Source organism: Grampus griseus, assembly GCF_964374135.1.
Source record: "Grampus griseus genome assembly, chromosome: 16".
Taxonomy (NCBI): domain Eukaryota; kingdom Metazoa; phylum Chordata; class Mammalia; order Artiodactyla; family Delphinidae; genus Grampus; species Grampus griseus.
In genome coordinates, this window is record NC_139010.1 from 38,350,832 (window position 1) to 38,637,533 (window position 286,702).

At 45.1% G+C, this 286,702-nt stretch overlaps 8 protein-coding genes and 1 pseudogene across 12 annotated transcripts in view; 5 read left to right on the forward strand and 4 right to left on the reverse strand.

The window, feature by feature from the left end:
- Positions 1 to 14,956, reverse strand: part of MMRN2 (multimerin 2) — a 19,532-nt gene extending 4,576 nt beyond the window's left edge. The window contains exons 1-7 of the mRNA XM_082672991.1: positions 14,731 to 14,956; positions 6,256 to 6,384; positions 6,062 to 6,168; positions 5,882 to 5,962; positions 4,971 to 5,135; positions 3,013 to 4,794; positions 1 to 137 (exon numbers count right to left, since the gene is read on the reverse strand). The exon at positions 1 to 137 is cut by the window's left edge and continues 4,576 nt beyond it. Coding sequence (XP_082529117.1) covers positions 1 to 137; positions 3,013 to 4,794; positions 4,971 to 5,135; positions 5,882 to 5,962; positions 6,062 to 6,168; positions 6,256 to 6,384; positions 14,731 to 14,888 — 2,559 coding nt within the window. The 5' untranslated portion in view covers positions 14,889 to 14,956. The remainder of the gene's footprint in view (positions 138 to 3,012; positions 4,795 to 4,970; positions 5,136 to 5,881; positions 5,963 to 6,061; positions 6,169 to 6,255; positions 6,385 to 14,730) is intronic.
- On the forward strand, positions 14,930 to 20,610 carry SNCG (synuclein gamma). The gene is made up of 6 exons (XM_082672992.1): positions 14,930 to 15,030; positions 15,939 to 16,159; positions 16,992 to 17,033; positions 17,357 to 17,484; positions 20,092 to 20,163; positions 20,405 to 20,610. The coding sequence occupies exons 2-6, from the start codon at positions 16,039 to 16,041 to the stop codon at positions 20,423 to 20,425; spliced, it is 384 nt and encodes a 127-aa protein (XP_082529118.1). The 5' UTR covers positions 14,930 to 15,030; positions 15,939 to 16,038; the 3' UTR covers positions 20,426 to 20,610.
- Positions 20,611 to 26,771: 6,161 nt separating this feature from the next.
- On the forward strand, positions 26,772 to 29,103 carry ADIRF (adipogenesis regulatory factor). Its single transcript, XM_082674047.1, has 3 exons — positions 26,772 to 26,939; positions 28,644 to 28,706; positions 28,911 to 29,103. Exons 1-3 carry the CDS (start codon positions 26,879 to 26,881, stop codon positions 29,015 to 29,017), a joined length of 231 nt encoding a protein of 76 aa, XP_082530173.1. The 5' UTR covers positions 26,772 to 26,878; the 3' UTR covers positions 29,018 to 29,103.
- Positions 29,104 to 37,750: 8,647 nt separating this feature from the next.
- FAM25A (family with sequence similarity 25 member A) lies at positions 37,751 to 47,671 on the forward strand (the record flags this gene model as incomplete). The annotated part of the gene is made up of 3 exons (XM_082674046.1): positions 37,751 to 37,823; positions 46,491 to 46,553; positions 47,482 to 47,671. The coding sequence occupies 3 exons, from the start codon at positions 37,751 to 37,753 to the stop codon at positions 47,613 to 47,615; spliced, it is 270 nt and encodes an 89-aa protein (XP_082530172.1). The 3' UTR covers positions 47,616 to 47,671.
- A 13,579-nt stretch (positions 47,672 to 61,250) lies between these two features.
- Positions 61,251 to 61,732, reverse strand: LOC309834977 (large ribosomal subunit protein uL23-like; annotated as a pseudogene). Its single transcript has one exon. The product of its transcript is annotated as a large ribosomal subunit protein uL23-like (transcript).
- Positions 61,733 to 65,070: 3,338 nt separating this feature from the next.
- GLUD1 (glutamate dehydrogenase 1) lies at positions 65,071 to 105,192 on the reverse strand. The gene is made up of 13 exons (XM_082673887.1): positions 104,571 to 105,192; positions 88,965 to 89,045; positions 88,365 to 88,420; positions 87,126 to 87,189; positions 82,518 to 82,612; positions 77,363 to 77,542; positions 76,001 to 76,138; positions 74,447 to 74,584; positions 74,040 to 74,120; positions 72,691 to 72,814; positions 71,790 to 71,881; positions 67,352 to 67,414; positions 65,071 to 66,450 (listed from the first exon to the last, which is right to left on the reverse strand). Exons 1-13 carry the CDS (start codon positions 105,022 to 105,024, stop codon positions 66,331 to 66,333), a joined length of 1,686 nt encoding a protein of 561 aa, XP_082530013.1. The 5' UTR covers positions 105,025 to 105,192; the 3' UTR covers positions 65,071 to 66,330.
- Positions 105,193 to 105,352: 160 nt separating this feature from the next.
- SHLD2 (shieldin complex subunit 2) lies at positions 105,353 to 213,089 on the forward strand. 4 transcript variants are annotated; one of them, XM_082673748.1, is made up of 12 exons: positions 105,353 to 105,385; positions 106,470 to 106,525; positions 133,158 to 133,220; positions 157,261 to 157,511; positions 157,881 to 159,404; positions 163,477 to 163,584; positions 187,734 to 187,928; positions 188,265 to 188,399; positions 195,555 to 195,761; positions 206,227 to 206,455; positions 209,929 to 210,044; positions 212,740 to 213,089. In XM_082673748.1, the coding sequence occupies exons 5-12, from the start codon at positions 157,886 to 157,888 to the stop codon at positions 212,931 to 212,933; spliced, it is 2,703 nt and encodes a 900-aa protein (XP_082529874.1). In that variant the 5' UTR covers positions 105,353 to 105,385; positions 106,470 to 106,525; positions 133,158 to 133,220; positions 157,261 to 157,511; positions 157,881 to 157,885; the 3' UTR covers positions 212,934 to 213,089. The 4 variants fall into 4 exon arrangements, with proteins under 4 accessions (XP_082529874.1, XP_082529877.1, XP_082529875.1 ...); XM_082673751.1 differs by lacking the exon at positions 209,929 to 210,044; XM_082673749.1 differs by lacking the exon at positions 157,261 to 157,511.
- A 7,641-nt stretch (positions 213,090 to 220,730) lies between these two features.
- On the reverse strand, positions 220,731 to 229,451 carry SYT15B (synaptotagmin 15B). Its single transcript, XM_082673236.1, has 8 exons — positions 229,342 to 229,451; positions 228,131 to 228,323; positions 227,419 to 227,561; positions 226,175 to 226,470; positions 224,533 to 224,703; positions 223,802 to 223,925; positions 222,666 to 222,845; positions 220,731 to 221,758 (listed from the first exon to the last, which is right to left on the reverse strand). The coding sequence occupies exons 1-8, from the start codon at positions 229,346 to 229,348 to the stop codon at positions 221,616 to 221,618; spliced, it is 1,257 nt and encodes a 418-aa protein (XP_082529362.1). The 5' UTR covers positions 229,349 to 229,451; the 3' UTR covers positions 220,731 to 221,615.
- Positions 229,452 to 262,499: 33,048 nt separating this feature from the next.
- Positions 262,500 to 264,327, forward strand: GPRIN2 (G protein regulated inducer of neurite outgrowth 2; the record flags this gene model as incomplete). The annotated part of the gene is made up of 2 exons (XM_082673237.1): positions 262,500 to 262,517; positions 262,975 to 264,327. Exon 2 carries the CDS (start codon positions 262,981 to 262,983, stop codon positions 264,325 to 264,327), a length of 1,347 nt encoding a protein of 448 aa, XP_082529363.1. The 5' UTR covers positions 262,500 to 262,517; positions 262,975 to 262,980.
- Positions 264,328 to 286,702: the final 22,375 nt, after the last annotated feature.

The following is a 286,702-nucleotide window of genomic DNA, read 5'->3' on the forward strand; positions in this document are numbered from 1 at the left end:
CCCACGCTCAGAGGCTCGAAAATAGCCATGTTCAGGGAAGTAGCTGCTGCCGATGTTGATGTAAGTAGTGTTGAACTTCACTGTCTGCAGAGCATCTGTCCCTTCTGAAAAGCTGGCGTAGAAGGCCACAGGGGAGCCTGGAATGCAGGAGGAAAGTGTTAGTGGCTCAGCCCCTCACTCCCTCAGGTGGAAAATTATACCTGCCTTCCTCGCCTTCTTAACATTAGAAATAGGTCCCATTTCTAGATACCCCAGATATTCCTAGTAGCAATGTATCTTGGGAGCTAACTGGCCAATTCTCAGTATTTCACTAGTTGAGAGAAAGGAAAATACAAGTCTGTTGTCTCTACTGGTGTACATTTTAACAAAGCACTTTCTTGTTTGATCCTTCTTTCCAACATCCTTGAGAGATAAGTACCCTGATTGAGGAGACTTCGAGTCTTGCATGGTTAACTTGCATCCGAGGCTAGATGGCTTATCAGTGGCAGGCGGGGACTGGAACCCAGGTCTCTGACTCCCAGATTCCTGCCACCTGCTAGGGATCTTGAGATTCCAGGGGAAAGAGAGAAAATATTACCTATCTGCAAAGTAGTAATGCTAACCCTGGTGAGGTAATTAAGGAATGAAGGGTAGCTCCTACTGGATGTTTAGCACAGGACCCTAGGGAGAGAAGGAAAACACAGGTGGGACCAGGGAAGAAAAGTCTTTTCAAGCTGGTCATTTTAATGTTTTCAAAATGTTGCCCAGAGCCCTGGGATTACAGAGGGGGAAACAGGCCCAGAAAGGGAAAGCTTGCCCCAGACGACACACATGACCAAGCTGGGAGCTGTGGATCTCCTGACCTCTGGTACTCTTCCCACCTGAAGCACTTTAGCCAATCTAAGGAGGATGAAACAGAGAACACAGGCGAGCGGCCCGCCAGGCCCACGCACAGGCCTGGAGCGAGAGAAGACGCTCAGTGTAGAGGAAGGAGCCAGCCGGGCTGCCTGGCCAGGAGATGGGATGGGAAGGCTGAGTCCTGCTGGGCTCCGGCCACGACCTTGGCCTCGGCACTGATGAGGTCATGTTCCTCACGTGCTCCCTTGTTGCTCCCTCAAGCTGTGGGCTCTCTGTGCCCCCCACACACACATCCCTCTCTGTTGAGACCAAGCTCCCCACTTCTCGGGATGAAACCAAGGCCTAAAAGAGGAGCAATTTGCATAGCAGTGAGTGACCTTGGTCCCAGAACTAGAGCCTCCGCTCTTTGGCTCCCGGTCCAACAGCAACCTCGTGAATGACAAAATTTTGCTTTTCTCTAGTTCTGGAAGATTTTCTGAGAATTAGTTCCGAATAGCTGGGATTCCCATCTGTGTGAGAAAGACTGGCTCTGCAGTTACCCCAGCACCCAGGAGGTGGCGCGCTCACCCCGCCGAAGCAAGGCCGGCCTAGCGTGCCCTCTGTGGAGCGCCACGGCCAGCCAGGGGCCCGACGTGCTCCTTGGTGGAAGGGTTGTGCTTCACTGATTTGCCAGCAGGCGGACTGAGAGTGGTCTTCCCTGCAGGGCGCGGAGTCAAGCCCTTTGGCCTTCCCATAAGACAAATAAGGGGGGATTTTTACTTTTAAGGAAAAAAATTTTTTTAAGTAACAAAATATTGCAGTGGTAAACCCAGATACCTAAACTATCAGGCAGTTGAGGCCTTGCACCACTCACAAGGGAGAAAAAGACGTAAGAGTGTAGGTAGATACAGCCTCAGCCCTGAAAATGCTGGAGAAATGGGGAAACATTGACTGGTTTCTACTAAAGGTTAAGCCTTGTGCTAGGTTTTTGGTAAATGTATCTGCTAGTCTTCCTGACAACCCTTTGATGAAGGTAGTGGTTCTCCTACAGAGGAAGAAATTGAGACACGTAAGTGGTGCTAGAGCCTGTGCCATGTCCACCGCTCCCAGGGAGACACTGGCCTGCAGGGCCATAGGGAGGAGTGAGTGGGAGCAGGGCAGGCTTGCGGTGGGATCCTCAGCAAGGCCTCGGACTGCCCACGTGCCAGGCTACACGAGGATATAGACGGCCCAGATGGCGGCCTTGTACTTTAGCCCCAGGTCTGGGTGAGAAGGCGGCCGTAGCTCCAAGGCCAGCCTCTCTGGCAGGGTAGAGTCACTTGAGGCACAGAGTGTAGGGGTCCACTTTTCAGGGCCATACTCAGGGAGGGGCTGGGAAGGCTAGCTGCTCATCCCTTCAGCCTCAGAGGCAGCTTCCCAGGGCCCTGCAGAGGCCAGTCAAGGGCCTTTCACAGGCGAAGAGCCAGCTCCCTAGAGACAGCCAGACTGGGTTCCTCTGTGCCGCTTACTAGATGTGTGAGCAGGACAGTTGCCTGACTAACCCTGTTTCAGGTAAGATGGCAGCAGTGATAACGCGTCATTGAGCTGTTGTGATAATTCAACATGGCAAAGCCCAAGAAAGGCATTGTGGGGGACCTGGCTCAGAGCAGCAGCATGGGTCCACTATGTTAGCAGAACGAGCTCCTTTTGGGGCCCATGGCTTTCCCCTGTATTCACCTCTTGTGGGGTGCTGCCCATGGCAGAGGACACCAGCCCCTATCCACACACTCACTTGTATACAGGGGAAAGCTTAAAGAAACATGGGGAGTGAAGCGGGGTCGGGCGAAGAGCTGAGCTGGAGGGATTTGAGGGTGTCGTTATGGAGGAGAGAGAGGCATCCCCCCTCCCTGCTCTACAGTTGAGAGTGGCGGGCAACCATGGTGTATATAGGAGCCTCAAGCATCTCCGTGCTGGGGCTCTGCCTGCTCACTGACAGTTCAGTCATGTGACTTCTACCTCCTAATACTCCAGGTGGCTTAAGGGGCCCCTCCCTAGTCCTAAATAGAAGGTGGGTTAAGGGCAAAGCCAGTCCTGAGTAGTGGTGACTGATGGCCATCCTGCTCTCTTTCACCCCGGCCCCCTCTGAGGCAGAAGCGCTGTTGGCAGAGAGCACAGTCTTAGACTCCCCCAGCCTCCTTCCCAGGCTGGACAACTCACCTGCGTCCCAGAGCACCGGCCCTTTGACATGCGCATCCTCCAAAGACTCCACTTGCTTCTGTTCCCTCCTCCTGGGAGCTTCCAGACCTTTCTGCTGCTTCTTCCCTTTCCTGCTCAGTATGGCCTGCAGCTTCCCCAGGTCCAGGCTGATGTTGGCTACCAAGAGTTCTTTAAAGTTCCCAAAGAGGCTGTGGAAGAGGCGCTGGTGCCGCTGCAAGCCGTGCTCGGTGGTGGAGAGCTCCCCGCGAAGGCCCTCGAGGGAGCTGTTGAAGGAGGAGGCCCAGGAAGCCTCGCAGCACTCGCCCACGCTTTCCATGCGGGAGCTCAGGCGCTGGAGCTCCTGCACTAGCCCAGCCAGATCCGGCCCGCCGGCCGCCGCTGGCGACGCGTCCCGATTGGGCTCCAGGCGCTCGGCCTGCCCGCTGGTCCCCGAGGCCCGTTCCAGGGCTGTCACCCGGGCGGCCAGCGCGTCCCAGCCGAGGGCCTGCTCCTGCAGCCCGCTGGCCGCGTCCAGCAGGGCGGTGCGGATCTGCTCGTAGCGCAGGGGCAGCGGGCTGGGCGCCTCCTCGGACATGTCTTCCATCACTTCCTCCCCGAAGAGGGCGGCCAGCACGGCCTCGTGCCGCAGCGCGTCCTCCAGCAGGGCCGCGAAGGATCCGTGCAGCCGGCGGATCTCGCGTCGCATCTCTCCCTCGGCGGCCCTTAGCGCACTCACCTCGCTGCCCAGCGTGCGCAGCTGACTCCGGAGCCGTGCAGCGTCGGCCCGCGCCCGCTCGGCCGCCGCCTGGTGCGCATCCACCGCCAGCGACAGGGCAGCCACCGTGCTGCTCAGGGCCTGCAGGGAGGAGCCGTCCCGCTGGCGCCGCTCGTCCAGGCTCACCTGGGTCTCTTCCAGTGCACGCGTGGTGTCCCGCTGGCCCTCCCGGATGACATCCAGGTCAAAGTAGAGTTTCTGGCAGTTGCAGTCCTTGACGTACTTGATGAGGTCCGCGTGGCCGCCCTGCAGGTGCTGGAGGGTGAGGTTGAGCTCCAGGAGCTGCCGCTCCATGTCCTCCTTGTTCTCCTCCATGATCAGTGACTTCTCCATCAGGATCACCCGCAGCTCGCGCAGAGCTGTGTGGTTCACCTGAAGCTCCTGCACCTGCCGTTCTACCTTGCTGATCTGTTCGTAGGTGTCATCGGATTCCAAATACAGCTCCTTGATCTCATCCACGTGCTGGGCGAGGGTGGCCTTCATGTCTGCGAGGGTGCCCTGTAACTCCTCTTCCCTGTGGGCAGTGGTCACATGCAGTGCAGAGAGGTTCCTCTGCAGCTGACCCAGCCTGGCCTGCAGGCTCTCTGGTTCCGGCCTCGCTGCTGCCCCTGCTGCCACCAGGACCAGGCTGCCATTGACCCCCGGGGACTCCTGGGCCTTAAGGAGCTTCTTCAGCTTGGTGTCCACATCGGCCTGGACCTCCAAGAGGGACTGGTGCAGGGACAGGTGCTGGGCATGCAGGTGGCCCTCCACATCCTGCCGTAGCTGGCCCACCCTCTGGGTGTTCTCCTGGACCTTGGTCTCAAATTTGGCACCAAGATCCTGGAAGTCAGCTCTGGCCACAGAGCTCTCCTGGACCCTCTTGAGGGCCTGTCGGTTGGCCTCCACATCAAGAGATAAGTTTCTTATGGCCTGGGAGAGGCTGTGCAGGCTTTGGTTGAAGCTTCTCCACATGGGGCTGAGATGTCCTTGCAGGAAGGTGTTGATGTGGGGCAGTAGCACTTGCTCCAAGGATCTGCCGGGAAACTCTACAACAGATGCACGTGTTTACACAAGCCCTTCGGGAGCAGACAGCCTCCCCAGGGGGTGACTGAGGAGGCGGGGGGGGGGGGGGCTCTGAGGTATGGGCCTTCCTGCTCGCCCTCCCACTCATCCCCTAGGATGTGACTGGGCTCTTCCTCAGCCCATGGAACCTGCCACTCACCAAGCTCTGTCTGATTTGCCTCAGTTATTGCCACTGTGAGGTTGCTTGCCAGGGCCTTCCATAGGCCTGGGAGGCTGTCTGCCACCTGGTGAATGTCATTCTGGAGATCTCCCAGCCGGCGTTCCTGCTGCTCCACCATGTCGCTGATGTCTGCATCCCGGTGGCCTGAATACACATGAGACATAAGTGTCTAACTTCCCAGGCCTGGGCAGAACATGAGGTGCAGAGAGGAAATTTGGGGATTGAAACAGGGAGCTGTGTCCTGATGTCCTCTGAGCAGGAGCTTAGAAGCCTTTAACTCCAGAAGGGCAAATGCATGGCAAGTGAGCCCTCACCCTGCCCCCTAAACCCACAGCAGACATGACTAATCCACCGTGGCACACTTTCCTCCTCAGTCACAGGGGCACGGCTTCTCGACATCATTCTAGTCAGCCCTTGTCAATAGATAGGAGTTCACCGCATGATGAAACTTATTCCCCATCCCAACTATGGCCCGGCCTTGAAAGCCTCACCAGTGGTGTCACTTGGTGGTTCTGCTGTGCTGATCATCACCAGGGACAGCATGACTTCCTGGCCCTGGTTAGGGGGACTGTGGGGAGGCTTCTCCCAGGACATGGGAGCTTATGCAGTTCAGGGGGCAAGGAGGGTGCCAGATGAAGCTGACCTTCCCAGAAAATGGGGTCAAGGGAAAGGGTGCGTGTGCTTGGCCAGCAGGCAAGTCACTGAGGGCCCTGGAACCTGGCTGCCTTGGTGTGGGGGCAGGGTGACACAGGGCCACAGAGGGACCCCTGCTGATTCTGGGGACATAGCTTCTCTGAAATGGCACTACCCTATCAGAGGAGAAGAGCCCTGGGCACATGGGTTCTTTCTTCCCGCCTGTCCGTCCTGTTCCTTCCAGGAAAGCAGCATACCAGGTTCAAAGTCAACTGGCCCATCCCAAGGCTCCTGGAGGCTATCACCTGGATCTTCAGGCTCAGGAATCGCCCTGGGATCTGCAGAGAAGCATCAGATGTTGACACCAGAGGTCAGAGGGGCTGCATGACCTCTGGGGTCAGAGGTCAAGGGGGAAGGGGGATCACAGGGAACCCTACCGTGGTGCTGGCAGTCGGGTCCCACAAAGCCCGGGCAGCACCTCCATGCCACGGAGGCCAGCACCTTCTGCTTGACCTGGTACACCGGCTTGTGGGCCACGCGGTACCTGCGGGAAGACGGCTGGCTCAGCGACTCTAGGGGGAGCCGGCACAGGGCCTGGACGAATAGCCCACCCTGCTGCAGCCCGACTCACATGACTTTCACTTTCTGGCAGTCTGGAGCCCCGTGTGGACATGGCTGCTGTGAGTGGACGAGGAATTTCTCTGTTTTGCAAGCAGCTACGAAGGTGACCAGCCTGGACTTCTGGTAGGGACACCAGTTACTGGAAAAAAGCCAGAAGAGAGGGCTGCTGAGCCACACCCAGGCCCCCCACTGCTAGAGGTTAGCAGGGAGCCAGTGCCGAGCGCCCCGCCCCCTCCACCGCCCCTGCCTCTCTGCCCTACCCAGTCTGGGGGATTCTGGAATCCATTAGCCTGAGAAGGGAGCGCTCTGCATTATCCATTCCTCTGCTCCAGAGCAAAAGCCCCACAGACCCCGCCTGCAAGGGCACCTGCTCCTTGGCCTTCCAGGAAGCGCCCCTCACTCCCGGGTCAGCACAGAGAGGCTCAGGAGCCCCGCCCCCCGCAATCACAGAGTTACCACCAGAGTCAGGAAGGGATCTCTGTTTCTCCTGGTGCCAGGGAGGCAGCGTGGTGCTGCTGGGGCTGGAGAGTCCTGGGTTCGAATCCTTCACATTTTCTGGTTGTGTGACCTCGAGTGAGGCACTTAGGGAGTTTTCGTTTCCCATCTACACGATGGAGATCATAATACTCTCCTCCAGGTGGACAAAGGAGTATCAAGTGCCTGGCTCTTCCCAAGTGCCCAGTGAACACTGCTGTCCTGCCCGCTCTGGCGGCCCTGGCAGCCTGCCCCATTCCCATTACCACCCACATCCTTCCTCACCGGAGACCCGGCTGCGGGGAGGGCGCCTGCTCTGGTTGTGCCCCATCATGGCCATTGTGGAAATGGACTCTCAAACAGTTGTAGGGGAAGGCAGCCAGGCCGAGCAGTTCCTTCTGTGGAAAAGGCCACCCACACTGAGGTTGTAACGAGTGGTGTGGGGTCACACTCAGCATCCTGAACACCCGGGAGGTCACCCTGCCTCCTGTGCCCTCCACCAGCGTGTGCTGCCGTGCATCCAGGGTGGAGGGCTGCTCACTGCTGGCAGAGCCCCAGCTCACAGATCTGGGGGCAGAGCTGATGCCCTCAGCAAGAGGTCAGAAGGCCCTTCTCCACGCCGTCAGCTCTCGGAGCAGAGCTCTCCAGCGTTGCAAGTGGTAATGACCTCCATGGCTCTGTTCGATGTAGCACCTGGTGAGAGCGGGTGCTGGGCTCCGGCTCAGTGCCAATGTGGAGGCTCAGACCTTCTCTTCAGGGTCCCAAGGGAGAGTGGGTGGTCTCAGATGGTGTGATAGGTGCTAGGACCTGGGGACACTTTGGGGAGGAGGGGATGATTAGGCTGCATCTCGCGTGGAGGGAATGAGGTGAAGCACTGGGAGCTGTGACAGAGGTATGTGGCCCCACTGAGTTGCGGAGGCTGGGAGCGCGGAGAGGGCTGCCAAGGAGAGGCGATGGGGGTAAGGAGAAGCCAGACCGTGCAGGGCTCGAGGGCCCCCTGAGGACAGGGCTCCATCCTGAAGGCATGCGGAGCCGTGGAGGAGCTTAAGCAGGGAGGTGACATGGAAGAGCCACCCTGGTTCCTGGGTACAGAAAGGATGGGAGGGGGCAAGATGTAGGTGGTGGTGTCAGGGGTCTAGGTGGGAGATAATGGCAGCGTGGACTGACTGGACCATGGTGGTGGATTTCAGGAGAAAGGACCACATTTGTGAGATGTTGGGAGGCGATGTTCAGGGCCCTTGGTGATTGAGTGGCTCTCAGGCTGCGATTTAATTCTCTGGAGCTGATCTCTGCCCCGGGCCCACCAGGTACGATCACACAGGGATACTGCTGGGGACGGCAGTGGGGTGAGTTGAGGGGGATTGAGTGACTCTATCTATTTTGAGTGCTGAGACCACGCAGCCTGCCTTCCCACTTGGCTCCCAGAAGCCTGGCAGCTGGCCTTTACCCTCTTGGCAGCAGACTGAAAAAGCTTCTCAGAAAATTGACCCCACTTGAGGGGAAAAACTTAAAGACGCTGACACCAGGGGTTCCCCCCAGTGAACTAGCCCAGCAGAGCATCCTATAACAAAACAGATCACCCATCCACCCAGCTTCCAATCAGCTTCCCAGCCTCTCTACTCTTAAGCGGCCAGACATCCAATGATGACCCCTGAGGAAAATCTCTTACAAAAGTGGGAGGTCAAAACGAGCAAATGTAAGAAAATCAACTTGAAGAAAACCAAGACTGTGCAGGGAGAAAAGAACTTCCCCCCAGATTTGCATTAATATTCCCAGACTGATAAGAGAACTTACTGCGTTCCAGAAACAAGAAAAAGAAGCCACTTTAAAAATGGGGGCAGAACACTGAGAGAACAAAAAAGAACCCTTGGAAATTAAAACTATAATGGTAGAAATGCAAGAGAAATTTAATAGAAATGTTAAAGGGTAAAGTTAAAGAAATTTCCCTAAAAGAAGAGCAAACAGAGATGGAAAATAGGACAGAAAAGATCAGAAAAATAGAGGACCAGTGTTGGGAATCCAACATCCAAACAATAGGAGTTCCAGAAAGAGAGAACAGAGGGAGGGAATCACTGATGAAAACAACCAAATGAATAGTCCAGAAGAGAAGGACGTGGAATTTCAGATTCAAAGGGCCCACTAGTTACCCACAATACAATGAAAATAAACGCACAGCAAAGCACATCGTTGTGAAATTTTGGAACTCTGGGAATGAGAATGATTCTACACTTTCCAGAGAAAAAAATCAAGCCCCTCCCCAGCACGTGCACACACACACACACACACACACATATCAGTAAATAGAATAGCCTTGAACCTCTCAACAGCAGTACCAGACACTAAAACATAGTGGAGAATCACCTTCAAAATACTGAAGGAAAATTATTTCCAATTTAGAATCCTATACCCAGCCTAATTATCAATTTAAGGAGCACAAAATTAAGACATTTTCAACAAGCCAGATTGATTTCAAAGCATTTCCCTCCCCAGGACCCTCATCAGGGAGCTACTAGAGCAGTGGTTTGCAGTCTTGCCATCAGACCTTCACATCAGAAGCGTCCTGTGGCACTTTAAAAATGTGAGCCTACAGGCCCCACCCCAGGCCAGTTAAAGGAAATTCTCTGGGATTAAGGCCTGGTCTTCTGCATTTTAACGCTCTCTGGGTCATTCTAAGGCATAGCCCAGGATTGAGGACCACTGTGCCAGAAATGTTCCACCAAAACAAGAGAACACCAAGAAACAGGAAATCATGGCATCAGGAAACAAGAGTTCCAGCACAGAAACGAGGTAAAGGGAGACCCCAGGACAATGACAGGCAGGGGGTGAGTGAGCAATGGTCCAGCCTAGAGCATGGCTGGAGGATCAGAGAGGCGTCTCCAAGAAGACACAGGTGGTCAAACGCCTGACAGGAATGAAGGTGGAGAGCAGATGTGGACAACTGGCTGAGAGTTTGGAATTGAACGGTGACAAAGACACTAAGCAAAAGGAAAAAAAAAAAGAAAAAAACTAAGCAAAAGGAAAAAAACTAAAACAAAGACAATTGTTTATTTCAGGGAAAACCAAAAGTGTGCAGGGAGGAAAAAGGACGCATAGGCTTTCCAGGACATACAGACTGTTACATCTACTCAATTTGGCCATTGTAGCAGGAAAGCTGACACTGACAGGATGTAAATAATGGGCATGGCTGCATTCTAATAAAACTTTATTTATAAAACAGGTGGGGAGCCAGATTTGACCCACCATGCCAGAGTTTTCCAAGCCCTGCTTATGTGTGTGTATAACTAATAAAAACGAAACTTAAAAATAAAATAATTTCTATCTGGAAGAGAAAATGCAGATGAACAGGTAAGAACATTTTGGAAGACAACGAATGAGGAGTTCTTCATCTAACTGTTATGACTGACTCTAATGCCAAGGAATGAAAACAGTGGGACGTGAATTCCCCGGTGGTCCAGCGGTTAAGACCCTGCGCTTTTGATGCCGAGGGTGCGGGTTCAATCCCTGGTCTGGGAACTAAGATCCCACAAGCTGTGCGGGTGTGGCCCAAAAAATAAAATCAATCCAGAAAACAGTGGGACGTTGGCACAAGATTTGTCAAGCCAGTCAGTGGGAACAGAGACCCGGAAGAGACCCGTACATCCCCGAGGGACTAGTAGATGGTAAAAGGGACATGTGAAAATCAGGATGGAAGCAAAGGATGTGCACTCAACACAGAAATAGGGGACTGTGAAAGTGCTGGGCCCAGAGGTTAGGGCCGGGGGGCAAGGTGGCCACCTGCACAGACTGTTTCAAGGATCAGCGACTGCAGCCCGCACCTTGCCCTGGGCCCCATGGAAATTCCTGGAACATGCTCAGACCTAGAGAGAAGTTATTTCTGTAAACCAGTTGTTCTCAACGGGGCGTGTGTTGGGAGGAGAGGGGATTCGCCCCAGGTGTATTTGGCAATGTCAATAGTGCAAGGCTGAGAAACACCCGCTGTAAACTAAGTTCTGCTTGTCGCGTGCCCTCTGAACGGCTGCAGAGGGTCCAGGAGGCCTGTACCCTGGGAGCACCGGGTCTGGGCTAGCCTGCAGGGAGTGACCGGGACTTTCCACCTCGGGTTCCTAGAACTGGAAGCAGTGCCGCCCACCCTTCCTGCCCAGGAACTTTCTCTCCTGACCTGCCCAAACCTCAGGCTCCAGCAGCCACCGTTCTCCCTGCCCACGCTCCCCTCCCTTGGCACAGTACAGGCTGCTGGCCCAGAAGCCTGGGAACATTCCTGACCTTTGCTTTGGTTTCCTCCGGCTCTTGGCGGTTTCTCGCTGGTACACTGAGCCCCCGGCCCAGCTCGCTGAAGCGCCCCATTGTTCTCACTGCCTCCTGGCCTCGGGCCCTGGCCCTCTTGGCACTCTCATCTCCCAGTGGTCTACTGAGAGGCAGGTGCCAGCCTAGAAATGAGCGTGAGGGTCTCCAGCCTGCTTTGGGCCTGTCCTGGGCCTCTGACATGGCCTCTGATGCCCTCCTGCCCCAGGCAGGAGAGAGTCTGCTGCCCCCCTTGGAGCTTCTAATAGGAACTGGGTGGCCTGGGCTCTCCTCCCTTCCCTGTCCCTGGACTCAGGGTGACCTTGAGCAAGGCCCTTCTTCCAGTCCTGAAAGTGTGGAGAAGACTCCCACTCCCAGCCCCTCCGTGGGGAGAGGCTATAAGGAAGGCAGAGAAAGCCTCTGGCAGAGAAAGGACTGTTAGCCTGAGCCTCCTGAATTATAAATGCGCTGCCGCTATGGCCCATTGGGACACTTAAGTGCCTCTTAACCAGCCAGTAAAACGTACCTCCGACTGCCCTTTAAGTCTTTCTGTGGAAGGAAGTTGTGTTCTTAGCATGCTGGCTCTCTGAGGTCCTGGATGCGGCTGTGATTGTGATGACTCCATGGGAGAAGTTTGCCGGGCTTGGTCTCTGAGCCACAGAGGAGCCTAAGGCCCACTTGGTGTCCATCCCTGAGCATAGCTCACGCCAGTGGGGCTCTTCCCTGTTAGTGCTCAGGGCCCTGTGCCTTGGAGAACAGATACAGGTGCAGGAGGTACAGCTTGGCCCGGAGACCAGCGGTCTGGGCTCCACTCTGCTCCTGTGTGACCTCCAGAGATATGCGCGACTCCTCTGGGCCACAAGCTCCCAGCTGCAAAAGTTGCAAACGCTCCTTGTGGAGACACTGATGCTGGTGACGGGGGCCAGCTGGGCTGCTGGGAGGAGCGGCTCCTACACTCCCACCCCTCTTAGGGGAGACAGAACTGAGGACACCTGGGATTTGCAGCCCAGCCGATGTGGGCCTGACCCATCACTTAGGAGCTCTGTGGCCCCTGGTGGCGACCCCACCCCTCTGAGCCTCACAACATGTAAAGTGGAGAGAACAGGGGTGACCTTGCAGTACTGTCACAACAATGTGGAGATGGAGCACCTTGCCTGGGTCTTAGCTCAGTCCCCTCAGCAGGCTCAGTCCTGCCTGGGAAGCGCTTATGTGTCTGAGGAACCCACATCTTAACCTCCTGCTCTCCCCACCCCCACGAAAACCTGGGATCAAAGAAAGAGCCTCTTCCCCACAAAGTCCGAATACCCACGTTGCTGGCTCACTGGGCCCAGCCCCACGGGCTCCTGGGTGACCTAGGAAGCACCAGCCATGTCCCTCCCGCATCCTGAGACCTGGCATCCAGCACCACATTGTTTTGTTCGAGCTTCTCCTTTCAAAGGGTCTTTTTTTTTTTCTTTTAAATTTATTTATCTTTATTTATTTGGTTGCGCCGGGTCTTAGGTGGGGCTCGCAGGCTCCTTAGTTGCGGTACACGAACTCTTAGCTGCAGCATGCATGTGGGATCTAGTTCCCTGACCAGGGATCGAACCCAGGCGCCCTACGTTGGGAGCGCAGAGTCTTAGACACTGTGCCACCAGGGAAGTCCACAAGGCATCTTATCTGGGTCTGTGTCCAGGGCCTACCCTGGCCCCCAGGCCCTGGATACAGGTATGAGGGGCAAACGCAGGGCAGGGCCCTGGCTCTGGCAGCCAGGGGGCAGGCCCGCCAGGCTCGTGGCGGGTGGCGTGGGTGGTGTGGTGCCCCTGCTTGGCTGTGGAGAGCTGTCCGCCTCCCCTTCCCCATAGCAGGAGCAGTGCTGGGGCTGCGTTTCCGCCTCTCCCCTCACGGGAACACGGGAAGCAATCAGCCTGAGGAAGCCGCGCGGCGCTTCCTTCCTTTCTCACCAGACCCTCCGGAGGCCTCGACAACCTGGGCTTGACCTGTGGGGGCTGCAGCTTTTGGGTTGTAGGCAGGAGACCAGCAGGCCCGATGGGACCCCCTGGAGGTTCCTGGGACCAGGGCTTGGGACTCCTGCCTGGGTGTTCCCGGGCCAGGGTACCCTTGCACACACACCTGCACACACTGAGACCACCAGGCCATGGCTGAGTGACCCCCTCAGGTCTTGAGCAGTCCGGAGACCCACCCTCCCTGGGGCTAATGGAACGCAGTCTCTCCCCACAGCCCCGGGGTGGGAGTGGGGGAGAAAGAGAAGCATCTCCTACCTCCTGCCCAGCCGCTTGGGCCCCTCATACTCCCTTTCATCAGAGGGAGGCCGGCCACCCAGAGACAGGGGCTTGGAGTTGGGGGCTTTGGGGAGGGAAGGCTGGATCCTTGGTCCTGAAATCAGAGCTGGGTGACTGGGTTCCCCCACCAAGAGCCATGTGCACCTCCCAGCTCTGAGCAGAACTGGGAATGGTGCAGGAAAGGGGGTCTCTCCAGGCCAACTTCTCCCCTCTCCTCCCACATGGCCTGCCCCTCCATCACCTAGCGGCAGTGCACACTCGCTTGCTCTCACCCTCCTGCCTCTCCCTGGTCAGATCTGCTTTCGGGCAAGTGTCTAACAAACACATTCACCTTGAAGTGTCAGAGCTGTATGAGAACTGTCCCAGGAAGGTTTGGGCCAGGCCCACGTGACGGTGAATCTCGGCCAGCCAGACGGGAGACTCGTAAATTGGCCCCTCTCACCCTCCAAATCCTTATAGATGCCCTCAACCAAGTCTGGTTTGGGCGGGGAGGGGGAGGGGGGAATAGGCACCCCTGGGACTGGGACCAGAGTATGATCTCTAGAGTCAGACTCAGATCCTGGTTCTAGCTCTCCTCAGCTGTGTGACCTTAGCCAGCTGCTTAGCCTCTCTGAGCCCCAGGCTCCTCTGTAACCGGGGCTGTAAGCAGGATTGAGGTAACACGTGGCAAGATGCCCAGCCCAGGGATGGGTCCGATAAATGGCACCTGCTGCTCTGCCTGAGGGGTACCCTGAGGAGGGACCCGCATTCCCAGCACCTTATCAGCAGGAGGATCCCTGGCCCTGGACACACAGAAAGGCTGGAAAAGGGTGTCCTGGTCTAGCCATAACACCATTCCGCCCATTTCCAGAGGGCTGCCGAAGCAGAGCTCGCTGGGTGCCACAGCCTCCTTTTCGTTCCTGAAATAGAGCAGGGCACCCTGTCTGCTCACTGCTCGACTGTTAGGGCCAGGATGAGGGCCCATGCCGGTCCCCCTGGGCGCTCAGATCCAAGTCCAGTCCCCAGGAGCATCTGTCTTCTGTGGCTTAGGCCGTGCCAGCCTCAACTGGGCTCAGCTTTCAGAACTGACTTACTTCGAAGAATAGGAGCCACTCCCAGGTCAGCTAGAAACTTCCAGAACCCCAGCCCCTCAGCACCCCGGTGGTCAATGGCATAGAGTGCTCCCGCCCTGTCCAACCTCCAGGCCCCTTCCCTGCCATGGGTAGGCAGGGAACTTCCTGTGGTCCTTAGGCTGGGCCCTGGGGTACCCAGTCCGGGCCGGCTGGGGGTGGCCTCCTAAAGGGGAGCCTGCCACCTAGCACCTCATTCAGCCTCACAGCTGGTCCAGCAGGTAGGTAGTATGAGCCCATTTCACGTATGGGTAACTGAAGTCCAGAGAGTCCCTGCTTTGGCTGAGCTGGGACTCAGATCCTGTACCACTTCCTCCCCCAGGTCCAGGCCCTCCTTACCGTCTGACGGGGTCCCTGTCCTCAGCCTCTGCCCTCCAGACCCCAGGTGGCCTGGGGCTGTGTGGATCGGAGAACCTGGTACTGGGGACCTGGGCCCAGGCCCCCAGCAGCCCCCAGCCCAGGGGCCCCCCGACGCTGAGCAGCAGTGTCAGGATCATCTTGGCTTGGGGCGGACTCAGCCTCTGTGGGTGACTCCAGAAACTACCAGCGCTGGTGACGTTGTCTTCAAGTTAAGTCTCAGAAGGAAAAAAAAAGCACGGGGACAACAAAGAGAGGAAGTAGCCTGGGCCGGCCCACCCGGTGAGTCTCGTCCGGCCCCCCTCACCCTCGGCCTGGTCCCCACAGGGGCAGCCAACAACGCAGGCCAGTTCCCGTGTGCCCTGGGAGGACGCGGGTCTGGGACACTGGGGGTGTGGGAGACACGGGGGGAGGTAGCTCCACCAAGCGTGTCCCCATGGGAATCAGGAGAACCGCACCAGCACAGAGGCGGGGCAGCAGGAAGCGGTCGGATCAGCCTCAGGGAACCTGCTGCCCATCCACGCTGGTGGCCAGGAAGTGGGGGGCACTCGTGCCTACTCAGCACCTCTCACCACTGGGCAGTGGGAGCCAGCAGACGGGTGGAGGCTCAGAAGGACAAAGGAGCTGTCCTAGGGTCGCACAGTCTGTAGCTGGGGCCAGGGCCTGGGTCAGCTCTTTGTGGCTCAGCTCCCCAACCTGGACTTGCCCGAGCCCCAGGATGGGGGCATCCGTGGTGCTGGTGAGAAGTTGGGTAGCCCAGGCCAGTCTGGGAGGTTGGCCACTCTTGCCTGACAGACCGGCTTGGTCCTGACCCCTGCCCTACCTGGGACGCTGGTAAACAGAGGCACCTCCCCTCTCTGTGCCTGGCCGCCTCTGTGACCCCTCTCTGCCCCAGATGTACACAGATACAACAGCCCCAGGCCTGGGAGCACCCAGTCAAGGCTGCCCCTGTGGGTGCGCAGGGCGGCAAATGAATGAAGGGCAGTGATGGATAAGGATGTGTCTGGCCCTCTGTGGCCCCTCCAGGGAGGGCAGGGGACAGGAGGGGAGGGTTGAGCCAGCAGGGGCTCGGGAACCCTGGGAGAAGGGGGCGGCGAGCCTGCTTCCTCCCTCCCTCCTTCCCCGCCCCCACCCCTGGGCTGGCTGGGCTCCCATCAGCCGCCGCTGCATCATCATTATTTCATTGGCAGCAATAAGAGGCAGCAGTAGGGACAGCAGCTGCGGCAGCACTCGAGCCAGCTCCAGTCACAGTTTGCCCGGGGAGTCAGGCCCCCGTCCCTGCCCACAGCCATGGATGTCTTCAAGAAGGGCTTCTCCATCGCCAAGGAGGGTGTGGTGGGCGCCGTGGAGAAGACCAAGCAGGGGGTGACAGAGGCTGCTGAGAAGACCAAGGAGGGCGTCATGTATGTGGGTGAGTTTGGGCGTGGCAGGGCCTGGCGGGGCAGGGCAGCTTGGTGGCTGCTCAGTTACCTGGGCCTGACTTTATCCCCCAGCCCCTGGGAGGCGTTTTGAGAGGGATGAGGACGTGGCAGTTGAGTCAGGGTCTCCCAGCCCTGGAGGACCGCCACTCTCCCGCACACCCCATTGTCTGTTTGGCCTCCTCAGGGCCCCAGGGGCCTCTGGGACAGAACAGCAAGGGAGGCACTTAGCCCTCAGACACACCTGTTTGTGCGCACACAGATGCACACACCAGCGCACACCAGCGCCCCCGCCCAGCATCACCCACAGGCCCCCTAACTCGGGTAAGAAGCCACACTGAGCCTGGAGCCCCGCGGACTGAGCAAGCAGGGGCTCAGCAGCCAGGCCACGGGCCCCCACCCCGCCCAGAGGGAAGGGGCACGTCAGGCGAGATGAGACCAGCCCTCAGTGTCCTGTCCAGCCTCCCGTGCACCCCACCCCCGTCAGCTCCTTCCGAAGAGGAGGCTGAGCCGATGACTCAGCTCTCGTTGACCCTGTCCTGCGCTGCTTCCGAGGCCCAGGCCATACCCACATGAGGTCCAGACCCTACCTCAGGCCTGGTCTCTCTCATCCCCCCATCCTGTCCTGTCCACTTCCCATCCGTCCCCTTCCTCCAGACACAGCAGGAAGTGGCCTTTGAAAGGATGGCTGGCCCCCAGACACCATCCTTACCTCCCACTGACCCTGCAGCTTGTCCAGCTGTTCTGTGGTGTGTTTGCCTGGCCCACTCCCCCACTCCCAACACCAGGAGTGGGACTGGGCTGACGCCTCCACTTCCTCCACAGGAGCCAAGACCAAGGAAGGTGTTGTGCAGAGTGTGACCTCAGGTGAGGAGCCCCAGTACCCGGGGACATGGAGGCTAGGACATGCAGGGACTTTTGCACCCTGGTGCTAAAGGCCCAAGCCCAGGCACCTCCTTTCCCCCCTGCTGTATACGGACCCAGATTTCTCCAGAATCTGGGGCTAGACCCAGGGTGGACTGCCCCCATCGTCGTCAGAGCTCCCCTGGAGTCAGAAAGGGGACAGCCTAAGGTCTCCAGTAGAGCCAGCATTTTGAGCGCCCTGGGAAAGGGGCTACTCTGGCCTGACGGGAAGGCCAGGCCTGGGTGGGGTGGGATCAGGGCCAAAGCCAGCCAGATTCCTCCCACAGTGGCTGAGAAGACCAAGGAGCACGCCAACGCCGTGAGCGAGGCCGTGGTCTCCAGTGTCAACACCGTGGCCACCAAGACCGTAGAGGAAGCAGAGAACATCGCTATCACCTCTAGAGTGGTGCGCAAGGTGAGACCTGGTCCCCAGCCCTGGCCCTCAGACCTGTCCCATCCTTTCCCCTGGGCCCCAGGGAGGCCAGCTGGGGAGGAGGCACTATCACCCCACTGACATACAGGGGAATGGAGACTCAGGGGCCCTGGTCTGCGTTTGGTGTTGTCACATCCATTAAGTCCTGGAATCCCTACGACCACCCCTGTGAGCAGAGCTGTGTGGGGCCCAGTTGGAATGAGGCTCAAAACCACATTCTCCTGATGGCGCTCAGCATTTAGGAGACACCCCATTCCACTAGCGAAAGCGGGGTCCTGAGGGCCCCAAGTGGTGACGGGCGGCCTCCCACGGGCAGTGGACACCAGCTCAGAGCTGCCAGGTCACCGCCAACCCAGTGTCCAGCCTCCCTCCGGGCCTGGCGGGGCAGGGCCTCCTCCAAGGAGCAGCAGGGAAGCAGCGCCCCCTGGTGGCGGAAAAAGAGTGAGGGTTCTGACCACACCCTCTGCCTCCACCTTTGCGAGCGTGCGTGTGTGCGTGCTTGTGCCTGGTGTGAGTGTGCCCGTGTGTGTGTGTGCGCGCGCACGCACACGCGCCGGGCAACAGAGAGCACAGGAGCAGGGGAGCACTCCCAGGGGGTGGAGGCTAGCTGGGAGAACTGTCCCAGAACCCACCACAGAAAGACTCTGCTTGAAGCATTTTACACCTACTAACTCATTTCTTTGGCCCCAAATCCCATGAGACAGGGTGTGGAAATGAGGCCCAGAGAGATATGGTAATCAAGGTCCCATGGCTAGTCTGAGTGAGCCTGCAATTCTCTGGGCAGCCTGGGTCCCGAGACTGTGCTCTGAAAGGGAGACTCTGAGCAGGAGATCGGGAGATCATGGTGGGAGCATTGTGGGCAGGAGGTTTTCCTATTCCAGAGATGTGCCGTCTCAGCTCTGTACGAGGCTGTGCTTTAGAAAGCTCTCCTACCTGGCACAGGCCCCGAGGGGCCTGTAGAGTCCCAGGCACCCAGCACTAAGAATCCCTGCTCCAGGGAGTGGGTGGGTGGAAGGGTAGGGGGTCACCCTGCCCCTGGCTCTGGGGGCAGCACCAAGGCGTCTGTTTCCAGGGCCAGCACAAGGTCTCCGGATCCTAGGAACAGGCAGGTGCCCTTGCTCCTGGTTCCCAGCTCTGCCTCATCCTAGCTCTGTGACCTTGGGAAGCTACTCGACCTCTCGGGGCCTCCATGTTTTCAGCTGTAAAATGCCTGGGGTGGGGGGAGGGTGGGGCTGAGAGTATCCATTTCACTGGGCTGAGATGATGCAGGGAAATGGCCCCCATGAAGCAGCTTCGCCTTGCTCATGGTGAGCACCCGACAAAGGGAGGTGACTACATCATCAGTGCCTCTGGGCACTACCCAAATGTACCCCAGGAGATCCCAGGCCCCTCCCTCCCCCATCCCCCAGCAAAAGAGGCCTTGGGATGGGGCCAGGCTGCCGCTGCACCTCTGAGCAGAAGCCTGGGCACTCCTCTCTGACTTTGGAGGAGGGCTGGTGAGCCCATGGAGCTACCCCAAGGAAGACATTTCCTGGTGACACCCAAAAACCAGCCGTGACTCACCCTCCAGTGAACCGTAGAAGGATGCAGCACTGCCAGTCTGTCTGACCGTTCATGCCACTGGCCTCATGCCCCCACCCTGGGGCAGCAGGACTAGGTAGGCGGCCACCTGTCCTTTGCCTAGAGAGCCTGCCCCAACTCTGGCTGCCCCAGTCCACCAAGGGGCAGGATGGCCCCATGGTAACAGAGAGGTGGCAGGACCCTCCAGAGGTCGGAGCTGAGACTAGTGTCCAAGCTGATCACCCAGTCTGGCCCGGCCTACCAGCTTCACACGACCACCCCCAGGCAGGCCGCCATCTCAGGCAAGCGCCTGGCCGGGTGGAGGTGGATAGAAGGAGACAGGAAGTGGGAGAGGACCGTATAACCGCTGCTGGTTCCAGCCAGACCTGCCTGAGCCCAGTGCCCATCCAGGAGGCAGGGAGAAGGAAAGTGGGTGGCACTCATGCTACTGGGATAGGGTTGGGCCTGGAGCAAGCCAGACCTGATCCCTGCAAGCCTCACTGCTTTGACCTCCGAGACCTTAAGCTGGATACCTGGCCTCTCTAGGCATAGGGTCCCCATGTGAATGGTGATAGCATGCACCTCCTCCTAGGGCTCTTTGGGGTCACAGGAGGACAAGGGTATGTGATCATGTGATTCAGGAACGCTGAGGGTGGGATCAGGCCTAGTGCTTCAGGGACCACTGCCCACTCCACCTCACTGGGCTTCCTCATGGAGGAGGCCCAACCAGGGACTGTCAGTGACTCAGCATCTGCTTTTGGGGGTGAAGCTGGGCTCAAGGGTACTTGGTACCCCCGGCAGGCCTTGGCATCATCAGGCAGAGCCCCCGCTGTGAATCCTTACGTGAGGCTCTATCACCTCCAATGTCAGTCTGGCCCTCATACCTCTGTCACCTCCAGCCCTCCACATAGAGCAAGATGATGAGGGCCTCTGCTCATCTTTGAGGCCAGGGTGACAAGGCCCTGCATGCAAGGAGCTGGGGACTCTGTGCCCTCCACCTGGTCCCACATCCCCTTTGCTTTCCCACAGGAGGACCTGCAGCAACCTGCCCCCTCGCAGGAGGACGAGGCGCCCAAAGTGGAAGAGGAAGTGGCTGAGGCGGTAGGACCTGGGCTCCTGGTGTTACAGGGGGGTCCCTGGGCAAGCTGCTTCCCTCCTGGGGCCCCAGAGCCCTCAAGGGAGCCTCTTGACCTGCAGGCCCCTGAGCCTGAGTGTGAGGTCTCCTCATGGATGGCCCCCTCAGGGCAGAGGGGCACAGATGACACCTGTCCCCACCCCGCCCAGGGTGGCCACTGGGGGCTGGGGCCCCAGAGCTGTGTGTGAAAGTCTCTCTCTCTCCCAGACCAAGAGTGGAGGAGATTAGAGGGCTGCAGGTGAGCTCGGAGGCCATGGTCCCCACGTCCTCCCCTGGCTGCCCACAGGCTAGTCCTCCCATGCTGCCGCCACCACCATCACCTGCCTCCCTTGTTCCCTCACCCCCTCTGGTCCTTCTGACCCCACCGATGCTGCTATGAATTTTTTTTTTTAATGATTCCAAATAAAACTCAAATCCCTACTGCATACCTGCTCAGGCCTCCTGTCTGTGCTGCCTCATTCATGAAGATGCCCTCTGGGCCCTCCTGGGAACAGGAGCTGGGCCAGGTATGCTACGGGAACACCTGGGCGTTTCTGGAACCTACTGATAGCGGGCACTGCCTTCAGGGAGTCCCCCTGCACCGCCACCCCGCCATTGCCGTTTTTTGTTTTTTGTTTTTCGGCCATGCTGCGTGGCTTGCAGGATCTCAGTTCCCCGACCAGGGATTGAAACCAGGCCACCCCCACTGGTTTTTCACATGGAGGTGGCAGCCCTGCTTTTGGCTCGGGCAGACACCTTCAAGGACACACTGTCCGCTGGAGCATGAGGCCGGGATGCCCCAGGTTTTGAGCTTTGGCTCACCCTCTGAGAATGGACCCCACTGACGACAGAGGGTGAGGATGGGCCTCCTGGGCCTTCCCTCCACGTGTGTCCTTGGTGGAAAAGTTCCTTCTGGGAACAGGGACACCTAACGCCCCTCCCTGGAGCAGATGGCAACTTTCAAAGATGGTTAGTCTAAACCCATAGTAGGGACTCTTTGCATCCTCCTCTGCGAAGAAGGACGTGACCCCAGGGTTCCTCCCACCTGGTCCCACCCAGCCTTGAGCTCCCCACCAAGCTGGACCTGGGCTTTCCCTTTCACCGAAGAGTTCTGTCAAGTATCATTAGAAAACACAACAGCTTAGAAGCAGAAGAGCCAGCCTCCGCCTTGAGAGAAAAAGAGTAAAAACAACATTTGTTGAGCTCCTCCCAGGTGTGGGACACTGTACTGAGTGCTTTACCTCCTTTAATCCTCAAAACAAATGGCACGTCCCAGTTTCGTTGAAAATGAACTGAGAAACAGTTAAATAACTTGCCCCAGGGCACAAAGCTAGGAAGCTGGGACCCGGGCAGAAGTCCAGGTGGCCTCGCTCCAGAGCCAGGCAGCTGATTCCCATGCTCTGCTCCGTCCACCCGGACTGCGGGGGCTCCAGTGGCGTTATGGCAGATGCTGCCACCCCCAAGGTTTCAAAACAACCCGGGGACCAGGGTGGTCGTCGTCCTACACGAAGGGCTATTGGCATCACGCCCTGGAGTCTCGTCAGAGGTGCCTGAGCAGAGAGCAAGGCTCCCTTTCCTTTGACAGCCAGTTTGGGTTCAGAGCATCTAAGTGGCTTGCCCCAGCCCTCCAGCCCTGGGTGTGGGCACCAAAACTTGAGTCCACACCACCCTCCCACCCTGCCTCTGTGGTGGGGAGCAGAGGTCAAGGGCAGCCCTGGGGGCTGGGAACCAGTCAAACACAGCTGAGCTTCGTTGTATCCCAGCCTGCCGGTCATGGGTATCCACGGCTGAGGAGGCAGAAAGGAGCAGTGAGCTGCTGCTCTTGCAGCCCCCAAACCCTACCGTGGGAGGAATGAAGGGTCTGGAAGAGGTGCGGGCAGTCCCAGGTGTTCCTGCTCCGGGCTCAGACACTGCTCATCAGCAGGCCTGTGCGTGCCCCAGGAGGAGGGCATCTGGGGCCTGGGCTTGCCGGAGAGAAAGCGGGGAGGAGCTGGGCCCTCTCAGGTAACTGGGGGAGGAGGACACCTAGACTCGGCCCCTGGGGTCCCAGTGCCCTCTCCTCTGCTGAAGGAACCTGGGAGGGTCCCTGCTGCTTGCCCCCCCGCCCTCACCCCCATATTCAGGGCCAGTTCCTGTGATCAAACAACAAGGTCTGCCCGGTCCAGGTAGCCTCTTCCCCATCCCATGGGCACTGCAGTGCTCTTTGCCTTTAAGCCCCCTATTATGTGCTGTGGGATCTGTGGGGCTGCACCTGACTTCCCTAGAGGAGTTACTGCTCTCCCCCCATCCTCTCCTTATCCGAGAAGCGTCAGGCACCCTGTCCCTTTTTTTTTTTTTTCGGTAGGTGGCAGTTTTGTTTTATTTTTTAATATTTATTTATTTATTTTGGCTGCGCCGGGTCTTAGTTGTAGCACTTGGGATCTTCATTGCGGCATACGGACTCTTAGTTGCGGCGTGCATGTGGGATCTAGTTCCCGGACCAGGGATAGAACCCGGGCCCCCTGCATTGGGAGCGTGGAGTCTTACCCACTAGACCACCAGGGAAGTCCCAGTAGGTGGCAGGTTTTTTGGGTTTTTTTTTTGTGGTACGCGGGCGTCTTACTGTTGTGCCCTCTCCCGTTGCGGAGCACAGGCTCCGGACGCGCAGGCTCAGCGGCCATGGCTCACGGGCCTAGCCGCCCTGCAGCATGTGGGATCTTCCCGGACCGGGGCACGAACCCGTGTCCCCTGCATTGGCAGGCGGACTCTCAACCACTGTGCCACCAGGGAAGCCCAGGTGGCAGTTTTAATAAGAGAACTTACATATGAGGCTTGTCTTGGGCAGCCACAAGATGAATAGATCTCTGCCCCAGCCCACCAAAATCTTAAAAGTTAACAGAGGACTTAACTCGGGTCAGTCATATATTCAATCCAGAGGGTTTCAACAACACCTTACTCTGTCAAGGCTGTGTCCTTGAAATGGCCGCTGGTATGGGAATTGCAGGCAGGACATACATTCCAAGGACAGGGGAGGGGGTGAGGAGCCTCTGATTGCCCAGGTCCAGCTCGCAAGGCAACCAACAGTTACACCCTCTTGATGACCTCTTCCAGCATTGCTGTAACAGATTTTTCAATCATCTACCAAGTATCAGGCAAGGTGCTTGACTCTAGGAACCAAACTAAGCAAACTAGGTATGCTCTCTCCTCTCCAATTGCTCGGAATCTTGGAGGTGTCAGGGAGGAAGAAATTTTCCTTTACCTTTCTAGGTTCTTCTGGCTGGTTCAAAGAATCATACTGACATGAGACAGATTGACAGGAGAAAATCAAAATTTAATAGCGTGTATACATGGGACAGACCCAGGAAAACTGAGTAACTTGTCAAAATGGCTGAAGCCTTCACCTTAAATAGCATCTTCAGCTAAAGACAAAAGAGGATCTTGGGGCTAGAGATTTGCGGAAGAAGGCAATTGACATGGAGATGGAAAAGCAAACGTTCGGTAAATAAATGTTTGCTGGGCCATGTACGACAATGGGACACAGAGAGGAATTTTAACAAATAGACTTTTTTCGGTTCCTCCCTGTCTACACACCTAGTTCATACTCTAGTTATTTACGGCGATAGCTCTATTCCTGTAAGGCCCTCTCTCTAAATTCAGCTAAGGGGAAAGATCAAAGTTTTTCCCTGAGTCTTTTGGGCCTTGATTGTTTTCACCTTGAAATAACTGGCTTGCCAAAATGACATTTTGGAGTGTCAAATTTTGCTCTCCTACAGAGGGAAGAGAGAGAATTTGAAAAGCAATCACTGAAGTCTGGTGTCATGTTCGGGAAGTACAGAATGCTGGGAGGCCCAATCTGGCATACTTCATCTAATCTGTGATAGTTAAGGAAGGCTTCCCAGAGGTTGTGATATATATTTTAATTAATTAATTAATTTATTTTTGGCTGCGTTCGGTCTTTGCTCCTGTGCGCCGGCTTTCTTTAGTTGTGGCGACTGGGGGCTACTCTTCGTTGCGTTGTGCAGGCCTCTCATTGTGGTGGCTTCTCTTGTTGCGGAGCACGGGCTCTAGGGCGCGCAGGCTTCAGTAGTTGTGGCGCACGGGCTCTAGAGCGCAGGCTCAGTAGTTGTGGCGCACAGGCTTAGTTGCTCCGCATGGGGGATCTTCCTGGACCAGGTCTCAAACCTGTGTCCCCTGCATTGGCAGGCGGATTCTTAACCACTGGACCACCAGGGAAGCCCGTGGTTGTGATATTTTCGATGAAACTGGAAGGATGAGTAAGAATTAGCAAGATTAAGGGGGCCTTCCCTCCCCCCACCTTGAAGGACCCTCAGCTGAGTGTCAGGCATCCATCAGCCCAGTTAATCCTCACCGTAACACTCTGGGGAGATTCTGGTATTGTGCCCCCACCGTCAGGCTTGATGAGGCTCCTTGAGACACTGAGGCGCAGAGAGATGAAGGAACTTGCCCTGGGGGTATGTGAACCCAAGAGGTCTGACTCCGGTGCCTGAGGCTTTACAGCCACTCAACTGTCCGTTTTGTCGCCTGCTTGGGCCCAAAAGCCCCTCCCAGAGAGGCTGCTGCCTCCCAGTCTTGCTCCTTGCCCACTGGGCCTGGTGCCAAATAGCAACAGCAGCTCAGTGGTGAGCTAACTTGGAGCCGTGTAAAAGGCCTTCCTGGCTAAAGGGACTGGTGCTGCTGGTGGTTTTTCAGGAGGGCTGGCAGGCCTGGGGCAGGGTCTGGGCGGGCCTCGCCGGAGTCCAGGAGGTACCATCAGGCGGCTCTGCAGCGCCTTCGTGCTCGGGGCTGGACCAGGCTCAAGGCCGGGAGGGGCGGGGCAGGGCGGGGCAGCTGCTTTCTTAGTCTGCGTTTGGTGTCCCATCCCCCCACCTGATCTCAGCGCCTGCCCCTTCCTCTTGCCCGGGAATCCTTCTCCCTTAATCAATTTCGTGTGTGTGTGTTTCCATATACCCCACACCAGGGGCTGACCCTCCAAGGCTTATCCACCCCTCCCCACGCATTACAGGCAGAGCTTGGGCCAGCCGAGTGGACCTGGGTAGGTGGGAGCTTCCCAGAGCTCCAAAATAAGGGAGACCCCGACGGACGTGCAGAAACAGGCCCAAAGAGGATGAATCAGAGAGCAGCCTTAGAGAGGGTCGAGCCGCCGCACCCAGACTCAGAGTGGGTGGTCTCCAGACTCCGAAGGCGGGCTTTGGAGCGGAGGAGCGCTGGGCGGGGTGGGGGCCCGAACTGCACCCTTGAGCGCCAGGATGTTGAGACTCTAACTTCCTGCCCAGAAAACAATGGGGCTGACAGGAAGGGAAAATGGGCTTACGCCCCACAACAGACCAACCAACACCTGGCCCTGCTGTATCCTCACCACATAAGGAATTACCCTGTATAGCAAACCACCCCCTCCCCTTGCAAGCCGCCTTCTGCTTTTACCCCAATAAAAATCCCCCTCGTCCAGTACTGGACGCGACTTCTCTGGCCCCTTTCTCTCGGACCAGTGAACCTCGCCCGGGAGCGCTCCCTAATAAAGCTCACTTGAAGCTTTCCTCTGTTTCGCGGTGCCGTTTGTTAAGATCCGACCTTACAGTGCCTCGAGGGTCTTTTGCTTTTTCTGAGATCACTGGCTGCCCTACTGACGCTCAGGTCACTAACTCCCCTCCCAGCGCCCCCGCTCGTCACCACGCCCCGCGCGCCGGTCCCAGGAGTGGTGACCTGAGAGGCCTGAGGCTTGGCCGCTCTCTTCTTCGCTGTTCGGCCTGGGGTGCTTCCTGCCCAAGTCGTTGGGCTTTGGTGACCGACAACGACTTCCTTGCCTTGGCTGGACACACACGGGCCGCCTTCTCCGTTACTCCCCCTCCACCTCAGGCTGCTTGGTCCCCAGCCAGGGTCGCACGCACGCCAGTGACTCACCCTCTCGGAAGGGGGTGGGATTTACTCGACCATCTCCCCACTGCGCTCCCTCCCTACCCCTGTCCCAGCAGCGGCTGGGCAGAGGGCCAGTCTGCAGTGTCTAGGCTGAGTGTGTGGGGACCGCCAGCTCGGCGTGGGTCAGGGCGCTAGGGTTTACAGCGCTAGGGTTTACAGACTCGGACTTGAGTCCCTGACATGTGAATTTGGGTGAGACCTAACTCGCCCTCTGTCCTCAATTGCTTCCTGTAAACTGCTAATAACACCCATTCCAAGAGTTGTGAAGGTTACACTAGAGGCTGTAAGCGTTAGGGCAGCGCCAGGCACAAGGTAAATGCTTAATAAAAGGCAGCTGCTATTATTAATTACAACTCCAGCCTGGAGATCCTGACCTGGTGCTGACCCCGCGCTCACAGGTTGGGGAATCTTCAGGGTCAAAGAGGAAAAGTCCCGCTCACGCGGTAGAGGGAGATTGGTGCGCCCCCCTCTGCCCCCAGCCGCTCTCTGGACCCCTGATCCAGTCCCTCTGCAGCCCCGAGACCCGCTCCAGACCTTCGGCCTTCCCACTACGGCCCGCCGGAGGCCAGGTTGTGCTTTCGGGCCGGCGGGGACTGGAGCAGGGCCCGGTCACTCCCCTGAGCTCGAGTCCTGGGAACCGCCCCGCGCCCCCTCCAACCCCCCTCCTTGCGGGGCGGGCCGGCCCTGGGGCGCCTTAAAAACCGGAGCTGGTGCTCGGGTCGCCGCCGCTTTGAGCAGGATCCAACGTCGCTACGGTTATCCTGAAGCACCTCGCAGACCCCAACAGCCATGGCCAGCAAAGGCTTGCAGGACCTGACGCAGCAAGTGCAGGGGGCGGCCCAGGAAGCGGGTGAGGACAGCGCGCGACCTGGGGCACATAGTGGGACTCCCGGGTGGACGCGGGGGTGGGGCCGGGGGCAGAAGCCTGGGGACTGCGCAGCCGGAAAGTCGGCGGGCGGTTCTGGCTAGGAAGGGCCCTCTCCGGAGCTGCAGGGACCCGGAAGGACGCCCACCCGGCCAGCCCGGGAATGATGCCTTGAGGGAAGTGGGAGAACAGCAGTGCCTGAGGAGTGGGGCGGGGGGGTGGGGTGCTTTGGGCATTGCCAGAGCCAATCCGAGGCAGCTGCTAGGGCCGGGAGCGGCCCCACCCGGGCCCTCGGGAGAGTGACGGTCCACGAGGAGAGCGCGCTCCGCCACCACGCCCGATCTCTGCCCTCCAGGTCCCAGAGGCGCACAGAAACAGGATGGGACGGGTGGCTTCAGACTCCCACCGGGCTTTGTTTTGAGCACTCCCCGCCCTCCTCCGAAATACTCATTTCTTCTTAAGTCCTCAGGCAGAGGATCTTCCCACCTTCATGCGGGCAGGGCAGGTCCCCAGTCTTAGTTTCTCCACCTCTGGCTCTTTCCCCCTCAGACCTGAGGTTATGCAGCTGGGGGCTGGGGATGGACTGGGGAGTAGGGTACGTGAGGAGACTTCAGCCCCACCAGCGGCAGCTCTTCCAGTCCCAGCTCAGCCTCCCTTGGGACTCCAGCTCCCAGTCTGTCCTACACATACCCCAGTCAACAGACAACACCTAAACCAACCCCCTCCTTCATCAGTGCCCCAAGGAAAGCCCACAGTTGCTCCCCTGAGGCTAAAATGGTACCAGGAAGCCTCAGTCTACACTACCCTTCCTTCTGGGCCTCACTTTCCCCATCTGTAAGCTGAGTGCAGAGTCTCCTTCCCTGTGGTCTTGACTGTGCTACGTCAGACAGAGACCCCAGGGACCTCTGTGAGCAGTAGACCCAGGGTCTGCCTGACCCCTGTACCCCCTGGTCCCCAGGGTCTGGGTAAAGCAGGTCCTTTCCTGTTCAACAGCAAGGATGAGTCAGATCTCTGAAGGCCAGAGCCACCTGTCTGCCTACCGAGCAGGTGGGGACCCACCTGAGCCCCTGGAAACCCTGTTCTTCACAGGCACGAACTCCGGTCTAGAGGAGATGGCCTGACTTTGGAAGTTTCACCTACTTTCCACACTTCGTTTCCTAATGCCTTACGCTGCCTTCTCACGGAGGCATTGGCAGTCATTGCTTGTGTGTCCTCTGGGGAGAGGCACAGGAGACAGGAGGTGGCGAGAGGGCCTTGCAAAGTAGAAGCCCCAGTGTTCTAAATGTGGGAATTCAGGCATCTGGGCCAAGCCTCCGGGGGAGAAGTTGTTAAAGGCGGCAGGGTTCTCCCTGGGCTGTGCCCAGCAGTAGCCACAGCCCAGATGCCAATTCCAGCCTGGCCCAGCCCTGCCTTCCTTCCTCACTTGGATATTTTTGCAGCAATCCTGGAGAGGCAAGGGAAGCAGGCCAGAGGGGAGGAGCCCAGAGTTACAAATAAACAAGAACAACCTGGAGTCATGGAAAGGGCTCATGCCCCTCACTGAGTGGCCTTGGTCAAAGAACTTTACCTCAGTGGCATCCATCCCTGGGCCTGTAGGACAGACCACTCTAGAGAACAGATAAGGTTGGCAATGGTGGGGCCCCTGTGGTTGGTGGTATCTCAACAGGATCCCACATGTCTCTGTTCTAGTGACGGCGGCTGGAGCAGCAACTCAGCAAGTGGTGGATGAGACCACAGAGACAGGGCAGAAAGGTCTGGTGGGGCTGGTGGGCAGGAGGGTGGACAGCCCCAGCGCGGCCCTGCCCTCCACCCAGCCCTTGCCCAGACACACCTTCTCCTCTGCAGACGCTCTACCAGCATTTCTTCCTGGGGAGGGAGACCCAGGCCAGGCTAACCCCGCAGGGCTGTGGTTCCCCAGGGCCCCGCACTCAACTGCCCTATCCTTTCCTTTCCCAGCCATGGACCAGGTTGCCAAGTCTACCCAGGAAACCATCGACAAGACTGCTAACCAGGCCTCTGAGGCTTTCTCGGGTTTGGGGAAAATACTCCGCCTCCTGAAATGACAGAAGGGAGACATGGGTGACTCCCTTCCAGGCCCGGAGCTCTAGCAGGCTCTTGGCGGGCCACCTCATTAAAGCACATATGCCTACTCTGTGTCCACTTAATGCCTCCTCCCAAACTGGGCCCAGCCCTCCCTCACTTAGAGCAGAGGCTCAGGTATCCAGAAACTCAGCCCTGACGTCCAGAGTCCTGGCATTCCAAATTCGGAAACCCAGACGGATTGTCCAATAACTCATTTCCCATGTCTTAACCGTGCGTCCAGACTCCCACTTATCCGAAGTTCAACCCCCCCATCTAGATACGTGACCCTCTCCCGCTCTATTGCCCCTGCCCCCGATTCCAAAACCGCTCCCTCAGCTCCAGGAACCCGCCCCTTCCTAGGAGGGGGATACTCGGTGCCCATATCCTCGAGGAGCTCAGGTCTGGGCGGGGGCCTCAGGAACTTCTCCCAGTGAGCTAAGCCCGGCGCGGGGGGCTGGAAGCATCGAGGCATCCCAGGGCCAGGCGCCCTCGAGGACTTAAGGGGGCAGAAATTCTTGGGGAAGAGGGGGGACGCAGGGACGGAGCTTTTGGCCATCATCACCCTACGCCGCCCGCCCGGTGCTTGCGCGACTGTCGCACCCGACGGTGAGTCACGGGGCCGGACCGGGAGGGCGAGGACACGCCCCGAAGATCTCAGTCCCACCCAGTTGTGTTTGGCGCGGTCGCCAGGAGCTCCGCCCAAGACGCGCCTCCTTGGGAGGTGCCTGCGGCGCACGGGGCGGTGCACGTGGGCGCGGCGCACGTGGGCGTGAAGCGCTGGGACCCGGCTGTGTGCGTGCGCGCGCTAGGCCACTCCCTCGGGTACCCCTTCCCTTCCGGATGCGCCTGTACTTTCTGGCCCAGCGCGGAGGTCGACTTTTTTATCGGGCAGGTTTCCCCAGAGGGTCTAGAGTTCGCTTAAACCTTATTCCCTCCGACCTCCCCAGCACGTGTCCACGTGTCCATGCACGCGATACCAACCCTGGGTAAGTCCTGCTGATGGGTGACTCAGTGTTGCCACAGGATAAGGTCCAGCCATGGCGCCGGCCGCTGGCTGCCCTATTCATCCGAACCCCCGCCACACCTCGGCAGGTGACGGCCCGTTCCGTTTCCCCACTTCCACGCCTTTGCACACACTATTCCCTCTGTCCGTAATGATCTCGTTCTCTTCTGGATGAGTACATACGTAGTCATGCCGTTTCAACTCACTAACATTGGCTACACAGCACTTCTTAGTTCTGGGGAGATTGAGGAAAAAAACCGTCATCTTTCCTTCACACGCTGACTCGGGGCCGGCTTTCCCAGAGGCTTTCCAGACATGCCAGCAGGGGGCAGTGTCGTCGTGTCCACCCCTATCCCTCCCCTTCACACCCCACAGGTGACCTTTCCCTTCTCCGATCTGAGATCCCTCCCAAGGAAGCAACAGGTCTCCTCCCTAACCCTTAGCATCTCTCACCCTCACCCCAGGGCCAGGCCCAGTTTCATGCTTGGTTCCTGTTGCTGACTGTCCCCCAAAGAAGGGCTCAGCTGCAAAATGGGCGAAGGCCTAAAGGGAGGGTCCTTGAAGAGATACCTGGGGTAATCTGGAGGTGCTTCCAGCATTTCCAGGAGCCCCTGCCCCCAGGAGAGGATGCCAGGGTTGGGAGAGACCACCTGGGGCCACAGCAGGAGGCAGGTGGGGCTGGACTGGCAGAGCCCTCACATTTTTCTGGAATGCATCCTTCCCCTGCCTGACTCAGGAGAAATTCCAATTGGCCCAACAATCCCTCTTCATCCTGTTCTCCTTGTGGGTGTCGGCCTTAGGGATGGATGTGTGAGCCAGCTCAGGCCAAGGACAGGAGGAGTCAGGTCTAGGGCCAGGAGCCTTCTAGGAAAGGTTTTTCATCCTCAAAAAGAAAAGAAAAGAAAAAAAAACCAAGGAAGAAACATTTTCTCCTATTCCACTGAACATTTTTGTGTCTAGAAATGATTTTTAGAACTCTGACAGCTACTTCTAACCACAGGAGGAACAAGCCTAAGGAAAAGCCAACTTGCTGATTAGGGCAGAGCAGAAATATAGAAAGAACCTGGATCCCAAGTTACTTTATTCAGTCCCTAACTTAACCAGGCCTGCAGCTGCCAGGAGCTAGGTGAGAGGATCAATTTCCTCATTGTTTGAGCCTCTGTGAATTAGGTTTTCTGTTGCAAACAAAAGCTTAAATCCTGATGTTACCTCGAAGCTAACGTCCTGTATTTGCCGGTCTCACCCACCTCCCCAGCCTCCTCCCCCAGCACGCCCTCCCTCTCTGCCTCAGCCAGGTTAACCCTTGTTCATTTCCCTTAACATTGTGCTTCTGCTCATCTCAGTCTTTGCATGTGCCCTTTTTTTCTACCCGGAATGCTGTCCATGCTCCGTCATTAACCACCCTTGTCCAAGTTGCTCCTGCTCTTTCATCCTTCAGATCTCAGCTTCCCTGATCCTCCCCCAACATACACAGAATGGGTCTGGCCTCTGCCGATACGTTCTCACACCCCCGTACTTCTTTTCCACGGTTATATACTAATGAGTTGCTCTCCTGTGTGCTTCACTGATGGTTGTCCACGGGTTGCAGCCAAGTCCCTTCCACTGATTAGTGCACACCCAGAGCCTAGAGTGGGGCTCCGGCAACATCTGCCATGTGAATGCAGGGATGACGGTCCTTTGGTTCTCCTACCAGATAACAGAGCTGGCACATTGTCAGGTTCACCATGGTGCAACCTCCTACAATGCAGCCCCTTCCACAAACCCTACCGCCATGCAGCTGATCTCCCATGCACCATGCAAATGCCTGTTTCTGTGTGCCTCTATTCCCCCAACACTGAGCCCTGGGGCGCAGGGCCATGTTGGACTTGTCTTTGGTCCTATGTCTGGGACAAGGTGGGCATGGTGCTGGGAAGCCATGGGAGCTTATAGGAGCCCAGGCCTGTCTCCGTGAGGTTCATGAAGCTAGCTGAGCCCAGATGGGCTGAGGAGAAGGCAGCTGTGGCCACTGCACCTGTTGGGTCTTGGTCAAATCTCCAAAGATTAATTCTTCCATTAGCAGTTCCTCAGATAGTTCCTAATTCTCCAAATCCCAGTTCCTCAACTAACCAAAGTCACTAACATCACATTTTGGTTCCACTGGACTTCTCAGCTCTGATTCCCATCAAATTACAGATGAGAAGGGGCAGAGTTTTCTGCTTTCCACCTTCTCTCCTTTTCTCCTATTTTTTTTTTTTGTTGTTGTTAGTTGTCTCATTCCTACTTTGTGAAAACACATAGCATTTGCATCCCATTCCTCCACACCTTCACCTTTGTTCTGTCTTGGATCTGCAACTGAAAATAGTAGAAGCGCTCTGCCATTCCTTCTGCTGAAATGTTTTCTGTTATCTCTTGGTGGTTTGGAGTTAGCCCTCTAAAAGTTTCCTCAAGAATGAAATCTTTTCAGATGAATTGAGAAGACGTCTGGGATCTGAGCTGAGAACTGTTACAGCTGGGCCCCTTGGGTTATTGCATTGTGACCATGAGGGTTCACAGTGTCCTATTTTTGTGTATGGCATTTTGTATTTTTTTAAAAAAAGGTTAAAAAGTTAAAATAAAAATTTTTTTAAAAAAGAAGGGCTCATGTGAACCACATTCTGAGTTCTTAAACGTGCGGTAATGTTGGTCTGTAGCCTTTATACTGTATCCTCAACTGGGTTTGAAATTTACTTCTCACACTTTTTTCCATGGGCATCATCTAGGTGTGGCTGCCCCACTTTCTGCCACAGAAGGTTAAGCGGTACCTAGAAGTCTGATTTCTAACTCACTGGAATTTCTAATAAGTGACTTCATCTTTCTGGCTGGCTGGCTTTCTTTATCTTTTTCATCTTTTTTTATTGAAATATAGTTGATTTACAATGTTGTATTAGTTTTGTATATGATTCAATTACATATACAAAAGTGATTCAATTACATATACATATTTTTTCAGATTCTTTTCCATTATAGGTTATTGCAAGATATTGAATATAGTTCCTTGTGCTATACACTAGGTCCTTGTTGTTTATCTATTTTATATATAGTAGTGTGTATTAATCCCAAACTCCTAATTTATCCCTCTCACCCCTTTATCTTTAAGGTACAATAATTTTTTTAGGGTTCGTCTCGGTGATGGTTGTTCTGGTTCAGTTTTCCCTAGTATGCTGTTTGCCCTTTCCATATTGATTCTAGATTTCTTTTATTTCAGGAACATTTCTTAATTGTATTTTTAAATATTTGCTCTGTTCATTGCTTGGCTTTCTTCTTTGGGAATTCCAGTTGTGGGTACAAAGTTTTCTACCTTCCACATCTGCCATTGTCTCCCAAACACTGTGTATGTCTTTAATACGACTCCTTCTTTTTTCTTTGTTTTTTTTCATTTCTGTTCCCATAGGTACCTACTGTGGCTCCTTCTAGTTTAGTCTTCATTTCTGCAATGGTTTGTTTTACCTTTTTACTTCTGTTTTATTCCAGAGTTATGTAAGTTCCTATTCTGCCTGCTCCTGTCGTCTGCCATCTCATCCCTGAATTCTGGTATTTCTGTTTTACAGTCTTCCTTCATAACTACTAATGCTTTATTAAGTGTCTTATTTTCTTTCTAAAATTCATGTTGGAGTTTAATTCATGTTAGGTAATAATTTTCATGTGCCTTCTTTGAGGCACACTTTTTTGTGGGATTTCTTTGTATGTGATGTCGTTTTGGTATTCTTTTTCATATTTAAAAAATAGTATGTTTTTACTGTTAGGTAGAAAAAAGTGAAGTCAAAACTGCGTATCTCTGGTATGCTAGCATTCCTGTAAAGAAAGAAGGAGGGTGCAAGAAAATATGCAGGGCACATGTCTCTGCATATTTGTGGGAAGGAAATGCAGGAGGATAAACCAGAATCAGAGAGACCAGTTACCCTCATGGGACAGGTGGGAAGGCAGTGGAAAGAAGGAGGGAATGGCAACAGGGTAGCAGAGATGAGGAGAGAGTGACACTTAACTTCAGAAAAGTTAAATTTGATGTGTGAGTTGGTGATGGGCTTTTAAAAATTCTTCTTCCTGTGTTCTTGTTGCCCCATAGAGTTTCAGGAAGGAGAAATGGGCTGAATTAAGAATTAAGCTATAGCCACGTTGCTTCCAGACTTAGAAGTCTGGCAGGTTGAGCTGGTGTTCTCTGTTTACCGAGAATCCACATCCTGTCCTCCCTGCCCTCGCCCTGGTAACCTGCCTCTTGAACCGCATCACCCGGGCTCCCTCACCCTCAGGACTCAGTTGCGTTCAGCCAGTGGGGGATATTGATAGGAGATGGAGAAGAAGAGGAGAGGAATTTATTCCTCCTGCTTCCTTCTTGCTGGGTGTGGTTGGGCAGTGGCCCTCTTCCTCTGCTGACAGCTGCAGCTCCTGTCTGCTGACCCTCTCCTACAGCTGCAGCTCTCTTTGGGGTCTACAGCCCCTCCAGGCCCAGGGAGGAAACAACTCCCACTGCTCCTGGTCGCTGGGGGCCTCGCCATCCCTCTTTGGTTCCCTTAAGTCTGTCCACACCTTTGTGAACTGTCCCTTTCCTCAGGTATCCCTTTGATGTGCCCTCTGATTTTTTCCGGAACCCTGACTGACACCCATGGACGTATGAGTGCTGATATGCTGGGGAAGTCTTCCTTTGGTGACTGACAAACCGAGTCTCCAGGAGTCTAGTCTCCCTGTGGCTGGGAGGGGTCTGTATGTGCAAGGTATGTGGGCTGTATATACTGGGAGCTCAAGTCCATGAAGCAGAAGTAGGAGAAAGCATAGGCAGGATGACAGTCATAAAACTCTTGACATTCATGGCATTTGCAGTTCAAATCACAGGAGAAAAAAAACCATCATGCCTCAGACATAAGACAGCCCTAAGTATTTACTCACAGGTTTTATTTTCAGAATTATTAACTGCTCAGTTGGCAAATTGCTGTTTGAAAAATTGACTGTCCTGGCTTGACGATGTGGTCAGCTGGTCCTTTGCCAGCCTGGGCTGTTGAGCAGATTCTACTTGGAGAATTAGTTGACTCTTGTCAAGGCTTGATTCTCCCCGCCCCAAGTGCAGGACTTGACCTTCTGACTCAGGACAGGCTGACATGGGTGCCTGTGTTCAAGGCCTGCTCTGTTGGGGCCCAGCACGTACCAGGCTTCTTCCAAGATGGGATGGTTCCCACCTGAGTCATCTCAACCTCACCCAGGCAGGTAACACTGCTCACTGCAGGAGTCACCCAACCCCTCAGACCAGAATCCCGGTTAGGAGGGTCTTGGGCTGTCCTAGTTTCTTTGGATGGGAGCCACAGATGGGCTGGGCTGAGCTGAGAGGACAGGGAGCTGGTCAGAGCTAGAGTGGGAAGGCCTGTGGGACTAGATGTGGGCCAGAGCACCAAGGTCCGGGGCCCAAGTCCAGTTTTGGGCCGCTTGGCCTCTCCAGCTCTCTTGCCTTCCCCCTGTTGGGCATTTGGGACCTGTGCCTGAACCCAGCCTTGCCAGGAGATCTGGGGCCATGGTGTGTTGTCACTGGAGTCTGGGTGCTCACACTGGGGCCAGGCATTAAGGAGGAGAGGGTCCCACGTGCAGGGGGGATGGGGTGAAGGCAACAGCAGTCTGACAGGGAGGGAAAAAGTGCAGCCGGAGTCCTGCTGAGTGGCCGAGCCGTGACCAGGGCCTGTCAAGGAGCTGGTGAGCTCCTGAGGAGAGGGGGATGGTGGGGAGGGGTCGTGGGCTCTGGAAGCTATCCTAGACCTGGTGGGTGACACTGCCATCCTGACGGGGAGTCCGGCGCAAAGGACCCCTCTGGGGGTGGGGGACACACACACGTCAGAGGAAACAGGGAAGGGGCTCTGATGGGCCTAGGGAGCATCTCTGTGGGTCTGTCAGACCAGTTCCCACCAGCCATGTCCCAGGAGTGCCCCCACCCTTGGCAGCATTGTCCTGATAGTGTGAGCAGAGCTCTCTGGTGTTTGGCTGTGGCAAGGGGAGGCCAGAGTCATCTGGACCTGCTTAAGCTCCAGGGCCCTCACTGTCATGGCCCCTCCTGAGTCCATAGGGTAGTGCATATATATTTATAAAACTTGCAAGAGAGAAGTAGTGTATTTTTTCTTACAGGGACTCTCCAGATTGTTTAAGACTTGATCTACTCCTGCCAGTGGCACGTGTGGGGCTGTGGCCTTGTGACCCAGAGTTCCTGCTGCCCACAGCATCCACTGCCCACCCCAGGCGGGCCGGCCACTGCCCAGGGCTCCCGGTACCACTCAGGAATGTGGGAGGGCCTCAGCTCCATAAAGCCTGTGTCAGGTAAACACTAATTAGATGCCACCACACCCTCCTGGACCCCTCTGAGGGATGAGGGAGCCTACATGGGGGGAGCAGCCTCAAACTCCTGCCCCAGGCCTGGACTTTTTGAGTAGGGCCTTGGGAGAGCCTTTCCTCCATGACTCCTGGCCAGTGGCGGCGGGTCCCATCTCCAGGCCCTCTCACTCCGAGGCAAGCTCATACCCCTGCCACTCTTTGCTCCACCCACTAGTTGGTCAGGGCTCACTGCCAAGCAGCCCCTCCCTAGCACATCAGTGACGAGGGGGTGGGAACAGAAGTTTACCAAGAGTTTGCGCGCATGGTTCCAGCAGCTGTCAGTGACAAGGCAAGGGAGGCATGGATGCCCCCATTTTACAGATGAGGAAACTGAGGCTCAGGCTGGGCTAGTGACTAAGGGAAGCAGCATGTAGTATGTGACTTGAGGCATCTCCCTCCATCCTGAGTAACTAGGGAGGCAGCCTGGCTCCCTAAGCATGTGTGTGGTGCATCAGGGGCTAGTAGAGCTGCTTTCTGGGAACTCTTGCTACGGCCAGAAGCACCTCCCCAGATGGTAGTGGGGTCCTCCATCTACTCCCCTAGAACCGCCTGGGTGGGCACTGCTGACTTCATCGGGCTCCCCTGAGAGGCCAGGCCCCAAGGCGCAGGGCGGGCTGGGTTCCCTCACACGCTGGCTGTCTCAGTGCTGGGTCACTCAGGTGCTCCCATGAGTGAGAACCAGGTGACTGCAAGCCAGGGATGACTAGGCTTCTGGTCAATATTGTGTCCTCCTCTGCCTTGGGCCAGGCATGGCCCTGACTCCTCCTGCCCCCCAGCCTGTCCAGGGGAGGCTGCAAAGCCACTCTCCAGAACTGAGGTCCTTGGGAATGGGGAGGGCAGCGGCCCCCATTACACTTGTATTCCTGCCTGAGGGGCCGCCCAGGTCCCCAGGCCCACAAAACCCTAAACCCTTGATTAGGTCACTCTGGAGACTGTGGGCAGCGGGCTGGAAGGCCTAGCCCTTGTCTAGGTACCATGCCTAGGATACGGGGAGCCGAGGGGGCTGGCAGGGCTGCAGTCCCCAAGTGCCTCTCACCCCACAGGGCACTCGGGCCTCTTGCCTTGGGGCAGGGGCATGTCCCAGAGCTGATCTCTCTGTCCAGCCTCACCCTGCTCCCTGTCCCTGCCCCTCACAGGGTCCCAGGAGATGGGGTGTATGGGTCTCATGCTGCCAGAGAGGCACTGCCCCAGCCACAACGCTGGGGTGGCTCCACCCAGCCTCTTCCTCCTGCCGTCTGTGCTGACTCACCACCAGGGCCAGGGCTTGTGCCCCAGAGCCCAGCCAGGCATCTATAAAAGCAGACTGGTTCAGGCCCCAGCATCCTGCTTGATCACCACCTGTCACCGCACAATGTTGGGAGGCCTGGGGAAGCTTGCCGCCGAGGGTCTGGCCCACCGCACTGAGAAGGCCACCGAGGAAGCTGGTAAGGACCCCGAGGCTTCTTTCCACCTGCACCGTTCCTGCCACTGGGGGATCGGGACAGACTCGACTGGGCCTGTGCTGATCCCAGCAGGACTGGGGCAGGCCTTGACCCCATGGGGAGCTGATCGGCCGCATAGGGACAGGATGGAGGTGGGGGGCTATGGAAGCTGAGGAAGGGACCTCAGGGAGGAGACATGAGGGGTCCACTGCCCCAAGCAACCCTCCCAGTCAGACCTGCTCTGCCCCCTGGGCTTGATACATTCCTGGGGTCTGTGGCTGAGGCCCGGAGGGGGCAGCTCAGAGGAGGCCCCTGGTGGCAAGAGGGGAGCCAGGGTGCTGGGTGAGCAGCTGGTGGCTTAAATCCGTCACTCTGGAAAGCAGGGAGGGGCCCTTCAGTATTAAAACAAACTATTCCGAGTATCCTATACAAAAAAAGGAAGACAGAGTTTAATTTTTACCATAACTTTATTTTATTTTACATCTTTATTGGAGTATAATTGCTTTACAATGGTGTGTTAGTTTCTGCTTTATAACAAAGTGAATCAGTTATCCGTATACATATGTTCCCATATCTCTTCCCTCTTGCGTCTCCCTCCCTCCCACCCTGCCTATCCCACCCCTCCAGGTGGTCACAAAGCACCGAGCTGATCTCCCTGTGCTATGCGGCTGCTTCCTACTAGGCTATCTACCTTACGTTTGGTAGTGTATATATGTCCATGCCTCTCTCTCGCTTTGTCACAGCTTACCCTTCACCCTCCCCATATCCTCAAGTCTGTTCTCTAGTAGGTCTGTGTCTTTATTCCTGTCTTACCCCTAGGTTCTTCATGACATTTTTTTCCCTTAAATTCCATATATATGTGTTAGCATACGGTATTTGTCTTTCTCTTTCTGACTTACTTCACTCTGTATGACAGACTCCAAGGTCTATCCACCTCATTACAAAAAGCTCAATTTCGTTTCTTTTTATGGCTGAGTAATATTCCATTGTATATATGTGCCACATCGTCTTTATCCATTCATCTGATGATGGACACTTAGGTTGTTTCTATCTCCGGGCTCTTGTAAATAGAGCTGCAATGAACATTTTGGTACATGACCCTTTTTGAATTATGGTTTTCTCAGGGTATATGCCCAGTAGTGGGATTGCTGGGTCATATAGTAGTTTTATTTGTAGTTCTTTAAGGAACCTCCATACTGTTCTCCACAGTGGCTGTACCAATTCACATTCCCACCAGCAGTGCAAGAGTGTTCCATTTTCTCCACACCCTCTCCAGCATTTATTGTTTCTAGATTTTTTGATGATGGCCATTTTGACTGGTGTGAGATGATATCTCATTGTAGTTTTGATTTGCATTTCTCTAATGATTAATGATGTTGAGCATTCTTCACGTGTTTGTTGGCAGTCTGTATATCTTCTTTGGAGAAATGTCTATTTAGGCCTTCTGCCCATTTTTGGATTGGGTTGTTTGTTTTTTGAGCTGCATGAGCTGCTTGTAAAGTTTGGAGATTAATCCTTTGTCGGTTGCTTCATTTGCAAATATTTTCTCCCATTCTGAAGGTTCTCTTTTGGACTTGTTTATGGTTTCCTTTGCTGTGCAAAAGCTTTGAAGTTTCATTAGGAACCATTTGTTTATCTTTGTTTTTATTTCCATTTCTCTAGGAGGTGGGTCAAAAAGGATCTTGCTGTGATTTATGTCATAGAGTGTTCTGCCTATGTTTTCCTCTAAGAGTTTGATAGTTTCTGGCCTTACATTTAGGTCTTTAATCCATTTTGAGCTTACTTTTGTGTATGGTGTTAGGGAGTGATCTAATCTCATACTTTTATGAGATTTTTTTTTTTCTCCACTGTACATTCCTGCCTCCTTTATCAAAGATAAGGTGACCATATGTGTGTAGGTTTATCTCTGGGCTTTCTATCCTGTTCCATTGATCTATCTTTCTGTTTTTGTGCCAGTACCATACTGTCTTGATTACTGTAGCTTTGTAGTATAGTCTGAAGTCAGGGAGCCTGATTCCTCCAGCTCCGTTTTTTGTTCTCAAGGTTGCTTTGGCTATTCGGGGTCTTTTGTGTTTCCATACAAATTGTGAAATTTTTTGTTCTAGTTCTGTGAAAAATGCCAGTGGTAGTTTGATAGGGATTGCATTGAATCTGTAGATTGCTTTGGGTAGTAGAGTCATTTTCACAATGTTGATTTTTCCAATCCAAGAACATGGTATATCCCTCCATCTATTTGTATCATCTTTAATTTCTTTCATCAGTGTCTTATAATTTTCTGCATACAGGTCTTTTGTCTCCATAGGTAGGTTTATTCCTAGATATTTTATTCTTTTTGTTGCAATGGTAAATGGGAGTGTTTTCTTGATTTCACTTTCAGATTTTTCATCATTAGTGTATAGGAATGCCAGAGATTTCTGTGCATTAATTTTGTATCCTGCTACTTTACCAAGTTCATTGATTAGCTCTAGTAGTTTTCTGGTAGCATCTTTAGGATTCTCTCTATATAGTATCATGTCATCTGCAAACAGTGACAGCTTTATTTCTTCTTTTCCGATTTGGATTCCTTTTATTTCCTTTTCTTCTCTGATTGCTGTGGCTAAAACTTCCAAAACTATGTTGAATAAGAGTGGTGAGAGTGGGCAACCTTGTCTTGTTCCTGATCTTAGAGGAAATGCTTTCAGTTTTTCACCATGGAGGACGATGTTGGCTGTCGGTTTGTCATATATGGCCTTTATTATGTTGAGGAAAGTTCCCTCTATGCCTACTTTCTGCAGGGTTTTTATCATAACTGGGTGTTGAATTTTGTCGAAAGCTTTCTCTGCATCTATTGAGATGATCATATGGTTTTTCCCCTTCAATTTGTTAATGTGGTGTATTACGTTGATAGATTTGCATATATTGAAGAATCCTTGCATTCCTGGAATAAACCCCACTTGATCATGGTGTATGATCTTTTTAATGTGTTGTTGGATTCTGTTTGCTAGTATTTTGTTGAGGATTTTTGCGTCTATGTGCGTCAGTGATATTGGCCTGTAGTTTTCGTTCTTTGTGACATCCTTGTCTGGTTTTGGTATCAGGGTGATGGTGGCCTCTTAGAATGAGTTTGGGAGTGTTCCTCCCTCTGCTACATTTTGGAAGACTTTGAGAAGGATAGGTGTTAGCTCTTCTCTAAATGTTTGATAGAATTTGCCTGTGAAGCCATCTGGTCCTGGGCTTTTGTTTGTTGGAAGATTTTTAATCACAGTTTCAATTTCAGTGCTTGTGATTGGTCTGTTCATATTTTCTATTTCTTCCTGATTCAGACTTGGCAGGTTGTGCATTTCTGAGAATTTGTCCATCTCTTCCAGGCTGTCCATTTAATTGGCATAGAGTTGCTTGTAGTAATCTCTCATGATCCTTTGTATTTCTGTAGTGTCAGTTACTTCTCCTTTTTCACTTTTAATTCTATTGATTTGAGTCTTCTCCCTTTATTTCTTGATGAGTCTGGCTAATGGTATATCAATTTTGTTTATCTTCTCAAAGAACCAGCTTTTAGTTTTATTGAACTTTGCTATCGTTTCCTTCATTCCTTTTTCATTTATTTCTGATCTGATCTTTATGATTTCTTTCCTTCTGCTAACTTTGGGGGTTTTTTGTTCTTCTTTCTCTAATTGCTTTAGGTGCAAGGTTAGGTTGTTTATTCAAGATGTTTCCTGTTTCTTAAGGTAGGATTGTATTGCTATAAACTTCCCTCTTAGAACTGCTTTTGCTGCATCCCATAGGTTTTGGGTCGTCGTGTCTCCATTGTCATTTGTTTCTAGGTATTTTTTGATTTCCTCTTTGATTTCTTCAGTGATCACTTCGTTATTAAGTAGTACATTGTTTAGCCTCCATGTATTGTTATTTTTTGTAGATCTTTTCCTGTAATTGATATCTAGTCTCATAGTGTTGTGGTCAGAAAAAATATTTGATACAATTTCAATTTTTTTTCATTTACCAAGACTTGATTTGTGACCCAAGATATGATCTATACTGGAGAATGTTCCATGAGCACTTGAGAAAAATGTGTATTCTGTTGTTTTTGGATGGAATGTCCTATAAATATCAATTAAGGCCATCTTGTTTAATGTATCATTTAAAGCTTGTGTTTCCTTATTTATTTTCATTTTGGATGATCTGTCCATGGGTGACAGTGGGGTGTTAAAGTTCCCTACTATGAATGTGTTACTGTCGATTTCCCCTTTTATGGCTGTTAGTATTTGCCTTATGTATTGAGGTGCTTCTATGTTGGGTACATAAATATTTACAATTGTTATATCTTCTGCTTGGATCGATCCCTTGATCATTATGTAGTGTCTTGCTTTGTCTCTTGTAATAGTCTTCATTTTAAAGTCTATTTTGTCTGATATGAGAATTGCTACTCCAGCTTTCTTTTGGTTTCCATTTGCATGGAATATCTTTTTCCATCCCCTTACTTTCAGTCTGTATGTGTCTCTAGGTCTGAAGTGGGTCTCTTGTAGACAGCATATATATGGGTCTTGTTTTTGTATCCATTCATCCAGTCTGTGTCTTTTGGTGGGAGCATTTAATCCATTTACATTTAGGGTAATTATCGATATTTATGTTCCTATTCCCATTTTCTTAATTGTTTTCGGTTTGTTATTGTAGGTCTTTTCCTTCTCTTGTGTTTCTTGCCTAGAGAAGATCCTTTAGCATTTGTTGTAAAGCTGGTTTGGTGGTGCTGAACTCTCTCAGCTTTTGCTTGTCTGTAAAGGTTTTAATTTCTCCATCAAATCTGAATGAGATCCTTGCTGGGTAGAGTAATCTTGGTTGTAGGTTTTTCTCCTTCATCACTTTAAATATGTCCTGCCAGTCCCTTCTGGCTTGCAGAGTTTCTGCTGAAAGATCAGCTGTTAACCTTATGGGGATTCCCTTGTGTGTTATTTGTTGTTTTTCCCTTGCTGCTTTTAATATGTTTTCTTTGTATTTAATTTTTGACAGTTTGATTACTACGTGTGTTGGCATGTTTCTCCTTGGATTTATCCTGTATGGGACTCTGTGCTTCCTGGACTTGATTAACTATTTCCTTTCCCATATTAGGAAAGTTTTCAACTATAATGTCTTCAAATATTTTCTCAGTCCCTTTCTTTTTCTCTTCTTCTTCTGGAACCCCTATAATTCGAATGTTGGTACGTTTAATGTTGTCCCAGATGTCTCTGAGACTGTCCTCAGTTCTTTTCATTCTTTTTTCTTTATTCTGCTCTGCAGTAGTTATTTCCATTATTTTATCTTCCAGATCACTTATCTGTTCTTCTGCCTCAGTTATTCTGCTATTGATCCCATCTAGAGTATTTTTAATTTCATTTATTGTGTTGTTCATCATTGCTTGTATCCTCTTTGTTCTTCTAGGTCCTTGTTAAATGTTTCTTGCATTTTGTCTATTCTATTTCCAAGATTTTGGATCATCTTTACTTTCATTATTCTCAATTCTTTTTCAGGTAGACTGCCTATTTCCTCTTCATTTGTTAGGTCTGGTGGGTTTTTATCTTGCTCCTTCATCTGCTGTGTGTTTTTCTGTCTTCTCATTTTGCTTATCTTACTGTGTTTGGGGTCTCCTTTTTGCAGGCTGCAGGTTCGTAGTTCCCATTGTTTTTGGTGTCTGTCCCCAGTGGCTAAAGTTGGTTCAGTGGGTTGTGTAGGCTTCCTGGTGAAGGGGACTAGTGCCTGTGTTCTGGTGGATGAGGTTGGATCTTGTCTTTCTGATGGGTGGGTCCACGTCTGGTGGTGTGTTTTGGGGTGTCTGTGGACTTCTTATGATTTTAGGCAGCCTCTCTGCTAATGAGTGGGGTTGTGTTCCTGTCTTGCTAGTTGTTTGGCATAGGGTGTCCAGCACTGTAGCTTGCTGGTCGTTGAGTGAAGCTGGGTGCTGGTGTCGAGATGGAGATGTCTGGGAGATTTTTGCCATTTGGTATTATGTGGAGCTGGGAGGTCTCTTGTGGACCAGTGTCCTGAAGTTGGCTCTCCCACCTCAGAGGCACAGCACTGACTCCTGGCTGCAGCACCAAGAGCCTTTCATCCACACGGCTCAGAATAAAAGGGAGAAAAAGTAGGAAGGGAGGGAGGGAGGGAGAGAAAGAAAGGAAGGAAGGAAGAAAGGACAACAGAAGAAGGTAATATAAAATAAAGTTATTAAAATAAAAAATAATTATTAAGAAAAAAAAAGGACGCATGGAACCCTAGGACAAATGGTGAAAGCAAAGCTATACAGACAAAATCCCACACAGAAGCATACACATGCACACTCACAAAAAGAGGAAAAGGGGAAGAAATCATAAATCTTGCTCTCAAAGTCCACCTCCTCAATTTGGGATGATTCGTTGTCTGTTCATGTATTCCACAGATGCAGGGTATATCAAGTTGATTGTGGAGATTTAATTCGCTGCTCCTGAGGCTGTTCGGAGAGATTTCCCTTTCTCTTCTTTGTTCGCACAGCTCCCGGGGCTCAGCTTTGGATTTGGCCCTGCCTCTGCGTGTAGGTCGCCGGAGGGCGTCTGTTCTTCGCTCAGACAGGACGGGGTTAAAGGAGCCGCTGATTTGGGGGTTCTGGCTCACTCAGGCCGGGGGGAGGGAGGGGTGCGGATGCGGGGCCAGTCTGCGGCGGCAGAGGCCAACGGGAGATTGCACCAGCCTGAGGCACACCGTGCGCTCTCCCGGGGAAGTTGTCTCTGGATCCCGGGACCCTGGCAGTGGCGGGCTGCACAGGCTCCCCGGAAGGAAGGTGTGGATAGTGACCTGTGCTCGCACACAGGCTCCTTGGTGGCGGCAGCAGCCTTAGCATCTCATGCCCGTCTCTGGGGTCCGTGCTGTTAGCCGCGGCTCGCGCCTGTCTCTGGAGCTCCTTTAAGCAACGCTCTTAATCCCGTCTCCTCGAGCACCAGGAAACAAAGAGGGAAGAAAAAGTCTCTTGCCTCTTAGGCAGTTCCAGACTTTTCCCCCGGACTCCCTCCCGGCTAGCCGTGGCGCACTAACCCCCTGCAGGCTGTGTTCACGCCGCCAACCCCAGTGCTCTCCCTGCGCTCCGACCGAAGCCCGAGCGTCAGCTCCCAGCCCCGCCCGCCCCGGCGGGTGAGCAGACAAGCCTCTCGAGCTGGTGAGTGCCGGTCGGCACCGATCCTCTGTGCGGGAATCTCTCCGCCTTGTCCTCCGCACCCCTGTGGCTGCGCTGTCTTCCGCGGCCCCGAATCTTCCCCCCGCCGCCCGCAGTCTCCGCCCGCGAAGGGGCTTCCTAGTGTGTGGAAACTTTTCCTCCTTCACAGTTCCCTCCCACTGGTACAGGACCCGTCCCTATCCTTTTGTCTCTGTTTATTCTTTTTTCTTTTGCCCTACCCAGGTACGTGGGGACTTTCTTGCCTTTTGGGAGGTCTGAGGTCTTCTGCCAGCGTTCAGTAGGTGTTCTGTAGGAGTTGTTCCACGTGTAGATGTATTTCTGGTGTATCTGTGGGGAGGAAGGTGATCTCTGCGTCTTACTCTTCCACCATCTTCCCGATTCCCCCTACCATAACTTTAAAGCTTCAAAGATTTCTTGCTTAAGAAACCACCGAGTCTGATTCTGTTCAAAGTCAGCCCCCAGGGTTTACACAAAGGACATTTTCAGTTTCTTCAAAGTCCCCAGGGGCTTCCCTGGTGGAACAGTGGTTAAGAATCCGCCTGCCAGTGCAGGGGACAAGGGTTTGAGCCCTGGTCCGGGAAGGTCCCACATGCCGGGGAACAACTAAGCCCGTGTGTCACAGCTACCGAGCCTGTGCTCCAGAGCCCGCGAGCTACAACTCCTGAAGCCCGCGTGCCTAGTGTCCGTGCTCCGCAACAAGAGAAGCCACCGCAACGAAGACCCAATGCAGCCAAAAAACCCAGAAATCCTTTTTTGTACGTCAGCCGCTGGATGCAGGGAGGCTGATCCAGGCCCCACGTGTTGGACGTTTTGTGAAAAACAGCTTGTGCCGGAGTTTGCTGTTCTCTTTCTAAAGGGCTGCAAACCTGTCTGTGTTTCATTTGAACTTTGCAGCTGCTGTTGAGCACCCCCTTTCTTTTCACCAGCTCTCTGAGTGCTGTGTCACTCCCAGTCTGCACACGAGGGACCCAAGTGGTGGAGGTGATTCTAGGAGGGAGAAGCTGAGCCAGGTTTTCGGACCGTGGCGTCTTCCAGGGCTACCCCGTTACCAACCTGGGAGGGCAGAGAGTTTCGTGGTGCTGGAGGAGTTGCTCTGGGGAGCTTGGTACTGCCGGAGGGAGCTTTGACATTCAGCCTCCCACTGCAGCGCAGCCTCCGTCCGGCCACAGGCAGGACTGCAGCTCGCCTGAGAGGCCTGGTGACCTGGGAAACACGCCCGTCCTTGGCTCCAGGTCCCCAGCCAGCAGCAGGGCCTGCTCGTTGGCATCCAGGCCTCGCTGGCCAAGGGGCATGGAGAGACCTGCGCCTTTACCTAGCTTACTCAGCTTATCTCCTGCCAGTCGGGCCCCTCTCCGGTCTCTGAAGGAAGCCAGCTGGGGGTCCTTCTTGGGAGCAGCTTGTCCTGTCCTGGCGGGGGCAGCATCCCCGAGCCCCTTCTAGCGTATCCAGGGTTGTCTGGGCCCTGCTGTGAGGACAGGCAGCTTACACTGTGCTCTCACTCTGGGCTTGTCTCATTGTTTCAGTTGACTTCGTGGAGGGAGTGGTGAAGGAGGTGGTGAAGCCTGCCAAGGAGGCTGGAGAGAATGGTACGGCCAGGGTCGGGGTGGGGAAGGAGGGAAGCTGGGTGCTGGCAGCAGCCTGATCCTTGCCTAACCAGATCACACCTTGACCCCAGTGTGGCATCCTTTCAGTTGGTGTATAATTATCTGTGCTCATTTGAGGTCACAGGCCGTACTTTGCTAAAGCAAGTTCCATCTAGATAGTCGCCTCTGTGGAATGTTAAGAGGATGACATCACAAAAGACCAGGTGCAGGCGTGCTGGAACAAAACATCTGAGACATAAAATCATATATTTACATGAATACATATTTACATAAATGTTTATATGTTTGTGCTGTGAGTATCACGATGTAAAAAAGCACGTGTATATCTCACTCCTTACAACAAAATAGATTCCGGATGGATTAGGACTTAAATACAAATACATGAAATTATTAAATTGTGAGAAGAGAACATAGATTTTGGCATAATCTCAGAGGAGGGAGGGTCTTTTTAACAATGACAGAAAATCCAACAGCTATAAAGGAAATACTAGGTAAATTGGACAATATAAAACTTCAAAATTTTCCATTGTGGAAAAAAAAACTGTAAGCCAAACCAAAAGAAAAACCACAAACTGGGCAAAAATATTTGTAGTAGAAATGATAGCCCAATATAAAAATGACCAAAAGATACAAACAGGCAGTTCACAGAAAAATGAAGCATGAGTAGGCAGTACACCCACAAGCAGATGCTCTGTCTCACTAATAGTTGGAGAAATGCAACCTGTTTGGAGAAATAAAAGCAAATTTTAATGCATTCCTCAGGAGCTGTGCTGCCCTCTGCCCCACAGACTCCTCCAGGGCACGACCCGGTAAGACTGCCACATCCCACAGGCCACTCCAGGTGACTCCAACCCAGCGAGTGACTTGAATTGTTTACTTTGCTCACCTGGATATCATTTCTTCCTGACAGCCATTGCTGGAGCTTTAAAGAAGACCCATGAGACAAGGGACAAAGTGGTAAAGGAAGTCACTGAGACGGTGACCAACACAGTCACAAATGCTGTCACGCACGCAGCGGAAGGCCTGGGCAAACTGGGACAGTGAGCGTGCCTGCCACCAGCAGGCTCTTCCTGAATCGCAATAAACAGCTGTGAAATGTGTACACTGAGCCCTGGGTTTGTTCCTGTTTGGGTGGAAACATTGTGTTATGTCCTGAGTGTCGCACCACTCTGCAGGGACAAGAGGCCAGCACCTTGGCACCCACTGGGGGTCAGATAGATCCCTGTGATAAATCAGATGTGCTGCTCTCACGTTATGACTTCTGTGTCAGCAAGGAGCTCTTGAGAACTGTTAGTGTCTGTGCTACATTTCTTAAAAGCCTATTTTCGCAGCAGCTATACATAGCTTTCAGACACCTCAGTGCTTCAAGGACACCCCAAGGGAGGACCACAGTTCAGCTTATGTGTTCTTTGCGTTTTCCTTGAAATATTCTTACAGCAATCAGGGATGATAACAGACCAACCTGACTGAGGGGTTAGCTGGGCAGGCTCAGGCAGGTTGAGCTGCTTCATGTTCTGAAAGAGGCTTCAGAGAAGTGTTTCTGCTGGACAGTCACAGAATCAGGTCATGGAGAAACCGAGTCCACTGCCTGTTGGCTGCTGGAGCTGCTGTCAGATCTCCACTCAGAGACTTGGGTTAGGCCTAACTGGCGGTAGTGGGTCAGAATGCCTGCTCTTCTCTCCTTCCTGCCACGAGTGAGTCAGTACCATTAAAGTTAAACATGTTTGAATAGCATTTAGCTTAACATTTTGGATTAAAGAAAAAGGAAATGACTTGTAAAGATATGGCATTGCTTATTTATCCTGCTGGAAGTTATTGTTCTTAGGGGAAATTAGAAGAAAAGGTGTTTTGTGGAATGAGTTAGTTGCTCCCCACATTTCTGGAGTTCTTTCAGAATTGGCTTCACACGTTTCTGAATGGCCCAGGAATATCCAGTGTTCTGGCTTGGAACATTCGCTATTGTCCAGCTAGATATGGACCTTATATCTTGGTTTGGGTTCTGATGACTTTTGAGTTCTCCCAATCCAGACCCAAACTCAAAAGGATGTGGAGGGCTTCCCTGGTGGCGCGGTGGTTGAGAGTCTGCCTGCCAATGCAGGGGACACGGGTTCGTGCCCCGGTCTGGGAGGATCCCACATGCCGTGGAGCGGCTGGGCCCATGAGCCGTGGCCGCTGAGCCTGCGCGTCCGGAGCCTGTGCTCCGCAATGGGGGAGGCCACGGCAGTGAGAGGCCCGTGTACCGCAAAAAAAAAAAAAAAAAAAAAAATGTGGATTGTGGGTGGCAATGTCAACCAGAACAGCCTCTTTGTTTTTTTAAATTTTAGGAGGCAAATGAAGTTTTTTTTACTTTCTGCAGGGTTTTTGTTTTTAAATTTTTATTGGGGTATAATTGATTTACGATGTTGTATTAGTTTCAGGTGTACAGCGAAGTGAATCTGTTATAGAAATACATACACTCTTTTTTTAGATTCTTTTCCTAGATAGGCCGTAACAGAGTAGTGACCAGAACAGCCTCTTTGGATGGCAGTTCCTCTTACCAGACTTTATTCTTTGGGTGTACAGGCAGAGGCCTGAAGGGCGAGGATACATTCTGACATATTAATGATAGCAAGAGATTGGAAACACCCTAAAATGATAATCAGAAATTACTTGGATGGCAAGCTTTACTCTGCTTGTTAGATTTGACGGTTTAGAGTTGACACTTATTACTTCTAGTGTATTAATAATGCTTTAGCTTGAAAAATGGGACTTGTGCTTAGATGGCCACCTAACGACTGGTTAACATTTATCACATTTATATGAAATGGAATACTCTGGCTGTTAAGGAGGAAAATATACATATATCATTAGGGAACATGTACAAATAAGTTAATAGTTTGTGAAATGTACGTAGAATAAGTTCATTTTTACAAAGCAAACATATAAGAATAGAAGAAAACTGGTAGCATGTATATAGCAAATATTAAAAGTGTTCAGCTCTGTGAGAATATGAGGAATCCTCACTTTTTATATTATGTATTTCCATGATGCTTGAATTTAAGAGAAAACCAATACATATGTTTTAAAATGTGGTTGTGGAGGCCACGTACTAGCTTATTGAAGATTGCTTCCTAATTAAGTGCTACTCAGAGTTTGCCGGTTTCAAACTTTATTCAAACTTTATTTCAAACTTTATTGCCACTTGGCAACAAGGGAAGTAAGGAAACACAGTGTTTAGAAACTCTTAAAGCAATTGGGCATCTCCTGGACCTACAAGAGTGTGATCAGTGGAGAATTCTTGTCGAATGGGGTATAGACCAGTTCAGGTTGTTGAACTTGTACGGTAAGTTGCATGTGAACTAGTCACAGGAAGTAGCAGAAGTAGCACCACATGTCATGATGAATGAGGTTAAGGAACAAACCAAAATCAGAAAAACCGGACCTCCTTCACAGAGAGTTGGAGAAGCACTCCCACGTTCCTTTAACGTCACCTTGCAGTGTGCTGTTCTAAAATAGATACTTGCATCTCTCATTTTCTTTTTACTCTGTGTATTGTGCAGTGAGGGGCATGGCATCAACCCCAGACTCTAAGCATGTTATAAGAAGCAGGCAAGAGTGATGTCAAAGAAAATCGCTGACTTTCTCCAAGATCTCCAAAAATTCTCCATAAAAATCATGAGAAAACTGACAAAAATATGGTCAGAATCAACTTTTTTCAGAACTTTGGAAATTAACCAAAGGCTTACAGTAATCCAGGGAGTATTTACATAAAACAAATTTAAAACAATCTTATTTTAAGAACAGCAGCTTTGTAATGTTTTTAACTTGCCCTATTCTTTTCTCATCTCTCCCCCCCACCTTTCCAGCTCCACTGTAAGCCTTGAAAACCAATGTAGTAGGGAAGAACCTTTGTATTCTATCACAAGCTAATCACTAGAGGGATGTTGCCTGTAAGCTTAAATGATACACAACGGCCCATCTCAGGGAACCCTGCCTCCCAGGTAATGAGCATTAAGCTAAAATACCTTTGTTTAGCTCACAGGGAACATCCTGACCAGGCCCATCTGTGCAGGACTGCGGGGAGGAAGGAATTAACACATCGCCTCAGGGGCTGATGGAAACCAGAAGTGTTTGACTCTATTCCCTCCGCTATTAGTATAAAAGGAGCCTGAATGTTAACTCAGGCAAGATGGTTCTTTGGGACGTGAGGCCGCCATCTTCTTGGTCTGCTGGATTTCTGAATAAAGTCACTCTTCCTCGCCCCAGCAACTCATTTCTTGATTTATTGGCCTGTAGTGTGGTGAGCAGCACGAGCTTGGACTCTTAACAAATTTGGGCCCAGCCAGCCAGGAGCCTTGCTACTTGTGGCTAGCCAGCCCTGGTTGGGGAATTTGGGGTAAGGCCCTAGCAGCTGCCGGGACAGCTTGTCCTGAGGATCTTTACCTTCAAAATTCCCCAAAGTGGCACCGGCTTCCCCAGAGCTTGGCAGTTGGAGCAACAAATCGACGTTTGGGAGCCAACAAGCTCCGTACAGTAGGGTAAGTTGCTCCGGTGTGTACAGCCGGGAACTTTTTCCTCTGTCTGGGGGTTTTTCTCCAGAATAAGCCAGTTTGTTTTGTATTTGAGTGGGGTGCACTGTTGGGGAGAGGAAGGAGTTGTCGGACTTACATCTGATTTGTGAACTGGTTCGTTTGTTCCCGTGGATGCTAGCATTTGTGAGCGCAGTTTGTGTTTTGTTTGTCTTGAACTTCTGTCTTTAAAAATGGAGAACGTTTCAATTATCCCTGAAGTCCTCTGAGGCTCGTTTTGGGTAAGTGATCTGATTACAGCTATGAACCCATGGGTGAGAGAAAGATGATACTTCATCATAACAATGTGTGGCCACAGTACCTGTTAGGATCTGCACAAAGGATTTAGGCAGGGCTCTCTTGGGACCCTGTGCACCATGTACTGCTTTCCTTGCTGTGTTAAGTACTTTGTTTATGGTTTCCTGTGTTGTTGGTATATATAAAACCCCAAGACCAAACTTGAGGGTTTATTTAAGATTTTCTGTTTGTCGTTTGGGTTTTTCATTTCATTTTGTTTGGTACTGTTTCTCCATTTACAGCCAAATCAGTTGTGATATTTAAAACTTTTACTGATGTTAAATGGAGGAAAGGAACAGAAAAAACTAAACCAAACCAAAAAACTCTGTCTGTTCTTATCTAAGAGTGGGGCATTCTCAGGAAGAAGAGGAAGGTTCCACTTGGTTCCTAAAATCACCAAAAGCTACAAATAGAAATAGAAGCAAAATAAATATTTGTAAAAAGGGTTCAGCCATCAGCGTTCAGCCATCAGCCGGTGATCTTGACTTGTCCCATCTGCCAGAAACCCAATTTGAATCCAACCTCTTTTGTAACTGGTTAGTTTTACATTGTTGTACTTGATTCATGGCTGAAATGTTGGAATGGGAACTGTGAGGTCCCTGTGTTTGTGTGTTTGTACATGTTACAGATGTGTAGCACTGCCAACATTAATGTGCAAAAGAGCTATTTATTTGGCTTAAAGGAAATTAAGCACTTATGTAAATACTCAAATATAAAAGAAACTAGCTAGAATGAATTCTGGGTTCATGTGATCTAGGAAATACTCAGTATTGACCTAATATCTGGTATTAAGGTTTGCGTAAGCTTGTTGGTTTGATTTCCACAGACATATCTTTAGAGTCATCAACATTAAGTATAATGCTGTTATTGTGCCTAAGTTTGCTAGAAATCAAATAAGACCTATCCTTTTTTATTGTTTAAATAAATTTATTTATTTATTTATTGGCTGCACTGGGTCTTTGTTGCTGTGCCCGGGCTTTCTTTAGTTGTGGCGAGCAGGGCTACTCTTTGTTGAGGTGCATGGGCTTCTCATTGTGTGGTGGCTTCTCTTGTTGTGGAGCACAGGCTCTAGGTGCATGGACTTCAGTAGTTGCAGCACACAGGCTCAGTAGTTGTGGCTCACGGACTATAAAGCACAGGCTCAGTAGTTGTGGCACATGGGCTTAGTTGCTCCGCAGCATGTGGGATCTTCCCAGACCAGGGCTCGAACCCATGTCCCCTGCACTGGCAGGCGGATTCTTAACCACTGCACCACCAGGGAAGTCCCAATACCTATTCTTGTTAACAAAGTTTGTCAGCGAGAAGATAATAATATGACGAAGATTTTAACTAAATAAAATAGAGGTATATGAGGTAAGAGTTTTAGGTAAACTCTATAGGAATAATTATGTTTGGGGAAGGTCTATCTAAAATAGTTTCTCTAGATTTTCATAACTTGAAACTAAACTAAGTTAAATGAAGAGAATTCATTGACTCTCTGGGTCATTTCAAATAGGATAAAATATTAACATTAATTGCTGGACAGGTCTAAGTTTACCTACATTTGCCTTCTTGGAAGAGGAAGACTAAAGCATAAGTTTGTCAATCAGGAAATGCTGGTTTGACGGTTTTACAATTACTTCTTGATTTTTCACTAGAGATTAAGGTTTTAAAGTTAAGAATTATAAAGGGAGCATTTCAGCGTGCAAGATGTAGGATGTGTGTTTTCAGCAAAGAAGGTATGAGGAATGAAGACGCATCTTGTTAAAGGGAAAAAGGTGGTTTTGTTTTAGAGCTGGCTGTTTTTGAATGGAAAAAGTGAGGGACAGATTAATATGGATACAGAAAATTGTGGAAGGTTTTTGGAGGAGGAACACTGAAAGAATTTCTTGTGCATGATAGGGATTGGCTAAGATAAGACTGAATTTAAGAAAACAAATTTTTTTTTTTTTTGCGGTACGTGGGCCCTTACTGTTGTGGCCTCTCCCATTGCGGAGCACAGGCTCCGGACGCGCAGGCACAGCGGCCATGGCTCACCGGCCCAGCCGCTCCGCGGCATGTGGGATCCTCCCGGACCGGGGCACGAACCCGTGTCCCCTGCATCGGCAGGCGGACTCTCAACCACTGCGCCACCAGGGAAGCCCAAGAAAACAAATTTTAAAGGTAAAGTGGTATACAACCTGAATTTGGTTTTCTAAGAGGACAAAGTTTTCTTAAAATATTGAACTGCTTTTGGTAATTGTTTGTTTAAGTGATCTGTATTTGCCATTGAGATCTTTTATCACTGGTTAAAATTTTTTGATATTTTTGATGAACTTCCTAAAGATCAAATTCTAAATGAAGTTCATTTGACCTCTAGCTAACTTTGAGGTTTTCCCAAGGGTCCCTATAACACCTCAAATTATTTGTTTTCTCTATCTCAGAGAGAGGAATATTAAACTAATTAGCCTTATTTGATATGTTAAATTATGTGGGAAGCATTGTCAAATAAGTGATGATAAAACTTCTTAGATTGTATCATATGGGTAAAAGTTATTAATATACACATTCTAGAAATTATATGGAACTCCTAAAATTCTGGTATATCCTGGTAAATGGTATCAGTCATAATTTTAGTAATTATCATAAATTGTTGTGTGTCACAGCAGTAACCAAGTTTCTTTTCAGTTGCATTGTAATCCCAGTTGGTTGATGCCAAAGCATAAAGGCATCCCTTTAATGGTTAGAGACAGTCAATGGCTATTTATGGTTTTACAGTGGCTTTCGAATGACTCTATAGCTATTGTGTGAAGAAGTGGGGAAGAAAGATGAAATCCTTTATGTGTAAGCATTTATGCTATTACATCAGGGAAAATAAAAAGGGAATGAGAGTGGGGATATGTTGCTTCAAACTGTAACTCCTACAGCTGAGCTAGCTGTCCCAGCCTGGCCAGTATATCCAACTCCTCCAGCACCTTCCATTCCTATCCAGCCCCAATTCCTGGCACTGGGGCTCAGGACTTCCCTTCCTTCAAGGGATCAATTACAAAATCGTGCGTTAGGTTTTGGGGCTCAGGTACATGGTCTGGTATCACCATCTAAGAACCAACAGGGCACCCAATTTGGGCCAGGAGCCACTCCCAGGGGACGGCAATTTCCCTTCCCCCATTACCTCATAGGTAAAACCTAAATGCAAATGATCTGCCCGCTGGGTTTCTCAGGCTTGTTTAATTGGAAAGATTGCAACCCTCCTGAATAGGGAGGATCCTCTACACCTGAAGTCCACTTGGCAGCTGAAATCCCTCAGCTGAACCAGATTGGGACTGCAGTGGGGGAAGAATGCCCTTATTAGAAAACTAGTTATTGGTGCATCTTGGCAGGGCTTTGAAAAGGAGAAGCAAAGCAAAAGATTTTCAAGAAATTCAGCAAAACAAATGAAGATGTCTCTGAATTTTTGGAAAGGATTTATCAGGTGTACAGATGTCATACTAATGCAGATCCCGAGGCCCCTGAAAATATTAGAATGGTAAATTTGACCTTTTGGTGAGGGCAAAGTGCCTCAGATATCGGGAGAAAGTTGCAAAGATTAGATGGTGCATTTGGAATGAACCCTTTTCAACTGGTAGATGTTGCTTTTAAAGTGTTCAATAGGAACAACAGAAGAAAGAAGACGCAAAACAAAACACCACTTTTTTGGTAGTAAGTCACCACTGGGGAAGGAAAACAGGTGGCCCTAGGCTAAAACATAAGCAGAAAAACAAAAGATGAGAGCCTCTCTCATATGGTAGAAAGAGAGAAACACTCTGGTGAATGAACAGTCCAGGGGCTCCCTTGGACTTGAGGCGCCTAATTCCTCACAGGAGCCCTGGGGAAAACTGACAGTGGGGAATGAGTTGATTAACTTTCTGGTAGACCTCACCCTGAAGTTTCTCACCAGAATAGCTTGACATCAGAGTCCCACCAGAACACACATTAAGCCTACGGATGGCACTCATGAAAGCCCCAAGAGAGGAGACAGAGCTCTTTCCCCACAGGTCTCTGAAAGGTGAGACCAGAAGTGTGTGCTAACCGCACCCCAGAGAAGGCCAAAAACACATGGCCAATACGAATACCATTAAATAGGGTCACTGGGAGGGGCTACCCTGGTGGCACGGTGGTTGAGAGTCCGCCTGCTGATGCAGGGGACATGGGTTCGTGCCCCGGTCCGGGAAGATCCCACATGCCGCGGAGCGGCTGTGCCCGTGAGCCATGGCCGCTGAGCCTGCGCGTCCGGAGCCTGTGCTCCGCAACGGGAGAGGCCACAACAGTGAGAGGCCCGCGTACCGCAAAAAAAAAAAAAAAAAAAAGGTGGGGGGTCACTGGGACACTTAGTCTAAAAATATATCCTCTGAGGCAAGAGGATCACTTCTCCCACAGACTAACTTGTCAAAATACCAGCTGGTGTATTCCTTGTGTGTGCCCCTCCAGGACGTCTACAAAATTGGAAGTATTGGTACTGTCCCTGTGGGTGGAGTGGAGACTGGTGTTCTCATACCTAGCATGGTGGTCACCTTTGCTCCACTCAATGTTACAATGAAGTAAAATCTGCTGAAATGCACCATGAAGCTTTGAGTAAAGCCCTTCCTGGGGACAATGTGGGCTTCAATGTCAAGAACATGTCTGTCAAAGATGTGCATAGTGGCTGGTGACTGTGACCCATCAGTGGAAGCAGCTGGCTTTGTTCAAGTAATAATCTTGAACCTCCCGGGCCAAATCAGTGCTGGATATGCACCTGTGCTGGATTGCTGCCCAGCTCACGTTGCTTGCAAGTTTGCTAAGCTGAAGGGAAAGATGGATCATCCATCGTTCTGGGAAAAAAGCTGGAAGATGGCCCCAAATTCTTGAAATGTGGTGATGCTGCCATCATTGATACGGTTCTTGGCAAGCCCATGTATGTTGAGAGCTTCTCTGACTATCCTCCTCTGGGCCGTTTTGCTGATTGTGACATGAGAAAGATGGTTGCTGTGGGTGTCATCAAAGCAGTGGACAAGGAGGCAGCTGGAGCTGGCAAGGTCACCAAGTCTGCACAGAAAGCTTAGAAGGTGAAATGAGTATTATCCCCAATCCCGGCCACCCCAGTTTTAATCAGTGGTGGAAGAAGGGTCTCAGAAAAACTGTTTGTCTCAACTGGCCATTTAAGTTTAATAGTAAAAGACTGGTTAATGATAACAATGCATGGTAAAACCTTCATCAGGAAAGGAAAATGTTTTGTGGACCATTTGTTTTGTGTATGGCAGTTTTAAGTTATTAGTCTTTAAAATCAGTATCTTGTAATTGGTTAAAGCCCTCCTTAAGGAAATTATCCCCTGATTAAGGCCTTGGATTAAGGCATTAGAACTAACATTCATCCCGGAGACCACAATCAACAGGAAAAACTGAGAAAATGAATACCAACTTAACTTGGGATAAGGCCTTTCCAGTTGCCCTGCTACGGATCAATGGCTTCCAGAATTAGACTTAAATTGAGCCCCTTTGGGGGACTTCCCTGGTGGCGCTCCCAATGCAGGGGGCCCGGGTTTGATCCCTGGTCAGGGAACTAGATCCCATATGTGTGCCACAACTAAAGAGTTTGCATGCCACAACTAAGGAGCCGGCGAGCTGCAACTAAGACCCGGTGCAACCAAACAAATTAATTAATTAATTAAAAAAATTAAGCCTCTTTGAAATATTGTATGGTAGGCTGTTCCAGATGCCTGCCTAGGCGAGAATCTATAAATGCTCTAAAAGACCCAGCAGTTGGGCTTCCCTGGTAGCACAGTGGTTAAGAATCCGCCTGCCAATGCAGGGGACACGGGTTCGAGCCCTGGTCTGTGAAGATCCCACATGCTGCAGAGCAACTACGCACGTGTGCCACAACTACTTAGCCTGCGCTCTAGAGCCCACGAGCCACAACTACTGAGCCCACGTGCCACAACTACTGAAGCCTGGGCGACTAGAGCCTGTGCTCTGCAACAAGAGAAGCCACCACAATGAGAAGCCCGCACACCACGACGAAGAGTAGCCCCCGTTCGCCACAACTAGAGAAAGCCCGCGTGCAGCAATGAAGACCCAACACAGCCAAAAATAAATAAATTTATTAAAAAAGACCCAGCAGCAGTTGCCAATTATGTTGAAACTTTGGGCACTATACTAATCTTTGTTCATGACTTTGCCTCCAACAGGTCTGCCCATCCAAATGGGCAGAAGTAGATGGGAATTTCATTGTAGCTGGAGAAGGGTCAACCAATTGTTTAATTTTGTCTAAATAAATAGCACAGGAATTTAGTATTTGTATTGGGAACTGGAACCAAAACCCCAAGTTCAATTACAAATTAGACAAAAAGTGCTAAGCAGTTTTATCAGGTTCAAATAGTTGTAGATAAAAAAGGACTAAAGATTCTAAGGAATATTCATAGCCTCTGGAAGTAGCCAGAGCAGTCTTCATCCCTTTTCCCACAAGACTGGAATGGACGTTGACAATGGGGAATTGTCATAGCTAAGAAACTTTGCATTATATTACAAGCCAATTATTGAAGGGATGTTGCCTGTGAGCTTAAATTATACATAATGGCCCATCTCTGGGAACTCTGCCTCCCAGGTAATGAGCATTAAGCTAAAATACCTTTGTTTAGCTCACAGGGAACATCCTGACCAGGCTCACCTGTGAATGACTGCAGGGAGGAAGAAATTAACACATCCCCTCTGGAGGCTCATGGAAACCAGGATATGTTTGACCTTACTCCCTCCCCTTTTAGTATTAAAGAAGCCTGAATTCTAACTTGGGCAAGAAGATGGTTCTTGGGGCATGAGTCGACCATCTTCTTGATCTACTGGTTTTCCAAATGAAGTTGCTATTGCTTGCCCCAGCAACTCGTCTCTCAGTTTATTGGCCTGTCCTGCGGGCAGCAGTACAATGTTGGACACCAACAGCCCACAATCACAGTGAAAACCAACAGCCTGGCAGCTACTGGAAAGAGAACAGAGTTGGTGTCTCTTCAAAGCCTTATTCCCAGAGAAATGTCATTATTTGACTTGACTCGTGGCTCCTAGGAAGACCCCACTGCAAGGCTGTCTTTATTTGTATGGACTAGAAGCTCCCCTAGTGCAAAAAGGCTTTTCCCTGGGACTGTTTGCTATAAAACATTTAGAGGTAATTTTTTAAGTTGGTGGCAGGCAGTATGAGGTGAGGTGGTGAATAACAGTGTGAGCAAGCAATAGGCTAACCAAAAATCTTAAAAGGAAAAACTGGGGAATAAAACGTCCTTAGGGGCTTTGAAAATTCTAACATACTGCTGGGAATCTAGAAGGCCATGCACATGTGTGAGGCTCAGTAAAGGCCATGCACATGTGTGTAAGCTCAGTAAAGACCTGAGAAGGCCTGAAGTTCTCATCTCTAACCCTGAGGCTTTATGCAAGCAGGAAGTGAGAACCAAGGCCAAGATGTAAGTTGCCTGGCTGAGTGTTGAAGGTGAGGCCCAGCATAGACAGAGTCTTGGCAAAGATAGGAGACTTACTGGTTCTAGGTACTTGAAGAAATCTCTATCCAATCATTAGCTGACCACTAAGCTAACTGAGGAGAAATTTCAGTGGCCACACACAACAAAGAAAACAGACTATAGAATTAGTTCAGAAAGGTCACTAAACACTCAACAACAACAAATCTCTGGGGAGGAGTATGGAATCTGATTTCCAGAGTTGCCACTTTATATTATTTAACATGTCCAGTTTTCAGCAAAAACAAAACAAATATATGCAAGGAAAGAAATTATAACCCATTGGGGGGGGAGGGATAGAAACTGTGCCTTAAGACTTCAGAAGATGGACTTACTAGACAAAGACTTCAACTATTTTAAACATGTTCAAAGAGCTAAAAGAAACCACATCTAAAGAATTAAAAGTATGAGATCAACATCAAATGAGAATACAAATAAAGAATTAGAAATTATAAAAAGGAATGAAGTAGAAATTATAGAACTGAAAATACAACTGAAATAAAAAAATAAGGTTTTACCAAATCCAAGGCCATGAAGATTTACCAATATGGTTTCTTCTAATAGTTTTACAATTTTATGTCTTATAGTTAGGTCTTTGATCCATTTTGAGTTAATTTTTATATATGCAGTGAGGAAGAAGTTAAACTTTGTTCCTTTGCACGTAGATATCCAGTTGTCCTAATGCCTTTTGTTGAAGAGACTAGTCTTTTTCTCATTGGATAGTGTTATGTGTTGAATTGAGTTCCCCCCCAAAAAGATATGTTTAAGTCCTAACCCCCAGTACCTGAAAAAGAGACCTTATTTGGAAATATGGTCATTGCAGATGTAACTAGTTAAGATGAGGTCATACTGGAGTAAGGTGTACCCTTAATCCAATATAACTGTTGTCCCTATAAGAGACACACATAAGAGGGATGATGGCCATGTGACAACAGAAGCAGAGATTGGAGTAATGCAGCTGCAAGCCAAAGAATGCCAAGGAGTGATGGCTACCACCAAAAGCTAGGAAAAGGCAAGAAACTCTCCCCTTCAGGTTTCAGGGAGAACATGGCTGGCCCTGCTGACAATTTATAGCCCCCCAAACTATGAGACAATAAAGTTCTGTGGTTTTAAGTCATCCAATTTGTGGTACTTTAAGGCAGCCTTGGGAAACTAATACAAATGGTGTTGGCGCCAATGTTAAAAATCAGTTGACCATAGATGTTTCTGGACTCTCAGTTCTATTCCATTGGTCCAAATGTTTGTATGTCAGTCAGTACCACACTGTTTAAATTACTGTAGCTTTGTATTACATTTTGAAATGTAAGTGTGAGAACTCCAAGTTTTTTTGTTGTTGCTTTTTTTTTTCCCCAATATTGTTTGGTTATTTGGAGCCACTTGCAGTTTTGTTGCAGCAAGCAGGGGCTACTCTTCATTGTGGTCCGTGTGCTTCTCATTGCGGTGGCTTCTCTCGTTGTGGAGCACAGGCTCTACATGCGTGGGCTTCAGTAGTTGTGGCTTGTGGGCTCTAGAGCGCAGGCTCAGTAGCTGTGGCACACAGGCTTAGTTGCTCTGTGGCATGTGGGATCTTCCTGGACCATTGGCAGGCAGATTCTTAACCTCTGTGCCACCAGGGAAGTCCCTGCAGTTTCATATTAATTTCAGAATCAGATTTTCTATTTTTTTGCAAAAATGGCCATTGGAATTTTGACTCTATAGATCGCTTTGAGAAGTAATTCCAACTTAACAATATTGTTTTCCAATGTATAATCATGGGAAGTCTTTCCATTTATTGAGGTATTCTTTAAACAGTGTTATGTAGTTTTATAAGGGTTTCAACTCCTTGTTTAAACTTATTCCCAGATATTTTCTTCTTTTGTATATTATTGTAAATGGAATTGTTTTCTTAGTTTCCTTTACAGATTGTGCATTGCTGATGCATAGGAAAATTTATTTTTGAGTGTTGGTCTTGTACTCTGCAACTTTGCTTAATTTGTTTATTAGTTCCAGTAGAGTGTGTGTGTGTTCTATGGGATTTTCTATATGTAGAATAATGTTATCTGCAAAATAGTTTCTCTTCCTTTCCAATTCAGATGGCTTTTCTTTTTCTTGCCTAAATACTCTGGCTAGAACTTCCAGTATAATGTAGAATAGGGTGAAAGCAAGAATCTTTTTCCTCTTCAGTGAAAGTTTTCTAATTTTCAGCGAGTATGATGTTAGCTGTGGGTTTTTCGTACATGTCCTTTATGTTTAGAAAGGGTCTTGAATTTTGTCAAATGCTTTTTCCACAGTGATTGTGGTTTTTTCCCCCCTTTATTCAATTAATGGGTTTATTAGATTTTTTATAGTGAAAACTTTTATATTTAGAATTAGCCAGCTGACTCAGTTTAGATGGTCCCAATTTTGTTGGCAACATCCAAAGCATTGTAGCCAGGAGCCAGTTAAACAGATGCCTTCTTCTCTCCATCAGGCCTGATCAAGGTGTTGACCTTAGCCATGTCAATGTCATAGAGCTTCTTCACAGCGTGTTTAATCTGGTGCTTGTTGGCCTTGACATCCACAATGAACACGTGTGTTGTCTTCCATTTTCTTCATGGCTGACTCAGTGGTGAGGGGGGAAGCTGATGACGGCATAGTGGTCAAGTTTGTTTCTCCTAGGGGTACTCTTCTGAGGATATTTGGGCTGCCCCCTGAGCTGCAGTGTTTTGGGCCATTGGAAGGTGAATGATGGCTAGATCTTTTATTTTATGGCAGTGTTTGTGGTGGTAGACGCCTTTCAACACTGCTTCTTGGCCTTCAAAGCCTTTGCTTTAGCTCTGGCTTTGGGAGGGGCAGGGGCTTCCTTCTCCGCCTTTGCTGCCACCTTCATGGAAGGGGTTTCAGATTGATTTCTTATGTTGAACCATCCTCGCATTCCTGAGAGAAATTCTTGGTCATGATGTATGTATGATACTTATGAGCTTGGACTTGGTTTCTTAGTATTTTTGTGTCTGTGTTACTAAGGGATATTTTTATTTTATTGAAGTATAGTTGATTTACAATGCTGTGTTATTTTCTGATGTACAGCAATACATATACTTTTCAGTTATATATACTTTTCCATTATGGTTTATTACAGGATATATTTTTTCTCCTGCAGTGTTCTTTTAGAAAAATTTTCCATTGAAGTATAGTTGATTTACAATGTTAATTTCTGCTGTATAGCAAAGTGACGTAGTTATACATATACATATATACACACACACACATATATATTCTTTTCCATTATGGTTTACCACAGGATAATGAATATAGTTCCCTGTGCTAAACAGTAGGACCTTGTTTATCCATCCTATATATACTGGTTTGCATCTGCTAATGCCAAAGTCCCAATCCTTCCCTCCTCTATCCCCTCTGGTAACTACAAATCTGTTCTGTTTCTTTTTGGTAGATATGTTCATTTGTCATATTTTAGATTCCACATGTAAGTGATATCATATGGTATATGTCTTTCTTACTTTGCTTAGTATGATAATCTCTAGGTTCATCCATGTTGCTGCAAAGGGCATTATTTCATTCCTTTTTATGGCTGAGTAATATTCCATTGTACACCACATCTTCTTTATCCACTCATCTGTCAGTGGACATTTAGGATGTTTCCATGTCTTGGCTATTGTAAGTAGTGCTGCTATGAGCATAGGGATGGATGTATCTTTTTGAATTAGTTTTGTCCAGATATATGCCCAGGAGTGGGATTGCTGGATCATATGGCAAGTCTAGTTTTGAGGAACCTCCACACTGTTTTCCATAATGGCTGCACCAGTTTACTTTCCCACCAACAGTGTAAGAGGGTTCCTTTTTCTCCACACCCTCTCCAACACTTATTATTTGTAGACTTTTTTTTTTTTTTTTTTTTGCGGGTCTCTCACCGCTGTGGCCTCTCGTGTTGCGGAACACAGTCTCCCGACACGCAGGCCCAGCGGCCATGGCTCACGGGCCCAGCCGCTCTGCAGCATGTGGGACCTTCCCAGACTGGGGCACGAACCCGTGTCCCCTGCATCGGCAGGCAGACTCTCAACCACTGCACCACCAGGGAAGCCCCTATTTGTAGACTTTTTAATGATGACTATTCTGACCGGTATTATAGGATATTGAATATAGTTCCCTGTGCTATAGAGTAGGACCTTGTTGTTTAACTATTTTATATATATGTTAACAAGGGATATTGGTGTGTAATTTTCTTTTCCTGTGATGTCTTTGGCTTTGGTATAAGGGTAATACTTTGTCTGGCTTTGGTATAAGGGTAATACTAGCCTCATAGGTGTTAAGAGTCCAGTATAATGCTGTAGTTCACAGTAAGCCTTATAGAACTATTTGGCTCTCAACACCGGTAATTCTCAATAGGGAGTGACTTTGTCCCTGACAGGACATTTGGCAATCTGAGTACATTGTCACAACTTAGGGATGCCGCTGACCTCTAATGGGTAGAGGTCAGAGATGCTGCTATATATCCGACAATGCACAGGACTGTCCCCCAAACAAAGGATTACCTGGCCAAAACGTCAACAGTGTTGAGGTTGAGAAATCCTGTCTACACTATGTGTAAGCTTTGATTTAAAAAAACAAGCAAAAAAAAGCCAGTAAGTTGTGAAAAAAATTAAAAACACACATATTACAAATAAAACTTTTGCAGAGGTTTCTGTGCAAGGTTCACAGATGTAGTTTTCTTCATGTGCCATGCTTTGACGGCCTTACATGTAGCAGGGCTGAGAAAGCCTGCCAGGGATGTTTAGGGGATAGGTAATTTACTTAAAGCTTGTGAATTAAGATGCAGGCTTTCTTAAAACTTGATTTTTTTTTAACTTCCCTAAACTTCAACCATCAAGGGGTAATTAGAACACATTTCTGGTGTAGGGGTTTGAGGCAACAGTTAAATAGGTGCTACAAAAGCCATCTGTGGCTATTTCAGAAACAATTAACTTTAGAGTATTATATATAAGTTTTAAAAAGAATTTTATAAGCAGATAAATTAGAACATTTCAGTGAAACCAAGAGTAATTGATCAGAATTTTCTTCTAACTCAAAACTCCAGGAACCAAAGTTGACACACTAGTGCTGTGTTGCCTTTATATAGCTAGTATGAACAATACCAGTTTTCTAACAATATCAATAACACCCATTAATGTATGTCTTTAAAACACCACTATAAATACTCCCAATATGTTAGCCAAAGACCACACTAAGATTTATCATCCTGCTTTCACATGACCAGACTCTACTGACCCACCTGGTACTGTTCCAAATATTCTGGAACTTGCTTTCACATCACTTTCCCCCTATTTTATTCATTTTTTAAAATATTTATTTGGCTGTGTCGGGTCTTAGTTGCGGCACATGGACTCTTTGTTGCGGCATGCGGGCTTACCTCTAGTTGTGGTACGTGGGATCAGCAGTCCCTCTCCCCTATTTTAATGTTCCATCTAGAGTGCGAGTAGATATCACTGTGCTCAGGAAGGCTAGGTGCCATGGGCTTGTATGTCTACTCCTTGACCCGATGCTCAGAACCATGGAAAGGCAGAATCAGGACAAAACAGACACGAAGTCCAGCTGAAGGTTATGTTTCAGATCTGGCAGCTGTGTAAGCTGGTGGAATCACGTCTAGAATCTACTTCTGTTGATTACAGTTAGTATTGTCTTCTTACATCTCGTGGCTAAATTATTAAAAATGGACCATAATCAATGCAACCTTCTTTCGTTAAAAAGTACTATGTATAAAAAGGTATATAAATTATGTTAGTATATCAGCTTTAAGCAATAGAACATCTTCCCTAAGAATAGCCATTGATATTGTTTCATAGAATGAAACACAAAAGAATTCAAGGAATAAAATTTTGGCAGCTCAAGGGCTTCCCTGGTGGCGCAGTGGTTGAGAGTCCGCCTGCCGATGCAGGGGACATGGGTTCGTGCCCCGGTCCGGGAAGATCCCACATGCCGCGGAGCAGCTGGACCCATGAGCCATGGCCGCTGAGCCTGCGCATCCGGAGCCTGTGCTCCGCAACGGGAGAGGCCACAGCAGTGAGAGGCCCGCGTACTGCTAAAAAAAAAAAAAAAAATTGGCAGCTCAAAACATTGTGGAAAGAAATGTTATATAGGTGGTGGTTTCAAAAATTTCAGAAACCCAATTATAGTTTTATCTACTAAAAGAGACAAATACATCAAATACAAAAACACAGAAAAGAAACAAGCTTTGGAAAAGGTAGTCTTTTTAATAACTGCTTTTGTCACCAGGTTAAGTCATGCAGTTACAAAGTAGTTAGAAATTTCTGAAAGGATATTATTGTTAAAAAAAAAGAAAAGCTAATTCTTACATAAATAATATCTAGTACTTCATTGGGACACCACTACTGTTCAAAAGGCCCTGGCCAAACAACTCGCAAAACACAACCCCAGGTTGTTTCCAGCCCACTGGGAATGAAGCCGTGTGCAGAAGATGAGGCCTCTAGATGAGGACAAAGAGTCAGGGCCATTGGCAATGCTCAGAGCCGCCAGCCAGACTCCAGAGGGGCCCACGTGGTTTTCTTCTGGGGCACTCTACTTGAATTATTGTTCAATTAATCAACACAACAGATCTTCAAAAGAGGACAATTAATTAACATGATAAGGAGGTTACTGCATTCTTTGGACTATATGTCATAATTGTGGTTAGTAAATTCCAACAGTCTTAACAAAAATAGCCTCCGTCATTTGCAGGTATGAAGATAACTTAATTCTCTACCAGGCTTTTTATTTTTGCTGGATGACAATATGCAATTGACAAGTTATAAATGATACTGTTTTATGTTATAAAAATACTAGCTTTTTTCATTATGTTTACAGGCATTCACTGCTTGAGTCAAGGTTAGGCTTGTTAAGTGATTAAAGGCAATTTTATTACAGCAGCATGTACTTATTTTATTCTAAAAGAATAAAATGCATAAAGAGAAAGTTTTTTTTGTTTGTAACCTATAAAGTTGAGTTATTTTGCTGATGTAAAATACCAATAACTCACTTGAGGACCATGCTACCTCCTGAAAATGCCATATACCTGCTTCTTAAATGTGTCAGAGCACCTGATAGATCTGTCCAGAGCTGAAGTGGCAAGTGACTGACTGCTCTTGGACAAAAGGTGCTTTTCCCAGGGCTACAGCTGACTGTGCTGGGAAAGAGCCATGGAACAAGGCAGCACAGGCAGAGGGAAACGAGTTTACTTAAAGGCAAAGTGCCCAAGTGGCTCTCTGACATAGCTCATTTCTACTGTCACTTATTAGCTTATTTATGATCCCCTACCGTTTCTTCTCAAGGGGCTGATTTGGATTGACTTGAGAATGGTGTCCATTATCTATTAAGTCATGAGAGACAGATTTCTGTGGTTACGTGTAAACTTGTGATAGGTCTGCAGATGAAGAGGTGAAGAGGGTAGTGAAGAAGTCAGCTGCAGTCTGGTCCGGTCTATGTGAAGGTCACACCAGCTTCATTGTACACCTTGAAGACTTTCTCAATGGCGTTGACATAGGCAGCTGTTCTCAGGTCCAATCCCAGGTTATACTTCATGGCTGTGCGCATGATTTGCTGAAATGAAGGAGATGTGATGTGGATGGGATGTGAACCTGACTCAAGTAGCCAGGCCATGAACACACAAGGCACATAACAGCCTGGTACAAGTTACCCTAGTACCACTTCAGGACTGGACTTGGGTAGCCAAAGAGAAACTACTCAGGCAGTGAAACAACCTCGAGTCAGGAAGGACTAATTCTCTGGAATTAATACAAATTACTGTTTAGGTGACAGGAGGATGTTGCTCCTTAGAATTTAAGATGTGAGTTATCTCTGTGCCCTTTAGACATCCTGTAATCTGGAGCAAGTCTGATATACACTGTGGTAATTAAATGAACTAAGGATGGGGTGATGAAAATGTTCTGGAGTGAGTGGTGATGGCTACATAGCCTCGTGAACATACTTGAAGGCTGCTAAATTATATACTTTAAAAGGGTGAATATGGTATGCTAATTATCTCAAAAATTAAAATTAATATCTGCTTCTGCTATTTCAACTTGATGCCAAGTGGATAGAATCTGAACTCAAAAAGAAATTAAGAAAACTGGACTCGAACTGTGCTTAAGGCTTTGAAATAAGGATCAAGTGGTCAAAAAGCCTTTCACATCTACCAAATTCTATGTAGTAAGGTAGCTTCCTGTAGCTACAACAGAGTGGTGCACTAGGCTGCAACCCAGTTTGGCTGACTAAGCTAAACATGATTCCTTCTAACTTGGCATTATTTCCCAAAGTCTGGAAAACATACGGAAGATCCTAAAAACAACGCCCATCATTTAAGACTGAAAAAGCACGTTTTGGAACATTTAAACACATCGCTATTTTCTGTCACTGCACACACAATCTGGCAGCTGAGATGACACCGTTGAGCTGTACTTCACGTAACTACCAGAAACGCAAACAGCATCTGTGTACATACCCTTGCAGAGCGCTCCATGGTGTAAGCTAAACCAGAGTGCACAATGTCTTTCTCAGAGGCACCCTGTTAGGAAGAAGAATAGTTTAACAAAACCATAAAGACATGCTTCACCTATAAGAGCATAAAGGATTCTTAAGTCAACATACAGCCAGATAGAATTGTTTTTTGTCTTTCAGGAAAGATATACTTAATTTCTGTATAGTATCTTGATACCTATTTAAGTAGTCATGTTTTAACCATAATTTAGTTTTCACTATATTTGACAGCAAACAAATACTCATGAAATTAATATCATGGTAAAACACCACAGGAAAGTATGGACCAAGAAACATAGGCCAAGTAGTGGGCTCAGCACCGGTCAACCAACCATCTGAGATGCAGACCGCAACAACATGTTACCCTGTCGGTGTCAGGGTACATTCATCTCCGCTCCCCAGCACACCACACAGGGCACCGAAAAGAATCCAGCTACCTCCAATAGCAGCTGTGGGGTAAAATCCTGCCTGTATATTCAGCAATGCCACAAACTTTAAAGCTGGAGGGATCTTAGCAGCTCATAATTAACCACCCTAATTCTTCTGATGAGGAAACTGACAACCAGGGAAGTTGGCCAAAGTTACGGGTAGCTTTTTTTTAAATTTAATTTTACTTATTTTATTTTATTTTTGGCTGTGTCTGGTCTTAGTTGTGGCACGTGGGCTCTGTAGTTGGCAGCATATGGGATCTCTAGTTGAGGTGTGCAATCTCAGTAGTTGTGGCCCACGGGCTTAGTTGCCCTGTGGTATGTGGGATCTTAGTTCCCCAACCAGTGATCGAATCCATGTTCCCTGCAGTGGAAGGTGGATTCTTTACCACTGGACCACCAGGGAAGTCCCCAGGTAGCTACTTTTAGAGCTGGGATATAACCCAGCATCTTTGACCACCAAATCAGCTCCTCTCTTTCCTTTGCCAATTATCTCTATAAGTCAGTTTGTTTCAATGGGTTCCTCTAATTTGTTTTTTGGACTGCTTTCTAAAGTTAGGACAAATAACTATCACCACCACTCTTAATATGATATATATAGCTAGCAAACACATCCTGATATGCCAAATAAAAACTTGTTGTTGGTGAGCCACTTTTTATATATGCTGAACTTTATCTAAGAAAGTATATTTCTGTAACACTTGTATCAATTAAGAAACATATGGGGGACTTCCCTGGTTGGTGCAGTGGTTAAGAATCTGCCTGCCAATGCAAGGGACATGGGTTCAAGCCCTGATCTGGAAAGATCCCACATGCCTCGGAGCAACTAAGCCCATGCGCCACAACTGAGCCTGTGCTCTAGAGCCTGCGAGCCACAACTACTGAGCCCGTGTGCCACAACTACCGAAGCCCGTGATCCACAACAAGAGAAGCCACCGCAATGAGAAGCCCGCATACCACAACAAAGAGTAGCTCCCGCTTGCTGCAACTAGAGAAAGCCTGCGCGTATGCGCAGCAATGAAGACCCAACGCAGCCAAAGGTAAATAATAAATAAATTAAAAAAAAAAGAGAAACATATGGAACTTCCCTGGTGGTGCAGTGGTTAAGAAACCACCTGCCAATGCAGGGGACACAGGTTTGAGCCCTGGTCTGGGAAGATCCTACATGCCGTGAAGCAACTAAGCCCATACGCCACAACTACTGAGCCCATGTGCCACCACTACTGAAGCCTGTGCACCTAGAGCCCATGCTCCGCAGTAAGAGAAGCCATCGCACTGCAACAAAGAGTAGCCTCCACTCGCTGCAACTAAGACACAATACAGCCAAAATATAAATAAAATTAAATTTAAATTTAAAAAAAAACCTTAAAGAAAGAAAAAGAGAAACATATGGGTTAAGTTTTGTTTTGTTCTACCAAGTTAGGAACAGGAAAACTTGCTTTACAAGTGGAATACTGCTATTCCTTTCACCCACTCATTCATTCACCAAACATTTATTGAGTACCTACTATGTTCCAGGCACTCTTCTAGGTACTGGGGACACAGCAGAAAACAAAATAATGAAAATTCTCTGTTCTCCTGGAGTTTATATTCTAGTTAGAGGAGACAGCATATAAAAAACCATGAGGCTGAGTGAGATCACCAAAATTTTGAATTCAGACTGAGAAGTGGTTCAGGGACTGAGGACTTCCACTGTTAACAGGGTACAGGGATGACAAGGATCAGCAGAAGGACTGGCGAGTGAAGCAGGAGGAAACCCAGGAGGATGTGGTGTCCTGGAAGCTAAGAAATATTTCCAGCGGGAGTGATCACCTGTGCCCAGTGAAGTAAGATGAGGACTGAAAAATGACCGCTAGGTTTGGCGATGCTGCCACCACTGGTTACCTTGACAAGAACAGTTTTGGTGAAGTGGTGGGCAGAATAGGAGGTTTGAGTATAGAAGAACTGGGGACAGAGTATACACAACTCTTAAGGAGGTTTGCTGTACGAGAAATAAAAATAGCAAGACCTGGAAGGGCAAGTGGGATTAAGATTTATATTTTTTAAGGCAGCATTTGTTACATTGATAGAAATGACTGAATAGAGGGAAAACTGATGATGCCCTGGGTAGATGTGGAAGTTCCCTGACTGCTTCACTTTTCTGTGAATAGATACCAGGTCATGAACTGGAGTGCAGGGAGAGAAAAAAGGAGAAAATATGATATAATTAAGCAAGAGAATGAATGGAACAGGGAAAAGTAGTTTAACTGCTGGGCAGCTGAGAGCCTACTTTAAGTTTGAAGAGTCAGCAGGGCCTCCTGCTATAGCGGAGGAATGGAGGGGGCAGAGAGCTGGATTTCATCAGGGTTCAGGTGTTAACAAGGGAGTGTGATGAAGCAAAACAAGGCCACAGAGTTACTGTAATGATGGTCAATGGAATTTAAGTGCAGACAGGTGTGATGAAGGACAGTGAAAAGATGATGAGGTCAATGATGTAGGTCCTGGAAGGGCCACAGCATGGCTGGGGAGGGGGAAAGTAAAAGCAAGGAGCTGGGGGAAAACACTGGTTTTCAACTGACACTTATTACAAGACTCCTGCAATAAGTAAGTCACTAAGAGATGAGAAATAGCATTAAAGTCTAAAATTAGAAGCACCGAAAGCATTTGAAAACTGGAAGACTGATACATTGGGTAAAGATTATTTTAAAAAAGGATAAAAATGAAAGGCATCATGGATCTGTCTTCCTAACCAACTGGCTGTCCTCTTCACTCCCTCTCCACGTTTCAGTCTGATTGACTATGTGGCAGGCGTGTGTTGTGACATGGGGCGACCACAGGGAGGAGCAAGAATCCCATCTTAAAGCCGCAGCAACAGCAGGGCCTATAAACGCACTAAGTGACTTGTGATGGAAGGATGGATGAAATGCTGGCAGTCAGAGAGGACTTTCAGGAAAAGCCACTGAGATGTGCTACTCAAGCAGGGAGTGGGTCTGGGTGTTCCAGAAGGAGGGACCAGAACTAAGACACATGGTTCTGGGAAGGAGGAAGGTTCTTTGAGGAGAGTTACCCGGAGTGGCAAAAGCATCTTTTCTCCTTCAAAACAAAACCCTTAACATTTCCCCATTTTGCAATATAGTCTTAAATTATTTCCCATGACTGAATATTTCATAAGAAGACATATTATCACTTAGCCATTTCCCTGCCCCACACACAAACACACACGCACACTGGATTGTAAAATCAAACCTAATTTTAAAAATGACTGCAAACACAGTTCCAATGACATCGTGCATGGAATCATTCCTCTCCTTTAAAATTGTTTTCTTAGGATTAACTCCCAGAGGTGATGTTATTATAAGTGTCAAAGGGCAGGAACTCTTTAATAAGTCTTTTGCATTGTCATCAGAATAAAGGTACAACTGCTTCACAACAGACATGGCGAGTATAAATCCATTAATTGTTTATGCTAGTTTAATACATTAAAGAATCCTTATTTTAATTTATATTTCTTTAACAACGAGGTTAAACATTTTTTTCTACCTCTGATTTTTTTCATGTCGCCTGCTACTTACTGGTAAAGAAATTCTCTTTGTGATGTGTATTAATATATCCTGTCAATAGCTAATTAACAACAAATCGTTTTTCTCATCTATTTTCTTTGACTCTTATTTGTGTCCATATAGTAATTTCAATTTTTTATATAGGTCAATCTAATGTTTACTTTTCAATTCTTTCCATTTCTCTAAAGCTTAAAATAGTTAAAATACACAATAACTCTTCACCATTATGTTAGAATCACTTGTTGAGTCATCTGTATTGTAAAAGTATCAAAAGCAGAACCATGAGTTATTTCAAACTAAATTTTTAGAATGTAAGGAAAGAGGAAGTCATGTAACTGTCATGTTGATGACCACGCCTTAATCCCATTTAATACAGCTGGCCTGACCTAAAGAAGAGAGCAGGCAGTGTATGTGATGCCGCCACAAGCACACTCACCGATATCCTGTCTTGGAACTCTGCTGTGGGTACAATGGGAATAGTTCCACCATGCTTTCCAAATTTCCTTTCCAAACTCTCTTGAACAGACACTATAAAAAGCCAAGAGATGAAGATACGATATTGCTAGTAGAAAAAAAATGAAGTAGAAACAAAAGTAGTCCCACACTATAGCCACAGCCCCAAACACTAATGACATAAAACCTTCAACACTAATAACATAAAAGGGTTACTCACTTAAATCTCAGTTAAAAGGAGTAAAAAGCACTTTGCCAAATTCCTATATAAATGTGAATTTAGGTCACTGCTCTGTTTCCATAACACCCATTAGCAGGGATTTTCCTTGGCTCTTTTAAAAAGAAAATGCTGAGGGAAAAAGGAATGGAAATCGATGGAACACTTCACCCAGATTCTCAGAGTGGGCTCAGTAAAGCTCAGCTGGAGGTCTTGGTCTTATTTCAGCTTGAGGAAAATTCTAGTGTCAACTCTGGAGCCTATTCTAGTCAAAGACAAAACAGTATTCTCATCAGAAGACTCAAAAAATTCTTGACAATAGATAGGGCTTTACCAAACGCAACCTGAGATAGAAATGGATGAGTATCAACAGGAGCTCCTGGTTTAAAATGATACTCTTTATACTATTAACTTACAGATTAGGTTCTGGGAACCAGAACATACTTGCAGAATAAACACTGGAATATAAATATATTCCAGAGAGTTAATATAGTGAATACCTATAAAGAAACTGTATATTTTTGGTCTAAGACGCATGAGTCAGAATAGTTTTCTGTTCTCAGACTAAACAAAAAGGAAATAAGCCCTTTTATTAAATGCAGGCTTTCCCCAACCTTTTAGATGGCCCAAAAGATTACTTTTGCAGAACAGGATAATCAGAACTTACTGAGCAAGTGGTAGTTAGAATCCCTTTCATATTTGAAGGTCAGACGGCCATAGCTGACATGATTTAGATTCTTCAGCCACTCAAAGTAAGACACTGTCACTCCTCCAGCATTCAAGTAGAGATCCTGTACACAAAAAAATGAGGAGATGATGGTCTTAATAAAAGCTTACAATGAACGTGAGCTCATGGTTTAATATCAAAGTTTTAATATCAAAGCAGATTAAGCTTCAAGCTTCCCAAATACATCTTAGATAGTATCAGAAATTTTACACTTAAACAAACCCCCTTCCCAATACATCTGAGGCTTTCTCCCTTTGGAAAAAAAATAATTTATTGGTTTATTAATCAGCAAGCATTTGATCAGAGGTTTTAGAGCCTCTTCTCCACCTAAAAAAATCTGACAAAATTGCCTGCCCACTAACCACTGGTTTGGATGGTCCAAGGGTGTCTTGCCAGAAGATTAGTGTTCACTCTCCCACTACATAAAGGAAGTCTATTTCAGTTAACCTGAATTTAAGTGCTTTCAGCAAAAGCAGTTCTTCAAAATGCATCACGCGTCCACACTAACTTCTAATTTCCAATGACCTTTTGGTACAGACCCCACGCTTAACCACTGAAAAACTTAAGCACATGTCACTCATATTAGCTTTCTGAGTAAGACAGCAAGGGACATTTGCAAGTTATAGTAGTACTTCTAGCACATTATATATTTATATAACTGGATTTAAGAAGTCTAAATACATACTCAAGAAAGAGCCTGAAGTTGGAAGAAAATGTTCAGGTCCAGTATAAGACAGGCTTATTATATTAACCACACTCTACTTTATTTTCTTAAAAGCAAAATAAAGGGACTTCCCTGGTGGTCCAGTGGTAGAGAATCTATCCTGCAATGCAGGGCACGTGGGTTTGATCCCTAGTCAGGGAACTAAGATCCCACATGCTGCGAGGCAACTAAGCCTGCACACCACAACTACTGAGCCTGAACGCCTCAACTAGAGAGCCTGCGTGCAGCAAACTACAGAGCCCACACGCCCTGGAGCCCGTGTGCCACAACTACAGTGCCCACACGCCCTGGAGCCTGTGTGCCACAACTAGAGAGAAGCTTGCGAGCCACAACCAAGACACTGTGCGCTGCAACAAAAGATCCCTCATCCCACAACTAAGACCCGACGCAGCCAGAAATAAATAAATATAGATAAATAAATAAATAAAAATTTAAAACAAAATAAAGATGAAGAATTCATCACTAAGCCTTGGGAAACTAACAATCCTCCTCTCCCCCCAGTTCCTTGCAAAAGACAATTATGATTCCAAGTACATATAAAATCTGGTAAATGTAGATTACTTACTGGAATAACCATGATGTTCCTCTCTAGGAAAATCTTATCAGCTTCTGGAGTTGTCGGTCCATTGGCACCTTCAGCAATGATCTGCAAGAAAGTCACGAACATAGAGAAATGCCAATAACACCGTCAAATCCCCTCCAGCTGAGCTCAAGAGATGTGTGGGGGATGGGGCTGTGGGAGAGAAGCAAAATCCCACTTTAAATTGTATGCTTGGGGACTTGTATGGCCAAAAAGTTTATTTGGGTTTTTCCATAAGATGGTAACGAACCCGAACGAACACTTTGGCCAACCCAATACATCCCAATAAAGCTGTTTTCTTTTTTTAAAAAAAGAGGAAACCCATTAGAGCTTTTCTATGACTCTCAGTGTCACTCCACATTGGTAAGGTTGAAGCCATCATGCTGTGTCACCTTGGCTTTGACTCTGGGTGCATTGGACTTGGTCAGCTGCTTCTCACTGGCAGCAGGGATCAATATGTCACAGTCAGCCTCCAAGATGCTCCCTTCATAGATCTTTGCTTTGGGGAAGCCCAGGATTGTTCCATGTTGCTATAATTGATTGAAAATCAGAATTAATGGTTGCAACAGAGTTTAAATGTTTATGTTTAGTGTCTATGATATGAAGACTCATTTAGTAGGAGGTCTTTGAGTTACATTAAAAAAAAATAAGCAAACAAAATGAAAAGACAACCCACAGAATGGGAGAAAATACTTGTAAATGAAGCGACCAACAAGGGCTCAATCTCCAAAATATACAAGCAGCTCATGCAGCTCAATATCAAAAAAACAAACAACCCAATCCAAAAATGGGTGGAAGATCCAAATAGACATTTCTCCAAAGAAGACAGACAGATGGCCAAGAGGCACATGAAAAGACCCTCAACATCACTAATAATTAGAAAAATGCAAATCAAAACTACAACGAGGTATCACCTCACACCGGTCAGAATGGCCATCATCAAGAAATCTACAGACAATAAATGCTGGAGAGGGTGTGGAGAAGAGGGAACCCTCTTGCACTGTTGGTGGGAATGTAAATTGGTACAGCCACTATGGAGAACACTATGGAGGTTCCTTAAAAAACTAAAAATAGAGCTACCATATGATCCAGCAATCCCACTACTGGACATATATCTGGAGAAAACCATAATTAGAAAAGCCACATGTATCCCAATGTTCACCGCAGCACTATTTACAATAGCCATGACATGGAAGCAACCTAAGCGTCCATCGACAGATGAATGGATAAAGAAGATGTGGTACGTATATACGATGGAATATTAATTACTCAGCCATAAAAAAGAATGAAATAATTCCATTTGCAGCAACACAGATGCAACTAGAGATTATCATACTAAGTGAAGTAAGTCAAAAAGAGAAAGGCAAATATCATGATATCATGTATATGTGGAATCTAAAATATGGCAGTCTAAAAAGGATGAAATATTGCCATTTGCAGAGACCTGGATGGACCTAGAGATTGTCATACTGAGTGAAGTCAGACAGAGAAAGACAAACATCATGATATTGCGTATATGTGGAATCTAAAAATGGTACAAATGAACCTATTTACAAAACAGAAATAGAGTCACAGATGTAGAAAACAAACTTATGGTTACCGGTGGGGCGGGGGGACGTGGGGAGGGATAAATTGGGAGCTTGGGATTGACACATATACAGTACTCTATATAAAACAAATAACTAATAAGGACCTACTATATAGCACAGGGAACTCTACTCAATACTCTGTTATCACCTGTATAGGAAAATAATCTAAAAAAGAATGGATATATGTATAACCGATTCACTTTGCTGTACAGCAGAAACTAACACAACACTGCAAATCAACTATACTCCGATAAAAATTAATTTTAAAAAAAAGCAATGCAAACAGATTTCAATAATACTTATTTCAACTTTACAACATTCAGGTGGTCAAACTGTTCAGATATTACATTAACATACCAATTTGAAGTCTTCCAGTTCCTTTGGGTCAATACCATCTGGATTCCATATGCTCCCATCAGATTCACCAACACCAACACATTTAGCACCAAAACGATGTAAATATCTCATAGAGTGCAGGCCCACATTACCAAATCCCTGTGAAGTACAGTTGTACATGAAACAAAAATCAAAGTCCTAGCATAGATGATAAATGTCATATTCTGACCAATACAATTCTGTTGGTTTAGAAGTAATTCTCAAAATCCTTCTGATAAAAGAAACAATGTCTCTCTTCAACAATAAATTTGCTTTGGAATGTGGAACCCAACCCTTTGTCCTCTGTGATAATGAGTCCTGAGGACATTCAGTGACATGCAGCCTTGCTGGCCTATAAAGAAATGGCAGTGATGTCAATGATGCTATCTAGGACCTCAGTTCCTGATGACCAGATGTCCTATGGTCGTGAAAAGATAAGTCAGTAATTGGGAAGGGTATGGGTTTTATTTTAAAGTAGGATTCAACTTAATTTTGATTCCTCTAAGTAAACTAATCAATCACCACACAAAAGTTGAAATTTGGATCATTGTGTAAACCCTTCTGTATACACATAATAGTTTAAGAGATGTCCCCTTCTGGATACAATTGCAATTTAAATATCAAACAAAAGAAGTTGATGATAGTTTCATATGTTTCTGAGAGATACTTGGTTTAGTCACATGAATCTTACCAAGGTTCAAAAAATAAAGGATGTATTACTCTGCATATGTCCATTTTAAAACTTAAGAGATCCAAAGAATCAAATTTTAAAAACTGCAAATCTAGGGGCTCCAATCGAGGAGGAGTACAAGGATGTGCGACTCACCTCTTCCCAGAAATACATCAAAAATACATCTACAAATGGAACAATTCTCACAGAATACCTACTGAACACTAGACCTCAAACACCTGAAAGGACAAGAAAGATCCCCATATAATCAGGGAGGACAAAATGGAAAAAAAAAGAAAAAAGCAACTGGGATGGGACCTGTGCCCCTGGAAGGCAGCTATAAAAGAGGAAAGGTTCCCACACTCTGGGAAGCCCCATCACTGGTGGGAAGATCAGAAAGGGAGCTTCAGAGGCTCAGAGGAGAGAGCAACAACTGGTTTGTGGAAGCTTGGGATTAGCAGATGCAAACTATTATATATAAGATGGATAAACAACAAGGTCCTACTGTATAGCACAGGGAACTATATTATAACTGAATCACTTTGCTGTACAGCAGAAATTAACACATTACAAATCTACTCCAATAAAATTTTAAAAAATGCAAATCTTAAAACAGTGAAAAAATTATTATTATATGTATATCAGTTATTCTTTAAGAAAGCAAACATTTTTACCTGAACAACAAATGTTTTATCTCCAAATCCTGGTGTCATTCCTAAAATACTCATGTAAGAAGCTTCATTGATGAAGTTTTCAATCCCATGGAAAACTCCCCGACCAGTAGCAGAGATCCGTCCGTGGATTCCACCCTGACTGATGGGCTTACCGGTAACACAGGCATGGGCATTAATATCCTGCAAAAGAAGGGCAAAACTTAAAAGATGAAATATCAACATCAATTTCTATGAGGACCAACATAAAGAAGCGTTGAAGTGCAAACACATTCTCATTTAACTAATATGCTCATTAGGAGTGTGTGTGTGTTTAAGGTATACGTTCATCAATAGGGGTAAGTCTCGCCTTTTCAAGTTTCTGTTCCTAGAAAATATGTAATAAAGTAGACTATTTTCTGATGGGAGAAGCAGGGTTTTTAGGAATTAAACATCAAGGAAATACAAACAGCAGGATCACACAAGTAGAGGGAGTTCAGCTTAAAACTATTATTCCTTCACCAAGTGCTTAAGCCCTACTAAGTAAGGGTATACATGTCACCTGGAATTGTCTCAAAAGTTATCATAAGACTTGAGCACGTCACCAGAACAGAACCTAAGATAGGAAGAGCCACTACAGTGTTCATGGATGGGAAGACTCAACACTGTAAAAATATTTTTCTGCCAAACTAATCTAGAAATTCAATTAAGTGTCACTTTTAAAAAAGAACTTTAAAAGATAACTCAAGTTCACCTAAGAGTGGATTAACAAAAGTATTCAAGAAATAAAAAAGAAAGAAAAAATAACTAAGCTTTGCAGGGCAACTGGAATACCTATCAAGATAAAAAGCCATTAATCCAGAAATTCTAATTCCATACTATATATACAATTGTATATATACAAAAAATTGTGTATATATAGTATGGTATTACTGGAGTTAAAAAAAACGGGTACACGTGGGTGAGACACAGAGGCCCATGCCCATGTGTCAGTAGAGCACCTCCTGTAGTAGCTGTTAGCTCTAAGAAGCCGAGTGGGAGAGTAAGTCGTCTCCTTTCTGTACTCTCTGTATTGACAGTATGCATGTATTCTGGTTCAGAAACAAGAATAATTAGAAGGAAGAAAGGGGCTTGGGAGGGCTTCCCTTCCAAGGGATAAACTGGAAGCAACCAGTTTAGCATATACTATAAACTGTAGCAACCAGAACAGTGCATAATAGACAAATCTGTTGTCTTCTGTGGGACAGGAGAAACTTAGAGACAGTCTTATTGTATACAGGAAATGAGTATTACATACAGGAAGCATTTTAAGTCAGTGGCTAAAGTATGGACTATTTAATAAATTTGTTGAGGCAATTTGCTGCCCATGTGATGTGAAACAAGATAAAGTGCCGTACTTCATATCATATTCCCCACCCCTCAACGTATGTCCTAGCTGGGTAAGTTAAAAAGTGACTGTTTAATAAGAACTTTTAGAATTGTATTAGCTGTATCATTACCAACAAAAAGAACAAAAGTAAAAACAACAGAACAGTCTAGTAAAGTGATTTATGGAATTAGTAGTTTTCCCACGGTTTTCCTTCATGAATAGTTAATGCTTATGAATACAGAATTGCAAACCAAGTTAAGTGCCAAATGCTCTTGAACAGAGAAAATGCAAATGCTGGAGCTGACAGCAATCCTGTCAGAGGTCAGGCACGGTGCCGGTTGGCTGGCTGGCTGCGAGATGCCCAGCATACCCAATTGTTTTGGAAGCCTGGGCCCCGGTGGAGAACTTGCTTGCTCTCCAGCACCCACACTTCTGGGCGAGGCTAGGCAAAAGAAGCTGCGTGTTCAGGTATACGTCTGAAAATAAGAAACAAAAACTGCGGCTTCTTACCTTAGGCTCTGATTTTGTATTTCCTATCACTTTAAGGAGGACAGTCTTTTACCAGTGTTTAGTCCAAGGTTTAGTTGGCAGGGCCTCACAAAACTTTCTTTTGTCACCTTTGGGAGAGAGCTACGAATAACAATGTACTGCCCACTGTTTTGTACTATTCAATCTAATGCCTTGCTTAAAAAGAATGAAAGACCATAACCAGAGCTCATTTAACATAAGAAGGTGACATGGAAGAGCAACATTTTGGAAATGGCAGTCAAAACCAAACTTCTTTGAAGTGTCTCATACTGCTCCTGTTTTATTTCAGGGGATTTGTGGAATTTACCTGGTTCAGTGTTTATAAATATTTATTTTTTATGCTTACTGAGGGCCAGTTATAATTACACTATCATTCACTTAATCCTCATGACTGTCTCATGAACTAGGTGCTATTAGTATTGTCATTTCACATATAAGGAAAGTGAGGCACAGAGAGCTTAAGGCACTTGCCCCAGGTCACAGAGCTGGTATGTGAAGGAGCCACTCCCAGAATCCAGGGTGTCTGAGTGTGCTCCCAACTACACACTACATCACCCCCCAGGAAATGAGACAACCCTAAATTCCTCCATTAGATGCCCCCTTCCTTCCTTTTAGAGGAAACAATATTCCTCCTCTTCTAAGGCTGATCTTTCCACTAGGGCCCTTAAAAGATGAATCTGTGGCCCACACCAATCAACATGCCAAGAACAGCAAAAACCTTTCTCTTAGACAACAGGCACCTTTCGAGCTGTCGCCTCTAGTGCCATTTTTCTTAAGTGAGGGCTACTCTTCATGCCCTACTTCCCTCTCAACACGCCCTTGCAGTCTGGCTCCAACCTCACTATTCCAATCTAGTTGCTGAATTGCTTTCTTCTCAGAACCACCCCCTCAGGACATCCACAACGGGAAGCTCTTGGCACTTCTCATTCTTTTCTAACTAATTGTTCCTCCCCTCCACCCCCCAATCACTCTTCAATCTGTCCATTCCTCTCCAACTCTATGGCAGGCCAATATCATCTCTTTTGGACTCCTGTGTAGTCTCCCATCTCCAACAATCCCATTCTCTGCTGCACACAGAGTGAAGCTTACTGTGTCACACACCTGCTTACAATTAGCACTTCACTGGCTTCCCTCTGTTTTCAGGACAAAGACCAAAGTCCTTGCTGTCACCAACAAGGTAGGAATCTGGTCCAACTCTCCTCTGCTGGCCTCTCTCATGCCCTCTCTACTCTGGCCACCATAGTGTTCCCTCAGCCTCTCAGGTTCACCTCTTTTCACATCAGGACCTTTACCCAGGTGCTTCCTTCTGCTTCCAACCCTTGGCCAGTGCCACTTCCCCTGGTTGATGTGTACTCATCTTTCAGAGTGCAGACCAGAAGGTTACATCTCAAGCAGGCTTTTCTGATCCTACTCCAGAGACGTGGTCAGGTCCCCAGTACTCTTCATAGCATCAAAACGTTTCCTTCCCGGGCTTCCCTGGTGGCACAGTGGTTGAGAGTCCGCCTGCCGATGCAGGGGACACGGGTTTGTGCCCCGGTCCGGGAGGATCTCACATGCCGCGGAGCGGCTGGGCCCGTGAGCCATGGCCGCTGAGCCTGTGCTCCGCAATGGGAGAGGCCACAACAGTGAGAGGCCCGTGTACCGAAAAAAAAAAAAAAAAAAAAACCACCACCACCAACAAAAAACTTTTCCTTCTAGCCTTTACCCCAATTGTATTGAACTCCTTGCTGTACTTTAAGCCTCCTGTGTAGTAAGTGCTCTCTCTATATTTTTAAAATAAATTGTGAGCAGTTAGGGTAGGGGGTCCCTGGAGGAAAGAGAACCAGGCATGGCTTTCTTGACATGAGAAGCCATTTTGTGATCTAAGCCATTTTGTTATCAAAGTCTGTCTACAATGCTTGGACTTGAACAGGTCTCAATTATTAATGATCTTAAGGGAACAAAAGAATGTTATCAAGCAAGAGAAGTAACAATAGCCAAGGTAATTTATCAGTTGTAAAGACTCCCAGTTCTGTTTCAATGGTAAAGATAAGCCTGAAGTGCTCAACCTTCAGATCAACTGGAACCTAAGGGATGACGATGTTGACCTTTTCTGATCTTAGTGACTTAACTAAAGCTTGGACTATGCCAACCACCCAAGTCCCTTCATGAATATGCAGGTACCCTTAACTTAAAACTTCCCCAATTTTGCTGTTCAGGGAGACACTGCTTTGGGAGAGATCCCAGTGTTCTCCCTACTTGCTGCAAGTGATAAATCCTTCTACCGATCTTTGGCTTGGTTGTGTCTTTTGGCTCGACACCACCAAGAGATGAACCCAGTTTTTGGGTGACAAAATGTCTTTTCAACTCACTTTCTCTTCCTACTCCTTAAGTGTTTTTCAAGGTTCCATCCCTTTCAAGGACGAAGTTAGTTGTTCTTCTTGTGTTCTGTATTAATAGCACTACTTCTGCTCAGTCCCCAGACTCTAAGTCCTCCTGGTTCTTTCTGACTCAATCCTGTCCTTTTCTTTGGTCCCACAGATGCAACCCAGTCCTGCTGAGTCTACCTCTGTCATGAGCCAATGCTTCTCCCCAGCCCTATCGCTCCCGGCTGTGAAGACAGACACTGACACTGTGGAGGCCATCTCTTTGCTCCAGCCTAACACTGCTGCCGCCCTCTCTCCCCTAAGGAAGGGTCAGCATCAAAGGCTCCCCCGCTGACTAGCAAGTAAAATAAAAACACTGGGACTTGAGTATTTTTCTACTCTTCCACTTACTTCATCATTCTCTTACTACCTTTCTAAATGTGCCTTATCTTCAGACAATCTGAGCTCTACAGTTTCCCCTCCTATCCTCCAAATCTCCATGTTTAAATTCTATCCATTTTCAATGTCCAGCCCTGACCAAATACCTCTTCCAGGAAGCCTGCTTTTAGAAACTGCACCCTGCTATTACACTATCTCCATACCTTATCTGCTTAATGTGTCTTAGTTCCTTTGAGGGAAAAGCCCGAATTTAATGCTTCCTTATTTCCCTTTAACTGTCTTGTAGTGTATCCTGCCCTGGGAGGTGATCTTTGAGGGCCCATCCCAGTGGTCAGGATAGGGTTGCATATGAGTAAAAGCTCAATCCAAGTTCACTGCATTTATGATATAAGATAGACAGAAGTAATATATAAAATCACGATATGATTAAAGGAGAGGAGAAAAACCCAGTGAATTCTCCCCTTATACATATCATCATTTGAACTGTTATTCCTGGTAGATAGCAAATGAAGCCCTCAGAGCTTTGGTGGGTACTCACATAGTGCCCTATGGTGCTAGCATAGGTGTCAGCAATCCAGGACATCTCCCGCTCGCCTGTGCTCATGTCTGGGGCAGGCACATCAATGCCAGGACCTGGGGGCACAGGGAAAGGGCATTGCACCAATTTTTAAGATAAATGCATCTCAAACACATAGATCCTTGCAATTCTCTATAATAACAAAGCTACCACGGCTAGAAAACTTTAGATTTCATCTAGGTTACTAATTCAAGACATAGAAATACTTATTAAATGTTTCATTACAAAATTTACAGATGCACAGTGTTACATGATAACTTCTCCCACTGGTGTTCACTTGCTATGTGAAATTAGCTATGCACGACTGATAAGCCACTCAACAGATTTCTGAATGTTGCAAGCATAGGCAAATCAGTTTAGCCTCTCCTGACCTCAGTTCCTTAAACTGTACTTAGAGATAACAGTACCATAAGGAGGGTTGTTATGGTTAGAAAGTTTATGTATATGAGACAGCACAGTGACATACTTGCTTACTGGGCGTGTAAGCCCTCCTCACCAAGTAGAAAAAGGGAAAAGACACACTGCTGAAGTATTATGTTAAGCCCCATAATACTTTTACCCATGACATAATGCTGCTTTGACCTATTACTCAAAGCTCACTCTGTACAGAAAGTTTTAGGCCTTGACTTTCAGTTCCTCAGATCAGCAAATAAAAAGTTTGAGGATAACAAGAAGCTAGCCCACAGGCAGCAACAAGTGCCAATGACAGCACTAATGCTGATGTCCAGTGAGATCTCAGATGGAAATGTATTAAATGGTGCCCACTCAAATCTGTAAAGGCAGGAATACATAGAAATATACCCATCAAAACAGTAAGAATACAATACAAAACAACCTAATTATTTAATGGGTCATCTATACAGCCATTACAAAGAATGATGTACATCCATGTAAATGACTTGGGATCATCACCAAAACATACATGTGGTGAAAAAAAGCAGGCTTCATATAGCATGTATAAGTTCCCATTCATATAAAATTCTCTTTATATATACCGCTGTGTAATAACTATACATATTTCCATGTGTATATATGTATGCAGAGGTTTAGAAAGACATGCACAAAATTTTTCACTATGTTTAGACTTCAGCATTGTTTATAACTTTCTATATTGTTTTAATTGTAAAATACAAACTCGTTATCTTTATAAAAAGAAAAACACAACTTTTAAATGATTAAACTACTGTCTCCCAAATTAAGTTCCTTCTAAGAGGTATACTTGAGTTCCTCCTACAATTAGTACTTACAATCAACAGAATAAGGTCCACTCTAATATTCTACATTTTAGGGGCCCAGGCCCTACATATGTACTTCTTGATACAAGTTGTGATGTGACGATACAGGATTGGTGTAAGACAACTTTGAAATGGTCAAAGTTTTGTTTTTTACACTCTTGCTCCCCATTCCGTACCCAACTTGTAACTCTTCTATGTCCTGGTACTCTTTTCCTTAGGCGTCTTACAAATATCAAGAAGTCTAACTTCCCCCAATCCACCCTCACCCCATACAACTTTCCTGCTTGAACAGTTAATGCCATATGCTAGCCTCATCCTCTGACAAAAGGGCTCTACTGTTCCACTGGCCACAATTCCCATTCCTTTACAGTGACATACCTCAACTAGAGGGTAATACAAGTATATTTAATCATATCGCTTTTCTCCTAAGGTATAAATGACAAATTGCTCCCACATCTCTTTAGAGATATCTACAAAAGTATTTATGCTTGTTTTCAGCAACACCAAGTGTTAAATAAGCTTGTTGCCTCAAATAACAATTCTATTTGGAGAAGGGCAAGTTTGAGGTATGTAGTTTGTAAATCAAAAACGTATAATGATAAATTGTTTTTCAAAAACAATTATTATTCTAGATATGCTGAAGTCAGATAGCTCCCCCTACCCAAAGCAAAATCACAAAATATTATTAGGCTTGTGAGTTTTCTACTCCATACAAAATCAATGTATAGGGATGTACAGATTACAAGCAATTCCCGGATTACAGGTAAATTCTCAAATACCTACAGGTGTGAAAGTCCATCCTTTTAAAAACAGGTAACTACCCTTAGGAAAGTTAAAATGCCATCACTCGATCCCGAAACAGTATAAATAAGATAAAAAATTGGCTGAAAAAAGCAACTGCTTTCACAGAACATGAATGTAGGGGTAAAGCTAAAAGGGTAATTTTGGTGCATAGAGATATAGTGGATGAAAAGGGAATTTCACAGTTTACAAAGGTGGTATCAAAACTCACATAACAGAATTAACACCCCTGCACAAACTAAAAAAGAAGAGAGAAAGAAAAAGGAAGGACCACTTCTCAACTCATTCTATGAGGCTAGTATTATCCTGCTATCAAAGACTTCTTAAGAAAAGAATACGGCAGACTAATATCTCTTAGAACAGTATCAGAATGAATAAAATACTTATGAATAAACTTAACAAAAGTAGTGTGAGACCTGTACACACAAGCCACAACTACTGAAGCCCACGTACCGAAACCAAGAGCAGCCCCCGCTCGCCGCAACTAGAGAAAGCCCGCGCGCAGCAATGAAGCCCCAACACAGCCAAAAATATATAAATAAAAAACCCCAAATAAATAAATAAATAAAATGTATGTTTAAAAACAAAAACAAATGGAAAGACATTCAGTGTTCACGGACTAGTTTAAAGTGGAAAATAGAATAAGGTATGAATGTTCTCCCTTGGATGAAAAGTGGCATTGTTGGGGGGGAAAGTGAGGGGGTGGGTGGTGGGATGAACTGGGAGACTGGGATTGACATGTATACACTAATGTATAAAATACACTATATATACACTACTATGTATAAAATAGATAACTAATGAGAGCCTACTGTATAAAAAATAAAACAAAATTAAAAATAAAAAAGGTTAAGATGGCAACACTCTACAAATAGGTCTACGGAATCAAAGCAAGCCCTATCAAAACCAGAGCTGACTCTTTTCGCAGAAATTGAAAAGCTGACCTTAAACTCACACGAAGTGACAGAACCAGGACCCAGATTCAGGTCTAACTCATAATCTGAAACTCTGTGGAAAGGGAAGTGAGAAAATAACCGAAATGACGTCAGTTCCAAAGGTTTGCTCAGGAGTAGTTCTGTGCCCTAGAGAGGGAAAGAATGCCAACTGCATTCCCTTATGCTACAAAGCTTTCTGGGCCCAGATGTCAGTTTAGCTGCATGATGGCTTTTGCACGTAAGCAAAAAAGTCAAATTGCTAATATTTAAGCTTTCGGTGTTTCAATGAATCACTTTTTAACCTTTGCAATTACAGGGTTCTTGTCAATATAGAGAAAATTAAGCTGGATATCCTCTATATATGGACAATAAATACAACTGAATAAAGTCTGAAACCCCTCAAGACTATTAAATACATTTGAGATTTAAGCTAAGAGTTTAAGCTAAGTTATGATATAAAAAATTATGAAGTCTATCAGAATTAGTAGATATTTCTGTGAAGGAGGTAGTTATCTCATTAACTAGTGCTACCCCTGTACAATGACTGTGTAAGTACAGCTCACGGCAGTGCCAGGGAGGATGCATGCGAAGAATCCAAATGCCTTTTAAATTATAAAAGACAGGACAAATCTAGTAAAGTTCTAGTGTTACTTAAAAGGGGCAGATGTCAAAATAAGGATATATTAAGTTCACAGGAACTTGTCAACAGTGAGAAGAATACTGGGGAAGGAAAACAAGAGGGACAGGAAAACAGAAATATCTTTCCTATTTTAGTCAGTCTTCCTAGTTTTAACTATTGTTAAAGGGGCAAAATTCTATTAAATGATTTTATTTTTTTAAAACAAATCAGAATCTTTCTAGGACAAGAAAATAAATAGACAATTTGCTTGAAATTTAAAGATTAAATAATAATTATATATTACAGAAAAGAATATTAACATCTCATACACAAAATAACATATGACATAGATAATAGTACGATAGAAAATCAAGAAAATGAAGATCAGTACCCTCAGAAATTTAGTCCGAGTAACAAACATTAGGAGCCCCAGGAATCCTTAAAATCAGCCAGTGATGTCACAGTGAGTGTCAATCAGCATGAGCCTCCACACTCCCAGCCTGTGCCCACTGCTTTGAAGGGAAAGGCCTGCTTAAGCCTCCAATTCTAAACAGCATCAGTTTTCTCACTGCTTTCGCAACAGGATTACTATTGCAAAACTGCTTTTTGCATATTAAAAACTGTTTATAATGCAGGCATTATTTAGTTCCTAAAATCTTTTTGGATGTCACAATTGTGATTGTGCTTGTTGTTCAATGCTGTTACACTGATCAAAAACCTTTATTATGTCTGTACAAGGAGAAGAGGTGGAAGTGACCTCTCCTGGTATCCACACTGTATACTGAGAACCTGAACTTTTCTATTAGAGAGGTGTCATGAACAGGCCCAGGTATGTTCACCATGTTTAACACAGAACCCAATTTCTCAAAGTAAGAGGACAAGTCTCTCTATGCATGTATAGACAAAAGCAGGAGTTTAAATTAAGACAATTACTTTTTAGATGTTCCCACTCTGTGTAAATCTACATGGCAATACATACCAATAAAGCCCTTCTTTGCCAGCTCCATGGTGAACCTCCTTGTGATCTTTTCCAATTCATTATCCTATAAAGGTGAAACACAAACAATAATGAAAAAATAGTTTTTGATAGAAAAACCACTTGTGGAGATAACTAATAGTTGCATCCTATTTTCTACTTATAGGATATTTTCATATATCTTCTTGTGTAATCTTCAGAGCAATTCATAAAGTAGGTATTTCCATTTTCAACGGAAATTAAATTTTAAATTTGACAGACCAGAAATTAGGTTACGTAAGGAACAGATAGTAGCGCTAAGGCTCAAACCTCTTCTCCTTGTATTAATATAGGATCTTATGAGCAATCCTTATGGTGTATTTTCATTTAAATTGCAAATTTAAAAAATAAAATCATATATATTGTTCGTATACAGATATTTATTCACATAATTTATTTAACTTAATACAGAGGTTAATTAGCAGCTTAAATTAACTTGGAATTGATAGGATAAATAATAAAATTTTTACCAAACTAGTTAAGATATGTCACTAGAACCTTAGGATCCCAACATAAAAACCTCAGAGCACAGTTATATATAGTATATGATAATATTTATATATAGAATACATTTATATTATAGTCGTATATAACACGCATGAATATAAATGCTTAAGAATATGAAGGTATACTAATTATATTAATTACATTTTAACCAAGTAAGGAAATGAAAAAGGACATTGATGTAAGTAGGTGACCTTTCATATGGCAAAACACTCAATGAGTTAATTATCTGCTTGTTTTTCCATTCCTTTTAAAAGCAATAGGATGACTTCCCTGGTGGCGCAGTGGTTAAGAATCCGCCTGCCAATGCAGGGTACACGGGTTTGAGCCCTGGTCCGGGAAGATCCCACATGCCGCATAGCAACTAAGACCGTGCGCCACAACTACTGAGCCTGTGCTCTAGAGCCCACGAGCCACAACTACTGAAGCCCGTGCACCTAGAGCCTGTGCTCCGCAACAAGAGAAGCCACTGCAATGAGAAGCCCATGCACCACAACGAAGAGTAGCCCCTGCTCACCACAACTAGAGAAACCCACGCGCAGCAACAAAGACCCAACACAGCCAAAAATAAATAAAGAAAGAAATTTATAAAAGCAATAGGAACCATTAATCTCACTGGTATAGGGGATACACAGAAGTCCAGTAATTTCAAGTTCTTTGTAAATGCACCATGTGAACTAATGTCACTTTGATACTTACGGTATAGTTCTTGGGATTGATCTTAACACCAGCTTTGGCACCCCCAAATGGCACATCTGAAAGAGAAGTCTGAAAGTTATTCCATATAAAGGCTAAAAGAATTAAAAAGGCAGAAAGCACTGTGTAATATTATAAAAGTGTGATACTTTTAGCTTTAGTTTCAGAAAATTCAATAAATAAACCCACAATCTCTTCTAAAATGTTGTACCTCAAAATTCTAGTGAACAGAATACTAGACTAGGCAAATTACAATGCATATTTAATCAGTGTGCTTTACTATTTCTAAAATGTAATGGCATATTTATTTTCCTTATTACTGATTTGGTCTTATTTACAGAGTATAGAAAGGGATTTAAACAAAGATCTACACTTAAGGAAAATTCAATTAGTTCCTATAAAGTTCCCCATTAAAAAAAAAAGACTAAATCTTAATTAAGACTAATTGAAAAATGATATGTCAAACTGTGCAACCTAAAACAAAAACAAAAAACCGCCACTTCTGATGAGGTATATTTCTCTAACATCTTAAAAGTAACCTTGTATGCAAACATATTTCCCCAAAGAGTTCTTATTAGGTAGCAGCAAAAGGAGCCCACTTACCAACCACTGCACACTTATATGTCATCAGAGAAGCCAGAGCTTTTACTTCATCTACACTCACATCAGTGCTGTAACGGATACCTGGCGGTTTAAAAAAAAAGGGGGGTGAGAAAGAAGGGGATATATTTAGAACATCCTTCTGGCATGCTGAAAAAAGAATTCTAGAAATTGAAAATGTCCACACTTTTTATGGTTATTTTCAAGAACACCTAAAGTAGCTTATGACTAAAGAGTCAATAGGGGGACTTCCCTGGTGGTCCAGTGGTTAAGATTCCATGCTTCCACTGCAAGGGGGCTCGGGTTTGATCCCTGGTTGGGGAACTAAGATCCCACATGCTGTGTGGCTTGGCCAGAAAAAAAAAAAAAAAAAGAGTCAGTAGGAAAAAAGCTGCTAATTAGATATCCAGAAAGAGCGACAGAATGAGCACTGAATTTGATTCAAGTATTTTCATATTTAAGAGAATAAGATTGGTGAAGTTCAGTGTTTGCTTTCTGGTATGAGTAGCATCAAGTAGGGTTTCTGGGGATTTCGAGATAAGATAGCCCTGTCCTTCAGGGACTTATAACCCAGTGGGAAATAACAGTAAATATGATTTCACAGACAAAAATTACCTTCAAATGAATGATTTTTACCCTTTCAGGGAGACAAGTAACTCCATGGAGGCTTTTCTTTCTTTTACTTTTTGCTTTAGGTGACCTGGTAGCAGAGAGTTCAAGAATTTTGCTATAGGCAAATGGACAGTTAACAGGCTTGACAGTTTCAACTTGAATATCAGATGTCTAAATAGAGGTTTTGGCTTCAATGGGGTATAACCAAAGAGATCCTTACCTGTAACTCCCTTCACCCACTGCCAGCCTCTTTCAACCAAGAAGTGAGAAGCTTGACAAAGTCATCTCTCCTTTCTGGAAATGAGCAATTCCCTTCACTCTTCTATAAGGATGGGAGGTAGCCAAGCAGACAGGTAACTCGGAGTCTTAATGCCCCCAATCCTCTACCAAACTAGATGTTTGGTAGAGGGGACACAGAAAGCGGCTATGCCCACTACTTTGGTTTTGGGGGTCTTAGTCAATAACCCTTACAAGTTTTGCAGGGTTAAGCCACCTCTCATCCTTTTAGTCTACTGCTTCTCAACCCCAAGGAAGAAGGCCTGAGTGAGGCTGATGTTTTGCACACTGCTTGGGGCTCCCTGACACTAAGTCACAAGTATGGGGGCCCAGGGACACCTCTTAAAGGATTCTGGGAATTAAAGAATCAAAAAATAAATATTTTTCAGATAGAAATACACAGTATTCTCATGGACCAGCAGTTTGAGAAAACTCCCTTAGTCATTTAAAAAAGCTGGCTTCTTGGATGTTTCAGAAAACACCTACCTGAACATAAACAACACGTTTCAAGAGAATTTCATCTGTCAGTACATGATCATAAAGAGCAAATTCTGAAACTGAACATATTTCTTTGTCCTATCAGAAAAATAAAATGAATATATTTAGAAAAGCAAGCTCTTAGAAAACTGTATCTTGCATATAATGGGTTCTCAGATTATTTGTGGAGTAAATTGTTATTAAAATTTTAGAATGAGAAATGACAGCGTTTTGGGGTTTTTTTTTTGCATATAGCAGATACCTGTTGCTATAAGCTTGCTTCCTCATTTTGTTCAGGTCTTTATTAAAAACCTTCTTCATTCTGAGAGGCCCTCCCTGACCACTCCTTTTAAAATAATTTAAAATAGCACTTCTTCCTCATCCCCACTCTCCAGCCCCTATTTACTTTAAATTGACTTTATGTTTGTTTACTCTCCAGCTTCCACCACCACCCACCCCCACCCCAGCAAATTAGCACCATGAAGACAGACTTTCTTTTGTCTACTAATTCTTGGTGCCTAACACAGAAAATTTGCGTGTATTAGGCACTCAAATACATGTGGAATAAATATGACTATTTCTTGACTCTTAAAACTTAAGGTAGAAAGACAGAATCCATGTTAAAATTTTGACATACATGTAAGTCAGTGCCTGTGCATATTATGGAATAAAAAGCACTAAAAAGCAAAAGTACCAGGTCCTAAAAACTATTCCAGAAAAAAAAAAAAAAATCCAAAATTTGTAAGTAATATTAAGACCAAACACTGTCAACAAAAATTGTTTAATTAAAAATATTTTAAATTGAAGTATTCAGGTATACAACATAGTAATTCACTACTTTTATAGATTATACTCCATTTAAAGTTATTACAGGGACTTCCCTGGTGGCGCAGTGGTTAATAATCCTCCTGCCAATGCAGGAGACACAGGTTTGAGCCCTGGTCCGGGGAAGATCACACATGCCACGGAGCACCTAAGCCTGTGCGCCACAACTTCTAAGCCTGCGCTCTAGAGCCCGAGGGCTACAACTACTGAGCCCATGCTCCACAACTACTGAAGCCCGCACACCTAGAGCCCGGGCACTGCAACAAGAGAAGCCACCGCAGTGAGAAGCCCGAGCACCGCCACAATGGGTAGCCCCTGCTCGCCACAACTAGAGAAAGCCCGTGAGCAGCAACAAAGACCCAATGCAGCCAAAAAACAAAAAGTTATTATAAAATGTTGGCTATATTCCCTGTGCTGCACAATATATTCTTGTAGCTTATTTTATACACAGTAGTTTGTACCTCTTAATCCCCTACCCCTAACTTGCCCCTCCCTCCTGGTAACCACTATTGTTCTCTATATCTATGAATATGTTTTGTGAAATTCATCCATTTATTTAATTTTATTTTTAAAAAATTAATTAATTTATCGAACCCGTGTCCCCAGCACTGGCGGGCGGATTCCCAACTGTGCCACCAGGGAAGTCCCTATTTATTTTTTAGTTTCTACATATGAGTGATAACATACAGTATTTGTCTCTTATTTATTTTACTAAGCATTATACCTTCCAGGTCCATTCATGTGGTTGCAAACAGCAAAATTTCATTCTTTTTTAGGGCTGAGTGAAATTCATTTTTTTTTTTTTTTTTTTTTGCGATACGCGGGCCTCTCACTGCTGTGGCCTCTCCCGTTGCAGAGCACAGGCTCCGGACGCGCAGGCTCAGTGGCCACGGCTCACGGGCCCAGCCGCTCTGCGGCATGTAGGATCTTCCCGGACTGGGGCACGAACCCATGTCCCCTGCATTGGCAGGCGGACTCTCAACCACTGCTCCACCAGGGAAGCCCTGCATTCATTTTTATATTATATATAGTTATATACATAACTATATATAATATATAAAAATTATATATATATACATCTTTATCTGCTCATTTCTTGGACACTTAGAGTGCCTCCATATCTTGGCTATTGCAAGTAATGCTGCTCTAAACACTGAGGTGCATGTATCTTTTCGAATTAGTATTTTCATTTTCTTCGGATATTTACCCAGGAATGGAACTGCTGGATCCTATGGTAGTTCTATCTTTACTTCTTTTGAGGAACTGCCACAGTTTTCCATAAATTGGCTGCACCAATTTTATACACTCCCACCAACTCTACTAGCATTCCCTTTTCTCTATATCCTCACCAACATTTTTTATTTGTGGTCTTCTGTCCATTTTTTAATCAGGTTGTTTTTCTGGTATTGAGTTGCATGAGGTGTTTATATACTTTGGATATTTAACCCCTTATCAGTCATACCACTTGTGAATATTTTCTCCCACTCGGTAGGTTGTCTTTTCATTTTGTCGATGGTTTCCTTTGCTATGCAAACACTTTACAGTTCAATTAGGTCCCATTTGTTTATTTTTGCTTGTTTCCTTTGCCTTAGGAGACAGATCAAAAAAAAAATGTTGCTATGATTTATATCAAAGAGTGTTCTGCCTATGTTTTCTTCTGAAAGTTTTATGGTTTCTGGTCTTATCTTTAGGTCTTTAATCCATTGAGTTTATTTTTGTATAATCCATTATTTTGTATAGCATGAGAAAATGTTCTCATTTCATTCTTTTACATGTAGCTGCCCAGTTTTCCCAGCACCACTTATTGAAAAGACTATCTTTTTTCAATTGTATATTCTTGCCTCCTTTGTTGTAGATTAATTGACCATAAGTGTGTGGGTTTCTTTATGGCTCTCTATTCTGTTCCACTGATCAATGTGTCTGTTTTTGTGTAAGTACTATACTGTTTTAATTACTGTAGCTTTGTAGTATAGTCGGAAGTCAGGGAGTATGATACCTCCAGCTTTGTTCTTTTTTCTCAAGACAGTTTTGGCTATTCAGGATCTTTTGTGGTTCCATATAAATTTTAGGATTATTTGTTCTAGTTCTGTGAAAAATTGTTATGAGATTTTTTTTAAATTTTTGGCTGAACTGGGTCTTCATTGCTGCGCACAGGCTTTTCTCTAGTTGCATCGAGTGGGGGCTACTCTTCATTGCAGGGTGCGGGCTTATCATTGTGCTGGCTTCTCTTGTTGTGGAGCATTGGCTCTAGGTGCGCAGACTTCGGTAGTTGTGGCACGTGGGCTCGGTAGTTGTGCCTTGTGGGCTCTAGAGCGCAGGCTCAGTAGTTGTGGCGCACGGGCTTAGTTGCTCTACAGCATGTTGAATCTTCCTGGACCAGGGCTCTAACCCATGTACCCTGCATTGGCAGGTGGATTTTTAACCACTGCACCATCAGGGAAGTCCTGTTATGAGATTTTGATAGGGATTGCATAAAACCTGTTGATTGCTTTGAGTAGTACAGGCATTTTAATATTATGAATTCTTCCTATCTATGAACACAGGATATTTTTCCATTTCTTTGTATCTTCAATTTCCTTCAATAATGTCTTTAATTTTTCAGAGTATAGGTTTTTTATCTCCTTGGTTAAGTTAAAAACTTGTTTAAATACTAAAATGTGTTTGTACAAATTGTCACTTAGTGAATAGGCATTACTTAGGCATATTATTTAGTGGAAACTACGCTAGGCCAGGGAGCTGGGTTGGGTGCAGTGCCCAGCATTTCCTAACTAAGTGAATTCACCCCAATAGCAACTGCTGTGGGCATCTGCACTTGCTCACCTGGGGAGGTGCAAACAGTGCTCTTAGGCTTCATGCCAGAATTGCTTGGGCTAATGTGTTTGAGGCAGCTGGCACAGTGTCTGCATGTGGTCAATACTTCAATCTCAACTATTTTCACTGCTATTATAAGTACTGCAAAGTAGTAGCAAATAACAAAGAAATGTAGTTTTTAAAAATTTAAATGGATAGGATTTTAAACAAACAGCTCAATAAACTTTGATTTTATTACTTCTCAAGACAAATTCGTGGAGGTGGTAAAATAGTGCTCTATTAAGAATCAGCATTTTTCCTATTACAGTTGAAGCACTTTTTTCATTGTGCTTTTAGAGTCTATGGAAATAGTCACTAAGTTACATTAATTTTCCTTGCTTTCTTAAGTGCGGGAAAAGTTACTTTCCCTTACCCAGTGCTTATAACTAATGCATTCAGTGGGAAACGAAAAACAGCTTGAAATACTAACACTCATAAATCAGACAGCAATCCTAATGTTCTAGACTTAAATGCTCATTAGAAACCAGGCCCCTCCTTCTACAAAACAGTGTAAACAAAGTCTACTTTATTGCAGAAGTCCTGGAATGCTATGAGTCAGAAACTGCATGTAACAAAAAACATGTTTCCACTGGATGGCACCCAGGAATTCCTGTTTGTAAAGTGAAATTTTCTTTCCTAGCCACACCCATTTAGAGAGCTCAACTGCAAGACACTGAAGAGTAGTAGTTACATAAATCACCTCACTCCACAGGCATTTTCTGCAGGCTAGGAACCAATGAAGACTTCTAGTGAATTGAGGCAAGGGACCACTATAAGGAAAGTAGTGGAGTCAGGGGAATAAGCCCTGTAACTGATAAGGGTGAGAGACCTAGAAATAAATGCAGGGGATGCCTAGGCTAAAGAAGACATATGCTTTCATTTTTAACTTTCTAATTAGTGATACGTGAATGTTTTTACGTGTGGAATTTGGCAGATATACTAGTACAGACTCCAGTAATACAGGAATTACCCACACCCAAGGGAAGGCTAGTTACTCTTCTTCCTCTGCGACTGGAAACCAAAGATAATTACTAAAAATATACTGCCACCTGAAAATTCTTTACCACATTCTAATGAATGCTAAGAATATGACTGCAAAAAAGACAATATTCTCCAATAAATTTGTAAATTCAGTGGATAAGGAGATATTAGCACAATTGGTGTACATGAAGGACAAAATGATGTGACATATACTTTGAAGTTCTGAAAGAAGGGGAAAACCTGGCATTTTTGAATGCCTCCTGTATAGCAAGAATAGTAAATGAAGACAAAGTCGTTCAATAAAGCCAAATACCCACATGCATAAAAGAAAACAAACAAAATCTTAAAACATTTTAAACCAAAATGAAGCAAGAAGGACCTTATTTGCAGTATGAATATTCTCACTTTTTATAAAACCAAGCCTTTCTTTCCCTCTTTTCTGTGACGCAGAAGGCTAAAGGTAAGCAAGACCAACAGGGATTGGATGGGGCACAGGGACAGAATCTAGAAGGAACAACTTTTATTACAAAAATGGAGAAAAGTATATTATAGTTTTTCAGTGTCCTAAAGTCTTAGAGCCTACGCTGACACTAGCATTGCTACTGTTTGGGAAGAGATCAACAGGATCTTTGAACGACAGATGTAATAATGGAGGTAGATGCTTCCAATGGAAAGCACAAGTCCCTGGCTGGGTACACTAGAAAGGGAACTGTGTGATTATACAGATGTGGACCACAGGTCTGATGTCATTATAAATGGGGTCTGGAGGTTGGGATTAACATTTACACACTACTCAATACTCTGTAATAACCTATCTGGGAAAGAATCTGAAAAAGAATAGAAATATGTATATGTATAACTGAATCACTTTGCTGTACACCTGAAACTAACACAACATTGTAAATCAGCTATACTCCAATATAAAAGAAAAAAGAAAAGAAATAAACGGGGTCTAAACTCAAGGACCACGGCTGAAAGAGTAATCTGTGCTTTCAGCTCACCAGAGGAAACTAAAGAAACACCACCCATGACAATGTTTATTATTTATCAAACTTGGTAAAGTTGGAGGAAAGATTGGTGATAGAACTTTGAAATCATACCTTTGATTCTCCAGATAAATTAACTTAACATATAGTTATTTTGAGCTAACTGATAATCCGATGTTTCAAAAGAACATTAATGAAATGCAGACCTCTGCAAACTATACACAGCACAAAACATTTCTCAGCCTTTTAACTTAATTCCCAAATATTTTCCTTACTACCCTCAAGAGCCTAAGATTGGTGTACAGTAAGTTTTTCTAGGAGGAAAAAAAAAAAATCAAAAGCAAAAACTGACTAAGTTGCTATGGTGATAAAGAAAACACATCAGCTGATTACTCTGAAAAAGATGCAGTGAAAAACAGAACTGAGTAGCTTGAATTTTTCTCCCTCTTGCTAGCTGACTCAAACCCAAAAACATACAAAAAAGCTCCTAGCGACTAAGTCACCATTGTTTTTTATGATGAATCATTAACTAAACACATTCATGAAAATTCAAATGGGGTTTTAAAAGTTACTTGAACCTGGATCTTTTAACAGGCTTTGATTTACTGACCAGAAATTCAATTTCCAACTGTATTGTCTCTTTTCAGAAACTATTTACTCAATAACCAAGAGTTCTACCCCAAGTACAGAACCCCAGAAAGGCAAAGAGGACTTAGAACTCTTAAAATTCATGCACTAATACACTTGCCATTTACTCATTAGAACCTATTTTCTCACTTAATATTCCCTAACTCGCAATAGAAGAGCATAACTTAATTAAAAATGAGGAGAGGAGGGAAAGAAGCAGTGAGGAACCAGTACCTACCCACCAGCAAGTAATGACCATGCAAAATACTAGAAGTCTCACAAAAATTCCTTCAGCTCCAGGAAGGAGCATTTAGTACAGAAACTAAAGCCTGCTTGACAGTATCCATGTACTTTTCCTTTTAAGAAGGCAGGGAACAAACACTTTACAGTCTTAACCCATTATCAAAATCTTTATTTTAAGCATTTTGAAAAGACAAAACTAAGCTTTCTGGGAAGCAAATGTTTAGCTGCTGTTGGAAAAACGAAATGAAAAATATATCTCTTCTTTCCATTAAAATTTCAAGATTATGTAACACATACGCATGTTTTCAAAATTCAAATACAGAAAAAGCTGATGTCTCCTGATTACCACTTATGACCCCAGCCCTTAGGGGTGACTATTCTTGGCAACTTAAATGTATATAGGCTTCCAAGTCATTTCCCTGCATTTATGTACATACATATCTACAGAACATAGAGTTGTTTTGTGTTTAAGTATTTAACTTACTGCCCGATGGATGGAGGAAAGAATATGAATTAAAAGGGGGATTCTGTTAATTTTTGTTTTATAGATTCCTTATTCTGATAACACTAAGTTTAGTCATATCTTCATACCAAACAGGTCCTGGAAATGATGTTAGTAAAATTGGTGAATATAAAGTGGATAGCACTTAGTAAAAGACAACAATTTGTTATAAAAAGGTTCAAAGAGGTAAAGGCTCAAAATTTCAGATATCTAGTTTCATATCTATTATTTACAAGTCTAGGTGATATCTGAGAGGGATCTTAAGAGAGGACGAGAAGAATTATAGGGATATGGGAGACAAGGTAGGGACGGGCACCACACTGTTTTTTTTGCAAGGGTAAGATTGAGAAAAACATACGCCTGTATCTCCATTTTTCCTAAGGATCATTTTACACCAGATTCCCTTTATTTTCAAAATTCAGTCCTCTTTCCTAGTAACACTTCTTTCCCTGATACCAGTTTTTCTACCAGTGTCTCAGATGAGAGTTACATCTTTGACTCCCTATTCCATATATTCTACCTGTAGGGGAACCCTGAAGCTAAACCAGGAGCCCATCAAGAGTTGCCTCATTAGAACAAAAGGTGCTCTTATCACCCAGGAAATTCCAAGGGATTTAGGAACTCTCTACCACCCCCCATAACTCAGGAAATTACAAGGGTTTCAGGGGCTCCGTGTGAGCAACTGGAGTCAAAGGCCAAATATTAGAACAATGGATACTCCCAGAACCCCTATCAGTAAGGAAATTACAAGGATTTTAGGAGCTCTGTATTAGGAACTGCAGGCAGAAACCACATAAATATTTATTATTCCATAAAACCTTACTTTTCACTATTTACAAACATATTCTGTTCTCATGACCCCAACACACAGTCCCACCTCCTGCCTGAGCTGATGCCACCCCCTCTAAGACATATCTATCTGAAATGACCTTTCCCCAGTCTAACTCCTAACCAGCCTTCCCTACTTCCAAATCAAGATGGTCTTTCCTGGGCATCTTCCTTGAACTCCTATTGCAGTAACATATTATCCAGTGTGCTTCCAACTGTGTCACTTATTGACTGGTTCCAGGAAAGGAAAATCAACCTTTATAATTTTCATTTGTGTCATCTTTCACATTTTCCTCTAGCCAAGCAGCAATTTAGAAAAATTAGAAGGTCTGAAAGACTTTCTCCAAGAACAATCAAGAGAACAGCAATTCACGATAAACAAAGGCTTTTCTTAGTTTTTAGGAAGAGACACCCAGAAGAAAGCCATTTAAAAATTAGTGACCTGGGCTTCCCTGGTGGCGCAGTGGCTGAGAGTCTGCCTGCCAATGCAGGAGACACGGGTTCGTGCTCCGGTCTGGGAAGATCCCACATGCCGCAGAGCGGCTGGGCCCGTGAGCCATGGCCGCTGAGCCTGCGCGTCCGGAGCCTGTGCTCCGCAACGGGAGAGGCCACAGCAGTGAAAGGCCCGCGTACCGCAAAAAAAAAAAAAAAAAAAATTAGTGACCTGAGTAGTAATAAATTTTGACTAACTCTAAAGAATAAACATATTGCAAAGTGCTAAAAGAATTATCGCACTGAAGACCCATAAAGATACATGAAATAACACTGGTGGAGAAATGAGTTTTTCTGGCCGACATAAACTGTTTAAACACCAAAGCTCTTGAAACCTCTTTCAACGGAAAACTCTTTAAAATGTTCCTTCATTGCCTAAGTAATTACAAAAAAAGGGACTGGTAAAGTCATCACCTGTGAACGCCATTTATTTTCTAGCAAGAAGTTAGGTCTTCTAATAGCTATCAATAAATTTCAAATGATCCAAAGTAGTAGGAATCATTGTGTTGATGGCATGACATGATTCTCAATCAGTGCTTACCCCATGATACAATTTGTAACTTTTTACATGAATAAATCCAGACAATGACTAAGAAGGTGGGTGCTGGAATCAGATGGCTGGAGCCTGAACCCAACCCTACTACTTACTGCTGTGTAACCCTGCCAAGGGAGACCTCACTCTTCAGCCTTAGTATCTGCATCTGAAAATCTGGGTCAACAGTGCATTCATGAGGTTGTCCTGAGGAATCAAAGCAGTGATGCACGAAAAGCTCTTAGCAAAATGCCTGGTGTACACGTAAGAGCTCAATAAATGCTATTATTGCTATCCCTTGTTTTGCCAGTTGACCTTTGTGAAGGCAGACTCTCCCAGGTACAGCTGCCTTTTGAAAGGTAACTAAAAATGTCTTGAGCAGCCCTCTCCCAGATTGTCTTCTTGCCCTTCATAAAACCTGTCCTGCCTTTATCAGTAGTATTTCATACATTAACATTTCAGTCTTGATAGTGAGTACTTCAATCTGCATTATTTTCTGCCTCTGGAAAGGGGAAAACACTGATTCATCTAGATAGCTAGGTCAGTTTTAGATAATAGCTGTGGACTTAAGACTGTTCACGGTTATCTTGTAGGAACGGATTGGGAGTAGAGCTGCTTCATTTTATAACTTTCACTATTATTACAACATTTGAGTCATACGTATGTATTTTAACAGGGGTTTGTTGGGTAGAGCAATTATGGGCCATTTATGAATCAATGTGCTTCATTAAAGTGATATTAAAGGTTTTTTCCTTTATTATTTACATTATAACAACCTAATTATTATTGGTTGTTGGCAAAGCCCTCAGTATCTTTAACATAATTGGATAAGAAACAATTTTCCCAAGCAATCTAAATTATCACCAACAATCTAAACCTAGATTCTTCCCACTGTATAAGTTATAAAATCTAAGTCATTTCTTAGAAATTTAAACATTGTCAGTTTATCTGGAGTTTGATACATACTACTGGTGTTTGTCCTCCAATTTTTGATGCCCCAATTCCTGAAAAGTGTCTTTTGCATATTAAGTGAGCAGTAAGTGTTTGTCTTCCTGCAAATGGGGTTTTTACTGCCAAAGCAAACTAGCTAGAGGGATTCACACAAAGTGACAGGAAGACTGAAGGACAACCTGGCTTACAGGTCTCCACCGTTATCGTAGCTCTTCATTCCCTAGTATTTTCGGGGAGGGCATTTGGCTCCCATGAAATAAGAAGACCTTTATAACAGCAACGCAATTCATATTTAACTAAAAAAAGTATTAAAAACAACAATAACTCAAGGCTAAGGGCTAGAGGGTAGAAGACATAAACTACCTGTGTTCTAACTGAACTTCCAGGTTGAGTTAAATTTATATACAAAGACTACATTTACCTTGTGGCAGCAGATGTAGACACATACTCACATTCTAAAAATATCAGACAGTGTGAATTTATTCAAAGTTACCCGTTTTGATGGTTGTCAATTCAGCATAGGAGAAATAAGTAAGAAACATTTTTTTTCCAGTGAAAGCAGAGGATGTCTCATTTAAAACCAGTATCAGAGACCTACTAGAGAATGGACTTGAGGATATGGGGAGGAGGAAGGGTAAGCTGTGACCAAGTGAGAGAGTGGCATGGACATATATATACTACCAAACGTAAAATAGATAGCTAGTGGGAAGCAGCCGCGTAGCACAGGGAGATCAGCTCGGTGCTTTGTGACTACCTAGAGAGGTGGGAGGGAGGGAGACGCAAGAGGGAAGAGATATGGGAACATATGTATATGTACAACTGATTTACTTTGTTATAAAGCAGAAACTAACACACCACTGTAAAGCAATTATACTCCAATAAAGATGTTAAAAAAACAAACAAAAACCACAGTATCAGTACTTTCTAGTGTTTTCTCAAAAAGCACTACCATTTACCACAAACTTAGATCCCAAAGGCCGAGGGGGACTTCAGTACTGTACTGACTCCAACCCTTAGCTGGCTGCCCTGCCCCCAACCCCGTATCCTGCCGCCCAAAGACAAGAACAAAGACCATCTACCTCCTACTGTTTCTTTTTTTGCATTTTGGCTCTTAAAAACAAGTCAATGGGTCAACATAAGGTACACTTTTTTTTTGGGGTGGTGGTGCTGATATTTGCAGTTAAATGAAAGATTTAGGTCAGTGCATCAGGATTCCATCAACTTTATTTAAATGATAACTTTAGAAAGTTCTAAGAGGAAAAATCAGTCACAGGAAATTTGGACTCAACATTTTTAATCTGAAGACCTGAGGGGGGTGGAGGATGGGAGGACAGGAGGGAATAGAAAGTAAATTGACTCCTACATCAATGAATTGCTATCATCAATCTCTCTACTTCTCCCCCAGTGAGTTAAATAATAAATTTCCTTCTAAAAAGGTATATTAATCTCAGGTTGAACCAGGGCCAATAAAATACAGAGAATTTATTCTGAAAAAGTTAACAGGAATAATCACTGATAATGTTTTCAAACACATAAGAACCTTTGAAAGTCTTCTTAAAGTAAATTCCCACAAGATTCATCTTTGCTGAAAATATTTTTAAGGCCTCCCTTAAAACTTCCTTTCAGAGCATGAAGCACACTCTTTTGCAAATCCTTAACAGATGCAAATCTATTGCGTTCATTTAAATATGGTTATGTGGGAAAAGAGAAGCACAAAAACAGTATCATTAAATATTTACTTATTAAATATTTACTCAGTATAAAGTACACATCAGCCACCCTCAGGTCTTAAAACCACCTGTTTCACTTACCCATATTATAAATTAGATTGTTGCTTTGCTACAACCTTGAGAATTTTATGTTGGAAAACTCAGGTTAAAGGTTGCTCTTGATGAAAGATTAGAAAGCTGAGGGTTGGGAAAAGGATGATGCAGAGCAGACAAGGGTCCCCCCCAACCCAAAGAAGTTGGTCAAGAAGGCAGTTGAGTTAGGATGGGGAGAGAAAAGTGTGCTTAGGAGGGTAAGTTCACATGGCTTCTCCAAAGCATTTTAAAAAATCTCAGTCACCTAATATTCTAAAACAAGAGTGAGACCAAGGAGGTTAACAACTTTCTTGTACTGTTTAATTAGAGGGAAAAAAACCCACTGAAAATAAGTCCCTCTTGGAATATACATTCTCTGCAACAAGATGGGGGTGATAAATGGGTAGGAAAATCCCAGAGTGTCATGAAAGCAAAGCATGGATGTCTACAGTACCCCCATTTTGCTGATCATCTATTCATCATCACCCTGTTCATTATCTTAAGCACCCCAAAATATGTTGAAGAGCCTGCATAGCTATCTGATCCTCCCCCATCCTTTCTCTCCATAAAGTCTTTCAAATTTCTTAAGATAATAAATTTATCACTTTATATTGGCTGATTTTCTTTCATATTATCTTGCAATGCTTGCTACTATTTATTAGTTGCACTTCCGTTTCTCTGTTAATATGCTGGGATTTAGTAGTGCTTTCACTAGCAAGCCTTCTTGTAAATGGGATAAACAGAACAGAGAATTGTATCTTACGTTCTAGTAGGAACAAGTGTTACAGTAACAGTGCTTTCTATAGCTGATGCAATTTGTTGCTAGGTTTATTATTATTTTGGTATAAAACTGCTGTGGCAAGAGGAAGAGGACTAACAAATTAGGTCAAACTTTAGTTGCTTTATTGAGTGTGGAGTTGTGACTCATGATAGGAGAGGGCCTGGCATAGAAAGAACAGAATAATACAACGAACTTCAAGGAAACGAAGTCAGATCCTGCAGAAAAACAAATATACTGGTTTCCCTGCATACCTTTTAAGCAACTGGAAAATACTGCCAATAAGATAGTATATAAACTCGATGTCCATTCTAAAGAAACACTGCAATTTAATATTTGCTAACTTTGCCTCTTCTTCCATCATCTTTGATTTTCTTGGGAGCTTGAACTTGTATTCTTGGTTTAGAGAATAAGGGAGTGGATAGGAAGAAGGCGCTGTAGATGGACAGTGTGTATGTTTTATGTAGTATTGGAGCTGGAAAGGGAAACCAGAGGTCAAAGTGGTTCAAAAGTTGGTTTTAGAAGAGGAAACTGAGAGCTAGAGGATAATTAAGCTCTAAAGGTTAAGTCCTAGAAGTGGGTGGGGTCAATGCAAATTTAGCAAGTAGTAGAGGTAAATCATTTACCTTTGCAGTTTGAAGCAACCTTTGTTCCTGGGCTAAGAATGCCAGCAGAGCTCAAATTTTTCTGCTAGAGAGATTTCTAAAAATCATCCTTAGAAGTCAGCTGGTATAATAGAACACTGGACCAGATTTACAGAGACAAAGGGTCTAGCCCAACATCCTCTGTGCTTATTAGCCAAGCAACCTCCAGCTAGACTGTACCTCCTCAGGCTCTTTATTCTACATAATTTTTTAATAGAAAAAAATGGTTTTGCCACGTTACTTTTAAGCACTATTAAAGATGCATTGTGCGATTTTAAGGGGGAAAAGTAGCGGGGGAGCCTTTATTTGCCCAAAGAAAGCAATCTGACTGCAGAAGAAGCCAAATCTACAGACATTCAAAAATTTAAACTACAGGATAACTTAGTGACTATCAAATTTTAACCGACTCATCCCCTTTCTTCAAGCACTTTAGCTTTTCCTCAAGCTCAAATCTGGTGCTAGCCTGAACCAGCACACACCCACAGGGCTATTTCATTCCATTGGCTGGCGGGCCGTCCTGCAGTCTACACCCTTTAGACTTACTGTCAGGATGCCTGGTGTTTGTCAGGTGTTACACTGCTCATGTATTACCTTTTTCTGTGTGTGCAAAACTGAAGGTGCCAGAGTAGGAAAGTAATTTAATAAAATGTCGAAGTATAATTAATAAATTCATCTGGTTAGTAAAACTCTGAATTTCAAACTTAAAAGGCAATTCATTTTGTATGTTCCTGTATCATCTGTCACTGTTGTACAAAGAGTGAAAAAATCCGAAAACAATTATTTTGTGGTTTGCGTTCGCCTGAGTCATAGAAGCCCACAAAATCTTGTAGAGGCACAATCTGATGGGCCGGTCATTTCCTTTTCTACAAGTGATTTCCGTCAAGACCCACCCTGTTTGTCACAGTCGCTAGGATCAAAAGAGCGGTGGCAGTGTCTTCTGCATACAGCATCAACAAGCATAAGCCGGGGATGACGGCTCGCGGGGGAAGGACCAACTACGTGGTGGGGATAGGGCGGAAAATTCACTATCCACCAGAGCCTGACACATCCCAGGCCGGGGCTGGGAGGGAGCGGGGAACGTGGGAGGTGGACAGTGCCCGCCGGGGCTGAGTCGAGCCGTGACCGGGAGGCAGGAGGCAGGAGGCAGGAGGCCGGGCGGGGCGGGGCGGGGCAGGGCCGCGGGACAGGGCGCGAGGGGCTCACCTCCCTTGCAGGGCGTGCGGTGCTGGCTGTGCTGGGCCCGGTAGCCCTCGATGACCTCCCAGGAGCCGTCGTCGCGCCGGATGGGGAAGGACAGACTCAGCACATGGTTGCAGGGCTTGATGATCCGCAGGATGCCACGCACCCGGTTCCGCTTCTGCTCCTCGCTCTCCCGGATCTTCAGGTCCTCCACCAGCTTGTCCTCCACGATGCTGGCGCCGCGGTCGAAGAAGCCCTCCACCATCTTGAAGAAGTTGGGGTCGTCCTCGCGGTCGGCCGCCGCCTCGCTGTACTGTCGCCGGCCGGGCGGCGCGAGCCCCGGCTGCGGGGTGGCGGCGGCTGTGGCGGGCTGCCCGCGGGCCCGGCCCAGCAGCGCGGCCGAGTCGGCCGCCGCCGAGCCTAGGGCTGCGGGCCCGACGCGGGACAGCTGCAGCGCTTCACCCAGGCACCGGTACATGTCGGCAGGACGGAGGCCGCAGAGGCAGGCGCTCTCACAGGCCCGGGGACGGACAGAGGGAGGAAGGGCCCCGCGCGGGCTGCCCTTTTAAGCTGTAGCTTCCTGCCTTCCTGGCTGTCCCCTCCCCTCCGGCGCTCGCCGCCTAACGGGAGGACGGACTTAGGGTGCAGTGGGCCAACGTCGCCTGTGCCTTGCAGGGCGGGGGCGCGCGCCGCCCAGGGAGCCGGGTCGGCGGCGTGCGCCGGCGGGGGCTCTCGGGGGCGCGCAGGCGTGGGCCGTCCTGGTGCGCATGCTCGCAGGGTGAGGGGCGGGGCGAGGCACCCAGCAAGCTTCCGGGATTTGCGGGGAGCAGGTGTCTCAGGTTTGTACGCGCCCCGGGCCTCGTCCGGGGGGCTGTTTTGCCGGGGGAGGGGGCCTTCCTGGGGAAGGGGCCCACCCGCCTCTGGGGGGCGCTGAGAGTCCGGTCCCGAGACCGCGCGCAGGTGAAGGTGGTGCGGTCTGGCGGTGGGCCGAGGGCGAATGAGTCATGGGTGTCCCTCCTTTCCGCCCTCGCGCCCTTGGGCGCGGGGCAGCCATCCTGTCACCCTTGCATCTGTCTTGGGGCGGCCCGGAGAAGCAGCGTTTGGAGGCCGGGCTAAGAGCTTGGCTTTATCCGCTGGGACTTCGAAGAACTCTTGTCATCGGAGTTGGAGTTTTGAAGTGGCTTGCAGGAAGTGGAAGGGAGAAAGCCTGAGAGCTGGGGAATCCCTTACCTATTGGCTTTCACCACTTTAAGTTTTAAATTTTGTTCCATTCAACCACTCAATGAGGTTGAGATGAAATAGTTATGTTGTATCAAATGCAAATTTGATACAAATCGTTGTATCTTTCTGAAATTCACTGAGTGTGCTTCCCCATTTCAGAGAGACGTTCTTGAAATAGTCTAAAAACAAGGACACTGTAGAAATGCAATAATAACTCCCGGATATTGTTTCTCAGTAGTATATGTATTAATGGTCCAGAATAGGATTTGTAAACGTTAAGGGACATGAGGGTTTAATTATGTACGTACACATACTTGATGAGAAATGCTAAAGTTATACATTAGATGCTTGGAAAAGTCTAATGACTCAGTTTTTAAGACAAGCTATCAAAGGCCGCATAACCAGCTTTAGCGGTCCCAGTGTACTTTCGTGATTTTAAAATGGCACTTTTTTGACCTGCAAAACGATTTTGCTTCCTGACATTCACTTTAGTCATCTATTAGCATATGGAAGAGAATGTTTTAATTCTCACAGTATTATGTACAGTATAAGGTGATAACCTAGATGAACTAAATTACATTAATCTATTCAGCGTGCTGTCAAAGCAAAAAAGGCGGAGCTTATCTTATTTTTATCTTTTTTTTGGTATTATCTTATTTGCTAGATAAATGATAGTCATTATATTTGTATTGTGTTTTTCAGTGATAACTATTCTCTGGACTGAATCCTGAATTTGTCTTGTTGGTCAAATGATTAAGGTACTAAATTTCCTTTTCACTTGATAGTATTATTTTATATTGCAAAAACAACAACAAGCAAATACAAAGTATCAGAATAAAGTGATTAGAATCAGTGAACGTGGAAATTTTTCCCCTTCAGATTAAATTCTTAGGTATGTTTTGAGGAAAGTGGTTTAAAAGCTTAGTTTTATTGCCCTTGTTTATCTCTTTCTTGATAACTATAGCCTTCAGAAAAATAAATGTTTAACTTTGCTTCTTCCCAGTTTTGTTCACCTGAATTCAAGAAGGTAGAAAGGCTATGGAAGGAGAGAGGAAATTTTAACTGGGAGTCTCCTATGTGTAGATGTTTTACGAAATATCTCTAAAAGAACCTCTAAAAGTAGATTTTTTAGTTTTTAAAATCATTATGTTTTTAAATTATTTACAAGTTGTAAAAAAAATTCAAATTGTATAGATAGATTTTTTAAAAAGAGTGGAATAATCCAAACTCTGTCCTGACCCCCACCTTCCCATTTAGTAAGTAGTTGGAATGTTTCTTTTCATTCTGAAATAGGTATTATAATTCCCGATTTATCTGGAGGGTGAACTGAGGCTCACAGAGACCAGGCAAATTGTTGATGATCACCTAGATGGTAAATAGCACGCTAAGATTCACACCGTGTATCTGACTCGAAGTTATGCTGTTTCTGTTATTCCAAGAAATATTTTAAGTGTTTGTTGCATTTAGTTTAAAATTATTTACTGTGATGTAAAGTCTAGCAAGTTTCAGCTTTACACTGATGATTCCTTTATAAAATATACAGATACTTTGTAAATTAAAGTTTATTGATAATAATTTTCAGTTCAAAAGGAGACTAGATTGGGATTGACATGTATACACTAATATGTATAAAATAGACAACTAATAAGAACCTGCTGTATAAAAAATAAATAAAAATTAAAAAACAAAACAAAACAAAAGGAGGCTAGAATTTAACTTGAAGGGAATTTTGGTCATTTGATAGCATTCAAAAAAGGCAACTGGTTTTCTGCCTTTAAGGTTTATGAGTTTTCCTTAGCTGTTTCAAAATTCCAGGTCTTTTTCCTTTGATTCATAGCATGCGTTTGTGCTTTCAAGTGCTTTTAAAAATATTGTAGAATTATTTTAGGATTTAGAAAGACAGCATATAAATACAGGAACAACATAGTTGTTTTCAAAATAATTTAATTTGGAAAGGTAATACATACTTTCTACTTTCTGTCTCTAGATTTGTCTGTTCTGGACATTTTGTTTAACTGGAATCATGCAATCAATATATGGTTCTATATGGGAACATATGTATATGTATAACTGATTCACTTTGTTATAAAGCAGAAACTAACACACCATTGTAAAGCAATTATACTCCAATAAAGATGTAAAAAAAATTTAAAAACTAAATTAAAAAAAATATGGTTCTTTGTGACTGGCTTCTTTCACTTAGCGTATGTTTTAAAGATTCATCCGCGTTGTAGCATGTAGCAATATTTCTTTTCTTTTAATGGCTGAATAGTGTTCATTGTATGGCTATAGGCCTCTTTTTTTAATCTATTTATCTTTGATGGACATTTGGTTATTTCCACTTTTGAGGTATTGTGAATAATGCTATTATGAATGTTCTTGTACAAGTTTTTGTTGAGATGGATGTTTTCAATTCTGTTGGGTATGCACTTCAGAGTGGAATTGCTGGGTCTGTGTTTAATCTTTTGAGGAGATGCCCAGCTGTTTTCCACATAAGCTGGACCATTTTAATTCCTATAGGCAGAGGATTCTAATTTCTTTGTATTCTCCCCAACACTTTTTTTTTTTTGCAGATTTTTGAGTATAGTTGCTTTACAATGTGTTAGTTTCTGCTGTACAGCAAAGTGAATCAGTCATACGTATATATATATATCCCCTCTTTTTTAGATTTCCTTCCCATTTAGGTCACCACAGAGCATTGAGTAGAGTTCCCTGTGCTATACAGTAGGTTCTCATTAGTTATCTATTTTACACATAGTAGTGTATATATGTCAGTCCCAATCTCCCAGTTCATCCCAGCCCCCCAATACTCATTATTATCTGGTGTGAAGGGGTGACTCATTTTGGTTTTGATTTGCATTTCCTTGATGGCTAATGATGTTGAACATCTTTTTATGTACTTATTGATGATTTGTGTATATTTTTTTAAAAGAAATGTATATTCGTATCCTTCCACTTTTAAATTGGATTGTCTTTTTATTGTTGACTTGTAAGAGTTCTTTATATATTTTAGATATAAATCCTATATCAAATATTTGATCTGCAAGTGTTTACTTCCATTCTGTGGCTTGTCTTTTCAGTTTGTTGATGATGTCCTTTGAAGGACATAAGTTTTGAATTTTGATGAAGTCCAACTTATAAATGTTTTCTTTTGTGGCTTGTGCTTTTGGTGTCATGTCTAAGAAACCATTGTCTAATTGAAAGTCGTGAAGATTTACACCTGTGTTTTCTTCTAAGAGTTTTGTAGTTTTAGTTTTTACATTTCAAGTTGATTTTTTGTGCATGGAGTAAGGAAAGAGTGCAATTTCATTCTTTTGCATGTGGATAACCAATTGTCCCAGCACTATTTGTTCAACAAAAGACTATTTCTTCCCCACTGAAGTGTCTTCACACTCTCTTGAAATCAGTTGACCTAGATGTGAGGGTTTATTTCTGCATTCTTTAGTTCTTTTCCACTCACCCATATGTCTGTCCTTATGCTGGTACCACAGGGTCTTGGTTAGTGCAGCTTCGTAATAAGTTTTGAAATCAGGAAGTGTGAGTCCTCCAACTTTGTTCTTTTTCAAGATTGTTTGGTTCTTCTGAGTCCCTTGAATTTTCATATGAATTTTAGGATCAGGTGGTCTATTTCTGCAAAGAAGTCAGCTGGAATTTTAGTTTTATGTTGAGTCTATAGATCAACCTGTGGAGTGCTGCCATTTTAACAATATTACATCTTCTGATTCATGAACATGAGATGTCTTTTCATGTATTTGGGTCTTCTAAAATTTCTCTCAGCCATGCTTTGTCTTTTCAAAATACAAGTTTTGCACTTCTTTTGTTAAATTTATTTCTAAGTATTCTTTTTGATGTTATTATAACTGGAATTGTTTTCTTAACTCCATTTTCAGATTATTCATTGCAGGTATACAGAAATACAGTTGATTATTGTTTATTGATCTTTTATGCTTCGACCTTACTGAACTCATTTATTCGTTCTGATAATTATTGTAGTGGATTCATTAAGATTTTCTCTTTACAAGATCATGTCATCTGCAAGTAGAGGTAGTTTTACTTCTTTCTTTCCAATCGGGATGTGGTTTATTTTATTGCCTAATTGCTCCTTACTCTTTGTTACTGTTGTATAGTTCTTCACTGTATGGTTGTGCCATGATTTTTTTTGCTATTCTATCATTGATGGACGTGTAGGTTGTTTCCAATATCTTGAAGTTACAGTGGTGCAGCAGTGAATAACCTATTACATAGAATATCAGTTTTCAAACTCTTTCATCTCAGGACTACTTTACCTTAAGAGTGAGTAGTGAATTTGAACTTAGAAAGAATTTAATAGACATCAGAATTTTGTTTTTCTTATAGAGTTGTTTAGTTTATATTTGACATAAATTTTCCTATCTGGATATTAAAAATGATATAATAAAACCAAATGATATAACAAATCAAATATTTAATTTTTTAAAGGGCTTTTAAAACAAGGAACTAAAAATCTTGATTTTTTATTTAAATCAGGTCCCTTTGTTATTAATTTTTATTTATTTATTTATTTACAAGGCTGCTTTGGGTCTTTGTTGCTGCGTGCGGGCTTTCTTTAGTTGCAGCAAGCGGGGGCTACTCTTCGTTGCGGTGCGCGGGCTTCTCATTGCGGTGGCTTCTCTTGTTGCGGAGCACGGGCTCTAGGCACATGGGCTTCAGTAGTTGTGGCTCGCAGGCTCTAGAGCTCAGGCTCAGTAGTTGTGGCGCACGGGCTTAGCTGCTCCGCGGCACGTGGGATCTTCCCGGACCAGGGCTCGAACCCATGCCTCCTGCGTTGGCAGGCGGATTCTTAACCACTGTGCCACCAGGGAAGCCCCCCCCCCCACACGTTACTAATTTTAATAGGTTTTAGTTCTCAAGTGCTTGTCAGTACCTCATTAATCAGCCAGATGAGTGTGGGGGAGAGAAGAGTACCCCATAAAGAGGGGAGACCATTTGCAAAGTCCTGAAGATAAATGACAGCATGGTTTGAAAATACAGGGTAGTGTATATTTTGGTTAAAAGCAGTTTGATCATCATAACAGTTTGGCTTAAACAGCTGTTATGAATATCTCTAGTTCTGTTTTTTATTCAAGTATTGGTAATTTGGGTGCATCATGGATTGTTTTTCAAGTCTTTGTGCCATAGTTTTCAGGATAATTTTTTCTAATATTTGCTTTTGTGCTTCTGATTGATATTCAGAAAAGTTTGTAATTTTGGATTTTTTTTCCCCCTTTAGTGAGTATGTTTTTGTAATAAGCAGAAAAACAGTAAAAGAAACTATATCCAAGAAAAGGATCTGAAATTTTCAGGGTTTGTAGTCTTTTTCCTCTTAAAAAACTTTTTTTTTTCTTAATAAATCAAATGTCAGGTATATCTGCTTGGCTAGTTTGGCTAAGTTTTCATTTTGCTGTGTTGCTGAATAATATTCAACAAAGGTTTTATCAACTCTTGCTTAAGGGTTCTTTCCCTGTTATGAGTAAACATGAAAAATCGTAGTAGGTTCTTTATCCCTTTAAGCATAGCACGCAAGAAACAAGTGAGGTCTCTTAAAAATTAACTGTTCTAAGGTAGGATTTTGAACTCACGTGTATGTAATTCATTATGTCTCTGTCTCTCTCTTTTTTTAAATTGATGTTAAGTTTTTTGCTTTCCTTACAGGTAAAAAGGATAGTACCTTGAGTTATTCATTATTCAAGATGCCTCACCATTCAGCTCCACTTATTGATCTATGTGGATGACCCTCTATAACAGCAAATCTTTATTCTATCTTTAGCATTTTCTCTCTGGAAATTTTAGATGAGTTGTGATTTCAAGATGGAATTAGGGAAAAGAAAGAAAGAAATTATAAGCTAAAAATTGCAACACATTTCTGATGCTGTTAAAAGCAAACGTAACTGAAAAATATACTGAAGAAGCAAAAAGTACCTTCCTGTTGGCCATCATGGAGAGTTGCAGAAGAAACAGACTTTACTGTGAAGCATAGATGTGTGTATAATTATACTGAGTTTGCTTCTTTGTGAAAGGCAGAAAAGAAAAACGTGAATGAAGCAGGTGGGATTAAGGTAGAGACACTGGTAATGTAAGCAGATAAGGGGTCCCTGGAGAAAGAGAACCAGGAGTGTTTTTCTTGACATAAGAGAAGCCATTTTGTGATCTAAGCCTGGCCACAATGCTTGCCCTTGAACAAGTCTCAGTAATTTTGATCTTAAGGGAACTGAGGGAATGCAGGAACAGAGAAAAGCCAAACAATAGTGCAGTGATAAAGCAGAGTCCTAGTTCCTCCTCAGGGGATAGACATAATAATATACCTTTGAGTTCTGCAGGAACTGAAGTCCCATCCAGGTGGAGGATGGAATGATGTTGACCCTCCTGACTTCGAAACACTAAAGCTTGGACTCTGTTGACCTTTCCCTCAATTTGCCCCAGTTTGTTTTTGTTTTGTGTTTCTTGGGCCATGCGTTATGCCATATTCTCCTCTGCTCAAGTGCCTACATGAATATGCAGGTACCCTTACCTTAAGACTTCCCCACTTTTGCTGTTCTGGGAGACACTGCTTTGGGAAAGATCCCAGGTGTTCTCCTTACTTGCTGCAAGTAGTAATAAATCCTTCCTTCTCCTGATCTTTGGCTTGGTTGTGTCTATTGGCTGGATACCCACCCAGAGGCCAACCCAGTTTTTAAGTAACAGTAATGGCTGGAGTTGGCTAAGTAGCAACAATTTAACTTCCTGATCTGGATAGCATGCAATGAACAGATATTCGTTAGCGTTGTTAGTTAGGATGCTTTGGCCCTCAAGTAACAATATCCAAATAAAGATGACTTAAACTAAAGCCATAAACTAACTAGTAACTGTTATCCAACAAGAAGTCCAGAGGCAAGGATATTCATTGTTGGTACAGGGCTTAGTGATCCATTGCTTCAGGGACCTAGGGCTTTTCTCTGTGTTATTTTTAGCAACTTGGTGATATCTCTCCTCATGGTTGCAAGATTGCTACAGTGATTCCAGGGGTCACATGCAGACACAACCAAGTATTATGTGGAAGAACAGCAGTTTCCTCCCATACATATCTCTTTATTGGTGAAGAAAACCTTTTCCAAAGGCCTGCCAGCCAGCTCAGCTCTCTTAGGCCCCAGTAACTAGGATTGGTTATTTGCCCATGCTTTTGCTGTAAGGGAGGCTAGAAAGAGGACTTTTTCTGGCACTTCTACCTTCTGAAGTATAGGCAGGCTCTAACGGCAGGGGAGAGAGTTGTGGAAGGAATAACTGTTCAGTTGGCAGCCAACAGTGTTTACTGTATTTGCCATCAAAAATAACATCCTCTTCATGCTATCTTATTGTGATAATACATTTTTTTAGAATACAAGTACAGTTTAAGAGGGGTGAAGCCAGGGTCTTAACCATGACGCTGGGAATAGTGATGCTTATGGTTTCATGTTCTTTACATCGAGAAATCAGCAGATTCTAGTTCCCTTTGAAACTATCGTCATTCTGTTTCATGTTCTCTACACTGAGAAATTTGCAGAGTCTAGTTCCCTTTGAGACCTTATATAATGATGATAGTTTTAAGATTATGCCTCCTTTTTTTGAACAGCTTTTTACCATTGACAGCTTGTGAGGCAATAACTCCATGCTGTGGTGTTTGCTCTGTTGCCACACAAGAGGACAGAACAGAAACCCATCCTCAACTTCTGAGGAAAAAATCTGGCATTTATAATGAAATATCAAGTGCTCAAATGATTTCAACAGATTTTCAGATGGAGCTGCCATCAGTAACTTATTGTCAGTGGTGTAACACAGAGGCAAATGGCTTAAATTAAGATGACTAATCTAGCATTTATGTTGAAATTAGAAGTTCTTCTTATCTTTGTCCTAAGGTTGGAAATGACAGCCTCATCATAGTCTCTGTTACAGTAACATACTGTCAGAAACACAGCTTGAGATAAGACTGTTTTGAAGATATATGGGTTAGCTATGTAAAGGTGCCCTTTACATAGTTTTGTCCTCCACAGTGTCTTCATCAACTGTAGAATCTTTATGATTGCATTCTTGTAGGGCCATCTAAAACCAAAGAAACACAAAGGGATTACATCTTAGATTCTAGAAGTTGATATCTGCCAGCCATACACACTGAAAATTCCAGTCAGCTGTTTAAAAAAAAAAGAAAAAAAGAATGAAGTATTGGTGAAAAGGTGTTAATACAGAAAGAACAAATATCTGGACTTCAAGAACATGGGGTATTTCTGATGAAAGGGTCAAATTAAAGCAAATATTTATCCTTCATGTGTTTTTTCTAGGTCAGGTATAAAATGAAATTATTTTGAATAATAATTATCTGGTATTTTTTATATCTACTTTAATGAATTATAGACTTTGACTGCCTTCTGTAATTTCATATTCTTTTCTGCCTTTTTAAAAAATACAGTACAAACACCAGAAAAGTGAACCCAACCACATTCAGCAAGCAATCACAATTGGCTTTAAATTAATTAGAAAAAATTTAAGTGGAAAAACTAAAAAAACCAAGCCCTGAGAAGTTCCAATTCCTTGCCTCTTATGGTTTTCATTTATTTTAACACTTACTTAGGGAAGAATGAAAAAGTGTACAAATGAGAATAACAGAAGAACTACCCCTAAGTCCATGATACCTTTTTAACTACAGGTGTTCTTCACTGACCCAGCTCTTGGTGTCTGAACTCAGAAACAGGCTAGACAGGATAGCAAGTGTTGCTTAGATTTTATTCCTAACCTATTTCTATAGATACATGTTGTTTCTAATCTAAATCACAATTTTTTCATATTGGTTCTCAATATGGAACAGTTACGTTTTTCTAATTTTTCTCTATAGTTATCAGTGAAAGCAGAAATAACTGGCAAAAAATCAATTACAGGAAATTCCCTGGCAGTCCAGTGGTTAGGACTCAGCACTTCCATTGCAGGCGGCCTGGGTTCAATCCCTCGTTGGGGAACTAAGATCCTGCAAGCTGCACAGTGCAGACAAAAAAAAAAAAAAAAAAAATTAGAATTTTAAAAAGTAGGATAACACCTGAAAAATTTGAAATATAAAAGAATAATGCTTAAAAATATATATCTAGGATCATAAAAGCACTCCATGATGTAATTAAGGTAGAATACAGGTATCCCCCACTTTTGGAAAGTTCACCTTACTCCACTTCGCTTTTATGAAAGACCTACATTAGTACCGGTTTTCAGTACCTAAAAGAAATCTGAAGAGGACTTTCACTTTATGAAAAAAGGTGAAAAGCAAAAATAGCTCTCGGCGTTTGTCTTGAAGGGAGCCAAGCTGTTATAGAGATGGTGCACCACCAAGCTCCTTCTCAGGAACCACACTCAGCATGTCAGCGTCAAACAGCCATAGCTTTGAACTGTTCCTGTGTGCATCTATGCTTTATCTCAGTTTATTTTGTGCATCCATTAGCTAGATGTCTCCTAAGGTAATTGCTTCTTCACTTTACGCCATTTCAGCTTATGAAAGGTTTCAGAGGAATGCTCTACTTTCGCATAGTGGGGGAGAACTGTAATTGGAAAAACAGAACCAAAAACAGTGACTAGGTATTTTTGATTTTTCCACTTTTGAAAATTGATTTTTTATTTATAATAATTTTTCTTGGAATAATTTTTCTTTAGAAATAATTTTAGATTTACAGAAGAGTTGTAAAGATACTACAGAGTTCCCTTCGACCATCTTTCCCTACTATCAACATCTTATATAGCCACGATGCATTTATCAAAACTAAGAAATTAATGTCGCTACAGGTATATTTATTTTTGATTGTCATTTCAGCCAAATTATCATGTTGACCAACATGCTTTTTGCCAAATTACCTGTAGCTGTACTGTGGATCTTAATCAAGATCACTGCTATGTCCTCATAGCAGGACATGCTTTCAGGTGGTCATGTGACCTTAATCCCTTGTTCCTCAGGCTACAGATGATTGATTGCCTCTCAAGAAGGTGCCTTTGGGCAGCAGGTGCCTTTTGGCCAGCCATGTCCAGTCTAAATGCTGGCCTAGAAACCTATGATGTGACTTGGTCAGAAAGATGACTTGCCAGTTTTAATTTCATTTCTCATCTATGTGTATCTTTATAATATCCTTGTCCCCTCTTCTAAATGTGGTCCAAGTGTTTTCTTTTTTTAAACAAAAGAAAATCCTGGTCAAAATGGTATGAATTAGGTAGCACTGTCATAGTTCACTGTGGCTGGAGTGTGAGTATATGTGTTGGGGGGGGAGGGGGAGAAGCAGGAGAAGAAATGGGAAGAGATCAGGTGGGACAGCTCACCAGATGGTGTGTCTCTTCAGAGGACCATTTCATTGGCTTTACTGATATCCTCTGTTGTATGTTCATTCTTTGTGATTTTTGATTCTAGAGATGGGGATCTTTCATAGTTCTATGACATTTTCAACTGTCACCTCTTCAAATACTGTCTCTACTCGGTTCTGTCATCTCTCACTTTATCTTCTATGTATCTTACCTATTCTTTTTATGCAACTTTTTTTTTTTAATGTTTTATTCTATAGGTGCCTGGGGTCAGGTAAAGTGCCACCTTAATCCAAGGTTTGTAATTCCCGGGACCATGACACAGTTGCAGACCTTGGTTATAGGACTTAAGGGACTGGTTTACTTTCAGATGACTGTTAGTGTGAGGGTGTTGCCCTTTAGGGTTACAGATTATTGTGGGGATACTCTCTTACTAGACTTATTTTATGTGGGTCCTGTGCTTTGAATTGTGTTCCTCATACACTATGACATCATCAAACAAAAATTTATATTTTCCCTCATGATCAAATGCCCTCGGATCAAAAGCAGCTCCATTGCTAACTTACTCTAGGTTCCTGGTTTTCTCTTACAGTTTTAACTAGGTAATTCCTTACTATCTTGTTATGGCTTAGTGACTTTTAAGGATTTGTTTTTTATATTTCACCTAGTGTTTTTAGTTGTTTTCATAGGATGAGTTGGCTTGACTCTTGCTCATCACTTTGGAGAGCTGGAACTTATGTTGTTATTTACATATTTAAGTATGTCTAATATTGTTCATTGTAAACACACACACACACACAAGATCCTTTTGTATTCTACTTAAAGTTGCATTACAGTTATAGATTCATATGGGAAGAATTGATATCTTACGTTATTGAACCATAAAAGTATGAAGCACCTTCCATTATATTCAAACAGCCTCTATTGTTCTTCACAGTTTTTGTAGGCTAACTTTTATTCCTATGGACTTTATTTATTTTAATTTTTTTTTAAAGATTTTTTTTTTTATGTGGACCATTTTTAAAGTCTATTGAATTTGTAACAATATTGCTTCTGTTTTATGTTTTGGTTTTTTGGCCATGAGGAATGTGGGATCTTAGCTCCCCGACCAGGGGATGAACCCATACCCCCTGCATAGGAAGGCATAGTCTTAACCACTGGACCACCAGGGAAGTCCCTATTTATTTTAATTTAAAAGAAACTTGTCTTGATTCTTTGCTGGATTTGTTTCTGTTTTGTGTTTCTGTTTTAAATGGCTTTAGCCTGGAGAAGGCACCCTATGAATTTACATAACTGTCTTTGTAAAACTCTGTAATTGCATTGTTCTTAAAATGGAAATAGGAACTTATTTATGGTCTTTTATTTGACTTTCATATCCAAATTAAAATGTGGTGGGTGTCTACTTTAAATTTTTTTACTCCTTAATACTCAGATTTATTAGAAGATTTTAAGGTTTATTTTCTCTCACATTTTACTTAATTATTCATTCATTCATATAGAACTGTTTATTGAGCACCTCTTATTGACCAGAGCCTGCAGTGAACAAGACAGACAAGGACAGAGCTTGGGAAGTTAGATTGCAAGGAGTGCTAGAGAGGAAGTAACAGGGCGCTGTGCTGCTTTAGATAGGGTGGCCAGAGAGCCCTTTTCAAGGAAGAAACATTTACATTGAAACTAAAGGCTGAGTTGGAGCAACCTATATAAAGAGTTGTGGGTACAAGTGAAGGAAACAGCATGTGGAGAAGCCATGAGAGAGGAAAGACCTCGACATGTTTTAGGAATGGACAGAAACCAGTGTGATTTTGGAGAGGTAGATTATGTCGGCAAGGGCTTTACCTTTTCACTTTTTGTTCAGTGAGAAACCCAATTGTAAGTGTAATGGGCATAAATTTTGTAAACTACAAATTTGAATGTGCAAACATGTAACTTTCATTATTTCTCTATAACTAAAACTTCCTTAACTCTGGAGCTTCTTATTTCTACTGGGTAATAGAAAACAATCTTGCCAATTTAGGATAAAGTCAGTACCTTCTGGTCTAATTTGTTAGTTAATTCCAGGTTTACTCAGACCCTTGGGTAAATAATCAGTCCTTTGGATAAATGTTCAGTTTTTTTCACATCCCCCCCCCTTTTTTTTTTTCTGGGGTGGAAGGTATTCATAGAGAAGCCTTATAATATTTTCTGGCATTGAGGAAGTGGCCTCTCATCTTTGTGCCATCCTCTGCCCTTGGCCACTACTAGGTTGTACCTTGTACTGGCTTAATCTTGAGTGGCCCTGTCTGCTCTGCTGCATCTGAGGCTGATGTCCCTGATGCTTCCATGGCTTCTGATCAGCGGATCTGTGTGTGCTGGGTCCTCCTTAAACCCAGGCTCTTTTGGGCCCACTGACCCAAGGCAAACTCCTTAATGGTTTCCACGTTTTGCTGGCATGCTTGGGACTCTGAGGTAGCTTTTCAGGAGTGTGGTCTGGGCATGTCATTGGTATTGCTCCCCTACTACATTGAGGTAGTGTTAGTTGCAAGCTTTTGCTAAAAGGCTTCCGGTTCCCTGGACCATAACTTGGGAAGGGGAAACATGATTATCTTGTATTCTTGGCCCTTCCCCACAAACATACTGGAGATCTTTCTCACCCTCCCTCACCCTGAGACTTAGCCCCAGATGAGACAGAAGGTAAGAATTTTGAACTTGTATCTAAACTATTTCTAATTCCTCTTTCTTTCTGCACTCCTCTCCCAGGTTTTTATGTCCTCTAAATTGCTGGGGAAGAATTGCATTTACGTCACCACCTGCTACTTCCTCTGTGCTGTAGTTTACAGTATAAACTCTGCCAGCAGAGTTTTCTTGCCTTGGGATGTGATATTTAAAGCCATGGTTTTAGAATTTAAAAAGCTCTTTTTACTCTTAAGCCTTCAGATACTGCCATTGAAATCCTTATCTTTCAAGAATTATGGTTTCAGTGGATTAAGGAGCTAACTTGTAAGAGTTGAAGCTGTAAAAGTCTTAGAAAAAATGTAGGTATAAATATTTATGATCTTAGACTAGGCAGCAGTTCCTTAAATAGGACACCAAAAGCACAAATAGCCAAAGAAAAAATAGATACGTTGGACTTCGTCAAAATTGAAACCTTTTGTGTATCAAAGGATATTATCAAGATAGTGAAATATCCAAGTACCAGTATCTTTTCATAGAGTAAAAGCATCCAGAACTCCGGATAGAATTCTCAGCTGGAGATGTAAATTTTGTCATCATCAGTGAGTAGGTAATGTAAATACAGTCATCCTGGGGTGAACGTTAGAAGAGCAAAGAGAGGAGCCCTGGGGGAGTGTCAGAATCTAAGGGCTGAGTAGAGAAAGGAAGGAAGGATCTGAGAGGTTGAAATATGAGTATGAATTACCATAAAAGCTTCCCCAACTCGATTTTAAGTTTCTTGAGGACTAAGACCATCATGTTCATCATTTTATCCACAGTTCTTACCATAAAGTAGGTTTTCAGTAAATGTCATTAAATGAAGACTGAGAAGTTTCAAGAAAAGAGTGGTCAGCAGTGTCAAATGTAGAAAACAGGTCAGCTACTATAACGACAGAGCAGCAAGTAGCTGATTGATCATCTTCTATAGAACAATTTCAGTGGAATCTCCATGGTAGAGATAAATGCCAGGTTGCTGAGAACTAGAGTGAATAGTTGTGAGAGAGTGGAAGCAGTAAGTGCAGGCATTCTTTTCAAAAAGCTTGTAGAGATACAGGATCATAGGTAGAGGGCATATTCTATCAAGATGAGAAAAAGTTCAGCATGTTTATGTGCTAAACAGAAAGAGTTAGAAGGAACGGAGAAGTTGATGATACAGGAAGAAGGAGGTATGTGAGATTGATTGAACATTGTCCTTAAGAGTAGAGGGAACAGAGTGAGGATACTAGGTTTCAGTAGGAATAGGAATATTGTTTCCATTGAAGTAGGAATAAAGAAAGGATGGTGCAGATGGAGAAAAGTGTTTGGGTGGTAGGTGAGGAATTTGGGGTATCAACACACTTGATGAATTTTTCAGTGAAGTGGGGGGATCACCTCATCAGCTGAGATTATAGAGGATGGTGATGGTGATTTTAGGGGAGAGTTTGAGGAGAAAGGGAGAATTTCATTGAGAGAAATGAGAGGGCTAACTGAATGGGATTACTTAAAGGAATTGTAATAATTTTTCATGGCTCTGGTATATATAGTTGTGTGATGATTTTTTCCCCCCTCTCTCAGGCCTCACCAGCCTGAGGGGCTGAGCAGACAAGTTGAACAACTGGATTGATTTTGGTTTGAGTTTTACAGGCCAGTGTGGCAGACAGAGTAAGGATGCAAGAAATGACGGTAGTTAGAGCATTTCAAGTTCTGGGCCATTGAGTCTAGGCTCAGTAGCGAACAAATGAAACCAGAAAGTAGCTGCTGGGATATGAAGTGGTCAAGACTGGATATTGAATTTTACGATTAAATAGGAGCAGTTGCTGGTTATGACTGGATGCAACATCTGGCTATGGAATGGGTTTCTGAAGTGGAGAGAAAGTGAAGGTTCCTGGAGTTGAGATAAGGGAACTATAGAGCTAGAATTTTACAGGAGTCAGCTGCACAGGAAGTGAGTTGCTCAGAATGGTGGCAGAGCAAGGGGTGGAAAGATTTTGAACCAGGTTCCAAAGCCTTTAGTGAATGTGGGAGAGTGACCAAGAGACCAGTGGATGACAAGGAGAGAGAGGTAGTAGCAGCAGATGACTTAAACCTCAAAAGACGTACCTTTATCTGAGGGTAAAGAACTGTGATGGTGAACAAGGCATGACTTCCATGCTTCACGTTTGCTGAGTGGGAGAGAATAGCTCGCACCCAGATTAGTTTAGAGAGCAAGACTGCTGGCAACCAATTTAAATTGGTTGGGGTTTAGGGAATTTGTTTGCAGTGGAACAGTGTAAAGGGTTATCAGGAAGTATAGCTATTGGAGGGTGTGTGATGGTCGAAGAGAGAGACAGTACAGAGCAGAAATGAGATCAGAGTGCAGCAGGAAAGAGGGATTAATCGTAGGGGCTTACATTTTGGTTGATTGTAAGAATATGGTGATTTCAGCTAATCTCAAAATTTTTATTAATTTTGTGGGTAAAATGCGTTGATGCTGACAGACGGAGGTTCTGGGTTATGCACAAAGCTAGATGAGTTCATTGTTTTCAGGTCTACTTGGCAGTGTTTAGCCGTCTGTGGCCTTTGCTCAGCGTGTCATAAAGAACCCTAGCATGGGGCTGTTTTCTTTTTGGCAAGGCTTAGCCCTGGGAAAGGAGGAAGGCAGGGGTGGAAGCGATTGGTGCTCACTTGATTTTTTGGCCTTGACAAACTTGTCTCTGAGGGGTGGGCATATGGGTAGAGGTAACCCTGAGTACATATTGGGTCTTGAGAAATCATTAGGTCTTCAGCCCTTTGCACAGCAGACGCCAGGTTAAGAGGGAGTGTAAAACTTTCTGAGTCACAAAAGGAGGGAATGGCAGTATAAATAGTTCTTGATCTCTTTAAAGGCATGTAAATTTAGTAATATTGCAGCAATAGTTTAGCCATATTTGTTATAAAGTATAACCTGAAATACTACATGTTAAATGTGTTTTTTTTTTTTTTTTTTTTTTTTTGGCCAGACCGTGCAGCTTTCAGGATCTTAGTTCCTGCACCAGGGGTTGAACCTAGGCCACAGCAGTGAAAATGCCAAGTCCTAACGGATGGACCGCCAGGGAATTCCCTAAATGTCTACTTTTGGACATTTAGAAAATGTATCAATTGATAAAGTTACAAAATAATATTCTGAGACTTTTACCTCTCCCAATATGCCTTAAAACCAAAGGTTACACTACATTAATATTTGGCATATTTTAAATATGCTTTCAGACTTCCTCAAGTCACAAAATACTTAGAATCATGATGCATGGTGTTTTGGCAGAACACTAAGAAATACTGATGTGTGCGATTTCATTGTACAAACTAAGAACAATTTTGCTAGCAGGTAATATGACTTCGTTGTATGTTTAACCATTTCTGCCTCTCACAAAACGATAAATAACCTTTGAAAGAAATCACATTTCATACTTTTCCCGTCTTTGACCACTAGGCCAGTTTGCTTTGTTTTGTCATCTAGTAGAACTTTAGCTCAAAGGCAAGTGGTATCAAGTAAGAGTTAAGCAAAATTGACATACTCCATAAAAAAACTTGGAAAATGTAGAGAAGTAGGAAGAAGGGTCACCTATGGCTCAAATCAACCATAGTTGACATTTGGGTGTTTGTTTATTTATTAATTTATTTTTTGTTTCTTGGTTTTTTTGGGGTTTCTTTTGGATTGGGCTAAGTGGCTTTATTAGAGAAAGCCAAGATTACAAAGGACTTAACAGTTGGCATCTTCTTGCTGAAAGTGGGCACAACATTGACAAAGCACTGGTTGTACTGCATACGCTTCTTGGCCCGGCCCATTTTCTTTTTCTCTTGTTTGGCCACCTTGGGAATCTGGCCTCTTACTTTCCTGGCACGGGTCAGGGAACCATGGACTTTACCTCCAAACATGCGGCTGGCTACTTCCAGAGTGCTCGGAGTGCTCACAGCCTCCACCCCACACTGGCCCAGGGTAGCCTCATCCTGCAGGAGCAGGACCTGATCTTCTGGAGTGAGGCCCTCCAACGAGGCTACATGAGCCTTGATCTGGGCGACTGTCACCTGGCCAGTCACCTGGAGAGTGTGTAGCTCCTGCGCGCAAACAGCTGCATGTTGGCAACTGAACCGCTTTACCACTGCCGCTAACGTGAAGATGGAGTTGAGAAAGGAAGGAATGAGGGTGTGCACATCCTCTCCGCCTGCTGTTGCCATGTCACTGGGTGTACTTTTATTTTTTTATTTATTATTATTTTTTTAAGTTAATTAATTTATTTTTGGCTGCATTGGGTCTTCATTGTTGCCTTCGGGCTTTCTCTAGTTGTGGCGAGCGGGGACTACTCATCATTGCAGTGCGCGGGCTTCTCATTGCGGTGGCTTCTCCTGTTGCAGAGCACGGGCTCTAGGCTCACGGGCTTCAGTAGTTGTGGCACGAGGGCTCAGTATTTGTGGCTCGCGGGCTCTAGAGCGCAGGCTCAGTAGTTGTGGCGCACGGGCTTAGTTGCTCCACGGCATGTGGGATCTTCCTGGACTAGGGCTTGAACCCGTGTCCCCTGCATTGGCAGGCGGATTCTTAACCATTGCGCCACTAGGGAAGCCCTTGGCGTATTTTTAGATTTAGTTTTTGTCTTAAATTTTGATTACTTGGTGTTTTGTTGGCTTGTTATAGAAAATTACGCTTATACTACAAAAATAAACTAGTAACTTGCTTTTTCACATAGCATTATTCATAATCTTTCAAATATAATTTGTAATGACTGTGTAATGCAAGTAATGTACCACTCTTTGTTTCATCCTTCCACTAAAATTAGACTTATTTATTTATTTATGGCTGCACCAGTCAGCTTGTGGGATCTTAGTTTCTGGACCAGAGATGGAACCTGGGCCCTCAGCAGTGAGAGCTCTGAGTCCTAACCACTAGACCACCAGGGAATTCCCTAGACTTCTTTAGTATTTCTAATTTTCCACAATATTGAACAATGAGGCAATATGTGTATTTAAGGTTTTATCTTGTATTCTTATTTATTTCCATAGTATAGATTCTTGGAGATTGATTTGTTTGATCAAAGGTTGTAAGCATTTCTGAAGATCCTGACACATACTGCTTAGAAAAAAATTCTAAATGGAAGGGTAGCATGATCAGCACTATGATAATGACTGTAAATTTGCCAAATGGGCACAATAAATACCAAACGGAAAACACGCCATCATTTGAATATTGACTTCTATACAACAGACATGAGACTTAAATAGATGTATCTTGATAACGGAAACTATTCATGTCCTTATTCAAATGATTGCAGGCTGGGTGATAATGAATAGGTTCCATATAGTATCTTGGATAATTGAATGACTACTGTGATGAGATGTGATCACTTGAAGCCACTGAGGGCTATGAGAATGGAAAATAAAACAATGCTCTATTCTACTACATGTATAGGTTCCAGGCACTGAACCCATGTGCTGGAATCTGTAAGGAGATATTACTGGCTTATTAAGGATACAACTCAGGAATAGCCAAGTGGAAGAGATGTGTAGGGCAAGGTATGGGGGAAGGGGTGTGGAGCTTCCCATGCCTTCTTCCACATGCCACCCTTCCTGCACCTCGATGTGTTCACCAACTAGGAAGTACTAAACTTGTATTTTTTTTAAACAGATTTAATTTTAGTGATGGAATTCTTTATTGTTTCTCATAGTGTTTTTTGTTTGTTTTGATTTGATTTTAAAAGACATTAATCAGTCTTGAGGGATGGTCTGTGGAAAAGTGGGTTCTATCATATAAGTTTGGGAAACTGCATACTAGGTATATCCCTTGACTCCTTGGAGATTCATGATGAGCATCAACTTTTATCAGGTTAATAAAGGCTCAGGGAAATGATGTTACTACTAATAATTTAACATTTATCAAGCACTTATTGTTTTAAGGCTCTGTTCTAAGAACCCCAGATTTTTTTTTAAAACATCTTTATTGGAGTATAATTGCTTTACAAAGGTGTGTTAGTTTCTGCTTTATAACAAAGTGAATCAGCCATACATATACATATATCCCCATATCTCAACCCCAGATGTATTAATCTTTCTAATTTTTACAACAAATCTGTCTTTGCAATTGTCTCCTTTTTTTTTTTTTTTTTTTTTAACAGGTGGGAAACCTGAGACCCAGAGTAGTGAAATAACATGTTCCAAATCTCATGGCTAGGCCAGGAGGTGGAAGAGCAGGGATTGAAACCCAGATAGTCTGACTCCAGCGGGCTCCGGGCACTATGTTGTACTGCTTGTAACCAGTGAAGAAACTGGTTTAGTGTTAAGTCCGGCATTTCTCAAACTTGTTTGACTGTGGAAACTCATTATCTTTCAATATTTTTATAGGGATTAGTCTTCCATGAAGTTAACTCTGAAAAATGCTGCTTCGAGCCAGCCTACGCTGGTGATCTGCAGTCTTTCAAAAAGTGTTGCTTTAGAATAGAACTATTTTTTTTAACTTGGTTCTCTTTTGATAATATTAAATGTATACTTATTTATTTGTTACTTTTTTTCTACTCAAAAGCCTAATATTTTTGACTTGAAGGTATTTTATATTCTCTTTCACAATCACCGTCACAGGAATTTTTAAAAGGGCGACATCACTCTTTAGTACTTTTGAGGTACTAAAACAGTTCATAATCCAAATCATTACTTTACTCTGCTTTCTCAGCTCTAATATTATCATAAAGTTTTAAAAATAAATTAAACTGACAGGTATTTAGTGCCATGGAGCATTATAATAATTGACATCAGAGTTTGAACCTTGGCTCTGCCTTTTTATTAGCTATGTAATCTTTTTTTTTTTTTTTTTGCGGTACGCGGGCCTCTCACTGTTGTGGCCTCTCCCGTTGCGGAGCACAGGCTCTGGACGCGCAGGCTCAGCGGCCATGGCTCACGGGCCCAGCAGCTCCGCGGCACGTGGGATCTTCCTGGACCGGGGCACGAACCTGTCTCCCCTGCATCGGCAGGCGGATTCTCAACCACTGCGCCACCAGGGAAACCCTTAGTTATGTAATCTTAGAAAAGGTACTTCATTTCTCAAAACTTCTGTTTCTTCCTCTAAAAGGTTAAGGTGGCTGTGAGAATTAAAAGTAGTATCTGGCACATAGAAGGGTCACAGTAAATGTTAATTACCCTTCTTTTTTTCTTTTCTTAAGTTATCTCGATTCTATATACCATTAATGATTATGAAAGTAGTTGGAAAAGAAAAATCAGTTTTAAATTTGAACTGTCTCAGCATTATGCTGATATCAGCTACATTTCTGATAAAGTGATGTTGTCATGATACAGGTTGTATGGGAGTTAAAACCAGTTTCCTTCTGGCTTTCCAACTGGCATAATAAGCAAAACCTGACTAGGCAAACATAGACCTATTTATTAGATCACTTATTATTAATGTTAAACTAGCTTTGGTGCTGACTTTTCCTGTTCTTTTTGAAATTTCACTGTTGTCATTTAAAATCTGACCTTCAAAAGCTTTGTAAAATGCTTAATGGTTTAAATTATCCTTCAGAACATAAGAAGTATATTTTCCAAAGTGGTGTTCTCTATCTAGCAATATGGTCAAAATCATGCAGGAGGACAGAATTGCTTATATTTTCACATTATCTACTGGAGGCTTATTCAGTTTTTATGGCAATCAACTTCTGGCTTTAGGGACAGTACTTAACATGTATAACCAAAGCATGAATAATCATTTAAAACAAAGCTACTAAAAGAAAAATCTATGGGGATTTTTCAATTTCACAATGATTTACTGCCTAAGCAAAAAGAAGATGGGTTTCGTTTGAGCTGTATGTGGGAGATCTCTAATATTCTATTCTAAGTGCTTCGTCTAGCCCTGGTACATAGTAAACACTCAGTAAATATTTATTGACTGACTGAATTTGGTTTCTAATCCCAACTATGTGCCTTGCAACTTCTGTAACCTTGGACCTTCTTGCACCTTCTAAACTTCAGTTTCTTATGTAAAAAAGGAGGCATCAATATTTACTTCCCAGTATTGTTGTAACAATTAAGTGTTCATGCATTAAAATAGCCAGTCCAGCACATGGCACATAGTAGGCAAACAGTGCACTGCATGTTTCCCCAGGCACATCACTTCATTCTTCCGTAATGTTCTTTTCAAGCACTCTTTTTCTTTCTCATTACCTAAACATTTAGAAGCTGTATTAAAGAGATAAGATGAATGTTTGCCAATTAAACTGAAATTATATTCCTTTGTAGCCCACACTTGGAATGTTTTAGCAAAAATGATTCTATGTCTGACAGACCTTGGTTTGAATCCTGGCTTTGCAGTGTACTAGTGTTGTGACCTTAGGGAAGTTACTTAACCTCTCTGTAAGGTATTGTGAGCAGAAATGAGTTAAATATATAAAGCCTCTATTTCCATTGCCTGGTTCGCATAGGCCCCAAATAGATGTTATTATTTTAAGTTGAAACTGTTATTTAATCTGATAATTTACATAATTAATTCATGTAGATTGAGAGTCTACTCTACTCAAATGCCATTAAGAGCAAGCAGGAAGATTGTGAATGGACTCTGGGCAAATTATTATGTAGGCGACTGAATTTTACCTTGCCTAGAATCAGGTTCAGCAGAAGTGGTATTTTCTATTATATTTGAGGTAAAATAAATTAATGGGCTATTATTGCATTTGGCATGGCCTTTTTTTTTTTGGATGTTGCTTTTCTGTATTGAATATCAAAATTTAAAAAAATGAATGTCAGAGATAGCTTCATGAGGGCTAAAGCAGACCAGGTAAATTTTGCTGTCTAAAAAGTTTTTCGGGGGACTTCCCTGGTAGTCCAGTGGTAAAGAATCCGCCATACAATGCAGGGAATGTGGGTTTGATCCCTGGTCAGGGAACTAAGATCCCACATGCCACGGGGCAACTAAGCCTGCGTGCCACAACTTCTGAGCTAGCGCGCCACAACTTCTAAGCTAGTGCATCTCAACTAGAGAGCCTGTGTGCCGAAAACTACAGAGCCCACGTGCCCTGAAGCCTGCACACCACAACTAGAGAAGAAGAAAAAAACTCTCATGCCACAACTAGGGAGAAGCCCGCGCACCGCAACAAAGATCCCGTGTGCTGCAACTAAGACCCAACACAGCCAAGAATAAAGTAAATAAATCTTAAATAAATAATAAATAAAAAGTATTTTGGGACTTCCCTGTTGGCGCAGTGGTTAAGAATCCATCTGCCAGTGCAGGGGACACAGGTTCAAGCCCTGGTCTTGGGAGATCCCACATGCTGCGGAGCAACTAACCCCCTGAGCCACAACTACTGAGCCCACATGCCACAACTACTAAAGCCCATGCACCTAGAGCCTGTGCTCCACAACAAGAGAAGCCACCACAATGAGAAGCCCATGCACCACAATGAAGAGTAGCCCCCACTCGCCACAACTAGAGAAAGCCCGCACACAGCAATGAAGACCCAGTGCAGCCAATAAATAAATAAATAAAATAAAAAGTTTTTCATCTTTTGCTGATCTTCTTCGTTAGAAATAAACATGTTCCTCTCCTGTACTAAAATTGAACATACGATATTGGTAAGCCAAATTTAATAAAACATTCTGCCTATTTTAAAACTCACTTGACTTGTTTAGATATTATATAAAATTGATTCCTACCCTGGCAGACTAAGCATTGCAAAGCTGGCAATAAAAGATTTTTATGCGAATTCCTGACAAATAGAAAAGCTTAAGGATGGTATTGGGCATTATAGAAAAAGGTTTATTTCTGAAAATATTTCTAGGGACTTCCCTGGTGGTCCAGTGGCTAAGACTCCATGCTCCCAACGCAGGGGGCCCAGGTTCGATCCCTGGTCAAGGAACTAGATCCCACATGCCCAACTAAGAATTCGTATGCCACAACTAAAGATCCCGTATGCCACAGCTAAAGATCCTGTATGCGGCAACAAAGATCCCGCACAAGGCGTGGAAGATCCTGCATGCCACAACTAAGACCTGGCACAACCAAAATAAATAAATATATAAATAAAAATGTTTCTAATGTCCATATCAAATTAACAATAAGGTTTTTAAAGAAATACCAAAATAATCATCATTTATTTTGGAAGTTAACTTTCTCTGATAAGATGTTAGCATCTGTTTTTGGTTTTGTAGGGTTTCTTTCATTAATTAAAGTATAATTCACATAGCATAAAAGTTTCAGTGGCTTTGAGTATAATCAGTGTTGTGCAACCATCACCATTATCTAGTTCCAGAACTTTTTCATCGCCCTCAAAGGAAACCCCTCTTAAGTTTTCCCCCTTCTCCTAGCCCCTGGCAGCCATATATCTGTTTATATTTCTATGGAGTTGCCTGTTCTGAGTAATTTATATAAATAGAATCATACGATATATTGCCTTATGTGTCTGGTTCCTTTAGTGTAGCGTGTTTTCAGAGTTTACCTGTGATGTGGCATATCAGTACTTTGTAGCTCTTCTGGGCTGAATAATATTCCATTGTGAGGATATACCACATTTGGTTCATCCATTCATCAGTTGATGGATGTTTGGGTTATTTCCACTTTTTGACTGATAGGAATGATGCTGCTATGAACATTCATTTACAGGTTTTTGTGGACATATGTTTTCAATTCTCCTTGGTGTATACCTAGGATGTAATTACTGGGTTATATGATATCTTTATGTTTAACTTTTTGAGGAACTGTCAAACAGTTTTTCCGAAGCAGCTGCATCATGTTATGTAGTTTTTAGTGTTATTTAAGATACTTGGAAGAAATGAGAAAAAAGTTTATGAAAATGTTAACCTAAGCATGTTAGTACTCATGAGAGTCATTCTGGCAAGCCAGGTGGAAGTCTCAATTTGCCTCATTTGCTTTTCAGAATGAAAACATTAAAATATAAACCTACACTATAGAAGTAGTGTGAATTTTTATTCTCTCTTGTTCCTTCACCCACCCACTTCTCCTAAAAGTTTGGAAATGCTTGGAATTAATGCTGTTTACTTTCATCTAAGGATAGGTGTCTAAAAGTGACATATTAAGTTTCCTGCTTTGCTTTTCCTTAATGAGTTTCATATTTTATTATACAGTTTACTAAAGCAGAGAAACTGATCTGGTCTTTCTACAGAAAACATTCTTAATCAAAATTCAACATAAAAAACAATTAAAAAATTAAAAGTAGATTTAATTGCTTATGTTTAAATTTTCTTGGATATAAAAATATTTTTCAAAAATACCACATAAAGACCTTACTTAAAAATCTTTGTGTAAAAAATGTTGTGTTAATGTAGTGGATGCTTTAGAGATGCTTTTGTCTCCTCTGCTGATGATGCTACCCTTGTGTCTTGTTCTCACTAGTCATTATCAACTATTCAAACAAACTCCTATTCTAACAAATATTTATACAACCTTCATAAATTTACATGAAATGAAATCATTATAAAGAAATAAAGTATATTGGTTTCATTGGGGAAATAGACTTTCAAAGCAGAAAGGGTATTTATGGAGTAATTTCTAATGCTAGATTGGAGCTTACGTTCTTTTCATGCCTTTCTCATTTAAGGTGACAATCCACATGAATTTTATGTTTGGAAGAAGAAATGTGATTATCAGTCATTCCATAAAGCTTGATGTGAACCCTGGCTCTCTAGGCTAAATTAATCTTTATTTCTTTAAGGATGTATCATAGAGATTGAGTTGTTTTTTTGAGTAATGAAAAATTAAGGGTGTTCTTTTTTAGGTAAACTCAGGTTTTAAACTATGGAAGTCAGCTTTGCAATGTGGACATCCAATTCATTGTTTACTAAATTCTGTAATGTTAACCTATAATTTTCAGTTGTTTTGCAATTATTTTTGTTCTTAACATAATTTATGTTATTGGGTTGGGTAATTTTATCTACTTTCATTTCTGGAATGTTTAAGTATAGGTAGTTGGCATTTGAACTAGAGAAATGTTGGGTTTTAAACAGAATTTCTTCTGAATATTGAATCTTGGTTTGTTTTTTTTTTGGCCATGCTGCACCTGGCATCCAGGATCTTAGTTCCCTGACCAGGGATTGAACCTGTGCCCCCTGCAGTGGAAGCATGGAGTCTTAACCACTGGACCACCAGGGAAGTCCCTGAGTATTGAATCTTTTAATAAGTGTTTTTTATTACATTTTTTGGTCCATTGTATTAATTTTTCAGTTGATAACCTTTGGTACTGACTAGAGGTAGTATAGAAACTGCTTTCTACCTCAAAAAAATTTAAAAATAAATTTTAGATTAAAAAAATCGACCTCAAAAAATTAAAAAATAGAATTACTGTGTGATTCAGCAATTCCACTTTGGGGAACATATTCTAAAGAAGTGAAATCTCTGTCTTGAAGAGATATCTGCACCCCCATGTTCATTGTAGCATTATTTATAATAGCCAAGACATGGAAATAACCTAGGTGTTCATTGATGGCTGAATGGATAAAGAAAATGTGGTGTATGGGACTTCCCTGGTGGTGCAGTGGTTAAGAATCCGCCTGCCAATGCAGGGTACATGGGTTTGAGCCCTGGTCTGGGAAGATCCCACATGCCGTGGAGCAACTAAGCCCGTGCACCACTACTGAGCCGGTGCTCTAGACCCTGAGAACCACAACTACTGAAACCTGTGCTCTGGAACCTGCGAGCTACAACTACCTACCCCATGTGCCACAACTACTGAGCCTGCGTTCTAGAGCCCGTGAGCCACAACTACTGAGGCCCGCGCACCTAGAGCCCGTGAGCCACAACTACTGAGGCACCTAGAGCCCGTGCTCTGCAACAAGAGAAGCCACCACAATGAGAAGCCCACGCACCACAACGAAGAGCAGACCCCACTTGATGCAACTAGAGAAAGTCCATGCGCAGCAACAAAGACCCAACACAGCCAAAAATAAATAATTAATTACAAAAAAAGAAAAAATACTGACTTGGACCTGGGAGGCCAAATCATTTTAAAAAAAAAGAAAATGTGGTGTGTATATATACAATGGGATATTATTCAACCATAAAAATAAGGAAATCCTGCCATTTGCAACAACATGGATGGACCTCAAGGGCATTATGCTAAGTAAAATAAGCCAGACCAAGAAAGACAAATACTTTATGATATCACTTAAATGTGGAATCTAAAAAAACTGAAGGCACAGAAACAGAACAGATTGGTGGTTGTCAGAGGGGTGGGCCTGGGGAGATAGGGGAAGGTGGTCAAAAGGTACAGACGTCAGTTATAAGATAAATAAGTTCTGGAGGTGTAATGTACAGCATGGTGACTATAGTTAACAGTACTACATTAAATATTTAAAAATTGCGAACAGAGTAAATCTTAAGCGTTCTCATCACAAGAAAAAAAATTTATAACTATGTGAGGTGATGGTTGTTAACTTATTGTGGTAATCATTTTGTAGTATATACATATATCAAATTATTATACCCTATACCTTAAACTAATGCAATGTTATATGTCAATTATATCTCAATAAAACTGGGGGAGGAATCCTCCCAGATAAAATATTGATGGCTGCAATTTTTATGTAAGATATTGGTGAAGGGAAAGAAGCAGGGAATTTTGGAGGTCAAGTTTTATATTATGAAACCCAACTTAGTGATTTATACATACTTCAAAACAGTAGGAGTGATCTGTGACCAAAATGTGATTTCTAGGAGAAATGACTATTATGTAGATGGAGTATCTGCCCAGGCTTTATTGTTCTTGGTGTTCAAACTCTGATCTTTTTGCCAAGATAAAGGAAAATGTTCCTTCAATTGCAAATTGTAGTGTATTTCTCCATAAAAAGAGTATAGTTCAAATAGTACTCTTAATTCTAGTTATTCATTTGTTAAATAAATATTTTAAGCTTCTAATAGAAGTCAGGTACTCTGTTACATACTGTTTATGTTTACAAGGATCCAAAGATGAATAAAACAAAGTGTGAGACAACTCTTAAGTAACTATTTTTTTGCTAGCTGTTAGAGCACAAGAGATTGAAAGCCACCTAACATGGTTATATTTATTCTTTTCTTTTTTCCACAGTTCTTAGGTATGTGTGGATTAAATTGGCCTTTATTTCTTGCCCAGGATCTGAACTTTATTTCATACTTTTCTCCTTTGGAAAAATGTTTCTCAGGTTTCATAACAAAGTAGAACTGACCTTGGAGAGCACAAGTTGGAGACTTTATCTCTTTAGAAGTGGAAAAATGCTGGTCTCAGCATTATTGAGTTAATGTATAGTTAGGACCAAGTTTTCAGTTCTAATTGCTGACTTACTTAGTGAGTGAATGATTGATCATAATCAACTAAGAAGTGTAAGATAAAGCCTGGTATCCTGAGTAGTTTTTCAGGTGCAGTCAGTTCTTCAGAATGATAAGCATCTTCAGAGACAGCCTTCATTAATTGTTATTTCTGTTTCTCTTGGGTCATCAGACAGTTTATCTTCTTCCCCCCACAGTGCCCGCCACCCTTTTTGGAGATATGGGAAAGGGTTAGAGGCCTTGATGTTTGAATAGACAAGGTAAGCATTCAAATAAACTTTTCAGTATCATTGTGACAATTAAGTTGAATGATTTGAAATAAAAAATAATTTCAGTTATTTAAAAAGAGTTAAAGTATTAACTGTGTTAATATTTATTTCTAACACTGCTGTAAGCACTTTATGTTCATTATTGGGTTGAAGCCTCATTACAGTCCTGGGAGAGGGATACTGTTACACACACTTTATAGACGGGGGAACTGAAGCACAGAAACCTAGGGATTTCTGCTCTTGACGTCACGCATTTGACAAGAGTTATGATAGCACAGGCGTAATGTTGCTTTTTTCTTGCCCTTTTCCACCCATCAAATGCATTCGTTTGTGTTGTTTTCTATTTTGCAGGACAATTTTGTTAGACTTCTTGGTTTCCAGAGGTCACATTTAGCTGCCAAGATGATTTTATGTCCTTGGGAAATCCTTAAGTACCTTATTTCCTTATCTTCCATATTTTTCTTCTTCAGAGTTATACAGTTTAATGAGCCAAGTAGTTTGTCAGGGATTGTCCAGACAGACAGTACTTCTTGGTCCCCACCTTCACTTCCCCTTCTCAGAGGTAACCACTCTCAACTCCTAGCTGTTTTGTGTTTACCTGTGATTTTTCAAGTAATGTATTTGATGCTTTCAGTTTGGGACATAACTTGTTTATATGGCTTTTTGTGTCCTTATCACTAACTCAACTCAAAATTTGCTACCAGTTGCCCAAATTTCCTGTTTTCTTTCACATAATTTATTCTGTCAATGTCGTCATCTCAGAGAAGTCCCTCCAGAGTAACGTGCTCCAGTCTGGAGTGGTTTCCATTTTCTCATAGTGCCCAGCTATCATTCTAGGCACTTCCTTTTCTTCTGTGTTGGATCTTCTGTTTCTTCTGTTCTATGTCTTCCTCTTTCTTGGTTTACTCCCACAATTTGCTGAAGAAAGGGTGAATGGGAGGCAGATTATTTGATATGTTGCATTTCTGAAAATGCCTTTATTTCCCTCTTAACTTTGATAAATAATTTGGCCTGAGTATAACATTCAGATTGGGAATCAATGCTGTTGTAAGGTTCTTAGAACAGGTTAAGCGGTACTGTCATTCTTTGTTATCCCCGGGAAGTGGTTCCAGGACCTCCCTTGGATACCAAAATCCTCAGATTTCTCAAGTCCATTATGTAAAATGGCACAGTATTTGTATGTAACCTATGCACATCCTCCTGTATACTTTAAGTCATCTCTAGATTATTTATAATACCTAAAACAAGGTAAATGCTATGTAAATAGTTGTGAATACAATGTAAATGCTGTGTTAATAGTTGCTGGCATGCAACAAATTTAAGTTTTGCTTTTTGGAACTTTCTGGGTTTTGTTTTTTTTTTTGACCTGCAGTTGGTTGAGTCTGCAGATATGGAACCCATGTATATGGCAGGCTGGCTGTATGTTATTTGAAGACTGTGTAAAGTTAAAGATGTAAATTGACAATCCTATAGCGATGGCTAAAAAACCAGTACAAAGCACAAATGAAACAAATAGTAGTGCCATTAAGCACTGTTTGGAGGGAAACATTGCATTAAATTCTTATATTAGGAAAGAAGAAAGCTCTCAAATCAATGGTCTAAACCAGAGATCAGCAAACTTCAGCTTGTAGGCCATATCCAGCCCATTACCTGTTCCTGTGTGGCTTGTGACCTAGAATGGTCTATATGTAATAAAATGGCTGAAAAAGAATCAAAAGGAGACTAATATTTTGTGACATGTGAAAGTAGGAAAATCAAATTTCGGTGACCGTAAAGTTTTATTGGAACATAGCCATGCTCATTTGTTTATGTATTTTCCATGGCTGCTTTCTTGCTACATCCACAGTGTACAGTAATTGTAACAGACTGTATGACCTGCAAAGCATAAAATACTTACTTTGTGACCTGTTGTAGAAAACGTTTGCCAACCTTAGCTATAGATCCTAAAGATTTTAAAGCAGTAATGTGGATATTTATTTCTCTTTCATCACCTTTATTCAACATTGAACTAGTGGTCCTAGAAAGTGTAGTAAGTCAAGAAAAAGAACATAATAAAGCATAAAAATTAGAAAAGAATTAAAACTGTTACTTACATATGACATGATTGTGTACATGGAAAACCCTATGGAATCTACAAAAAACAATTTTAATAAATGAATTTAGCAAAATCACTATATGAAAATAATTTGTAGTTCTCAATATTAGCAATGAACTATTTGAAAACTGAAATAAAAACTGTTATTTCTGATAGCATAAAAAAAGTAAATACCTATGAATAAATCTAACTAAGGATATGCTCTCAACACTGAAAAGGTAGAAACATTGCTAATGTAAGTTTTAAAAAAAACCCAGATAAATGGTGATATTCCATATTCACGGATTGGAAGACTCAACATTATTAAGATGGAATTCTCTCTAAATTGACCGATAGATTCAACTCAGTCTTCTTTAACATCCTAGTAGGCTTTGTTTGAAGAAATAGATAAGACAATTCTATGAACTTACCAAGATGTAAAGGTCTAAGAATAGCCAAAATAATTTTGAAAAAGACAGTTGGAGGACTTTTGTTTACTGATGTCAGGATTTTCCACAGAGCTACAGTAATCAAGACAGTGTAGTGTTGGTATAAGGATAGACATTTAGATCAGTGATACACAATAGAGATCTCAGAAATAGACTCATACATTTTCCCACCAAAGTGCCAAGTCAGTCCAATGGGAGAAAGAAAGACAAATGTTGCTCTAACTTGATATCTATATGGAAAACAATGAACTATCACCTCAACTCATTCCATACACAGAAACTAATTTGCAGTGGATCATATATCTAAAATGCAAAAGCAAAAACGATACAATTTCTGTATTATCTCTCACTTCATAACAAATTTCCCAATACTTCCTGGCTTAAAGTAACAAATATTTATTATGTTACAGTTAATCTGTGTCAGGAGTACAGGAGGAATTTAGCTAGGTAATTCTAGCACAGAGTCTCTCATCCAGTTGTAGCCAAGATTTTAGCAAGAATGTAATCATCTGAAGGCTTGACTGGGGCTGGAGAATCCCCTTCTAAGATGGCTTATGTCCCACGGCTATTGGCTAGAGGCCTCAGCTCTTCACTGACTATTGGCTGGAGACTCAGTTCTTCACCACATGAGCCTATTCTTAGGGCTGTTTGAGTGCCCTCATAACACAGCAGCTGACTTCCCTCAGAGTAAGTAAGTGATCAAAGAGGGAGCACAAGGAGGAAGTGGCATTGCCTTTTATGACAAAGTCTTGGGAGTCACATACCATCACTTCCACCATATTCTACTCATTACTCCAGCCCATGTTTAAGGGTAGAGGAATTAAGCCTCACCTCCTGAAGGGAGGAGTATCAAATAATTTGTGGACATATTTTTAAAATGTCAAAGCTTCTAGAAGGAAAAAAAAGAGAATATCCTTATGACTTTGGAGTATTCAAATATTTATTGGATAAGATCCTAAAAGAAAAAAGATACGTAAAAGAAAAAAAATTGATAAATTGGACCTCAACTAATTTAACATTACTGCCTTTTACAAGATAACACTAAGGGACTTCCCTGGTGGTCCAGTGGCTAAGGCTCCACACTTCCAATGCAGGGGGCCCAAATTTGATCCCTGGTCAGGGAACTAGATCCCACATGCCACAACTAAGAGTTCTCATGCCACAACTAAAGATCCCACGTGCCACAACTAAGACCCAGCACAGCCAAATAAATAAATAAATATTTTAAAAAGTAATAAAAGATACCACTAAGAAAAAGAGTAAGTAAGTCCAGAGTAGGGAAAAAAAAATTCCAGCATATCTATCTGTCAAAGGACTTATATCTAGGGAATGTAAAGAAGTGCAATAACTCAATAGTAAAATGAGGAAAAGAGGAATAACCCAGTAACAGACTTCCCCAAAGAGGATATACTAATGACCAATAAGCACTTGCAAAGGTAGTCAACAACACTTAGTCAACAGGGAAATAATGCAAAGTAAATTCATAATAAGATATCGTCTCACACACTCTAGAGTGGCTAACAAGAGAAAGGCTGAAGATACTAAATGTTGGGCATGATGTGATGCAACTGGAATTCATCCATTGCTGATGGGTGTGCCAGATAGTATAGCTACTTTGGAGAGCTGTTTGGCATTTTCTACTGAAGTTAAACATATACATCCTATGATTTAACATTCTACCCCTATATATTTAATGAAGAGAAATGAAAACATATTTCCTCAAAATTATGAATTCAAGAATGTTCATAGCAGTCTTATTCATAAAAGCCCCAAACTGGAAACAACTGAAATGTCCATGTACAGGAAAATGGATAAACAACTTGTGGTGTATTTTGTGTGTGTGGTATATTCACAGTACCCAACGCCTGATACACCCAACACAGGTGAATCTCAAAACCATTGTGTTAAGTGAAAGGAACTAGACATAAATGAGCATATACTGTATTGTTTATATGAAGTTCAAGAAAAGACAAAACTATTCTGTAGTGATAGAAATCAGAAGATAATTGTAGGTTGGGAAGGGAAGGAAGCTGTTAGAAAAAGACATGAAAGAACTTCCTGAGATCATGGGAATGTTCTGTATTTTGTTTTGGGTGATGGTTACATGGGTGTAGACCATTGTCAATAGTCATCGAACAGAACTGTTAAGACCTGTGCCTATTATTGAATGTTTAATTATACTTCAGATTTTAAAAATAGTAAACAAGAGTCTAGGGGAAGAACGTTTAAGGCTGAGGGAACAGCTAGTGCACATAGATGCTGAGGTATACCTTGGGGTATTTAAGGTGAAAGGAAGAAAGTGGTTTAGGTCAGGCAAGTAGGTCTGTCATCTATGGTTTGTTACATTTACTCTGTATATTTTAACTTGCTAAGCAACAGATTTTTATTTTTATTTATTTATTTATTTGGCTATGTTGTGGCATGTGGGATCTTAGTTCCTTGACCAGGGATCGAACCCATGCCCCCTGCAGTGGAAGCGCAGAGTACTAACCACTGGACCGCCAGGGAATTCCCAGCAACAGGTTTTTAAATTTGAATATTTAATGTCTAGGAAATTTATCATCCCATTGCCAGATGACTAAAGAGAGGGAGAGAGAGGGAGAGGGAGGGAGGGAGGGAGAGAGAGAGAAAATTTGTCAGATTTGAAGGAAGGTATTAAGAAAGAGAAAGAGAGAGAGGTCCTCTTAAAAGCTATTTATTATTCACTTCATTATTAACTTTACAGTAAACCTTCTAAGTGGAATTCTTTGATAATGTAGCTCCTTTATGTTGAAGTTCTTTTCTTACCTCTCTAGATAAGCCAGTGCTTTTTTAAAAAACATAAATTTATTTATTTATTTATTTTTGGCTGCATCGGGTCTTCATTGCTGTGCTCAGGCTTTCTCTAGTTGTGGCGAGAGGGGGCTCTTCTTCGTTGTGGTGCGTGGGCCTCTCATTGCGGTGGCTTCTCTTGTGGAGCATGGGTTCTAAGTGCGTGGGCTTCAGTAGTTGTGGCTCATGGGCTCTAGAGCAAAGCCTCAGTAGTTGTGACGCACGGGCTTAGTTGCTCCGAGGCATGTGGGATCTTCCTGGACCAGGGCTCAAACCCATGTCCCCTGCATTGGCAGGCAGAGTCTTAACCACTGTGCCACCAGGGAAGTTCCACCAGTGTTTTCTGAGTGTGTTTCATATGACTTAATGGCAGCGTTCCGGTTTGGATTCTAGCTCCACAGTTGTGCAAAGTCAAAAACCCAGAGAGCCAGTGTGGTAGACTGGTTAAGATTTTAGGCTCTGCAGTTTGATTTCCTCATTCCAGTCTTGGCTCCACTGCCAGCAGGCTGTGTGACCTGGGGCAAGTTCCCTTCACTTCTATAAACCTGTTTTCTGAGGAGGCAGTAGAATAAGAAGGAAAATCAGGTTACTGCAAATAATCCAGATGATGGTGATTTGAACCAGGGCAGGAGCAGGTGAAGGTGGAGAAAAGTGGTCAAGTTCTGAATGAATTTTAAAGGTAGGGCTAAAAGGATTTGATGACAAATTGGAAGTATGAGAGAAAGAGAGAAGTCAGAGAGGATACCAAGGTTTTTGGCTTGAGGAACTGGGAGAAAGGAGTTGCCATTTGCTGAGATGAACATGGACTTTTTACAAAGGAATGTCAGGACTGAAGTTGCAAAGTTTTTTTTTTTTTTCCTTGATTTTGTGTTTTTCACCTTTTTTAGGGGGTGGGTGGAGATAAGAGCAAGTACAGGTGTTGGCAGGCAGACCCCTGGGACCCATGTTTTGCTTGAGGTCATGATTACTAATCTTACAGTTTAGTTCGTTTGCAGTTACATAGTGTGGGACATGGGGGAGTGAAGTGTGACATTTTAGGATTGCTCCTTTGACTTCCCTTAGGAAGTGTGAGTCTTGGATAAGTTGACATCTTGCTGTCTGAGATATTTTCTAGGAAGACTGGATCCAAAAGATTTTATACCTGTATCTGCGGCCTCATTACCCAGAACCTGAAGCTAGATTCTTTAGCTGCCAAGCAGGTTAATTCTCTTTTCTACCTCATTTAATTTTTATCTGTGTTGTGAGATTTCTTAAATGCATATTATATATTTTAGATGCAATTCAGCCTTATTTCTATTAGTGTTTTATTTTTAAAAACTTGTTACAGGAAAATGAAACAGAGTGTTTCTCTTTATTTCTTAAGTTGTTCCTAACTATTGTTATAATGTTTCTGATAAAATGTATTAGGAGGCACACTCTTCACTAATAGGACATTTATTCGTGTATTTATATGGTTCTTAACTAGGACACCATGTAATTTATTCCTAAACCGAGACATTTTTAAGAGTGAGAAGGGAGACCAACGAAACAGGACACCAGGACAGCATGCTTAAACTAGGACCATACTGGGCAGATCAGGATGTCCGGTCACCCTATTCTTTAAGGCAGAAGAGCAGCTAGATTAAGGGTCACTTCCTGTTTAAATACTTACTGGTAGAAGGAAAATGCCTGGAATAGGGGCTGGGAGGAAGAAATTCCTACTGCATTGCAAGCAGGACTAAGAGGCTCACTGCACCGCACTAATCATAGGGTACCTCAGGTGGTGATGAGAACATGATTACAAATCTCTCACTTGAAAAACCAAAGCCTGTCGCAAAGGAAATGAGAGCTTATGCAAAAAGATTTAAGAAATCAATTGTCTGCTTAAAGGTTTGTTTTAGTAGCTATTATTTTAGATACAAGAATGAGTAATAGCTTTAAATTTCAATTGATTTTGTTTTTGAGGGCAGATGGTGTGTCTTATACCCTTTAGTGACATAAAATATGGCAACATTCTATCTTTTTAAGTAGGAAATTCAGATAGTAGCATTTAGTAACTATTGGGTATTTGTAAGAGTGACAAGTTTACCATGAATGTGCATAGTAGGTGGGTTACTAATAGTCAATGTTATTTCTTAGCACAGTGAATTAAGATAAATTGGATTGATTGAATGAGGTTAAAGAATAGAACTATTTCTTTTTTAGCACCACTTGTATCAGTCACTATGGAGAACACGTGGAAACTGTAGAAATGGTTTCTAACTTCAATGTAAATAGTAGTAACCTGAATACTGTTTTTTTTTTAATAAATTTATTTTATTTATTTTTATTTTTGGCTGTGTTGTGTCTTCGTTGCTGCGCGCGGGCTTTCTCTAATTGCGGTGAGCAGGCTTCTCATTGCGGTGGCCTCTCTTGTTGTAGAGCACGGGCCCTAGGCATGCAGGCTTCAGTAGTTGTGGCATGTGGGCTCAGTAGTTGTGGCTCGCGGGCTCTAGAGCGCAGGCTCAGTAGTTGTGGCACACGGGTTTAGTTGCTCCGCTGCACGTGGGATCTTCCCAGAACAGGGCTTGAACCCGTGTCCCCTGCATTGGCAGGTGGATTCTCAACCACTGCACAACCAGGGAAGCCCCTGCATACTGTTTTTATTTTTTATTTATTTTTTTGGCAGTACGCGGGCCTCTCACTGTTGTGGCCTCTCCCGTTGCGGAGCACAGGCTCTGGACGCGCAGGCTCAGCGGCCATGGCTCACGGGCCCAGCCGCTCCGCAGCCTGTGGGATCTTCCCGGACCGGGGCACGAACCTGTGTCCTCTGCATCGGTAGGCGGACTCTCAAGCACTGCGCCACCAGGGAAGCCCCTTGAATACTGTTTTTAAAAAAATAAATTAAAATAAAATCTTTCCATATATAATCTTCTATAGTCTCCTTGTTTTACATAGCAGTATATTAAGGAAAATTTTTTGTGGTAATACATATCTTCATGACTTTAAATGGCTATATAGTTTTGCCTTTGTATGGATGTGCCATAATTTATCAGACCTCAGTCAATGCACGTTTTCCTCACTTTTCTAACATTTTACATGATACTGCTGTGAACATCCTTGTAGCTAAATCTATGAGAGTGTATACGATGTTTTTCTCTATAGGTTAGATCCCTAAAAGTATAATTATGGGGTCAAAGGGATACAGAATTTTAAGACTTTTGACATACATTGCCATATTGCCCTCCAGAAGGATTTTACTAGTTTAAACTCTTATTAGTATAAGCTATTGCCCTGCACCTTTGTACCCTTTTCATGAATCTTTGCAAGTTTGATAGGTAGAAATGTTTTCTCATTCATTTATAAAATTTTATTTCATTTTATTAGGAGGTTGAATGTTTTCTTTGTTTCTAACCATGTATTTTTTTCTGTGCTATAAACCTGGTTATCCACTTTTTTTATTTTTTGGCTGCACCATGCAGCTTGTGGGATCTTAGTTCCCATACCAGGGACCGAACCCGGATCCAAGGCAGTGAAAGCCCGCATCCTAACCACTGGACTGCCAGGGAATTCCCAACCTGGTTATCTTCTTAACCCATTTTTCTATTACTTTGTGTGTCTGTGTGCACATGCTTCCATATTCCCTATATATTAAGGATTTTAATCCAAATGTAATTTAAAATTCACTATTTTTTCAATTTGGAAATAATTGGAGAAATGCAAATGAAACACCAGTGAAGTACCTCTGTACCCTCACTATTAAAGTTACTTAAAAAAAAATTCGATTTATTTATTTAGGCTGCACTGGGTCTTAGTTGTGGCATGCACGGGGGATCTAGTTCCCTGACCAGTAATCGAACCGGGGCCCCCTGCATTGGGAACGTGGAGTCTTACCCACTGGACCACCAGGGAAGTCCCAAAATTACTTTTTAATATGCTAACAAAGTTGTGGTAAGACTGGAACTCTTGGCCATTGTTTGTGGTGTTATAAACTGTCCAGTTCTTTTGCAAGCAACACGATAATAAATATTAAGAGCTATAACAATGTACATTATCTTTGACCCAATAATTCCATACCTGGGAATTTATCACAAGAAAATAATTAAAAGGAAATGCTAAATTCCTCAAATTATTTATTGCAGCAATGGCTATAATAGTGACAAGTTAGTAACAAATGAGTGAATTAGAGAGTAATGGTGAACTAAATTAGATTCATTATGAAAATATTAAGCTAGCGTTAAAAACGATTAGGAATGGGGCTTCCCTGGTGGCGCAGTGGTTGAGAGTCCGCCTGCCGATGCAGGGGACACGGGTTCGTGCCCCGGTCCGGGAAGATCCCACATGCCGCGAAGCGGCTGCGCCCGTGAGCCATGGCCGCTGAGCCTGCGCGTCCGTAGCCTGTTGCTCCGCAACGGGAGAGGCCACAACGGTGAGAGGCCCGCGTACCGCAAAAAAAAAAAAAAAAAAGATTAGGAATGGCTTCCCTGGTGGCGTAGTGGTTAAGATTCCGCCTGCCAATGAAGGGGACACGGGTCCCCTGGTCCGGGAGGATCCCACATACTGTGGAGCAACTAAGCCCGTGCACCACAACTACTGAGCCTGCACTCTGCAACAAAAGCAGCCACCACAATGAGAATCCTGTGCACCAAAACGAAGAGTAGCCCCCGCTCACGGCAACTAGAGAAAGCCCACGCGCAGCAATGAAGACCCAACGCAGACAAAAATAAATAAATAAATTTATTTTTAAAAAATGTTTAAGAATTTACAGGTTGACATAAAAGAGTAGCATTACATGGACTGAAGCAGAATACAAAATTATTTCAATTTTATGGTTACAACTATGTAAAAATACACACCAAAAAAAACCCCTGAAATACAATGGGCTGGTTTTTATGTGTCACCAAGTATCGATATGTATGTGTAGAGTTCCTGAGGTTTAAGACTCAAATCTTTATTGAGTAAGTACTCTGTGCCCATCTCACAGCAACACTGTAAGATAGGGATGGATGTTATTCTCATTTGAAAGATAAGGAGACAATTCTCACTGGACATATAAAGAAATTAATTTTGTTATTATGGATGTTTTCAACTATATACAAAAATATAAAGAATATCTATATCTATCTATCTATATATGTATGTATGTATCTCACCTAGCTTCAACAATTTCAAGTTTACATTTTTAGTAAGTTGCAGAGTAGGGTTTTAACCCATGTCTATCTTGCTTCAAAACCCATACTTTTTTTTTTTTTTTTCAAAACCCATACTTTTAATTACAATCCTATACTGCCTCTTCATGTTGTCATTTGATGCTTTTGAGTAACTTTATGATGCTCGGTTTTTTTTGGTAAAATTGACATGGAAAGGCCTTATAATGATGAGTTTTTAGGTTGGTAATAAGATGGAGAAAGCACTCCCTTTTAACCACATATATTTTGTAACAAGCATTTTTAGTTGCAGTGTTCTGCAAAGACAAACCTGCTGATATGGTTCATCCTGTTTTATAAATCTTTGACCCATTCATCAGACTCTGACCACTCTAAAGATAAAGGACTATGGTTGCATTGGTCTTTCTGACTAAAGTGGCCTTCTGCCGATTGAGAAATTGTATAATTATTAACTATCGTAATGGATATGTACTTGCAAGTTTCATCTGGTATCTTAATGAGCTTTAACCCTCTGAGTCCACCCAAAAGTTATCCAAAGATCATTGAAATATGTCAGTGTTCACAACTTAACTCTCAGTCAGTGTATTTTTGCTATAAATATTTTGTTTCCCTCTGGCCTCACCACATCGCATCCCCCTGCTCACAGACTCACAAATCCTATAAATTAAAGGAGTTACTAGCTGCAGCCTTAGATATAAAGACTTCTTTAAAAAATTACTCTCTTTTGAATTAACAGGACCATACTTTCACGTCAGTTTTTGTTTTTTTTCTTTTGAGCAGGAAGGGGGAGTCCCACACGTACACGGGTATATATTCAGACAAATAAGTGAAGGCAGACTAAAGTAATTGTTATATACAAATAACCTTGTATTTTATAGACCTTCAATTTATTTCAGACATCTCTCGTCCTGGGAGATCTTGTCTGAACTCTCAGTACTGCTTCGTGTCACCCCTGTGTGCTTCAGCGACTTCCCCTGCCTAGAAGGCAAGGAGAGCTCTGAATCTTGGGAATCTGTGGCCTCTGGGCCTCATCACCTTCAACCCAAACTTGAACCCAAGGACTATGGAATCTAGTCGGATATAGGGTCATTTAGTCAGATTTTTCCCTTCAAGAAAGAGACTAAATAGAACATTGCTTTCTTTTTTTTTAATTGAGGTATAGTTGATGTACAATATTATATGTTTTGTGTGTATGACATAGTGATTCATAATTTTTAAAGGCTATATTCCATTTATAGCCATTATAAAATATTGGCTATATTCCCTGAGTTGTATCCTTGTAGCTTATTTATTTATTTTATAATAGTGTGTACCTCTTTTTTTAAAAATTAATTAATTTATTTTTGGCTGTATTGGGTCTTCATTGCTGCGTGGGCTTTCTCTAGTTGCGGCGAGTGGGGTCTACTCTTTGTTGCAGTGCACGGGCTTCTCATTGCGGTGGCTTCTCTTGTTGTGGAGCACGGGCTCTAGGCAGGCCTCAGTAGTTGTGGCGCACGGGCTTAGTTGCTCCGCGGCATGTAAGATCTTCCCGGACCAGGGCTTGAACCCGTGTCCCCTGCATTGGCAGGCAGATTCTTAACCACTGTGCCACCAGAGAAGTCCCTAGTGTGTACCTCTTAATCCCCTCCCCTTATCTTGTCCTTCTCCCCTTCCCACACCCCACTGGTAACCACTTGTTTGTTCTCTATATCTGTGAGTCTGTTTCTTTTTTGTTATATTCACTAGTATGTTTTATTTTTTAGATTCCACATATAAGTGATACCTTATAGTATTTGTCTTTCTCTGTCTGACTTCATTTAGCATAATACTCTCCAAGTCCATCGATGTTGTTGCAAATAGCAAAATTTCTTTCCTTTATTATGGCTGAGTAATATACCATTGTATATGTATACCACATCTTATTTATCCATTCATCTGTCAATGGACACTTAAGTTGCTTCCACATCTTGGCTATTGTAAATAATGCTGCTATGAACATTGGGGTGCATGTATCTTTTTGAATTAGTGTCTTTGTTGGTTTTAGATATATACCCAAGAGTGGAATTACTGGGTCATATGGTAGCTCTATTTTTAGGTTTCTGAGAAACCTCCATAAGAACATTTCTTTTTTATCTACTGTGATTGTGTCAGATATAATGATACTAGAAATATAAGTCTGATGTTAGGGAGAGTGGTTGGTTCAATATAGCCTGGTAAAGCATAATTGGATATTTAGTAGTTAAATGAATGCAACTGGATGGAATTCTGCAGCGTTGTATGGAATGAAAAGATAGGATGGCCCAAGGAGAAAGAGAGAAAGAAAACCAGAGAGGTAGAAGAACTAGTCAGGAAAGAGTAGTGTTCTAGAAACTAAGGAAAGAGTTTCACAGTTGGAGTGGTGAAGTACTGTGGATACTTATTTGACAATTTGGGCTTCACTGTTGTCTTAATAGAGGTAGAAAATAGAAGTCAGATCGCAGGACATTTAGGAGAAAATGTTAAGTGAGGACCTAGAAGCAGTGAATGTCTTACACTCTTTTTAAACCTTTTGGAGATTACCTATTGCAGGTCTGTCCCTTGGGTAAGACAGTGGAGGCTGCTTTACTGGCTCCGGTGTTGGGGTGGAGTGCAGGGATGCCTTGGGACTGTATTGCACTCCGTTTTTATGAATATTATTTAAATTCAGTTTCAAAATTTTGTCACTAAACGTAGTCCAGAGAGCCTATGAAAAATGCAGGTAATGGGCAGTCTTACTTGGTTGAGTTGCCCCAGGCTTCTCCCTCCTAGGGACACCCTGCATGTATTCCTGTGGTTACTCAATTTCTCTATTTTACAGTTGTCATTTTAGCTCTCCCATTAGGCTATAAGCTCCTTAAAGCTCTTTTTTATTGTTGTTGAATTCCCAGTGCTTAGCATGATGCCTGGCACACACTACTGAGTATTTGTTATGTGAATGATTGAATTAATAAATCAAGAGTTTTCTGGTTTTTTAAGCAGAAAAGAATTCTAATTTGATGGTCTCAGAGAATCAAAAAAAGTAGAGTGTTTCAGGAAAGAGGAATGATAAACAGTCTCAGATGGCAGTAAGATAAGTGTTGAAAACTGACCTTTGGATTTGGATATTAGAGTTCATTGATTTCCATAGTAAAAATCGTTATAGCAAAATGATTGGAGTTAAGAGCCATATTTAAGTGGGTTGAAGAATAAATAGGAAGTGAGAACAAAGAAGCAACATGGGAGTTTAGTTTGTTTTGTTTTTAAAGATTTGAGGCTAAAGGGAAGAAACTATTGGAGAAAAACCCAAAGATTCTAGAGAAGGAAGTTAGATAGCATAGGAATTTTATGCACTTGATTTGAATATATCTAATTGTTTCTACCTATGTGTCAGAATAATATATTCCTCCCTCTTCCACTTGGTTTTTTAAAATATTTTTATTTTTATTTTTTTTACATCTTTATTGGAGTATAATTGCTTTACAATGGTGTGTTAGTTTCTGCTTTATAACAAAGTGAATCAGTTATACATATACATATGTTCCCATATCTCTTTCCTCTTGCATCTCCTTCCCTCCCACCCTCCCTATCCCAACCCTCTAGGTGGTCACAAAGCACCGAGCTGATCTCCCTGTGCTATGCGGCTGCTTCCCACTAGCTATATATTTTACATTTGGTAGTGTATATATGTCCATGCCACTCTCTCACTTTGTCACAGCTTACCCTTCCCCCTCCCCATATCCTCACAGACCTCTCTAGTAGGTCTGTGTCTTTATTCCTGTCTCACCCCTAGGTTCTTCATGACATTTTTTTTTCTTAAATTCCATATATATGTGTTAGCATATGGTATTTGTCTTTCTCTTTCTGACTTACTTCACTCTGTATGACAGACTCTAGGTCCATCCACCTCATTACAAATAGCTCAATTTCGTTTCTTTTTATGGCTGAGTAATATTCCATTGTATATATGTGCCACATCTTCTTTATCCATTCATCCGATGATGGACACTTAGGTTGTTTCCATCTCCTGGCTATTGTAAATAGAGCTGCAACGAACATTTTGGTACATGACTCTTTGAATTATGGTTTTCTCAGGGTATACGCCCAGTAGTGGGATTGGTGGGTCATATGGTAGTTCTATTTGTAGTTTTTTAAGGAACCTCCGTACTGTTCTCCATAGTGGCTGTAAGAATTCACATTCCCACTGGCAGTGCAAGAGTCTTCCCTTTTCTCCACACCCTCTCCAGCATTTATTGTTTCTAGATTTTTTGATGATGGCCATTAATTTTGCATTAATTTTTATCCTGCTACTTTACCAAATTCATTGTTTAGCTCTAGTAGTTTTCTGGTAGCATCTTTAGGATTCTTTATATATAGTATCATGTCATCTGCAAACAGTGACAGCTTTACTTCTTCTTTTCCGATTTGGATTCCTTTTATTTCCTTCTCTTCTCTGATTGCTGTGGCTAAAACTTCCAAAACTATGTTGAATAAGAGTGGTGAGAGTGGGCAGCCTTGTCTTGTTCCTGATCTTAGTGGAAATGCTTTCAGTTTTTCACCATTGAGGACGATGTTGGCTGTGGGTTTGTCATATATGGCCTTTATTATATTGGAGAAAGTTCCGTCTATGCCTACTTTCTGGAGGGTTTTTTGTTTTTGTTTTTGTTTTGTTTTGTTTTTGCGGTACACGGGCCTCTCACTCTTGTGGCCTCTCCCATTGCAGAGCACAGGCTCCAGACGTACAGGCTCAGCGGCCATGGCTCACGGGCCTAGCCGCTCCGCAGCATGTGGGATCTTCCCGGACCAGGGCATGAACCTGTGTCCCCTGCATTGGCAGGCGTACGCTCAACCACTGTGCCACCAGGGAAGCCTCTGGAGGGTTTTTATCTTAAATGGGTGTTGAATTTTGTCGAAAGCTTTCTCTGCATCTATTGAGATGACCATATGGTTTTTCTCCTTCAATTTGTTAATATGGTGTATCACATTGATTGATTTGCATATATTGAAGAATCCTTGCATTCCTGGAATAAATCCCACATGATCATGGTGTATGATCCTTTTAATGTGCTGTTGGATTCTGTTTGCTAGTACTTTGTTGAAGATTTTTGCATCTATGTTCATCAGTGATATTGGCCTGTAGTTTTCTTTCTTTGTGACATCCTTGTCTGGTTTTGGTATCAGAGTGATGGTGGCCTCGTAGAATGAGTTTGGGAGTGTTTCTCCCTCTGCTATATTTTGGAAGAGTTTGAGAAGGATAGGTGTTAGCTCTTCTCTAAATTTGATAGAATTCGCCTGTGAAGCCATCTGCTCTTGAGCTTTTGTTTGTTGGAAGATTTTTAATCACAGTTTCAGTTTCAGTGCTTGTGATTGGTCTGTTCATATTTTCTATTTCATCCTGATTCAGTCTTGGCAGGTTGTGCATTTCTAAGAATTTGTCCACTTCTTCCAGGTTGTCCATTTTATTGGCATAGAGTTGCTTGTAGTAATCTCTCATGATCTTTTTTATTTCTGCAGTGTCAGTTGTTACTTCTCCTTTTTCATTTCTAATTCTATTGATTTGAGTCTTCTCCCTTTTTTTCTTGATGAGTCTGGCTAATGGTTTATCAATTTTGTTTATCTTCCCAAAGAACCAGCTTTCAGTTTTATTGATCTCTGCCATCGTTTCCTTCATTTCTTTTTCATTTATTTCTGATCTGATCTTTATGATTTCTTTCCTTCTGCTGACTTTGGGGTTTTTTTGTTCTTCTTTCTCTAATTGCTTGAGGTGCAAGGTTAGGTTGTTTATTCGAGATGTTTCCTGTTTCTAAAGGTAGGATTGTATTGCTATAAACTTCCCTCTTAGCACTGCTTTTGCTGCATCCCATAGGTTTTGGGTCGTTGTGTCTCCATCGTCATTTGTTTCTAGGTATTTTTTTATTTCCTCTTTGATTTCTTCAGTGATCACTTCGTTATTAAGTAGTGTATTGTTTAGCCTCCATGTGTTTGTATTTTTTACAGATCTTTTCCTGTAATTGATATCTAGTCTCATAGCGTTGTTGTCGGAAAAGATACTTGAAACAATTTCAATTTTCTTAGATTTACCAAGGCTTGACTTGTGACCCAAGATATGATCTATCCTGGAGAATGTTCCATGAGCACTTGAGAAAAATGTGTATTCTGTTGTTTTTGGATGGAATGTCCTATAAATATCAATTAAGGCCATCTTGTTTAATGTATCATTTAAAGCTTGTGTTTCCTTATTTATTTTCATTTTGGATGATCTGTCCATGGGTGAAAGTGGGGTGTTAAGTCCCCTAGTATGAATGTGTTACTGTCGATTTCCCCTTTTATGGCTGTTAGTATTTGCCTTATGTATTGAGGTGCTCCTACGTTGGGTGCATAAATATTTACAATTGTTATATCTTCTTCTTGGATCAATCCCTTGATCATTATGTAGTGTCCTTCTTTGTCTCTTGTAATAGTCTTTATTTTAAAGTCTATTTTGTCTGATATGAGAATTGCTACTCCAGCTTTCTTTTGGTTTCCATTTGCATGGAATATCTTTTTCCATCCCCTTACTTTCAGTCTGTATGTGTCTCTAGGTCTGAAGTGGGTCTCTTGTAGACAGCATATATAAGGGTCTTGTTTTTGTATCCATTCATCCAGTCTGTGTCTTTTGGTGGGAGCATTTAATCCATTTACATTTAGGGTAATTATCGATATGTATGTTCCTATTCCCATTTTCTTAATTGTTTTCGGTTTGTTATTGTAGGTCTTCTTCTTCTCTTGTGTTTCTTGCCTAGGAGAAGATCCTTTAGCATTTGTTGTAAAGCTGGTTTGGTGGTGCTGAACTCTCTCAGCTTTTGCTTGTCTGTAAAGGTTTTAATTTCTCCATCAAATCTGAATGAGATCCTTGCTGGGTAGAGTAATCTTGGTTGTAGGTTTTTCTCCTTTATCACTTTCAGTATGTCCTGCCACTCCCTTCTGGCTTGCAGAGTTTCTGCTGAAAGATCAGCTGTTAACCTGATGGGGATTCCCTTGTGTGTTATTTTTCCTTGCTGCTTTTAATATGTTTTCTTTGTATTTAATTTTTGATAGTTTGATTAATATGGGTCTTGGCGTTTTTCTCCTTGGATTTATCCTGTATGGGACTCTCTGTGCTTCCTGGACTTGATTAACTATTTCCTTTCCCATATTAGGGAAGTTTTCAACTATAATCTCTTCAAATATTTTCTCAGTCCCTTTCTTTTTCTCTTCTTCTTCTGGAACCCTTATATTTCGAATGTTGGTGTGTTTAATGTTGTCCCAGAGGTCTCTGAGACTGTCCTCAGTTCTTTTCATTCTTTTTTCTTTATTCTGCTCTGCAGTAGTTATTTCCACTATTTTATCTTCCAGGTCACTTATCCGTTCTTCTGCGTCAGTTATTCTGCTATTGATCCCTTCTAGAGTATTTTTAATTTCATTTATTGTGTTGTTCATTGTTGCTTGTTTCCGCTTTAGTTCTTCTAGGTCCTTGTTAAATGTTTCTTGCATTTTGTCTATTCTATTTCCAAGATTTTGGATCATCTTTACTATCATTATTCTGAATTCTTTTTCAGGTAGACTGCCTATTTTCTCTTCATTTGTTAGGTCTGGTGGGTTTTTATCTTGCTTGTTCCTCTGCTGTGTGTTTTTCTGTCTTTTCATTTTGCTTATCTTACTGTGTTTGGGATCTCGTTTTTGCAGGCTGCAGGTTCGTAGTTCCCGTTGTTTTTGGTGTCTGTACCCAGTGGCTAAAGTTGGTTCAGTGGGTTGTTTAGGCTTCCTGGTGGAGGGGACTAGTGCCTCTGTTCTGATGGATGAGGCTGGATCTTGTCTTTCTGGTGGGCATGTCCATGTCTGGTGGTGTGTTTTGGTGTGTCTGTGGACTTATTATGATTTTAGGCAGCCTCTCTGCTAATGGGTGGGGTTTTGTTCCTGTCTTGCTAGTTGTTTGACATAGGGTGTCCAGCCCTGTACCTTGCTGGTCGTTGAGTGAAGCTGTGTGTTGGTGTTGAGATGGAGATCTCTGGGAGATATTCACTGTTTAATATTAAGTGGAGCTGGGAGGTCACTTGTGGACCAGTGTCCTGAAGTTGGCTTTCCCACCTCAGAAGCACAGCACTGACTCCTGGCTGCAGCACTAAGAGCCTTTCATCCACACGGCTCAGAGTAAAAGGGAGAAAAAGTAGAAAGAAAGAAAGGAAGAAAGAAAGAGGATAAAATAAAATAAAATAAAGTAAGGTAAAATAAAGTTATTTAAATAAAAAAAATTAAGAAAAAAAATTTTTTTAAAGTAAAAATACGGATGGATAGAACCCTAGGACAAATGGTGAAAGCAAGGCTATACAGACAAAATCTCACACAGAAGCATACACATACACACAAAAAGAGGAAAAGGGGAGAAAATAATAAATCTTGCTCTTAAAGTCCACCTCCTCAATTTGGGATGATTCGTTGTCTATTCAGGTATTCCACAGATGCAGGGTACATCAAGTTGATTGTGGAGATTTAATCCGCTGCTCCTGAGGCTGCTGGGAGAGATTTCCCTTTCTCTTCTTTGTTCGCACAGCTCCCGGGGTTCAGCTTTGGATTGGGCCCCGCCCCTGCGTATAGGTCGCCGGAGGGCGTCTGTTCTTCGCTCAGACAGGACGGGGTTAAAGGAGCCGCTGATTCGGGGGCTCCGGCTCACTCAGGCCTGGGAAAGGGAAGGGTACGGAGTGCAGGGCGAGCCTAAGGCGGCAGAAGCCGTCGTGACGTTGCAGCAGCCTGAGGCGCGCTGTGTGCGCTCCCGGGGAAGTTGTCCCTGGATCACGGGACCGTGGCAGTGGCGGGCTGCACAGGCTTCCCGGAAAGGAGGTGTGGTTAGTGAGCTGTGCTGGCACACAGCCTTCTGGGTGGCGGCAGCAGCAGCCTTAGCGTCTCATGCCCGTCTCTGGGGTCCATGCTGTTAGCCGCGGCTCGCGCCCGTCTCTGGAGCTCCTTTAAGCAACGCTCTTAATCCCCTCTCCTCGCGCACCAGGAAACAAAGAGGGAAGAAAAAGTCTCTTGACTCTTCAGCAGCTCCAGACTTTTTCCCAGACTCCCTCCCGGCTAGCCATGGTGCAGTAACCCCTTCAGGTTGTGTTCACGCCGCCAGTCCTCTCCCTGCATTCTGACCGAAGCCCGAGCCTCAGCTCCCAGCCCCGCCCGCTCCGGTGGGTGAGCAGAGAAGCCTCTCGGGCTGGTGAGTGCCGGTCGGCACCGATCCTCTGTGCAGGAATCTCTCTGCTTTGCCCTCCGCACCCCTGTGGCTGTGCTCTCCTCCACAGCTCCAAAGCTTCCCCCTTTTGCCACCCGCTGTCTCCGCCCGCGAAGGGGCTTTTGGTGTGTGGAAATCTTTCCTCCTTCACGGCTCCCTCCCACTGGTGCAGGTCTCGTTCCTATTCTTTTGTCTCTGTTTATTCTTTTTTCTTTTGCCCAACCCAGGTACGTGGGGGAGTTTCTTGCCTTTTGGGAGGTCTGAGGTCTTCTGCCAGCGTTCAGTAGGTGTTCTGTAGGAGTTGTTCCACGTGTAGATGTATTTCTGATGTACCAGAAGGGGAGGAAGGTGATCTCCGCGTCTTACTCTTCCGCCATCTTCCCCTACATCTTCCATTTGGTTTTGATGTAACTTTTGAACTTGAACATTTTTGCTGTGCTATTTGGGGCCCCCTAGTGGCCAATTTAATAATGATATATAGATAGTAAACTGTCAATTAGATCTAATGTTCCAATTATTCTTTATGCAGATTATTCTTTCTATGAGGATTAGATGGGGGTGGGATATGTAGTTATAGTACTTATGATACTTAGCCCTCTTTGTTTTGTTATGGGTCAAGACTTGACACCTAAACTTACTATAATTTTGTTTCCTTAGTAATAATTCACTATTATAAACTGTTTGAAAATAGCGGTATATCTTTGTTTTAGCTGCTAATAAGTTAACAGCTGACATCATTGTTCTCAGCTCTTTTTCTCCAATGTTAGATTTAGGTCCATTGTTGTATGTCTATTGGAACACCATATCCAGTTTGAAGATTATGAAAGAAAAGCCTGAATTACCAAACAAAAAAATCTGATTATTATAAAAATAATAGACATTCATTATTCTTCACAATAAAACTTTTAAAATATAGAAATCTTAAAAAAAATCATCCTTAATCTTGCTTCCCAATGTTTTTCTTTCTAGGATTTAAAAAAAATATTTATTTGGCTGCACTGCATCTTAGTTGCAGCACGTGGGATCTTTCAGTTGTGGCATGTGGGGTCTTTAGTTGCGGCATGTGACCTCTTAGTTGTGGCATGCAGGATCTTTAGTTGCGGCATGCAAACTCTTAGTTGCAGCATGTGGGATCTTTAGCTGTGGCATGTGAACTCTTAGTTGAGGCATGTGGAATCTAGTTCCCTGACCAGGGATCGAACCCCTGCCCCCTCTGTTAGTCATTAGTCATTAGTTGTGGAGATATATATCTGGTGGTCATTAGTCATTAGTAATGGAGATATACATCTGGTGGTCATTAGTCATGCCATCAGATATACATCTGGTGGTCATTAATCATGCCATCAGATATACATCTGGTGGTCATTAGTCACCAGTGATGGAGCTATACATCTGGTAGTCATTAGTCATTAGTAATGGAGATATACATCTGGCGGTCATTACATCAGATATACATCTGGTTGTCATTAGTCATTAGTGATGGGGATATACATCTGGTAATCATTAGAAGGTATTTAGATCCTGAGACTGAAAGAAAATCACCTAGGGGGTGAGTGCAGAGAGAGAGCCAAGTACTCGGCCATTGAGTAAGAAGTTGAGGAGATGAGGAGGAGCTAGCAAAGGAGACTGAGAAGGAGTGACTGGGGGGTATTGTGAGTTGGGATGAGAATCAAGAGGATGTGGTATCCCTAAAGTCAGATAGAAAGAAGAAAGCGGTGATCAGTGGTGTCAAATCCTGCTGACAGTCCGAGTAAGTTGAAAATGGGGAGTTGACTGATGCTAAGGTGGAGGTTATTGGGAACCTTGAAATATGCCGTTTCAGTGGAGTGGTTTGGACCAGTGCTTGACTGGAATGGGTTTAAGAGAGAATGGGAGCAGAGGGAATATTGACAGTTCTTTCTTTTTTTTTTTTTTTTTTTTTGCGGTACGCGGGCCTCTCACCGCCGTGGCCTCTCCCGTTGCGGAGCACAGGCTCCGGACGCCCAGGCTCCCCGGCCATGGCTCACGGGCCCCGCCGCTGCACGGCATGTGGGATCTGGCCAGACCGGGGCACGAACCCGCGTCCCCTGCATCGGCAGGCGGACTCCCAACCACTGCACCACCAGGGAAGCCCTGAAAGTTCTTTCAAGGAATTTTGCTGTAGAGGAGAGCGGAAAAGTGGTGCAATAAGTGGGGTGGAGGAGCTGAGGAGTAACACCTTGAGGAGCAATCACAGCATGTTTGTTTGTTGATGGAGATGCTCCAGTAAAGAGAGAAAAATCAAGATTTAGGAGAAAAGGGGAGACTTGTTGAAACCTGATTAGGAAAGAGGGTATAAGATCTAATGTCTAAGTGAGGAAGAGATGGCTTTGCATAGTAGCACGAACAGTTAGTTCGTCTGTAGTAATAGGAAGTTGGGCAAAGTATGTGGGTATGATAGAAGTGGGTAAATATGTTGTTGACAAGTTGTAAATGATCACCAGCTGCACTTGAAGGTAGGGGAGGAGATGCTGGGGATTTAAAGAGTAAAAAGGTATAAAAGAGTTATCTTGGAGAACGAATGGACAGGAAAAGATAAGATTGCTGGGTACTACCTTGAGGTTAGTGGTAATGAACTAACGAATGACTAGTTTTCATTGGTTACAGGTGTAGAGTAGGTGGAACTAGGGTTCGAGTTTAGCTGGCCAATACCTTGGAGATGAGAGCAGCAGAATTAGAGAAGTATGATAGGGAACGATTATAATAAGGGACCATGTAATCTAAGCTGGTTAAGGAGGGAGGTGAAGAATGAGGCTGTAAAAATGAAGTATGATCATTGTGTTCAACGTAGATCCCTTGTGGTCAAAGAACTGTTGGAGTTGTGCATTTAGAGGGGGTAAGTTGAGATAGGAGAAAGTAGAGTTGAAAGCTTAAATTGAAATTAAGGAAAAGTATGTAGTTATTGATAATGGTAGTTATATGATTATGAGAATGGATAACTGAGGTAGGGTGGAGAATAAAATAAGTGAAGGAGAAGAGGGCAAGGAACCAAGAGGCCAGGTTATTGGAAGGAACACCCACATTGATACTGAAATCACAAGAATTATAATTGGATAGGTTATTAGATTTGGAAGAGATGACCATGAACAAATCTTCAAGGAATGATAAGAGTGATTGGGGATAATAGCTGTTGCTTCCTGTATACTGCCATACTTCCCATACTTCCAAATGGACTTTTCATGATTTGAAACTTTCTTACCTTTTTACAAAGGACCCTGTACTCTCATCAAAAGTCCTCAAACACACCATGGTCTGTCATAACTCTGCCTTTTACAGCTGCTCGTTCTTTTGTTTAGATGCTTATAGCCATAGTGCTTACCTTCCATAGGAGCATTGCTCCCCAGGAGACTACTGTTTCCTATTTACAGCTTATAGTATTTATTACATTATTTTTAAACTATGAGTTTACATTCACTACTTTTCTCTCCTTTTTGTTCTTTTAAAACCAGGCTGACAGTTCTCTTAGGCCAGGGACTTAATCTGTCTTTTTGTCCCTGTAGCACTATAAAAAATTTATCAGCAAACTCTAGGAATAGATCTATTTAATAAATACTCTTTGGGGAATTCCCTGGCGGTCCACTGGTTAGGACGCTGCACTTTCACTGCCAAGGTCATGGTTGTATCCCTGGTTGGGGAACTAAGATCCCGCAAGCCACGCAGCGCGGCCAAAAAAAAAACAAAAAAAACCCCACAAACTTTTTGAAAGTCAGTTATTATTAAGTAAATATTGGTATGTTTCTTTATTTCTATCTCACTAAATATGATGCTTACTTAGGTTTACTTATATCAAGTGCCACAGTTAATGAAAAACTGTTTAAATTATAATGAGTTTTTTTAATCTGTGTATTACAAAGTGACTTTTCTTAATCTGGTGTATTTTAGAGAAGATTAAAAATACAGAAGCAACTATTGATTATGCTAACAGATTAAAGATAGATAATACAGTCACTTGGACATCTTGAAAAGAGCCTTGGTTTGTTGGGGTTTTTTTTGCGGTACGCGGGCCTCTCACTGTTGTGGCCTCTCCCGTTGTGCTCCGGACGCGCAGGCTCAGCGGCCATGGCTCACGGGCCCAGCCGCTCTGCGGCATGTGGGATCTTCCCGGACTGGGGCACCAACCCGTGTCCCCTGCATCAGCAGGCAGACTCTCAACCACTGCGCCACCAGGGAAGCCCCAGAGCCTTGGTTTTTTATTTTCTCTCTGGTTCAAGCCTTCTGTTTTGATCTTGGGAATTGAAACGTGTGTGTGTGTGTGTGTGTGTGTGTGTGTGTGTGTGTGTGTGTGTGTTTACTTTTTTTTTTTAATATTTATTTATTCATTTTGGCTGTGGGGATGTCTTAGCTGCAGCACTCGGGATCTTCGTTTCGGCACGCGGGATCCTTTATTGCGGCATGCAGACTCAGTTGCGGCATGCGTGTGGAGTCTGGTTCCCGGACCAGGGATCAAACCGGGGCCCCCTGCATTGGGACCATGGAGTCTTACCCACTGGACCACCAGGGAAGTCCCTAATCTTGGGAACTGAGTTCACAGTTGAAGGAAGGAGGCCCTAAACTTACATAATCAATGGAGTAAAGGAAACAGGAGATTTAAAGGTGACTATAGTGCAGTTAAACAAATGCTGTTTCCCGCCTTCTTTACTAAGTTATTGTTTAAATGGTGCAAGTTTTTCAACACAAAAAAGTGACCATGCTAAGGATTTACTCGTTTGATGTTAGTATACTGAGCTTTATTTTCCTTAAAGAGAGTCTTTATGTGAGCGATTTTTGTGGATGCTTTGGTTTCTCCTTACGATTTCTTATATATTTCTTACTTTTATAATTAAATGGAGTAACAATGTAAATCACCTATTAATTATGTTTTTGATTCATAGTTTATATTATATTTGCTTTGGGGATATAAGTTAATATCAACTTATAAAAATTTAATGACAAAGGCTTATTTTAGATTTTTTATTTTTTCAGAAACCATGAGTGGAGGATCTCAAGTCCACATTTTTTGGGGTGCTCCAATCAGCCCACTGGAAATGACAGTATCACAGGAACCAACTTCTTTAGTGTCCACTGCGGACCCCTGGAAAGAAATTCAGCTTTTGTACAATCACCATTCCTTACATCTGAAGGATGAAAAATGCAGGCACAAAAGTCTTGAGGATTATCAGGCCCTGGACCCTCCAGATCTTCCTCGTGGTCATTTTCCAGCAAACTCTATGAACAGATCTGTTCACGTGAAAGATGACTTCACACATTGCATTTCTGAAACACAAACTATAAAATCCCAGAAGAGTCACCCCTTGGGGTTGAGTGATAGAACCAACTCCAGTGATCGAATATGTGGATTTAAGGCCGGATTTCAACATTTAACTGAAGAAGAAAAGTATCAAAAGCTTTTCAGTGAACATAAGAAAATCACAGTTGAACAGCCTAAAGATCAATCAAATATACATGGTCAGAATGTTCCAAAAGATTCCTTTCAGTTAGATCATAAGTGTGCAGCTATATTGGATGTGATCTGTGGTGCTGAACAGACTAATACGGGGCCAGGAGCTATGGAAACAAACTGTGCACCAGCAGAGCATCATGAAATACAAAACCAGTGTCGGGAATTATTTTCCTCTAGCACAGTAGACAAACCAAGGCCTGAAGGAACAGTTAGGAAGGTCTCAGGCCTTAAAATATCCACTGATACTGAATTTCTCAGTGTAATGACCTCCAGCCAGGTTGCTTTTTTATCTCAAAGGAAGTATAAAGGGCAGAATTCTATAAATAAAGGAACCATTAAAATGGAGATTGAACCAGAGGCAAGTCATGGGGAAATAAGAATCACTGAAGATAATTTGATTCAGCCCAATGATGATTCTACAGAAGGATATGAAGGTGGACAGAACCAAGCCTGTTCCCTTGAACTTTTTAGTCCTGAAACAAAAAATAGCCACATTCTCTTGAACGCCGATAAAGGTCTTGAAGAAAATATAGGATCTCAAGAACTTCTCCGTTTTGATGATAAATTGACGCCAAATGAGATGCGCATTGAGTCATGTAGCTCAGGAATACTGTGTTCCCAATTGAATACCTTCCACAGAAGTTCTGTTGAAAGAAGTTGGACCTCTGAAGATAAATCAGGCCATCCTCAAGCTCTATCTGAAGTCCCCCACGTCGCTAAGAAAAGCAAGTTGATTTCTAATCAGAGAGATCATACTGTAACAGTGCACCAGAGGAATGTGTCTGGATTTAAGGGCATTAAAAAGACATCGTTAATAAAAAACTGTGATTCTGAAAGTCAGAAGTATAATTGCTTAGTCATGGTGTTATCTCCGTGTCACGTGAAAGAAATAAACATAAAATCTGGACCAAATTCTGGCTCTAAAGTGCCTTTAGCAACAATTGTGGTAATTGACCAATCAGAAATTAAGAAGAAGGTTTTTCTGTGGAGGACTGCAGCGTTTTGGGCACTTACAGTGTTTCTTGGAGATATAATTTTACTCACGGGTAAGGTCATCATGGTATAGTGGGAGTTTATTTTACAAAGCTGTGGGCTTTTTCCCCCTCCCACTTTAAGCCTTTGAGGAGTCTCCCTTTACCCTTTGTCTCTCAGGGTTCCAGCAATGATCGAGTTCCTTATGGCATCCACGTTGGTCTCTTCACCCCTTCCCAGGGTCCTGTGCATTGCCATTTCTGAGCGTTTGTCTGTCCTTCTTAGTTCTGTCCCTCCTTCCCACTCATCTTCTCCTTAAGAAGGCTTCTCTGCTTGCTCCTCCTTTCATTCACTGTGCTAGCATTCATGTCGTGTATCATCAGACTCTTTCTTTGTCTTTTATAGTTTTATTTATATCTTTTTTTTTACCCTTTTCCTTAGGTGTTAACCATCTTATGATAAAAGGACAATATATCTACTACTTAATCCCTAATAAAGCTGTGCACACTACATTCTTATTGAGGGAACATAGAATTTCTATTGCATTTTAAAATTATTTAAATTACTGTAAGGCCTTGAACAACATGGGTTTGAACTGCATGGGTCTGCTTATATGTGCATACTTTTCAATTGTAAACACTACAGTACTCCACTGTTTGTGGTTGGTTGAATCCGTGGATGTGGAGGAACAAGGGATATGGAGGGCTGACTGTAAAGTTATCGATGCGTTAACCCCACGTTATTCAAGGGTCGCTATTAATCATATTTGGAAATATGGAAAAGAGAAACTCCTGGTATTATACCAACCTCGTATAACCGCCAGTGGAGTTTTGGAGTGTTAACCTTCCTCTTATCTTCCCCGTACTTCTCAATCTGTGTCTGCATACATGGGTAATAGCTGGTATTTATTGGGAACTTACTTAGTGTCAGTCCCTGTTTCAAACTTTACCTGTCTTTCAACTCTATGAGGAGAGCACTGATTATCATCCTCATTTTTCAGCTGGAGGAAATTGGGACCCAGGGTAGTGAAGTAACTTGCCCACTGTCACCCAGCTAGGAGGTGGCAAAGCAGGGTTTCACCCAGACTCCAGAATCCCTACTCTTAATATACAATTGTAATCATGAAAAACAGTTTGTATCCTGCTTTTTCACGTGAAAAAAGAAATCTTAACATTTTGTTACATGTCCTTTATTGATTTAAAGATAAACACACCAGTGTATTAGGGCAGAGATACCAGTCATTTTAAGAATGAATCCCAGGACTTCCCTGGTGGTGCAGTGGTTAAGAATCTGCCTGCCAATGCAGGGGACGCGGGTTCGAGCCCTGGTCTGGGAGGATTCCACATGCCGTGGAGCAACTAAGCCCTTGCACCACAACTACTGAGCTTGTGCTCTAGAGCCTGTGAGCCACACTACTGAGCACGCGTGCCACAACTACTGAAGCCTGCGTGCCTAGAGACCCTGCTCCACAACAAGAGAAGCCACTGCAATGAGAAGCCCACGTACCGCAGCGAAGAGTAGTACCCGCTCGCCGCAACTAGAGAAAGCCCACACGCGGCAACGAAGACCCAACACAGCCAAAAGTAAATAAATAAATATAAATAAATAAATAAGTGGACTTCCCAATCTTAATTAAAAAAAAAAAAAAGAATGAATCCCAGGACTTCCCTGGTGGCGTGCAGTGGTTGAGAATCTGCCCGCCAATGCAGGGGACACGGGTTCGAGCCCTGGTCCGGGAAGATCCCACATGCTGCAGAGCAACTAAGCCTGTGTGCCACAACTGCTGAAGCCCGCGTGCCTAGGGCCCCTGCTCCGCAACAAAGAGAAGCCACTGCTGTGAGAAGCCCGCACACTGCAACGAAGAGTAGCCCCCACTTGTCAAAACTAGAGAAACGCCCGCGGGCAGCAATGACGACCCAACGCAGCCAAAAATAAGTGAATAAATAAATAAACTTATTTAAAAAAATAGCATGAATCCCAGACCAGGATGAAGTTGATTGAGCTTAATAGTACATCTAAAGAAAATGTGATAGAGAAGAGGTGTGGGTCAGCCTTAGAAGCTTATAAAGAAAAATCAAGGCAATCAATCACTGGTAATTCCTACCAGATGGTTTGCTGGGGGAGTGAGAACCTTAGCTAATATACGCTGGTATTTGTGTAAGATTGTGTAAGATTGTGATTTGTGTAAGATTTGTGTAAGATTGTGTAAGTCCCTACTGAAGAGATGAACATGGGATTGTAACAGCTTGGCGTAGTCTTGTCTTACTGGCGGTATCCTTATTCGTTGGCAGCTCAGGTCATCTAACTCAGCTCTGTTCTGATTCAGTGCTTGCTGAGCAGCCCTTTCCGTATGACTTGGCTTCCAAGGTGTAAAACTGCCTACAAGGTGAGAACAGGCTGCAAGTGTTGTTCTTTGGCAATTAATGCCTTGTTGTATATTTAAACAAAAAGATTGTGTTCTGTTTTGGGTTTTTTTGTCTCATTAACTGAGCTTATGCTGCAGAGCTGAAATCTATTTTTGGAGTGCTGAAAAAAATGAGGTTCCCCAGACCATAAAGAGAGGGTTAGACCGTGGACCATGGTTACTTTACCAAGGCATTACTGTCACTGTGTGTGCCTCCCAGGAGGCCTTTACCTAGCAGATGGAGACTCAACCCTGCTATCTCTCTATCTTTTCCTAGTGTCCATACAATTGTTAACAACTAGGTAACATTCTGTGAAGTGATTTACCACAATTTACTTAACCATTTTCCTATTATAGAATATTTAGATTATTTCTATGAACACCTTTTTTTTTTAACAGGTTTTTTTGTTTGTTCTGTTTTGCTTTATTTTCTTAGGAAAAAAAAGTATCTAGTTCACAATTTCTGAATAAGAATGGCTTACGTTATGCTTATTAGCAGAAGGGGTAAATGCATACTGAATGTGTTTATATATATATATATGTATATATATATATATATATATTTTTTTTTTTTGCGGTACGCGGGCCTCTCACTGTTGTGGCCTCCCCCGTTGCGGAGCACAGGCTCCGGACGCGCAGACTCAGCGGCCATGGCTCACGGGCCCAGCCACTCCGCGGCATGTGGGATCTTCCCGGACCGGGGCACGAACCCGTGTCCCCTGCATCGGCAGGCGGACTCTCAACCACTGCGCCACCAGGGAAGCCCGTACTGAATGTTTTTTACTCTTCTAGGCACTACTGCTTTGGAATGAACCACTGCTTGGCTTCCTGGCCCTAAATTAGTCACTTTTTTTTTCCTGGCTGCACTGGGTCTTTGTTGCTGTGCATGGGCTTTCCCTAGTTGTGGCGAGTGGGGGCTACTTTCCGTTGCAGTATGCAGGCTTCTCATTGCAGTGGCTTCTCTTGTTGCGGAGCATGGGCTCTATGCGCGTGGGCTTCAGTAGTTGCAGCACGCGGGCTCAGTAGTTGTAGCTTGTTGGCTCTAGAGTGCAGACGCAGTAGTTGTGGCATGTGGGCTTAGTTGTTCCGAGGTATATGGGATCTTCCCGGCCCAGGGGTTGAACCCGCGTCCCCTGCATTGGCAGGCAGATTCTTTTTTTTTTTTTTTTTTGGCGGTACGCGGGTCTCTCACTGTTGTGGCCTCTCCCGTTGCGGAGCACAGGCTCCGGACGTGCAGGCTCAGCGGCCATGGCTCACGGGCCCAGCTGCTCCGCGTCATGTGGGATGTTCCCGGACCAGGGCACGAACCCGTGTCCCCTGCATCGGCAGGTGGACTCTCAACCACTGCGCCACCAGGGAAGCCCGGCAGGCAGATTCTTAACCACTGTGCCACCAGGGAAGTCCCTATTCACTGTTAATTTATCAGAAGTATACATTGTACCATTTACCTTAAGTGAACAAAAACCTTTAAACTTCTATCTGTGGAGCAGAGCTTCCATATTGATATTGTTTGAATATACAGAAGCAATTTTGTTATTTTACCTACATACAGACATACCTACATTCAGAGTTCAGATTTGCTATTTTATCATTTTGTTCCTTTAGGCAGATGATTTACCCTAGTTGAACTTCAGTTGGCTAGCATGTGAGAGGCATGCACAGTATTTTGCTATGATAGGTACGTTAACCACAATGTGAAGGAATTTTTGGCATGATCAGAACTTTTTTTTTCCCCTTTCTAGATGTTACTATTCATGAGGATCATTGGGTTGGTGAGACAGTACTGCAATCAACATTTACCAGTCACTTATTAAATCTTGGGAGTTATTCATCTGTCCATCCTGAAGAATGTAAGACACATTTTAAATATAATAATTTCTTAGTATTTGAAGTATATTAGAAAAAAGTAGGGTTAAAATGGTAATGTTACAAAATGTCTTCTAAACAAGTTAGCTGAAAGGTATTAGTTTATTTTCTTTGTAAGAATGAAAATAGAATTTACAAAAATTAACTTGTATAGTATAATTATTATACTATAGTATAATTATACTATAATTATAGTATTATAATAAATTATATATAAATTATATATATAGTATATATATAGTATATAATATATAGTATATAGTATAGTATAATTATATAGTATAATTATACTATAATAATATTTAAGAAATATTGGGGGATTCCCTGGTAGCGCAGTAGTTAAGAATCCGCCTGCCAATGCTGGGGACATGGGTTCAAGCCCTGGTCCGGGAAGATCCCACATGCCGCGGAGCAACTAAGCCCATGCGCCACCACTACTGAGCTTGCACTCTAGAGCCCGCGAGCCACAACTACTGAGCCCACGTGCCACAACTGCTGAAGCCCATGCACCTAGAGCCTGTGCTCCGCAACAAGAGAAGCCACCATAATGAGAAACCCACACACTGCAACGTAGAGTAGCCCCCGCTCACCACAACTAGAGAAAGCCCGTGCGCAGCAATGGAGACCCAACACAGCCAAAAATTAAATAAATTAATAAAATAAATTTAATTTAAAAAAGAAAAAAAATTGGGGTTCATGTTTCATTTTCTTATTTTTCTTAGAGTCAATATAGTCATGGTTCTTAACCTTTTAGCAAGTCATAGACCTCTTTGAGAAGCTATGGGCCATTTCTTCAGAAAAATAGACTTAAGTAGATAGATATAAAACCTTGCATATCATTCCAAGTGGTTCCAGGGACCTCAGAAGTTCTTCTGTGGAGTTTCTGAGCCTCTGGAATTCTTGAGGTAATGAAAAGAGGGGGTTGTATGGCAAATACATGTTCGGTTTTAAAAGAAACCACCAAACTGTTTTCCAGAGTGGCTCCTACCAGCAGTGTATCTTGTAGTTTCTCTGCATCCTTGTCAGCATTTGGTATTGTCCTGTTTTGAAATAGTAGCCATTCTAATCAGTGTGTAGTGATATCTCATTGTGGTATTAATTTGCATTTCTCTAATGGCACAAGACAGATCTAATAGACAGAATACAACTAAGGACATAAAAGATCTAAATAACATAGTGAACCGTGTTGATCTGATGAATAGGGTAGATCCTATGGATATAAATTGAACTCTACATTCTAATGATAGAAATATGCATTTTTGTCATGTGTCCACAACACAGTCAGGAAAATTGATCCTATTAGGTCATAAAGAAAATGTCAGTAACTTCTATAAAGTGGAATTATTACAAACATGCTGATCAAATGGTATAAAACTAGAATTTATTAACAATAACAACAGCATGTCCTATATCTGGAAATTTTAAACCTATTAAAAAAATCCTGGGTGAAAAAGGAAATACAAACTGATACTATAGAATTAAAAAAAAATAATGACAGTGAAAACACTGCATGTCAGAATCTCTGGGATGCATTTAAGGGAGTTATCAAAGAAAAATTTATTAGCTAAACTCTTTTTATCAATAAAAATGAAAGAATAAAAATAAATGAATTAAATTCCAAACTCAGAAAACTAGCAAAAGAATAACAAAGTAAAGCAGAGAAACAGGAATGAAATAATAAATTAATAAGAATAAGAATTTAAAAATGATAATTTTAATAATAAATCAAAATCTTGTTTCAAAAAAAGATAGATGAACCAACTAGTTAATTTGATCAAGAAAAAAGGGAGACATGCACCCCAATGTTCATTGCAGCACTATTTACAATAACTAAGACATGAAAGCAACCTAAATGTCCACTGACAGAGGAATGAATAAAGAAGGTGTATGTATATACAATGGAATATTACTTAGCCATAAAAAAGAATGAAATAATGCCATTTACAGCAACATGGATGGACCTAGAAATTATCATATTAAGTGAAGTAAGTCAGAGCACTCATATGTGGAGTCTAATTTTTTTAAAAAATGATACAAGTGAACTAATTTACAAAACAGAAACAAACTTACAGATATGGAAAACAAACTTATGGTTACCAAAGGGGAAACATGGTGAGGAGGGATAAATCAGGAGCTTGTGATTAACATACACACATAACTATATATAAGGTAGATACCAGCAAGGACCTGCTGTATAACACAGGGAGCCCTACTCGATGTTCTGTAATAACCTATATGAGAAAAGAGTCTGAAAAAGAATGAATATATGTATATGTAAACTGAATCACTTCATTGTACACCTGAAACTAACAAAACATTGTAAATCAACTGTAATACAATAAAGTTAAAAAGAAAGAAAAGAAAAAGAAAACGAAAAGAAAAAAGGGAGAAAGCACAAAGATACAGAATAAATGACAAGGAGGAAATAATCATTGAAACAGAAATTAAAAACCAATAAAAGGGAACTTCCCTAGTGGCACAGTGGTTAAGAATCTGCCTGTCAATGCAGGGGACACAGGTTCGATCCCTAGTCCGGGAAGATCCCACATGCCTTGGAGCTACTGAGCCTGTGGGCCACAACTACTGAAGCCTGTGCACTCTAGGGCCTGCGTGCTGCAACTACTGAGCCCACGCACCTAGAGCCCATGCTCTGCAATAAGAGAAGCCACAATAATGATAAGCCCATGCACTGCACGAAGAGCCTGCGCTCACTGCAACTAGAGAAAGCCCGCACGCAGCAATGAAGACCCAAGGCAGCAAAAAATAATAATATGTTAAAAAAATAAAAGGGTATTTTACAGAACTTAATGCAAATAAATTTGAAAAAGCTAGATATATAATTTTCTAGGGAAATACAGATTGCCAAAATTGATCCCGTTAGAGATAGAAAGCTTAAACTGACCAGTTTCTATAGAAGAAATGCAGGGAATTCCCTGGCCTTCCAGTGGTTAGGACTCTGCTTCCACTGCTGGAGGCCCCAGTTGGATCCCTGGTCTGGGAACTAAGACCCCACAAGTGGTGAGGTGCAGCCAAAAAAAAAAAAAAAAAAAAGAAGGAACTACGATACAAAAAAGTGCCAGGCCCAGATAGTTTCATAGGAAATTCTACCAAACCTTCAAAGATCAGAAATTCCAATGGTGTTAAAGTTATTTCAGAGTATTTTTTTAAATTAATTAATTTATTTTTGGCTGTGTTGGGTCTTTGTTGCTGTGCGTGGGCCTTTCTCTAGTTGGGACGAGCAGGGGCTACTGTTTGTTGCGCTGCATGGGCTTCTCATTGCAGTGGCTTCTCTTGTTGCACAGGCTCTAGGCGTGTGGGCTTCAGTAGTTGTGGCATGCGGGCTAAGTAGTTGTGGCTCATGGGCTCTAGAGTGCAGGCTCAGTAGTTGTGGCACATGGGCTTAGTTGCTCCACTGCATGTGAGATCTTCTCGACCAGGGCTCCAACCTGTGTCTCCTGCATTGGCAGGCAGATTCTTAACCACTGCACCACCAGGGAAGTCCGTGTTCCAGAGTATTGAAGAAGGAAAATTCCTAATTCCTTTTATAAAGCAAATATAACACTGACACCTAAACCAAATAAAGACATTACAAATAAAAATACAAACCAGTATTATACATGATTATTGGTACAAAAAGTTTAAACAGAATTTTAGTAAACAAAATCTAACACCAAATTAGGAAAATAATGACCAAGTGAGATTTATTCCAGAAATGGAAGATTTGTTCAGTATTAGAAGATACATGAGTATCATATTTCATATTAATAAATCTAAGGAAAAAATTATATGACTATCTCCATAGATGTTGAGAAATCCTTTGAAAAAATTCAACATCAATTTATCATAAAAAGCACTCCAGGAAGTAAAAATTGAGGGATACTTTCTCCTTCTATCAATAAGTACAGTTCAGTACAGTGCTACAGTTACAATACAGTTGATACTGTATCAATAATATAGATATGCTTAGCCCTAATGCCTAATCTTATTTAATGGAGAAACACTAGAGGCATTTCCACTAAAATCAGTAATAAGATAAGAATGTTCACTATCTCTGCTATTCTTCACCATTATATAAAGACTTATTAACGAATGCAATTAGACAAGAAGAGACATTTGAATGGGTGAAGAAGAATAAAAACTATGTAAAAATGCTTTGAAAACATATCTGGAAAACTCCAGGGACTCAAAGATAAAATCAGTTCAAACAATAAAAGAATTCAGTGGTGTAACAATACAAAAATTACTGTTAAAAAAATCAATAACGTTGTATACACAAACACCAAACAGAGGGCATAATGGTAGGAAAATACTCATTTACAATAGTAATAAAGAAGATACTTCAGAATAAATTAAACAAGAAATGTGCAACACCTATATGAAGAAAAATTTTAAATACACTAGAAAAAAATGAAGACATGAACCAATGGAAAGACAACATTCCCTATTCTTGGATGGGATGACTCAACATTATAATGATACCAATTCTCCTTAAGATAATTTATAAATTCAATGCAGTCTCAATAAAAATACCAACATGCTATGTTATGGCATATACAACTTGATACTAACATTCATATGGAAAAACAAACATGCAAGAATAGCTAGGAAAACAGAAAAACTAGGAAAGCTAGGAAAAAGAAAAACTATGAGAGACTAGGCTTATCAGGCATTGAAACATACTCTAAAGCCCCCATAATTAAAGCAGTGTGATACTGGTGCATGAATAGGCAACTAGATCAGTGGAACAGAATAGGAAGACCAGAATTAGACCACATATGTATAATTTAGTATATGACAAAGATGGTATCTGAAACCACTGAGGTAATGGTTAGCTTTTTAATAAATGGTACTGAGGTAACTGGGTAGCCATTTAGAAAAAGGTAAGATTATATCCATTTTGGAACCAGATAGGGTAGGGGAGTCCTCAGAGAAAGAGAACCAGGCATAGCTTTCTTGACACAAGAGAAGCCATTTTTGACCTAAGCCATTTTGTGGTTTAAGCATGGCCATAATGCTTATCCTTGAACAGGTCTCAGTAATTAATGATCTTAAGGGAACAAAGGAATGCAGAAACCAATGACTGTTATCAGGGAAGAGAAGTAACAATAACAAAGATAAAATATCCATTGTAAAGATTCCCAGTTCTGTTTCAAAGGTAGAGAGATTAGCCTGAATTGCTGACCCACCAGATCAACTGGAACCTAAGGGATGATGATATTGACCTTTTCCAGCTTGGACTCTGCCAACCGTCCAAGTCCCTTCATGAATATGTGTACACCAGCCCAAACCCCTTCATGAATATGCAGGTACTCTTAGCTTAAAACTTATGCAATTTTGCTGTTCAGGGAGACACTGATTTGGGAATGATCACCAGTGTTCTCCTTACTTGCTGCAAGTTATAAATCCTGCCTTCTCCCAGTCTTTGACTTGGTAGTGTCTTTTGACTTGACACCCATGAAAAGGTGAACTGAGTTTTCAGGTAACAAATTCTCACAGCAAATAGAAGAATAAACTCCAAATGGATTAAGAATCTAAATATAAACAGATGGAGAGATATACCATGTCCTTGGATTGGAAGAATCAATATTGTGAAAATGACTATACTACCCAAAGCAATCTACAGATTCAGTGCAAACGCTATCAAACTACCAATGGCATTTTTCACAGAACTAGAACACAAAATTTCACAAATTATATGGAAACACAAAAGTCCCCTAATAGCCAAAGCAATCTTTTTTTTTTTGGCTGTGTTGGGTCTTCGTTGCTGTGCACGGGCTTTCTCTAGTTGCAGTGAGCAGAGGCTGCTCTTTATTGTGGTGCCCAGGCTTCTCATTGCGGTGGTTTCTCTTGTTGAGGAGCACGGGCTCTAGGTGCACGGGCTTCAGTAGTTGTGGCTCGTGGGCTCTAGAGCGCAGGCTCAGTAGTTGTGGCACATGGGCTTAGTTGCTCCGTGGCATGTGGGATCTTCCCGGACCAGGGCTCAAACCCGTGTCCCCTGCGTTGGCAGGCGGATTCTTAACCACTGTGCCACCAGGGAAGTCCCAAAGCAATCTTAAGAAAGAAAAACGGAGCTGGAGGAATCAGGCTCCCTGACTTCAGACTATACTACAAAGCTACAGTAATCAAGTTAGCATGGTACTGGCACAGAAACAGAAATATAGATCAATGGAACAGGATAGAAGGCCCAGAGATAAACTCACGCACATATGGTCACTTTATCTTTGATAAAGGAGGCAAGAATATCCAATGGAGAAAAGACAGCCTCTTCAATAAGTGGTGCTGGGAAAACTGGACAGCTACATGTAAAAGAATGAAATTAGAACATTTCCTAACACCATACACAAAAATAAACTCAAAATGGGGCTTCCCTGGTGGCGCAGTGGTTGAGAGTCCGCCTGCCGATGCAGGGGACACAGGTTCGTGCCCCCGTCCGGGAAGATCCCACATGCCGCAGAGCGGCTGGGCCCATGAGCCTTGGCCGCTGGGCCTGCGCGTCCAGAACCTGTGCTCCGCAACGGGAGAGGCCACAACAGTGAGAGGCGTACCGCAAAAAAAAAAACAAAACTCAAAATGGGTTGAAGACCTAAATGTAAGGCCAGGCATTATAAAACTCTTAGAGGAAAACATAGGCAGAACACTCTATGACATAAATCACAGCAAGATCCTTTTTGACCCACCTCCTAGAGAAATGGAAATAAAAACAAAAATAAAGAAATAGGACCTAATGAAAGTTAAAAGCTTTTGCACAGCAAAGGAAACCATAAACAAGATGAAAAGACAACCCTCAGAATGGGAGAAAATATTTGCCAGTGAAGCAACTGACAAAGGATTAATCTCCAAATATCCAAGCAGCTCATGTAGCTCAATATCAAAAGAACAAACAACCTAATCCAAAAATGGGCAGAAGATCTAAACAGATATTTCTCCAAAGAAGATATACAGATTGCCAACAAACATGAAAGGATGCTCAACATCACTAATCATTAGAGAAATGCAGATCAAAACTACAATGAAGTATCACATACTAGTCAGAATGGCCATCATCAAAAAATCTACAGACAATAAATGCTGGAGTGGGTGTAGAGAAAGGGGAATCCTCTGCACTGTTAGTGGGAATGTAGGTTGATACAGCCACTATGGAGAGCAGTATGGAGGTTCCTTAAAAAACTAAAAATGAACTACCTTATGACCCAGCAATCCCACTACTGGGCATATACCCTGAGAAAATGATAATTCAAAAAGAGTCATGTACCACAATGTTCATTGCAGCACTATTTACAATAGCCAGGACATGGAAGCTACCTAAGTGTCCATCAACAGATGAATGGATAAAGAAGATGTGGCACATATATACAATGGAATATTACTCAACCATAAAAAGAAACGAAATTGAGTTGTTTGTAATGAGGTGGATGGACCTAGAGTCTGTCATACAGAGTGAAGTAAGTCAGAAAAAGAAAAACAAATACCGAATGCTAACATATATATGGAATCTAAAACAGATGGTTCTGATGAACCTAGGGGCAGGACAGGAATAAAGATGCAGACATAGAGGATGGACTTGAAGACATGGGGAGGGGAAGGGTAAACTGGGATGAAGTGAGAGAGTAGCATTGACATATATACACTACCAAATGTAAAATAGGTAGCTAGTGGGAAGCAGCCGCATAACACAGGGGGATCAGCTCGGTGCTTTGTGACCACCTAGAGGGGTGGGATAGGGAGGGTGGGAGGGAGACGCAAGAGGGAGGAGATATATGTATATGTGTAGCTGATTCACTTTGTTTTACAGCAGAAACTAACACAACATTGTAAAGCAATTATACTCCAATAAAGATGTTAAAAAAAAGAAGATAAATTACAAAAAAAGAAAATCTAAATGTAAAAAATAAAACCATATAACTACTAGAAGGAAACACAGATGAATTCCCATCTAAACCTGGTGTAGGGAAAGTCTTTCTTACTATTACTCAGAATCCAGAGGCAGTAAAATACAAGACTAATACATTTTCCTATGGAGAAATAAAAATTTGAATGGCTAAAAACAACATAAAGTCAAAACACAGCTGGCATACTTGGAGGGAATATTTGCAACATACATCTAAGACAAAAGGGTAGTGTTCCTAATATGTGGAGAACCCTTAAAAATTGAGCAACAGCGGACCTGATGGAAAACTGGGAAGTAGACGCGAGAAATTCAAGTTAAAACAACACAGATGTCATTGTTTGCCTATCAGATTGGCAAAAATTAAAAACTAGGACAACACATTCTGTTGATGAGGCTGTGGGGGAGAAGGCTCTTTTACACATCGCTGGTGGGAAGGTAAATTGCCACAACCCTTCTGGAGGGATATTTGGTGATACCTAACAGAATTACGTATGTACGCGGCTTTCAACCCAACAAGCTTACTTTTAGGAATCCATCCTGAAGATACAACTATCAATACAAAAATATGAAAATACATCAGAACAAAGTTATTGTTTGCAGTATTGTTTATAATTACGAGACATTGAAAAAATTGAAATGCTCATACATAGAATGGTTGATTAAATTATGGTACAGTCACATAGTGGAATACTATGCAGATGTAAAAAGAAAATGAAAGAGTCTATGAAGTGATATGAAGTGATTTCCATGACATATTGTTATGTGAAAAATAAAAAGCCCCCAAAAGCGTATGTAGTATGCTATCCTTCATCTAAGAAAGAAAGGAGGAATAAGAAAATATACATGTAATTCCTCATTTGTGCAAAAAAAATGCAGAAAGGATAAACCAGAAATAACAAGATTGGATACCTGCAATCTTGGGAAAGGTTGGGAAAGGGGTAGAAAGAAAGAGGGAATGGAAATAGGGTAGTATCGATGAGGGAGATGAAAGAGGGAATGGAAATAGGGTAACATTGATGAGGAGGGAGCGACACTTCTTTGAGTATGTCTTTTTGTGTGGCTCTGTCTCACAGAACCACAATGATGTTTCATATACCCCCGAAAATAAATGATTAAAACCAATTAGAATCTGGTGGAGGGGGAACCCAAAATGGAATGAACATTGACAAATGAGCCTAACAGTATTACAGATGAATAAAATAACTACACAGAAGGGTGGCGGGGGGGAAAGAACAAACTTAAGAAACTGGAAAACAGTGTATTGACTGGATTCTGTAAGGCTAAGGGAAAAAACATACATAAATGCTGTAATCCAGTTAGTAAAAGTGTTTCTCAAAGAGGAATGGATTAGCAACAACTCTGTCTATGTACTAAAATTGAACAAGTAAGTAAATAAATTGTAGATAATGAGAATTGGGTTTCTCACTGTTAAAGAGAGAAGTTATATTTTAAAAAGAGGGAAGGGGGTCTTCCCTGGTGGCGCAGTGGTTGGGAGTCCGCCTGCCGATGCAGCGGACATGGGTTCGTGCCCTGGTCTGGGAAGATCCCACATGCCGCGGAGCGGCTGGGCCCGTGAGCCATGGCTGCTGAGCCTGCGCGTCCGGAGCCTGTGCTCCGCAATGGGAGAGGCCACAACAGTGAGAGGCCCGCGTACTGCAAAAAAAAAAAAAAAAGAGGGAAGGTTAAAAGGAACCTTTTGGATTAGAGCTAGAAATACTAGTATAAGCTTATGGTTTTCAATATATAGATAGATAAGCACACAGATAAAGGGATACAGAAATATAGATATATGTGTATAGGTGGGCTACTATGCTTAGTACATATTTCCTAGTTCTGTCTGCTGAGAGGACACAGAAGTAGTGACACCTCGGTAAGAATGATCATACCTAGTGCCCAGATCTTGGTCTGTAAAAGGAACCAGCACTGCTAGAAGTGGTTGATTACAGGATTGGGACAGCGAAAAGACAAGAGCCTGGAACATCTGGTGGTGTCAGAAAAGGGTTGTTTTGAAAGAACACAAGAGCTAACATGAAGGAGTACCTACTGGCCCAAACTGTAACAATTTAAGGAAAAAAAGAAAAGATAGTATTGGATTATAGCCCATAGAATAAGATATTTATGGGTTCATACTGAAATAAACATTCAACTGACTGACTGACTTACAAAATAAATTAAGTAAACAAATAAACAAACAAATAAATAAGAGCTCTTCTTCACAATTCCAGTGAATAAATTGGAATTCCAATGAATAAATGTGAGAAGAAAAAGGTAAACAGAATTACCATTAGGTAACCACTTCAGTAATAAATATTGTAAACAAGGATCCACTGATGCTAAAATTAGTAGATGGAAGTTTGGGGAGAAATAACATTGCATAGTCTCAAAATGTCTCCCCAAGGTAGTTATCAGCTTACAAGGAGAAAACCAACTTACAAGGCAGACACCAACTTAACTGAGTGATTAAGGTAAATATCAGTATTAAGGATATCATGAATTCCTTGCTTATGTTGCATTGAAAGGGAGACAGCATAATTTTTGTGGTATTCTTGCCAAAAATGCGTAACCTCATTTCAGTCATGAGAAAACATTGGAGAAACCCAAATGGAGGGACATTCTACAAAGTAATTGATCAATACTCTTCAGAAGTGTTGAGGTCATGAATGACAAGAAACACTGGGGACTTCCCCAGTGGTGCAGTGGATAAGACTCTGTGCTCTCAATGCAGGGGGCCCGGGTTCGATCCCTGGTCGGGGAATTAGATCCCACATGCGTGCCGCAACTAAGACTTCGCATGCCACAACTAAGGAGCCCATGTGTGCAACTAAGGAGCCCACGAGCCACAACTAAGGAGCCCGCCTGCTGCAATTAAGACACCACGCAACCAAATTAATAAATAAATATTTTTTAAAAAAGACTGATAACTACTGCAGACTGGAGGAGACTAAAGAGAAATAACAATGTAATGTAGAATCCTGGATAAGATGCTACATAGAAGGATATTAGTGGGAAAATTAGTAAAATTTGAGTAAGATTTATAGTTAATAATATTTAAGCAGTATTAATTTCCTGTTCATAATTATTCTGTACTTATGAAGATCTTCACATTAGAGGACATAGGATAAGGAATATAAGAGAGCTCCACTATTTTTGCAACTTTTTTGTAAGTCTAATATTAGTTCAAAAAGAGAAGTTAAAAAAACCATATATGTTCATCTCAAAGGTACAAAAAAGCTTTTGAAAATAAAATTCAACCCCTATTCATTGGGAATAGAAGGAAATTTATTTTAAATTCATAAGGAGCATCTTTAAAAACTCCAGAGCAGTTATCTTAATTGGAGAAATATTAGAAACATTCCTTAAAAAAATTAGGAATGAGACTAGGATGCTGCTGTTACTACTTTTATTCAGCATATTATTGGAGATACTAACCAGTGTGAGAAAACATGGAAAGAGAAATTTCCAAAAATTGGAAAAGAAGAAATAAAACTGTCATTATTTATAGATGATGTGATGGATTATTATAATTATTATTTATAGATTTACAAAGGATCTTTCCCCTCTTAAAACTACAAGCAGGGGCTTCCCTGGTGGCACAGTGGTTGAGAGTCCACCTGCCGACGTAGGGGACACGGGTTCGTGCCCCGGTCCGGGAAGATCCCACATGCCGCGGAGCGGCTGGGTCCGTGAGCCATGGTCGCTGAACCTGCGCGTCCGGAGCCTGTGCTCCGCAATGGGAGAGGCCACAACAGTGAGAGGCCCGCGTACCACACACACACACACACACACACACACACAAAACTACAAGCAAATTATTAGAAATAATGGGAAAGTTTAGCAAGGTGGCCAGGTATAAGGTTAATATACAAAAGTCAACTGCATTTCTAGAGTGGAGTGACTAACAACTAGAAACACAAATAAAGAGAAGGCACCATTTACAATATTATCATGTGGTACTAAATATCTAGTAAGAAATTTAACAATTTTGTTGTTAAATGAAAAAATTAAGAGAAATTAAAGAAGTAAATACCCATACTTTGTTCACTGAAAGGTTTAACATTGTAAAGATTTCAGTTCTCTCCAAGTTGATCTATAAATTCAGTAAAAATCCAATCAAAATCCCAATAAGATTTTCATGAAATTTGATAGGATTATTCTGAAAGTCAGTAAAAATCCAATCAAAATCCCAATAAGATTTTCATGAAATTTGATAAGATTATTCTGATAGGTAAAAGAGTACGTGGTCAAAAGCAGCCTGGGCATTTATTGTATTTATTTATTTATATTTATATATATATATTTTTTAGCCTGGGCATTTTTGAAAACGAAAAGCAGGAATAATTTGCCCTCTTAGATATCAGGATTTAGTGTGAACCTATAGTAATTAAAAGCGGTATGGTTTTGGCCAGTTGAAGTCAGCCAATTTTTTTTTTTTTAACATCTTTATTGGGGTATAATTGCTTTACAATTGTGTGTTAGTTTCTGCTTTATAACAAAGTGAATCAGTTATACATATACATATGTTCCCATATGTCTTCCCTCTTGCGTCTCCCTCCCTCCCACCCTCCCTATCCCACCCCTCCAGGCTGTCATAAAGCACCGAGCCAATATCCCTGTGCCATGTGGCAGCTTCCCACTAGCTATCTACCTTACTACGTTTGTTAGTGTGTATATGTCCATGACTCTCTCTCGCCCTGTCACAGCTCACCCTTCCCCCTCCCCATAACCTCAAGTCCGTTCTCTAGTAGGTCTGCGTCTTTATTCCTGCCTTACCCCTAGGTTCTTCATGACATTTTTTTTTTCTTAAATTCCATATATATGTGTTAGCATACGGTATTTGTCTTTTTCTTTCTGACTTACTTCACTCTGTATGACAGACTCTAGGTCTATCCACCTCATTACAAATAGCTCAATTTCGTTTCTTTTTATGGCTGAGTAATATTCCATTGTATATATGTGCCACATCTTCTTTATCCATTCATCCGATGATGGGCACTTAGGTTGCTTCCATCTCCGGGCTATTGTAAATAGAGCTGCAGTAAACATTTTGGTACATGACTCTTTTTGAATTATGGTTTTCTCAGGGTATATACCCAGTAGTGGGATTGCTGGGTCATATGATAGTTCTATTTGTAGTTTTTTAAGGAACCTCCATACTGTTCTCCATAGTGGCTGAACCAATTCACATTCCCACCAGCAGTGCAAGAGTGTTCCCTTTTCTCCACACCCTCTCCAGCATTTATTGTTTCTAGATTTTTTGATGATGGCCATTCTGACTGGTGTGAGATGATACCTCATTGTAGTTTGGATTTGCATTTCTCTAATGATTAATGATGTTGAGCATTCTTTCATGTGTTTGTTGGCAGTCTGTATATCTTCTTCGGAGAAATGTCTATTTAGGTCTTCTGCCCATTTTTGGATTGGGTTGTTTGTTTTTTTGTTATTGAGCTGCATGAGCTGCTTATAAATTTTGGAGATTAATCCTTTGTCGGTTGCTTCATTTGCAAATATTTTCTCCCATTCTGAGGGTTGTCTTTTGGTCTTGTTTATGGTTTCCTTTGCTGTGCAAAAGCTTTGAAGTTTCATTAGGTCCCATTTGTTTATTTTTGTTTTTATTTCCATTACTCTAGGAGGTGGGTCAGAAAGGATCTTGCTGTGATTTATGTCATAGAGTGTCATGCCTATGTTTTCCTCTAAGAGTTTGATAGTTTCTGGCCTTACATTTAGGGCTTTAATCCATTTTGAGCTTATTTTTGTGTATGGTGTTAGGGAGTGATCTAATCTCATACTTTTACATGTACCTGTCCAGTTTTCCCAGCACCACTTATTGAAGAGGCTGTCCTTTCTCCACTGTACATTCCTGCCTCCTTTATCAAAGATAAGGTGTCCATATGTGTGTGGGTTTATCTGGGCTTTCTATCCTGTTCCATTGATCTATCTTTCTGTTTTTGTGCCAGTACCATACTGTCTTGATTACTGTAGCTTTGTAGTATAGTCTGAAGTCAGGGAGCCTGATTCCTCCAGCTCCTTTTTTCGTTCTCAAGATTGCTTTGGCTATTCGGGGTCTTTTGTGTTTCCATGCAAATTGTGAAATTTTTTGTTCTAGTTCTGTGAAAAATGCCAGTGGTAGTTTGATAGGGATTGCATTGAATCTATAGATTGCTTTGGGTAGTAGAGTCATTTTCACAATGTTGATTCTTCCAATCCAAGAACATGGTATATCTCTCCATCTATTTGTATCATCTTTAATTTCTTTCATCAGTGTCTTATAATTTTCTGCATACAGGTCTTTTGTCTCCTTAGGTAGGCTTATTCCTAGATATTTTATTCTTTTTGTTCCAATGGTAAATGGGAGTGTTTTCTTGATTTCAGATTTTTCATCATTAGTATATAGGAATGCCAGAGATTTCTGTGCATTAATTTTGTATCCTGCCACTTTACCAAATTCATTGATTAGCTCTAGTAGTTTTCTGGTAGCATCTTTAGGATTCTCTATGTATAGGATCATGTCATCTGCAAAGAGTGACAGCTTTATTTCTTCTTTTCCGATTTGGATTCCTTTTATTTCCTTTTCTTCTCTGATTGCTGTGGCTAAAAACTATGTTGAATAAGAGTGGTGAGAGTGGGCAACCTTGTCTTCTTCCTGATCTTAGTGGAAATGCTTTCAGTTTTTCACCATTGAGGATGATGTTTGCTGTGGGCTTGTCATATATGGCCTTTATTATGTTGAGGAAAGTTCCCTCTATGCCTACTTTCTGCAGGGTTTTTATCATAACTGGGTGTTGAATTTTGTCAAAAGCTTTCTCTGCATCTATTGAGATGATCATATGGTTTTTCTCCTTCAATTTGTTAATATGGTTTATCACATTGATAGATTTGTGTATATTGAAGAATCCTTGCATTCCTGGAATAAACCCCACTTGATCGTGGTGTATTATCCTTTTAATGTGCTGTTGGATTCTGTTTGCTAGTATTTTCTTGAGGATTTTTGCATCTATGTTCATCAGTGATATTGGCCTGTAGTTTTCTTTCTTTGTGACATCCTTGTCTGGTTTTGATATCAAGGTGATGGTGGCCTCATAGAAGGAATTTGGGAGTGTTCCTCCCTCTGCTATATTTTGGAAGAGTTTGAGAAGGATAGGTGTTAGCTCTTCTCTAAATGTTTGATAGAATTCGCCTGTGAAGCCATCTGGTCCTGGGCTTTTGTTTGTTGGAAGATTTTTCATCACAGTTTCAATTTCAGTGCTTGTGATTGGTCTGTTCATATTTTCTATTTCTTCCTGATTCAGTCTTGGCAGGTTGTGCATTTCTAAGAATTTGTCCATTTCTTCCAGGTTGTCCATTTTATTGGCATAGAGTTGCTTGTAGTAATCTCTCATGATCATTTTTATTTCTGCAGTGTCAGTTGTTACCTCTCCTTTTTCATTTCTAATTCTATTGATTTGAGTCTTCTCCCTTTTTTTCTTGATGAGTCTGGCTAGTGGTTTATCTATTTTGTTTATTTTCTCAAAGAACCAGCTTTTAGTTTTATTGATCTTTGCTATTGTTTCCTTCATTTCTTTTTCATTTATTTCTGATCTGATTTTTATGATTTCTTTCCTTCTGCTAGCTTTGGGGTTTTTTTGTTCTTCTTTCTCTAATTGCTTGAGGTGCAAGGTTAGGTTGTTTATTCGAGATGTTTCCTGTTTCTTAAGGTGGGCTTGTATTGCTATAAACTTCCCCCTTAGAACTGCTTTTGCTGCATCCCATAGGTTTTGGGTCGTTGTGTCTCCATTGTCATTTGTTTCTAGGTATTTTTTTATTTCCTCTTTGATTTCTTCAGTGATCACTTCATTATTAAGTAGTGTATTGTTTAGCCTCCATGTGTTTGTATTTTTTACAGATCTTTTCCTGTAATTGATATCTAGTCTGATGGTGTTGTGGTCAGAAAAGATACTTGATACAATTTCAATTTTCTTAAATTTACCAAGGCTTGATTTGTGACCCAAGATATGATCTATCCTGGAGAATGTTCCATGAGCACTTGAGAAAAATGTGTATTCTGTTGTTTTTGGATGGAATGTTCTATAAATATCAATTAAGGCCATCTTGTTTAATGTATCATTTAAAGCTTGTGTTTCCTTATTTATTTTTATTTTGGATGATCTGTCCATGGGTGAAAGTGGGGTGTTAAGTCCCCTAGTATGAATGTGTTACTGTCGATTTCCCCTTTTATGGCTGTTAGTATTTGCCTTATGTATTGAGGTGCTCCTACGTTGGGTGCATAAATATTTACAATTGTTATATCTTCTTCTTGGATCAATCCCTTGATCATTATGTAGTGTCCTTCTTTGTCTCTTTTAATAGTCCTTATTTTAAAGTCTATTTTGTCTGATATGAGAATTGCTACTCCAGCTTTCTTTTGGTTTCCATTTGCATGGAATATCTTTTTCCATCCCCTTACTTTCAGTCTGTATTTGTCTCTAGGTCTGAATTGGGTCTCTTGTAGACAGCATATATAAGGGTCTTGTTTTTGTATCCATTCATCCAGTCTGTGTCTTTTGGTGGGAGCGTTTAGTCCATTTACATTTAAGGTAATTATCGATATGTATGTTCCTATTCCCATTTTCTAAATTGTTTTGGGTTCGTTATTGTAGGTCTTTTCCTTCTCTTGTGTTTCTTGTCTAGAGAAGTTCCTCTAGCATTTGTTGTAAAGGTGGTTTGGTGGTGCTGAATTCTGTTAGCTTTTGCTTGTCTGTAAAGGTTTTAATTTCTCCATCAAATCTGAATGAGATCATTGCTGGGTAGAGTAGTCTTGGCTGCATGTTTTTCTCCTTCATCACTCTCAGTATGTCCTGCCACTCCCTTCTGGCTTGTAGGGTTTCTGCTGAGAGATCAGCTGTTAACCTTATGGGGGTTCCCTTATGTGTTATTTGTTGTTTTTCCCTTGCTGCTTTTAATATGCTTTCTTTGTATTTAATTTTTGACAGTTTGATTAATATGTGTCTTGGCATATTTCTCCTTGTATTTATCCTGTATGGGACTCTCTGTGCTTCCTGGACTTGATTAACTATTTCCTTTCCCATATTAGGGAAGTTTTCAACTATAATCTCTTCAAATATTTTCTCAGTCCCTTTCTTTTTCTCTTCTTCTTCTGGAACCCCTATAATTCGAATGTTGGTGCGTTTAATGTTGTCCCAGAGGTCTCTGAGACTGTCCTCAGTTCTTTTCATTCTTTTTTCTTTATTCTGCTCTGCAGTAGTTATTTCCACTATTTTATCTTCCAGGTCACTTATCCGTTCTTCTGCCTCAGTTATTCTGCTATTGATCCCATCTAGAGTACTTTTAATTTCATTTATTGTGTTGTTCATCGTTGCTTGTTTCATTTTTATTTCTTCTAGGTCCTTGTTAACTGTTTCTTGCATTTTGTCCATTCTATTTCCAAGATTTCGGATCATCCTTACTATCATTATTCTGAATTCTTTTTCAGGTAGACTGCCTATTTCCTCTTCATTTGTTAGGTCTGGTGCATTTTTATATTGCTCCTTTATCTGCTGTGTGTTTTTCTGTCTTCTCATTTTGCTTATCTTACTGTGTTTAGGGTCTCCTTTTTGCAGACTGCAGGTTCATAATTTCTGCTGTTTTTGATGTCTGTCTCCAGTGGCTAAGGTTGGTTCAGTGGGTTGTGTGGGCTTCCTGGTGGAGGGGACTAGTGCCTGTGTTGTGGTGGATGAGGCTGGATCTTGTCTCTCTAGTGGGCAGGTTCACCTCTGGTGGTGTGTTTCGGGGTGTCTGTGGCCTTATTATGATTTTAGGCAGCCTCTCTGCTAATGGGTGGGGTTGTGTTCCTGCTTTGCTAGTTGTTTGGCATAGGTTGTCCAGCACAGTGGCTTGCTGGTCGTTGAGTGAAGCTGGCTGCTGGTGTTAAGATGGAGGTCTCTGGGATATTTTCGCCGTTTGATATTATGTGGAGCTGGGAGGTCTCTTGTTGACCAGTGTCCTGAAGTTGGCTCTCCTACCTCAGAGGCAGAGCCCTGACTCCTGGCTGGAGCACCAAGAGCCTTTCATCCACACGGCTCAGAATAAAAGGGAGAAAAAGTAGAGGGAATTAGTAGAAGTATGAGGAAAGAAAGAAGGAAAGGAGGGAAGGAAGAAAGGAAGGAAGAAAGAAAGAAAGAAGCAAAGAAGGAAAGAAGGCAAGAAGGAAAGAAAGGAGGGAGGGAGGGAGAGAGGAAGGAAGGAAGGAGGGAAAGCAGGAAAAAAGACAGAAAGAAAGAAGATACAGTAAAAATAAAATAAAGTATAATAAAGTTATTGAATTAAAAAATTCTTATTTAGAAAAAAAAAAAAGGGATGGATAGAACCTTAGGACAAATGTTGGAAGCAAAGCTATACAGACAAAATCTTACACAGAAGCATACACATACACCCTCACTAAAAGAGGTAAAGGGGGAAAAATCATAAATCTTGCTCTCAGAGACCACCTCCTCAATTTGGGATGATTCGTTGTCTAAAGGAGGGAAGGAAGGAAGAAGGGAAAGAAAGAAAGAAAGAACGAAGGTAAAGTATAATAACGTTATTAAAATTAAAATTAATTATTAAAAAAATTTTAAAAAAAAAACATGGACGGATAGAACCCTAGGACAAATGGTGGAAGCAAGACTATACAGACAAGATCTCACACAGAAGCATACACATACACATTCACAAAAAGAGGAGAAGGGAAAAAAATCATAAATCTTGCTCCTAAAGTCCACCTCCTTAATTTGGGTTGATTGGTTGTCTATTCAGGTATTCCACAGATGCAGGGTATATCAAGTTGATTGTGGAGCTTTAATCCGCTGCTCCTGAGGCAGCTGGGAGAGATTTCCCTTTCTCTTCTTTGTTCTCACAGCTCACCGGGGCTCAGCTTTGGATTTGGCCCCGCCTCTGCGTGTAGGTCGCTGTTGGGCGTCTGTTTTTTGCTCAGACAGGACGGGGTTAAAGGAGCCGCTGATTCGGGGGCTCTGGCTCACTCAGGCCTGGGGGGAGTGCGGGGCGGGCCTGCGGCGGCAAAGGCCGGCGTGACTTTGCACCAGCCTGAGGCCCGCCGTGCGTTCTCCCGGGGAAGTTGTCCCTGGATCCCGGGAACCTGGCAGTGGCGGGCTGCACAGGCTCCGCGGAAGAGGGGTGTGGATAGTGAGCTGTGCTGGCACATAGGCTTCTGGGTGGCGGCAGCAGCAGCCTTAGCGTCTCCCGCCCGTCTCTGGGGTCCGCGCTTTTAGCCGCGGCTCGCGCCCGTCTCTGGGGTTCGCGGTTTTAGCCGCGGCTTGCGCCCGTCTCTGGAGTTCCTTTAAGCAGCGTTCTTAAACCGCTCTCCTCACGCACCAGGAAACAAAGAAGGAAGAAAATGTCTCTTGCCTCTTCGGCAGGCGCAGACTTTTCCCCCCGGACTCCCTCCCGGCTAGCCGTGGTGCACTAACCCCTTCAGGCTATGTTCAAGCCGCCAACCCCAGTCCTCTCCCTGTGCGCTCCGTCCGAAACCGAAACCCGAGCCTCAGAGCCTCAGCTCGCAGCCCCGCCCGCCCCGGCGGGGGAGCAGACAAGCCTCCCGGGCTGGTGAGTGCCGGTCGGCACCTATCCTCTGTTTGGGAATCTCCCCGCTTTGCCCTCCGCACCCGTTGCTGTGCACTCCTCCGCAGCTTCGAAGCTCCCCGCTCCGCCTCCCGCAGTCTCCGCCCGCGAAGGGGCTTCCTAGTGTGTGGACACTTTTCCTCCTTCACAGCTCCCTCCCACGGGTGCAGGTACCGTCCCTATTCTTTTGTCTCTGTTTTTTCTTTTTTTTCTTTTGCCCTACCCAGGTACGTGGGGAGTTTCTTGCCTTTTGGGAGGTCTGAGGTCTTCTGCCAGCCTTCAGTAGGTTTTCTGTAGGAGTTGTTCCACGTGTAGATGTATTTCTGGTGTATCTATGGGGAGGAAGGTGATCTCCGCGTCTTACTCTTCCGCCATCTTCCTCTCATTCCGAAGTCAGCCAATTTTTAATTTTGGGATTTCTTTAAAGGATTAAAGTTTAGGGAAAAAAAGATTAAAGTTTAATCTTTTATTATGAGCATTCGAAGTTGCTACATCTTCGAAATCATATTTCCAAGGAGCTAAATGGCTTTTTATAAATGTTTTATAAATGTTAATACAATGGAAGGGTAAAGAATGTTTTACAATAATGAAAATAACATGGTATGTAAATATTTTGCAAGGGATTTGAGAGACAGATGTTGTAGATAGTTCTGGTTTTAAGAACCAGATATAGTTCAAGTAAGATTTGATGTAGATTCAAGTAAGATTGCTCTAGTTCAGTAATTTCATAAAAATCTTAGGATCTAATTCTGGATGGAGAATATCCCATGGAACCTGGGGAGCTTCAGGTTTTGTAGAACAATGTGAAAAACCTTGAGCTAATTAAATAACCTTTAGAGGTTACTTCAAATTTGTTTTTATACTTACATAGGAATTTATATTGCCTTGTTTTTCACAGGTTACACAAGTTAGTAGCTAAATAAAGTATATTCTAAGGCTTTTTTTGTTTGATTTAGGGAAATAGTTAACAGTTGATACTTTGATAATATTGCAATTGTTTTTCTTCTGAAAGAATAAATCAATTTGGTTAGTTTAGTTAAGAGCTTTTTTGTTTTTTTGTTTTTGCAAGTTGTTACAACTCATGAGAGCATTCTTACTTCTGATCCATATGTGTATTGTGCTCTTGTTCTTTCCTCATTACAGTAAGGTGTTATAAATTTTACAAACCTAGTCCTGATAATGTGACAGGATATAAATTTATCTTAAATATTATTAAATTAAGTATATAAATCTAAGTTTTAACACAATGTTTTCATGAAGTAGACTATTTTATTTGAAATCTAAGTAATCAGATGTTTCTGTACAAATTTTTATGAAGTAAGAATAAGTAAATAATTTGATATTAGCAATCTATTTCCCCCCCCAGAAAGCTCTTATTGTAGATAAAGAATAAAACCCAGAGATGTTAAGTACAAGTTCAGAGGAGTCATTATTGACAAAGTCAGAATTGAACCCAGTTTTTCTGATTCCAAATGTGCTGGAAATATTGTGAAGGAGGAATCAGGAGGCCTGGTGAATAAACTGGAGCTGTGGAAGGAGATATCTGGAGTTGGGTTTTGCTGTAACCTAATTGCTCTCCTCATCCCCACTCTTCCCCTTTTTCTCATTCATCTTTCATACTGTCTGTTCTTTTCTCTTATGCTCATTATCTTTGTTATGCTATCACCATTATTTTATAAAATTCATTTAGGAATTGAGTAACCTTAATTAGAATAGATTTCATTTTTCAGATTCTAAAAGCTTTAGAACATTTGTTTTTATCAATCCACTCAACTGTGCCAGAAATCTTGATGTCTTCTGCAGTCTTTTCTTTACCCTCCACATCTAATTGCTTCTTGGATTCTACCTCAGAACTAGTTCACAAATCTATCACCGTTTTCCCCTTCAAGCAGTCTTGCCTGGTTTCTAGCCCTTTCATCTGCTGGATGGTCACTAGCCTTCTAAAAGTTCTTCCTACTCTTTCATCTATGAAATTGATTCCTCTACATTAAAGCGTCCATAAACTTGGATGGGAAGACATTACATCTTTTTTTCCCTTCCAGTTTTATTGAGATATAATTGACATACAGCACTGTATAAGTTTAAGGCATATAGCATAATGATTTGACTTACGTACATCATGAAATGATTATCACAGTAAGTTTAGTGAATATCTGTCATCTTATATAGATACAAAATTAAAGAAATAGAAAAATATTCTTTTTCCTTGTGATAAGAACACTTCGGATTTACTCTCTTAACCATTTTCATATATAATGTACAGCAGTGTTCATTATATTTATCATGTTGTACATTACACCCCTAGTACTTATTTATCTTATAACTGGAACTTTGTACCTTTTGACTGTCTTCATCCAGTTCCCCCTCCCCCCACCTCCATCTCTGGTAACAGTAAGATATTACATCTTTATTTTCACTAATTGCTTATTGAAAATTAGCATTTCCTTCCATTATGAATAAGGTGACAATCCACAGTAATATTATCAATACTTGTGGCTTGGTCACCAGTGGAAAACACATATATTTTCATATCACATTACAGCTGTTGAAGATAACTGGAGTATCATTTATGCCCATGATACTTTGGCATACTTTGAAATTATAGTAGTTGCTGCATACTTTGCTGTATCTTGTTATTTAATGTTTTAATGAGGCTCATAGGTTATCCCCAGTTTTAAAAATATTTTGATTACTGTATTTCCATATAATTGGTTTTACTATCCTATTTCATTTCATGAACTTTAAAATATTATTCTGTAATAAAAATGTTCTAAAATTAGATAATGGTAATAGTTACACAACTTTGTGAAATACTGAAAAAAACACTGAATTGTACACTTTAAAAGGGTGAACTTTATGTATGTAAGTTATATTCCAATAAAGCTGTTATAAAAATATTATTCTGGGGACTTCTCTGGTGGCGCAGTGGTTAAGAATCCGCCTGCTACTGCAGGGGACACAGGTTCGAGCCCTAGTCTGGGGAGATCCCACATGCCACGGAGCAACTAAGCTCGTGAGCCACAACTGCTGAGCCTGCTCTCTAAAGCCCATGAGCCACAACTAATGAAACCTGCGCACCTAGAGCCCGTGCTCCAAAATAAGAGAAGCCACCGCAATTAGAAGCCTGCGCACCGCAACGAAGAGTAGCCCCCGCTCGCCACAACTACAGAAAGCACGCAAGCAGCAACGAAAACCCAACGCAGCCAAAAATAAATAAATAAACTCTATTCATAAAAAAAAAAAAAATTATTCTGATAATGGGTCTCTATGCTTTATCAGAATATCAAAAGCGTCTAAGGTGCATAAAGGATTACCAGTCCCTTCTCTGGAAATGTACTATCCTTCCCAGTTACTACCTAGAAACCTTTTTTATTAGGCATTTTTCCAAAACCTTGCTAAATATTTCCTCAGTAAAGCCTCTTCCAATTTCCCGGGGCAGTTCTTTTGGTGTGCTCTTAGGAATGCTTACATATACTGCATATACCCTAAGCCCATTGTTGGTTATCAACCTCTAGGTTGATAATTTCTTCAGCCTTGGGTTCATGTCTTTGTGTCCGTAGCACCTGGTATAATGCCTGGCACATAGTGGATGGTTTACTGATGAGTGAGTGAATAATGAGGCTTTAGTGTGGCACAAGAAATACATTAGGATGAAAATGATACTGGGAGAAGGAAAGAAGAATCATTTATTTTTTTCTATTGAAATCAGTTAATAGACTCTGCTTTTTAAAAAGTACTCCTGTTTTTTGCTATGATCTTATTTTTCGTCAACAATCAGTCATTTATTCAAACATACCTCCCTTTCCTTCAGGGAAATTAAATTTTAATCAGCAAAACTCATCAATCTGTACATTTAAAATGTGTATTTTATTGTATGTAAAGTACATATAAAAATGAGGAAAAAACTTGAGACAGGAGAGAAAAACATCTAAGTAGCATAATGACCTAAGCATTAAATAATCGATCTAACAATCAAGAGAAATATAAAGTAGCGCATGCACAAATGCCAAATGAGAGTTAGAGATAAAAACTAAGTTCAGGGGAAGGAGAAATCACTGGGAGTCTATAGTGGTTGTTTTTTGTGTAGTACTTGGATGCAGAGAGAGGAGGATGACAGCATTATAGCCAGTGAATATAGTGAAGGCAGAGGCTTAGCAGTGAGAAGGAATAAGGCATGTTCTGGAAGAGCCAGTTAGAGGAGTCTCCGAGTATTTCAGATGAGAAATGCTAACAGTCTTGAGGAAGAATAACAGTGGCTGGGATAGTTGAGGAAGACGTGATCAGATCAGACTCCAGGAGTTAGGGAACTGGTTGGATACAACAGAGTAATGGATAAATCAAAAAATAATTGAAATATTGGTCTTGCTTAAGTGGTGGAAAAATGATAGTGTTAACAAAATAGAGAAGTAAGGGAGCAGGGCAAGTTTTCTGGAGATGGTAAATAATTCCATTTCCATTGGTTAAAAATATCAAGCCTATTTTGGCATCTAAACTGATTCAAGAATAAGCTACATGTTTTATAGAAATGAAATCATGTTTTACATTTAATCACACTTTACAACATAAAAAACAGTTCTAAGAAGATATCATGTTATCAGGAAAATATAATGTTTCCATTTTTTGTACATGTGGTCTTTTTTTTTCTTTCTTTCTTAGATTCCAGTATGGTTAGTGATATTGTACTTCAAGACTTACTGGCGTATGTGTCTTCAAAACATTCCTATCTCAGAGATCTTCCTCAGAGGCAGCTTCAGAAAATGAGCAGTATAGAATTTGTAGAATTGGAGCAGCTTCAGCCAGACGTATTAGTCCATGCAGTTCTAAGAGTTGTTGATATCACTATACTGACAGGTAAACATTTTGGGTTCCTCCTTAATTTTAGGTTATAAAAAAATTAAGGTACAATAAGGACCTACTGTATAGCACAGGGAACTATACTCAATATTTTGTAATAATTTATAAGGGAAGAGAATCTGAAGAATATATATATGTATATTCTTCTGAATCGTGCTGTATACCTGAAACTAACACAATATTGTAAATCAATTGTACTTCAATTAAAAAAAATTAAGATACAGGACCATCTTAGTGTACCATTTGGTTATCAGTAGATATCATTAGACACTGAAGTACAGTATCACAGGTAATAGAGTAATGCCAACTGAAATATTCCTTTTCCTTTTCCAGAGGCATTATACAGTTATAGAGGACAGAAGCAAAGGAAAATTATGTTAACAGTGGAACAGGCCCAAGGTCAACATTATGTGCTTGTATTATGGGGTCCTGGAGCAGCCTGGTACCCTCAACTTCAAAGGAAAAAAGGTAAATACACCAAAAAGCATTAAATCTATTTATAGTTAGGTAAATGATTAATGCTTATGGGCCTAAGATGAAGAGACTCTGGAGATCAGACTACGTTTGAAATATAATTGATCATGATTGAATATTCTTTTGCAGATTTCTTCTGTTATAATTTTATACCTCCCGTAAGCAATTCAGTGATCTAAAAAGTCTTCTATAATTAATGGTAGCAAAATAAAATCTTCTGTTTATTCCCAGGTATGCTACTTTACCTTTATAGTGAAGATCTTACCTTCTTTGGATAATGTTGTTTAAAAATTTAATTCTGGAGACGCGTCTACAATTTTTATTCAGCCAAAGTACTCTGATAAATAAACTTCTCTCTGGTTATAGGGCAGATGTTAGGGGAGTTGCATTAACTCTTTCAAGTCGCAGTGTTACTGTTTAATAAATTACTGTGCCCCAGGTTTTTATTCCAGTTGTTTTAAAAGTGTGGACTATTAGCCATCCATAGAATGTTCATGTTTAAAGTATGACACATGATTACATTTTCCTTTGAAGCATAAGTTAATCACTTGTGATGTATTGAATTAAATGGAATTGATGTTTCAATAAAATAGTATAACACCTTCCTTTTGATATTGTGAGATCCTTTAGCTGTAGCAATCAGAGACAGTTTAATTACTGGCCTATGAGTTATTTTACTCTGCTAAATTAATGCAAAGATTAAGTATGTGACCCATTCTTTTTTACCTGAAAGAGTTAATGTTTCTTTCAAACTTCTATTTCAAAATAGTTATCTAAAGATCTATCACAAAAATAAACAAACAAAAAAAAATAAAGATCTATCACATTGTCTCTCTTAATCATTAATAGCCCATAACTAGGATTTGACTTTTGACTTTTTTGTTAACATCAAACAGTGACAAATATTTGTTTGGTTGAGAAATCTGAAACATGTGTCAATGATAGACAAACCATCATTGTTGACCACCATGCCATGGCCAGGAACATGAGTCTACTGCATGTTGAGCAGAATGTAGGTCGAAGGTGTCATTCCAATTACAGTGCAGCTGTAGCAAAGCAGATTGCTCCATGCTTAATATGAATATTCTTTTAAAACTAATAGTTATTTGGTTAATAGAAGAGGAATTGTAGTTATCCCTAGATAATTCTATGATATTTAAGTTAATATTGAAAATTTATGAATCCAGGAATTAAGGTGTAGTTGTTCTTTGTTCATTCATTCAGCATGTTTATTTATAATCATTGTTTTTTAAGTTTTAATATCCACCTTAATACCTCAAGATCATTCTTTCTAAAATGGGAAAATACCAATTTTGGAGACTCATTTAAGTAAGTGATTCTACTTTCACAAATTGTTAGCATTCTGTCTATTCATTTAGTATTTCTTTTTTCTTCTTAAGGCATTCTCTGTATTATTCTTTCTGTACTGGGCCCTGGTTTTACTTGTTCCCAAGGAAAACAGACTCACATTTAGGTGATATAATCAGAAATGATCGTCAAGCAGTCATTACTGAATACTGAAGATAACAGAGTCAATGTTTTGAAGAAGAATAATAAGAAACTAATCCCCAATTTGCGTTTGTTAGAAATATGCGTTGTTAGTAGGAATTTGGTATGCCTCATATGTAGAAAGTGTTGGTCACAGTTTAGGTCCTAATGAGGGTGGGCTTCTTGGGAATTGGGTATGCATAAAATAGGCTATTCAGAGCTAAATGCCTTTCCAATGCAATATTCTCCTGAAATCATTTAATAGAAGTCTAATACTTTAAAAGTATAACAGATTACAATAAAGTACTCTCGTGACATTACTAATTAAGCACAGAATAATACAAGTGATCTCAACCTTTATAATTATACTTCATGCAAAATCACAGTTATGTCTGCACGGAGGTTTGATATCCGTACATGCCTAAGGGCATGTATTCATGATTCAAATACAGAATTGTATCACGAATTGTCTCAGTACTGGTCAGTCTCCCTCAGACCTACTAGCTTAACTCCTTTCTGTTACTTGAACATGCCAGCCTTTTTCCTGCCTTGGGATCTTGAATTTACATGTTTCCCCTGCCTAGAGTGCTTTTTGCTGCGGCTCTCCCACACGGATGGCTCTCCAATTTCATTTCCCCAGAGAGGCCTCACACATGAATATACATAATCACTCCCTATCAGGTCACTCTTTGTTTTTTTTTGTCTACATTGGGTCTTCGTTGCTGCGAGGGGGCTTTCTCTAGTTGTGGTGAGCGGGGGCTACTCTTCGTTGAGGAGCGCGAGCTTCTCATTGCGGTGGCTTCTCTTGTTGCGGAGCACGGGCTCTTGGCGCACGGGCTTCATTAGTTGTGGCTCGCAGGCTCTAGAGCACAGCCTCAGTAGTTGTGGAGCACGGGCTTAGCTGCTCCGCAGTATGTGGGATTTTCCCGGACCAGGGCTCGAACCCGTGTCCCCTGCATTGGCAGGCAGATTCTTAACCACTGCGCCACCAGGGAAGATTCTTAACCACTGCGCCACCAGGGAAGTCCCAGGTCACTCTTTGTATAGCACTCATGCCACCTAACGCAGACAGATGATCCAGCTTATTTGCTTGCTTGGTAATTAACTAAATTTCCCAGTAGGTTGTAAAGTCTATGAATAAAAGCACCCTGACTAGCTTGTTCACCATTGTATCCCCATCACACAGCACTGCCTGTGCTAGTAGATATTTTCTTTATGAATGAATGAAGAATAAAGTACAGAGGACTTCCCTAGTGGTCCAGTGGGTAAGACTCCGTGCTTGCACTGTAGGGGGCATGGTTTCAGTCCCTGGTCGGGGAACTAAGATCCTGCATGCCCCTCAGCATGGCCAGAAAAACCAAAAAAACCAAAAAAACCCAGATCAGGCAGCCATTCAAGGTTCCCACTGTCTTTAAGGAGTAAAAGACTCAAGTTTGAGGAGGAAATAACTTGGCTTGTTTCAAATGATAAGAAAAGAATCACAAAGTTAAAAATGCATGCACATGAAGGTTTTGCAATCCATTGGATGTATTAAGAAATTATATTTGAACTTGGACACTGAGGGCTTGTAGTTAAAACTAGAACTCTATTGTGGTTAACTTAAACAATTAAGGGGGATATATTGGAAGTATACAGGAGTATGTCATAGTACATAGGACAAGAGTGATGGGTTTCAGGGGGACTTGGAGCTAGGAGCTGAAAGGCTTTTTGGGTCCCAGGCACCATCTCTGTGGATCTGCCTTATTCACTCAGTCTAGACTTTCCCTGCTTCTCAACCTTACAGAAAGTAGATGGTTACTCTGTAGCTCCTGTTTTACTTTTCCTTTTAAGAGACCAGTTCCATTTCTAAGTTCCCAGCAAAGAGAATCTGATTGCCTAGGTTGAATTTGATTCAGTCAGCTGTGGCCTGGAGGACAGGGTCAAAAAGTAGGCAGTTCCCTGTCAGTCCAGTGGTTAGGACTCTGCACTTCCATTGTAGGGGGTATGGGAACTAAGTTCCCTCATGCTCCACTAAGTGGCCAAAAAAAAAAAGAAAAAAAAAGTACCAGTTGGAATATCTGAGCTTATTTCAGAGGGTGGGGGAACAGTTAAGGGGGTTATTTGTGGTCTGGTAGACACACAAAGATATTCACTATCAAAGATATGTATGTTCACTAGCCTGGAGAAATGTATGTTATAGAATATTTAGTTTAAAAAAGTAGGTTATAGGGCTCCCCTGGTGGCGCAGTGGTTGAGAGTTCGCCTGCCAATGCAGCGGACACGGGTTCGTGCCCCGGTCTGGGAAGATCCCACATGCCGCGGAGCGGCTGGGCCCGTGAGCCATGGCCGCTGAGCCTGCGCGTCCGGAGCCTGTGCTCCGCAAAGGAGAGGCCACAACAGTGAGAGGCCCGCGTACCGCAAAAAAAAAAAAAAAAAAAAAAAAAAAAAAAAAAAAAAAAAAAGTAGGTTATAAAACTTCATGTGTAATAGGATCCCATTTTAATAAAAGTGAATATATAAGTATGTATATACACATTAAAAAATCTGGAAATACAGGGACTTCCCTGGTGGCGTAGTGGTTGAGAATCTGCCTGCCAATGCAGGGGACACAGGTTTGATTCCTGGTCTGGGAAGATCCCACATGCCGCGGAGCAACTAAGCCCATGCACCACAACTACTGAGCCTGCTCTCTAGGGCCTGCAAGCCACAACTGCTGAGCCCACGTGCTGCAGCTACTGAAGCCTGCGCACCTAGAGCCCGGCTCCACAATAAGAGAAGCCGCTGCAATGAGAAGCCCATGCACCGCAACGAAGATTAGCCCCACATTCACCACAACTAGAGAAAGCCCGTGCGCAGCACGGACGACCCAACACAGCCAAAAATAATTAATTAATTAATTTTAAAAAATCTGGAAATACAGATACTAAAATGCTAGCACTGGCTATTTCTATATAGTAGTATTATGTGGTTTTTATTTTTTCTTTATACCTTTAGTTTGAATTTTATGCATGTATGGAGTCTGCATTTATTTTTTAAACCTTTTAGTATAAAAAACTTCAAACTGGGACTCCCTGGTGATGCAGTAGTTAAGAATCTGCCTGCCAATGCAGGGGACATGGGTTCGAGCCCTGGTCCAGGAGGATCCCACATGCTGTGGAGCAGTTAAGCCTGTGCACCACAAGTACTGAGCCTGTGCTCTAGAGCCCTTGAGCCACAACTACTGAGCCCACGTGCCACAACTACTGAAACTTGTGTGCCTAGAGCCCATGCTCCACAACAAGTGAAGCCACCGCAATGAGAAGCCTATGCACTGCAACGAAGAGTAGCCCCTGCTCGCCAAAACTAGAGAAAGCCTGAGCACAGCAACGAAGACTCAATGCAGCCAAAAATAAATAAATGTATAAATATATTTTTAAAAAACTTCAAACATATAGACAGAATAATATAATTAACTGAAGTACCCATTATCCATTTTATTGAAACTTGGGCAATCTTACCTTACCTATTACTTCTCTTTTACTGTCTAAATATTTTACAAAAAGTATATTTTATTTTATAATTTAAAAATTAAAGCAAATTTTTTTCCTTTAAAAAAGAGTAAATAATATTTGGAATATCTGGCTAACAATTAGAGAAAAAAATAAGAATTAAACTTATACTTTATATTTGTGCCAAAATAAATTGCAGGTGTATTAGAAATTCAAATATTTTAAAAAAGGAACAATGAGCACTAGAAGAAAATATAAGTGAACTTATTTGGAGCCCAAAGACTAGTAGGCTAAATAAAATGCAGCAACAAAAAACTGCATTAAAAATCAACTAAAAATCACTATATACAAAATTAAAATGCAAGTGAAAAACCAGGAAAAAATTGCATTTTGTCAGAAAGTAATGCCAAAGGCAAAAGACAAATACTTGTAAGAATGGGCAATAGATATGAACAGGCAAGTCCCCAAAGAGGAAATTAAAGTGGCCAATAAATGTATGAAAAAAGTTACTCTTACTAGTAATGGGAGACAGACAAATAAAATAATAATCATAGCTGTTTTTTCTGCTAAGAAGTCAAAAGAGAAGATATGGGGAAATAGCCACTCTCCTAAACTATTGAAGATGTAAATTGGCAAACCTTTCTTTTTCTTTTCTGTTTTTCTAACTGAAGTATAACTGACTTACAGTGTACTAGTTTCAGGGGTAAAACCTTTCTTGAGGACAATTGACAATGCATATGAAAGCCTTAGAATTTGGAATACCTTTGGCCTAACAATTACAATTAATAGGAATTTATCATGGTTGTGCATAAAGATGTAGCTAAAAATATGTTATCACAGTACTGTTTATAATAGTGAAAAACAAGAAACATGCCCCAAAAGAGAGGATTACTCTAATAAGTTTTAAGATTTTGGTGTACCTGTGCAATGACATATTACGCAGTATTTTAAAATAATGTAGAATAATACTTAATGACATGTAAAAATATATTTGACATAAGTAAAAATCAAACAAATTGAGAACAACTAGATGGCCACTAAAATATTAACTGTGTTTATTCTGAGGTGTTGATTATAGCTGCCATTTATTTCTTTGCTTATCTGTGATGTCTAAGCATGTATTTTATAATAAGGCAAGAAAGCTATTTTAAAATAGTGATTGGTTTTAAGCAACAGCTTGGAATATATATGCTTTAGTTCTTTCTAATGATGCTCTGTCTATACAGATGTATTGACTTGTTTTAAGATTGTCCACAAAAAAAAGCTGTCCAGTGAAAGAAACTGAGGAAGCCGGTAGGGTGTTGTGAATTAGATTTATGGCCTGAAGTATGTGGGAAACTAAAAAGACAACTGTCATTAGAAAACTTAGTGCTAAGAGACCTCTTTTTGTTTTGATATAGTTTTAAAGTTGAATCTATTAATTTATAATCTGATTATTTGGCAAGAAGGTCTGTGCTACTGTGGTTCAGAATTATTACTAAGGGAATTAAAAATAGGAGCAACTGAGTCTAAATGCTTTTTTTTGTTGTGGAAAAATTAGCTAAATAAGAAAACTAAGGGGACTTCCCTGGTGGCACAGTGGTTAAGACTCTGCACTCCCAATGCAGTGGGCCCAGGTTCGATACCTGATCAGGAAACTAGATTCCCACATGCATGCCACAACTAACAGTTCGCATGCCACAACTAAAGAGCTCTCAAGCCACAACTAAGGAGCCCATATGCCACAATTAAGGAGCCTGAGAGCCACAACTAAGGAAGCCCACCTGCTTCAACTAAGACCCAGTGCAACTAAATAATAAATAAATAAATGAATAAATATAAAAGGAAACTAAGGTGTTGAAAAATCAATGAGTAATATTGATTATGGCAGACATCCATTTCTATGCCATTATTTTAAAAAATCTTTTCTGTAGATATCAAAATGAGAGTTTGCTACTTTGAAAAGCAGTTGGTTATGATAAATTATGACTGTTTAGGAGACCAAGTATTCTTTAGAAAAGTTTTTGTTAAAATTATCTCTAGCATTCTTATCTTATTGCCTTAATACAACATTCATATTTTGCATCTTTATATCCAAATTCCTTAATGTGATGAAAGTTGTATTTAACTGATTTAATCAGGTCAATCTATTTAATCTGATTTTGAGCCTAGATTATTTCCTTTTTGGTAACTTTTTGTTTTTGTTTTGTTTAAGATTATATTTGGGAATTTAAATATCTTTTTGTTCAGCGCAATTGCATCCTGGAGAACCTAGAATTGCATACGACACCATGGTCATCCTGTGAGTGCCTGTTTGATGATGATATAAGGGCAATTACATTTAAAGCAAAATTTCAAAAAAACACACCGTCCTTTGTGAAGATGTCAGATTTAGCGACACACCTAGAGGATAAGCGTTCAGGTAAGACCTTTATTTATATAAGACATTGCTAGTTTGTTTTTTTAAATACATTTATTTATTAATTTTTGGCTGCGTTGGGTCTTCATTGCTGCACTCAGGCTTTCTCTAGTTGCGGAGAGCGGGGGCTGCTCTTCGTTGTGGTGCTCGGGCTTCTCATTGCAGTGGCTTCTCTTGTTGTGGAGCACGGGCTCTAGGCACACGAGCTTCAGTAATTGTGGCACATGGGCTCAGTAGTTGTGGCTCGTGGGCTCTGGAGCGCAGGCTCAGTAGTTGTGGCACACGGGCTTAGTTGCTCCGCAGCATGTGGGATCTTCCTGGACCAGGGCTTGAACCCATGTCCCCTGCACTGGCAGGAGGATTCTTAACCACTGTGTCACCAGGGAAGTCTGCTAGTTTTCATATAAGCAAAGAAGCTGCCATTTGTGGGGAAAATATGTAATTGAATATAAAAGTGAAATATAGATCTCTGTAAGTAGCTGAAACAGATACTGACATCTTCCTAACATTTTGCCTACAATCCTTTGAGGTTAATTTGTATTATTAGGGATTACCTAAAAATATTTTTTGCATGTAGTTAAAAGCAGCTTATCATTTAATAAGCCAGAAATAGAAAAATGACTCTAGCCAGAATCACTGTTGAGATAAACATTTTATCAAGTTACTAAGCTATCATCTATCACATGAGTGTTAAAAGTTAACATTGATACAGAATTTATGGAATTTACTTACTGCTTTGTATAATGTAATAACATACTTCCTGAACTCAAATATGTGTGTGTGAGTGTGAGTGTGTGTATAAATTTCATTCTCAGAAGCATACTACATGGAAGAATGCCTGATGAATTTTATACACACAGTCACACAATTTCCATGAACTAAATATAATTAATTTATTTTGAGTGCAGTAGTAAAAGGCATATGTTTTAGGTTCAGAATGCTATACACTTTGGAATGAAGAGAGAATAAAATAGTGAAAATAACTAGATAAAACTGCTACAATTTTAATGGGAAATACTTTTCACTAAATTACATTCCTAACTACAGAAATGATGCTAGAAAGATGCTAACTCCTGGTTGAAGGTATAACAAATTAAACAGGATTTAAAGCTATAGTTAAGCTTGCTAAATGCAAATGTCAGTGATTATCAGTTTGGGAAACTAATAGAAAGTTTTCCAGTGGCTACTATAGCAAATGTATTTATTTATTTTTAAATATTTATTTATTTATTTTTGGCTGCGTTGGGTCATCGGGCTTTTCTGTAGTCAAGGCAAGCAGGGGTTACTCTTCGATGCGGTGTGCGGGCTTCTCATTGCTGTGGCTTCTCTTGTTGCAGAGCATGGGCTCTGGGTGCATGGGCTTACTAGTTGTGGCTTGCGGGCTGTAAAGTGCAGGCTCAGTCGTTAGGACACATGGGCCCAGTTGCTCCGCAGCATGTGGGATCTTCCCAGACCAGGGCTCGAACCCGTGTCCCCTGCATTGGCAGGCGGATTCCCAACCACGGCGCCACCAGGGAAGTCCATAGCAAATGTATTTAGAGGGCAAGTAAGGGTTGAAAAAACGGAGATGTATCTGCAGGTTTATTGTTACATAATTTAAGTGTTTTAATGAAGAAGAAAAATTTGGTCAAAAATTTTCCTCAGGGCTTCCCTGGTGGCACAGTGGTTGAGAGTCCGCCTGCCGATGCAGGGGACGCGGGTTCGTGCCCCGTTCTGGGAAGATCCCACATGCCGCGGAGCGGCTAGGCCCGTGAGCCATGGCCACTGAGCCTGCGCGTCCGGAGCCTGTGCTCCGCAACGGGAGAGGTCACAACAGTGAGAGGCCCAAGTGCCGCTTAAAAAAAAAAAAAAAAAAATTTTCCTCAGAATTTGTGTAAGATTACTATTTTTGGTGCTTTTATAGGTTGAGTTATCAAGAATAACTCAGGAACTTTGGATCTTGATACTGAATTTTAACTTTATTCTCCAGTCTGCATAAATAATTTTCTGAATTCTTATAGATGGTTTTAGATTTTGTTAAATGCTGAATGTGTTTTAAGTGGACTAAGATTATTTTGACTGTTTTGCTAGTGAAAAGAATCTGGTCCCAAATAAAATAAGTTGAAGCTCCTAAGAGATCACATGCTAAGATTCTCAACTATATTTCTTGGGCTTTTTTACTAGCATGCTATGCCCACTTTTGGTTCATCCACAGAAATGTAAGAGTTGTGTCATATGCAGTTAATAGGATACTTCAGAGTTAGTGGTTTTCTTTTTTTTAATTAATTATTTATTTTTGGCTGCATTGGGTCTTCATTGCTGTGCGTGGGCTTTTCTCTAGTTGCGGAGAGCGGCGTCTACTCTTTGTTGTGGTGAGCGGTCTTCTCATTGTGGTGACTTCTTTTGTGAAGCACGGACTTTAGGCACGCAGGCTCAGTAGTTGTGGCTCACAGGCTCTAGAGCGCAGGCTCAGTAGTTGTGGCACACGTGCTTAGTTGCTCCGCGGCATGTGGAATCTTCCCGGACCAGGGCTTGAACCCGTGTCCCCTGCATTGGCAGGCACAAACCACTGTGTCACCAGGGAAGTCCAGAGTTAGTGCTTTTCAAATGTGATTCAGAGTGTCAGATTAAAAAAAAAAAATTTTTTAACAGTGTTTTGGGGATGTAATTTTCACATAGGAAATTACCCTTTTTTAAAGCATGCACATTCGTATTGGTGAGTTTTGACATGAAACCCATGCAACCGTCACCACAGTCATGAAACCATCAGCTGTCTCTCTGTAATCTCTTCTGACTCCTCATCCCTGCCCCAGATCCTTCCAGGCAATCAATCTGCTTTCTGTCAGTAGAGATTACTTTGAATTCTCTATGGTTTTGTATACATGAACTCATGCAGTATGTACATTGTTTTGTTTGGCGTCTTTAACTTAGCAAATTCTTTGAGATGTATCTATGTGGTTGTGTGTATCAGTAGTACATATTATATGAATATACTGTGATTTGTTTATCTGTTCAGCTGTGGATGGGCATCTGGGTTGTTTCCAGTTCTTGGCTGTTATAAATAAAGCTTCTATAAACATTCAAGTATAAGGCATTATATGGACATAGTCTTTCTTTTTTCATGAATAAATACCTAGGAACTGAGTCAATAGCTGGATTATATGGTAGGCATGTATTTAACTTGTAATGAAAGTGCCAAAAAATAAAAATAAACTGCCTAACTGTTTTCCAAAGTAGTTGTACCATTTTACATTTCCACCAGCAGTGTATGAGAGCTCTGTTTTTTCCACACCTACTTCAACACTTGGTATGGGCATTCTTTTTAATTTTGTTCATTCTAATAGGTGTGTAGTAATGGGTCATTGTGGTTTTAATTTGCATTTCCTTATTGACTGATGGTTTTGAACATCTTTTATGTACTTAATTGCCAACTCTATATCTTCTTTGATGAAGTGTCGATTGAAATCTTTTGCCTACCTAAAAATATTGACTTGATTGTTTTATTGAATTTTGAGAGTTCTTTATGTTCTGGGTAAAAATTATTTTTCTTTCTTTTTTTTTTGGCTGTGCTGTGAAGTTTGCAGGATCTCAGTTCCCAGACCAGGGACTGAACCTTGGCCACAGCAGTGAAAGCCCAGAATCCTAACCACCAGGGAACTCCCTGAGTCAAAATTCTTTATCAACTATAAACTTTGCAAAAATGTTGCTTGTCTTTTGCTTGCCTCTGTTGTAGTCTTTTACTTGTCTTTTCATTATTTTACCCAGGTCTTTTGAAGAGCACAAGTTTTAAATTTTAATGAAGTCCAGTTTATCCATTTATTCTTGTATGAATTGTGCTTTTGGTGTCATTTCTAGGAAATCTTTGCCTAACCCAATGTCACAAAAATTTATCTCCTACGTGTTATTCTAAAAGTTTTAGAGTTTTAGGTTTTAAATTTGGGTTTATGATCTATTTTGAGTTAATTTTGTATATAACGTGAGGTATGGCTTGAAGTTGGGTTTTTTTGGTTTGTTTTTTGCTGTATGACTATCCAGTTGTTCAAGCACTAGTTGTTGAAAAGATTATTCCATTGAATTGCCTTTGCACCTTTGTCAAAATCAGTTGTCCACATGTATGGTCTATTTCTGGACTTTCTTCTGTTTTATTGATCTATTTGTCTATCTTTCCACCAATAGCACACTATTTTGATTACTGAAGTTTTATACTGATAAGTCTTGAAGTCAGGTATTGTTAGCCTTCCAACTTTGTTCTTTTCAAAGTTGTTTTGGCTGTTCTATAACCTTTGCATTTCCATGTGGATTTTAGAATCAGTTTGTCAATTTCTACAAAAAAAAGCCTACTGGGATTTTGATTGAGATTGTGTTGAAGCTATAGATCAATTTGGGGAAGAACTGAAGCATCTTAACACTGAGTTTGCCAATCCATGAACAAGATGTATCTCTCCATTTGTTTAGATCTTCTTTAATTCCTTAGCTGTGTTTTGTAGTTTTCAGCGTATAGGACTTTCACATTGTTTGCCAGACATATCCCTAGTTTCTATTTTTATGCTATTATAAATGGTATTTTTAAGAATTTCAGTTTTAATTGTTTATTGGTAATATGTAGAAATACAGTTGATTTTCATATATTGACCTTGTATTTTGTAACTTTGCTACACCCACTAAGCTCAATAGCAACTCTTTGGTGGATTTGGACTTTCTACATAGATGGTCATTTTATTTGTGTTAAGACAGTTTTACTTCTTTCTTTCCAGTCTGGATGCCTTTTATTTATTTTTCTTTCCTCGTTACACTTGATAGCTCCTCTAATACAATATTGAAAAAAAGTTGTAAGAGCAAGCATTTTTACCTTGTTTCTGATCTTAGGGAGAAAGCATTTATTCTTTCATTAGTAAGTATGATATTGGCTGTATGTTTTTCATAGATGCCTTTATCAGGTTGATGAAGTTCCCTTTTATTCCTAGTTTTCTGAAAAAAAAATTGTTTTTTAATTCTTTTTTTTTAAATTTATTTTTGGCTGTGTTGGGTCTTTGTTGCTGTTTGCAGGCTTTCTCTAGTTGTGGCGAGCAGGGGCTACTCTTCATTGCAGTGCACGGGCTTCTCATTGTGGTGGCTTCTCTTGCTGTGGAGCACGGACACTAGGCACGCGGGCTTCAGTAGTTGTGGCACGTGGGCTCAGTAGTTGTGGTGTATGCGGCATGTGGGATCTTCCCGGACCAGGGCTTGAACTCGTGTCCCCTGCATTGGCAGGAGGATTCTTAACCACTGTGCCACCAGGGAAGTCCTGAAAAAAAATTTTTTTAAATCAGAAATGGATGTTAGAATTTTTCAAATGCTTTTTCGCCATCAATTGAGATGATCATAGTTTTTTCCCAATCTTTTAATATAATTAATTACATTGATTGATTTTTGCATATTAAACCAACTTTGCATTTCTGGGTTTTTTGTTTTTTTGGCCGCGCCATGCATGGCTTGTGAGATCTTAGTTCCTTGACCAGGGATAGAACCTGGGCCCTTGGCAGTGAAAGCATGGAGACCTAACCGCTGGACTGCCAGGGAATTCCCACTAACACCTGTTAATAAGAATTTTTATGTCTGTGTTGTCTGCAGTTTTCTTTTCTTGTAGTAACTGTAACCGAGTCCAAGCTTACTTTGCTCACCGCCTGACAGGCCAGTAAATCGGGAGATGAGGTGTTGAGGCAAGGAATACGACTTTATTTGGAAAGCCAGCAGACCATGAAGATGGTGGACTAGGGTCCCCAAAAGACCATCTCATCGGGGTCTGGATGCCAGTTTCTTTTCTAGAGTCAGAGAGGGAAGTAAAGTAAAAAGGCAAACTAGAGAGGGAGAGGTGGCGAGGAAGTAAAGTAAAAAGATCCATCAGTCTTGCAAAACATCTCCTGGAATGGCCAGCCTCAGTGAGGGGATGTGTTAATTTCTTCTTTCTTGCAGCCATTTACAGGTGGGCAGTGTTCCCTGAGGCAGGCCATTATGTATGATTATAATAACAAAAGCAACGGAAAGCAAAGGTTAAAGTCAAAGAAACAGATCCAACATGGAGTCCCATTTAGCTCTTCCCTATTACATATCTTTTTCTGGTTCTGGTGTTAGAGCAATGCTCATAGAATGAGTTGGTATGTAGTTTTTCCTCTTCAGTTTTCTGGAAGAGTTTGTTTAGAATTAGATTGATTTCTTCTGTACATGTTTGATAGAACTCAGGGAAGCCATCTGGGCCTGAAGTTTTCTTTATTGGAAGGTTTAACTACAAATTAATTTTATTTAATAGATATAGGACTATTCTGGTTATCTGTTCTTCTTGAGTGAGCTTTGGTAGTTTGTATCTTTCAAGAAATCTGTTCATTTCATCTAGGTTGTTGGCACAATAACAGCAACAACAATTTATTGGCATAAAGTTATAATATTCTCTTATTATCCTTTTTGATATATCTAGAATCTGTAGTAATATTGGTAATGGGGAAGAGGTAAATCGGACTCAACGTTGGATCTGTTTGACTTTAACCTTTGCTTTTCGTTGCTTTTGTTATTATAATCATACATAATGGCCTGCCTCAGGGAACCCTGCCCACCTGTGAATGGCAGCAAGAAAGAAGAAACTAACACATCCCCTCACCAAGGCTTGGTCAGTTCCAGGAGATGTTTTGCAAGACTGATGGCCCTTTTACTTTACTTCCTCACCACCTCTCCCTCTCTGATTGTATAAAAGAAACTGGCATCCAGACCCAGAAAAGATGGTTTTTCAGAGACACTATTCTGCCATCTTCTTGGTCTGCCGGCTTTCCGAATAAAGTTGTATTCCTTGCCTCAACTCCTGGTCTCTGATTCATTGGCCTGTCTGGTGGTGAACAGAGCAAGCTTGGACTTGTAACAGTATTACCTGATATTGCTAATTTGTGTCCTCTCTTTTTTTTTACTGATCATTTTCGCTAGAGTTTTACCAATTTTATTAATATTTTCAAATAACTACCTTTTATATTCATTAATATTTCTTTTTTTCTATTTTCTATTCCATTGATTTCTTGTCTGGTCTTTATTTTTCCTTTCTTCTGCTTTCTTAGGTTTCACTTTTTTACCTTTCTTAAGGTGGAAATTGAGGTTGTTGATATGAGACTTTTTTTTTTTCCAATGTAGGAGTTTAGTGCCATAAATTTTCCTCCAAGTACAGCTTCTAAGTTCTCTATCCAGTGCCCTATGGATTACAAGATTTTCCACTCTAGCTGGTGGGAAAATACACTACTCCCAGCTCTGTACAAGCTTCAGTGATTGTTCCCAGTAATCCTTTTCCTTGGTTCTTTCCTTGGCCTCTGGTCACATATATTGGTTAATACTCAGTTGAATTCTCCAAGGGGTGGACCCTCTACATTTCTCCAGAGTTCTCCCTCTGCATTTCTCCAGAGTTCTCTCTCTTTGTAGCTCTCATCTTTCTAGTACTCTACCCTGAGAACTCTAGCCATACTAGCCTTCCAGACTCAAAGCTCTGTCTCCTCTCAACTCAGGGAAACCACCAGTCTCTGCCTGGGTACCCTTTCCTGCACCACAGCCAGGAAACTCTCTTTGTAAGCTGGGACAGTCACCAGGCTTACATCTTTTGCTTCTCATCTGTTAGGGATCACTGTCCTTTGTTGTCTGATATCTAATGTCTTGAGAATTGTTGTGTCATACATTTTGTTTGGTTTTTAGTTGTTTCAGGTGTCTGAACTATTTTTATACACAACACTTTTGACATCAAATGTATGGGGTTTTTTTGTTTGTTTTTTTGTTTTTGTTTTTTTCACACCAACAGGCATTTCTCTAACTCTGAACAGCAACTCGGTGTTCTACAGTTCAATTTTGATGCTACCTGCCTGGAGTTAGTATCAGACTCCACAGGTTTAAGAGCTCAGTCCCACAGGACTGTCCTCACTTCAGATGCCAGTCTCAAGTATTAGGTACCCCGGGTACCCTTCTGTCTGACTTGGCTACAAAGTTGGGAGTTCCCACAGCCCTCCCCACTTTCAGGCTCAGTAATTTGCTAGAACTACTCACAGAACTCAGGAACTCTCTTTATTTACATACCAGTTTATTATAAAGGATACAACTCAGGAACAGCCAAATGGAAGAGATACATAGGGCAAGGTATGGGGGAAGGGGCATGGAGCGTCCATGCCCTCTCTGGTGCACCAACCTCCCAGCATGTGTTCATCAATCCAGAAGCTCCTTGAACCCTGTTTAAGGTTTTTAATCAAGGTCTCCTCGTGTAGGCGTTATCGATTAAATCATTGCCTATTGGTGATTAGCTCAATCTCCAGACCCTTTCCCCTCTGCAGAGGTCAGTGGGTGGGGCTGAAAGTTCTAACCATCTAATCTGCCTTGGTCCTTCTGGTGACCAGCCCCCATCCTGAAGCTACCGATGGGCCCCAGTCGCCAGTCATCTCATTAGCAAAGAAAGATACTCTTATCACTCTGGGAGATTTCCAAGAGTTTTTGGAGCTGTGTGCTAGGAACTAAGGACAAAGACCGAATATTTACTTTTTATTATATCACAAGGTAGGAGCATAAATCCAGTCGCTTACTCTACCTTGGCCAAATGCCAGGTTAAAATTTTACAAGTTGTGTTAATTCAGGTATGTGTGTTTGAATATTTTCCAAGATGTGATTATAGGTTAGCATTATTACATTATGAAACTAAGCTAAGGAGACTGCAAGTAGAAAACAAAAACAACAGCCTCTCAAAAAATCCACCTTTTAATTGAATACAGAGATTTATTCTCAGAGAAGAACTCCATATACCCACTTCTACATGGAAACATCTATTGATAGTGTGGTCGGGAACTAAGATCCCTCAAGCTGCATGGTGCAGCCAAAAATAAAAAAAAAAGGAAGAAAGGAAGGAAGGGAGGAGGGGAGGGAGGAGGGAAGAGAGGAGGGGAGGAAGGAAGGAAGTATCCTGCCATCAGCAGAATGTAAGTGCCCAGCAGGCCATGAACCCCTTGAAAGCTGTATCCACATTCATCATGAACTTTTAGTTCTTTTCAAGAGTTGTGTAAATTTGCAAAATGTTAGCAATTATATTAACATTCTTCTAAAATTATTGGGACTTCCCTGGTGGTCCAGTGATTAAGAATCCGCCTTCCAATGCAGGGGACGAGGGTTTGATCACTGGTCAGGGAACTAAGATCCCACATGCCGTGGGGCAGCTAAGCCCACGCACTGCAAGTACTGAGCCTGCACACTCTGGATCCCAAGCGCCACAATTAGAGAGAAGCCCACATGCTGCAACGAAGAGCCCATGCACCGCAACGAAAGAACCTGCATGCCACAACGAAGATCCCACGTGCTGCAACTAAGACCCAACGCAGCCACATAAATAAATATTAAAAAAACAAAAAACATAGGTGAGCTATGCTTTAATAAAAATAAAATTACTGAGTTATTTCATTAAAAAATTTATTAGTGATTCATCATGTCTATGGAAAGGTGTGATGAAGAGTCTGCTATAGTTTATTAGGTATGCTGACCACTACACACCCTTGTAATTTGTGTAGAGATATATGACATGATTGGAAGAGATGATGAAACTATCTTCAGGCACTAAAAGACTGAAGCAAACTGAAGGGCTTAGGAATAGGAAAGTCGCCATTAATGAGACCCCTGCAGAGATTACCAGGAAAGGGAACAGGATACTGAATAGTGAGTTCTTGACCTGGAGTGTGCTAAAAGGATGAAGAGGAACAAATTCAAAGCCTTAAAAAAGCCTTTAAACTGAACATGGTAGAGGAAAAGAGAAGGTTGCTCAGATAAACTCATCAATCTCACTAGTATACAGTAAGGCAAAGATAAATTAGAAAAAAAGAATGTCTGGCAGATAAGAGATACTCAATATTTGTTGAATGGGTGAGTGCATGAGCCAGTGAGTAGTGAATGAACATGCTTGAGGTGCCTGGTGAGTCACACAGAAAATATTTAGTACGTGAGGACCCTCAGGGCTCACATGGCTATGTAACCAACACCCAGAGTGTGGATGATGATGGGTGGGAAACTGAAAAAACAGTTTAAAAAGACGGTAAGCTAGTGGTGTATTATTTTTGGAATTACTGACCTCCTATTTGACTTTTGATGATGATTAATTAAAAGAAAAGAAGAGATGGCATGTTAGTTTCAAGTGTTTAGAGGGATTTCTTCTAAAAAAGATTAAACTGATTTTTCATGATTCCAGAGGACAGGGAGGAAGAAAACATCCACCTTTTCAGCCAAATTAGCCAAAAAAGTCTTTAATTTGCAGGCAGATCACCCCTTACACTCTAGAGTAAATACGGAAGTCCTACGTGAGTGAGACTGTCTAGGAAAAGAGTAGAGAAGACCAAGAACAAGACCTCGGTGTATCCTTTACTATAAATAACTGTGAATCAACTATATAATTAACCATGTTTGTAAATTAAATTATGGTTTTGGCTCCTAATTTGTGATATTTCTTTGTGTTTGTCTTTTACAGGAGTGATTCTAATCAAAGCCCAGATTTTAGAGCTAGTGTTTCCCATTACAGCATCTCTGAAGATAGCTCTAAATGCTCACAGTTCTCTGAAGATTATTTTTTCTTCTCTTCCCAATATTATATATACTGGCTGTGCAAAATGTGGACTGGAACTAGAAACAGATGAGAACAAGATCTACAAACAATGTTTTAGCTGCTTGCCGTTTACCATGAAGAAAAAATACTATAGGTAAGGCAACTAAGCAAGCCAGCGGGATGGAAAACGTTTAATATTATAGGACTGGAAGTGACCAAAAAATTACATATATCAACTCTTTCTAATGAGAACTAACTAGAGCTAATCCAAGAGAATAAATTGTTCCTCCTGAGTGATAAATAGCTATTTATGAAAGCAGAAATTGCCCAGTAATCATAACAGGAATTTTTCAAAAGCAGTAATTGGGAGATTTTATTGTCTTTAAGCAGCTATACTGAAGAAAACTTTTACTTGGTTTACATTTTTAACCAAGTTCTAAATGGCTCATAAGAAACTCATTTCCCCACCTTAACATATTATTGGAATTTAAAGGTTAAAAGTAATTATATGATCTAACCTCTGAGTTGTGGAAGCTAGTAAGGTGTTTAACCTTTCTGTATCTCAGTTTCCCCAACTTCATATTAGAAATTAAGGATAGCAGACTAGCACTCAGTGTTTTATTCTCTTTTCTATTTCTAAATACTGCAATATCTAAAAACCGTATGCAAATATATTCAGCATGTTATCATGGAATACTTTAAGAAAATTTACAGAAACTTAGTTCATAAGCTTTATTTCCCTTTACATATATTTATGTTTGTTATAAATAAGTAAATGAACTTTGCTCTTACTTTGAAAGTTGCTTGTCTGGAAAAGAAAATTGGATTCAGGTGGTCCCCTCCCTTGGCATCCCCCCAGTCCATTCTCCACAGCTGACAGAGTGACCACTCCCTTCCTTTAAAACCTTTCCAGAGTTTCCCATCACACTCGCCTCTGCTGGCTCATCTGCTGTACTCCTTGCCTTGCTCACAGGGCTGCAGCTGTACCGTCTTCTTTCAGTTCTTTAGACACTCTGACTTTTTCCTCCTTAGGGCTTTCTCACATGCTCTTTTCTCTGCCTGACTCCACTAGGCTGGCTCCTTCGTGTCTTAGTTCAGTGGCCGTTCATCAGAGAGGCCTTCTTAGTCACCTCCTTTGTTCTCTGTTAAGAGTGCCGTGTGTGTGTGTGTGTGTGTGTGTGTGTGTGTGTGTGTGTGTGTGTGTGTGTGTGTGTGTGTGTGTGTGTACCTGGAGTCGTTTACTTGCACATTGTCTTCTAAAAGACATCGTTACTGAGATATAATTCACATCCCATCAGATTAAGCCATCTAAAATGTACGATTCCATGGCTTTAGTATATTCACAGGCTTGTGCAACTGTCACCACAATCAATTTTAGGTCATTTTCATCTCCCTCTCCCCCAAAGCCCCATACCCATGTGCAACTGTCACCACAATCAATTTTAGGTCATTTTCATCTCCCTCTCCCCCAAAGCCCCATACCCACTTATTCTCCCCTCCCACCAACCCATAGCACCCGCTAGTCGAATTTCTGGCTCTATAGGTATGCTTATTTTGGACCTTTCATATAAATAATCATACAGTGTGCAGTCCTTTGTGACTGAACTTTTTCTTAACCTGTTTCAAGTTTCATTCATGTTGTAGCATGTATCAGTACTTCATTTTTTTTATTGCCACGTAATATGGATATGCCACATTTTATTTATCCATTCATCAACTGATGGATATTTGGATTATCCCCACTTTTTGGCTATTGTAAATAACACTGCTCCGAACATTCATGTACAAATTTTCGTGTGGACATGCTTTCATTTCTCTTGGATGTATACTCAGGAGTAGAATTGCTAGGTTGTATGGTAACTTTCTGTTCCTTTTGAGGAACTGCCAAACTGTTTTCCAAAGCTGCTGCACAATTTTACTTACAGTCTCACCGGCAATGTATGAGGGTTGCAGTTTCTCCATGTCCTTGTTAACACTTTTTATTATCTGTTTTTCTTTTTGTCACTTGTGCTTTTCAAGCAACATAAAGAAACATCATATCTAAGAAAAGTATCATTCCTAACCCAAGATCATGGAGGTTTACTCCTATATTTTCTTCTAAGAATTTTATAGCCTTAGCTCTTATGTATAGGTCCATGATCTATTTTGAGTGAATTTCTGTATGTGGTATAAGCAAGGGGTCCAGCTTCATTCTTTCACATGTGGATATTCAGTTGTCCCAGTACAGTTGGTTGAAAAGACTATTCTATCCCCATTGAATCATCTTGCCACCATTGTTGAAAAGCTTATTGTCTTTCTATCCTATTAAACTCTTAAGTTCCTTGAGTGAAGGAACCAGATCTGTCTTATTCACTAGTGTATACCCAGTGCTTAGCACACTGCATGGTACAAGATATCGAGTATGTATTTGTTGAAATAAAGAATGGAGGAAGAAAGATAGCCTGGGGAAAGAGTATAGAGTGTAAAAGAGGAAAGAAACTAGAATCATCATGTGGATAAAGGGGGAAGTAAGTTTTTAGAGGGAAAATCAGTAGTCATGTTTTAGCTGTTACACTAAATTCCCCTATACTAGTGAGTCTTTCTAAATTCTGTTCTCAGTTTATTTTTCCCCCCCTCTGGGTATATGTATTTAATTCAAGCTTTATAATTTAGATTCAGCATGAATCACAATAAATGGATCATCAGCAGAGTTACTAATAGAAAAATTATCATTGCCATTGCCAGAAACATAGATTTTAATTCCTGTACAATCATTACCAATTTTATCTCCAGAAATAACATCACAATATGTACCAGCAGGAAGACCAGTTTGCAAAGTTGAAGATAATGCCCAATCATCATTGTTAAAGACAGTGAATCCTCTGTTTCCTCTTCCAAAAGTTACTTGGTTGCTACCATTGTGTTTGTAAAAGGTTGGCCCTCAACTACATTACGGAACACAACCATGTTCCTTATTTGACGCCACTGATGTTCACAGACCCAGTCATTGCCACAAGTAGTATCTTGATTTCAATTTATTTTTTAATAATTTATTTTTAAAAGACGTATATCCCTGTCTTTAAAAGTACTTAGATAGAATAATATTATCCATATCGTTTTGTTCATATTGTTTGTTCCTTAGAGTGTATCATGGCATTCCTCTCCTAATAGCACTTATAAATCTTCCTCATTCATTTTAACAGTCACATAATATTCCATTGCATGAGGTACTGAAAACTATTTACCTAGTTCCTTGTTTATTGACATGCAAAACAATTTGTTTTTGATGAGAAAGAATCCAGTAGAAAAAAATAACTTGAAATTGATTGTGAAATACATGATTATCATCTTTATTTTATTTCTAGAAATAACTTACACAGCAGTGTAAAATAATGTCTTCTTACATTAGTATCTGAAAATTTTAAATGAATATGGAATAAATAAAATTTATTAGTTTATCACTTGAAACTTTTTTTTTTAAAAAGCCCTTCTTTTATTTCTGGGGTGTTTCAGGACATCCTAGAGTTGTTTTAGTAATTTAAATTAACCCTGCATAAAAACCCAGTGATTTTTGAAATTATATTGCATTTAAACATTTCTTTAATTGAAAATCTTTTTGAGGGTCCTGTGCTGTTTACTCTTTTGTAGGCCAGCTTTAATGACCATAGTTGATGGAGTATATAAGGTTTGCGTCCATGTAGGATCAAAGCTGATAGAGAAGATTCTTCTCAACATTTCTCCTGACTGGCTCAACAGAGTTATAGGTAAGATATCAACACGCCATCAAGAGGTTGTTCTTGGTGAAACCATTCATTTCAGGAGTGTAGATAGTATATTGGAACAGAAGGAACACTACACTGTAAATTAAGAGGGTTTTTTGGTCAGTATGTAAGTTTAAGTGAAACACAAGACTATACACACTACTATATATAAAATAGATAATCAACAAGGACCTACCTGGTGTCCAACACCAGGACCTTAGTTTTATAATAGTTAAGTAAATGAATGTGCGACACTATATAAACATATAAAGATTGTCCAGTGTCAGTGGTGTGGATATGTAGGATCTTCAGCTCTGATGATAGGTCTAGTCAGTGGCTAACAACAAAGTGAAGATGACCCATTTGTCACATGCTCAAACTCCATCCTTTTCTCATTAGTCTTAGACTCTCTAAGCAGTTGAGTTAATCTGATTCAATTGATTGCTCTGTCTGTTAATAGTGGATTATTTTTTCTGGCTTTCATTTTTGCTTGAATGCTGAACATTGCATATAGAACAATACAGACTGAGGTAAATAGTATTTGTACCTGAAGTGGGCATGCCTGTTTTCCTAGACCTTTACTGGGAGTTGGGGGTGGGCAGAGTAGTTAATCTTGTCAGACCCTGAGTCGGATTTGAGTTTTTTTTGTTCTGGTTACCTTCCGGTCACCACTGGCTTCCAGTTATGTAGCATTATGTATGCTCATGGTGGGGAGTGGTTCTCCAGAGAGTTTTCCCTAATATTCCTGCTTCACCAGTCAGCTTTAACCCTTCACTCTGTACCTGGGCCTCAGAGAGAGTTTCTCTTCATGTTCTTATACCTCCCCAGGCTGTACAACCTCTATTCGTTGTCATTTGGTGAATCCCAGCCTGGAGGGAAGGGCAGGAGTGCTTCTCTTTGATTCTGGTCCAGCCTTAGTCTTCCACAGGCTCTGCGTGTCTGGGTCTTGGATGTGGTGCTTTCTCAGTGACCCTGCCCCTCCTGCCAAGTCAGCCAAGCTCTGCCTCGTGTCCTTGGTGGGTATCTTTGTGTGGTCCTGCCCCTCTCTCAGCAGCAGGGCACCGCTAATGGTCTTGATCCAGGGTGGTTTTCTGCCCCTCCCCCAGGGATAGAGGGATTTTCCTTTCACCTTTCCTCCATCTTCATCCTCACCATCTGTGTCTTGGGGCAGTAGGACTTGAGGTCTTCCTCCAGCAGTTTAAGGCTTTTGTTCCTTAAGGGAGCCGTCCTGAGTGGTGTTTTGTGCTTTTCCTCCTGGCAGCTTCTCCCCTTTCCCAGGCCTTCACCATAGCTGGAAGCTTTCTCTGATGTCTTGCCCTGCATCCAGCCTTGTGAGTACCTGGTGAAGATGAGAAGAGCACGTGCCCCCTTGTCTTTGACGCTGGTCCACGCTTGGCTTTTAGCAGTTCATTGAAACTTTAAGCACATTCTTCATTCTTGCTTGTTTGGTGGACTGTCTTCTTTCTGAGCTCGGCCCCAGGTAAACCCGTGCTCCTGTCCTGTCTCTCCTTACACTGCAGTCTTCTTGGCAGCCGTACAACCTTGGCTCACTTATAGGTCCAAGAAGATCGTGATTTTGTAGTTTATTCAGCTTTTTCTAATAATTGTTAGCGTAGGAGACACACTCTTCCCAGTATTCTACTTCCTAATCGGAAGTCTCTGTTTTTTAAATTCACTTTCTTTATTAATTTTCATTCTTTCCACTGTTTTCATGCCTTTTCTCATTGCTCTTTGTTTATTTTCAGTCTTGTCTTTTCATTTTTTGCACAATGGCAGTTAGTCTTCATTTCTCAGAGAAGCATCATTCTCATATACAGTATAGACCTGTGTTTTGCCCAGTCCTGAGACAATTAAAGTCCTCCTTCTTGGCATTAGTTAAATCGTATCCATAAGTGAAGATGTGGGCACCGTTATAAAGTGTTCATCAGGTCATTCAGGTTATCACTAACCTTGATTTTTTTTTAGCTTATTAAAGTGAAAATTCAAAAATTTTAAGTGTTGTACAGAATTCTCACACCTCCAGGAATATGTCATGGGCCCTCCAGGAGTCTGTAGACTCAATCCAAGAAAGGCTGGTGGTGTTGGTCAGGGAACCAGTAGAGTCTGAGCACAGTCAGTGGTGCCTTGTCTGTCTAGTGTTGAGCAACTTGCTAATGACTTGATTGGATGTCCTCAAAAAATGAGAGGAAGCATATAGGACAAATGCAGAATACAATGACATATCCACCTATAATCTTAGTATTTGTATATATTATCAAGATTTGATATTAAGTAACCAACTTAGAGTCCTGTTATATAAATAATAAATAAGGTATATGTAACTGTGATAAGAGCTATAGACTAGATAAATATAAGAGTACTTTTCTGATATGGACATGCCCTTTTTGTTTCAGCCTTAATTTAGGAAAAGATTAATCTCAGTTCTTCCCTTGATTGTTTGAAGAAGCCAGGGGCTGTACCATAACAGGAAACACTATCAGTCTGAACAGTGCATTACTTGTGCCTTCTCTCCAGATCAGCAGGAATTGTGCCTCATCATTCTAGAGTAACCTGTGACTAGAAGGAGAGGGGGTAGAAAGAGACATTTACAGTGGGTTTGGGACTTGAGAAACCAAAGGAAACAATGAACCCTTCAATGTGAGCATGTCCACACTCCGGGAAGGGATGCTAAGAGCCCTTCCTGTTTCCTCTTCCTCAGCCCCTCCCTCAGACGTCACCTACAACCTGGTCGCCGCAGACCTGCTCCATGCCTTGCTGGCGGGCAGTGGGGCACCTTGTGTCCTGAAGGTGCAGAGCCTCTTTGTGTTAGATGAAAACAGCTACCCGCTACAACAGGATTTCTCCCTCCTGGATTTTTATCCTGACGACAGGAGGGTCCATGCCCTTCTCTGAGACCAGAGGAAGGAACTGCAGGCACTTAAAGGAAGAGCACTGAAATGATTTGTCTTTTGAAATGAATGACAGGGTTTTTGCTCGGGGTTTTAAAATAAGTATATTTTTTTAAAGAGAGTTGTGTTAAAGATATTAATTAAAACTTTTTTTTCCCTGAGAAAATTCTTTGAGGTTTTTGTTTTTTGGCCTTTCCCTTTCTTGCTTCTAGAAAAATGATCTAGCAATGAAGGCAACACGCAGCATTTCATCAGGATGAAAGGCTCTCTCCATTTAGTCCCTGCTCCATTCCAGGTACTCTCCTAAGTACTAGGACGCGGACCTGAGGCGTTTCCGCAGGAATTGCTTTTCTGCTATGGTCACAAACTCTAAGTGCTTTCCTTACACCTACATTAATAAACCATAGACATGACATGATTTCCTTGATTATAACTATACATGACTATGGATTAGTTCATATAAGCCTATGTTTAGACAAGTTCCAGACGAGCATGTCTTTCGATAAAGAGGCATTGAAAATGCAGGAAACATGGTCATGTTTCAACTCTTTATCAGGGGAGGCAGAGAGTCACATTGTTCATTTCTAGGATTTGAGTGCCTCACTGAATTTGCTTGCCAGTAGACACTTTGCAGTTGGTTCTCTCATTACGACTGTAGCAGCAGCTCGTAGAGAAGGGTAGTCACCAATGAGGAAATAGGGAGCGGTACTTAACCTGGAAGTTTGGAGGATTACTAGATTAATCATATTGTTTGAACATAACTACATCCATGATAAAATGAACAAGTTTATTTTACTAGGTGTGTTTTTAAAAATTCTTTTGGTTCATTGAAATTGTTTTCTCTAATTCAGGCTTTTTTTGTTTTTAACTTGGCTTCCCTAAAAAGGAACCTCAGGAGTTTTGTGATTCTCCTCAAAACCATATACAAAAATGATTGTATGAGAGTGCACACACACAAAAGTACCTTCTTCTGTGGAGAAGGGTCTGTAGTTCCCAACAAAACCTTTTTATATAGTATATGACAATTTCTTGTCATGGGAGATCAAGCTCCTGCCTGATCTCTTCTACTCCACAACTCCCTCCAAATGGTAACTCCTCTCTCCATCCTGGTATCTCTGATTCACTTCACTCCGTGCTCAGATAAGCTCAGATAGCAGGTCAGCAAATTGTCTGCATAATCAGATACTAGACAAGCTAAGGAATTGTCCTTATTTGCATACGTGTATAGTACAATGTATGCAGCACTGTGAACATACTGTCTGGAAGAATCTTACCAAAATCGTGTAGTGATTTCCCTGGGTGGGAAATCCTAGTTTTACTTTATTCTATATTTTTACTTGATGGAATTACTAGGAAAATGTTCCTAACTTCTAAAGAATATAAATTCCCTATATTAAAAAAGATCACTTCACTGGGAATTCCCTGGCAGTCCAGTGATTAAGACTCTGCACTTCCACTGCAGGGGGCATGGGTTCGACCCCTGGTTGGGGAACTAAGATCCCGCAACCCGTGCAGTGTGGCCAAAAAAAATAAAAAATAATAAAAAGATCACTTCCCAAATATAGAAAAAAAATACATTCATGTAACCAATACCCCAATTAAGATTTAGAACATTTCCATCATTCTAAAAATTTCTCATTTCCACCTCCAGTTAGTCCCCTGCCACTCATGACAGGAAACCACTGTTCTGATTTCAATTACCATAGGTTAATGTGACCTGTTCTTGAACTTCATATAAATGAAATCATATAGCTTATATTCCTTGGTGACTTGCTTTTTTCACACAACATTTTTGAGATTAACCCAAGTTTTTATGTGACTCAATAGTTTATTCTTTTTATTGCCAAGGAATACGCCAATTTTATGAATATATTACATTATCCATTTTCCTATGAAAGGTCACTTTCAGTTTTTGGCTGTTATGAATACCTATAGATGTGTGGCTATAAACAAGTCTTCCTGTGGATGTATGTTTTCATTTTGAAGCTGGGGGCGTGTGGTAAATGCCTATTGAGATTGCTGGTTTATGGGATAGGTGTATATTTAACTTTATAAGACACTGTCAGTGCACAGTTTCCAAGACTGCACAGTTTTACACACCAGTCATGTATGAGGATTCCAGTTTTACATCCTTGCCAACAATTGGGGGTGCCAATCATTTTCATTTTAGCCATTCTAATGGGTATAAAGTGGTTAAAAAAATCAGGTTAGTGGCTATTTTGGTGGGAGAGGGGAAGGTAGTCTTTGGGAGCGGGTGCAAGGGAAGATTCTGGGAGGGCTGGTTTACCAGTTAGCAATTGCCTCGCAGCTCTGAGGTAGGAGATAGGCCCCAGGCTGAGCAGCTGCAGCTGATCTCCTGCCAACGTTTTGAGATGGGATACCAGCAGGAGCAGTGGGCCCTGATTGGGTGCGTTCTTGTGGATTTCCTGGCCTGACACAAGCTCAGAGAAGGCCCTCAGTTTAGGGGAAGGACAAGAGGGGGAAGATGCCTGCTGGAACCCATCTTGGCTGAGTGATGTGCCCCACACCAGGACCAAATATGGAGACGATTGGCCAAAACCAAAACCCAGAAAACTGACCCTATATAAGCAACCTAAGTTGCCCCTATTGCGTGCAACTCACTCTGAGCCCGACTGTGTGCTCCTCCAAACGTATTTTGTTTTTTCCACACATACACTGCCTCTTCCACACGTATTTTGCTTCTAATAAACGCTTTTATCTTTTTCACATTCTTGGTCTCTTTGCTAAATTCTTCAAAGAAAACAAGAACTGAGGTCCTTTTTCCAGCTTTTCACCTCCGGAATCAGCTCCAAATTCGTCCTTCAATATATGCTCTGCAGACGGAATTCCCTTAATCGTCTCTCCTTCGCAGTGAGTGTGATGCTAAACAGTAGAGGGCGCTAGAGATACATTGAGGGAGGCAGGCGCTTTTCTTGCTGTTTCAGTAGCCGCGCATCAGTCCAGATTTGAGTGCGAGGACACCAACTGGGTGGCGCTCTGCTCCGGCCACATTCCCTGGACGCCGCCGGTCCCTCCACCAGCTTGCGGCCGGCCTGGCCCGTCAATCATGTTCCCATAGCCCTCCTGACAAGGAGGCCACCAGCTCCAGCCCCCTATCCGGTCTGCACCGGTGTGCCACCCACCCATCACCTACTCCCTGCGTTTGTCCTATCAGATTTGTCAATCAGCAAACCGGTAAAAACATATTACCAAAGGACAGATAGAAATCAAATCTGGTCACTTACTGGATTATACTTCATCAGTGGAGATGAACAGATAATTTATACAGACAGGAGTGAAAGAAAGAGGAAAGAATGGAGGGCGGGAGGGAGGGAAGAGGGGAAAAAGGGAGGATGAAATGTGGAGAAATGCACAGCCACCAAAGGTGCACAAACAGAAGCGGCTCTATCCAATAGGCCCTTAAAAGTCCTTTAAAGGATCCCAGGCTGTGGGACTGTTTTGGCACTACACCGCCGCTTTTTTGAGGTTTCTCTGGCTATATGTGATAACGACACCATTTTTAGACATCTGGAGTCTGATTCAAATTCCAGCTTCACCACTTCCTAGTTCTGGGGCCTGAGAGATGGCATCTCCTCCCTGATGTGTACTTTCCTCACTTCTAAGTGTGGGGCAGTTTCTCCTGGACTGCTGTGGAGTTTAACAAGCTGATGATGTGCAATGACCTAGTACAGTTCCTCAGAGCTAGTGCCTTTCTCCCCACGTTGACAGTCATTCCACTCTGAGAAACCCAACTCTGAAATCGAGAGGGGAAGAGTGATCTGAGCAAATAATTCCATACTTGAAAATGAGGGGAAAAACCCCATAATAAGTAGATATTCCAATCTGTCTTCATAAAGGCATATTAAATTAATTAAATCAATTAAGGGGCTTCCCTGGTGGTGCGGTGGTTGGGAGTCCACCTGACGGTGCAGGGGACGCGGGTTCTTGCCCCAGTCCGGGAGGATCCTATGTGCCACGGAGCGGCTGGGTCCGTGAGCCATGGCCGCTGAGCCTGCGTGGAGAGGCCACAACAGTGAGAGGCCCGCGTACCGCCAAACAAACAAACAAACAAATTCAATTAAGAAATATATCCATTTTCTTGAAAGATCCGGCCTTATAGAATGTAATCAGCAAAATACATGATCCTTTTTTTCCCCAGTCATCCATTCAAACCTGCTTGGCAGGTAGCTTCTCCCTGCCATTTGGATAAAATCTAGGGCAAGTCCCATGACTTTTTTGAGCACTCTTATGTAACAATAAATTTTTTCCTATAACTTCTACTTGCAAAAACAGGTTATGTTCAGCACTTGAAATGTCCAGTCATGCAGTGATCCAAACCTCCAACTTCATTTATTTTTTTATTTTTATTTAAAATTTTTTATTGGTGTATAGTTGCTTTACAATGTTGTGTTAGTTTCTACTGTACAGCAAAGTGAATCAGCTATACATATACATATATCCCCTCTTTTTTGGGATTTCCTTTCCATTTAGGTCACCACAGAGCATTAAGTAGAGTTCCCTGTGCAATACAGTAGGTTCTCATTAGTTATCTCCAACTTCATTTAAAGTGTACGCCTCCCCCTCACTCCTGCCCTGACCTGGGCTCATGCGTATAGCAGGCCACAGCAGAAGATCGGCTTGGAGCACTGTTTTCCTGTTTCTCCAATTTGTGCTCCCACTCCTCTTTTCCCAACTTGCTAACAGGGATTTCTGGTCATCCACACGGGGCAGGGAGGGGGTATGGGAAGGCCACCTACGGGGCAGGAGAGGTTCTAACATGACCAGTTATGAACTAGAGTACTCACGAGGGTTCTTCAAGAGCCTCCTTTCTCTGCAGGTTCCTGTGACTCAGGTTTGCCCCAGAGTGTGGGTTGGCACACAGCCCCCTCCCCATCCCCTTTAAAGGTCTTATTACATTTTTTGGAAATGGAAGTCTGGAAATTATGCTTCCTGACACTTACGAACAGGGTTCCAGGATGCGTTTACCAAATGTGAGACACTCAGGTGAAGCTAGAGGGTGGAAAGAAGGTAAAAAATCATCCTTTTCTCCCTTTGACTGTGACATTTATGACAGCAGGATGCTCAAGGCTCTTGCAGTAATTTGAGCAAAGAATTTGTGCAAATTCTGCCCAGTCATCATTATGGGATACCAAATAGGCAGCAATGGCTTTGAGACCTGGCAGCAGTTACGAGGCAGGGAGGTCTCCTCCTCAGGGACTGCACCTGCACAGCCAAGCACAGGGCCTGGCTTTCCCCATTTCTAGGGAACATCTGTATGGTGCACTGAGTTATCACCCCAATCCTTAACCCCCCCTGTAGCTGTATCCATTGCTATGGTGCTTTGCAGTTCCTCTCACAAAAAGTGTAGTTTACCTCCCTGCCCCTTGATTTTGAACTTGGCCACATGACTTACTTCAGCCAATGGGATATTAGGTGACACAACACAAGCAGAGTGTAGAAATGTGTTTGCCCTTCTTCTGCCTTCCCCATGAGAAGAGCTTTCCCTGGGTAGCTGCTGCCCCTTCAGCTGGAGCTCAGAATGAACAAACATGGAGCAGGCCTGGATAAGGACCCAAGCCTGGCCAGACCCACAGCTTGAAAGTGAGTTGCCTAACCTAGATCAGCCCACACTCAGCTGACCCATAGATGTGTGAGAAATAAATGCTCATTTTAGTATAACACCGAGATGTTGAGATTGTTTGTTATGCACCATTATTCCAAAAATAGCCAACTGATACAAGCAACTTTTCTCCTTTTAGCTTCATCAGCCTCCCAAGAAGGCTGTGTAACTTGTGTCATCAAATTCCCTGTATAAAATCACTCTTTGCTAAGAATTCTTTTTCTGGGAGAAGAATTCTTAGAAAATAATTATTTTTCTGCTTGAGTCAGAGTTATGTTCATTGCTGAGAACAACTAGAAAACCTGAACAAAATACAGAAAACTTCTTTGCCGAAGAGCTGCCAAGTTGACAAGCATTTGGTGGACCACGATCTCAGAAGAAGGAAAGCACAAGGAGATGAGCTGACGTGCTGTGAACCACTTTTCCCTTCAGAAAACTGGCTGATTCTAGTTAAGAGGCTGAGCATTTGGACAGAGGGCCATGGCTAAGAGGCAGAAAAGGCAGCAGACGCTCTGCAGCTGGAGAGACAAGACACTGGAGATTGGGGTTGCCAAGGCAGCTGGGGCTGGAGGGGCCAAGATGTCAGATAAAAGGGAGACACAGAAAAGAAATTCTAGGGAATTCCATGGCGGTCCAGTAGTTAGGACTTGGCACTTTCACTGCGGTGGCCCAGGTTCATTCCCCATTCTGGGAACTAAGATCCTGGAAGGGATGCTGCGTGGCCAAAAAAAAAAAAGAAAGAAAAGAAAAAGAAGTTCTGAAATGTGAATAACATTTTAAAGCCGTTAAAAGAAAAGGAAATGTCAACCTAGAATTCTATATTCACAAAAGTTTTTGGTGGATTTCTTAGGATTTTCTATATACAAAACCACGTCATCTGCAAATAAATATAGTTTTACTTCTTCCTTCATGATCTGGATGCCTTTTATTTCCTTTTCTTGTCCAGTTACCCAGCCACTGCAATTTGGCAAGAGATAAAGAAGGCATAAAGATTGGAAAGGAAGAAGTAAAACTACCATTCACAGAGGCCATGACTATATACAAAGAAAGTACAAAGAATCTACAGACAAACTATTACAAGTGACTTGAGCAAGGCCACTCACTAGGTACAAAGTCAACATACAAAAATCAATAGAATCTCTCTATATTGGAAACAAACAAATATAAAACACCTAAGAATAAATCCAAGAAAAGAGGTGCAAAAACATGTTCCTGAAAACCATGAAACATGTTTAAGGAAACTTGCAAAAGACTTAAAGAAATAGAGGGATACACCATGTTAATAGGTTGAAGATTCAACATTGTAAAGATACCAAATGGCCACCAAACTGATCTATATACTCCGTGAAGAATCCAGCCAAATTCTAGCACTTTTTTGGTGTGGAAATTGAGAAGCTGCTTCTAAATGTTTTATGGAAATGCCAAGGGCTTCATTCTGCTGGGGTCACCTTGTGGACAGTATCGAGATAGCCCAGGCTGGCTGTCGTCTCTGGTCTACGGGAGGCACTTGTGTATTTTTTACCCTGACTGCATCTGTAGACGGGGGCCAGTCCAGTATATCACCCCCACCTGCCCATCAGAGCAGAGAGCCTGCCTGTCTCTTGCCATTGAGATTTTTCAACCGTGAGTAGGCCATACCCGTCCATTCTGTCCTGCAAAGGGAAAACTTACCAACTTTTCCAAGTGGCCCTGGAAAGGTCACTGACAGCCATGAACCTTCCCTTGAAATGTGGAGGTGGTTGGCACCTGTGGTTTCATGACCCCAGGTGAAAGGGGAACAGTTCCATTTTAGTAGCTGGCTATACACACAGAGAATATACAAACAGAGAATGCCTATTATGTGTGTGCTACAGCACTATTAGAAATTCCTGGAGCGTGGACTACATTAAAAATGTACCCGTGAAATAAGTGAGGAAAAGCAAACACAAGGTATTCTGTGCGTATGGACCACCACCAGCAAAGCTTATATTTGTGCATTGGCAGACAATGGAGGTGAAGTCAAAGAGGCACAAACCGACGTCAACATTCACTACTTGCTTTTGCAGAAGTTGCTTCACTGCCTAAGAAAAGAGAAGATTCTGTTTTAAATGTTGTTCGAATTACACAGTAACGAGGCTTGAATCTGCAAGTTTAGTAGCATTTGGGTGAAAATACAAACTGTCTGATAAGTAACAGTGACAAGCACAAGGGCTGCCGGTGACCTTGAGTACATCTTCACGGGAAGTTGAGGGAACTTCCATCTTAATGAAGTTTACACCGACACCTACCATAACACAATAATCATAGTGGAATTGCTAGGCTTACGGGAAAAGCTTTCAGCCCTGTGGGCTATGCTTTGGCCACATGCTTTCACCATTTCATGCCCAAAGTGAGAGCCCCAGGAGCGGACGCCCAGAACCCGTCCACCACTTGGTACCTGGGTGGGCTGCTTTCTCCTGCAGGTGTGAAGCGAGTGAGTCGCGAGCCCCAGGAGCCTTTTCTCCCAAGCCGTGCTGCCCAGGCATCCTGGGGACTGTTCTGCACCTACATGCTGATCCAGTTTCTCAGATTGTGCTATTTATTGTGGACCAACCGAAATAAACGCTTTGGGCAGTTCATTTTCTCCACCAGGCAGAAGGCAGAGAAACCACAGAGGAAAAAAGTGGAGGCTGAGCATCAACACATCATCAGTTTTCCAAGTTTCCCTGGCACTCCATGCAACGTGCACAGCTATGCTTTCGCTCTAGAGAGTATTTCTTCCCCATGCCTGAGATTCCGGTCCAGTTCGAGACTGGGATGACCAGGAGCCAGGATTCCAAGCCCAGGCAGCCCCACGGGTAAAGAAGGATGGAATGAGTCGGGAGGGCCTCTCGTGCTGGTGAGATGTAACCCAGCGGCCGCAACACTGTCCTGGCAGGGGCTCTCTTGTCGTCTCTTCTCTCCTGCACAACGGCACTCGTGATCCCCCGGCTCGGGCTGGTCCTGCAGCCCAGTGAGAATGCTGGATGCGGCGTCCAGGCCTGTGGCTGTCAGGCCTGGCTGTGGGGAGATAGGGCTCCTGGAGCAGACCCGAGGTCCCTGCCGGGGTCAGGGCTCAGTGGTGCAGCAGAGCGCGTGCCAGCGCCTCACCAGCTCCTTGGGTTTGCTAAGCATCTCGTTCCAGTGCTCCAGCTCTTTGCCTCGGGCGTACATGTAGGGGCCCACCACCACCCGGCCCAACTCGCGGCTCCCTGCGGAGGGGCGGGGCGGGAGAACACTGTCATTCTCTGGAGCCCAGAAGCCACATGACCTCATCCATCCCCAGTGCCTTCCCTCTCTCTCTCTCACTCCTCCCCTCGAAGGAAGTAGCCAGCCCCCTCCCTCTTTAACAGCCTTCAAAGAGGTCTTGACTTTGATCTGGAGTGGCAGCTGGCAGGGGAAGGGAGCCCAGGTGGAAAGCCTGCCTTTCCGTCGGGGCACCCACTCTGCCCCCACCCTCCCGGTGGGCCATCAAACCTGCCTCACATCAAAGAGCCGAGGGAGGAAGGGGCCCCTCCAGAAGGAAGCCCTCTTCCATCAGCCTGCTTGTATATTCAGGGGGAGTATCCAACAATGATTTTCACCCACCAACTACCACAGTGGAGAAGGGGCTTGAGCTCTGGCCCATGAGACCAGCTGGCCCGACAGCTCTGCCTCAGTGACAGTGGACACTGGGGTGGGAGGCAGTATGGGAGAGCAGCCTGGGATAACTCCACCCTCTCATCCACACTGAACCTGACCCAGGACCCTCAAGACTTGTACAGAAGGCGTGAGGCAACACAAGGGCACGTAAAGAGCCACGGCACCAGGTCGTTGGGCTGGTGGCACGTAGCTGTGCCGTCTCCAAACTCTCTGGTGATCTGCTCCAGGAGGCGGTAGCAGAGGCCTTCCTTTAACCTCTTTCTAGGGTGCCATGGACAATCAAACCCGAGTAAAGCTGGGTGTGAATCCCAGCTCCCTCACTAGCAAGCTCCGCGTTCTTGGGCAATCATCTCAGTCTCTCTGAGCGCTAGTTTCCGTAGGCGGAGAACAGAAACCATGCAGCTCCCTCCAAAGGGTCCGTGCTTCCTGCATGCACAGCATTGCCCCCACGGCCTGAGGTTAAGGGGGCAGCCTTACTGTCCCCTTCGGCCCTCTGCAGCACTGCCAGGCTGAGGCTCGCCGTGTCCAGCTCAGCAGGGTCGGCCTTGAAGCTGAAGGTCTCGCTGTACACAGGGTTGGCGGAGCCCAGCACAGCCGAAGTCTTCTTGCACTTGACAAACTTGTTGTGGTTCATCAGAGACACCTTGACAAGCACACCTGGGGGGCAGTGCAGACCGCGGGCTAGGAGGGGCGAGCAGGGGCCCAGTCTCCAGCCTGTGGGAGGTCCGGCTGGGAGGGCACATGCCCCGCCTGGGCGCCAGGACCCCATTACTCACAGCTGCTGCAGCCAAAGGGCGTTACGAGAGGAAGCGGGGTTGATTACGGGGTTGATTAGTGTACTGCCTGCAGCCGAGGAAACGCTCGGCTCCCTTCCTCTTCTCTCCTCTCTGTCTCCGGAACGCACCCACGGCCGGGCTGGGCTTTGTTCCTGGAACCTAGCACCACACTCCCATCCCTCCCCACAGGGGGCAGGTCCTGCCTGCCGGGTGCTCAGGCCTCCTGGGGCCCCTAAACACCTTCTCCTTCAGAGGCCAAGTTTTTTTGGGGGGAGGCTTAGATGGGTTTTGGATCCGCAGTGGAGGGTTGAATGCCAGCTTGCTTACAGAGGGCCAGAGGCAGAGACGCATGGGGGCAGACACTGTGGCTGGGAGGGTTCACAGTGGGGCGGGACATGCGGGGTGAGCCCGAGCAGGGCTCCTGTGCCCCCAGCTCCCAGGCTCCAGTTGAGTGACCAGCTCTGCACGCAGGGGTGCCCCCGCCACCCCCAGCTCCCGGGGCAGGGGGGCTCAGGGCCTCTTCCTGGAGGAACTGGAACCTTCGCAGAAGGGCAGGGGCGGAGTCAGGCAGCGCAGGCAAGGAGCCAAGACACCGCTTTGCGAAAAGGGAGGGGCAAACTTGGTCTCAGGTGTCTTAGGGGTCTTGATGGAGGCCAAGGAGACGCAGCCCTGGGATTCACATAAGGAAGCAGCTTCTCACGCCACAGCCGCGCAGAGCGGGAGGGCGTGGCTCGGGAGGCAGTGATGCTCCCAGCAGCACATGCGAGCAGAAGCTGGACGGCGGGGGTGAGGGTCCTAAGCTTACGGGGTGGGCCCTGCCCCAGGGCGAAGGCTTACTGACAAAGCTCGCGTCATCCTGGAGGAGTCGGAGGCCCTTGGCTCGCAGCACGATCACCGTGAGGCGGTTCAGGCAGTCGTTGTAGCTGAGGCAGAACTGGAGGTCGCCAAACTTGGAGGGAGGCTGGAGAGGCCGAGAGGAAAGCACCCCTGTCACCCTGGTAGGTACTGGAGGCCCCCATGCCCTCCTCCTTCCTCCCAGCAGGCAGGCCCTGGGTACTCCGTGACATAGCCACACTCCCTCCTGGAGCCCACCCACCATTTTACAGATGGGGAGTTGAAGGGGCACGCTGAAGATCACACAGTAGTAAGGACCAGAGCTAAGGATTCAAACCCGGGTCTGGGGTATTCCAAGGCCTATTCTGAGCCACCCGGACCCTCACTGGGGGTTGGGGGAAGGGTAGGTAGTTTCCTTGGCTGGTCCGTTTGGGGTGTCATCTTTCACAGCTGTCTGATCTGGATGGGAATCCAAACGTGGATTTTTCAGGATGCTCCAGGTAATCTGACCTCCAGGGCAGAAGAGGCTCAGGCACCCCTCCCTGCCCAGGCTCCACACACCCTCCTTGTCCCACGCAGCTCCGGCCCGGGCCCACCATGCTGAGTCACGCTTGTAGGGGTGGTGGGCAGTATGCTGAGGGCTGACACTGGCCAGCAGGTGCTGGGCCACACCTGCTGGCTGTCCACGGTAGTCTGACACATGGTGGCATATGTCTGGTGACCCTGACCTTTACCTCCAGGCTCTCAGCCTCCAGGTCTCTCCAGATGACGCGCCGACAGTCGCCCGCCAGGGTCTCCGTCCTCAGGGGGAACAGCACCTGGCCCAGGAGCTGGTGCTTCCTCTGCCTGTCCACGTGGTACACCGTGAACCTCAGCACCCTCTGGGTGACACTCTTGCTGGGCACCTGAGGGAGATGAGGGCCCAGCTGGGCTCAGGTGTGGAGTCAGGGGATGGGATGGCGTGGTATGTTCTGGATACAGGATCCTTCCATGAGGGGTGTCTCAACCAGGGACCTGTGCACCCCAAACCCAGGCATCCTCGGGGGACCCTTTGCTGCCGTTGGGCCAGTATCCCGGGGAGGTGGCAGGGTGTGCTCCAAGGACCAGCAGCACACACCACCCCCTGGACCTCAGAAGTGCAGGACCTTAGGCTCCACCCAGACCCATGAAGCAGAATCTACATGTAACAGGGCATCCAATGATTTGCCTACACATAACCGTGTAAGAGGCTCCCGCACTGGAGCCCAGGGAACCCGCCTGTCTCTGCTACCTGAGTTGGGCACCTGAACAGCCCTCTCCCTGAGACTCAGTCTCCTCACCTGTAAAACGGGATCATGTTTCTTACTCTCTGGGTTATAAAACCACGAATGGCAGATGGTTAATTAATAGTGATTTTCTTCTCTTTTCTTCTTCTCCTTCCCCTTCCCCCGTAAAGCACAGAGAGGCCAGGAGCAAGTCGGTGCAGGGACAGGGCAGGGAAGTGATGGGTGTAACTACGCAAGCATGACGTGCGGCTGATCCAAGCCTCCCCACCTTGGATCTGGATGTCCTAAGAGGAGCAGGTTCACCTGTGAATTCTCACAGCCTCGGCACCAGCAGGACAGCCAGGGGCTGGGCCGCGTGCCACCCCTCTTCTCAGTGCTCAGCCCCGGAAGAAGGCAGGAGTCACACTCTTCCCAGATGCAGACTGACCTCTCTGTACCTTGCCGACCAGCCTGCTGCCCTGCTCTTAAAAATGTTTGTCCAGGGTCTCCCTGCAGCTCTTGAGTGCTGGCTTCCCGTAAGGGCCCCAGTTACCTGCTGAGGCTCCCAGGCCGCCGTGAGCTTGGCTCAGTGCCCCGGCAGCCTCAGCACCTCCAGACCCTGAGCACATCCACCCACCATGCTGCCAAGGCACCACCTGTCGCAAGATGGCTCTCAGGTCCTGCTCTGGCTTCTGACGGGACGGGTGAGTTCCTGCCCCCACCCCAAGGGGCCTGGGGGGTCTCCCCCTCCACCTTCCGTGGATAACCTTGCCAGAGAGCTCCTCGTGTTCCAGGGCTTTGGAGTGCCTCCTTGAGCTCCATGAGCCAGGGCCTGGCATTCAGTGGGTGTTCCAAGAATATGTTTCTGTTTCTCACCTCCAGGCAACCTGGACAGGAGGAGCCTAGCCCGCTGCCCCCTCATCCCTCAAGTCTCTCATCTTCCCCCACCATGCAAGGGTGAGGGCTCTTGTACACCCTGACCTGGCAGGAGGGGTAAAGCAGAGCCTGTGGCACAGGGGTCCTGGGGGCTGCAGAGCCGTGGTTAGCACAGATGGCTGGGGCTCTCCTGCGCAATGTCTGTCCTTCCCAGGAGGGAGAGGGCCCCAGACCCTGCCCGCTCCGGAGGCCATACCTGAAAGATGAAGTGCTCGTCGAACTGTGGGCTGGTTGTTCCGCGTTTGGTCTTGGACTGGAGGAAGCGCCGCTCATCCGGTAGCAGGTGGAGCTTCACCAGGGGGCTACAGGGCTCTGAGGGGGCTTGCAGCCGCTGTGCCTTGATCAGGCCCACCAGCAGTCGCTCGGCCCACTGCTGGTATTCCACAGAGAACCACAGCCGCCCCAGGCAGCCCTCAGGGAAGTGGGTCTCACTTTTGTCCTCCGGGATCTTGTAGAGCTCTGGATTGATGGTCCCCACCACGCATGCGTCTCCTACAACACAGGGGCTGGGAGGACTGGCAGGCCAGGGGAAGGCGGGGGCATGGGGGACAGCAAGCTCTGGGCTCCACTGCCACACCTCTCCTGGCCCAGCCCTTCCTGGCTGAGCTTTGACCAGGCAGTTCACTGGCCTCTCCTGACCACATTCGCCCCGCTCTCTTCTCCAGACTGAACACAGCCCCTCTCTCTAGTGCAGCTCCCCTAAGAGGTCTTCTCAGCACTGAGGCATTCTACATCCAGGCCTGCTCCTCCCTGGGGCTCCTAGCGGAGGCCACAGTATTCATTCAACCCCTGCTCTCGTGACTGACCCCCACCCCCAGAGGTCAGGGCCTGCAGGGCGGGGCGCAGTTCCCAGCATCTGGCCTGGCCCCTTTCCATGGTGTCCAGAGGGTGTCTCAGTAATATAGTGTTGTCCCTGTTCTTCCTCTTTAAATTAGAAGGGCCCAGCTGATTACTGGGTGGTTCCGGGGAGGCCTTCAGAGCACAGAGGCAGCAGAGAGCGGTGCGCCCAGCTTCCACCATGCCGCCTTCTGCATTGGCCAACCCATCATCCGGAAGCAGGACACAGCACAGGTTCTGCACCCAGGAACACCAGGGTTCCAATTCCAGATCTGTTGCTTACTGCCTCTGTGACCTTGGGCAAAGCACTGTTAACCTCCGGAGCCTCAGTTTTTTAATGTGTAAATTGGGGTGATAATCCCTCCCCCAGCCCCAGAGTTATGGTCTAACTCCAAAATGTCACATGAAACCGTATCTGGCCCAGGCTGGGGTGCGGCAGGCATTTGGTAAACCCAAGCACCTGGAAAGAGTGGTCACTGGGCAACTCTGGCATCCCCAGGGCCATGCAGGCTCTTTTCTGGAGCCAGGCCCATGAAACCAGATGGGTCCGCCCTGGCCTGAGCAGACCATGACCCCTGGGCAGGCCCTGGTGGGCACACTCACCAAGATTGCTGCGGGTGGCATGAGGCAGGAGCTCCGGGGCTGGGCAGGGGTCCTGTGGGGCCTGGGCCCACTCTCTGCTGCTCAGGGGCACCCAGTCTTGGCTTTGGAGGGAAGGGGGCACCACGAATGGTACACCTGGTGGCCTGTCCAGAGGCACGGAGATAACACGTAGGTGGCTAGTGAACAGTGTGGCCTCAGAGCGCTCAGCCCAGAGGGGTTGAGTGCCAGGCACTGGAGGAAAAAAAGCCAGCAGGAGCCAGGAGGAGGCAAGAGCACCATTTTCTGGGCCCACACCAGGACACACACACACACACACACACACACACACACACACACACACACACACAGCCAGAGGCAACACCTCTGTCTGCCCACAGCAGTGCTGACTTGGAGAAGGAGCACAGCTTCTGGAGTAGGTCTGCCTGGGTTTGAATGCCTCTTCTGCCACTTCCTAGTTGTGCTATCTGGACCCATTACTTACGTCCACTTAGCCTCACTTTCCTTAGCTGGAAAACAGGCTTCATAACACCTGCCTCACAGCTGTGGTGAGAACTGTGGGGTTTCTTTGTGATAGCTCCCGGCCTGCAGCACAGAGGAGGCCCTCCATAAACACACCTTTCCTTCCCCATGCCGCTCCAGGGGAAACGCCACAGGGAGGGCCCGAAGCAAGAGCAGGAGCTCCCTTGGCCCCAAGGCCCCAGTCCTGCCTCACCTGCTCGCCTGGGTCCTGGCATCCGGTGGGCAGAGCTTGTGTCCCTGTGTGCTGGAGGCAGCCGTGGTCCCTGACAGCTCCTCATAGGCGAACGTGGCGCAAAGCCTCTTCCAGAGACACCGGCTCACCACCATCAACAGCAGCAGTAGCAGCAGTCCCCCAAGGATGCCCGCAATCACCAGGGCCACCTGCTCTGGGGGCAGACACCACCGGGATGTGATGCCTGGGGAGAGCCACTCCCCTTCACACCACTGGCAGGCTGGGGACAGAATTTGAGCAGCAAGGCCACCCCCCTGGGTTGGACCCCAGGGATAACACAGAAGCAGGTTTAATGTATCTGCTGGGGAGGGGTGTTGCTGGCTGGGCTCTGCTGGGTCTCAAGGAGAAACCATTTCCCTTATGGTCCTAGTGCACTGGGCAGAGCTTTCTAGTTTCCCTTGGAAAGCAGCTGGCCTGGGACTTGGGATTCTGGGTGAAATGAACCATTTCCTTGTGCTCCTGCATAGAAATTAACCCTTCTCTTATGAGAACCGCCATCTTCCCTGGACTCCTGTTCAGGCTTGAGGGTGAGCTGGGCACCCTGCACTTAAGGAAAGCAGGGGAAGGGATGACGGCCTGGGGGGCACTCAGAGCCCTACCCTTTGGGTCCTGGAACCTGCTGAGAGGCTGGACTGTAGCTTGAATTCTGTAACTTTCTCTAAAAACCGCTCCCTCCACCGAGCCCTCTCTCACAGCAAGCCCACTTAGCGGAGTCGGTGGGAGGCGGTGGAGGGGATGTGGATGAAGATGGGAGCAGCGAGCGTGAGAAACCGAAACACAGGCACTCTGCTACCGGCACCTGCACCCCACACTTGCCCGGACCTGGGAGGCTTCAGTCTGAGCCGGCTGAGAGAGCTCGGACCCTCGATCCTGCGCTAAGCAAGGAAGGTCCCTCTTTCGGGTCACGTGCGGGCGCGGGGCTTCCCAGGCTCTGGGGTCAGGACCCGGTTGGGTGGTGAGAAGGAAAGACACCCACACCTCCTGACCCGCAGCTAGCTGCGAGGAGCGGGCCTTACGCTCCATCCCCGCACCCCGCTAGGAGCGGGAGGCAAGGCAGGGCTGCGCCCCAGCAGAGGCCCGCGGGGTGAGGGAAAGTGCTGCAACAGGTGGCTGAGGGGCCGGGGCGCGGAGCGCGGCGCCGGGGTAGCGGGTGAGGAGGCGAGGGCACTTACCCTCCATGGGGCTGCTCTGGCCGGCCGTTGGGGCCGTTGGGGCGCGGGCCCGGGGCTCGGTCGCCCCTCCCGCCGCCGCCGCCGCTGCAGCCGGGCGGATTTTTAAAGCGCCGAGCGGGGCCGTCGGACTGACGAGGGGGACAGTACCTCGTTGCGCTCCGGTCAGCAAAGAACGGCGGGGGCAGGGACCCAGCTCCCGGAGGCCGCGGCTCCGCCCCTGCCCGGCCCTGGTCGTGGCCCTGGAAGGGCGCGGAGCCGACCATGCGCTCCCGGAACCGAAGGGCTCCGCGCGGGGCGGGGCGCCCGGGGGTCCCCGCGGCTGAGGCGCGAGGGCCAGGTTTTTCGGGCGCAGAGCTAAAGCCTGCTCCGCCCGCGTCTGGTAGACGGCTCCGCACCTGGCTCTTCACCCCTGGCGGCCTTGGCACGCGCTGTGCCCGTCTAGGAATGCGCCTCCACCTTCCGCAGATCCTCTGCAGACTGAGGCCCAGCTCCGACCCCTGCTCCCGGGAGCTTTCGCGGATTTCAGGGCCGAGTCTCCGCGCCCTGTCCGGCCCCGGCGCTGCGGTCTGACCGCGGGGGAGCGCAGGGCAGCGCCCAGGTTTACAGGTTTGCCGGCTCAATAGACACAGACAGCAATGAGGCGTTGGAGAGCGCATATTCCGCAGCTCAGTTGGGTTAATAATAGTACTCCCTCTAGGGTTAACGTATCTAATGTATTCAGATAGGTGACTGGCTCAAGGCTGGGGGAGCGCGGCGCGTGCCAGCCTCTATTGTGATTATCTGACGGAGGGCGGTTTCGCCTAGGCCTTGTCCCTACTCTGCACCCACAGTAACCTTTGTTTGTTTGTTTTCTGGCCCAGCCGTGAGGCTTTCGGGATCTTAGTTCCGCGACCAGGGATCCAACACATGTCACCTGCAGTGGAAGCGAGGAGTCCTAACCACCCACTGTCACTATTTCTATAGTGATTACTGTCAGACTGCAGGGGCTACGCCAATGGAGGCTGGTGAACGCAACCTTGACGGAGAGGCTGGAGTAAAGGCCCTCCTGGTCCGCAGCCTGCTCTCAGCCAGCGTGCAACCCCGTAGAGGATGAGCACTCTCCCAGGGCCCCGCACGGCGTCCCTGCGGAGAGCTCTTGTGGGAGCGTCTTAGACTTCGAAGCATCTGTAAGTGGGGAAGGAAAGGAAGATATTTGTGGGCGGAGGGAGGGTCGGTCTTGTTGTTTCACGGTCTTGAACGTTGTGTCCAAAGACAGAGCCTGAGCCTGAGCCTGGACCTTGCTCCCAAGTGACACCTGTGCCTATCAAGGGAAGGAGGAGGCAGGGTAGACAAGGTGAAGAGCCCGCCAGTCTGTCAGTGTGCCTTAGGCCCCGCCCTGCCTGAGCCCTAAATGACCTGAGGTGGGATGGGTGGTGAACAGGGATCCCACTCCCTTCAGGGGAAGGAGTTTGTCTGGGAGCCTTTGATCGCTAGAGTGCAGAGGAAGTGTGGTCAGTCTTTTTCAGGATCTAGATGGGCGTGGGGTGGTGAGAAGATGGGGGACCTCTCATTCCACTCCACCCCCTCACCCTGCTAGGTAGAGGCAGGGCATTTCCCCCACTGCCCTTTCCCCTCCCTCCGCGACCAGTCTTATTGGCTGGAGTGTCTAGAAGACCTGAGGCCCTGACCTCTGCTTTCACCAGACTGGAGATGGGGGCGGTGTCTCAGGAAATGGGGCTTTAGTGGCCCCAGACCTCCCCGTCTTTCCCCTCAGGTCTGAACTGGATGTCTGTGTTAGTTTCCTGTTGCTGCTGTAACAAATAACCACAAATTTAGTGGTTAAAAAACACAAATATGGGTTTCCCTGGTGGCGCAGTGGTTGGGAGTCTGCCTGCCGATGCAGGGGACACGGGTTCGTGCCCCGGGTCCGGGAGGATCCCACATGCCGCGGAGCAGCTGGGCCCGTGAGCCATGCTGAGCCTGCGCGTCCGGAGCCTGCGCTCCGCAACGGGAGAGGCCACAACAGTGAGAGGGCCACGTACCGCAAAAAAAAAAAAAAAGAAAAGAAAAGAAAAACACAAATATATTACCTTACAGTTCTGGAGGGCAGAAGACTAAAATGGACCTGCAGGGCTGCTTCCCTTCTGGGGAAAATCCATTTCCTGACCTTTCCCAGCTTCTAGAAGCTGCCTTCATCTTCAAAGCCAGCAGCAGCACTTTCTCATCTCTCTGACTTCCTGTCATCTACATATCTACTTTTTCTGCCTTTCTTTCTTTTTTTCTTAAATTTTATTGGAGTATAGTTGATTTACAATGTTGTGTTAGTTTCAGGTGTACAACAAAATGATTCAGTTACACATATACATATATTAATTCTTTTTCAGATTCTTTTCCCATATTGGTTATTACAGAATATTAAGTAGAGTTCACTGTGCCATAGAGTAGGTCCTTGTTGGTTATCTATGTTATATATAATAGTGTGTGTATTTTAATCCCAAGCTCCTAATTCATCCCTCCCACCCACATTTGCCCTTTGTTAACCATAAGTTTGTTTTCAAAATCTGTGAGTCTGTTTCTATTTTGTAAATAAGTTTATTTATATCATTTAAAAAAAATTAGATTCCACATATGAGTGATATCATATTTGTCTTTCTCTGCCTGACTTACTTAGTATGATAATCTCTAGGTCTATCCATGTTGCTGCAAATGGCATTATTTCATTCTTTTTTATGGCTGAGTAATATTCCATTGTATATACGTAGCACATCTTCTTTATCCATTCATCTGTCAATGGACATTTAGGTTGCTTCCATGTCTTGGCCATTGTAAATAGTGCTGCAATGAACATGGGGGTGCATGTATCTTTTCGAATTATGGTTTTCTCCAGATATATGCCCAGGAGTGGGATTGCTGGATCATATGGTAGTTCTATTTTTAGTTTTTTAAGGAACCTCCATACTGTTCTCCATAGTAGCTGTACCAATTTACATTCCCACCAACAGTGTAAGAGGATTCCCTTTTCTCCACACTCTCTCCAGCATTTATTGTTTGTAAACTTTTTGATGATGGCCATTCTGACTGGTGTAAGGTGGTACCTCATAGTTTTGATTTGCATTTCTCTAATATTTAGTGATGTTGAGCATTTTTTCATGTGCTTTTTGGCCATCTGTATGTCTTCTTTGGAGAAATGTCTATTTAGATCTTCTGCTCAATTTTTTGTTTTTTTGTTTTGTTTTGTTTTTTGCAGTAGGCAGGCCTCTCACTTCTGTGGCCTCTCCCGTTGCGGAGTACAGGCTCCGGACGCACAGGCCCAGCGACCATGGCTCACGGGCCCAGCCGCTCCGCGGCATGTGGGATCTTCCCGGACCGGGGCACGAACCCGTGTCCCCTGCATTGGCAGGCGGACTCTCAACCACTGCGCCACCAGGGAAGCCCTCTGCTCAATTTTTGATTGGGTTGTTTATTTATTTATTTTTTTGACATAGAGCTGCATGAGCTGTTTGTATATTTTGGAGATTAAACCCTCATCGGTTAGTTTGTTTGCAAATATTTTCTCCCGTTCTGTGGGTTGTCTTTTTGTTTTGTTTATGGTGTCCTTTGCTGTGCAAAAGCTTTTGAGTTTAATTAGGTCCCATTTGTTTATTTTTGTTTTTATTTTCATTACTCTAGGAGGTGGATCGCAAAGATATTGCTGCAATTAATGTCAAAGGGTGTTCTGCCTGTGTTTTCCTCTAAGAGTTTTATAGTGTCCAGCCTTACATTTAAGTCCTTGATCCATTCTGAGTTTATTTTTGTGTATGGTGTTAGAGAATGTTCTAATTTCATTCTTTTACATGTACCCGTCCAGTTTTCCCAGCATCACTTATTGAAGAGGCTGTCTTTTCTCCATTGTATATTCTTGCCTCCTTTGTCACAGATTAATTGACCAAAGGTGCTGTCTCCCTCTTTCTTTTTTTTTTTTGGCTTTACTGCATGGCTTGCAGGATCTTAGTTCCCTGACCAGGGATCGAACCTGCACCCCCTGCAGTGGAAGCGTGGATTCTTAACCGCTGGACCACCAGGGAAGTCCCCTTCTTTCTTATAAGAACCTTTGTGATTACATGGGGCCCACCCAGATAATCCAGGATAATCTCTCCATCTCAAGGTCCTTTTTTTTTTTTTAAATTGGGAAATAGTTGTTTTACAATGTTGTTTTAGTTTCTACTGTACAGCAAAGTGGAGTTCCCTGTGCTATACAGCAGGTTCTCATTTTATATCTATTTTATACATATTAGCGTATATATGTCAATCCCATCCCCCTTTTCCCCCCTTGGTGTCCATACATTTGTTCTCTACGTCTGTGTCTCTATTTTTGCCTTGCAAACAGGTTCATCTGTACCATTTTTCTAGATTCCACGTATATACGTTAATATACGATATTTGTTTTTCTCTTTCTGACTTACTTCACTCTGTATGACAGTCTCTAGGTCCATCCATGTCTCTACAAATGACCCACTTTCGTTCTTTTTTATGGCTGAGTAATATCCCATTGTATATATGTACCACATCTTCTTTATCCATTCGTCTGTTAATGGGCATTTAGGTTGCTTTCAGGACCTGGCTATTGTAAATAGTGCTGCAATGAACGTTGGGGTGCATGTGTCTTTTTGAATCATGGTTTTCTCTGGGTATATGCCCAGTAGTGGGATTGCTGGGTCATATGGTAATTAATTACCATATGGTTTTAAATTAATTAATTTATTTTTGGCTGCATTGGGTAATCATTGCTGCGTGTGGGCTTTCTTTAGTGGCGAGCGGGGGCTACTCTTCATTGCAGTGCGCAGGCTTCTCATTGTGGTGGCTTCTCTTGTTGCGGAGCATGGTCTCTAGGTGCGCGGGCTTCAGTAGTTGTGATTCTCGGGCTCTAGAGTGCAGGTTCAGTAGTTGTGACACAAGGGCTTAGTTGCTGCGCAGCATGTGGGATTTTCCCGGACCAGGGCTTGAACCCATGTCGCCTGCATTGGCAGGTGGATTCTTAACCACTGCGCCACCAGGGAAGCCCCCAACATTGTAGTTTTGATTTGCATTTCTCTAATAATTAGTGATGTTGCATCTCAAGGTGCTTAACTTAATCATATTTACAAAGTCCCTTTTGCCTTACAAAGTAACCTGTTCCCGGGTTCCAGGAACTAGGGAGTGGACATCTTTGGAGCTTTTGTTGTGCTGAGCACAGTGTCTGGGCAGCCCTCTGGGAGAGATGGTTTATATTCTCCTTCCTCCTGCTGCCCGGAGCTCTCAGCTTGCTCCTAAGCTGGGACCAGGCAGCTAGCAAGGCCCATGTGCCCCCAGATGGCAATCCTCCAGCCACCATGACCCCTCATTACCACAGCAGACCCCTCCCCCCCTGACTCGCGACTGTCCTGTCTGCCTGACCACTCCTCCCTGATGGGCATGGCACACATTCATACCCAGCCACTTCCACAGTTGGGCCTGAGCTGCCCTGGGGCCCTTCTGGGTGTGGGGTGGGGAAGTGGGTACTCCTGGAAAAGGCAATGCCTGTGGCCAGTCAGGAAGTGCCAGGCCCGGAGCTGCCCATCCTCCCCCAGCCCTGCGCTGTGCCTTCCCAGGGCGCCATCTTCCTCCCTGGCCTCCTTCCCTCACCACTCATAACCAAGCAGTCACCACCACTCGCACCCAAGCAGTCACCAAGTCCTGCCTCTTCCTCCTCCATCCATCTCCATCACCATCAAGAACCTGGCCCAGGTCTCCGTCATGCCTCCCCTCATCAACTTTGTCTCTGTAGTTTAGATTCGATCCTATACCCCTGCCCCAGCTTATTTCTTCCAGGCTTCTCTCCCCATTCTCACCCACCGGGACACCCCATATCCCCCCGTCCCTCTGCAATGCTCAGGGCCCAGACTGGTGGAAATACTTCTGACAGCTCTGCCAATGCACCAGGGGCCTTTTCATTATGCTGCCCTCTCCCTGCCTGAGATATCCAGGGGCCCCCTCTCCTTCTTCACTGCTCATCCTTCAGGATGAGACTCTAGTATCTCCTCCTCCTCCAGGAAGCCCTTCATCACCCTTTCCTTGTCCTCACTGTACCTGCAGCTACCATGTTGCTTTATAGGAGTCTGTGTCTGTGACTGATACCCCAGCTCACTCTGCCTGGCAGACCAGAACCTCCATGAAGGCAGAGGGCCATGTCTTATTTATCTCAGCGTTCCCAATATCTACCTCCCGGCCAAGGCTGTGCTGAATGGTGGATGAAGAGCTTGTGCCCTCAGGCTGAGCTGCTTCCTGGCTTCTGCCACCATTGTCCATGGATCACACATCTTGGGCTTACCCTTCGGGGTCTGATAGGAGCTCCTTGACCTAGCCCTGGACACCAGCTGCTGGGGCTTGCACTTACTTTGCCAGCTCTATCTGCAAGCCCCTTACATGTCCAGCCAGCCCACTGAGTTCTGAGTCTTTCTTCTTCCACTAGAAAATGAGAGCAGATGGCAGGAGGGAAATCCACCTTCCTTGTTGCTCCTTATGTTCTGGTTATCATGATGCAGGCTTTTTTTTAATTTAACATTTATTGATTTAGGCTGCTCCAGATCTTAGGTTGCGGCATGTGGGATCTTTACTTGCGGCATGTGTACTTCTTAGTTGTGACATGCATGTGGGATCTAGTTCCCTGGCCAGGGATCGAACCCAGGCCCCCTGCATTGGGAGTGCAGAGCCTTACCCACTGGACCACCAGGGAAGTCCCATGATGCAGGCTTGGTGTACATGATCCCACTGAGCCCTGCCTTGTGTCAGCCTGTCCAGCAGGGACCACCTTTTCAGACGAGGAAACCAAATCAAAGAGGTTCCATGGCCCACCCAGTAATTGGTGGAGCTGGACCTGACACCTGGCCCTCCTCATTCCTTCCTCCCCACTGACCCGCTGAAGGGCCCATGCAAGGCCCCTGGACACCATTTGCTGTGGAGATGACCATGAACAAGGCCAACAGCCACAGGCACTGTGGTCAGTCTCCCTCTGTCCACTGTCCCGTGGAGGCTCTGAGACCAGGCTGGCCTGGAGCCAACTCCGCAGAAAAGAATGGGCTCTGAGTCTGCCTGCAGCCCCGGCCCTGCTTCCTGTTTTCAGATCTTGCTCCTTACTGGGCCCCTGGGAGGTGGGAAATCTGGAAACAGCAGCAGGCAATGTTTCTGTTTTCCGTGGCCAAAAGGAAGTCATATTTCCACTGGAAAAAGCATTTCCAAGGAGGGTTGCAGGAAGTCCAAGTGTTTAAAAGCCTGCAAATGTCTGCAGGTGATTAATAATTCAGTGCAATGGATGATTCACGCAAAAGGCCACTTTCAATTAACCTTAAGAATCAGCCCTGTCTAAAGAAGTGTCATCTGTCATCACTTAGGAACAGAGAGGCCAGAGCAGGATAAAGGACACGCTGAGAAACGTGTGGAAGACTGTGTTTCTGACATTTATGTCAACTCCAGCCCAGTCACCCCAGGTCCCTCTTTGTGAGATGGAGAAGGGTTTCCCCCACCAGCATCATCGCTTTTCTCTGGTTTTATTAGGGTGGCCTCAGCCACCCTAATAAATTTCCCATAACCTGAATTTCCCATAACCCCTTCTGCTGAGGAGCTTGGAGGGAGCATCTGTCCTTGTCAGGTCAGAAGTCCCCTCCTTCTCTCCTACTCCACCACGCTGGCTTCAAATGTGTGCCATCCTATGGAGGACCACCCAGGGTCCCAGGGTGCAGCCCAGGGCCCACGGCTCACTCCTGCCTCCCAGGGATGTTCTCTGTTCCCCTGCCCAGTTCTCCCTGCTTCCTGTTCCCTGTTGGCAGCATTTTTCCTCTCCTGGCAACGGTGTCCTGCCTCTTCTTTCTCGGGAACGACTCTCTCCTCTCCTTGTCCACGTAGTAGCTGATAGAAGCCGATCTCTTCCCTTTCCCCCCTGCTTCTTTTCTGGAGCTTTGCACATGACCCAGACCACAGCGATAGGTTCAGGGTGGGGTCATGACCTAATCAGAATCAATCCTGGAATTTTTGTGGAATCACTCCCTTTATTGGTGGGAGTTGTTGAGCTGCAGGAGCTGAGTCTGGGGATGTTGGGAGCGCCCGTGTGGAGGAGTGTGTGTGAGACAAGAGCTCAGAGCAGCGTGGGAAGCCTGAGGAAGCTGTCTCGCTCTTGGTCCTGCTGTGCCGGAGGCCATTTATCCCGGGTGGTGCAATAAATTACCTTTTTTTTTTTTTTCTTAAGCCAGTATGAGTTGATTTCTGATATTTGCAACTAAGACTCTTAACTAATTGTTAGCCAAGGCAGGAAGTGAATGGGAGGTGGGGACAGCAAGCTCTGTGAAGCTCTTATTCCCATTTTACTCAGGTGGAAAGTGCGGGACATTGAGGAGAGGAGGCTAGGGAGTGGCTGGCCAGGTTTGATTAGCTGTTCTAGCTCCGGGTTCCTTGACCACCAAGGCTGCCCCTCAGAGCAGAAATCAGGGATCAATGCAAGGCTTGCCCTTTCTGAATTGTCACCTCTGACCAGGCAGCTGTCCCAAGGATTGTTGGCCACTCGAGTGTAGGGTCTTATCAACCAGGGCCATTTGTGACAAACAACAGTTAATTTACTACTTAGCCTTCAACACCCACCCCAACCCTTCCTCCAGCTTCTCCGATGCTCACAGTGGAACCCAGATTTTGTTAGAGGCAGCAGTGTGCTTGGCCCCCAGGGATGCATCTGGAGGGTCTGAGCCATTCCTGACACCCACATCTCCCTTTGCTACATTCTGACTTGGCCAGCCCTCTTTGCAGCTAGGGGTGGCCATAGGATTGTGTTTTAGCCAGTGAGATCCATGAAGACATCTTCCAGGGGGCTGCTGGGAAAAATTTTTTTTCTTTTGATATTTCAAGTTGTTAAATTGACATTTTGGCTGAGATACTAAGAAGTTAGCAATCGAACTCCAAAGGGTGGGGGTAGACGATGATGTCGATTTTCAAAGGCGGCTGAGAACCAGCTAGATGACTGGCCCATAGTGGGAAAGAAAAGGCTGGGAGAGTGGAGGAGAGAGAGGACTTGGGAGATGCCATGGGGAAGGCTGGGCTGTGACGTGGGACCCTCGGCAAGCGGGGCAGGGGGGAAGCTACACCCTCCCCTCCAGCCCAGGGAGCTTCGGCTTCAACAGGACCACTCTGAGAGCTCGCTTTGGGAGGAAATGAACTGGTGGTTGGTGCGCACAGGCAATTGTGGCTTCTGGCTTGAGATGGTGGAGAGAGAGCCAGAGGCCCGAGCAATCTGCTGCTGTGGTGGGAAGTAGCTGCCCTCCCTCTAATGAGGGTCAAAGAGCTGCGGATCTCGGGGACTAGATGTGCCACTTGTGGTGGGAATGTGGGTCTGAGTGACAGGGAATTACCACTGGGGCTCCTGGGGCTTGTCAGGATGCGGGCTGTGTGCATAATTCCCATGATCGGATGTGGGCCACATGAACGGAAGAGCTGGGGTGATGGGGCTGCAGCAGAAGGAAGTAGGCGGGAAACTTTCTAGGGGCTGAGAAGTGAGCAAGTGGCTTCTGATTCATTTGTTGGGGGCTTCCCTGGTGGTGCAGTCATTGAGAGTCCGCCTGCCGATGCAGGGGACATGGGTTCGTGCCCCGGTCCGGGAAGATCCCACATGCCGCAGAGCGGCTGGGCCCATGAGCCATGGCCACTGAGCCTGTGCGTCCGGAGCCTGTGCTCCGCAACGGGAGAGGCCACAACAGTGAGAGGCCCGTGTACCGCAAAAAAAAAAAAAAAAAAAAGAAAGGACGTTCCCTACTCTTCCTTTCCTCTCTCCTTATGCTCTGACCTCAGAAGGCTGCAGTAGGCAAGGTGAGAGAGTAGAAGATGCTGACCACAACACTGTCTCAGAGATCAGGGGGTTGCCTGAGGCTGGCCCTGGCTATGGGAGACGGGAAGACTTAACTCTAGCTCAGATTTTCAGATGCATTACTTGGGCCGGGCTTTTCTGAAGACTGAATCTGTTGTTGAACCCAAGTTTGTGTGCCCAATGCACAGTGAGGCCAAACAAGCTGAGATGTTGGATTTTGGAGCAGAGAAAGGTTTATTGCAAGGGCCAGGCAAGGAGAACTGGCTCAAAAAGCCTAACGTCCTCGATGGTTTTCAGGAAAGAGTTTTAAAAGCAAATTTGGGGGAGGGCTGCAGGGTATGTGACTTTCTACTGACTTGCTGGTGGTGAGCTAACAGGGTGATGTTCCAGGAATCTCAGTCATCAGCTTTCTATCTAGTTCTGACCAGCCTGGGGTCCAAGTGCTTACGCTCAGCATGTAGTCACCATCCTCCGCTTGGGTGGGAGCCTTAGTTCCTGTAGAAGAACTCAAAGATTTGTATCAAATTGCTATTCATATCCCCCACCCTCCCCAAGGAGGAGCCAGGACCCTGCCCCAAGCTGCACTATTGTTTCTTTTTTTTTTATAGATTTTTTTTTTTTTTTTGATGTGGACCATTTCCAAAGTCTTTATTGAATTTGTTACAACATTGCCTCTGTTTTATGTTTCGGTTCCCTGGCCACGAGGCATGTGGGATCCTAACTCCCCGACCAGGGATCGAACCCGCACCCCCTGCATTGGAAGGCGAAGTCTCAACCACTGGACCACCAGGGAAGTCCCTGCACTATTGTTTCTTGACTGCAGGAATTTGTTTCTGCATTCCCTCATTTTCCTAATTAGTAACTGTTTGAATCTGCTCTTTGGAACTCAGGGAAGGTCTGAAGCCTTTTTCCTACAAGCAAGAAATGGGGGGTACTTCCCTGGTTCTCCAGTGGGTAAGACTCCACGCTCCCAATACAGGGGGCCCGGGTTCAATCCATGGTCCGGGAACTAGATCCCGCAAGCGTCCGCATGCCGCAACAAAGAGTCCACATGCCATGCCACCACTAAAGATCCTACATGCTGCAACTAAGACCCCATGCAGCCAAAAAAAAGAAAGAAAGAAAGAAATGGGGAGCACAGAAAGGCTTTTATACCCAGGAGGGCCCCACAGATTCCTGCTCAGTTTCAAATCAAGACTGTTGAGGGCATGAGGGCAGTGGACAGAAGAGAAGAAATCTCTGTTGACTGTTGCTCCATTCCAGGTGTGGCCTCCATAGAGAGCTCAGGGCTCTCTCATATCTTACTCCTTTCCCCCCTCCAAATGGATCATGTGATGAGGGACAAGGCTATCTTATTGGACTTTAGGGCTCAAGGCTGAGCGTTCACTATACAGAGCAAATCAGTAAAAGTGCTGAGCCTGTGGGGAAGGTTATTCTTTGGGTACCTTCTGTGGCAGATTAAATTATCCGTCCCAAGTCCTCTTTTCCCTGTATTGGAATTGTACTTCCTCATTCTTGCACACAGTGGGGAAACTCACCTCCCTTCTACTTGACCTTCAGCTTGGCCTTGTTACTTGCTTGGGCCAATAGCACGTTAGCGGAGATGAGGCGAGCAAAGGCTGGACTTGCCTTGCTCTCTTGTGCTTCTGCCATTGAGGTGAGAAGAGCACGACCCAGGGAGCTGCTGGTTCCAGACTGATGAGAGATCTGTGGAGCAGATCCAAACCGGTCTGGGAGCCTGGAATCAACTAGGTCAGCTTATGCCAACCTACCCCAGCCAAGGCGCAGACATGGAAGGGTGATATAAATGCTTACTGCCCAAGAGATTCTGTAGGCAGCAAGAGTTGACTGAAACACAATCATTTTCTTGTTGATTACTTTGGTGAGACTAGAGTGGGGAGCTGAGCAGGGCTCACCTTTGACGAGCTGCATCCTTTCTCCTGCTTCACAAACCTTGCAGCTGTGGCCTCAGGTAGATGGTCTTGCCACTTCTCCTTACTGGCTGACTTTGGTCTTCCCTGGACCAGCCTTAATCTTTTTTTTTAAATTAATTAATTTAATTTATTTATTTTTGGCTGCGTTGAGTCTTCATTGCTGCACGTGGGCTTTCTCTAGTTTGCGGCAAGTGGGGGCTACTCTTCGTTGCGGTGCACGGGCTTCTCATTGCGGTGGCTTCTCTTGTCGCAGAGCATGGGCTCTAGGTGCACGGGCTTCAGTAGTTGTGGCACGCGGCCTCTAGAGAGCAGGCTCAGCAGTTGTGGCGCAAGGGCTTAGTTGCTCCACGGCATGTGGGATCTTCCCGGACCAGGGCTCAAACCCGTGTCCCGTGCATTGGCAGGCAGATTCTTAACCACTGCACCACCAGGGAAGTCCCTGGACCAGCCTTAATTGTTGTGGGAGTGGTAAAGCTCCAAGGCCTGGGTGCTGGTAGTGGATTTAGGGGAAAGAGAGAAAAAGGCTCAGGGAGGATACCTGGGGTTGTTGTAACACAGCATCCTTCATCCTTCTTCTGCTAAAATGGTACCCTGTGTGCGTTGTCTCAGTGCTGATGGCTCAGGTGTGGTTGACCCCACCCTCTGTTTTGGAGCTGGCCTTGATTCCTCTGCAGTTCCCTCTCCTGGGTGCAGTGATGGGTTCAGAAAGACACAGGCACAGGGATGATCAGGGCCAATGAGATGTAACCCATTTTTCCTCACAATGGTGGGAGAGAGACAGGTGCTCTTCCCGAACGCCTTGAATATAACGCAGGAATCTTGCATGATTAGAAAAGAGCCCGATGAGAACAGGATCATCTTGGAGTTGTGGTGACCAGAGATCAGAGGGAGAGAAATATTGGGTCCTGGTGACAGTTGAATCAGACCATGTCTGAAGCCAGAACACTGTTGAACTTTTCTCTTAGGTGAGTCTACAAATTCCCATTTGTACTTAAGCAAGTTTGGGTGGGTATCTGCCATTTGTAATCAAGAATCTCAAATGATACAAGATTGCCACCCGCTTTGAGTTCTCCGTGGGCCAAACTTGTAACTCAGAGTTTGTTTACCTGGCCTTATTTTCTGGGCATCTACCCCTCTTAAGTGAGTGTATATGTATACATGTGTATGTGTGTTTACTGTTGGACATGGTAGAAAAAAAGAATTTATATAAAAAGATATTGAGCCACATCTCTACAAATGACCCACGCAGACATAAAGAATGGACATGTGGACACAGAGGGGGAAGGGGAGGGTGGGATGATTTGGGAGATTAGGTTTGACATAAATACACTACCATGTGTAAAATAGATAGCTAGTGGGAACCTGCAGTAGGGCACAGGGAGCTCAGCTCGGTGCTGTGTGATGACCTAGATGGGTAGGGTGGGAGCGATGGGAAGGAGGTCCAAGAGGGAGGGGATATATGTGTACATATATCTGATTCACTTCATTGTACAGCAGAAACTACCACAACATTGTAAAGCAATTATACTCTAATAAAAAACATATATATATATTGAGCCGCTGACCAAATACCATCCCTTGAAAACTGTCTACACAAAGTACATACTTTACTTACATTATTTTATTCATTCATTCTTCATAACCACCCTCTATAGTAGGTATTTATTTTTCAGGTTATGAAGTTTTCTTCTTTTCAAAACAAACAACTTTTTATTGAAGTGTAGTTGACTTACAACATTGTGTTAGTTTCAGATGTACAGCAAAGTGATTCAGTTTATATATATATATATTTTTCAGATTCTTTTCCATTATAGGTTATTACAATATATTGAATATAGTTCCTTGTGCTACACGGTAGGTCCTTGTTGTTTATCTATTTTACATATAGTAGTGTGTACCCGTTAATCCCAAACTCCTAATTCATCCCTCCCCCAACTCTTTCTCCTTTGGTGACCATAAGTTTGATTTTTATGTTATAGTATGTATTTTTTTTTATCAGTTAGGAATTATTTTGGCTACAGCTTACAGAAAACCTGACTAAATGTGGCTTAAACCATAAGGAGATTGGTTACCATATTTTATTAACTTGAAGATGCCATTGATTATGAAATGTATCATTAGTACACTACCTTCTTTGCATAAGAAAAAAATGCTATCAAACTATGAAGCAATTTTTTTTTTTTGTGGTACACGGGCCTCTCACTGTCGTGGCCTCTCCCGTTGCGGAGCACAGGCTCCGGACGCGCAGGCTCAGCGGCCATGGCTCACGGGCCCAGCCGCTCCGCACCATGTGGGATCTTCCCGGACCGGGGCACGAACCCATGTCCCCTGCATCGGCAGGCAGACTCTCAACCACTGCGCCACCAGGGAAGCCCTGAAGCAATTCTTTATTATCAAATCGTTTGTGAGATGTGACTTGATTTTAGAGGTATTACATGTGACAAAGAATGTGGATCTTAGAATTGGTGAAATATAGTATTACTTAACAAGAAATTGGAGCTAGATGGCCTCAGATTTGGTGTGGCAAAGAGTATCATCAAAGACTCAGGCTCCTTGTGTCTTTCTGCTCTGCCATCTCAGCATGTGTCAACTTAAAGTTGCAACATTGCTACTATAGCACCAAGCGTGGTGTTCTCTATCACCAAGTTCAAAGGCAGAAAAAGAAGGAAGAGGACATGGGTGGGATAAGTGCTTCTTTCCTCACTCACTTCTCTCCTTCCATCAGAAAGCCCTGAGCATGTTGACTCATACCTCATGGGCAAGACCCACACACAGCCATGCTGGTTTCAAGGGAGACGAAAAAAGCAGGTAACTGACTTTTCAGTCTTACAGTGGGAGGTGGGCGAGGGACTTCAGAGATGGCTGTCCGTGTCACAGGGTTTTTGTTCCCATTTTATAGATAAGGAAATTAAGGCTCAAAGAACCTTAGTTATGTATCTTTAGTTATCCACCCAAGCACACATAATTAGAAATTGGTCAAGCCTAGATTTGAAGCCAGTGTTGAGTGATCCAAAGTCCATGTTCTTTTCCTTGTACCATGAATCATCTGTATGTTAAAGACACACAGTGAGAAACTTCAAACACAAAGAAGATAAATAATAAGGTATGTATTTGAATGCAAACACTGTACAACCCGACTATCAGTGGGTAAAAGAGATAAGGGTTTACTGTTCTTGGGTAACAAGCAGCCCAGAGATTGGCAGCCTAGGGAAAGGCAGCCACTCAAGGATTTCATTAAGATTCTAGGCTCCCTCATTCCCCTCCTTTAACTTCCTTATTGTGTAGCTCTGTCTTTATGGTCACAGCATGACTGCTGCATCTTAGGACATCACATCTCGCTTTCCTTACTGATGATTCCCTCTTATATCTCATTGGTCAGCATGAGGTCACAGGGCTACTCCTAGTTACAAAGGAAACTAGGAAATGTATATTTAGCTGGGCACATTGTCATCCTGGATAAAACTGTGACTCTGTTAGGAAGAAAGAAGAAGAGAGAACTTGGGTAGTGTTTGTCATTAGTGCTGTGTGTGTACCTGGCCAGTGCAGTTGGCTTTCCTTTTTTCCTGCAGGTGGTACAAACCTCCGCTTGGGGCTTAGGCATGGATGTGTGATTTACTTTGGCCAATGAAATAAATATGAGTATAAGTGACACATACCACTTTCTAGTGGAAGCTTTAAGAGTTGGTGTGTGATTCCCCATCATTTTCCATCGATGTGGTGCCTGTAAAAGCATATGTCAAGAAGCCTCCAGCTGCCTGGGTTCCTGAGGAACTATGAGGAACAGAGCTCTCTTGCCAACTTATGATGGACATAAAGCAAGAGAGAGAAATAAGCCTTTGTTTAGTTAAGACACTGATATTTTCACGAGGTTTGCTATTGCCATGTAACCTAGCCTATCCTGACACAGGTAAGCAATCAGCAGTGTCCATCATTTGGTCCTCAGGCAATATAATGATAGGATCAGCAAGGAACCAACACCCTGGCCTGAACTGGCACAAACAATGTCCCAGTTTCGCCAGAGCAAGGGCTGTTTTAGTGGCCTCATAAAAAGAATTGAGTCCATAGGTTCTCAGGCATGAGGGATGCTTGCATATCTGGAGCAGCCATTGATGCCACATCTGAGCCCACTGACTCAGCCACCCTCCCACCAGCTGGCTCTTCAGCAGTGTCTCTATCTCTTTGTCAAGTCTTAGAAATAGATGTGGTGAGGATCTGCCATGTATACCTGCTTCCCTCATAGAATAACAGAAACCATGTTCCCTCTTCCATCAGATGCACTCTGTCCTGATCAAGGGGGTTTGGGTATGGGATGCAGATTAGGTCAATCAGATGCTTTCAGTCTGAAACCTGAATCTTGAGTGGAATAATCCAGACGAATTGGAAACTGATTGGAATTTATTCGCCTGCATGCTAAAGAGATCATCCATTCGGTTCTGCTCTCTAGTCCTCAGAGCCTCACTTAGTACAGTTCTTTCTGGGCTCCCTGAAAGCATTGCACATCACCCAGAGATTATGGACCTGGAGCTGGAGGCAGTCACTGATTGAGAATCTAGGTCCCCTGTGGTCTCCTGTTGCAGTGGATATGAGTAGAATTTCGGTGGCATATGGTAAAATTGCATTCATTATCTTAGGCAAGAATATTTTAACAAGTATGTTTATGGGAGGAAGGATAGGAGTGGATGTCGTGTGGCCAAAGGTGCAGCTTGCAATGGCTATTTGGTGTTTTTGCCTGTCCAGAATCAATTCTTGCTTCTTCTGGTGACAAAGTCCATGTGTTCTCCTCTGTTCTCAGACCTCTATTCTTAGGGTCGGCTGACTTCTCCTTGACTCTAGAGCTTGATCCAGACCTGGCCAGTCAGAACATTGCATTCCTTAGGCCATGGTGATGAGTGAAGAGCTGGGCAGTGATTCATGTTAGTTTATTATGACTCAGACTTAGAATTTAAGGGGAACTGTTGGGAGTGATAATAACAATAATAGCTATTACAATAATTTGACATTATTCTCAATTCCTAAAACTCTTTTCCATGGACTTAGAGCTGTGAGGATCTAATCCGGGAGCTGCTGAGTTAACAACGTATGGAAAGTCGAGCTAAAAGAGATGAAGAGGTGCCAGGTTCTTTTTTTTTTTTTTAAATAAATTTATTTATTTATTTTTGGCTGCATTGGGTCTTCGTTGCTGCTCACAGGCTTTCTCTAGTTGCAGTGAGCGGGGGCTACTCTTTGTTGCGGTGCACGGGCTTTTCATTGTGGTGGCTTCTCTTGTTGCAGAGCATGGGCTCTAGGCACGCGGGCTTCAGTAGTTGTGGCACGTGGGCTCAGTAGCTGTGGCTTGTGGGCTCTAGAGCACAGGCTCAGTAGTTGTGGCACTTGGGGCTTAGTTGCTCTGCGGCATATGGGATCTTCCCAGACCAGAGCTGGAACCCATGTCCCCTGCGTTGACAGGCGGATTCTTAAACAGTGCACCACCAGGGAAGTTCCGAGGTGCCAGGTTCTGCTGACATCATTTAAGCCTCTGGATTCAGCCAAACCTGATTTTGGACTCTTGCCTTACAAGAGCCAAAGAAAAGTCCTTTGGTGCTTCACCCAATTTGAGTTGGTTTTTTGCCTCTCGAAGTCCAAAGAGTACACTGGCTAATACACTTCTTTTTTAAAAAAATATATTTTATATTTTATTTATTTATTTATTGGCTGCATTGTGTCTTCGTTGCTGCGCGTGGGCGTCCCACTGTGGTGGCTTTTGTTGTTGCAGAGCATGGGCTCTAGGTGCGCGGGCTTCAGTAGTTGTGGCGCGCGGGCTTTAGAGCACAGGCTCAGTGCAGGCTCAGTAGTTGTGGTGCACGGGCTTAGTTGCTCCGCGGCACGTGGGATCTTCCCAGACCAGTGCTCGAACCCGTGTCCCCTGCATGGCAGGCAGATTCTTAACCACTGCGCCACCAGGGAAGCCCTGGCTAATGTACTTCTATGTAGAAGTACAATACATCAGTGGTGGCACCTGCTATGCCCACAGCCCTAGCAGAGGGGACAGCTAGTAGGTGGACATGTTTTAGACCATGTGGCCATTGGGTGGGAGAGGGCCACATGATCTAAAGTGCTGAGTTCATCGGCTGGGCAGGACTTGTGAGCTTTTCTTTGGCATTAAAGATCATGTATGTCTATCAGATTCCTCTTGTTTGAACTGGGAGTTTGGAAAGATGGCAGGAGCAAGGCAGCTAGCTGCAGAGGAAGACGCAGGATGCATTAAGAGATGCCACCAGGAGGAGCTGGGGCCTTGGTGATTCAAGGTGTCCAAGCAGCTGGAATTCTGCGTCAGCAGAGGTCTCTAGTTGGTAGAAAGAGTGGAAAAGAGGAAAGTCAAGAGGTTAGATGGTGCACTTAGCTCCAGGAAGGAAGCAATGCAGTAATGGATATTTCTGGATCTGTCTTGCTTGTTCCTGAGGACTCCCGTGTCCCCTGCATTGGCAGGTGGATTCTTAACCACTGCGCCACCAGGGAAGTCCCAGTGAGTGAGTTTCTTTCTCAAGACTCCTAGAGAAATTCTTTATTGTATGTCATTGGCGCTAAGTGGGACACAGACCTTTTATCCTGAACAACCTCTGCGGCCAGGGAAATGTGATGCAGTGATTGGCTTAGGCCTCGTCATATGCTCTTCCTCCTGAGACCCACCCAAAGCACATGGGCATGGAGGAGAGGAGAGGGTGAGTAATTTGTAACATACAGGTTGAACTGCTGGAAGGGAAACTTCAGGTGAGATTGGCTTAAGCAAGATAGAAGTTTCTTTCTCTCTTACCTGTGTGTAGGTAAGCAGCCTGGGAGCCCAGGTGTTTTCCTATCTTGTTGCTTCACTAGCCCTAGGTATTAGGTATCTGTGTGGTATGAGATGTTTCACCATCTCTACCACCCAGCCAGTGGGAACAGAAAAGAGAAAGAGGAGAGTTCACCCCTTCTGGTCACAGGCATTGCCTCTCCACACTTCAGTCCTACTGGTCAGTTACTTGGCCAAACATAGCTTTCAGGAAGATAATGAAATATTGTCTTTTTTTCCCCCTGGATTTCCATGTCCCCAGATAGAAGAACGAGATCATGACCATTAGGGGCCAATTAGCAGTCTCATTCCCAGTCTGTCCCTTTGGCCAACCAAATGTCTGTGTGCTCCATTCTCCCAAAGCTTCAAATGTCCTCCCCCGGGGGAAGACAACCCCAAAGTTCCATCCAGTGCCTGTACCCAGCTCCCAGCCTGGGATCTGGGCATGGACAGCCTGCAGTGTGGGGTCTGGATGTAGTTCTTCGTGGTGCAGTGCCCAGCATACACAAGTTAGCTGCCTCATCACACCCAACATACAACAGTACATTAGAACAGTATAACACAGTAGGAACCCCTGTCCAGAAGAAGGGAAAATGGAAACGCCTGCAGCCACTGGTTGGCTGCTGTCATCAAATCTTGGTGCGCAGAAATAGCAAAGAATCCCAGGGTGTGGAGCAAATTCCTTGGATGAAGGTCCTCTCTCCAGGACTGTTCCCCACTTTGTTCACTCTCTTCTGTGGCCACATCTGAAGTGGGCATCGAAGGTGCACCCCTCTTGGGGCTGCATAGCTTTTCAGCCCACTTCCTGCTGGTGTGGGTTTCGTGAGTTGGGGTTCATTGCTTTGAGTCAACAACGCAGGCTGGTGCTGGCCGGGCTTGTGGTTTTTTGGGAAACACATGTCCCTCAAAATCTTAGTTTTGGGCATGTAAGAGAATTTAAAACTCTGGTCTTTTATTTATGAGCCTATATGATATACCTGTTCACCACCCTCTTGACTTGAGACCAGTGAAAACATTCAGCTTGGATTGGAAGGCAATATCCCCCACCTGGTCTTTGCCAGTGAGCTGGCTGTCACTGTCACACTGAGAACCTTTCACTGAAAGTACTTGAGAAAGACAGGGGTCCATGGTCTTGCCTCTTGCCAATACCACTTCTTCAGAAACATCTCCTATATCTGCCTCAGTTTGCGCTATAGAAGCAGTAGGATTTTTCAACCTGAAAACTTTTTCAGTTTAGGTTGTAGCCAATAGGCAAAGAGAGCTTCTCCTAGCACACCAACCCCCATCTCTGCCTGCACGCTGCCACCTCTATCCAGATCCTTCTGGCTCATGTAGGACTTTGTTGAGAGTGGCAAGAAGCAGCCCGCAAACCTCAACATCCTGAAATTTTCAACCATTTCCCTAGAGCTACAGATGACTTTCCAAGGCACTGGAGGAATCAGTTTATTAACTGCTTTCGTGTGGCATAACATGGGTTTCTGGCTTTCCAGCCTGCAATAATATGTATTTAGAACATATTTTAAGTTTGTTACCCGCAGCACTTCCCTCCCAGGTCAAAATTGTTGTTAATGAATAGATAAGCTTTCTTTCTGCAAGACAGCCCGCACCCCAAAGAGTGGCTCAAATAGGCTAGAGGTTAATTTCTCTTTCATGTGATACTCGGTCATAGATAGTCCAGGACTGATAGGCCATGCACAGTGTTGGGATTTAGGCCCCTTCTAGCTTGCTGCTCTGACATCCCTAGGGCCCTGCCCTCATCTGAATGGTACAGACTGGCTTAATGCCATGACTTCATCCCATCCAGTGAGGAGGGAAAGGGCGAGGCACATTCTTTTTTTTTTTTTTTTAATATTTATTTATTTGGTTGCACCGGCTTAGTTGCGGCAGGCAGGCTCCTTAGTTGTGGCATGCGAACTCTGAGTTGTGGCATGCATGTGGGATGTAGTTCCCTGACCAGGGATTGAACCTGGGCCCCCTGCATTGGGAGCGCAGAGTCTTAACCACTGTGCCACCAGGGAAGTCCCAAGGCACATTCTTTCTGAAGGGCATGACCTAGAAATGGCACTCCATCACTCCTGCTAACATCCCACTGGACACAACCTAGGCCCTTGGCAGGCCTCGTAGCACCGTGTCTGGGAAATGTGGCTTTTATTCTGGGTAGTCATGTTCTTGGCTAGAGGAGTTCTATTACTATAGAAAGGGAGAATAAATATTGGGGGATGACCAGCAATCTCGGTCTTGGGGTGATCCTCCAAATGAAATGGGGGGATGGATGGCGGGGAGCAAAAAGCAACAGAGGTCTATTTATAGGCTCTCTCCTGTTGTGCCCCAGCCCCTTCCGCCTCCTTTAATCACCATGATCTAATTGTCTGTCTGTGTGTCTGTCATTGCTGTCCCCGAATCTCCCATCACAGAGGCCTTGAGGACTGGCACTTATCAGGGACTCAGTAAAATTTTTGTGGAGTAAACTGAGGTGGTAATAGGTACTCCTGGGTAAACTACCTTTCAACCCTTCCTCCCTCCCTCTTTTCCTTCCTTCCTTTGTTCCTTCAGCGAGCATCTATTAGATGCCAGGTCCCAGGGAGTCTTCTCTCTCCAGGAGGTTCTTTTCACTCATGGATCTTATGGCTAGAAGAGTCTCTCACACTCTAGGGATATTTTTGTCTGGAAAACAAGCATATACCTTTCAACTTAGTCAAAGCTCTCTCTTCCTTAGGCAATGACACATCGACACCTTTGAACTTTCAGCGTCTCCTTTTCTGAGACTCCCAGAGTTGCTGCCCCAGTGGTCACTGTTGAGCTAGCTCAGTGTCACTTCCCCTTTCGTCTGGCAACAGCATCTTGCATCTTCACCACCTTCTGGGACCCTGGAGGGACTGTCAGTCATAGCACAATGTCCCCACCCTCCCGGGAGTAGCACACGACACACACTGGCCAATCGAAGAACTCCCTCCCCCTGGCCCAGGATTGTCAAGCAGGGTAAGATTTGATTTGTGGATCCAGAGACATGAGGATGTAGATTTGGGGCTGCCGGCAACCCTTGTTTCCCAAGAGGAGAGAGCCCAGGTAAGAATGACTCTAACCCAGAGGGGATCAGAGGGAAGGAGTGCGAGAGACAGAGCCTTTGAATTTTGCAATGCTTGAAGCTAGATTCAGTAAGTTCTCTTCTTTGCCTAAACATTAGCCCTTTTACTCAGGGTTCAGTTCTGATCAATGATTGGTTAATAGGCAAGTTAACTCAGAGACATATGGGGAGCAATCTGATTCAGAATTTGTCTAGATGTTATGACTTTCTTCTTATGCTTTTTCAAGTTGCCTTTCCCACACTTAACTGGCAGCAGTTTTGATGACTCGCTTTCCAGAGCATTTAACCCAGTTTTCACAGGAACAAAACTTTCTTTTCATATTCATATTCCATGGGTTCATGTGCTGTTTAATTACCTTGAATAATGATAACACATATGGTTGGAATAAGTAAGTTTGGATACAAACTCAACTGACTCTTGGTAAGCCAGCAACTCAGCTGGGAGAGCAGAGGTGCCCAGCCAGCTAAAGTGTGTCCTCCTGGCTACCAGCATCCAGAAGGCTTTGCTCACCGTCTTTACTGAAGGAATGGGGACCTTGACTCGTTCCACAAGTTGGTTAAGTGGAGATGCGTCAAAAACACCTTTTATTTATTTATTCATTCATTCATTCTTATCTTTTGGCCACACCACCTGGCATGTGGGATCTTAGTTCCTCGACCAGGGATTGAACCCACACCCCCTGCATTGGAAGTGCAGAGTGTTAACCACTGGACCACCAAGGAAGTCCCAAAAGCACCTTTTAAAGTTTAACTCTCTAATTCTCTCATAACTGTGAGTCTTAACTAAAACTTGTTTTTCTTTAATGAAGATTCTTTCTTTATGATTTCTGGTTCCAAACTTGCGTGGCCCCCAATATTTCTTGGTGATCTTCCATGGCATTTCTTTGGCCAGTAGTCTCTTCCACTTTCTGCGACAACTATTTCAAACCTCCTCCTCCCTCCTTGCCCCTCCAACCTTTCCATCTTCCCCTGTCTGTCTCAGCACGTGATCTTGCATTTTATTACACAGAGAAAACAGAACCATCAGACAAGAAAACAGAGATCAACGAACTTCCATTTCCAAACCTAGTGCCCCACCTAGGTATTACCCCATCATTTTTTCTTGCCCCCTGGTTACACACAGAAATCGCCTGACTCCTGTTTACCACATTCAGGGTCCCACTGGGGACCTTACGCCAGCAGTGATTCCCACTCTTTCCTGTTCTTCATGCACTCCCTTTCTATGGGCCCTTCTCCCCACTGTCAAATATATTCAGTTTGTTACAATGTGCCGTGATCTGTCTGTGTCTGGCCACCCAGTCTCCATTCCTCCTTCTGGGGAAAATGCCTTGTGTGTGCGGTCCTGGTGGGTCCTGTGTGATGCTCCTAGAGATGCCTTCGGCCAGGTTTTCCTCTCACCGTCCAAGGACAGAGGGCATGTGGCCTTAGCTCAGTCAAATGAGCTCCTGCTTCCCCGGTTCTTTAAATCTCAAGTTGAGAGGTATACGAAAGACAAACAACTGAAACCCTTCCTTCTAGATGGTGGGGTGGCCCTTGCTGCTGGGGTCTGCCCTCTCCTGGCTCCTGTCTTGAGGGACCAAGGCCAGCTCTCTTGCATTAGCTTCCATCTGGGCTCTCTGCAATCTTCCAACAAGTTCCTTTTTTGCTTAACTTAACCAGTGTTGTTTTCTGTTTCTTGAAATCAAGGAAACCCACTACATGATGCATCATATTAAAAAGCAAACCAGGACTTCCCTGGTGGTGCAGTGATTAAGAATCCACCTGCCAATGCAGGGGACACGGGTTCGAGCCCTGGTCCAGGAAGATCCCACATGCTGCGGAGCAACTAAGCCCGTGCGTCACAACTACTGAGCCTGCGCTCTAGAGCCCGCGAGCCCATGTACCGCAACTACTGAAGCCCACGCGCCTAGAGCCCGTGCTCCGCAACAAGAGAAGCCACCGCAATGAGAAGCCCGCGCACTGCAACGAAGAGTAGCCCCTGCTTGCTGCAACTAGAGAAAGCCCATGCTCAACGAAGACCCAACACAGCCAAAAGAAAGCAAACCAAAAAACAGCACCAACACCAAAAAATCTTTCTTGATCCCACACCCCTTTCCAAGTAACACCTTTTCTTCCTTTCCCCTTTACGGCCATCCTTAAAAGAGTTGTCTGCACAAGCACTGTCTTCCATTTTCCCCCTTGACTCCAGTGGCTCTGGCTCCATTACCTCGTTGAAGCTGCTTGTTCTAAGCGCCCGGGGTCACAGCAATGTCCCGGTTTCCCTCATTCCTTTCTGGCTGCTCCTTCTCAGTCCTTTGCCACCTGGTTACTCACAGGTGGGTCCTAGGTCCTCTTCTCCACACTCTCCCTGAAGACCTTATCCACTCCTGTGACTTCAGGGACCCCTGTGCCCATGATGCCCAGACCTCCTGGGGAAGCCCAAACCCCAGTCCTGTATGTGCCACTCGCCTCTCCACCTGCTGTCCCACCCATCCCAGCATGCCCCCACTGAACTCCTGAGCCCACCATACCTGCTTCTCTTCTGTCAGGGTCTGAGTCTCAGGAAATGGCACTTGGCCCGTGAGGTCCTAAGTCAAGCGCCTCCTCTCTCTACCAAAGCAATCAACAAACTCCACTCCCATCCCCACCCCAGGCAGTCCTAGCTTGTATCTCCAGAACAAAGGAGAAGCTCGATAAATATTTGATCAGATGACTGATAGCAGCAAGAAGACTCTACAGAACACTTAAACAAACTATTTCTTATAGTCCTGTGAGGTAAGAATAAGTATCTGCAGATGAGGAAATTGATGCCCAGAGAGAGGGATGGTTTAGCTTGGGTGTGAGATCACAGAACAAGTGAATATACGGGGGTGTTGGGATTGTCATCCTTGTCTGACTCTCCATCCTGGGCTCTCTGCCGGCAGCCACTGCAGCCAGGAGAGCTCCCATGACCAGCCACAAATGGAAGAAGAGGACCAGTGGGACAAGGGGCCAAGGCCAGGGTGCTGTTCAGAGACCCTAATGGCAGGTTCAGTCAGGCTGCATCTGCGGGCATCCAGCATGGCAGACATCTGCTGACACCCACCTCCAAGCAGGGATCCTTGAAACACTTGCAGTGAGGTTCTCGGGGGGCTCTCTGATGCTCAGGGAGCTGGGAGCCCCAGGTCTGAGGCACCAACTCTCAGTATATCCCCACATAGCTCCTCCCTTCCTGGAACTCTGTTGACTTCCCTACAAAGGAAATAAGAGGAAGAGTCATGAGATGTTGGAGGAGGGGCCCTAATTCCTGGGCAGGGGCAGGAGTGGGTGGTGGTCTCAGCAAACAAACCCCCAACATGCCCCCTTTTGGCCGTATCCCCCTGCCAGGCTGTGTATGGTGAGGAGGCCCGCCATCTGCTAGACCCTGGGAAAGAGACCCCACTGGAAAGGGGTGCTTGGGACAGTCTGAGTCTTCCTGAGCAGAACCCCACCCTCTTCACCAGTGAGTGAGATCCCAACTTGATGCTGTAACTGGAGGGCTGGGGTGGGTGGGCAGAGAAGGTAAAGCCAATGCTTCCAGGCCCTAAGTGGCAGGATCTCAGGCTGGGGGGAGCAGACAGTGATGCCCGTCATTAAAATCTGGGCAGAGAAGCGTGAGGGCATGACCCACAGGGTCAAATGCTGTGTGTGACATGGTGGTATAGTCGGCTCTCTGTATCCATGGGTTCTGCTCGTGTGGAGTCAATCAACCACAGATGGCAATCTTAATACACGATCAGCAGTCGGTTGAATCCAAGGATGTGGAACCTGCAGATATAGAGGGCCGACTATAGCCCTTGACCATCTGAGGATTTTGATATCTGCGGTGGGGCCTGGGACAAATACCCCGCGGATACCGAGGGAATGACTGTTTATCCGTTGCGTACTTTGGTCTATGAGACAAACTGATGAGGGGCAGCTCAGAGCTACAGAGAGGGGTACTAAGGCTGGGAGGGGTCTCACATGCAGAGAACACACCAAGGCATTGGGTGGGGGCAGCTGGGTGTGAGGGCCAAGCCACACCTGCTGCATAGTGCCGCACGCCCCCTCCTCTGGACTAGCTGCCAGGCTAGGGGCTACGGAAAGTGAATGGTGCAGGCTCCTGCCTGGGCTTTCCACTCTCCAATGGCTGGGGAACTTTTTGCAGGTCCCCTCTTGATGCTGGGTGGAGGCGCAGGGCTGGTGGAGACCGGAGAAGTGAGGCTGGGGCCTGAGGTCTTCCCAAACTGGAAGAGCAGTAGAGATGGTATTGCCTCTTCCACCACTGAACCAGAGGGGTGCAGCCCCCTCAGCAAAGGGCTGGGCAGGCAAATCAGTGGTCCCTGAAGCTGGGATCAACAGAGGAGGGTCGACACTGGGGCTCAATCCTCAGAGCCCAGAGATACGACAAGATTCTCTTACAAGGGGCCCTGGGGGTTGGGGGGAGGGTGGTAGGAATCTCAAGGGTGGAAGGGGTCAGGATCAGTCTGGGCTGGTGGATGCCTGTTGGGAGTCTGTGTGTAAGGAGCCCGTGGTTGTCAGAGACTGGGGGATATTGAGCGAACTGAGCTCACAGGCCCCCATCCTAGTAGGGCAGGATCGGGATTTCCCAGGGCCTGGACTGGCTCCTGGCATCGTAGGGCCGGGACAGAGTGAGACAGGGCGTTTGGGGGCTGCAGAGAGCAGCAGGAAGGGGTGCGAGCTTGGGCGGAGTCGGCCCGTTCCCACATGGTCAATGCACGAGCCAGCTGTTGGGGTCCCTGGGAGCGGGCTGAAGATTGAATGCCAGGAGTTGGGTTGGTTTGGGGACAAAGGTGGAGACAGGGACATGGGCAAGGAACGGGATGAGGAAAGGTGTGGGAGAATACGGGCTTTGGGGCCAGAGCTGGGGAAGCAACTCTGGGCGTGGAATCTAGGTTTAGGTTGTGGAGGCCGGGTGGAGGGCTCTGGGGACAAGACCTGGGCCTTGGAGGGGCCGTGGAGGCGGAGTGCAAAGGACCAGGGTCGGTCTTGGGGTCTGCGAGAGTGAATCTGAGAGGATCGGACTCTGGGGTCCAGGGCTTGGAGAATGAACGTCCGCAGGGCGGGGACGAAGAGGGACCCGACCGACTATCCCAGGGGACAGGTCCTAGCGCTGGGGTTCTCGAGGGCAGGGTGGGAAGTCCGTGACTTGTGAAGGGCGGGGCCCGGGTGACCAAGAACACGGTGCGGGCCGTGAGAAAGGGGGTCTCCAGAGCGGCTGTAGACCTCTGTGCGGGGCGTGGTGACGGAGGGGAACAAGGACCGAGGCGGTGGAGCTAGGAAGACTTGGGCTGGGGAGCTGGGTCGGGGGCTGGAGGATTGTGGGGAGTCGAGCCTATGAGACTGGGGACGGCGGGGTCGGGTCGGGAAGATGGGTGTCTTGGGTTGGGGGTCGTTGGACAGGCCTGTAAAACTGGAGATCATGGTGGGGGCGGGGCCGAAAAGACGGGACAGTGGGACGTGCCGCGAGGAGGGGGTCAGGAAGGAGGACTGGGGGCTCGCGGGGCAGAGTAGGGGAGGGTTCGTGGGGCTGTAGGATGTGGGGATAGTGCGGGGACCAGAGAGACCGTGGGGGCGGGGGCAGGGCCGGGGGCGGGGCCGGGACGCCGACGTGGGCGGTGGAGGCCGGGGCGGGCCCAGGTGAGCAGGGCCACCGCCCCCTTCGTCCCGTCTGCCCCGGCTCCCCACCCCGGCCTCCAGTCACCCCTTGGCTCCTCCCCGGCGCTGGCTCCGCGGGCCGGGCGGACCGCGGCTGGCGGCGTCTTCGGCCCAGGCCAGGTCCGGCTCGGCTCCATCTTGGGCCGCTGCGCCGGGCACCTGTGGCGGCCACAGGAGCAGCGCTTCCGCCGGCCTGCGCGGCCTTGGGCGGGCGAGAGGGTGAGAGGCCAGCTCCGTTCTCGCCAGTGTTAGGGCGAAGGAGGGTGGGATGGGCGGCGCCTCCCCTTCCTGCGCCCCGGAACCCCACTCCTCACCTCTCCCTGCACTCGGACCCTCCGCATCCCGGCCCCCGCCCAGTGCTCAGCGCCCCCCATGGCCGCATCCCTCCGTTCTCTGGTCTCATTGCCTTTCTTATCCCCTCTTCCACGTCTCCTCTGCCCATCCTCCCATTTCTCAATACTCTGCCCAGGACTCCGTCTCATTCTGCCTCCACCCCTGTTCCTATGGTTTCTCCTCCTCCCTTTTCCATCCCCACCGCCCATCCCACCCTCCTCCCACTGCCCCCAGCCCCAGACCTCCCTTCCCTCTCACTCCTCCTGCCCTCCATCCCTACCCCCTTGGCCCACAGCCCCGTCTTCCTTCAGTCACTGTCTTTGCTGCTGGGAAGGTCTGTAGCCTAGTTTGGGGGATCGCGTTGAGGACCTTCTCCCTGAGTCCCGGTGGGCTTTGTGTGGGAGGGTCAGGGCAGGGACCCTTGCCCCTGGGGGAGAGTGTGTGGTGTGGTGTGTTCGGGCCTTAGGCTCCACAGCCTGTACGTTTGTTGTGCGGTGCGCAGCTGCGCGGATGCTGCTTCCTGCAGGCTCACACAGCAAACGGGCCTGTGTGTCGGCCTCTGGTGTGTCCACGGCTGGGGCGTGGGCCTATGCTGGTTCATTGGGTGCCCGTGGCCACACAGGTAGGGACACACCAGCCACCTGGGCTGCTTCGGGTTTGGGGCAGCTGGGCCTGGAGGCTGACCTTCTCCATCCCAGGTTCCTCCTGGGAAGTATGGGCAAATCCTCCTCAGGGGAGGAAGCTCTGGGGCTGGTGGGGCCTAGGCTTCTCTGTGGTGAGCAGAGCTGGGTCCTGGGGCCTCTGCCCCACTGTTACCCCAGAATCCTTTCCCGCATAGCTTGTGAGCTGGGCATCTTGTTCTTAAGGCTCTGTGATGGGTACGTTTTGTCCCTCTAAACACTTCTCAGTAGCTCAGGAATGCTCCCCGCTGCATTCCCCCACTTTGGCCCTAAACAGTCTGGTCCTGTCGGTCCCTCTTTTGCTGCTGGGATGGATCAGACCACCTGCTGGAGGCTGCCACACCCTCACTATGCAGTGAAGGATTTGGGTGGTGTGTATCCCTCCCTGGTCCCTGAGGGGTAAGATCCATATCTCAACATATGAGCAGTTTCCCCTCCTGACCACATAGCTTTGCTTTTTCCTGTCTTGGTTTTGCTGGAAGCAGAAGTCATCATCTAAATGCCTGTCCCTTAAAAGAGAAGAAATGGATGCCGCAGGTGTGGTCTGCGGTGGGGCCTGCTTGCACTGGCCTTGGTAATCCCCCTGGGCTCATCCCCAGAGGCCTTGGGCTCCTCCGCTAGGGTGACACAGCAGGAGTTGGAACCTCTGACCAGGTCAACCTAGCATTCTCTGTGGTTGGGCCACTGGAAGTTTTTGCAGAACTGGAGTTTTTTACTCCAAATGATATTGGTTGAATGCTGCATGTGAGGCTGGTTGCTCCTCCACTTGCTGACAAGCAGAACTGAGGCAGCAGGAGAGTGCTGCCTTGGCCACAGGGAGTTGGCCACATTGCAAATTTGACTGGCATCAAATGGGGCAGGAGAGAGAACATCACAGTGTCATCTAAAGAACACTAGGGGTCTTGGATACCTCTGTGCCTGTGCTTTAACTGGTGCTAAAACATCTTCCCAGGGTCTCTTTTTTGCATGAAACCAGAGCCTTTTCCATGATTTTTAAGGCAGATGGACATGCCATTTGGGGCACTTAGAATGCAGACTCCAACCTGTGTGTGTCCGTATGCATGCGGGTATGAGCGTGTGCATGGGCATCCTTCAAAGTTGAGGTTTAAAATAGACTTGGAAACAGTGTGATGATGGAGACATTGGGAACACTGTTGGTAACTAGGTCCTAGGATGAGGTGAGGGTAGGAAAGATTAAGAAGCGAGTCCAGGCTAACCTATAGAGTGTCTCGATGTCTCCCTAAAAGCCATCTTTCTGCTCCCCCCCAACCCCAAGTACTAGTCCTGTGATACCTTGAGCACAAGTCACTCCTGATGGGAGGAAGAAAGATAAGATTATTAACAATCACTGTTCCAGGCAGTCCATATGCCATCACGTTCAGTCTTCACTACAGCCCTGCAGGGTGGGGATTTATTTCCGATTTGCAGATTGGGGAAACTGAGGCTCAAAGTGGTTAAGGGTCCACCTGAGTGCACATATGTAGGAAGGGGAAGAGCCTGGATTGGAAGCAGACCCCTTGCCCCACCTGCTTGCCCCTGGCTCCAAGGTTCATTTGGTCAGCTCCATTGCTTCCTGAGAGGCCCCTCTTCCTGGTGGTAGGGTGTGTGGGAAACCTCCTTTCCCTGGCATAACTCGAGTAACTTCCCTCGAAGCCCTTTCCTCGTTCGGGCTGGGAAGGCCAGCCAGGGTTCAGCTGTGGGTTCTCTGACATTTCTGAGCTGCTCCAGGTCTCAGTTTTGTCACCTGCCATTTGTGGAGGTGCGCTGAGGAAGGGAACCAACAGAAATACACCTCCTCCCCCCACCCCCGGTGTCTTTGTGGTCACTGTTCTCTCACTGGGTGACGACTAACCCTGGACACTAGACAGCCATCTGGTGAGGCAGGCACAGCGGGACCCTTGTCACTGACGGCTTCTCACCAGCTCCTGGTGGAGTCTGAGGGTATCCCCAGCCTTGTCCCACCCTTTCCTTAGGGGGGCCAGGGCCTGGCCTGGCTTCTTAAGGACCTATTTGTGAGGAGGGTCCAGGGTAGGTGAGGCTCAGCCAGAAGCTGTGTAGGCTGTCCAGATGGGGCTTCCTTGGCACACTTGGCCTTGGGGCTCCGTGGCTGTCTGCCTGCCAGGGGCTATCTGTGACCACAGCCTTCCCACGCAGCAGGCGCTCCTCCTGGCCTCTTGCCTCTGGGCAGCCTATGAAGCTGCTAAGAAGCAGGTCGGCTGGGATGGACATCCAGGCTTTGTTCCTACTCATTCACTTGTTCCACTGGCATGTTGTGGGCCCCACTGGGAGTGCCAGACGCTGCACGGGGTTCTGGGACTCCAGTTGAGCCATGGCAACAGTAAGTAAAAAAGAACGACAGTGGAGAGTGATGGTGTCTGGGATAGAGGTCTGCACGGTGCCCAGAGGGAGCTCAGAGACCCTCAGACACTCTTGGGTTTAATTCCTGGCTTAACCACTTACCAGCTGTGTGCCCTTGAGGAAGTCACTAAACCTCTCTCATACGTCCCAGATGACATATGTCATGAGGTTGCTTGGACTATTAAATGAGACAGTGCTGGAAAGGAGATGGCACACGCCTGGCAAACAGTGGGTGACTGGGCACTGGGAGCTATTTTTTTTACTATCATCACTGTGATTGTTATTGGCTTTGTCGCCCTTCTCTGTTTATGTGTCCATCTTTTTTTTTTTTTTTTTTTTTTTTTTTGCTGTACGCGGGCCTCTCACTGCTGTGGCCTCTCCCGCTGCGGAGCACAGGCTCCGGACGCGCAGGCTCAGCGGCCACGGCTCACGGGCCCAGCCGCTCCGCGGCATGTGGGATCCTCCCGGACCGGGGCACAAACCTGTATCCCCTGCATCGGCAGGCAGACTCTCAACCACTGCGCCACCAGGGAAGCCCCTATGTGTCCATCTTAGAACTCCTTGAGGGCTGGGCCTGGGTCATAGTCCTCTCTTGCCTACTCATCCTTTTCCTGACTCTTCCAGGGACGAGTCTGGCTTCAGCCCCAAGGAGCAGCCAGGACAGGATACTCCTGCCCAGGCTGGGACCATGTCTATAGCTGCACAGTCCAGTATTAACCATATGTGGTTATATATCGTCATTAACCGTATGTGGCCCTTTAAATTTCAATTACTTAAATTTACATAAAACAAGATTTCAGTTTCTCAGTCACACTAGCCGCACGTCAAGTGCCCCGTAGCCGCATGTGACCAGTGCCTACTGCACTGGATAGCACAGCAGCATCTTTCCATCATTGCCGGAAGTTGTGCTGAACTGGGCTTCATAGCAAGCCTGGAGCTCTCAGGGGACAGCTGCCCTAGAAACATCTCAGCGTTGGCTCAAACAGCCACCAGCCATCTCCTGAGCTCTGGGACAGCAAGAAGTCTGTAATATACAGAAACTGAGTTCCCGAGAGCCCTTCCCACATTCCCTTTCAAGCGGCCTTGCTCACCTGGCCAGGGTGGTTGGTTTCTTGACAGTTCTTATCAGCCCAGGCTGGGAAGGCAGGACTGGGGTTGCCCAAACTGCAGCTGTTGCCTGCTATCCCTGCCGTGTTTCTCCAGCTGGTCCTGCCTGGCTGGGAGTCTCAGAGTAATGTTTCTAATTCACAGCTTTGGCTGGGGCCAGGCTGGCCCAGATGCCCTGACCCCACTCCCTCCCTTTGGGGCCCTGCCCAGCCCCTAGCCTGCTGCCCCCTTGTTGTGCTCTGAACACATGCCTCCTGCTTTCTGCTCACCCTGTTCCTTGTTCCTTCCCCCTGGGCACCATCTCCCTCCTCTCTCTCCAGGCCTGACCTGCATGGCTGGTCCTCCAGGAAGTTCTGATCCATCATGCAAAGTGAGCTCTCCTGCCTTGGAAATGCCCTCCCTCAGACCCCGTTCTTGGCACTCAGCCCTTTCCCCTACGGGTTTACTCTTGTATTCGCTTGTTCTCTGCATCAGACACACGGCAGACACTTTCTGAGTGCCAGCCACGTGTTAGAACAGACAGTGGGGAACAGGCCACAGGCTTTGACAGCTTCAGGCTGGTGGGAGGCCCACAGTTGGCCAGACTTTTCCATCCAGGCCAGACAGTGCTCAGCCAGAGATGGAGCCAGTCCCATTGGGGAAAGCTTCCCCGGGAGGAGACACCAAGGTTGAAGGGGCCGGTGCTGACTCTGGGCTGCAGACGGAACAGTGGGCAGGTCTGGAGGAGTCTGTATGGCTAGAGGAAGGGACAGGAATGGCAGGGAGGGAACGGGGCAGGAAGGGTGCGGGTGTCTGATTGGTGGTACAGGTATCCCCTGCTTTTCAAAAGTTCACTTTACGTCACTTCACTTTTATGAGAGACCTACGTTAATTAGTACATGTTTTCAATAAAGGAAAGAAATCGAAAGAGGATTTTACAAGAAAAGGTAGTTATTTCTTTGCTTTACACCATTTTGGTTTACAAACGGTTCCATAGGAATGCTGTACTTTCGGATAGCGGGGGAGGCCTGTACTGGACCCCATTCTGGGGGGGCACAGCTGATCTAAACTAGTTCCATGTCGCCCAGTTCCGAGAGCCTGGCATGCAGTAGGTGCTCAGGAGATGGCTGTGGGAGGAATGAGCAAATGCCGAGTGAGTCCTGTGCATAGAGGGCTCGTATGGGGGCCTCTTCCTACGCTTGGAACCTGTGATGGAAGCCAGGAAAGCCCTTCCCCTTCACGGCAGCCAAGACTGATCCCCAGAGACGTGACAGCTCAGTCAGGCTACACGAGAGAAGATGGGGAGGGGGCATGGGAGAACCCAGGGTGGTTCTCAGTGTGCCCTGTATTCATTTCTTGCTTGTCCCACGAAACTTCTCTGAGCCCCCTCCCCGCACCGTGTACCAAGGAGGCTCTAGTCCAGGTGAAAGAGATAATGACAGTTGTGGGAGGAACCTGGCTGGTATTCACCAGTTGAGCTTTACTTGTTATTAAAATACTGCAATACTTCTGTGCTAAGACCTATTGTCCCCAGCAGGCTTGGCCTCTCCCCTGGCTCCCCGCTTCCCCATAACCCAGCAGTAAAGAGTCAACAGCTGGCCTTCTGAGTGGTCTCTAGGACCTTACCCTAGGGCTCGTTCTGATCGCTCGGTTCTGGTTTTTAGATATTTGAAGTGTCATCCCTGTGTATGATGTGTGGTGATCTTGATTTGAAGTGTCTGGTCTCCTGTCATCGTTTTGCTTGTGGCTTTGCCTGGTCAGGCAGGCTGGGACTGAAGCTGTCCCCGCAGTGTGCCTTGCACCCTGTGGGCCCCCAGCAGAGTCCAGCGGAAGTGCTGCACCCAACTCAACGCCGCTCCCTCCCTCTCTCTCTCCTGCAGGCAGCCATGAGATCCAGCCGCCCTGAGCGGGGTGCCCAGGAACCCCTCAGTCCCTGCCCTCAGCCCCTGTCCTGGAGCTCCTCCAGCCTGCTGGGCGCAGGCCGGGGGCAGAGGCCGGAGCTCCACAAGAGCGCCAGCAGCACCGTATGGCAGGCCCAGCCGGGCGAGGCCAGCACGGGTGCCCAGGTCCGGGAGGAGGAAGGGCACCAGGCTGAGAGTGAGGAACAGGCACGTGCCTCCAGCCCCCGGCCACAGCCCGGGGCCGTGGGTCACTGGCAGAGCAGCGCTGTGGGCGGTGGTGACCTGTGCTGCCTGCGGGACCCCAGCACCGCCGCTGTGCAGAGAAGCCACTCGGACCTGGTCTGCAGCACCCAGATCTGGGGCCACAGCGGTGCCCGGAAGGCCAGCCTCAGCTGCTCGGCCCTGGGCAGCTCGCCTGTCCACGGAGCTCAGCTGCAGCCCAGCAGCGCTTCTGGCCGGGGTGGCCAAGCCCCTGCAGGCCTGGAAAGGGACCTGGCTCTGGAGGATGAGACTTCAAACTCAGCCTGGACACTGGAGGAGAGTCAGGTGTGGGTGCCGCCACCTGACCTGGGGGGCACAGTGACCCACAGCAGCAGCCTCAAAGCCACCGGGCAGTCGGCCACCACCTCCTGCCATGCTCTGCCCCCAGCAGCGCTACTCTGTGGTGTGAGGGAGGTGGGGGCCAGCAGCTGCTGCCACGGCTTGCCTGCCCCAGGGATCCTGGCCTTTCCTAAACTAGTGGCATCAGTGAGTGAATCTGGGCTGCAGGCTCAGCACGGGGTGAAATTCCAGTGTAGGTTGTCTGCGGGGCTTCCTGGGCATTCCCACTGCTGTGCGTACCCTTGGGGTCCCACCGGGTTAGCTATGGAGGCTGGCGCCAGGACCAAGGATATGTGGACCATGACCTCAGCAAGTGACTTGGCCCCCATCTTGGCATCACCTCTGTCAGCCCAGGATGCTGGTGTGCAAGCGGCCCCCAAGGCAGTCTGCAAAGCTGTGGCCACCAGCCCGCCTCTGGAGGCCCCTGTGGCCCTGCACACATTCTCGGAGGCAACTCTGGGGTCCAGCCTGGAGGAGGTGCCACCCCCTGTGCGGGACGTGCGATGGGATGCTGAGGGCATGACATGGGAGGTGTACGGAGCTGCAGTGGACCCTGAGGTACTCGGCCTGGCCATCCAGAAGCACCTGGAGATGCAGTTTGAGCAGCTGCAGCGGGCCCCTGCCAGCGAGAACAGCCTGTCTGCGGAGAGCCGGAGGGGGCCACTTCGAGCTGTTATGCAGTCCCTGCAGTGCCCCAGCTGCTGCGGCTGCTCCAGTGCAGTCCCTGAGTAAGGAGCTGCAGTCCCAGGAGCTACCCTGGGCCCATGGACTCAGCCCCAGGGACAGTAGGGGCCCTGTGCCCTTTGGACCCACGGGCACCCATGGACGTGTCTCTGTTCTTGGCTGTCTGCGGACCGCAGGACTGCAGCCTGGGGGCTTCCTGCCCCCTGCAGCTGGGCTAGTTTTTAAGGGCTTGACTTCCAAGAGCCACATCTGCACATCCGGCTCTGAACTCTGGAACAGTTTCAACACTGTGCATAACGGGGATCCTGACTTTTCTGTCAAAACCCTCGACCTTCTGTTCAGTCTCTCGCCAGGCCTCTTGATGGCTTTATTTTCACAGCAGTGCTGAGATACAACGAATTCCTGCCATGAGACGTGGGGCCCCAAGTGGCAAGGACTGTCTGAGTCTTTAGGGGAGGGAACTGACATTGTGGAGGCCTCCCATGTGCCACAGCCTGTACTCATCCCCTTACTTTGTGGAGTCTTTACCTCTTCACTCTGTTTTATAGATGCAACCACAGACACTGGCATGGCTGTAACTGCCATGCCCTGGGTTGGACAGCTCGAGGTGGTGGGATGAGAGCAGAGCTGAGGCTGGCTGAAGCCTGCAGTGTTTTCCTGCAGCACGTGGCTGGCAGCGCAGGGCAGTTGTGAACAAGAAGAATTTATTGAGCCCATGTTCCGTGCCAGGTTCTGTGAATTCCTTGGGAAAGAAGCTGCCCGTGCCCTTGCTGAGCTCACAGTGTGTAGGATGGGGGGCTCTGAGCATTACAGAGGACTGCAGGGTACTTCTAAGAGCCAGCCTCCCAGTAGGTCATGTGTCAGGCACTGGCCTCAGGAGGGAGAGAGCGGGTGGCCACCTGTCCCAAAATATGTTGCAGTGCCTGAAATTGTACCATTTTCACCTTGCTCCTTTGGCTTAAGGACTTATTCTCAGCTGGTGCAGTTCTTCAAAGGAGGGGGGCAGGAATGGGTGGGAAAAGGGAAGGAGCCTGGGGTGGGATCTCCCACCTAGTGGGAAATGGCGGGAGCTGGGAGGCCATGGGGGTCAGGGGACCATGGGGGTGGGGAGCTCAGGACACTGGCGCTTACTTAGCACAGGCTGACTTCATTGACAAAGGAGCTCTCAAGACCTGCGGAGGATAAGGGTGAGTTTGTGTCCTTGTCCTGGGGCTTAGTGTTGGGGATTCCAAGCTCCTGGGACAGAATCCACCAGCACCGCCTTGTGAGGGAGCCAAAGATTAGTGCCCTGCCTAGAGTCACCTGGCGTGGGAAGGTGGAGTCAGGGCCCACATGCAGCCCTGCCCATGGCCCGGTCCTGTTCCTGGGCCCCCTTCTCCTGGTGTGCAGGAGGGGACTTGACCTTACCCCCCTTTTAAAATGTGATCAAGCAGGTTCTCATGCAGTCATAAGGCTCTTGGCACTGTGCAGCCCGGGGGCCTGGGCCTGTCCATCCCGACGCCTGTGGTTCAGGGCAAGCATGTCACGCTCTGGGGAGTGACATGTGGGTACCAGGGTGCCCTCATCTCTGGCCCTGCATGGGGGCGCCAGGAGCCCCAGCTGTGAGGACACGGGGGGAGGAGTGATGAACTGGGTTAGGAAGGCATCTTCACACAGGGCCAGAGCTGAGCAGGGTCTTGACGATATAGCGGGGCTGGACTGGTGGGTGAGCAGGGAAGGATATACGAGGCAGAGAGAACGGCCTGGCCAGAGGCTTGGAGGTGGCTGTCTTGCCCAGGCTGCGGTGAATCACTGCGGTGCAGGCTGTGTTGGGGTGTTTGTTGTGTTGGGAGGCTGGCAAGGGGGTCCTAGTTGTGAGGCTCCTGGTGTGAACTGAGGAAAGGGACTTTACAGGAGCTGTGGAAGCAGGGGTGGACACAGACTTCATTACAGCAATGTCCCTTTGGCTGCCATGATGGGAGATTCGTGTGGAAGAGGTGGGAGGGAGGAATGGGAACCAAGGAGCGGCCTGTTAGGGGGAGATGGAGAGGGCAGCTAGGGCTGGGTGTGTGCGCGCGCGCGCGCGCGCACACACACACACACACACACGCACACACACACACACACACACACACACACACAGCGTGTGATGGATTTGGGAAGGAGGAGGAATTCCAGGAAGCTGAGGCTTCCAGTCTGAGTAAAAGGAGGTGAGGCTACCACCTGGGACAAGGAGAGGCAGGTGGAGGTTGGGGAGGGACAGGTGAAAGGCTGCAGCTACAGGGCTGGGCTGGGACCAGTGACAGCCTTCACGAAGAGACTTTCTCCTCTGTCCTATGCAAACCGTCATGAGTTCATTCTCCGTTTGCCACCTCTAGGCTGCACCCGGTATGTCAAGATGGCAGGCTGGGCTGTGCCCTGAGTGGGGAGGGCTAGCCAGCCACCCACCTCATCGCGACCGAGATGAAGGTTTGCAGGGTGGCGCTGGAATCCAGCCTGGCCTGCGTCCGAGCTGGGGGCTGCGCATGGCTGGGGCCCCCAGAACACCCTCCTAGGTAAGCTTGCCGCCCCAGACCAGCGGAAATGGCGTCCTCGGCCTCACTAGCCCCGGCTGCACAGCCTCTGCGGACAAGTCTACTTGGAGCAGCTGCAGCTCAATTTTCGAATTCAACCTGGAGACCCAACCCTCCCACCCCCTTCCTGCTGTGGCCTTTCCCTGGCTGGGCCTGACTGGCAGTGGTTTAGGGTCCCAGGACACGGCCACCAGCTTCGTTTACAGATCTCGTCCTCTCAGACTCCAGATTTCTGACCAGACTTTCTGGGACCCCTTCAGACCTGGCTCTGGAAGGTGGTGGATTTCATTATGTCTATGTCTGTTTTGTTTTGAATTTGAAATAAAGTAACGGAGATCACAGCTTTGTCAGGGAAGGGTCCAGTTGGTCCTGGCTGGTCTTGTTTGTTTTGTTTTGTTCTGGTAGCTTCTGTCCTTTGGAGCATTCCCCAGATTCCTAGAGCTCCCTGCTCAGGCAGGAATCACCTCTTCTCCAGGGATCTCCCTTCCGTCCACCAGCTCTCCTTCCTGGCAACCTGGGGCCCCAGTAGCTGAAGCCTGGCTCCCTGGAACTTGTCACCTGTGGGCCTGGCCGGGACGCAGGGCATGCATCTCCTCTCCAAGTCCAAAGCTGCCATCACCGTCACAGGGATCACCTGGGGGAGAAGCTATTCCTGCCAGAGTGTAGGCTACTGCTGGGCTGAGGGCACAGTGTGGGGGAGGGTGCAAAAGCAGAGAATGGCCCTGACCCACTGTGACATCACCTCCCGAATCCGCTGAATTGGGTCTGTGTCCCGCAGAGGTACTGGATTTTTATTTCACAGGAGGCCAATGGGGTCTTCCCAATGCAGGTCCCGATACTTAGGATATCGAGGGGGGCACTATAGCTTAGTAGTCTAAAACTTGAGTTTGAATCCTGGATCTCACCTATAACTATGAGACCTCGGTCAAGTTACTAAACTTGCTGATCCTCAACTTCCTCATCTGTAAAATGGGGGTGAGAGTGGTGCTTCCCTTATTTGACTTACTGTGAGGAGTAAACGAAGTAGCCCACATAAGGTACCTGGCACTTAGCGCTTAGCACACGTCTGCTGTCTGTCGCTAGCTACCACTTCCACAGCCACCAGTGGGATCAGCTCTTGCCCTGTCAGCTTGGCCTTAATCAAGGCCCACGTTGTTTCCTTAAACCTCCCTCACTCAGAGCCTCTTTCCAGGTCCTTCACCCTCTGCCTTGAACCGTGCTTGGGACACATGTATTCTGGCCCCGGTCCTCTGAAACCCTGGCTCCCAGAGCCATGTTAAGGAGAAGCATCCCATCTCTCACTGCTAGTCTGCAGTGGGCTCCCCAGAAGCTTTTCATTTCCCAACGTCTTTCCTCAGAAAAGACACAGCGTGCTTTCTCAGCACCCTATTAAGACGGCGGAGGGAGCAGAGCGCCTCCATCGGCATCCATCCCAGGGGCCGTGGGGAGGCTCTGCAGGTCCTGCACCCACTGCCCTTGGTGCTCTTTCTCCCCCACCCCCTATTTATCTTTAATTTCATTTCCCCCCTTTTCTCCTTTTCTGTCTCATGTCCTCTTTGCCCCCAGAAACCTTCTTTCTCCCCACCATCCATCCCACTGTCCCCACATCCCGCTGCTTCTTTCCCTTTATGCCAACGCTCTGCCTTGCCTTATCCCTTCTGCTCCAAACAGCAGTCTCTCTCTTCCCGTGGTCAGGGTCTTGGCATTCCTGATTTTCACTAGTCTAGGCCCTTCCTTCCCACCTGTCCTTTCTCTCTTCGGACAAAACCCAAACTGTTTGAGCTTGCCAAATAGCTTCTGAGCTTCTTCCTGGAGAAGGAGGCCTCCATGGGAAAACTTGGGGTTGCTTTGTCACGTTGTTTCCATCGCTTTTGCCCAAAGAGAGAAATCAGTTGTCAGTGGTCCTGCCCTGTGAGTGAAGAGGCTTTGATCGGGCTAGAAGGGCACCTATCGATCCTCAGTTTGGGTGACTTTTATTGGGCCCTGGCTGGCTAGGTCACCCAAGGGGCACGACGGGTGGGCAGTACCCATCTGCTGGCTTTAGGTAGGTCATCTCTCTCTCATGTTTTCAGAATCTTCTTGCTTGCCTTGTAATTAGGTTGGGGCATGGCCTGGGCCTCGGTAGGGACACACCACGCTGTCTGGTCTCTGCTCCCTTCCTGTGTGGGACTGGACTTGTGTCTAGGAGCCAGGGCTGGGGGCAGGGCGAGGAGACTTCTGAGAAGACTTCTGAGACACTGAGAAGGCCTGAGGTGGGCCCAAGCAGGGAGCCTTTGTTGGGCTGGGAATTTTCTATGGCTCACCAAAGAACTACACTTGGGGTGCTGGAGTCCAGCTGGGGAGGAGTGGAATTGCCTCTCATCCCAGGCCCACTTGGCTCGTCCCCTTTAGGCTTGTGCTTTGCCCGTCCTCTCGTCACATTTCATTTCTAGCTGTCAAGGGTCTGGGAGGAAAGTGGCCAAGGACGCCATTTGGTTTGCAAGCTTTGCGGCTTTTGTAAGCCCCGCTTGCGTCTTTTAAGGAAGACTCTCTGGTTTGATTTTCTTTCCCTTCAGACTTGGGGGAATTCAGAGAGAGGGGAAGGGGCTTCTTGAGACGATTTCAACCCAACTCCCCTCTCCCCTGATGCAATCCCCTGGGCATGGCCCACGGCCTCCTCCGTGGTCACACCACTGGACTGGGGAAAGGAGTGGCAGGAATCAGCAGAATTGTGGTCCCAGAGGGGCTGGGACACAGCTGGGCGTCGGTCCCAGGCGGCTGGTGGGGTCAGCCAAGGGCTTCGGTGCGGAGCTGGGATCCGGGCAGCGCAGCCCGCCGGAGGAGCACGGGCGCCCTCTTGTGGCCGCGGAATCGCCTTCCAGAGGCACCTGGGGGCGCAGGTTGGGAGCCACCAACCCTGCCCCGCCCGGGGCGGCCTCGAGCGACCTTCCTCCTGTCCCGCCCGGGGTTGAAGACGCAGGGCGGGGTGGGGGGGATGGCGGACACTGCTAAGTTCGGTCCCTGTGCCTTCTCCTCCCCTTCCGCCACTCCTGACGCTCCACTGCCAACCAGGACAGCTGAACGGAAGATTCCAGAGAGGTGCAAAGGGCTGGAGGAGGTGGAGGGGGTGGAGTCCAGGCGGAGCGAGGCGGGGCGGAGAGAGGGCTGCGGGCGCCCAAAAGGGGAAGGGGGGCGGGGGCGATTTAGGCCTTTGAAAGGGAAGACAGCCTCACTTTACTTACACCCTTGACTCCAGATGTGAGTTATACACGCCGAGGGCGCTGAGAGTAGGAGCCTTGTTTTATAACCCTTCTTCTTCGGCTTGCCTTTGTCTTTAAGTTTACCTAGAGCCTCTAAATGTGCCCGTGGTCCCACCCCACGAAGGTCCTCTTCCTGGGCCATGGAGAGAGCAGGTGTGGACAGCCAGGAGTGTGCCTCCCGCCACGGGGGACTGACCCTGTCTGGCAGAGGGAGTACCGGGGGCAGTGGGCTTGAGGAGGGGGTTCTGAGCTAGAGCTGACTGTCAGAGAGGGACTGGGGCCTAAAGGTCACCGCGGTGGCGGCTGATTCTGAGGGTCTTTCCCCTGGTCGCTCCTTGCCTGGCATGATTTCCACCTGCTCTGTCTGGTGCCCAGGGCCAGCTGGCTGTGCCAGGGGTGATGGCAGCCAAGAGAGAGGTTGGAGGGAGAGCCTGTTCTTTGCAGCGTGTCAGGCAGGAGGATTGGATAGAGCCTCTCAACTGAAGTGTGGCTGAGGGCTGTGTCTGGGATGGAAAGAGAGAGTAGAACTTGAGCAGGGGTGGGCTTCTTTTCTTCGGTGGGGTGAGAGGGAGTGAGGGAGTGGCCGGGCCCAGGACAAGCACTCCTCTCTCTTTATATGCCCACAAAGCCTCCCTGAAATGGTCTCTCGAGGACTTTTTTTTTTTTTTTTTTTTGGCTGCATTGGGTCTTCGTTGCTGCGCGCGGGCTTTCTCTAGCTGCAGCGAGCGTGGGCTACTCATTGCGGTGCGCGGGCTTCTCATTGCAGTCGCTTCTCTTGTTGTGGAGCACAAGCTTTAGGCACGCAGACTTCAGTAGTTGTGGCGCACGGGATTAGTTGCTCCGCAGCATGTGGGATCTTCCCGGACCAGGGCTCGAACCTGTGTCCCCTCCATTGTGGTCCGATTCTTAACCACTGCACCACGAGGGAAGCCCCCTTGAGGACATTTTTGATTGCAAGTAACTGAATTATGAATCAAAAGCTATCTAAACAATGAGAATGTTTAATTCACCACTTAATTCTTAATTTCAGTTAAGAATTTAGGAGGTCACTGTTCTAGAGTAGGCTCAGTGTCTCAATGAAGACATCAAGGATTCAGATTCTTTCCGTAATTCTGCTCTGCCATCTTCAGGGTGCTAGCAACGGCTAGCCTCATGGTTACAAGATGGCTGCGGCACCTCCAGACATCACATTCTCCTAGAAAGCAAGAGATCTACAATCTGCCGCAAGAACTTATTGGTACGCACAGTTAACCAGTTGAAAAACATCAGCTTTTCATAGTCTGTCAGTGAATGAAGGCAATGATAATAGTGGCTACCACACTCTGACACTAAACAAATGGTAGAAGCAGTGACGATATTTTGCACACGTTATCTTCTTTACTTCTCACAATTTGCCCCACTTCCCAATGACAATTGAGATTCAGAGAGGTCAAGTAACTTGCCCTGTTTTATGACCAGGAAATGAAGGAGCTGGAATTCAAACTCCAGTCTGTGTGACTCTAGGCCTGGCATTTTGCCTTTTTTAAATGAAAGCAATAGATAGTTACGATAAGAATCTCAAACAGTACAGACCTTGGCTTTTTGTTTTTTCAACATTGTACGGGTTCATGATAAGAACTTCAAATAGTGTAAAGTGTAGAGTGAAGGTTGCCTCACGCCCCACTGGGCAGTTCCCACGGTTCCCACTGTACTTTCCATGGGTCCACCAGGAGATTTTCTCTGTAATCACAAGCTCAGATTTCTAAATATTTTGTATAAATTAGGTTGACTTAGACACTATTCTGCATTTATTTTTTAAAATTAATATATCTTGCAGATAATGTTGCCATATATAGATTCCACTTCCTTCTTTTTTGTGGGTATATTGTATTGCATAGAACACAGGTGCATTAAAAAAAAAATTAAACCAGTTCTCTTCTGCTGGACTTTATCTTATTGCCTATATTTTTTGCTATTAAAAAAAACCATGTAAAAATAAATATCCTTGTATATGTATAATTTTGTGTACATCTGTGAGAATATCTGGGGATAAAGTTTTCAACTGGTGGTACGTATAAAGTGTCCAAGGATTCCAGCAAATTGGTCTCCAAAAAGATTGTACCAATAATACATGAAAATGTTTATGTTCTCACACCCATGCCAACATTTGAGTCTTATCAAACTTTAGTATTTTGGCTAATTTGGTAGGTGAAAAAATGATACCTTAATGCTTATTTTGATTTGCAATTCCTTTACTATGAGTAAAGATTTTTACTACTTTACTACTATGAGTAAAGTAAAGATGAGTAAAGATTCTGTTTAGTCAGACTGCCTGGATGAGAATTCCTGTTTGGTCCTCTCAGGCTGTGTGATGTTGGGCAAGTTGCCGAACGCCCTGAATCTCAGTTTCTTCATCTATTAAATGGGGATATGAAAATGGCCTTATTAGTTGGATTTCAGGATTTAACGGCATCACACATGTAAAGTGCTAGCACAGTTCCTAACTCAAAATAAAGGCTAAGTAAATGTTATAGCTATTATTATTATCTAATATATTTACAGACCACTTGAATCTGTTTATGATCTGCCTGTTTATGTCTATTTTCCATTTGCATTGGATTATTCTTTTTCTTTAATAAGTTTATTTATTTTTTATCTTTGGCTGCGTTGGGTCTTCTTTGCTGCGCGCGGGCTTTCTCTAGCTGCGGCGAGCGGGGGCTCCTCTGTTGTGGTGTGCGGGCTTCTCACTGCGGTGGCTTCTCTTGTTGCAGAGCACGGGCTCTAGGCGTGGGCTTCAGTAGTTGTGGCTCTTGGGCTCTAGAGCGCAGGCTCAGTAGTTGTGGCGCACGGGCTTAGTTGCTCCGCGGCATGTGGGATCTTCCCAGCCCAGGGATCCAACCCGTGTCCCCTGCACTGGCAGGCGATTCTTAACCACTGTGCCACCAGGGAAGTCCCGGATTCTTCTTTTTCGTATTGATTTGTTAGAGCTCATTGTATGTTAATAACATGTGGTCCTGTACATATATGTTACAAGTATTTTTTGTTTACATTTTACTAGACAATTTTTTTTTTTTTTTAAATTATTTTATTTATTTATTTTTGGCCGTGTTGGGTCTTCATTGTGGTGCACAGGCTTCTCATTGCAGTGGCTTCTCTTGTTACAGAGCACAGGCTCTAGGTGCGTGGGCTTCAGTAGTTGTGGCATGCAGGCTCAGTAGTTGTGGCTCGTGGGCTCTAGAGCACAGGCTCAGTAGTTGTGGCACATGGGCTTAGTTGCTCCGTGGCATGTGGGATCTTCCTGGACTAGGGCTCAAACCCGTGTCCCCTGCATTGGCAGGCGGATTCTTAACCCCTGGGCCACCAGGGAAGTCCCTAGACAATTTTTTTTTTAGAGCAGTTTTAGGTTCACAGAAAAATTGAGAGGAAGGCACAGAGATATCCTCTATGCCTCCTGTCCCCACACATGCACAGCCTCCCCCGTTACCAATGTCCCCCGCCAGAGTACATTTGTGACAATTAATAAACCTACATTGACATATCATTGTCACCAAAAGACCATAGTGTACATGAGTGTCCGTTCTTGGCAGCCATGGGCAACCTGACCTTCTCAACCCTTAGCCACCCCAGTGGCTCCTTTCCCAGGCCCACGACAGTTGCTGTACCTGAGAATGTGGCCCAGGTAGACGGTGCATGTGCTGGGCTGGCCGACCTGCCCTGACCCGACCTCCGGGACCAAGGCTGGGTGAAGGAAAGCATTTTCTTTCAGCTCCTTGTTGGCGCTGCAGCCTCCTGTGGCATCTCCATGCTGGCTTCCATCGTTGACCCAGCTGAGGTCTTCTGGCCTTGTCCACGCTCCACGTGTGCCCTGGGTGGGGTTGGGGTGAGGCGCAAGCGGTCCGGACGGCCGAGCCTGCAGGGGTCCTTGATTTCTGCACCCACAGTCAGTGGTTGCTGGGCTCGGGTGGGCCTCCCCCACATTCCGTTTTAGTGGGTGCCGTAAGAAGGGTGAAGGCGACCCCCTTCCTCTGCTTTCATTGCCGAGCTCTCGTGGAGAACCCACTGTGTGCGAGGGAGTGGCAGCCGCAGACGCAGAGCTGAGAGCTCTGTGGAGCGTCCTCCCCATCCTGGGCCCCTTGTGCGTCCTCAGTCCAGCCCTGCGCAAAAGAGGAAGCACAGCAGGCTAGGTGGGGAGCCGGGCGAGTGTGCAGAGGTGGGGAGCTGCACCGCCACAGCCGACAGCCGGGAGCTCTCTACCTCCCAAGCCCGGCTTCTCCGGGGCTCTTGCTCCACCTCCTGGCCTCAAAGAGCCCAGCTGAGGATGACATGAGCCATGACACGAAGAGTGAGAGGTTTCTGACTCCCTGAGGTGCCCTTTCTGCTGTGGCCACTGCCTTTTTTTTTTTAAAGTTCAGTTTTTGAGATCCTGTTAGATTTACAGAAGCATTGCAAAGATTCTAAAGAGTTCTTGTATACCTCTCTCACCCAGCATATAACCATTTATCAAAAATTCAGAAATTAACCTTGGTACAGTACTAACTAAACTACAGACTTTACTCAGCGGTCCTCGGGTTTCCATGTGACGCCCCTTCTGTTCCACATGCCTTCCGGGAGCTCCCATTGTATTCAGTGGCCGCTGCCTTTTAACGCACCAGTGAAGTCGCCCCCCTTCCCTCCCGGGCCTTTCCCTTCGCTTCCTTTTCCCCTCCTCCCCTCCCCAGCCCTTCCTCTCTGTCCCATGCTCAGACACATTCCTACAGTGCCGACCACAGATGCTGGCCTAGGGCTGCTGTTTCAGAGCAGCACATAGCAGGCCAGGGGCAGGACCTAGGGTTATGGGGGAGGACGGTGTGGGCAGGGTCTTTCCCATCAGGGGGTCCCTGGGAGTTGACTGTATACACTACAGAGGGCACATCACTGTGGAGTTTCCTGGGTCCAGCCTCCCTCTGGCCTGGATTGTTCTCTACCAAGGCCTCCTGGCTGGGGTGGAAGCACGGCAACCCTGGGGAGGAAGTGGGGGCCTTTTGTCTCCTGTGGGCTCAAGGCCCGTGCGCTAGGTGTGCTGCAGCCTGGGGGCAGCCTGTCGATGCCTGGAGACGCCAGGCCATTCCTCAGCCCCATCTGTCCACCGCTGTGCCCCACTGGGGGGCTTCAATGTGGGAGGCAAATGGGGGGGATCAGTGGGGGGACAGTTCCTTGAAGGGGAGAGTGCAGACCGCAGGAGGGAGTGGGGAAGCTGGGTGGGAGGAGTCTCCTGGAGCACCACCCCTTGCACTGGCCCACCGGGGCCTGGGGCCTGACACTTTATCCAAGTGGTCACACCCAGGACATCCTCAGTCCTGTCCTCTGACAGCTGGATGCTGTGGTCACACTCAGAAAGTCCTCGTGTCCCCTGTGAGGGTCTGGTCCCTGCCGGCTGTCTGCTGTGAGGACCTGAGGACCCCCAGCTGGGCAGTGCTGTCCCCACAGTGGGGACACTGGGGTCCCGTCTGGGGCGGGGCAGGGCAGCTCTGGGAGGTAGCTCCGCCCACACCCTCACAGGAGTGGGTATTTTACATCCAATCACGGCCCAGAGTGTGTGAGGCAGCGCGTGAGGCTCCCTCCGGGGGCCTGAGAGAGGACGCCGGGCCTGCAGCGGGGGAGTCGGCTGGACTCAGGGTTGCGGTGAGGACCACCTGCCTGTCTGAATTCAGGGTCTCCAGGTGGGGTGGGGGTCAAGGGTGGTCCACACGCCCCTCAGGCCCTGGCTCCTCCTTCCTGCTTGGGGCCCAGGGGCTGGAGGGGCAGCAGGTGGGGCTGGAGGGCCGGGCCCCCCGGCGGGGGGCCAGCACCCACGCGCAGGCTCCGGTGTTGCCAGCGTGAGGAGGGGGAACCACTGAGCCTGCAGGAGCCCCTGGACTGCAGCTCACGGGGCGGGGTGTGTGTGTGTGACGAGCCCACCGTCTCCTGTGCTGCCAGCCAAGGCCGTGGATCAGGTCGGGGGCGGGGAAGGGCTTGTCCGCTGAGGTCTCCTGTCCTGTGCGCATATGCTGAGGGGCCATCGGGGCGGGTTGGTGTGGCTGAGCATTTGTGGGGCTGAGTGCGTGTTCGGGGGGCCTGATGTGTACTTGAGCAGCCCGCTGAGCATTTGGGGGTCCTGGTGAGCATTCAGGGGTCTGGGTGAGGAGGAGGCCTGGAACGTCGGGTGGGTTTGCCGGCTGTGTGCACGTCCGTCCATTCCTTCACCTGAGAATTACTTCCTGAGTGTCTACTCTGTGCCAGTCATCACCTGCAGGTGCGCGGGGGGTCGCAAGGAGCCTTCCTGTGTTGTCACAGGTGGGCGGCTCAGATGTCTCACCTGGCCATCCAGGCAGGGCAGGGGACTGAGACCTTAACTCATCTTGTGCCCCGCTGCGTTTTGGGAAGGCCTCTCCTGGTGCTCACCTGAGCCCCATGTGGACCGAGAAGGCAAAGGATGGAGTGGATCCAGCTGGGGAAGTGCTCGGTGGGGAAGGCATCAGGGCACCCAGGTGCACCCGGCTTACTCCCAGGCTTGCTGTCCGAGGGCTCGAGGTTGGGACTGTACCTGGGAATGGGGCTCACCTGGCTAGTTCTGGGTTTGCACTAGTGCAGAGCACAACTGAATCTGTACTTGGAAACCAGAGAGCTGGGGTCTGCAGTCAACGGAGAGGACGGGTGACCCACACCTGTGCACCTGGGAGGAGGTGAGTGCCTGGCAAGTGCATGGTTGGTGTCCACGGGGATGGGACGATTTTCCTCCCACCATGGACAAACCCATGACCTTCTCAGGTGGGGACAAATGGGAGGATGAGGGACTTGTTACAAAGTGACCCAGAGTCTGATGAAACAGAGGTCTGGGGGATGTGGGACAGGAGGGGGCGGGACACCCGGTGTTCAGGTGACCTGAGTTATGGGGAGAGGCCTGGGGACATAGGGACAGGTGTGGACAGGATACTGTTAGTGTCATTTGACTTGTGTTTGGGGAGAGGTTTCCTCTGTGATGGGGACGCAGACACACACACACACAGGTGTACCCATGATGGTGACACAGGCACACCAACAGGCGCCCTACATGATGGGGGACACACATCCACAGGTGCCCATGCCGGGGCCCTGCAATAAGTGTTTTGCTGTATGTCACTCTATGAGGCCTATGAAATAAAATCAAATCTGGGTTAGAAAGGAGACTTTTATTTCAAAAGAAGTATTGCGAGGAGAGAGGGGGACTGTTACGAGGGCATGAGAGTATACTCATAGGGAGAAGGACTGTTACAGTAGAGGGGGGACCATTACTGTAGAGGAAAGACTATATCTGTACAAGGGGCAATATTACCATAGAGATGTGACTCATGATAGAGGGGGAATGTGACAATAAATGGGGGTATGACAATGTGGGGAGATATTACTGTGGAGAGGGGATTCTTACAATAAAGGAGGACTACAACTGTGGCGGGGGGACTATTACTGTAGAGGGGGGCATGTTACAATGGGGGGACTATGAAAATGTGGGAGCTGTTACAATAGAGGAGGGACTATGACAATAGAGGGGGACTATTATCATAAAGGGGACTCTCACAATAGAGGGGGACCACTCTGTAGAGAGGGACTATTACAGTAGAGGAGGACTATTACTGTTGAGAGGGGACTATTAGAGTAGAGGTGAGACCATTACAGTAGATGGGGGTTTATTGCTGTAGAGGGGGGACGATTACCATACAGAGGGGACTATTACAGTAGAAAAGGGACTTTTACAAAAGAAGGGGGACTATTACAATGGAGGACTATTACTGTAGAGGGGTATTGTTATAATGGATGGAGGTCTGTTACTGCAGAGGGGGGACTGTTAATATAGGAGCATTATAACTGTAGAGGGGGGACTATTACTATAGAGTAGGGACTATAACAGTAGAGGATCACTGTTACTGTAGAGGGGGAACTATGACAACAGAGAGGGGACTGTTACTGTAGAGTGATGACTGTGACACTAGAGTGGAGATGTTAGTGTAGAGAGGGGATTATGGCAGTAGAGGAGGACTAAGACAATATAGGGGGACTATTACTCTAGAGGGTGGACTTACTTTGGAGGGCGGATTATGACAAAGAGGAGGATTATTACGCTATAGGGGAGGCTGCTACTGTAGAGGTGTTATATGACAGTAGAGGAGGACTATTGCTGTAAAGGGGGACTGTTACTGTAGAGGGGGGATAGAAAAATAGAGGAGGACTGTTGCTATAGAGGGGGGACTATGACAGTAGGGATAACTCCTGACAAGGTCTGCAAGCATCTGGATAGTTGGGCCTAAGGAGGTTTTTCCATGGAGAAGAGTAAACACAAGTATAAAGGCCTGGGCGTGGGGTTGGCATGAAAGGTGGCCTGATGGCACGTGGATCAGAGGCCCCAAATCAGGAGGTGCTCTGCGCAGGGCTTCTGCCCCGTCAGAGGGCAGTGGCTGCAGCTCAGGCCGGGGAGGAGGGGAATGCATGGGTAACCAACCCTTGTTCTGACAGATTCTGGGAATGAGCAGGTCAATTCCTGGCTGATGAGCCCGGGGAGGGACTGGGTCTGTGTGGCCTGGTCAGAAGATGGGGGATCCTGGGTCTCAGCTGGGTCTTTGTGGGGAAGGGTCTTTGTGGAAAGTCGTCTCCTGGACACAGAGGGTGAAGGGATTTCTGGACCTTCAGGTCACCTTTAACATTGTCAAAAGGCAATGGGCTATGACAGGAGGTAGGGGACACTCATACCCTGGGCTCTGACAGGAGGGAGGGGACACTCAGATCCTGGGCTGTGACAGGAGGGAGGGGACACTCAGATCCTGGGCTCTGACAGGAGGGAGGGGACACTCATACCCTGGGCTCTGACAGGAGGGAGGGGACACTCAGATCCTGGGCTGTGGCAGGAGGGAGGGGCCATTCCACAAACATAGGAGAGAAAACACCTTTTATTCTGGAACCAGCATGAAACCACAGTGGGTCACAGGTGGCATCAGGGGCGAACCCGCTGAGAGACAAAGCGTCTCACCCTTTGTGCAGCTGAGCGGAGACCACCTGCTCCATCCATGTTCCCAGATAAACAATCACTGATTTCTTCATGGTGGAGGTGAGTTTGTGTTTGGAGCCAGGCCCCGCTGGAGTCAGGTTCTCCTCTCAGGAGCTGGAAGTCGGGTTTTTTTTTTTTTTCTCCATCACATTTCAGAGACATGCCCAGTCCTGCCGGAAACATTCTGAGATGTGATAGTGTCAGACACGTGTCCACTTTTAAAAGATGGACTTCAAAGAGACAGAGAAGGAATTCCCACGTGTTCTAAAGTAAATGTCCTAAGAAAAGGGAAGGGGGAAGTCTTTATTCTCGGAGAATTAAGCCCAGAGGTTTGAATTTGGATTTGCTCTTACACTGCCCAGTGTGAGTCCCAGGTGGGCTCTGTAGAAACCGAGTTCTCCTACCCGCTTTGCACATTTGTCTGTGCTGTGGATGGATGTTTTCTGTTCTGTCTCAAGGTAGATGAGGCCCCAGGAATTATTTCATTCAGTCGAGGATTAAAATGGCAAAGCAACATACTAGTAATGGAACAATTGCCACCACCACTTCTGGAACACCCACCGCTAATATTAGTCACAGCAAATTGAGCAGGTGTGTGCACCTGAGGATGCGGAGCAGGTGGGTGGGCCTAGGGGAGGTACAAGGTAGGTACGGGGAAGGGGTGATCTTTCCACCTTCAAGTTTACATTTTAGCTGGATTTTCCTGGAGGAACACTGGATCCTGTAGATAGAAATGTCTGTGTGCTTCTAATGTACAGGGGCAATAAAAGGTAGGGGCTCTAGTGACTGTACCTGGGGGTGACATTTGTTCATTCACTCAACAAACTTGTGTTTGGGGTCAAGGAGAGCGTGTTGAGGGCCCACAATGCAGGTGTCTGGTGACCTCCCTGTTGGGAGCAACTGTGGAATTTCTCTGGGGGAGGGGTTGGGTCCCTGTGGATGCCCTGCCCGTTCCTTCCTTCATTCTTTCCTTCACTCAAGCGTGAGTGAGGCTGAGGTCTACTGGAGTGACCCTTTCTCCTGTGGTCACAGTGCCTGGATGCAGACATCCTGGAGCGACAGCATCTTTGTCTGGTTCTCACGTGAGGGTGCCCAGCTTCACCACGGCCATAATCGGTGGACCTGCTGTTAGGACACATCGTGTTTCTCCTCCTCCGTCTTGTAGGATCTCTGCCCACTGCTCTTGCTGACACCTGAGTGTGCAGAGTGGCCGGGTTCTTCCAGTTCAGCAAGTTGTGGAATTGAGGTGAAGATCTGGAAAATCCATACCCCTGGACACCTAGGCTTTGGGTGTGAGTCCAGCCAATGTTTCAGGGCCTGAGTTCTGCCAGGGATGGCCAGTGGTCAGGACCCCACTCTCCAGCGAAAGAAGAGCCAGCACACGTGCACAGTTTATGATGTAAGATGACGTGAAGGACGGTGGTACACAGATAACAAAAATGAAAATATGCTATCATGGGAAAACAGATAACACACAAGCCTCTATTGTCAATGGGCTCCCCCCAAAATGGTGCATGTATGGGCACATACGTTTATTAGGTAAACTGATATACAGGATGTGTAGTACATAATTAACAAAAAATACTAACGGACAAGACTCTGGTGTAAATTCCAGAAAGCCCAGGGCCTCACGGGATGCTTTTGTGGATGTTTGCCTGGCTCCAGTTCCCCCACCACCCATGGTCCCCTAGTCGACACACGAGAGTAGTTCTGACATTGCTTGGTTTTTTTGTTTTTTGTTTTTTAATGAAAGCTTATTTATTTATTTATTTATGGCTGTGTTGGGTCTTCGTTCCTGTGCGAGGGCTTTCTCTAGTTGCGGCGAGCGGGGGCCACTCTCCATCGCGGTGCACGAGCCTCTCACCGTGGCGGCCTCTCTTGTTGTGGAGCACAGGCTCCAGATGTGCAGGCTCAGCGGCCATGGCTCACGGGCCTAGTTGCTCCACGGCATGTGGGATCTTCCCAGACCAGGGCTCGAACCCGTGTCCCCTGCATTGGCAGGCAGATTCTCAACCACTGCGCCACCAGGGAAGCCCTGCTTGGTATTTTTTTGTAATTAAGTAGTAAGACTATGGACTCCATGTGTGTAAAACCTCACTCCTTCCTCCATGACGTCAGCAGCCTCTGCTGAATCACGTCCTGGGTTTTGGACGCGGAAGAGTGTTGTCTTAGTCATTACAATGCAGCACCGCAGACAAGCACCTGTGCATCTGGTCTGCACAAGTCACACTCTCCCCATCACTTTCTAAGTCTAGACCATCAACAAAACAGTCAACCGAGGCTGGGTTGTGGCATTTGTGGTGTAGATATTCCCACGGTGGCCAGTTTCAAGTTTCCAATGTGATGTTCCTGAACACGGAGTCGGGAAGAAGCCCAGAGAGCATTTCCACCACACACGCTGTGGGCGGGAGGGGGTTAGAGCAAGCAGAGATGGTAGTAAAGGCAGTACCACAGCCAGTGAGGTCTACAGTGATAGTGGTGAGTTTTGAGAATTTGCTGCCTTTATTCTTTTTTTTTTTTAATAAATTTATTTATTTATTTATTTTTGGCTGCATTGGATCTTCGTTGCTGCGCGTTGCTTTCTCTAGTTGGGCGAGCGGGGCCTACTCTTCCTTGCAGTGCGCGGCTTCTCATTGCGGTGGCTTTTCTTGTTGCGGAGCACGGGCTCTAGGCACGCAGGCTTCAGTAGTTGTGGCTCGCAGGCTCTAGAGCGCAGGCTCAGTAGTTGTGGCGCACGGGCTTAGTTGCTCCATGGCACGTGGGATATTCCTGGACCAGGGCTCGAACCCGTGTCCCCTGCATGGACAGGCAGATTCTTAACCACTGTGCCACCAGGGAAGTCCGCTGCCTTTATTCTTTTTTTTTTTTTTCTTTATTCTTAATATAGTTTATTCAGTGTAAGGTTTTAAGTTAATTTCTAACACTAGCTGTGTTTAACAATGGCTCACGCCATCCCTGAAGATTCCAATATGGCTTTCACAATGGACGGCAGCCAGCCCAGTGCCCTCTCCCCTTCCAGGTTCCGTGCTTGGAACCCAGAAATTAAACTGAGAAAAGAAAGCCTAACAAGAGAAAAGAAAAAGTCTGAATGATGTATGTATATGTGGGAATAAAGAAATGCTACTTCAGGGGGCAGTGAGAACTGGGGATGTAAATACCATCATGGACAAAGGAAAGTGGTTTGGGGGGATTAAGTTATGGGAAGGCGGTCCGGAAAGCACGGTGAACAAGGGTGTTTAGTGGAGTTTGTGATGCAGATTCAAGTTGGTGACTTTTTTATTGATGAGAATTGCTGAGCGGCCTCCTCTTCCAGGTATGAGAGAAGGAGAGGTCCCTACAAGTGGGCATCTCCTTTATAAACGTGAATTTCCTTTGCAGGAGGAATGCTTGTGCCCTGTTCTAGAGCTTTGCCTGCACCTGCTGGTTCTTGGTGGCCTTTAGCTCACGCTAATCCACACACCAAAGAGGCACATTCTGGGGTGTTCTGGTGCCCTCATTTCTGCACCGACTCGGCAGGATTCTTGCTGAGACCGGGCTGTGCAGGCCCCACAAGGATGGGGCCAAGGTGGAGGCCAAGGACAGGGTCTGGGTGAGATATGGTTGAGGAGAGTTTTGGTCATCTAGAATGGTCCTAGGCATGTGCCTGGTGTCTCTGTGTCCTGATCTCCTCTTCTTAAAAGGACACCTGTCCTATGGAGTCTGTTACCCCAGAGTGAAGGGGAATTGTGTGTTCCATCCCCCACCATGGAAAAAGACATCCACATCCTGACCCCAGGGCCTCAGGACATGACCTCATTTGGAAGTAAGGACTGGTCATGTAAGAAGTTAAGACAAGGGCATTAGGGTGGCCCTAATTCTGTGTGGCCCTAATCCTTTTAAGATGAGGGGAGACACAGACACAGAGGAGAAGCCATGTGAAGACAAAGGCAGAGATGGGAGGGATGCAGCCACATGTCCAGGGATGCTTGGAGCCCCCAGAAGCTGGAAGAGGCAGGAAGGATCCTCCCCTGGAGCCTCAGCACTTTCCAAGTAGACAGTTGCCATGGGTAGGCCTGAACTGAAGGCAGTGCTGTGGACCCTGACTGTTCTGTGTTCCCTGCATGGTGCCCTGGGGACAGCTTTCACAGGACACTGACCAGCAAGTTGGTTTCATGTGAGACTGCAGGGCTCTGGTCCTCTAAACATTCAGGCCCATCTCACCCTTCCTCTGGCCTTGGTCATACAGGGTGACTGTGCACCGTATGGGGCTGGGCTCTCGGCCCCTGCACAGGACCCCTGGTTGTTGGTTAAAAGTGCAGGTTACACCCCAAGAAAGATGGAAGGTGAATTTCTCATCAGCCCTATGCAGTGTGGGCAGGGAGTCACAATAAATGATAGAGTTAAAAGTAGAGGGGGAATACTACTCAGCCATGAAAAGGAGTGAAGCAGTGATACAGGCTGCAACACGGATGAACCTTGAAAACATGATGCTCAGAGAAAGAAGCCGGACCCAAAAGGACAGTTAGTTAATTCCACTTGCATGAGACGTCCAGAACAGGCACAGCCGTAGAGACGGAAAGTGGTTAGTGGTGCTGGGGCTGTGGGAGGTGAGGGGTGACCCCTAAAGGGCAGGGGTTTTGGGGAGATGATGGGAATATTCTAAAATGGATCGTGCTGATGACTGCACAACTCTGTGGATGTGCAAAACACCCCTGAGCTTTATGCTTAAAATGGGTGAATTGTATGGTATGTGAATTCAGTCTCAAAAGTGAAAGACTGGAGGCTTCCAGGCCCACCTCCAGAATCTTGACCCCAGAGGTGCAGGGTCGGGCAGGACCTGTGTGTCTGAAAGCCCCATGTGTCCAACCAGGCGGTCTGAGGGCACCTCATGAAATTCTCCCCATGGCACTAGACACCTGGGGCCCTAGTGTGGTTAGGCCTCAGGCCGTGAGGCTGGATTCTGTGGCCTTGCTGTCCCCTCTTAGGGACGGTGGCATCATCTCCGTAGAAGGCGGTGGGTCAGCTTGAGCCCTGCTTCTTTCTTCTGCCCGTTTCCTCTTTCTCTCCCAGCAATGGTGATGGCCGAGCTGTGCCAGGGCAACCAAGGCAAGAGCATCATGCCCAGAATGACTGAGAGGTTTGACCAGGTGGGGTAGGCGCTCAGAGGCAGTGACCCAGGACTGAGGTCCCAGGGCCTCCTTCTGAGTGTCGTGGCCCCGGTGCCCCGCTCATGGGTGTTCTTGTCAGGCCTGATGGTTGAAGCAGCCACGGTATCTAGATTTCACTGGTAGAAACTGTCCTCCTTTGCTTCCCTGGGAGAAGTAGGCATCCTTCTACTTTGTTGGGGAGACACCTCTTTTAATAAACAAAAATGATAAGCTTTAATTACATATTAAGAATTATGTTCTAGGACTTCCCTGGTGGCGCAGTGGTTGAGAGTCCGCCTGCCGATGCAGGGGACACGGGTTCGTGCCCCGGTCCGGGAAGATCCCACATGACGCGGAGCGGCTGGGCCCGTGAGCCATGGCCGCTGAGCCTGCGCGTCCGGAGCCTGTGCTCCGCAACGGGAGAGGCTGCAACAGTGAGAGGCCCGCGTACCGAAAAAAAAAAAAGAATTATGTTATATACACATAAATAATAATCATAAAGATCAAGAAACAGAACATGATGAGTGGGCACCCAGGGGTGCCCTTCCCTCGTGACGGCCTCCTCCCCACCGTGAGATAGCTGTTCTCCTGATTTTGTGACAGTAATCTCGTCCTCATGGTTTACCCCCAGGCAGGCATCCGTAAATAACGCAGCCCAGCTCGCCTAGTTCTGAACTCTGAACGTGGGTGTACTGCCCAGCTCGCCTAGTTCTGAACTCTGTGCGTGGGTGTACTGCCCAGCTCGCCTAGTTCTGAACTCTGTGCATGGGTGTACTGCCCAGCTCGCCCAGTTCTGAACTCTGTGCATGGGTGTGCTGCCCAGCTCGCCTAGTTCTGAACTCTGTGCGTGCTGTACTGCACGTGCTGCTTTGTGGCCCTTGGTGTCTTAGCTCTGTGTCCATGAGATTCTTTCATCTCGTGGATATGGCTTTTTAAAAATAATTTTTATAGCTTTACCTACTTTAAATAAAAACCTACTCAATGGCTGTGGAATATTCCGTCGAATGAGATGCATAGTTCATGTCTGCATCCTCTTGTGATGGCCTTCAGGTTGGTTTCGAGTTTGGCTCCTGCAGCTGCAGAGTCGTCGTGTGTCCCGGTCCAGTGCTCGTGGGTCTCTTGTTTAACTGGGAGCAGCACGGTGGGTCCATGTGTGCACAGACTTCGCTGAGGCCAGATTGTTTCAGAAGTGGTTGCACCCCTGCTGGGTACCAGGCTTTCCATTGCTCCACATCCTGCTGATACTTCACACTGTGTCTTTAATATCTGCCAGTCTGGTAGGTGTATGCATAGTTGTTTCTTATGGTTTTATTTCCTGAGTTATTAGTGAAGTTGTGCACCTTACTGCATTCATGGACTATTTCCTGTGGTTCTTTTAAAAGTTAAAAAAATTGTGGTCAAATACATATAACATAAAAGTTACCATCTTAACCATTCTTAAAAAAATTATTTTATTTTTGGCTACATTGTGTCTTCATTGCTGCACGTGGACTTTCTCTAGTTGTGGTGAGTGTGGGCTACAGGGCACGGGCTTCTTGTTGCAGTGGCTTCTCTTGCGGAGCACGGGCTCTAGGCGCACGGGCTTCTGTAGTTGTGGCACGTGGCCTCAGTAGTTGCGGCTCGCAGGCTCAGTAATTGTGGTGCATGGGCTTAGTTGCTCCATGGCATGTGGGATCTTCCCGGACCAGGGCTCGAACCCATGTCCCCTGCATTGGCAGGTGGATTCTCAACCCCTGCGCCACCAGGGAAATCCCCATCTTAACCATTTTTAAGTGCACATTTCAGGATCAGGAAGTAATTCACACTGTTGTGCAACCACGACCACCATCCATCTCCAGAACTTTTTCATCTTGCAAAACGGAAACTGTCCCCATGAAACATTAACTCCCTATTCCCCTTCCTGCAGCCCCTGGGACCTACCATCCTACTTTCTGCCTCTATAGATCTGACTGCTCTAGGGGCCTTATATGAATGGATCAAACATTATTTGTTCTTTTGTGTCTGCTTTATGTCACTGAGCATAACGCCCTGAAGTTTCATGCTGTAGCCTGTGTCAGAATTTCCTTCCATTTTAGGCTAAATAACATTCCATTGTATGGATGGACCATGTTTTCCTTCTCCATTCATCCATTGATGGACACATGTAATATCTACATTAATCTCTCACGTCTTACAGTATTTGTGGAATAACTTCAGAAAGTCCTATGAATCAAAAGTCACTTACCATTAACGTTTTTCTTAAACTTTTTATTTTGAAAAACGTCAAAGTTAAGAAAAAGGGAAGAATACACGTGCGCCTCACTTGTGTTCAGGAATTAACGCTTTACGATATTCACTTTATTCCCTGTGTGTGTGCTGTGTGTGTGCATGTGCCTGTGTGCATACACTTGCTGTGCATGTGCTTGGGTATGTGTAGGTACATGTGTGCATTTGCACACGCATGTGTTAGTGTGTGCATGGGCATATGTGTGCTATGCATGTGTGTGCATATAC

Bases quoted from the DNA above. Each gene is read 5' to 3' on its own strand.
- SHLD2 (XM_082673748.1), top strand. From the start codon at position 157,886: ATGAGTGGAGGATCTCAAGTCCACATTTTTTGGGGTGCTCCAATCAGC. The intron at 187,929-188,264 runs GTAAACATTTTG...TTCCTTTTCCAG, and splicing joins TGATATCACTATACTGACAG to AGGCATTATACAGTTATAGA. The intron at 210,045-212,739 runs GTAAGATATCAA...CCTCTTCCTCAG, and splicing joins CTGGCTCAACAGAGTTATAG to CCCCTCCCTCAGACGTCACC.
- SNCG (XM_082672992.1), top strand. From the start codon at position 16,039: ATGGATGTCTTCAAGAAGGGCTTCTCCATCGCCAAGGAGGGTGTGGTG. The intron at 16,160-16,991 runs GTGAGTTTGGGC...CTTCCTCCACAG, and splicing joins GGAGGGCGTCATGTATGTGG to GAGCCAAGACCAAGGAAGGT. The intron at 17,034-17,356 runs GTGAGGAGCCCC...TTCCTCCCACAG, and splicing joins TGTGCAGAGTGTGACCTCAG to TGGCTGAGAAGACCAAGGAG.
- SYT15B (XM_082673236.1), bottom strand. The intron at 226,471-227,418 runs GTGAGTGTGCCC...CCTGTGTTGTAG, and splicing joins TGCCACCCGCAGCAATCTTG to GAGACGCATGCGTGGTGGGG. The intron at 224,704-226,174 runs GTATGGCCTCCG...CATCTCCCTCAG, and splicing joins ACGAGCACTTCATCTTTCAG to GTGCCCAGCAAGAGTGTCAC.
- ADIRF (XM_082674047.1), top strand. From the start codon at position 26,879: ATGGCCAGCAAAGGCTTGCAGGACCTGACGCAGCAAGTGCAGGGGGCG. The intron at 26,940-28,643 runs GTGAGGACAGCG...TCTCTGTTCTAG, and splicing joins GGGGGCGGCCCAGGAAGCGG to TGACGGCGGCTGGAGCAGCA. The intron at 28,707-28,910 runs GTCTGGTGGGGC...TTCCTTTCCCAG, and splicing joins CACAGAGACAGGGCAGAAAG to CCATGGACCAGGTTGCCAAG.
- GLUD1 (XM_082673887.1), bottom strand. From the start codon at position 105,024: ATGTACCGGTGCCTGGGTGAAGCGCTGCAGCTGTCCCGCGTCGGGCCC. The intron at 74,121-74,446 runs GTGACACAGCAT...ACTTTCTTGCAG, and splicing joins CACCCAGAGTCAAAGCCAAG to ATCATTGCTGAAGGTGCCAA. The intron at 66,451-67,351 runs GTATGTACACAG...CCTTCATTTCAG, and splicing joins CCATGGAGCGCTCTGCAAGG to CAAATCATGCGCACAGCCAT.